General features: G+C 38.6%; 1 protein-coding gene across 1 annotated transcript; it reads right to left on the bottom strand.

The window, feature by feature from the left end:
• Positions 1–52,612: 52,612 nt before the first annotated feature.
• Positions 52,613–256,150, bottom strand: ITGA10 (integrin subunit alpha 10). The gene is given in 32 exon segments (XM_053704493.1): positions 52,613–53,575; positions 54,811–54,924; positions 56,819–56,914; positions 84,585–84,698; positions 94,138–94,218; positions 94,304–94,417; positions 96,062–96,146; positions 99,466–99,555; positions 99,942–100,018; positions 104,340–104,432; positions 104,541–104,682; positions 107,827–107,912; positions 108,027–108,137; positions 125,740–125,882; positions 130,933–131,099; positions 133,493–133,623; positions 135,262–135,465; positions 135,619–135,762; positions 137,756–137,904; positions 141,112–141,256; positions 141,363–141,436; positions 150,893–151,058; positions 151,149–151,299; positions 151,865–152,013; positions 155,560–155,687; positions 172,006–172,120; positions 195,752–195,839; positions 196,185–196,210; positions 196,212–196,273; positions 196,276–196,295; positions 215,268–215,379; positions 255,999–256,150. Coding segments are annotated over 32 exon segments (3,495 nt in total). The 5' UTR covers positions 256,051–256,150; the 3' UTR covers positions 52,613–53,509.
• Positions 256,151–288,358: the final 32,208 nt, after the last annotated feature.

Below are 288,358 nucleotides of genomic sequence, written 5' to 3'. Positions count from 1 at the left end.
AGGAACCATTTTACTTATTCCCAAAAATAAGGGTCAGGGTAAAAGTAAAAAGGTTACTTTTAATGAGAGTGAAGCTGAATCCTCTGGGGATTGTTCAACTTCAGGAGAGGAGGAAGACCTCAACAGTAATAGCAGGGGGGAAACATCCTCCATGATAGGTGATAGGACACACACACCACCTGGGCAGACTAAATTTTCTACTGACGTTACTAATAGGTCAGCCATAGAATCTAGAGATCAAGAGACTTCAGAGCTGGCACAGGTTTTTCCCAAAACATCAGGCGAGTCAGGAGGGGGGGGGGAGGAGGTATAAGAGGCAAGGGCATTTTAAAGGGCACACCCACAGCACCCCCACAACCATCCAAACCGCCCAGGAGAGGGAGATCAAGGACAAAATATGTGTAAATTCAGTTATCAACCTGTCAATATATCCACTAAGTGATCTGGAAACCAAGGTCCTGAATTATGGACTTGGATTTGTACCAACAGATACTTTTAACTTATTCCAGACTCTGGTGGATGTTAATAGGCTGATCAGAAATCTAACGATCAAAAAACATTTTGAACATCACGAGAACCTAACAACTAACGAAGTGTATATGCCCCCAGATGGAATCAGAACAAAAGACATAACAACATTAACTTTTCAGGAGGTATGTGATCTTGAAGCCCTAGAGGGATTGGACAGAGAGAATGTTTATTCACAAGATGAAGGGAACGAAAGCTCCATAAACAAGGGTCCTTCTCTCTCTGGGGCTTCAAGATTTTACCCGATACACACAAGAGGAAACATTTTAGAGAAATTTCAGTGTAGGGTAGAACAAGACCTCACAAAATTAGCGTACACAGCAGATTTTAATACTGGAAATAAGAATTTAAACAAAGCAGAAATATTGGCACTTAGGGGCCTCAAAGAGAATAAAAACTTGGTCATCAGAGCATCGGATAAGGGAGGGTCAGTGGTTGTCATGGACAAATCTTTCTTTTTGAAGGAAGCATTTAACATTTGATCCCACATTTAGATTCAAACAGGAACTATTAGATCTTATAGATGATGGGAAGGAAGCAGGTTTCCTAGATGAAAAGACCAGTGAGTATCTTATAGTGGATTATCCTGTGAAGCCCATTTTCAATTTCCTTCCGAAGGTCCATAAATCCATCCAGGAGGTAAAAGGTCGCCCCATCATTAGTGGTATCGGTTCAATTTTGGAACCGATGTCGCAATGGCTGGATGCTATTTTGCAACCCTTGGTACAGAATCTAACAAGCTACCTGCGAGACACTAAACAACTACTGATGGAAGTAGAGTCCCTCAGTTGGAGTGAGAGCTACAGCTGGGTTTCCCTTGATGTAACATCCCTGTACTCCAGTATCCCCCACAGTGCAGATCTAGAGGCAATTGCATTTTTTCTAAAAAGAGCTACAAATTATAGTCCCCTGTTTTGTCAATATATCCTCAGGGTAACGGAATTCCTCTTAACCCATAACTTTTTTGAGTTTGAAGGGGACCATTACCTCCAGAGATGTGGGACAGCGATGGGGGCGAAGTTTGCGCCCTCGTACGCCAATTTATTTATGGGTTGATGGGAACTGTCCCACATCTATGGGGGTGATGGTCCCTGGAAATCCAAGATAATTTACTATAGAAGATATATAGATGATCTTCTAATCATCTGGGAAGGGCAGGAGATAGAACTGAAAGAATTCTTGAGAGATCTGAATAACAACACAACAGGTATTAAACTAACCCATGAGTTTGGAAAAACAAATATACATTTTTTGGATGTAACTTTATCAGGAGAACAGGGAAAGATACACACAAAAGTGTATAGAAAACCAATTACAGGGAACACACTTCTTCACGCGAAGAGTAGTCACCCCAAAAGGGTATTTTATTCCGTGATGAAGGGTCAGTTCATACGGTTAAAGCGCAATTGCTCAACCCAGATAGAATATGAAAGGCAATCTTTGGACCTAGAGAATCGCCTGTGTAGCAGGGGCTATGAGAGAAAGGAGGTTACAAGAGTAAGAGAAACTATCTCTAAAAGGGAAAGGAAGGAGTTCCTTACTCAAAAGGATTTAATTCTGAAGAAATCAAATTTTGGAGAAGTAACTTTTGTAACGAAATATAGTGCACAATACCACCAGGTTTGCAACATTATACGCAAACATTTTGGTATGCTAAAAGCAGATGAGGGTCTAGTAAAAATAGTGTCCAAAGGGTGCAGGTTCGCATATAGGAAGGGCATGACCATTGGCAATATGGTTGCGCCGACACAATTGAGGGCACAACAGAGCTCCAGTTCATCATGGTTAAGACACACTGGTGTCTACAGATGTAACTATGGCCCATGCATAGCATGTGGCTGTTTACAAGCAGGTGAGGGCTTCACCAGCACAGCCACAGGAGAGCAGTTTAGACACCATTCTTGTCTAAACTGCAGGTCAACATATGTGGTTTACCTACTAACTTGCGAATCCTGTAACATTCAATATACAGGTCTTACTACCAGGGAGGCTAGAGAGAGGATTCGGGAGCACATTAACCACATTAAAGCAGGCAAGCTTACAACCCCTCTTGTACAACACTTCAAAATTAAACATAACAAAAATGCAAGTTCATTAAAATGGACGATTATTGAACAAGTAAGGTGCAAAAAAAAGAGGGGGTAATAGAGATAATTTGCTAGCTAAGAGAGAGGTGTTCTGGATACACAGGCTAAAAACCAGGGTTCCCATAGGGTTAAATTCTGAATTTGATTTAATAAATTTTTGGGAATAAGTAAAATGGTTCCTGTGTATCCAGAACACCTCCTGTATTAGCCTTATGTCTTTTGTTTATCTATTTGGTATCTTGTGTTTAGCACACAAGTATATTTACACCTCTTATAAACTTTGTTTGAATTGAACTTGTAATAAAATGGAATATCCAAATAGACAACATTACATACTATGCCAGTATGGCAATCATTTTATGATTATACATAGTCACAAGTTCAATATGGGATTCAAACTCACTTTTGTTACATCATTTAATGCTAATTTTTAATTATTAGAATTATAAATATAAATGAAGTCACTCCAGACCATAAGTGATGTAGCATAGGAGAACTGTATATACATATTATCTATGGTTTATGGTTTATAGAGGCAATTGGTTTACAGAGGTTTATGCAATGAGAGGCTGACAACTTAGAGTAGAGTAAGGAAACAGTTAATGTAGGTGCTACAATAGACCAACCCACTGAATAAAATTTTAACCAATCACTTTTAGCACAGGTGTTTAAAAGGTAAAGGGAGGATAGACACTTTAGCTAAGATTACGGCCATAAGGGCCGAAACATGTCAGCAAGTTGTCACTTCATGTGAGTTTCGTCTTTGCACTGTTTGTCACGAATAATCCTATTGCTTTGTTTGAGGATTGCACACAACTAATAATAAAGCAGTTTTAACAAGCAACTGGATCCTGGTGCCGCTTCAATCATTTATAGTGCACATTTATCTGGAGATCGGGCAGGCACAGAGTAACTGGTTGCATAGTTAACCGCAATCACACTCATCCACACCGCAGCAAGCAGCCTTGGGGAGATCCGACTCGCAACAGAGGGCTAACCGGAAGCGGAGTCCCGGTGACGTCAGACGCTACACAGCCGAAACTGGAGAGAGCCCAGGAGGGGAGCGGACACTCGGAGCAGACCTTGGAAGGAGCCAGAGGGGTTTTTTACAACGCCCAGCTTTTTGTAACAAGCACGAGTGCTCCCTGTGGACGGGCCAATACAGCACTACAGGCGAAGGAGAACCGGATAGCCCTCAGGAGTCGGTGAGTAAAGCGGAACGTAATCGCTATTGCAGATATTTATCCAGCACAAAAGTATACTTTGTAACAAATCTTTATACTGGTGCTCACACATAAGTGACTTTCTAATATCCAATTAACAAAGGTGGCCAGAGCTATGTCGCTTGGTTTGTGAGGAAGGGCTGTCACCTTTAGCGGATTTGAAAGGCATTCGGCTGCCCTCAAAGCAGATCGCTCCCCCATGGTTTTTGAATGTAAATCAGTTAGCCTAGAGTCCGCTGCCAGAATAGTTACATTAGATCCTTCCGTATTAGTAACTCCAGGCTCATAAGTTGCAGTAGATTCAGCCATGTTCTGAAGACTGAACTTCGGGTTCCGCTGTTATCCTCTTGCTGTTTAGGGCCATTATGAGGAAAGCCACGCAGGTCTCTCTCCAAGGTCTGGTAGTAGTCTTCCATGAAACTGGGTCATTTGAGATTCCCATCTTTGTAGGCCCTCCATTTGTAATAGAAAGATCAGGCAAGTCTCTGTTAAGGGCCGGGTGCAATCGCTAGCTGAGTAAATTAATCCTTTTAGTGGTTCCTCTGAAATGTGCGATGGTTATAGATGGCAAAGTGAATTCTGTAAAAGACAGCACACATGGTGCTACTAACGACAGGGCCTAGGGCTCCCGTGCCGGGGGGTATGTAAAGGCCGAGATCTCAAAACGGCTCCAGGCGCCGATGCCAACAGCAAATCATGAAATTCTGGGCCTCAATAGCCAGTGCTATCAAATGTGAAGGCAGCTCTCATGGAATGTAGCTTGGATCAGTCTGTTAGAAGGTAGATATTCCAGTTTTTTCAAAAAAATGCAGTAGCAGCAAGCAGCTATGCGACCTAATATGGCCGCTGCCAGAAGTTCCCCTCTTTTATCTTTTTTAACTATTGAGTTGTGTCTCAATTTTTTCTGTGTTAATATAAGTCCGCCTCACTCTTATGCGCATACATTGATATGTTAAAGTCACCACCTAGGAGTATCCTAGAATGTGACCATTGGGTCAATAGGTGGGTATATGTGCGAAAGAAGAAAGCTATGTGTTTTTCGTTAGGGGCATAAACATTGCAAAGAACTATTTGTTTTATCATGTATTCTTCCCCTTGTTATTAAGAACCTGCCTTCTAGATCAGGTATCGTTTCCTCCACCACAAACCCCAGGGATTGATGTATTAAAATCGAGACTCCCCTCTTCTTTTTGTCCGTCCTGGAATGGAAATGTTGGGTAAAATGTCTCGTCCAGTATTTTGGGATTACATCATTTGTAAAGTGTGTCTCCTTGAAGGAATATAATATTTGCCTTCAATCTAGAGTATTGGGTTAGTGCTGTCCTGCGTTTCTGGTCAGTTATTAAGACCTCTAACGTTGTGCGATATCAATTTGATACTGTTAGCCATTACATATAGAAGCATTATGCGGGGGACCCCCCCCCCCCCCCCCTGGACCTTACCCTCTCCTTGAGTAGTGCAGGTACCTCGAGATGTTGTAGAATTCTGTCATCACTTAAAGTTGGATCATTCAGGCAGGCCAAACATATTAACAAAACAAAAACACAAACATTGTCAAATAACAACAACATTCTCCAACCATATATCAAAACTGTGTTGCACGGGAACTGCAAACAGGTCTAATTCCCGTTGGATCATGTACATATTGTGAACAAGAAATAGTAAATAAAAAAAAAAACTCAATTTCGTGCTACTACTACTGTTAGTTAAACTATAAATGGATTATTAACTGGCTTTGGATAACCTATCATATCTTAGAAATCTTCTGCTTAAAGGGACAGTCTACACCAGAATTTTTATTGTTTTAAAAGATAGATAATCTCTTTATTACCCATTTCCCAGTTTTGCAAAACCAATACTGTTATATTAATATACTTTTAACCTCTGTGATTATCTTGTATCTAAGCCTCTGCAAACTGCCCCTTTTTTCAGTTCTTTTGACAGACTTGCAGTCTAGCCAATCAGTGCCTGCTCCCAGATAACTTCTCGTGCATGAGCACAGTGTTATCTATATGAAATACGTAAACTAACACCCTCTAGTGGTTAAAAACTGTTAAAATGCAATCTGAAAGAGGTGGGCTTCAAGGTCTAAGAACAAAGCAAAATTGGTGATAAAAGTAAATTGGAAAATTGTTTAAAATTACATGCTCTATCTGAATCATGAAAGTTTATTTTGGCCTAGACTGTCCCTTTAATATAACCTTTATTCGTGACCCTAAACATTGTGCATAAACTTTAGATCATAGTGGCCTCTCCTTCTCCTCCCAAACAATTCATAGCCACAATTATGTTACTTACTATACCAGACCCTCATGGGGACTCGGCATATAACCTCAATGAGCTCATCGATAATACCTCACCGGTGTAATTGACTAATTCAGACACTCCTTCTCTGCAGCGTACGGACACACAAATCTTGATAAAATATTAAAACCGTCCCTTGGAACTTGAAAGTGGGGTGTTTTCAGGCTGCTGAAAGTATTGCCTCCTTTTCTGGGAATCTAAGGAGCTTGACAATAACGTCTCTTGGGGGCGCTTCCTCCTTTGGTTTCGCCCCTCAGTGCTCTGTGCGCTCTTTACATTTGAAATTTCCCTTCTGTCTCCCCTGTGATAGCTTGAAACAGTTGATAGAGGTAAATATGTAGCTCATCTGAAGAAACAGGACTCTGGCACACCCTTTAGGCGCAGATTACATCTGCGGCTCCTGTTCTCCAGGTCTCCCAATTTGTCCTTGGATGTCCCCTACCACCTGTTGCTGAGAGGAGAATTGTTTTGTGTCAGATTGGAGATTTCTTCTGAGATAGAGGGATTCAAATTCCTCCAGGTGGCTACTCTAGTACCCAACTCTAGGATGTCCTGTTTTATGTCAGCCAGACTGTTAGTCACTGTATTTTGGAATGAATCTAATTTTTCCCCAGAGTTTATCAAAATTTTTATTCTTGTTCTGGTATGGAGTCCTCATCGTTCAACTGTGAATCTGTGTCAGAATCTACTTCTTCTTCTATTATATTACTCTGAGATTCTGGTATTTTTTTCGCCTCTTGCAGGTTTGAAAAACAAAGTTGCTGCAGGCGTTTTGGGCCCTTGCAAAGGCTTGGTTTGCTTTCTAGCTGACATGATGGAGAGAAAATTAACAAGTAGGTGAGCTCCAACAGGTCCCAAGTCAGGTATTAAGATTTCTATGTATTGTGACCAGCAGAGATTAGCTTTTGATAGCAGGAAGCATGCCTATATAGTTAATTCAAAGCTACACCCTGCAATAAACTGCCTAGCTTCTATATTGCTGAAATATCATCTCATTTCATTCTCCTTAGCTGCTTGTTGGTATTTGGGTCCGTTTAAATAACCCACATTTATGACCCTAGAAAGTTGCTCTTGAGAAAGTATTCTCTGCCGTTTACATGTAGCTATTCTAAAGTCTGATGCAACAAGAAGTCTGCACAGCCCTTTGTGAATCTAGTCACGTTTTAGCCCCTGTCGTCACTTTATATTTAAGCTTCGGCAGTTCATTTATATACAGCTCAGCGAGCCTTTTACATAACCCCCTAGCCGTCTGATTTCAGTGACACGTAGCTCCGTTATGCAGCAGACCTCTTTTTACTGCCACAGCAATCCTCTTCGACACCGGCATCTCCCGAGCTGCTCTTGGTGCCCAGTCACCAAGTTACTGTGCTTTGCCCTCCGGGGCTTTAAATCTTATCAGTGGGCTCAAATAAATAAAGCTTTCCGGCCGAACAGCCTTCCTGATTCAGCTGCGCCACCTTTTTCAAGATGGCGGGCGGCCCCTCAATTGCATCTTCCGAGTTGGGATTAAGGCGCTTCTGCCAAGTTCGATGTCACTCTGCACTTACCCTCAGATGGGTATTCTGCTTGTACAGACCTGCCACTGTAAAAATTAAAGGGTCTTATATAAAAAAAAAAAACAGGTTTAACTGCAGTGTAGCACGGAGCTATGGAATTACACTTCCATCCCCATTCAGCTCCCGGCTCCACCCCTCTACCACAGCTTCTTTTAGAGGATATGGGAAGTCTTCTGTTTTTAGTGAACACTGCACTATTTTTGGCTGAGGCGAGTGTTTCAATGCATCCAGATATGAAACATGTCTGCAGTCTTTTTGCTGTGACCCATTCTGAGCATATATGGGGCTGAGGCTCCTTTTTGTTTTTAACATATCCCAATAAAGAGCGCAGTTTTTACTTTTCAAGTGGATGTTGACTCTGTGATTATTCTTTGATATATGAAAGGCTGCTGTTTGGAGGTGCGGATATCCTTATCAAGCTTGCATACTGTGAAGCCCTGGAGTGCTTTTTCTATTGTGTGGATCGATTGCACGCCCTTAACGGAGGCGTGTCTCCCAGGGCTCCAGACGCTGCAGGCTGAAGTTCACAGACCGGTGCCGTCGCTGAAGACTACGCTGCTCCCATACACGGACCCCCCAGAATTGGTAAGCGCCATCGCTTTCTACCTTTGTCTATGTGTAACTGTTTGGCCTGCTGTGATAGCGATAGGAAATATTGTCTCTGAAGAAGTTTGCAAATGCTTCACATTTATTCTGAAAAAAGTTGGTGGGGCTAAGCATGCATGCTGGGTTGCAGAGCCTTTCTACTGTGCGAAACAGTTGCCTGGGTCTATTGTGGGAGAGTGCAATTTCTGGTAATGAAAATTTAAGATTTTTTTCTGAGTTATCTTGAATTGATATTTATTTAGATGTTTGGTCATGTGTTCTGCGCCACTTTCTCTTGAGTTTACGTCCTGTTTCTTTTAATTTCTCTGATGGAGCTATCAAACACGGTGCATTGTTGTGGGTTTTGACAGTGCGTATGTGAGTTGGTGCAATGCTTTCTAGGGTGTCTCTCATGGTTTTGTTGTAGAGTCGGACTAAGGAGCTGGGGTCTTAACAGGTGCCCATTAGTTCACTTAGATCCATATGCGATGCTACATCCAGTGGTGTCACCCCCTTTTTAATGAGTGGTATTTGACCATGTTCTGAGGCTGGTGTCTGGTTGATTGTGATACAATGGAGAAGTGAATGGAGTGGTGGTCTGACCAGGTTACTGGGTTTACAGTTGGTGACACTTCTAGTCCAGGCTGGAACACTAGATCAAGTGTATGACCTTTTCTGTGGGTGGGAGTGGTGACGATTTGTGTGAAGCCGAGTGTACAAAAAAGTGAGAAGATCCTGCCCAAGCACGGATACGGTGTTGTCAATCCAAGTGTTGAAGTCTCCTAATATAAGCCATCTGGGTTGTTCAAGGATTAAGCCAGCCAAAAGGTCTGGGAGTTCCTGAAGAAATCCCATCTCCTGGGGGTCTGTATATTAGCAGTATTCGGAATCCTCTCTTTGAGAGGCTGGCAGCTAAGCATTAAAAAGATTGGGTTTTGTGGACTGACATTGGTCTGGGATTTAAGGATGATTTCGCACAGATCATAACTCCGCCTCCCTTGTGATCTTGTCGCAGATGGTGGAAACACTGTGTAATTGTCTGGAATAGCTGCCTCTAGAATACGCCCTACCTTTTCATCTAACCATGATTCTGTGATGCATGTTTCCATAAGGTCGGCAATAATAGCTGTTTTGTTCTTTATTGATCTGGCTTTGCATAGGATTGCTCTGATAGGACAGTCTTGGGATTCTGAGTTTTTGCTCTGTACTTTGGAGACACTGTATCTTCTAATGGGGTTCACACAACGATTTTGCGGTTTTTGTGGCTTTTAGGTTGGATCACTTCAATTGGGCTTGCAGATGGACAGGGTGGTGGGGCAGCTGTGATAGTGTCAAGATATAGAACTTTACCTTTTTACTTTCCTCCATGGACAGCCCCCTGTCGGTCCCTTTGAAAATGCTGAGTGATTTTAGGGGTAGCCACTAATGAGGGACTGAGTGCCGAGACTGCTTTTTGGGGTCTTAGGGAGTGCAGATGTAAGGGCGTATAGGTTGTCTTTACCTCTGCAGTGGAGGGGTTAAAATAGCTTCTAGTTTTTGTAGGGATTTTAGCAGTGGGGGCTGGTTACATTGCCCTGCTCTATAGGATTCCGGCCAGAGTGAGGTGTGAGATTTTGTACTTCAGGCAGCATTGTAGATAACAGATAAGAAAGCATGCAGGGTTTTTAAAACCAATGTGTTTGAGTAAAATAGATTTCATATATTTAATTTTTTCTTGTGTTTAGAAATGACATCTAAGCATGGCTAAATGGATGATAAAATCCAAAACCCAATTTGTGCATGGGTTGTCTTTTTTTATTTTTATATTAAGTGTACCTTGTTTGTGGTGTTCAGCTGAAGGTATCTTTCTGGTAGTAAGATAGTCCGGTGGAAGTATATTTCCATCCGTTGTGTATCTCACTTTAGTAATGCCATCCGTTCAATTTTGATGAGTCTAGTTGCGGGTTTATGTGGAGTCGATATTGGTCCTTGAAATAATTGTGATGAATTTTGAATGTAAGGAGGTTAAATTAAGATAAATCCTGGAGAGGTCAGGAGCCTGAGGAAAGTATGGCAGCCAGCAGTGGTGCCTCCCACTATTATACGCTTGGCTTACAAGTCAACGGGACCGAGACCTCCTCAGAGGATTACCGGTCATTTCACTAGAGTGGTGGCTTCCTTTTGGGTCTTTAAGAACGAGGCCTCTATGGATCAAATTTGTAAGGCAGCTACCTGTAGGTCCTCCTTACATTTTCAAAATTATAAAAATGTTACGTTTTTGCTTCGGCTGAAGCAGCTTTTGGGAGAAAGGTTTTACAGGCAGTGGTGCCCTCAGATTAGGGTCTGCCTTTCCTTTACCCCTCCCGTTATCATTCAGTGTCCTCTAGAGCTTGGGTATAGTTTTCCCAACAGTAAGGAATGATGCCGTGGGCTCTCCTCATATTAAGAAGAAAAACATAAATTATGCTTACCTGATAATTTAATTTCCTTCTATATGAGGAGAGTCAATGGCCCCCGCCGGTATTCTCCAATGAGCAGACCAAAATGTGTTTTTCTCTTTCAGCACCATTTATACCCTGATATTTCTCCTACTGTTCCTTGTTCCCTTGGCAGAATGCTGGGATATGAGGGAAGTAGGGGGGAGTATTTAAGCCTTTGGCTGGGGTGTCTTTGCCTCTCCTGGTGGCCAGGTTCAGTATTTCCCAACAGTAAGGAATGATGCAGTGGACTTTCCTGATACAGAAGGAAATTAAATTATCAGGTAAGCATAATTTATGTTTTTATTATGTGGTTTCATATTGAAGGGATCACTTTCTAGTTTGTCAGAGTGATACTAAAAATGCAAGGTCCGTTGGGATTTAAAGGGACATTATACACTCATTTTTTCTTTGCATAAATGTTTTGTAAGATGATCTATTTATATAGTCCATAAAGTTTTTTCTTTTAAAAATGTATAGTTTTGCTTATTTTTAAATAACATTGCTCTTATTTTTCAGGACTCCTAACCAAGCCCCAAAGTTTTATGAGAATACAGTCAGCTACCGTCTCCAGCTTGCTCCCTGTTTGTGTAAAGGGTCTTTTCATATGCAAAAGAAGGGGGGAGTGTCTTATTTCCCACTTTCAGTGGGCTTTCCAGCTACCTTTTCAACAGGTCAAAACTGAGATCTTCTAAGTATGTTTATAAACCGTTTTATACTGGATTTTTATATCAGTATCTGTGCATCTTATTCTTTATAGAAATGCCTATTACATGCAGTTATATGAAAATGAGTGTATACTGTCCCTTTAAGCATTTATTTAGTCTGAACACAGCCGCTGTAATTTAGTCTCTGACTCATTCGGCTGTTCTGAGAAACGCGCACTTTTGAATGTGTGATGCAGTTTCTCTTTGCCCAATTACGTGACTTGCTGTGCTTCAGGTTCTCGGTATATGAGCGGCGGTTGTGTCTCTGCAGCTATAGAGATCTGGAGGGCTGTGATCTGCAGGATTTATCTTTTGACTTTCTATCATATCACTCAGAGGGGTCAGGTAGGGCATCTCAGCAGGAAACTGAGGTGTATAGGTTGCTAGGTTGTTTTTCAATCCTGTTAATTGCATTACTTTCTCTGAGGAAAAAACTTCTTTTAAGGATCCCATGGACAAAAATCTGGAGGGCTTATTTGAAGAAGATGTATGTTCATCAGGGTATTTATTGGCAACCGCAGCAGTTTGTATTGCCACAGTAGCAAGTGCGGCATTTTATTGGTGTGATGACTTATCTGAATTAATTTTAGAAGAAAGTCCGTTGGAGGAGATCCAAGATAGGATTAAGGCTCTCAAATTAGCCAATTCTTTTATCTCTGATGCTAACATGCAAATCATTAGACTGGGAGCCAAGATGTCTGGCTTCACTATTCTAGCCCGTAGGGCCCCTGTGGCTTATATTCTTTGATCAGCTGATGTTACCTCCAAGTCTAAGCTAGCGCTTCCTTACAAGGGTTAAAACCTGTGTTTGGGCCTGGTCTGGCAGAAATAATTTCTGATATGGAAAAGGGTCTTTTCTACCACAAGACAAGAAAAACAGACCTAAAGGACGTCAGAGTAATTTTTGTTCCTTTCGTAACTTCAAAGGTCAAAAGTCTTCCTCTCCCTCTTCCAAGCAGGAGCAGTCCAAGTGTTCTTGGAGACCCAATCAGTCTTGGAACAAGGGGAAACTATCAAAGAAACCCTCAACTGTCTGTCAGCATGAAGGGTCTGCCCCCGGTCCGGGATCAGATCAAGTGGGGGGCAGACTTTACCTGTTTTGTCAAACATGGATTTGAGATGTCCCAGATCCTTGGGCTGTGGACATAGTATCTCAGGGTTACAAAATATAATTTAAATCTCGTCCTCCCAAGGGCAGATTTCTCCTCTCAAGGTTATCTGCGGATCAGGTAAAAAGAGAGGCATTCTTAAAGTGCGTTCAGGACCTTTCTTCATTGGGAGTGATTGTTCCAGTAAGAGAACAGGGTCTAGGATTTTATTCAAATCTTTCTGTAGTTCCCAAAAAAGAGGGAACTTTTCAGCCCATTTACGACCTAAAGTGTCAACAAGTTTCTCAGGGTTCCATCCTTCAAAATGGAAAACATTCATTCCATTCTTCCCTTGGTCCAAGAAGGGTAGCTCATGACGACCATAGACCTGAAGGATGCCTATCCATCCACTGGGATCATCACCAGTTCCTGAGATTTGCTTTTCAAGACAAGCACTTTCACCTTGCCACAGATCCCAGAATTTTCTCAAAGGTTCTGGGGGCTCTCTTGGCAGTTGTCAGGTCTCGGAATTGCGGTAGCGCCTTATCTGGACGACATTGGTTCAGGCGCCATCTTTTCAACAAGCAAACTCTAATACAGAGATCTTGTTGTCTTTTCTATGTTCCCACGGTTGGAAACTGAATCTGGAGAAGAGTTCCCTTGTTTCAGCTACAAGAGTGTTTTTCTTAGGAACCATAATAGATTCCTTATATATGAAAAAAAATTCTGACATATCAGAAAATCCAAGATTCTTTCCTCTTGCCTCTCTCTACAGTCTACTGTTCCGCCATCAGTAGCTCAATGTATGAAAATAATTGATCTGATGGTGTCTTCCATGGACATCATTCCCTTTGTCCAATTCCATTTGAGAGCTCTGCAGTTATTCATGCTCAGACAATGGAACGGAGACCATTCGGATCTGTCTCAGAGGATAACTCTAGACCAGTCAACAAGAGACTCTCTCCTGTGGTGGCTTTCTCAGGAGAATCTGTCTCAGGGCACATGCTTCTGGAGACCTTCCTGGGTGATTACGACCAAGGATGCCAACCTACTAGCCTGGGGATCAGTCTGGGACTCGTTAAGTGTGCAGGGACTATGTACTCTACAAAACATCTACAATGCTCTGATGGCTTGGCCTTAATTGACCTTAGCCTGATGTATCAGGTTCCAATCGAACAACATCATCTCAGTGGCTTACATCAACCACCAGGGAGGAACTCTGAGTTCCTTAGCCATGAAGGAGGTGGCACGGATTATTCAGTGGGCGGAAGCTCACAATTGTTGTCTATTTGCCATCCACATTCCAGGAGTGGACAACTGGGAGGCTTATTTCCTGAGCAGACAGGCATTTCATCCCGGGGAGTGGGCTCTCCAGACTAACCCTCAAGTGGGGGGTGCCGAAGTTTGATCTGATGGGGTCGCTGCAGAACGCCATGCTTCCAAGGTACAATTCAAGCTCCGTTTGCTCTCCTTCCATGAGTCATTGCTCGTATCAAACAGGAGAGAGCGTCAGTAATTCTCATAGCTCCTGCATGGCCTCGCAGGATCTGGTATGCAGACCTAGTGAAGATGTCATCTATGCCACCTTGGAGGTTTCCTCTAAGGAAGGACCTTCTAACTCAGGGTCCATTCCTCCATCCAAATCTTGTTTCTCTGAAGTTGACTGCTTCGAGATTGAATGCTTAGTTCTGGCTAAGCTGGGGTTTTCTGAGTCATTGAGACCATGCTGCAGGCTCGCAAGCCTGTTACTCGTAAGATCTACCATAAGGTATGGCGTAAATACCTTTTATTGGTGTCAGGATTCCAAGAATTTTGTCATTTCTCCAGGAAGGTCTGGAGAAAGGGTTGTGAGTCAGTTCTCTGAAAGGTCAGATTTCTGCATTATCTATTCTTTTACATAAGCGTCTGGCAGAGGTGCCAGATGTTCAATCTTTTTGTCAGGCCCTGGTCAGAATCTTTCCTGTGTTTAAACCTGTTGCTCCTCCTTGGAGCCTTAACCTTGTTCTTAAAGTTTTGCAGCAGGCTCCATTTTAGCCAATGCATTCCATAGATATTAAGTTATCTAGGAAGGTTTTGTTTCTTATTGCACTCTCTTCTGCTCTGAGAGTTTCAGAACTCTCTGCTTTGCAGCGTGATTCGCCTTACCTTATCTTTCATGCGGATAAGGTGGTTCTTTGTAGTAAATTGGGTTTTCTCCCTAAAGTGTTTTCGGATAGAAATATTAATCAGGAAATTGTTGTTCCTTCTCTCTGTCTCAATCCTTCTTCTTATAAGGAACGTCTATTGCACAACTTGGATGTGGTGTATGCTCTAAAATTCTACCCCTATAGGTGACTAAGGATTTTCGCCAGTCTTCTGCCCTTTTGGTTTATTTCTAAGGTAAGCGTAAGGGTCAGAAGGCTACTGCTACTTCTCTTTCCCTCTGGTTGAGAAGTATAATTCGTTTTACTTATGAGACTGCAGGTCAGCAGCCTCCTGAGAGAATTACAGCTCATTCCACTAGGGCTGTCTCCTCTTCTTGGGCTTTCAAAAATGCAACTTGGTCCTCTCTGCATACTTTTTCCAAATGTGATACTTTTGCCTCGGCTTAGGCCTCTTTTGGGAGAAAGGGTTCTTCAAGCGTTGGTCCTTCTGTTTAGGTCTGCCTGTCTTTTTCTCCCTCACTATTCATTCTGCGTCCTCTAGCTTGGGTATTGGTTCCTACTAGTAATTGGAATGACTTGGTGGACTCTCCATGTCTTAGGAAAGAAAACAAAGTGTATGCTTACCTGATAAATTTCTTTCTTTCCAGACATGGAGAGTCCATGACCCCACCCTTAAGACCATGACCCCACCCTTAAGACAGTTATTTTTGAATAAACCTCAGGCACCTTTACACTTTGGTGTTATTCCTTTTTCCATTTCTCTTTGGTCAAATTACTGGTGATTATGGGTAGGGGAGGAGTGACAGCTTTCCATGGTGCATCCATTTCTGCATCACTGCAAATTAAACATATTCTCAAAGCCAAACAATATCAATATGGAGTTTTTTGACAATAAATAAGATAGCATATGATTATATAACCATAGATCTGAAATGTGCTTACCTGTATATTTTAGTTCATTTGTGTTATTAGCAGTCTGACTCCAACATGGAGTGATCGTAAAACTTGAAGTGCTGATCTATAGTGTCGATTGAAAGAGGTTTTTGGTCCAATGTGACACCCATAACCCCCCCCCCCCCCAGCCAGGAATAGGACAGAGGGGTGTACAGAAGTACAACTGGCAGTAAAATAATTTCTTTCTGGGAGTTTGTCTACAGGCTTGCCTCAGCATTGCTAGGATTTATCCTGCAGGCCTGCCTCCTTTTGGACTTGTCATGTAATTCCAGATCTTATGGCAGTGCATACTACGCAGAATGGGTTCTTCTTCTGGAAGCTCTGGTCTCCTGTTGTTTCGTATGCACAGTAGAGTGAGTGCTGATAGATAAGTTGGTTCATGCAATCACATAACCTATAGGCTATCGGCATAAACATGTATACACATTTAATATAGTTACATACACCCCTACAGTTTTAGAAACGTTTAGGCACTGTTCCTTTACATTTTTCAGTGCCGCTTTTAGCACATACTGTGCATTTGGATAATTTGTGAAAGCTCAAAAAAAAAAATTGACCCTTCCTCCAAATCAACATGAAGGTGTAGCCCCTAACCTATACTCAGTTCTGATGGGGTGCAGACAACCTTTTTCAAGAGGGGTACTGAACATAATTTCCCATGAGTATTGCATATGATTTCCGTCTCGCCCTCCTCGAGGAAGACTACTCAAGTCTCATGTTCCTAAATATACTTTATAGACAAGAGCTTTCTTGGCACGTGTGTAACAGACCTGAAAGCCATGAAGTGATTGCTCCAGTCCCCTTGGAGGAACATTCAGGGTTTCTATTCAAAACTTTCATTGTTCCAAAGAAAGATATGACAAGCTGATCTTGGATACCAAAACATTGAACAACATTTCTGAAAGTTTCAACTTTGAAATGTAGAATTTTCACACTATATATCTTTAGTGCACAAGGGTCAATTTATTGCCACAATAGACTTGAAAGATGCCTATTTGCATGTCCCTATTCACAGGGATCATACAAAATTCCTCAGATTTGCCTTTCTTAATAGGTATTACCAATGTGTACCATCCCCATTTGGTGTGGGCAACAGGGACCAATTATCTGAAAGCTTCTCTGAGCTCTTCTGTAATGCTGGCAGAGGGCATGGCAGTAGCTCCTTACCTAGATGACATTCTGGTACAGGCTGCTACTTTTCAGATGGTTTAGGAACATTAACACAGTTACTATAGTTCCTTTGTTCCCTTGGTTGGAAAATCAATCTCCTACTAAAACAAACCAGAGTTGCCTTTTTGGGCTTCATCATAGACTCTGTAGCAATGAGACTATCATAGGTGCTCGCAGACTCAAATTTTAGAAACCCTATGCTCCATCAAACAGGTCTTCCTACACTGTTTCAATGCCTGAAAGTAGTTGGTCTCATGTTGGCAGCTTCAGATGCTGTACCATTTGTCAGATTCCACCTACTTTCTTTGCAACCTGAAATTTAGCGAAAGTGGAATGCAGATTACAACAAACTGCCTCAGAAAATGTATTTTCTTGAAGTCTAAAGAGATTTCTAACTTAGTGGTGGACTCGCGAATTATGAATTCATATCTCCATCCATATTAGGTAGTAATTGCCAGTGCTGCAAACCTGCTGGCTTTAGACGCAGTCTGGGTTCCCAGAAAGCGCAGGGAGTTTGGTCTCCTCAGGATAATAGCTAGGATAAAATAGAAAAGGGCCTCAGTGATTCTAATTGCTTTGGCATGGCCTCACAGGCCTTAACACCTGATTTTGTCTGAGAGATTTTTCAGATCAAGTGTTAAACTTTAATTCAGACCAGAAAGCCGCTGGAGACAATTTCTTAGAGAAGAAAATACACGGATGCAAGGAACCGTCAGGCGTAGGACGTTGAGACAAGAGGGCACCTACTCCAGTCTAAGATGCATCGTTTATCACAAAATCTTCAATGTCTAAGAATCACTGCTGGAACTCTAAGAATTCCTAAAATTCTACACTTTGTGCAGGATGGTCTGGATAAGGGTTTATCAGCCAGTTCCTTATAAAGGACACATTTCTACCCTTTCATTCTTGTATCACAAGATGATTCTGAGACTTCCCTGATATTCAAACCTTTGTTCATGCTTTAGTCAGGATAAGAATTCACTATTATCAATTTATCAGGCCTCCTTCCCCTCTGTGGAACCTTAAAGGGACACTGAACCCATATTTTTTCTTTAATGATTCAGATAGAGCATGCAATTTTAAGCTACTTTCTAATTTACTCCTATTATCAATTTTTCTTCATTCTCTTGCTATCTGTATTTGAAAAAGAAGACATCTAAGCTATTTTTGGTTCAGTGCACTGGACAGCACTTGTTTATTGGTTAGTGAATTTATCCACCAATCAGTAAGAACAACCCAGGTTGTTCACAAAAAAATAGCCCGGCATCTAAACTTACATTCTTGCATTTTCAAATAAATATACCAGAGAATGAAGAAAATTTTATAATAGGAGTAAATTAGAAGGTTGTTTTAAATTGCATGCTCTATCTGAATCATGAAAGAAAAAAATTCGGTAGAGTGTCACTTTTAACTTGGTTTTGAGGAATCTTCAGGCTCAGCATTTTGAACCAATGCATGTTCTGGACAATCAACTGTAGTCTTGAAAGGTTCTCTTTCTTTTTGCCATTTCCTCAGCTAGAAGAGTATTTGAGCTTTCTACTCTATCTTGTGACTCATAACATCCATTTTTTTATCAGGATAAAGCATATTTTAAGAGCAAACTACTTTCCTTTCCTAAGGTTGTTTCTTTTAAAAGCATCAATAAGGAAATTGTATTCTCATCTCTCTGTTCAGAGCCAAAATAGAGATAAACTTCATAAGTTGTATGTAGTAAGGGCATTTCTAGTAGCTGGGAAGCCTTCCCCCTGAATTGAATTACTGCTCATTCTAACCAAAGCAGTTGCCACCTTTTTTGCTTTTGGAATTCTGCCATTTAGATTTTTTTTTCTCTTCAGAGGGCTGCTTTAACATTTTTCCACCCCTATTTCATGTGGTATTGTGGACTTCTAAGCTTTGGGTATAGGATCTCACATGTGATGGCTTGTGGACTCTCACCATCTTATGAAAGGAAAGAAATTTATACTGACCTGATTTCATGAATGGTGAGAGTCCACGAGAATCTGCTCTTGTTTTTCCCATAAAAGTTGGTGGCAGTACCACTTTGAATTTCTTTTACCCTACTTTTGCTATATTATTTTCTCCTTCCTCTTAGCCATGTTTGATTAAGGAATTATGGAAAAGTGGGAGGGTATTAAAGCTCTTGTGTTTGTTGTTTCACCTCCTCCTATAGAACTGGACTTTAATCCCACGCTACATGGCTCGATGTACTCTCACCATAATAAAAGCAATTAATTTATCAATTTAGCATACATTTTGTTTTTACATTTTGCACCATAGAAAAGAAATCACAATATGTAGGTTTCTTCAAATGATGGTAAGCGATTGCCATGTTTTCCTGTCTACTATGGAGGAGGCAAACCACCCCTAACATTCTAGAGATTTGAAACACCCAGTAGTCCCCTTACTTCCCTTAGCCACTGAGTTACTGTTCTTTGCCTCCATAGGAGAAGGATAATGGGATATAAATCAGTCTGTTTCCTTGTTTTAAAAAGCAGTAAGCAGTGCAGTTATACTTAATAGAAAGCATTGCAATATGTATTATAAAAAATAAAAAAAAGATTTGGGGCCACATTTTTTTTTCTCTCCCTTGCGCTAACTGCGCAAAGTTAGAAAACTTACCTCTCAAGCTGATAGTATAAAGTTAGCATGCAAGTGAAAGACTCAGGTGCGCTTACTTCAAGACTTTGGCTATTGCAACCACAATCCCTTAGCCTTTAATAGAGCGTGTTACAAAAAAACCTGTTATCTCTTGCGCGCTAACCCGACACTGTGCTAGATCAACTACATTAAAGACAAAGGTGTGTTAGCAATATGTTAACATTTCTATTTTTCTTCACATAAAAGAAAATGTAATTTCTTTTTAAAAGACACAATGAGTCCATGGATTTCATCCTTACTTGTGGATATCACCTCTTGGTCCAGCAGGAGGAGGCAAAGAGCACCACAGCAGAGCTGTATATATAGCTCCCTCCCTTCCCTCCCACTCAGTCATTTCTCTTTGCCTGTGTCAAGTGATAGGAAGAGGGTAAAGTGAGGTGTTAGTTTAGATTCTTCAATCAAGAGTTTATAATTTTGAAAATGGTACCAGTGAGTGCTATTTTTTATAAGGTGTAGCCGTATTCCTTGTCAGCCTCTTGAGTAGAGCTACAGGTGGCTTTAAAGCAATGGGAACTGTGGGACTAAGTTTTCACTTTGCCTCCCATACTGAATGCTGCCCTTCTGAAAAATGTCTTAGCATATGTTATCTAAGGCCCTATGTATTTTCACAGGATGCAGAAGAGAGAAGACTTCTTGACCCTGTGAGATGTCATGCTGTCGCTCAGCGTAAAGTGTATGTGCAGCCTTTTATTTCTGGGAGATTAGATTAACTCAGAATTGACTGATAAATTTTCTACCTGTTATGTGGGGATATAACAACTTTATTGTATATTTGTTTCTCTCCCTAATCTGTCACTTACGTCTTTTATTGTCCAAAGACATGACATGCAATTATATGGGCTGTTGCTGAAAGCATGTAGCCCTTTGTTGGTACGGGAAGACGCTGGGATATAAAACTGTAGGGTGCTGTAATAGGTTTTTTTTTGCAGTGCTTGGAGAACCAGCGTTTGTTTTTTCACATAGTTTATTTTGCCGGTGTTCTAAAGTTATGCCTCTACCCGTAGGAATGTGTATACCTCGTCACTTTGTCCAGCTGGTGGAGGTTTGTGGCGCTCACTGCGCATGCGCTAGAGGCCCAAACTCCTTACAACAGCTGATGAGGAATTATGTGGCACGCGCACGTTACTGGTTACAAAATCCCAATGAACAAAGCGTTGTGTCATTGGATTTTGTAACCAGAAACGGTACTGACATTGTATTGACTAACATTGTGAGATGCGGTAGGAAATATTATTGAATACGTCTGCTACGTACTATATCTCACACTATATCTCTGGTGCTTTTCTATTCTCTGATCCTTGTTCATACACTGTCATAATTTGAAAAAAAGTGCACAGCACGATGTAAAAAAAAAAAAAAAACATCTCACAGGATGTGCAAATAAATAACGCAGTTTCTGAATTCCTCTAACCTAAGGATCTGCGCTGGGCTCTTGATCCCTTGCTATATTTCTTCTGCTCCTCGTGTCACTAGTACATGGTGTGTGTATTTACTAGTAATATTCTGCGACCTTTCTGGTTACAAAATCCAATGAACAAACACGTTCATTGGGATTTTGTAACCAGTAAGTGCGCGTCGCCACATCATTCTTTGTATCTTCGCATCAGCTGTTGTAAGGAGTTTGGGCCTCTAGCGCTAATGCGCAGTGAGCGCCACAAACCTCCACCAGTTGATTAAACGTCACCGAGAAGTGACGTGGTATACAAATGGCCTATGGTAGAGGGATTACTTTAAGACACCGGGACCGGGGATACTTTTCTTTACGCCCACGCAGGGCGGGGCTTAGTTTTTTTGCGCGCCTGGAAGTCACGCAATTGTTTGTTAAGGTGTTTCCTGCATCAGGGCTTCCGGTGTTATGGAGAGAGCCAAGAAGGATTGGAGAGCGTTCTTTGTGCCACAAGTTCGAACGCAGTTTAAATCCGATGTTTGGTTCAGGACCGCATGACTAAGTTTACAGCTGGCGGTCCTGAGCATTTTGTGGTTGAGGTCAGTGATCAGTGTACTGTGGGGGCAAGGTAGGCGTCTCAGCAGAGTTTTTGAGGCGGAGGTGTGCTTTGTTTTTTTCATGTACTGAATAACTGTTAGTTTGCTGCCACATTTCAGTAAAATAGTTAACGTTTAAAATTTAAAGGCACAAGTACCCTTTTTTTGTTTATAAAGATTTATCAGACAGCTCTCATTGTAAGGTTGTTTTGTCTGAAGTATTTTTTTGACAATTTATTTAAAGAAGCCATGACTAAGAGTTTGCTTTTATTTATCATGGAAGATCTTTAAAGTGTTACATGTTCCATGTGTTTAAATGCCAATGTGGAACCCCTGTTACTTTTTGTCCCCTTGCATTGAAAAGGCTCTTCAATTTAGAGAGCAAATTTTCTTTGATAAAAAATTGTCAAGAGTGGATGCTTCTCAGATTTCTACTGATGAGATACAGAGTATGCCGCAACTTTCTCCCTTCTGCAATTACTTTAAAGGACATAGCTGCGGTTATGTCATCTACACTTTCAGATGCGTTATCTGCCTTTCCCGTATTCCAAGGCAAACGCAGAAGGAAGGAAGCCCACGTGGTCAATTCAGCGTCTGATGCTTTAATGGCAATTTCAGGTATACCCTCCAAGGGCTCTGAATTGGAGGGTATGGAGGTCCTATCTGAAGGTGAACGTTCTGATTCAGGTAGTGTCTTGGCACTAACAGATTCAGAAGTGATTTCCTTCAGGCTTAAACTTGAACACCTCCGTCTGCTATTTAGGGAGGTTTTAGTGACTCTGGATGACTGGGATTCAATTGTGGTTCCTCCAGAGAAATTGAGTAAGTTGGACAGATATCTAGAAGTCCCTTCTTATTCTGATGTTTTTCCAGTTCCTAAGAGAACTTCAGAGATTATTGCTAAAGAATGGGAGAGACCAGGTATTCCTTTCTCTCCTTCTCCTGTTTTCAAGAAGATTGGCAGACGGTTCCTAAAGTGGAGGGAGCTATTTCCACCTTGGCTAAACGAACTACTATTCCTATCGAGGATAGTTTTGCTTTTAAAGACCCTATGGATAAGAAGTTGGAGGGTCTTCTTAAAAAGATTTATGTTCATCAGGGGTTGCTATTGCAACCGGCGGCCTGCATTGTTACGGTTACAAGTGCAGCGGCTTATTGGTTTGATGTCTGGAAGAATCTCTTAAAAACTGAGACTTATTTGGAAGAGATACAGGATAGAATTAAAGCTCTTAAATTAGCTAATTCATTTATTACAGATGCTTCTTTGCAGATTACCAAATTGGTGGCTAAAAGTTTGGGGTTTTCCATCTTAGCACGCAGAGCCTTATGGTTGAAGTCTTGGTCTGCGGATGTGTCTTCTAAGTCTAAGCTTTTAGCTATTCCTTACAAGGGGAAGACCTTGTTTGGGCCTGACTTGAAGGAAATTATTTCTGACATCATGGGAGGTAAGGGTCATTCCCTCCCTCAAGATAGGAAATCCAAACAGAGAGGTCGACAGAGTAATTTTCATTCCTTCGAAACTTTAAGGGAATCCCCCCTTCCTCTTCCTCTAGCAGTGAAGGTAACTATTCACAAACTAAGTCTACCTGGAGACCAAACCAGTCTTGGAACAAGGGTAAACAATCCAAGAAGCCTGCTGCTACTCCCAAAGTCAGCATGAAGGGTTGGCCCCCGATCCGGGGACCGGATCTAGTAGGGGGCAGACTGTCTTTCTTCATCCAGGCTTGGATGAGGGATGTTCAGGATCCCTGGGCAATAGATATAGTGTCTCAGGGATACAAACTGGAATTCAGAAATTCTTCCTCAGAGGAAGGTTTCTTCTCTCTCTCGATTATCTGTAGACCAGATAAAAAGAGAGGTGTTCTTACGCTGTGTAAGAAACCTCTTCTCCCTGGGAGTAATTTGTCCTGTTCAATTCAGGAACAGGGACAGGGTTTTTTTTTTTATAAAACAATTTTTTTATTGAAGTCATAAACAAATGTAACAATAGTAACCCATCCGACAACAGTGACAGAGAAGAAGAATACAGTGCCATGATATTGCCAAGTCAAACAATACAAGTTATGCCATCCTAATATGTATTTATGAGTTTAAAGAGTGGTACACGATAAGGATTATTAAAATGGTGGAGAAGCTATAATTGGCTGGTGACATGAAAAAGCAAGGAGGTTGACTAGGCAGTAGGGCTAAATAGAAGGGGCTTATAAATCCTGTTAATTAAAGGCATTAGCAAAGAGTTTGGGCTATCAAAATTAAGACCTCAATTTTATATTTTATATAATATGTAGATTAGAAGTGACCCCGCCTTGTGATAGATAAACATACCATAACATATTTATTTAAGAAATATAGAAGCAAGGGGGGTTAGTTTCATGGGAGTAGGGAAAGGGGAGATATAGAGTATATTCTCCACATTGTCATAAAGAGCATTTATAACATTATATAGACTTAGTAAAGTGGGACAGATGTGGATTAGCTTATGTTTGGCCGCTTATGGACCAAATTAGCGGGGAGAGGGATAAGGGAATGCAGTGGGCAAGAGCCGCTCAAAGTGGAGTGGGGAAGGGAATGGGGGCGGAGCCATACAGGACAGGAAAATAGGTAGTGAAGGGCTTTTTATATGGTTACAGGGATGGCCTTCACAGGAAGGGCCTGTTGTTCACATAACTAATATGGAGGGGCATAGCTCTATCAGGGAAAAGTAATTAACTAGATAGGGTGTTATGCTCATATAAAGAGAAAGTGATAACACCATAGGGGGGCTTTCATGGGGGTAGCGGGAAGAAAAAGCCAGGTGATTTAATATTATAGATATACTCAAAAAGAAAAATCTCGAAGAACAACTACTTGTAGAGGCAGATGAATAAACATTAAGGTGATTATATATACACACAACAAACTATAAGTGTTAGTTCCATATATATCTGACATATTTAGAATATATAGTGAATATACAACCTGATAAATCTTAAAAGACAAGGTGGCTGGTTTAGGGGTACTGCAGTATATTAATTAGGTACTCTAAAGCCATTAGATAGAAATAGCCAAATTTAGTGGGGTAGTCACTATGCTAGTTTAATAGTCTAGAAAGGGATAAGTGGCTATGCTAAAATATTCATTTGGCTTTCTGTTTAGTATATAGATAGTGTCAGGAAGGCTATTCTTCAGACACCATAGATCCCATAACTATTCTGGTAGCACTCAGGGGGTATAGTGCGATGAGGCTATATGCGTAACAAAAGGTATTAGGTGGATATACACTAATTAGAGCTATGTTCTCTCATATCGGCACAAACAGCTCTTCTCTAGACAAAGGTTTTAGGTAACATAGATAGCACTTAGTGAGAAATCATAGTCATCCGCCTGAAAAATCGCTTAACGACCAAAACTACTAGTGTGAGATGCTACTTAACATAACTTAACATTATTTAACACTATTTAACATTATCTATGTATTATTTTAAACTGAGATAAGTATAGTAGACCCTTAAGGATATAGCATGGGGAAGAGCTATGATTGGGCCCAAATTTAAAGACTCCTTGGGGAGTTTGCAATAGTAGTAATTTTCTGCAAAAGATTAGGTGGGTGAATTGCCTCTAAATATATAATTAGCGCCTCTTTCAGGAACTACTAGTGTATGGCCAAATATGAGAGCTCTGTGAGCCACAAAACATCTGCAGCTGAAGTCCACACTAGTCCCAGAAGCAGTGTTGACCTATATATGTCTTTTATGTGCCCTTAAAGGGAGCTTGCTCAAGCTAGCCTTGGAACCTAAGTAAAATAAAATAGGGGGCTGCGCTGTATATATCTGCTAGAGTGCTAATATGAAGTAGAGAAATTAACCTTCAGGAGTCAATGTAGTAGATTGATAAATCGCAAAACAGGGCCATACACTTCTGTAAATGAAGTTTGATATATAAAGACATAGTGTATACGCACAAGGATACCCCTATGACATAGGCATGCTGAACAGAGAATTATACCTAAACAAAATATGGTAGCATGTAAGTCTAGACAGGCTTGCTGTTTTACACTTTGCTTAGGTAATGACTTCAGTCAATATAATTTTTCACTATACACATAAAATAATATTATCTTTTTTTTTTTTACAAACAAGACCATTGTGTGCTGACAGTTAAGAGTTAAAGAATAAGTCAATACAAGCGCTTAGGTTGGGAGAAGATTATAAGATATAAGTCAAGATAGTACATATCAAATATTTTGTACTTATCTTAAAGTAAAAATATATGTAAAAGACAGATTTGAATGCTCAGGGCTTGCAATTAATATTATAGCTTAAACCTTCAGATATGACCTGTTGTGTCTAATTTACATAGAAGGCCACTAGATCTGTGCTAATGGCTGGAAAGGAGGCACAGTTCATGCAACCTGCTGAGAAGCAATACATCTTTGGGAAATAATGTACTGTCAACAAGAACAAGTAAATCAAGAAAGCCAAGGTAAAGTTCAAACAGTTAGTTATAATTTCCCCAAACTTCTAGGGCACTGGGAAGTGCAACTACAAACTGATTTAATACAGGAGAAGCCCCAAACAGCTACCAGAGCAAGTACGTTAGGTTTGAGCAAGGGGTTAATGTGGTTGATAATATTTACAACTGTAGCTTGGGCCCTCTTATACTAAACTCTCCACAGTCATATAGTACTCTGAATTTAGATGGGGGCTAAGCGTGTAGTAACAGAAATTCAGCAACTGGGGCATGTTGGACAACGCATCAGACATTTTGATCATGTCATCATTAATATATGTCTGTCTGTGGGGCAGGGAAGTAACCAAAAAGTCAACCAAAGATACGTAAAGTTTATCAACTTTCTTAGGTAACATGTACGAAAGAAGTGTAGCATCTCCTCTTCAGCCTATGCCACATACCACATAAGAGTTGCAATAGCTTGCCTTCTCAAATAGTCCAGAGCTTTGCCAGCCATAATGTGCCCTTTGTGGTCCGGAAGAAATGGTCTCCAGGGGGAGACAGTGATGGCCCATCTGTGCATGCGGAGCGTCTCTGTGTAGGGTTTTACTGCTGACGGGATGTCAGTCGCTGTCCAGGGGAGCCATGTAGGGTTAGTGCAAGGTCTGAGCATATTAGGATTCAAAGAGTCATCGGAGCGCCGACCAAGATCTCCTGAGATTGAAACGACTCCAGAAAGGCTGCTGACAGACGCAAGTGTTCTAGTATCTGGCAACCGCAGACCTACAACTTCTACTGAGTATGGAGATTCCCTCATTCCACGCCAGATGGAAGGCGAAAAGGCTACCGGATTCTGGCATAACAGTGCTGGAGCAACATTCTGCTGTGTGGCAGTTAGCGCCATCAATATCGGTGTATGGGATTGAGACTCCACCTGCTTCACCATTATTTCTGCAGACGCCATACTATGTTCCAAGCCGTATCTGATGATATTAGTCAGGCAGTTAAAATGGCTCGTCATGCGGTGATCCATTTCTATCAGGCAAACTCTTATGTCAGAGTAGGACTCCTCCATTTTCAGCAGTATAGCTGGTGGTCACTGGCCGATCAGGCTGATTTGCAAATGTGAGAGGGGTACAAGAGTTAAGGATGGCGTTAGTACCGCATGGCTTCCCCTCACTTATTGGTGCTTAGTGTCGGCATGTCCATAAAAATTATGTGTTCCTACATCATAGATAGTATTAGGCATGTATCTGAGGTCTTCAGCATACGAAAAATAATAGCTCAAGGGTTCAAATATGTATGAAAATTTAAAAAAGTGCTCCCATAATCAGGAGCTGCATGAAAGCACGTCTGGTCCCAACAGCGGTTGGCTCCACCCCCCACCCCCCAGGGACAGGGGTTTTATTCAAATCTGTATTTCCCAAAAAAGAGGGTCTATCTTAGATCTCAAGAGTCTAAACAAGTTTCTCAGAGTTCCAGCTTTCAAGATGGAAACTATTCGTACCATTCTTCCATTAATCCAGGACGGTCAATTTATGTCAACAGTGGATCTAAAGGATGCATATCTGCATGTTCCTATCCACAGAGATCATCACAAGTTCTTCAAGCAGTGGTGTCTTCCGTTTAGGTTACCTGTCTTGTCCCTCCCTTTTCATCCGTGTACTATAGCTTTGGTATTGTATCGTATCCCACAAGTAAGGATGAAATCCGTGGACTCATCGTGTCTTTTAAAAAGAAAAGAAAATTTATGCTTACCTGATAAATTTATTTTTAGACACGATGAGTCCACGGCCCGCCCTGTTCTATAAAACAGGTTAATATTGTTATTTTTTGTTAAAACTTCAGACACCTCTGCACATTGGTTTTTCCTTTCGCTTCCTAACTTCGGTCGAATGACTGGAGTGGGAGGGAAGGGAGGAGCTATATGTACAGCTCTGCTGTGGTGCTCTTTGCCGCCTCCTGCTGACCAGAAGGTGGTATCCCACAAGTAAGGATGAAATCCGTGGACTCATCGTGTCTAAAAAGAAATACATTTATCAGGTAAGCATAAATTTTCTTTTTATTTTTAAATATATTTCTATATATATCTGAAAACTTATTTAAAAATAAATGTTGAGTAAAAGTGAGTCACATAGGAATTTATTTATATTTAATACATTAAAAATTGATACAAATGATATTGCATGTTTACAGGAGTTTGGTTACGAAAGGTTAAAAAGTGTATACAGCATAAAAATGTTTTAGTTCCGGCACTTGGGAGGTAAGCCGGTATAAAAACAAATACATTTTTTAGAAAAATATATAAAAACCAGACATGTCAGACCTGCAGGGCAAAAAGGACCGTCTTCCCTGACTCGTTTTGCACTGCATTAGCGCTTAAGCACAATAGTCTCTTGTAAATATCTATTTATACCCAAAGCCACCAATAACCTTTCAGAGGCAGAATGAATATCTATAGCCCCTATTAACATTTAAAGGGAAATGGTGAAAAGGGCTCATAGGTACATTAAATATATACAGTGTATGTGTGTGTGAGTATATATATATATATATTCGCAAAAATCGATACAAGCATACAGTATATATGATAAAATAAAAAAATGGCATCCAAGTTAATTAACCTATTACATACCTATAGTTCATTTTGATTCAATTTTATTTTGGTTATATTTTTGTTATAATTTAACCAACGAACTATACTCCATATTCATACCATGTGGAAATCTAGTCCCCAATTTAAAAATCCAAAATAGTTCACGTTTATTTTTACTGTGAACTCGGGTCTATTAGAAAAATTATTGCTATTAAAATGTCTGGCAATTGCAGAATCTTTCTGATAATCTAAGATGTTCACAAACTCTATTACGTATTTCTCGTGATGTTTGACCTACATATTAATGGTGACAAAGATTGCATTCAATCAAATATACAACAAAAGAGATATTGAACACATCACCGGTCCTAGTGGATTTAACGTCACTGCCTATTGAGACTACCTTGCATATCTTAAAATCTTTGAAGTGACATTTAAAGTTGCCCCTGGAATGAAGCCAGGATTTAGGTTTGTTCTCCAACACCATTACTTGGTGATAATTTAGACCCAAAAGTAGAAGGCTTTTTTGACACAAAGTTGCAATTTTTTGCAACCTGTGTTAACGTTAGATCTTTCTCAATCAAATAAAGATGTTTCTTTAGAATGTTAACAATTTTATTAAATTGTGGTGAATAAGAAGTACTAAATACAACTGTCTCTTTATTAAAAGATTTCTTAATGCCTGATTTGTTGAGATTGTGTCTTCTGACTTGTTCTCTGTCATTTAATGAATGCAGGGAATAATCTCTCTGTGAAATTATATTTATATGATCTGCTGATTGAGAATCATAGATCTCATCTGAACTAGTATTGCGCCTAAGTCTTATAAAATGACTTTTAGGTATTGACTTAATCAAGTGTTCAGGATGTGATGCTTTGGCGTGTAAAATTGTATTGCCTGCTGTTGATGACTATGCTACTAAATTGTGGCATACCTGTCAAGGATATATCCAAGAAATTAATGGTTGTATTGTTAAATTCTCTTGTAAACTTTAAACCCATTGAATTAGTGTTGGAATATTCCAACATCTTAGAATAAAACATTTGATTCCATGTTCACTTTCTCTGAATGTTTGTAATTAAAAATGGAATCATGAATGAAGCGTTTGTATAAAACAGTGTCATTGATGAAAGGATTACGGTCAGAGTAAATATACTGGAGCGCCGACCTTCCCACAAATTAGCATAAGATGGCGCAAATTTTGCCCCAATCGCTGTACCCTGGCATTGCAGATAAAATGGATTGTTAAACAAAAAATAGTTGTGGCATAAGAGGATCTGGCTGCTTGAATACTTAGTGAGTGAGGGATACATGAATACAGCGAGACAATGTCTACAGTTGCCCAATTATAATTATATAATTAGTTTGTCATGTGATTTATTTGATGTTCTCTAAAAGATGGCTATAATCCCTAAGGTAGCTGTATAAAGTGATGTGCAGTCACTAGAGGCAGGTGAGGCAGGGCTTCACCTCTCATGGGCAAAAATATATATTTTTATATTGGCTTTAAAAAAAATTGCTATTTTTTTCAGCATTTTTTTTCACAGCTATATGTTGTGCAATGGAGAGGCACAAGCAGGTCTGCCCACCATTACACTATATGCTGCACCACCTACTGGATGAAAGTGGTTAAGATCATTGCATGGCCCATAAGTGCTTATTTGAGGCAGTCCTATTTGGGCTGAACCAATCCAGTGAGAGGCATTAGTAAGTGAAATTTAGGGTTGGGGCTGGATGTTAAATGATATAAAACAAAACAAAAACGGAAAAAAACAACTTTCATATATTTCGTTGGAGTCCTGTGAAGCTGCCAGCTTTGCTAATGTGAAAAAGAGAGTTCTTTGCTTCCCCTCTAAGTGCAGTGGAATGTGTGACTGTCACTTCCTTACAGAGCAGGAAGAGATGCAGACTCAGAGCAGTGTTTTAGCCACATTTTATTGAAGTAAGTTCTGCAACCTTAGATTTTACTGAAAGGGATTCTGTTAGTGAAAATGATAATTTAATGAATGTGGTTTAGTGTTTTTTGTTTTTTTCCTCTTTTACAGCAGTTTAAGCATCGTTTTTGTATTTTGTTTACTCAAACTTTACACCTTAGCAGCTTGCCTCTGTACTTCACACTAATTTATAGTCTCACTTTCTGAACTCTCTGTAGCTCTGCTGTTTTATTACTTAAAAATGCAGTGGTCCTTCTCCCCCCCCCCTTGTGTGTCTCTCTCTCTCTATCTATCTATCTATCTATCTATCTATCTATCTATCTATCCATCTCTCTCCTTATGTGTCGTTCTCCTCCATGGTCTCTTTCTCTGTCTGTCTCTCTTCCTCCCCCTCTGACTCTCATCCCTTATGTGTCTATCTAACCCTCTGTGTGTGATTGTGTCTCTCTTTCTCTAACCCTCTGTGTGTGATTGTGTCTCTCTCTCTTTCTCTAACCCTCTGTGTGTGATTGTGTCTCTCTTTCTTTCTCTCTCTCTAACCCTCGGTGTGTGATTGTGTATCTCTCTCTTTCTCTCTCTCTCTAACCCTCTGTGTGTGATTGTGTCTCTCTCTCTTTCTCTCTCTCTCTAACCCTCTGTGTGTGATTGTGTCTCTCTCTCTTTCTCTCTCTCTCTAACCCTCTGTGTGTGATTGTGTCTCTCTCTCTCTCTCTCTCTTTCTCTCTCTCTAACCCTCTGTGTGATTGTGTCTATCTCTCTCTAACCCTCTGTGTGTGATTGTCTCTCTCTCTCTCTCTCTCTCTCTCTCTCTCTCTCTCACACCCTCTGTGTGTGATTGTGTCTCTCTCTCTAACCCTCTGTGTGTGATTGTGTCTCCCTCTTTCTCTCTCTAACCCTCTGTGTGTGATTGTGTCTCTCTCTCTTGCTCTCTCTCTAACCCTCTGTGTGTGATTGTGTCTCTTTTTTTCTCTCTCTCTAACCCTCTGTGTGTGATTGTGTCTCTCTCTCTCTCTCTCTAACCCTCTGTGTGATTGTGTGTCTCTCTCTTTCTCTCTCTAACCCTCTGTGTGTGATTGTGTCTCTTTTTCTCTCTCTCTCTCTCTCTCTCTCTCTCTCTCTCTCTCTCTCTCTCTAACCCTCTGTGTGTGATTGTGTCTCTCTTTCTCTCTAACCCTCTGTGTGTGATTGTGCCTCTCTTTCTCTAACCCTCTGTATGTGATTGTCTCTCTCTTTCTCTCTCTCTCTAACCCTCTGTGTATGATTGTGTGTCTCTCTCTCTCTCTCTTTCTCTAACCCTCTGTGTGTGATTGTGTCTCTCTCTCTTTCTCTCTCTCTCTAACCCTCTGTGTTTGATTGTGTCTCTCTCTCTTTCTCTCTCTCTAACCCTCTGTGTGATTGTGTGTCTCTCTCTCTAACCCTCTGTGTGTGATTGTCTGTCTCTCTCTTTCTCTCTCTCACCCTCTGTGTGTGATTGTGTCTCTCTTTCTCTCTAACCCTCTGTGTGTGATTGTGTCTCTCTCTCTTTCTCTCTAACCCTCTGTGTGTGATTGTGTCTATCTCTATCTTTCTATCTCTCTAACCCTCTGTGTGTGATTGTGTCTCTCTTTCTCTCTTTCTCTCTCTCTAACCCTCTGTGTGATTGTCTCTCTCTCTCTTTCTCTCTCTCTCTAACCCTCTGTGTGTGATTGTGTCTCTCTTTCTTTTACAAAGATATGACGGATTTCATCCTTACTTGTGGGATATTAACCTCCTGCTAACAGGAAGTGGCAAAGAGCACCACAGCAGAGCGGTGTTGTTTGGGCCTACTCCAACTTTTGACCTTAAGGGGCGGAGCCTATTTTGGCGTAATTTCTTCAGGCTTAGCAGCAGCAGCAAACAGTAACTTGGTGGCTCCTGGACTGTGTAGCTGGTCTGAAGGGTTGGAAACTTGATTTGAAGTACCCTGGGGGCAGGTAGGCGCCACAGCAGAGCTGTGGCAAGGTGCAGAGGGTATTTTTATCTATCTTTTGTCTACATGTTGATATAAGTACTTCTAAAGCCTTATTTCTGCCCTTCTGGGTGCAGTAATTTTTGGATTAACCAACAATATTAAGTTAAATTTGGGAATAATTTAACGTTTTTTTTGTGCATTTTGGAAAAATTGTTCACTTTTTTCTTAAAGGCACAGTACACGTTTTTTCTAATGTTTATTTTATGCTATAAATAAGTGTTTAAACGACTTTTGTGGTATAACTAGTCTGTTCAACATGTCTCACATTGAGGTTTCTCATTGTTCTATGTGTTTAGAAGCTATTGTGCAACCCCCTCTAACATTGTGTAACTTTTGTACTGAAAGGGCTTTACAATGTAAAAAGCATATTTTAAATAAAGTAAGTGTGCCTAGGGATGATTCTCAGTCTAAAGAGAATCAGGATATGCCATCCAATTCTCCCCAAGTGTCACAACCTTTTATGCCCACACAAGTGACGCCTAGTACTTCTAGTTCGTCTAATTCCTTTACTCTGCAGGAGATGGCTGCAGTTATGTTAACTACCCTTACAGAGGTATTGTCTAAATTACCAGTGTTGCAGAAAAAAACGCAGTAGGTCAAGTATTTATGTAAATACTGAATCCTCTGATGCTTTATTAGCTATTTCCGATGTTCCCTCACAGTGCTCTGAGTTGGGGATAGGGAATTACTGTCTGAGGGTGAAATTTCTGATTTAGGGAATGTTTTGCCTCAGACAGATTCGGATGCTATGTCATTTAAATTTAAGCTTGAACACCTCTGCCTGTTGCTTAGGGAGGTTTTAGCGACTCTGGATGATTGTGATCCTATTGTGATTCCTCCAGAGAAATTGTGTAAAATGGATAAATATTTGAAAGTTCTTACTTACACTGATGTTTTTCCGGTTCCTTAGAGAATTTCGGAAATTATTAGTAAGGAATGGGATAGACCAGGTATACCGTTTTCTCCCCCTCCTAATTTTAAGAAAATGTTTCCTATATCAGATACCATTCGGAACTCATGGCAAGCGGTCCCTAAGGTAGAGGGAGCTATATCTTCCCTAGCTAAGCGTACTACTATACCCATTGAGGATAGTTGTGCTTTCAAGGATCCTATGGATAAGAAATTAGAGGGTCTACTAAAGAAATTATTTGTAAATCAGGGATTTCTTTTACAACCTACGGCTTGCATTGTTCCAGTAACTACTGCAGCAGCTTTTTGGTTTGAGGCTCTAGAAGAGTCTCTTAAGATTGAGAATCCATTAGATGACATTCTAGATAGAATTAAGGCTCTTAAGCTAGCTAATTCTTTTATTACTGATGCCGCTTTTCAAATTGCTAAATTAGCGTAAAAAAATGCAGGATTTGCTATTTTAGCACATAGAGCATTGTGGCTCAAATCTTGGTCTGCTGATGTGTCATCAAAACATAAGCTTTTAGCTATTCCCTTTAAAGGTAAGACCCTTATTGGGCCAGAATTGAAGGAGATCATTTCTGATCTCTTCTTCTTCCACAAAGCAGCATGAAGGGGTGGTCCCCGATCCAAGAGGGTCAATATATGACTACCGTGGATTTGAATGACGCTTACCTTCATAATCCAATCCACAAAGATCATCATCGGTTTCTAAGGTTTGCCTTCTTGGACAAACATTATCAGTTCGTGGCTCTTCCTTTCGGGTTGGCCACAGCACCCAGAATCTTCTCTTTTGATAGTGGTGGCACCTTATCTGGACGATATTCTGATTCAGGCGTTAACATATCATCTGACAAAATCTCACATGGACACAGTGTTGTCTTTTCTGAGAACTCGCGGCTGGAAGGTGAACATAGAGAAGAGTTCACTTGTTCCACAGACAAGGGTTCCTTTTCTGGGAACTCTGATAGACTCGGTAGCCATGAAAGTATTTCTGAGGGAGGTCAGAAAATCAAAGATTTTGAATATTTGCCGAGCACTTCTGTCCATTCCTCGGCCATCAGTGGCTCAGTGTATGGAGGTAATCGGATTAATGGTAGCAGCAATGGACAACATTCCGTTTGCTCGCTTTCATCTCAGACCACTACAACTGTGCATGCTCAGTCAGTGGAATGGGGATTATGCGGATTTATCTCCAAAGATAATTCTGGATCAAGAGACCAGAAACTTTCTTCTTTGGTGGTTGTCGCAAGATCATCTGTCCCAGGGGACTTGTTTCTGCAGACCCTCGTGGGTGATAGTGACAACAGATGCCAGCCTTCTGGGCTGGGGTGCATTTTGGAACTCCCTGAAGGCTCAGGGTGTTTGGACTCAGGTGAAGTCTCTACTTCCAATCAATATTCTGGAACTGAGAGCAATAGTCAATGCGCTTCAGGCGTGGCCTCAGTTGGCTTCGGCCAAATTCATCAGATTCCAGTCGGACAACATAACGACTGTGGCATATGTCAATCATCAGGGGGGAACAAGGAGTTCCTTAGCGATGATAGAAGTATCCAAGATAATCAGTTGGGCAGAGGCCCACTCTTGTCATCTGTCAGCGATCTACATCCCAGGGGTAGAGAACTGGGAAGCAGATTTTCTAAGTCAACAGACTTTTCATCCGGGGGAGTGGGAACTTCACCCAGAGGTATTTGCCTCATTGATTCTCAGATGGGGCAGACCGGAATTGGTTTTTATGGCATCTCGTCAGAATGCCAAGCTTCAAATATACGGATCCCGGTCAAGGGATCCTCAGGCCGAACTGACAGATGCCTTGGCAGTACCTTGGTTGTTCAGCCTAGCTTATGTGTTTCCGCAGTTTCCTCTCCTCCCACGCGTGATTACTCGAATCAAACAGGAGAGAGCTTCAGTGATCCTGATAGCGCCTGTGTGGCCATGCAGGACTTGGTATGCAGATCTAGTGGACATGTCCTCTCTGCCACCTTGGAAACTTCCGTTGAGACAGGACCTTCTCATTCAAGGTCCTTTCCAACATTCAAATCTAATTTCTCTGCAAATTTCAGCTTTGTCAATTCTGTTTCACAAACGTTTGGCAAATGTATCAGATGTTCAGTCTTTTTGTCAAGCTCTATCTAGAATTAAGCCTGTATTTACACCCATTACTCCTCCCTGGAGTTTGAATTTAGTTCTTCGAGTTCTGCAAGGGGTTCCGTTTGAACCTATGCATTCCATAGATATTAAACTATTATCTTGGAAAGTTCTGTTTTTGGTTGCTATTTCTTCTGCTCGAAGAGTTTCTGAGCTTTCAGCATTACAGTGTGATTCGCCTTATCTCATATTTCATTCTGATAAGGTGGTTTTTATGTACCAAACCTGGGTTCCTTCCTAAGGTTGTTTTGAATAAGAATATTAATCAGGAAATTGTTGTTCCTTCCTTGTGTCCTAATCCTTCGTCTAAGAAGGAGCGTCTGTTACATAACTTGGATGTGGTCCATGCCTTAAACTTTTACTTACAGGCAACTAAGGATTTCCGTCAATCATCTTCATTATTCATTGTTTATTCTGGAAAGCGTAGGGGTCAGAAAGCTACGGCTACCTCTCTTTCTTTTTGGCTGAGAAGTATCATCCGCCTGGCATATGAGACTGCTGGACAGCAGCCTCCTGAAAGAATTACGGCTCATTCTTCTAGGACTGTGGCTTCCACATGGGCTTTTAAAAATGATGCATCTGTGGAACAGATTTGTAAGGCTGCGACTTGGTCGTCCCTTCACACGTTTTCCAAATTTTCCAAATTTGATACTTTTGCTTCTTCTGAGGCTATCTTTGGGAGAAATGTTCTTCAAGTAGTGGTGCCTTCCGTTTAGGTTCCTGTCTTGTCCCTCCCTTTCATCCGTGTCCTATTGCTTTGGTATTGGTTTCCCACAAGTAAGGATGAAATCCGTGGACTCGTCATATCTTTGTAAAAGAAAACTTAATTTATGCTTACCTGATAAATTACTTTCTTTTATGATATGACGAGTCCACGGCCCACCCTGTTCTTTTTAAGACAGTTTTTCTTTATATTTTTTTGTAAACTTCAGTCACCTCTGCACCTTTTTAGCCTTTCCTTTTTCTCTTCCTATACCTTCGGCCGAATGACTGAGGGTGGAGGGGAAGGGGAGGGGCTATATATACAGCTCTGCTGTGGTGCACTTTGCCACTTCCTGTTAGCAGGAGGTTAATATCCACAAGTAAGGATGAAATCCGTGGACTCGTCATATCGTAAAAGAAAGTAATTTATCAGGTAAGCATAAATTTAGTTTTCTCTCTAACCCTCTGTGTGTGATTGTGTCTCTCTCTCTTTCTCTCTCTCTCTCTAACCCTCTGTGTGTGATTGTGTCTCTCTCTCTCTTTCTCTCTCTCTAACCCTCTGTATGTGATTGTGTATCTCTCTCTTTCTCTCACTCTAACCCTCTGTGTGTGATTGTGTCTCTCTCTTTCTCTCTCTTTCTCTCTCTAACCCTCTGTGTGTGATTGTGTCTCTCTTTCTTTCATGTAATTGGCAAGAGTCCATGAGCTAGTGACGTATGGGATATACATTCCTACCAGGAGGGGCAAAGTTTCCCAAATCTCAAAATGCCTATAAATACACCCCCACCACACCCACAATTCAGTTTTACAAACTTTGCCTCCTATGGAGGTGGTGAAGTAAGTTTGTGCTAGATTTCTACGTTGATATGCGCTTCTCCGCATGCTGAAGCCCGGTTCCTCTCAGAGTGCAGTGAATGACAGAGGGATGTGAAGGGAGTATCACCTACTGAATGCAATGGTCATCCTAACGGGGATCTATTTCATAGGTTCTCTGTTATCGGTGGTAGAGATTCATCTCCTACCTCCCTTTTCAGATCAACGATATACTCTTATATACCATTACCTCTACTGATTCTCGTTTCAGTACTGGTTTGGCTATCTACTTTATGTAGATGAGTGTCTTTTGGTAAGTATATTTTCTTTTATTTAAGACACTCTCAGCTATGGTTTGGCACTTTATATGTAAAGTTCTAAATATATGTTTTGTACTTATATTTGCCATGATTCAGGTTAATCAGTATATTTCCTTCTTACAGACTGTCAGTTTCATTTTGGGAAATGCATATTAAAAAAAAAAAAAAAAAAATTTTACCTGAAATTTTTTTTTAAATTGACTTTCTTTTCTTAATTGCGGGCTATGAGGCTCGCAGGAGCGCAAAATGCTATAATTTATTGCGTCATTTTTGGCATGAGATTTTTTTGGTGCAAGAATTACGTTTGTTGACGTAATTTCATCATTTCCGGCGTCTTAGTTGGCGCAGAGAGTTTTCACGTAGTTGCGTCATCTATGACGCTCATGTTTGTTGCAGACGTTCTTTTTTTTGACATTATTTAAGTCCTTATTTTATTTTGCTTCTGGTTTCCAGAGGCTTATTTTGTTTGCATTTTTCCCCATTCCTGAAACTGTCATATAAGGAAATTGATAATTTTGCTTTATATGTTGTTTTTTCTATTAAATATTGCAAGATGTCTCAATCTGACCCTGTGTCAGAATCTACTTCTGGAATGTTGCTGCCTGATGTCGGTTCTACCAAAGCTAAGTGCATTTGTTGTAAACTTGTGGTAACTGTTCCTCCGGCTGTAGTTTGTATTAGTTGTCATGAAAAACTTTCAAACGCAGACAATATTTCCATTAGTAGTAATCCATTACCTGTTGTTGTTCCTTCAACATCCAATGTTCAGGATATTCCTGTTAATGTGAGAGAATTTGTTTCTAATTCTATTCAGAAGGCTCTGTCTGTTATACTACCTTCTAATAAACATAAAAGGTCTTTTAAAACTTCTCATAAATTCGATGAATTTTTAAATGACCGACAGCATTCTGATTTATCTATCTCTGATGAGGATCTATCTGGTTCAGAAGAATCTGCCTCAGATATTGACACTGACAAATCTTCATACTTATTTAAAATGGAGTATATTCATTTCTTATTAAAAGAGGTGTTGATTGCATTAGATATGGAGAGTCCTCTTGATATTAAAACCAGTAAATGTTTAAATTCATTTTTTAAACCTCATGTAGTTATTTCAGAGGTTTTTCCAGTTCCTGATGCTATTTCAGATGTAATTTCTAGGGAATGGAAGAGTCTGTGTACTTCATTTACTCCTTCTTCAAGGTTTAAGAAACTGTATCCTTTGCCGACTGATAGATTGGAGTTTTTTTAAAAGATCCCCAAAGTTGATGGGGCCATCTCTACTCTCACAAAGCGTACTACTATTCCTACGGCAGATAGTACTTCTTTTAAAGATCCTTTAGATAGGAATCTTGAATCTTATCTAAGGAAGGCTTATTTATGTTCAGGTCATCTTCTTAGGCCTGCTATTTCTTTGGCTGATGTTGCTGCGGCTTCAACTTTTTGGTTGGAAAATTTAGCGCAACAAGTACCAGATCATAATGTGTATAGCATTGTTAAGCTGATTCAACATGCTAATAATTTCATTTGTGATGACATTTTTGATATCATTAGAATTGATGTCAGGTATATGTCCTTAGCTATTTTAGCTAGAAGAGCTTTATGGCTTAAATCTTGGAATGCTGATAAGACTTCTAAATCAATGTTGCTATCTCTTTCTTTCCAAGGTAATAAATTATTTGGTTCTCAGTTGGATTCTATTATTTCAACTGTCATTGGGGGGAAGGGGGCTTTTTTTGCCTCAGGATAAAAAATCTAAGGCTAAGGGTAAATTTAGGGCTGCTAACCGTTTTCGTTCCTTTCGTCAGAATAAGGAACAGAAACCTAACCCTTCCCCTAAAGGAACGGTTTCGAATTGGAAGCCTTCTCCAGTCTGGAATAAATCCAAGTAATTTAAAAGATCAAAATCAGCCCCCAAGTCTGCATGAAGGTGCGGCCCTCATTCCAGTGCGGCTGGTAGGGGGCAGACTAAGATTTTACAAGGATGTTTGGATCAATTCAATCCAAAATCATTGGATTCAGAACATTGTTTCTCAAGGGTACAGAATAGGTTTCAAAGTAAGACCACCTGTGAGAAGTTTCTTTCTCTCACGCATTCCAGTGAACCCAGTAAAGGCTCAGGCTTTCTTGAAGTGTGTTTCAGACCTGGAGTTATCTGGGGTAATTGTGCCAGTTCCTTTTCAGGAACGGGGTCTGGGGTTTTATTCAAATCTGTTCATTGTTCCAAAGAAGGAGAATTCTTTCAGACGAGTTCTGGATCTAAAAATTTTAAATCGTTATGTAAGAATACCAACATTCAAGATGGTGACTATAAGGACTATTCTGCCTTTTGTTCAGCAAGGGCATTATATGTCAACAATAGACTTACAGGTTGCATATCTTCATATTCCGATTCATCCAGATCACTATCAGTTTCTGAGATTCTCTTTTCTAGACAAGCATTACCAATTTGTTGCTCTTCCTTTTGGCCTAGCAACAGCTCCAAGGATCTTTTCAAAGGTTCTCGGTGCCCTACTCTCTGTAATCAGAGAGCAGGGTATTGCGGTGTTTCCTTATTTGGACGATATCTTGGTACTTGCTCAGTCTTTACGTTCTGCAGAATCTCACACAAATCAACTAGTGTTGTTTCTTCAAAAACATGGTTGGAGGATCAATTTACCAAAAAATTCCTTGATTCCTCAGACAAGGGTAACCTTTTTAGGATTCGAAATAGATTCAGTATGCATGACTTTGTCTCTAACAGACAAAAGACGTCTGAAATTGGTTTCAGCTTGTCGGAACCTTCAGTTTCAATCATTCCCTTCAGTAGCTATGTGCATGGAGGTTTTAGGTCTCATGACTGCAGCATCGGACGCGATCCCCTTTGCTAGTTTTCACTTCAGCTTTGTATGCTGAGCCAATGGTGCAGTGATTATACAAAGATATCACAATTAATATCCTTAAATCCCAATATTCGACTATCTCTGACTTGGTGGTTAGATCACCATTGTTTAGTTCAAGGGGCCTCTTTTGTTCGTTCAACCTGGACTGTGATTACAACAGATGCGAGTCTTTCAAGTTGGGGAGCTGTCTGGGGATCTCTGACAGCGCAGTGGGTTTGGAAATCTCAAGAGGCGAGATTACCAATCAATATTTTGCAACTCCGTGCGATTCTCAGAGCTCTTCAGTTTTGGCCTCTTCTGAAGAGAGAACCATTTATATTTGTTTTCAGACAGACAATGTCACAACCGTGGCGTATGTCAATCATCAAGGTGGGACTCACAGTCCTCAAGCTATGAAAGAAGTATCTCGGATACTTGCATGGGCAGAATCCAGCTCCTGTCTAATCTCTGCGATCCATATTTCAGGTATAGACAATTGGGAAGCGGATTATCTCAGTCGCCAGACTTTACATCCGGGAGAGTGGTCTCTTCACCCAGATGTGTTTTTTCAGATTGATTCAGATGTGGGGGCTTCCAGAAATAGATCTGATGGCTTCTCATCTAGACAGGAAACTTCCCAGGTATCGGTCCAGGGATCCTCAGGCGGAAGCAGTGGATGCGTTGTCACTTCCTTGGAGTTATTAACCTGCTTATGTCTTTCCGCCTCTAGTTCTTCTTCCAAGAGTGATTTCCAAAATCATAATGGAGCGTTCATTTGTACTGCTGGTGGCGCCAGGATGGCCACACAGGTTTTGGTATGATGATCTTGTTCGAATGTCCAGTTGCCAACCTTGGCCACTTCCGTTAAGGCCAGACCTTCTATCTCAAGGCCCATTTTTCCATTAGGATCTCAAATCATTAAATTTGAAGGTATGGAGATTGAACGCTTAGTGCTTAGTCATAGAGGTTTCTCTGACTCAGCGATTAATACTATGTTACAGGCTCGCAAATCTGTGTCTAGAAAGATTTATTACCGAGTTTGGAAGACTTACATTTCATGGTGTTCTTCTCATAAATTCTCTTGGCATTCTTTTAGAATTCCTAGAATTTTACAGTTTCTTCAGGATGGTTTGGATAAGGGTTTGTCTGCAAGTTCATTGAAAGGACAAATCTCTGCTCTTTCTGTTCTGTTCCACAGAAAAATTGCTAATCTTCCTTATATTCATTGTTTTGTACAGGCTTTGGTTTGTATCAAGCCTGTCATTAAGTCACTCTCCTCCTTGGAGTCTTAATTTGGTTTTGAGGGCTTTACAGGCTCCTCCATTTGAGCCAATGCATTCTCTGGACATTAAATTACTTTCTTGGAAAGTATTGTTCCTTTTGGCCATCTCTTCTGCTAGAAGAGTTTCTGAATTATCTGCTCTTTCTTGTGAGTCTCCTTTTCTGATTTTTCATCAGGATAAGGCGGTTTTGCAGACTTCATTTACATTTTTACCTAAAGTTGTGAATTTCAACAACATTGGTAGAGAAATTGTTGCCTCTTCATTGTGTCCCAATCCTAAGAATTCTTTGGAGAGATCTTTACATTCTTTGGATGTGGTAAGAGCTTTGAAATATTATGTTGAAGCTACTAAAGATTTCAGAAAGACTTCTAGTCTATTTGTTATCTTTTCTGGTTCTAGGAAAGGTCAGAAGGCTTCTGCCATTTCTTTGGCATCTTGGTTAAAGCTTTTGATTCATCACGCTTATTTGGAGTCAGGTAAATCCCCGCCTCAGAGGATTACGGCTCATTCTACTAGGTCAGTTTCTACTTCCTGGGCTTTTGAGAATGAAGCTTCTGCTGATCAGATTTGCAAAGCAGCAACTTGGTCTTCTTTGCATACTTTTACTAAATTCTACCATTTTGATGTTTTCTCTTCTTCAGAAGCAGTTTTTGGTAGAAAAGTACTTCAGGCAGCTGTTTCAGTTTGATTCTTCTGCTTATAATTTTAGTTTTTTTCATTATAAAGATTAAAACTTTTGATTTGGTTTGTGGATTAATTTTTCAGTGGAATTGGCTGTCTTTATTTTTATCCCTCCCTCTCTAGTGACTCTTGCGTGGAGTTCCACATCTTGGGTATTTGCTATCCCATACGTCACTAGCTCATGGACTCTTGCCAATTACATGAAAGAAAACATAATTTATGTAAGAATTTACCTGATAAATTCATTTCTTTCATATTGGCAAGAGTCCATGAGGCCCACCCTTTTTATGGTGGTTATGATTTTTTGTATAAAGCACAATTATTCCAATTCCTTGTTGATGCTTTCGCTCCTTTCTTATCACCCCACTTCTTGGCTATTCGTTAAACTGAATTGTGGGTGTAGTGGGGGTGTATTTATAGGCATTTTGAGGTTTGGGAAACTTTGCCCCTCCTGGTAGGAATGTATATCCCATACATCCCTAGCTCATGGACTCTTGCCAATATAAAAGAAATGAATTTATCAGGTAAATTCTTACATAAATTATGTTTTCTCTCTCTAACCCTCTGTGTGTGATTGTGTCTCTTTCTCTCTCTCTCTCTCTCTCTCTCTCTCTCTCTCTCTCTAACCCTCTGTGTGTGATTGTGTCTCTCTCTCTCTTTCTCTCTCTCTTACCCTCTGTGTGTGATTGTGTCTCTCTCTCTCTTTGTCTCTAACCCTCTGTGTCTCTCTCCCCCCCCCCGTCTCTCTCTCCCTCTCCCCCCGTGTGTTTTTCTGTGTTTCTGTCTACCTTTTATTTATTTAATTAATGAATTGGTAGTGCCATCTGATGGTGTGGCTTTATTTTAAGGGGTGGGGTCAAGCGCCCCACCATCTTTAAATTTCACCAGCCATCACTGGATCAAGACATTTTTATATTTACTGAATAATGAAAGAATATATAAGCATAATTTGCAGGATTAAAGTAAAAAGTATGTTTTAAACATATTTTAATGGGCATGGATTTCTAGATCATAATCAGAGCAAGCATTTTGTTATCTGGCAAGAGTTTCTGTTACAATCCTTTAGTCTAAAATCAGATGTTTACTAAGTTGACCAGTTTTCCAAGACACCATTTAAAAGGGACATGAAACCCATATGTTTTCTTTCATGATTTAGAAAGAGCATGCAATTTTAAATAACTTTCCAATTTACATCTAATATCTAATTTTCTTCATTCTTTTGATTGAAAATCATATCTAAATATGCTCAGTAGCTGCTGATTGGTGGCTGCACATAGATACCTCATGTGATTGGCTCACCCATGTGCATTGCTATTTCTTCAACAAAGGATATCTAAAGAATGAAGGCGTATCCTAGCCACTGCCTCAGCAGCCTCTGACATCACTGCATGTTACAATCAGCTGTTAAATAGAATCCATCCACTCAGACAATGGTTCCAATAAGGAACCAATGTCTGACACTGCAGGTCTCCTAGGTAACCTATATTTGTCCTTTATGAATTTTAGGGACAAGAGGTTAGTAAGGGATAAGTTGTTTTACACTATTTTTTTTATATTAAACCCAAAGCCACACCATCTTGTATAAGATTGTGCAAATCATATCTAAATTTGATGGTAGGATCAAATGATTTTTTGTTAGGTTTCTTCATCGGACTATTGTCTGTTTCAAAAATGCAATCTGATTTATTATATACAACTATGGAAAGTATATATATATATATTTATTTGTGTGTGTTTCTGTATATACTGTGTATGCATATTTACACACATAAACACAAATATACATATATAGACATGTATACATACACATATTTAGACATAAACCCATTTCCCTTGTCTTTGCCCCCTTTTTATTTCTTCCTACTTATTGTCTAAAAACCTGACAAATGCAAAACTGATGTATCTTGAAACCAATGTATAATTTTTCATTCTTCTTTTTTTAATAATTTGGTTTTCAATAAACTTGAATTAAAAAAAAAAAAAGTGGGAGGGAGGAGTTGTGGACATCCACCATATACGCGAACCAGGTCCTTCGCGTCTACTATGGAGCAATTAGAATCCCCATTCCTTGCGCCTGTTTGATGCGGGCCACTACACGAGGGAGAAGAGGTAATGGAGGAAAGAGATATGAGTCTGAACCTCCATGGAACCGCTAGGACATCTATTAGAACTGCTTGAGGATCCCTTGATCTTGACCCGTACTTGGGTAGTTTGGCATTGATACGGGAGGCCATGAGGTCTATCTCCGGCATCCCCCATCTGCTGCATATCTCTGCAAAAATCTTGGGGTAGAGATACCAGTCCCCAGGGTGAAAGGATTGTCTGCTGAGGAAGTCTGCTTCGCAGTTGTCCACACCCAGAATGTTGATCATTGACAGCGTACAGTTGTGGGCCTCCGCCTATTCTAAGATTTGTGAAACTTCTCTCATCGCTAAGGATCTTCTCATTCCTCCCTGATGTAGGCTACCAAAGTTATAGTGTCTGATTGGAATCTGATAAACTGGGATGAACCCAGGAGGGGCCAAGCCTTCAGAGCATTGAAGATTGTCCGGAGTTCCAAGATATTGATCGGAAGAGTGGACTCCCGAGTCCACAGCCCCTGTGCCTTCCTGGCATCCCAAACAGCTACCCAGCCAGATAGACTGGCGTCTCTCGACAGGATGTCTAGAACAATCTGTTGTGACGGATCAGAATGGTTGTCATTCCATTGTCTCAGCATGCATAGTTGTAAAGGTCTAAGATGGAATCTGGCAAAGGGAATGATGTCTATACTAGACACCATGAGTCCAATCACCTCCATACACTGGGCCACCGAAGATCTCAAGGAGGTCTGGAGGGCAAGACATGCTGTTGTTAGCTTGCAATGTCTCTGCTCTGCTAGAAAGATCTTCATGGACACCAAGTCTATAACTGTGCCCAGGAAATTCACTGTTGTATTTGGAGAAAGCAAACTCTTTTCCAAGTTTATTTTACATCCATGTGACCGAAAAAGACATAGAAGAAAGTCTGAGTGATCCCTTGCTAGATGAAAAGATGGTGCCTCTACCAAGATATCGTCCAGGTAAGGAGCTACTGCTATACCTCGGGTTCTGGCAACCACTAGAAGAGCCCCCAGAACCTTCATAAATATCCTTGGAGCAGTAGCTAAGCCAAAAGGAAGTGCTATGAACTGGAAGTGTTGGTCCAGAAAGGTGAATCTCAGGAACTGGAAATGTTCCCTTTGGATCAGAACGTGAAGGTATGCATCCTTTAGATCTATGGTGGTCATAAACTGTCCTTCCTGAGCCAGGGGTAAGATTTATTTTATAATCTCCATCTTGAAGGAGGGGACACTTAGAAATTTGTTTAGACACTTTAAGTCCAGAATTGAACAAACATTTCCCTCCTTTTTGGGAACTATGAAGAGGTTTGAATAGAACCCCAGACCTCTTTCTGATGCAGGTATCAAGACTATTACTCCTAAGGAGGATACTTTATGCAATCTAAAAAGGCTGTCCTCTTCTCTGGTGTAGACAGTCTGGAGAGTAGGAATCTGCCCCTGGGCGGATGAGATGTGAACCCTATCCGGTATCCCTGAGATACAACCTCCAGAACCCAAGGATCCTGAACATCCTGAAACCAAGCGTCTGAGAAAAGCAACAATCTGCCCCCTACTCAATCCGATCCCGGATCGGGGGCCGCCCTTTCATGCCAATTTGTTATCGGCAGGCTTCTTTGTCTGTTTGGACTTGTTCCAGGACTGAGCAGGCTTCCAAGTGCTCTTGGGCTGCTCGGGTTTGGATGAAGATTGAGATCGTTGGGATTTGTCTGAACAAAAGGAGCGAAAATTAGAGGACTGCCACCCCTTGGGTCTGTTCTTCTTATCCTAAAATAGGAAGACACCTTTCCCTCCTCCCTCCAGTAACCGTAGAGATGATGGTCCAGACCTAGTCCAAATAAAATCTTCCCTTTGAAAGGAAGAGAAAGGAGTCTGAATTTAAAAGTCATATTCGCAGACCAAGACTTCAACCAGAGGGCCCCATGGGCTAGGACCGCAAAACCTGAAGCCTTAGCATTCAGGTGAATAATCTGCATATTCGCATCACAGAATAAATAATTAGCTACTCTTAAAGCTTTAATTTTCTCCTGAATATCCTCGAGGCGAGACTGCACCTCGATAAGTTCTGACAAGGAGTCACACCAGTAGGTGGCGGCCCCGGCAACCGCGGCCACTGCTGCTGCTGGTTGAAATAAAAATCCTGCATGTTGTAACATTCTCCTTAGGAAAGTTTTCAACTTCTAATCCATAGGTCCTTTAAAGAGGGATAGTAGTATGCTTAGATAGCATCAAAATGGCAACATACACCTTAGGGATGGAGCTCCATGGCTGTAATTGAGATTTAGGGACCGGGAACAATTTTTAAAAAGTAGCCGAGGGAGAAAAGAATGTTTCAATTCTTTCCTATTCGTTACTAATAATGTTCACCATACAACTGGGACCGGAAAAGTGGGACCTTCCTGTCGTCATAAACCCTATCTAACTTAGGGATCTTAGGTTCCTCAGGTAGCTTAGCCTCTGGAACTTCTAGTGTAGACTGGACCTCCTTCAGTAAAAAACGCAGATGTTCAATTTTAAATCTAAAGGAGGGTTCCTCAGCCGGATGAGATTTAGTAATAGAAGTCTCTGACTCCGAAAGTTCACCTTCTTATGCCACAGAGGTTAACTCGTCCTCGGATAGCTGGGACATACAAGCTAGATCTAATTGGAAATTAGATGAATCTAAAACAGGAGAACTGTGTTTAACCTTTCTCTTACGTTTCCCAGAGATAGGTAGGGCACTTAGGGCCGCGGACACCGCTGATTGTAACTGCACTCTAAAGTCCACAGGAAAAAGGCCCCCTCCAGATGGAGAAATATCTGTGCCACGGGGAACTGCATGTGTTAAGGTAGAAAAGGTAGTAATCTCGGTTCACAGAATCCTGAGAGGTTGATGGCTCAGAGGGACTAACAGCGCTAGGGTTAATAGCAGATTTAGCTCCCTTCTTAGACTTTAAAACAGGACCCAGGCAATTGGAACAAAATTGAGCAGGCGGGCAAAACCACGGCCTCCTCACAATATAAGTAGGCATCATTAAGCACTACAGAAGGAGTGGAACCTTTTAACATATTTTCCTTCATTGTAGGTATGTAATCCCACAGTAGTAAGAGAAAAATGATACAAAAATAAACGTTTTAAATATTGAAAGGCACCTTTACAAAAACAATAGCTGGGGCACTCACCACCTCCTAGACCCAGACAAGTTTTCAAGAAACGCTCCCCAGGAGTGCTGTCTGCAGCAGGATCGTAAGAAAGTGAGTGAAGCCGCACATGGTCACATGGTGTGCAAGGCAGGACCTCCCCTGCTATGAAAGAGTGCGTAAAGCTATTAGGAGCTGCGCAACTGACAAAATTGAAAGTGAAACCTGCTTGATCCAGCTAAAAGTACACAGTCTAAATGAGCCCTGAAACGTTTTTCATAAATGTTAAAGCAGTATATAAACTCCCCAAACTGTTCCCAATAAACTCTCACTGAGACTGAGGAGATATTAACCCTCGATCCTACTAAGGTATAGAGGAGTTACACTGTGATCCTATATAAGGCTTCCCTGCTATATGAAAATAACAGACTTACCCTCCAGGATCCGTGCTGTGGAACAGATACAGCCTCTCAAGTGTGACAGCCTTGTAGCGATGCTCTGACAGGGACCTGAGTGTGGAAAAGCAAGCAGTGTAACTTGTTAACACTGATTGCTCAGGAGTTGTTAGATTAGACAGTCTGGATGGCTTCTCAGAAAACCTTTCCCTTCATCTCCAGACTCTAACTTTCATCAATATGATTACTTAAAACTCCAGTCCTCTCTAGAAGGGAACATACCCGTTTAAGGCGACACACCAATTTAAGCAGCGCAGTGACAGACAAGATTATAAAAATAGAAATTATATAATCTAAAACATACATTATATGACCACAGTGAATTAAAAAAAAAAGTAAAAAATAATAATAAAAAACATACCCTTTAAAATAAAATGTCCACAATACCCCGTTTCATATATTATGAATAACACATAGGGTCAAAAATACCGTTTTGACTTTAGTTCATGAGTGAATCACTATTGATTGTCACTGTTGATTTTAGTTTCTCAGAATTGTCTACAATCAGCGTGGATATAATCTTTCTTGTGCCAGGTCATAATTGGTGTTGCCACCCCAGAAAACTGTGATAGACACCTGGTCTCCGTAGAAAGCTATAAGATACAAGAATTGCACTTACAAAATAACAAATAGAAAACGTCTTAAAGCTCCAACCCCTCCTGGCTATCGATCTTTGTTTCCAGTCACTTAAGACCGCTGCTGGTTGCCTCCGTGTGGATGCCGCTGTTTACAATCTTATCTCACTATGTGAGGTCACCTTAGGTGCAGGGTGAGGTTTTTTGTTTTTTTTTTAATTATTTTTATTAAATTTCCTTAATACAAGCTATAACATATACAAAAGAAAAGTAATAAGCATTGATAACACATAATAAAATATTATACATTTCTCATGTATTTTATATAGACATAGTTATTCCTATTAAATAATCTAAGATTGGTCTGTATTTTAATTTTCTATCTATAACCTCAAACCTTGACATACTCAGAATTAGTCACTTTTATATCTAACTCTCTTATCCGAGACCTGTAGTTACCAATGGGTTGTATTTTCCATTTTATCATTACCTGTATGTATATTTCTTCAATTCTTTAAATTGCATTGACATTTCAACAGAAAGAAGGAGCGTAATCAGCAACTGCAATATCATACAACCAGCCTATAAATGCGCTTTAAAATGTCAACTCCCCTCCAACCAAAGATACATATAATGGGGGAGGAAACAAAAAAGAAAGGGGAGAAAAAAAAAAACCCTACTATTTTTAATTTATTTTCAATATGTCACCTGGCCCTCTCAACTAACCAATGCCTGGGAAGAGCTCCGGAAATAATCATGTTAAGGAAAGGGACTGTATTCTGGAATGGCTCCAGAAATTGAGTCTGGAGCTCCATAGGCCACGAACTTATGATACTTTCCCATTTACTAAAGTATCTTCTTTGTCCGATCCGGCCTTCAAATTCTGCCTTTCCAAAATCATCTGGGTTTTAATAACATTTACAAATTCTCTGATACTTGGGATTTCTCTTTGTTTCCATTTTTTAAAAAGCAGGCTACGTGCCACCAATATAACAAGATTTGTAAGGTGTCTATCGCTAGCATTCTCTGTATTTTTTAGAAACAATATTTGGAGCGACTGTAATTCTATCCTAGTTTTAAGATGGCAGCTAAGCCAGTATTGAATCTTGGCCCAGTATTGTCTAACTTTAGGGCAGCTCCATATACAATGTAATAGATTCGTCTCTGGCGCTGCACATTTAAAGCAGTTTCCTGACCTAGGCATAGTCCACTTAGCCAATCTTGCTGGGGTCAGATAGAAATTAATTAATTTACACTGTGACTCTCTCCAATTGATGCAGGTAGTTGCTTCAGCGGAAAGTTTTATACTTTCCGTTATATCTTCTGTTTGTAACATATCAAAATATTTATTGAATTTATCCCTAACCTGATTAATGTGTTCTTGTCCTTTAATCGTTAAAATGTTCTGATACCACCAGGAGACTGACCGTTTCCCCGCTTGATATAGCTTTAAACCCGCTGCTATTTGAACCTGCCCCCAATCTGCTTTTACTTCTCTATTATACTTTTCAATATAGTGACGTACTTGCAGGTAGGCATAAAAATTCTTAACTGGGAGATGGTATTGCTCTACCAAGCTCCGAAAAGTTTGCGTCTTCCCATCTCTCTCATCTTTTAGCTGTATAAATTGACTCAAACCTTTCTCTCTCCATCCTTGGAACAGTGTATTGTTGATCCCTGAGGGGAAATCTACACACCCGATAATCGGTAGATAGGGGGTCACTTGGAATTCCTGACCAACTAGCCTACAATATTGCTGCCAGCCTCGTATAATGTTAACGAACGTCGACATTACGCTCACATTATATGGTAACTTCTTATACGGGAGTAATTAGCTCAGAATCTAAATTATAGTACGTTACATACTCTGACTTAGTCAGCCAGTCTATTCAAAATTTTGCCAATGCTACGAGATTGTAATATTTAATGTTTGGGGTTGAAAACCCTGCATATTGTTTTGTATTACTCATTTTGTCAGTTGATATTCGTGGTTTCTTTTTCCCCCAAATGAAAGTAGTACAAGCTTTATGATACCTGTCAATATCTTTTTTAGTTATAAATATAGGTAAGTTTTGTATAAGGAATATGATCTTAGGGAATAAGATTGATTTTATTAACATGCATCTAGCCGATATTGACAAGTAGTATAAATCCCATTTATTTAAATCTGTTTGAATATTCTCAAAAAATTCGCTGTAGTTTAAACGGTACCATTCACTAGGGTGCAGGGTGAGTTTATAAACATAAGTTCCAAAATCTTTCCTTTTAAACTCCTGGACGCGTTTCGTCCGCAACACAGGCGGACTTTTTCAACAGGATATCCAAAAATACCTGTTGAAAAAATCTGCATGTGTTGCGGAATAGTGATAGGCAGCTTACAGGATAACAGCTTCAAGCACAATTTAACACTGGTTGACATAACCAAGTCTCACTTTTAACTGAAGAGAATACTTTTTTTTTTTCCAGGTACAATGGCAGTAAGAAAGCCATTGCTAATATTGAAAAATTAAAAAGAGGCTTGCCTAGGCCATGAAGCAATGCCAGTGGACTACTAATGGTTGGAATAAGGTCTTATGAACTAATAAATCAAAATGTGAAGTCTTTAGTTCATAACACAGGGTTTTTGTATGGCACTGGGTAGGTAACACATACTGTCTACTATGAAGGAGACAGTGTGATAGTCTGGAGCTCTTTTGGTGGATCCAGTGTTTGTAACTTGTACAGAGGGAGTAGCACCCTGAACCAGAAAGACTACCACTGCAAATTGCAGCACCATGCAATACCCTCTGGTATATGCCTTGTTGGTCAGGAGATAATTACCCAACGCATACTTCCAGGTTATGTCAGAACTACCTAAGGAGAATACAACAAGACAACTTCATATTATGGAATGTTCTGCAGATTTAAAGCCTATTGAGCGGATTTGGGATGAACTGTAGAAAAGGGTAAAAGCAAAGCAACCTACAAGTGCACATTTATGGGAACTTCTGTAACAGTATTGGGAAGAACAATTATTTTCAAAAGTTTGATTAGATTTTGTTAAGAATGATGCCATGATTTATTTATTTTTATTTCCAATTGTTTATTTGTTCTATGATGTAAATTTAAAGTATTTTGAAAGATTATACTACGTATATTTCAATAAAAAATGTGAAAATTAAAGTATTCTTAATTTTCTTTTTTAAATAAGATTTGATTTTTATTTTAGTCATCATATATTTGTAAAGCACTACCATATAGCTGACTACATTGGCAAGGAGGAAAACAGTGATTTTTGACCAGTAGACAGAGAGACGTTTGTGTGTATTGGGGAGGGATGTGATAGAGGAGAATGAAAGGGGGGGGGGGGGGACTATAGCTGTATAAATAATGCTTATTAACATTTGTTTTTTTGAGTTTTTGTTCTAGTTTATATTGAAAAAGGAAACATACATGATTAAGTGCCATCACCATGAACATATTAAAGGGACACTGTACTAAATGGTCTTCCCCGTAATGTGTCCCCAATTACTTGTGTTACCAGCTGTAGGGTATTAAATGTATTGGAATTTTTTTTATTTACTGTATATTGGAATTTATTTTTGTATTTAATTTTGTATTTTGTATTTAACATAGGTTTCTACCACAACCCATTATTCTCCAGAACATGCTTATTCAAATGGGCTGAACTTCCAGGAGCAGCAAACCTTCTTTTGTTATCTTTTTCTATAGACAAAGGTCATTAGAAAAAGGGGACAAATATATAGGGGTAGATTTATTAATAGTCTAGCGGACATGATTCGCTGCAGTGAAATGCTTGTGCAATGCCGCCCCCCTGCGCTAGCAGGGGCTGTCAATCATCTGGATCGGGATGATTTCAATATGGCGGACAAATTAAGAATCAGCGGGCTTACGACCGCTGTTTCTTAACTTTGGTTTCAGGCGAGCCTGCTTAATAAATGGAGCCCATTGAGTACAATCTTCCTTTAGGTCCAAAGAAGTTTTATGGTAAAAAATTGTGTTTCTTTTAATATAGCTAAAATCCACCAAAACAAGCAGCTTGATTGTACTCTGCAACCACATTTCTTATTAATTTGTTCTTATTTATCGCATTGGACAACCGTAACAAATAAATGCAATAGCAGAAAACATGAATTGTTTTAACAACTGAATGTTTATTTTTCCCCCAATAAAACATGTCTACCTCATAAAATATTTATGATAATTACAAAACACATCTTTTAATGTATTTATCAACTTAAAAAAACAACTGATCTTCGGATGTTTCCAGTTTTTCACTTTATTTCAACAAATTTAATTACATTTTATACAAATATAAATCAAAACCAGAATTCTTGTGTCTTTATGTATTTAACCTGAAAGTCCATTTATCTTCTAAATAATTAACCTTTAAATTTACATTGTTTTTGGTTAAAATACCCAACTCACCCTGTCTTAAAAGTAAATACTGAAGTTTAAAATGTCTTATTATCCAAATGGCTATATAACAGTGGAAAATTTTGAGGTTCATCCTGTAGCGTTTTCTTTTGAAATCCTGATAGACTTTTATGAAATATTTACATGGTCTTGTACTTGGTCCCTTTTTGGTCAGTGTATCACCAAGAATATGGTGGTCAGTCTGGTTTCTATGTCCTGTAGAGCTTTTGGTTTCTTGTATCCTATATACCTCCAATAAGATATGAACATCCAGTGACCTCATTTTCAGACCTTTCATCCTTCCCTGTATATTTGTGGCTGTATCAGTCCTGGAGATCATATTCTCTAGTAAAGTTATCATGTGAAGTTCTTGAGGAACATCAAAGTGCAATATAATGAAAAAAATCACAGTCACATATATATTATTTTTTATATATATAAAAAAGTGTGATCTCATCACTTCAGAGTAATTCTAAGCTTACCTGACACATTTCAAATTATTCAGTGCCTAGTTATACTTGAAGCATTACAAGATTTTAAAAATGTTCTTCATTTTTGTCCATGAAGTCATATACAATTATCTGAAAATTATTATGTTTTTCTTTATACAACCACTTAACTAGGAAGCAAGTGAGAGAATGTCTTCTGAAGACATGGTAGGCTCTCGAGAATCATTTCACCAACCACCACTGTTGGCAAATTACTGACTGTATTTCCGCTGTCATTTAGTGCAAGGTCACTCATCTTGCTTGTTTGTCTCTTCTTTTTCCTCTCCTTGGACTTTTCTTGTGAAAAATCCCAACTAGGAAACAAAGGAAAAATATGTCTTTAACTTGTCTTATACATATACAGAAGACATACATTGTGTGTGTGTGTCTGTAATAAGCATTGTGGGTATTATTTATAACATTTATAAAATTACCCATTGTAGTGTCAGCACAGAAAATTATACCTTTTTGGTAGATGAAAAACCTCTTCTTTTTTTATTTACTATTGAGCATAATTATGTTGAATGTGACTTGGGCTAGTACAATGTGGAACATTTTACTTGGCAAATTATGTTGTGATTTGCTCAGTTTGAATGAAACATATAGATTACAGGTTTGATAAAATGTAGTGACCTAGATTAATGGAGCCCTTAGTGGCCAAACATATTTAGTAATGCATTGCAGCGTTTTGGCACTGAATGGTTTATAAGGTCTGGTTTTAGGGCATGTACTCGCTTAATGCCTTTTTTAGTATAATTTAACATTTATTTTTCTTTTAAAAAAAGTGGGTTTGAGAAACAGTTTTAAGAACTTATTCTTATTCAAACATGATTTAGGTACATAGAAATGATGACTGCATGCCTGTATTTAACTTCATGAGTAGCACATGTTGGGGGCTTTTGGCAGTCACTGATTGGTGTTAACACAACATGCAGGTGCTTTATTGACAGTGTGTGCACCAATCATCAGGTGTATACACCTAGATGGTCACTAGTAATGTGCAAAATGCAGCCTTGCTTTACATTAAAGGGATAGTCTACTTAATTTTTTTATTGTTTAAAAAGATAGATAATGCCTTTACTACCTATTCCCCAGCTTTGCCCAACCAACATTGTAGTTCATGTTTGCATATAGATAACATTGTACTCATTCCCGTGGAGAATGATAATGGTCATGCATGAAACAGTACTAACTGGCTAAAATGCAAGTTTGTAAAAAGCACCAAGATAAAGGGCAGTCTGCAGAGGCTTAGATACAAGGTAATCACAGAGGTAAAAAGTATATTAATATAAACATGTTGGTTATGCAAAACCGGGGAATGGGTAACAATAAAACTTTTTCAAGTAGATTGGCCCTTTAATTTAAATTGCAAAGTGTAGTAATATACTGGATGAATGAACTTCAGTGATTTAGCATAATTATTTAACATATATATAACTGGTGAACAAGGAGAAGTTAGTGAGGTCCATGTTACAGGAGATTGGTGTTAGTGAATTTAGCAGAATGTGTGCATTGTGTAGCACACACAAGACAGACTGTATGGTGGTACCTTCCACAAGATGAATATAATCAGGGCCAGCAGCAAGAGGCCTCCAATTACACTTCCAATGAGGATCCACAGGGAGAGCGGGAGAAGTCTGGGCTGGAGGATTTCTAGGACACTCTGTAATATAAATATATCTCAGTCTTTCCAGAGGCCCCAATACTAGCAAAATGCATAATTTAGCCTATGCAATATAATGTACAGTTGCTGTTGATCTTAAGGCTTCTGTTATTATTTAAAAAAACATATGCAAAATTAAAGTGAAAATTATATTGAACATTTCCTCAACTCTACATTCCAAGTCTTCTATTAAATGATAAATAAAAAATATTAAATACATTTTTTTAGACAACAATGTCCAAAATCAACAGTATCAAGTACATGACACAGCACAGAGATGCATAAAGTGTAGGAGGATGTACAAAAAGAAATACATTTTCAGATTAAATAGTGTAAGGGCCTTACAAATGTAAAAATATTTTCTCATATTCAACAACTTTAATAAGGGCCTTACTTTTAGATTACTTGACATATTACCATTTTTTAAATGACATTAATATATAATTAACTAATTGTCACATTTGTTTTGTATAACACCTCATAATACCCCAAACAATAAAATAGACAAGAAATGTAGTATTTATTTGTAAAGCTCTCCCTAATACACACATAGAAAACATAATTAAAGAATAATTATGTACCCTAATTCATGAGATAGCTTAGGCAACAGGTAGGGGACAAGTAAAATGAGCAAATGCTAAAAAAAATCCCCCCCCCCTCATGCAGGCAGAAACTTAAAGGGATACTGAACCCACATTTTTTATTTCGTTCTCTTGGTATGTTTATTTGAAAAGGCAAGAATGTAAGCTTACGAGCCAGCCCATCTTTAGTTCAGCACCTGGGTAGTGCTGGCTAATTGGTGGCTAAATACAGCCACTAATAGCAAGCGCTATCCAGGGTTCTGAACCAAAAATAATAATAGAGTTAATTAGAAAGTTGCTTAAAATTGCATGTTCTATCTGAATCTTGAAATAAATATTTGGGTTCAGTGTCCCTTTTAAAGTTGCTTCAACCCTTAACTTAAAAAGCAAAAGTGATTCTTCCTGCAAGGCATGATGGGACTGCATGGATAATAGCTTGTGATGAATCCTTACAAATAATGTCCATGCATGGATATTATATTGACACTACATGAATTTTGTTAACTTCTTTGTCAGAGGCAGACAGAGGTTGTAGAAAATAAATTCACATAAGATGAGGTTGTTCAGTAGACAAATGAATAGAGGGAATAAAGTGTTATATATAATTGGTTATCTATTACTAAGGTTTTACAATAAATGTTCCTTACTAATTTTAGGCTGGAATGGAACTGACTTAGAAACCGATCTTACAGTTTAAAACTGAAATTCCGTTGACAAACTGTCCATCCTTTTCATGTATCTGCACTTGAGCTGGCCCTTCTGTTGAGTAGTTGCTGCTCAGCTTAACTCCTCTACCTTTTACGGATCCCTGCCTGCCGCAATACCATACCATATCCTGAAGGCTTTCCTTACTTGGCCAACTTGCATTTTGGGATGAGCCAGGCCACGTTGAGGAAGGGGGTACATCTTGAGGGGGGTCACAGAAGTCATGTCTGGGTGGGCTATGGCCATAACCCAGGCAGTCCCTTAAAACTGAGATAGTAAATGTACACACATTGCTCCTGCCATACCTTATTTATCCCATTTAGTAAAGATGTTCTCCATTAGATAGATTATGTAAACAGCCAATCCAGGCCTTGGCCTCTCTAGGCTGTCTAGTCTTGCCAGTCCCTAAGTTATTTTGTGATACCCAATCTCCTAAACAATAAAAAATGGACTTTAGTAAGCAGCCTTCAAAGAATAACACAGGAGTTGTTGGGACTGGAGAGGCTATTAATGAATCTACCCATGTGATGTCAAAACAACAAATAATAACAATTATCAAAATTATTAAATGGGAAATAGATGCAGTTAGTAAGTTGTACAATATATACCTCTCTCCGACTTCTCCCATTGTCAGTGTACAGAACTCCACCTTCCTTTACATCAAGGGAAAATGAACTAATCACTCGGACCGACCTGAATTTAGCCTGTAAAGCAAATAAATATATATCTTTTTTATATATCTTTTAGGCTTGTGGGAAGCAGGAGATTGTGAGTTATTGAACAGTATCATTTCTTTTTACATTCTATAGAACAAATGTCCTACTTTGCAAAATAATGCTGAGTTTGATCTCTACCAGCGAGTATATATATTGATAATGTAGAAGTGACTGCTATGCTTTTGGATTATAAACATATGCTTTATGTCCAGATCACTGAGATAACCAGAGCTATACTGTTGATATATGCTTTGTATGTATGAGAAGGAGGTTAAAGGAACAGAACATGTATATTAAAGATTGCAGTACATTTATGACATTGGTCTTCGTCAGAGTTTAAAAAATAGGTAAAGTATAGTGGCCTCTATAACTGTGTGCTTAAAGGACCAGTCAACACAGTAGATTTGCATAATCAACAAATGCAAGATAACAAGACAATGCAATAGCACTTAGTCTGAACTTCAAATGAGTAGAAGATTTTTTTTCTGACAATTTTAAAAGTTATGTCTTTTTCCACTCCCCCTGTACCATGTGACAGCCATCAGCCAATCACAAATGCATACACGTACCATGTGACAGCCATAAGCCATTCACAAATGCATACACACTTATTTTTGCACATGCTCAGTAGGAGCTGGTGACTCAAAAAGTTTAAATATAAAAAGACTGTGCACATTTAGTTAATGGAAGTCAATTGGAAAGTTGTTTAAAATTGCATGCTCTATCTTAATAATTAAAGTTTAATTTTGATTGAGTGTCCCTTTAAAGACTTGGCTGACTACCCCTTTTCTGAAGCCAATCAGATGCCACTATCCCCTACATAGAAACTTTACAAAGGACACTGTAGTGCAACACAGCTGATTAGAGTAAAGACAAAGCAAATGACCCAGAGGCATGGGAGAGCACTTACTTTCTATGGGTCTGGCTGTAGTTAAAATAAAGGCTTCCGGACTGGTGTGACAAGCAAAGTTTTGTAAACATGGGGGGTGATAAACTGTAGTCTACCAAGAATTTATTCAAATGTTGATAAAAACAGCATAATACATGTACTGCAATATTTAATATATATTGCAGCTGGATTATATGTTTAATGTCCCTTTAATGCCACTTGCAATCTATACAAATACTTATGATTTATTCATTTTAGTTCCCTTTTGCAATGTGAGATCATTTCTTCCTGCAAGAGAAAATTCCACAGTATTAAGCTAACAAAGAATAGCTTGTCCAGCACTTCCACTTTGTGCCCTCTTTCATCTCTTAAAAACTGAAAATAGACACTTGTTCTGGAAGGGAGGAAGGGCCCATCCTGCCCCAGCAAACATGGAGCAGACTTAAACATCTTTATTCACCCAATGGAGACAGTTGGAGTGGAAAACAACCATTTTAAGAGCAGAGGGAGGTTTACTAAGAGAGTAGAAATACAGAAAAATAAAGCGTTACCTCAGGTACATATATTTTAAAAACATATATGAGCAGAAGGCCTATCTAGTGCAAATTTGCCTTATGGTTAAAGGGACACTAAACCCAAATGTTTTCTTTCATGATTTAGATAGAACGTGCAATTTTAAGCAACTTTCTATTTTACTCCTGTTATCAATTTTTTATTTAAAAACCAGGAATGTAAAGCTTAGGAGCTGTTCCATTTTAGGTTTAGAACGCTGAACAGTGCTTGCTCATTGTTGCCTACATTTAGCCTCCAATCAGCTTGCGTAACCCAGGTGCTACTTTTTTTTAATAAAAAGCTATAATGCCCTATATTTTGAGGGCATTTGGGGCACTTTTAGAATATTAACCAGAGATCTAATCTCTGGTTAATTTTCGGAGCTCTAATTGCTACCGCGAGCTTGCAGTAGCAATAACCAGCCACTTGTAATGGCTGGGTAATTATCGTAAAGCATTTTATTCAGTGTATACATAATTTTATTAACTATCTCTCCCTCAGAAGAACTGCTACCAGGCATATTACAATGACATTTTTACCCAGAGATTGGTAAATGTGTTGGCATTAAAATTTCAGACTCCCTCTTTTAAAATAAATAAATAAATAAATAAATAAATCAATAGTGACTTAAAAGGAGATAGCCATTTTTACATCAATGCCAGCAAATATAATTTAATCCTTGCTACTTTTAACTCAGTCACTAAATGATGCTGTGCCCCATTGGCAACTATAGTAAAATCTATATCATTTTGTGTTTATAGATAACTATTAGAGGAAAGGCTTATTTGTGGACACAGCTATTTACTTTGTATAATAAAATAAATGGACCATTTTTTAACTTTAGTGTGAAGGATGTAGTGAGTGGAGGTCATCACCCTTATTTTCCTTATTATGGGCTAGATTACTAGTGCAGCGCTAGAATTCGGCTTTTTGTGCCCGTCAGATACCGTGTGTATTACAAGTTGAAAGTAAAACGTTTTCACTGGTTCACTCAGCAAAGCTATCACTATACAAAACCATACACAGATGCTAGCCACCTAACTAGTAAAATACCCACTCATACTGTACCACTACAAAGTACAAAATAGGACCAACTTAAATAATCAGTAAGACTGTAAAGAACCCTAGTGTATTTGCATAGCCATATACACCAGTGATACAAGCAATACACCCTCGCCTGCACTGGATTCCAATTGCCACCTCACACCACCTACGTGGCTATACTGACCAACACAAAATAAGGGTCATAGTGCCTATCCCAATCATATGAACTGACACGCTAATATCTAGATACAATAGCGTATCATGGACACGCTGTTGCAACCCATACAACAATTAAATACCTATTTAGAGATGTGGGGATAGACAATTTACCAAGTGCCGCCAATGGAATATCACATATATCGTCAGCTAAAGCACATAATCAAATAAACTTAACTCAATCAGAGACTACCTCCACCGTAATTACATAACAGCCAACTAACATATGTGTATAACAATAGCCCAAAAATGAGATAAGCATAGAAACGCTTCAGGTACTCACTTGTGCAATGCAGCGAGCATTACTAACGACGGCCTACAAGCCGGTGTCTTAAATTAAGATGTCTACCATAAGAATTTGACTACCGCGTCACTTCCGGTGACGTGTAGTCAGCTGCTGGAGGGTTGTGGCGCTCTCTGCGCATGTTTAAGGCACAATAAACAGCGCTCACTGGAGGCCCAACCTCCTACAAACAGCTGTTTAAGGCAGAATAGGTGACAACTTACTTTAGAACACCGGTGTTCTAATGTAAGTTGTCTACCGCATAGGAATTGCCGCCTGATCGCTCTGTCCTTCTCTCCATAACACAGATTTTATTGTGCAATAATTTTGAAATAGTTTGTACTTGCTGTATTTAGTTCCTTTTTCCCCGTTCTATACCTTTATAGCAATATCTCAAATTAGTCAACGCTGTACTTCAGAAAACACAAAAATACAGCACAGTCAAAATTATTGCACAATAAAATCTGTGTTATGGAGAGAAGGACAGAGCGATCAGGCGGCAATTCCTACGCGGTAGACAACTTACTGTAGAACACCGATGTTCTAAAGTAAGTTGTCACCTATTCTGCCTTAAACAGCTGTTTGTAGGAGGTTGGGCCTCTAGCGCATGAGCAGTGAGTGCCACAAACCTCCAGCAGCTGATTAAAGTCACCGGAAGTGATGCGGTAGTCACATTCCTACGCGGTAGACAACTAACTTTAGAACACCGGACTCCAAACAGAGCAGCGGTATCGATGATACTGGAAATGCCACACACCAGGCATTTAAATGGACCCGTCGACATTGAAGGTAACCAATCATTAGGGTGCATAGATGCACACCCACATATATGAAAACCGCGGCCGTTACCCGCACACACCCCCTTTGAAAAAAACAATTGTGATGTAGTCTACCTGCTACAAGTCCTTAATAAAGTGCCAGACATAACAATATATCAGGGATAGCCGACAATAAGCCCCTGCAGGGTACTTACACCCAATATAATAAGTCAGAATAATAAATAAAAACCTCTGCTAGTGCCGTGAACAATAAAAATAGACACCATATGCTATACTCAGCAATGAACTTTTACAGCCCAACTGATATAGCGTGACAGCTAGACTAAATAATTCCAGCACATCACATCCTGCCCCACATCCAATGGGGTTTACCACTCATAGCAAGCTGTAGTATACACAAAGCAGCTCAAATAGTCATGATGACATGCTAACGCAACATGTGCCCACCATAATCAGATAAACAATAATAGAGAAAAAACCCTTCACTATAGACCGCCAATAAAGAGTCACATATTCCGGTGGAGGTAATCTCTGATTGAGTTAAGTTTATTTGATTATGCGCTTTAGCTGGCAATATATGTGATATTCCATTTTTGGCACTTGGGAGATTGTCTATCCTCACATCTCTGATGATGTATTTAATTGTTGTATGGGTTACAACAGCGTGTCCATGATACGCTATTGTATCTAGATATTAGCGTGTCAGTTCATATGATTGGGATAGGCACTATGACCCTTATTTTGTGCTGGTCAGTATAGCATTTATTGTTTATTAGGCAGGTAGGTGGTGTGAGGTGGCAATTGGAATCCAGTGCAGACGAGGGTGTATTGCTTGTATCACTGGTGTATATGGCTATGCAAATATACTAGGGTTCTTTACAGTCTTACTGATAATTTACGTTGGTCCTATTTTGTACTCTGTAGTGGTACAGTATGAGTGGGTATTTTACTAGTTAGGTGGCTAGCATCTGTGTATGGTTTTGTATAGTGATAGCTTTGCCTTGTAAACTCAGGATGAAGTTTAAAGTAGCTGATAGATGGGCTACTGTGTGAGAGAAATTTATCCTCTTTATTTTTCTTTGGTTTTTACAATGTTGAGCTCAGGTTCGAGCTAGTTGGTTAATTTCTGTGGTGGAGGGTTGTCACTGTTGTAATTAATTTTTAATATATGTCTAGTATTTTTATGTTGTACTGTCCACTTAGATTCCATTTGTATGTTTTGTATTTTTTTCAGATCATATTTGTCTTGAAGAAGGCCCATAATGGGGTCGAAAAGTCAACATTTATTTTAATGTTAAACCCATTTGGAAATTAAACTGCACTTTGTTTTGATTAAAAAAAAGTCCTGTGAGTGCCCTCCTTTACCAATACACTTCTACATACCCCAATGAGGATAGCACCCAGGCGGTGATCATCACACCTGAGTGGAAGGAGTGCTGGGCCACCGGCTAATTATTATATATATATATATATATATATATATATATATATAAATGTTTTTTTTGGTTTTATATATATATATATATATATATATATATACACAGTATCTCACAAAAGTGAGTACACTCCTCACATTTTTGTAAATATTTTATTATATCTTTTCATGTGACAACACTGAAGAAATTACACTTTGCTACAATGTAAAGTAGTGAGTGTACAGCCTGTATAACAGTGTAAATTTGCTGTACCCTCAAAATAACTCAACACGCAGCAATTAATGTCTAAACCGTTTGCAACAAAAGTGAGTACACCCCTAAGTGGAAATGTTCAAATTGGGTCCAATGTGTCAATATTTTGTATTGAAAATGTTAATGTTTTTGTAAATGCTCAGTTTTCACATTAATAAACGTGACTATTAATTGGTTTATAAAAATAAAATAAATAGAACTTAGTTCACACTTAAATGACTATATAAAATGACCTGCAATTAGGCAGCTACCATTATTATTTTAATACAGGGAAGGTCTGCAAAAACATAATTTATGTAAGAACTTACCTGATAAATTCATTTCTTTCATATTGGCAAGAGTCCATGAGCTAGTGACGTATAGATATACAATCCTACCAGGAGGGGCAAGTTTCCCAAACCTCAAAATGCCTATAAATACACCCCTCACCACACCCACAATTCAGTTTAACGAATAGCCAAGAAGTGGGGTGATAAAGAAAGGAGTAAAAAGCATCAACAAAGGAATTTGGAAATAATTGTGCTTTATACAAGAAAAAAATCATAACCCCCATAAAAAGTATGGGATAGCAATACCTAAGATGTGGAACTCCACGCAAGAGTCACTAGAGAGGGAGGGATAAAATAAAAATAGCCATTTTTCGCTGAAAAGAATTAATCCACAACCCAAAATATAAGTTTATTCTCATAAATGAAAAGAAAAACTTAAAACATAAGCAGAAGAATCAAACTGAAACAGCTGCCTGAAGAACTTTCCTACCAAAAACTGCTTCCGAAGAAGCAAATACATAAAAATGGTAGAAGTTAGTAAATGTATGCAAAGAAGACCAAGCTGCTGCTTTGCAAATCTGTTCAACTGAAGCTTCATTCTTAAAAGCCCAAGAAGTGGAAACTGATCTAGTAGAATGAGCTGTAATTCTCTGAGGCAGGGTTTTACCCGACTCCAAATAAGCTTGATGAATCAAAAACTTTAACCATGATGCCAAAGAAACGACAGAAGCATTCTGACCTTTCCTGGAACCAGAAAACAAATAGACTAGAAGTCCTCCTGAAATCTTTAGTGGCTTCAACATAATATTTCAGAGCTCTCACCACATCCAAAGAATGTAAAGATCTCTCCAAAGAATTCTTAGGATTAGGACACAAAGAAGGAACAACAATTTCTCTATTAATGTTGTTAGAATTCACAACCTTAGGTAAGAATTTAAATGAAGTCCGCAAAACTGCCTTATCCTGAAAAAAATCAGAAAAGGAGATTCACAAGAGAGAGCGGATAATTCAGAAACTCTTCTAGCAGAAGAGATGGCCAAAAGGAACAACACTTTCCAAGAAAGTAGTTGAATGTCTAAATAATGCATAGGCTCAAATGGAGGAGCCTGTAAAGCCTTCAAAACCAAATTAAGACTCCAAGGAGGAGAGATTGATTTAATGACAGGCTTGATATGAACCAAAGCCTGTACAAAACAATGAATATCAGGAAGTTTAGCAATTTTCCTGTGGAATAAAATAGAAATAGCACAGATTTGTCCTTTCAAGGAACTTGCAGACAAACCTTTATCCAAACCATCCTGAAGAAACTAAAATTCTAGGAATTCTAAAAGAATGCCAAGAGAATTTATGAGAAGAACACCATGAAATGTAAGTCTTCCAAACTCGATAATAAATCTTTCTAGAGACAGATTTCCGAACCTGCAACATAGTATTAATCACTGAGTTGGAGAAACCTCTATGACTAAGCACTAAGCGTTCAATTTCCATACCTTCAAATTTAATTATTTGAGATCCTGATGGAAAAACGGACCTTGAGAAAGAAGGTCTGGCCTTAATGGAAGTGGCCAAGGTTGGAAACTGGACATCCGAACAAGATCCGCATACCAAAACCTGTGAGGCCATGCTGGAGCCACCAGCAGCACAAACGATTGCTCCATGATAATTTTGGAGATCACTCTTGGAATAAGAACTAGAGGCGGGAAAATATAAGCCGGTTGATAACACCAAGGAAGTGTCAAGGCATCCACTGCTTCCGCCTGAGGATCCCTGGACCTTGACAGGTAACTGAGAAGTTTTTTGTTTAGATGAGAAGCCATCAGATCTATTTATGGAAGCCCCCACATCTAAACAATTTGAGAAAACACATCTGGGTGGAGAGACCATTCTCCCGGATGTAAAATCTGACAACTGAGATGATCCGCTTCCCAATTGTCTATACCTGGGATATGAACCACAGAAATTAGACAGGAGCTGGATTCCACTCAAACAAGTATCTGAGATACTTCTTTCATAGCTTGAGGACTGTGAGTCCCACCCTAATGATTGACATATGCCACAGTTGTGATATTGTCTGTCTGAAAACAAATGAACAGTTCTCTCTTCAACAAAGGCCAAAACTGAAGAGCCCTGAGAATTGCACGGAGTTCCAAAATATTGATTGGTAATCTCGCCTCTTGAGATTTCCAAACCCCTTGTGCTGTCAGAGATCCCCAAACAGCTCCCCAACCTGAAAGACTTGCATCTGTTGTAATCGAAGTCCAGGTTGGACAAACAAAAGAGGCCCCTAGAATTATACAATGGTGATCTAACCACCAAGTCAGAGAAAGTTGAACATTGGGATTTAAGGATATTAATTGTGATATCCTTGTATAATCCCTGCACCATTGATTCAGCATACAAAGCTGGAGAGGTCTCATATGAAAACGAGCAAAGGGGATTGCGTCCGATGCTGCAGTCATGAGACCTAAAACTTCCATGCACATAGCTACTGAAGGGAAAGACTGAGACTGAAGGTTCCGACAGGCTGCAACCAATTTCAAACGTCTCTTTTCTGTTAGAGACAAAGTCATGGACACTGAATCTATCTGGAAACCTAAAAAGAGTATCTTTGTCTGAGGAATCAACTTTTTGGTGAATTGATTCTCCAACCATGTCTTTGAAGAAACAACACTAGTTGATTCACGTGAGATTCTGCAGAACGTAAAGACTGAGCGAGTACCAAGATATCGTCTAAATAAGGAAACACCGCAATACCCCGCTCTCTGATTACAGAGCATAGGCCCCCCGAAAACCTTTGAAAAGATTCTTGGAGCTGTCGCTAGGCAAAAAGGAAGAGCAACAAATTGGTAATGCTTGTCTAGAAAAGAGAATCTCAGGAACTGATAGTGATCCGGATGAATCGGAATATGAAGATATGCATCCTGTAAGTCTATTGTGGACATATAATGCCCTTGCTGAACAAAAGGCAGAATAGTCCTTATAGTCACTATCTTGGAAGTTGGTACTCTTAAATGGCTTGGATTATTCCAATTTGAGGAAGGCTTCCAATTGGAAACAGATTCCTTTGGGGAAGGATTAGATTTCTGTTCCTTATTATATCGAAAGGAACGAAAACGGTTAGAAGCTTTAGATTTACCTTTAGGTTTGTTATCCTGAGGCAAAAAAACTCCCTTCCCCCAGTAACAGTTGAAATTATTGAATCCAACTGAGAACCAAATAATTTATTACCTTGGAAAGAAAGAGAAAGCAACCTGGACTTAGAAGTCATATCAGCATTCCAAGATTTGAGCCACAAAGCTCTTCTAGCTAAAATAGCTAAAGACATATATCTAAAAATAGCATCACAAATGAAATTATTAGCATGTTGAATCAACTTAACAATGCTAGACAAATCATGATCCGATACTTGTTGCGCTAAAGTTTCCAACCAAAAAGTTGGAGCAGCTGCAACATCAGCCAAAGAAATTGCAGGCCTAAGAAGATGACCTGAATATAAAAAAGCTTTTCTTAGATAAGATTCAAGTTTCCTATCTAAAGGATCTTTAAAAGAAGTACGTTTAGCAAGAGTAGAGATAGCCCCATCAACTTTGGGGATCTTTACTCAAAACTCCAATCTAACTGCTGGCAAAGGATACAATTTTTTAAACCTTGAAGAAGGAATTAAAGAAGTACCAGGCCTATTCCATTCTTTAGAAATCATATCAGAAATAGCAGCAGGAACTAGAAAAACCTCTGGAATAACCACAGGAGATTTATAAACAGAATTTAAATATTTACTAGTTTTAATATCAAGAGGACTGGTTTCCTCCATATATACTGTAATCAACACTTCTTTTGAAGAACGAATATACTCCATTTTTTTTTTCCCAAAATACTTTATTGAATGTTATGAAAATAAAGGTACAGAACGACAGAACAATCTGTCGGTATTATCATATAAACACAAAGAAAAAAAGGCTGAAACATTGCAGTCCATGCATCTGATGACAAAAACATTGAAAGTCCATATTTCGTATGTCCCTGCACACCGGGAAAAGGTGGCTCTTTGCTAACAGCAAGTTTTTTACTGTCTTCAACCATCGGGATTTTTATTAAAGGTACTGCTCCCTATGTATCAGGGTATTTTGGAATTTGGTTACCCGGACATATTCTATTTTGCTGCTTTTTTATCACCCACGAGTGAATATTGATACTTTCCCTTTGGTGCTAACAGGACTGAAATATACTAGCACTGCAGTTTTTTAATCTCAAGTGTTGAATAGAACTCCTGTGTACCAAATATTCTGTTATCCAAATTTTATACAAGTGAATAGTCCTTTGTAATATTCAATAACACCCAGTAGTTGTTCTATCTTACTACAAGAAAGCATATTGTCCATTTAATTATATTGTGGTTTAAGTAGTAATATTTTAATCTGTTTTTACTTTGTCATATCAGAAAGTATATATTTTCCTCCGAATAATATATATGCTGCTACATAATCCACTGTAGGCACAGATAGTCAAGCGCAATATCATTACTTTTGTTGCCATATTTCGTATGTGTAAACCAATACCACAATTTTCTACAAAGTCCAAGAGGTAGAATTATATTGGTAAACGCCATGTGACCTCAAATATTATAACATTGGAAACAATTAACCTTAGGTAATTAATTATATAAGTGTAGATATACATCCGGAGGTTGTCAAAAGTGTACAATATGATATGATATAATGTAATATAGAGTAATATAAACCAGTGACCATATGACCTTAAACCTTAACTATCTTGCTGCTGTAGCATGATAGTTATCAATGTTATTATTGAAGGGAGGGGTAGTCTGGGGTGCAGAAAATAAAAGAGGGGGGAGGGGGACTGGAGTTGGTGGTTCTATCGGTTCTAACCCTTTCCGTGTTCAGTGTTCCTGTGCTACTTTACAGTTCTACCCATTTTTAGAATATACTCCATTTTAAATAAATAAGAGGATTTGTCAGTGTCAATATCTGAGGCAGGATCTTCTGAATCAGATAGATCCTCATCAGAGAAGGATAAATCAGTATGTTGCTGGTCATTTGAAATTTCATCAACTCTATGAGAAGTTTTAAAATACCTTTTACATTTATTAGAAGACGGAATGGCAGACAAAGCCTTCTGAATAGAATCAGAAATAAATTCTTTTAAATTTACAGGTATATCTTGTGTATTAGATGTTCAAGGAACAGCAACAGGTAATGAACTACTACTGATGGATACATTTTCTGCATGTAAAAGTTTATCATGACAACTATTACAAACCACAGCTGGAGGCATAATCTCCACAAGTTTACAACAAATGCACTTAGCTTTGGTAGAACTGTTATCAGGCAGCTGGGATCCAGCAGTGAATTCTGAGACAGGATCAGATTGAGACATCTTGCAAATGTAAGAGAAAAAAACAACATATAAAATAAAATTATCAATTTCCTTATATGGCAGTTTCAGGAATGGGAAAAAATGCAAACAGCATAGGAATGGGGTCTTAAATAATGAAAATATTTGGCGCCAAGTATGACGCACAACAAACAGAAAAATATTTTTTGGCGCCAAAAACGTCTGGAAATGACACACTCGCGTCACAGATGACGCAACCTTGTGAAGGACACTGTGTTAACTAAGACGCTCCCTCGCGAGCCTAATTCTGCCTTCGAATTTAAAAGACAGTCAATTGAAAAAGAGACTATACCCCAGGTAAGAATTTTTTTTTATCAAAAAGCATTTCCCAGAAATGAAACTGACAGTCTGCAAAAAGGAAAATTTATAGAACTTTATATAAATACATAAAGTGCCAAACCATAGCTGAGAGTGTCTTAAGTAATGAAAACATACTTACCAAAAGACACCCATCCACATATAGCAGATAGCCAAACCAGTACTGAAACAGTTATCAGTAGAGGTAATGGTATATGAGAGTATATCGTCGATCTGAAAAGGGAGGTAGGAGATGAATCTCTACGACCGATAACAGAGAACCTATGAAATAGATCTCCGGTGAGGAAAACCATTGCATTCAATAGGTGATACTCCCTTCACATCCCTCTGACATTCACTGTACTCTGAGAGGAATCGGGCTTCAAAATGCTGAGAAGCGCATATCAACGTAGAAATCTTAGCACAAACTTACTTCACCACCTCCATAGGAGGCAAAGTTTGTAAAACTGAATTGTGGGTGTGGTGAGGGGTGTATTTATAGGCATTTTGAGGTTTGGGAAACTTTGCCCCTCCTGGTAGGATTGTATATCCATACGTCACTAGCTCATGGACTCTAGCCAATTACATGAAAGAAAGAGTCTTTGACGGCCTTTCTATTTTTTTTTCCTTTAAATTAAAAAGAAATTAAAAGCATGGGTATGATGTTTTCAAGGACTCTTCTAATTCATTGCAATTGTATCCTATAATTGTATCAAGATCCTTGATAAAGCCAAGCACTATTTGGTGACACGTACATCGGAGAACGCTGTGACGTCACCAAGAAACAGAGACCACCTTCAGAACCACAAACACCGCAAATCAGAGACATTGTTTCTTTTGAAATGGTCTGTTTTAGCGGAGGAGTTATCTCTTATTCAAGCCTGGTGATTTTCACTGTTTGTTAACAATAAATTTGTTTTACAAGATCCTATGAGTTACACTTCTATGTCTCCATTGGGAGCCCAATAAGCTTTTATATCTAGAGCTTTATATGAAGCGCTAGAGCATGTGAGTATATCCACCTCTTATTTTCTAAGCCATTTAGCATTGCAGGACTTCACTATTTGTAGCCCTGTTTCTTTTTTTTTTGGAGGTATTATCGTTTGAATCTGCAAACAATTCTTTGAGACTTAAAGGGACAGTCTAGTCAAAATTAAACTTTCACGATTCATATAGGGCATGTTATTTTAAACAACTTTCCAATTTACTTCTATTATCTAATTTGCTCAATTCTTTAGATATCCTTTGTTGAAGAAATAGCAATGCACATGTGTGAGCCAATCACACAAGGCCTCTATGTGCAGCAACCAATCAGCAGCTACTGAGCATATCTAGATATGCTTTCAGCAAGTGATATCAAGAGAATGAAGCAAATTAGATAATAGAAGTAAATTATAAAGTTGTTTAAAATGACATGCTCTTTCTAAATCACGAAAGAAAAAATTTGGGTTTCATGTCCCTTTAAGTCACTCAAAGTGTATTCTTTTGTGCACAATCACACTGTTTTTGTGTATTTTTTATTGATTTGTGATTTGGACAAGTTTATATTTTGCCTGTGTGTTTGTTTAAAAAAAAAAAAAATAATAAAAAAAAAATATATATATATATATATATATATATATATACACACATATATAAACATACACACAATATAGATATAGATAAATATATATATAAGCATTATAGGGCTAAACGAAGCTGTACCAAGTAAGTAAATCGCTATCTATCAAGCTAACAACTTATTGAGATGGTGTTTGTTCCTGAAAGTGTGCTTCTCTTTCTCTATGTGTTTAGTCTCTCTCTAAGGGGAAAAGGGGAAACCAGATGTGGACTCCTTGCCCATTGGGCTTAAAGGAATATGACTGCACCTCACTGAAGAGACCCAATGAAGGCCAAAACGATTGTCTGGGGTTGCCATGTTCCTTGTTTGGGATTGCATGGTATTTTGGGTTTGGACTGACCTTGTTGGGCAGGATCAGACTAATATGCTTTGGGAAAATTATTCTCTGTGAAAAGCATTACAAGGCTAAAAGAAGCTGCACCCAGGTGGTAAATCGCCATTGAACAAGCTAACAAGTCATTGAGCTGATGTTTGTTCCTGATAGTGCGCTTCTCCTTCTGTCTATATATATATATATATATATATAAGAGAGAGGGAGAGAAAGAGAGAGAAAGAAAGCCTCTGATGAAGAGGATGTTTTATGTGAAACACGTAAGGCCAAGCCCACCTTAGGTCACAGTGTTTGAATAAACAATGACTGCAGCACTGTTCTGTTTCTAACAGTTGTTATTTTGGCCATATTATTGGTCTAGTATATTCTTTGCATAGTCGAATTAGTAGTACCCCATTGCACTAGAGTCAAACCACAACAGTGTAAAGGGATCTGACATTTGAAGTATTGTGGACTGCAACCTGGATTGACTTTTACTATACCTGTGACTGACACATTATACGCTGACCTTACCTCATGTGACTGAGGTTTTGGAGAGTGAGTAGCCATTCACTGGGGGATTGTTCGTTTAACATTGTTTGTCATTTTGCTTTAAACATTATACGCTATGAGGAGGATCTTTTTTCAGATTGCTACATATTAAAGAGATTCCGAATCGATGCCAGATGACATTGTTCCAAAAATGAAGTGGGTTTGCTATATTGAATAGAACAGATCTTCTGTGCAGATATGAACTGTTTTCAAACTACTCATTTTTTTTATTTATTTTTTTAGTATTTCAGGAGTGCACTGCTTGGTAAATGTGTTTTTGTGATATATAAATATATATATAAAAATAAAATTTTCTTCTAAGTGAAAAACAATGCTTATTGAAATCTTGGTTAGTGCGTGAGTGAAAGCCAGAAGAGGCTTTTGTAGCACACTCCATAGAAGCCTATGGGTAAAGGGACTTAGAATGCTTGGTTGTATTGGTAGAAGTATTTGCAGCAGAAATAGTGAGGTTCTTATGCCATTTTACAGATCCTTAGTTAGGCCTCATCTTGAGTATTGTGTGCAGTTCTGGAGGCAATATCTCCATAAGGATATTAACAAAGGAGGGCTACTAAAATGGGACATGATCTAAAAAAATAAAACTTACTAGGAGATGCTCAATGTTCTAAATATGTATAGCTTTGAGGAGAGAAGGGAAAGAGATGATATGATAGTACCTTTCAAGTACAGGTATACCGCGCTAATACAGTGGGTTAGGGACCGGAGCCCCGCTGTAAAGTGAAAACCGCCTTAAAGTGAAACAAGGCAGTTTTAGCTTTCTTCTCACTTGCCAGTGTGTTTAAAAACTTGAAAACATGTTTAAACTAACTTATATTAGGGGTGCAATAGTGATATGTTTAGTTTAACACTAGCATAGCACAGTATTCAATTAGTATTCAATAAATACTATGGCATGTATTTATCAAGCCGTCAACCGCAAATACGCTGGAATTCCGCAGCGTATTTGTGGCGAGCCTGATTTGCCTTAGTTATCAAACCCTACAGACCGGCAAAAGTAGAATTTAGTGACGTAACATACGATCCGCCGGACTCAGTCCCACACAGATCGATGCTTACGTCACTACAGATGTTCCGAATGCAAGTTCGGCACTATCTGACTACTTTTGCTAGTTATGAAATAACTAGCAGGTACGCTCGGCACTTTAATGGCCCAGCGTACCTGGTTTTCAATCCGCCGCCCTGGAGGCCGCGGATACCATAGGAATCAATGGGAATCTGAAAGCAGCGAAAGCTTATGTTCGCAGCTGCCCGATATCCCATTGATTCCTATGGTAATGTCTACACCTAACACCCTAACATGTACCCCGAGTCTAAACACCCCTAATCTGCCCCCCCTACACCGCCGCCACCTACATTATATTTATTAACCCCTAATCTGCCCCCCCTACACCGCTGCCACCTACATTATATTTATTAACCCCTAATCTGCCTCCCCCTACACCGCCACCACTATCTTAAATGTATTAACCCCTAAATCTAAGTCTAACACTAACCCTAACACCCCCTAACTTAAATATAATTTAAATAAATCGAAATAAATTATTCCTATTTAAAACTAAATACTTACCTGTAAAATAAACCATAAGATAGCTACAATATAACTAATAGTTACATTGTAGCTATCTTAGGATTTATTTTTATTTTACAGGCAAGTTTGTATTTATTTTAACTAGGTACAATAGTTATTAAATAGTTATTAACTATTTAATAACTACCTAGTTAAAATAAAGACAAAAGTACCTGTAAAATAAAACCTAACCTAAGTTACAATTACACCTAACACTACACTATAATTAAATTAATTACCTACATTAACTACAATTAAATTAAATAAAATTATCTAAAGTACAAAAAAACCCAAACACTAAATTACTGAAAATAATAAAATAATTACCAGATTTTTAAACTAATTACACCTAATCTAATCCCCGTAACAAAATAAAAAAGTCCTCCAAAATAAAAAAAAGCCCTACCCTACACTAAATTACAAATAGCCCTTAAAAGGGCTTTCTGCGGGGCATTACCCCAAAGTAATCAGCTCTTTTACCTGAAAAAAAAAGTACAATACCCCCCCAACATTAAAACCCACCACCCACACACCCAACCCTACTCTAAAACCCACCCAATCCCCCCTTAAGAAAACCTAACACTAACCCCTTGAAGATCACCCTACCTTGAGACGTCTTCACCCAACCGGGCCGAAGTCCTCAACGAAGCCGGGCGAAGTGGTCCTCCAGACGGGCAGAAGTCTTCATCCAAGCTGGGCAGAAGTGGTCCTCCAGACGTGCAGAAGTCTTCATCCAGGCGGCATCTTCTATCTTCATCAATCCGGCGCGGAGCGGGTCCATCTTCCATCGACGTCGACAGTAGAATGAAGGTTCCTTTAAATTACGTCATCCAAGATGGCGTCCATTCAATTCCGATTGGCTGATAGAATTTTATCAGCCAATCGGAATTAAGGTAGGAAAAATCCTATTGGTTGATCCAATCAGCCAATAGGATTGAGCTCGCATTATATTGGCTGATTGGAACAGCCAATAGGATTGAACTTCAATCCTATTGGCTGATTGCATCAACCAATAGGATTTTTCCTACCTTAATTCCGATTGGCTGATAGAATTCTATCAGCCAATCGGAATTGAAGGGACGCCATCTTGGATGACGTCATTTAAAGGAACCTTCATTCTACAGTCAACGTCGATGGAAGAGGATGCTCCGCGTCGGATGTCTTGAAGATGGATCCGCTCCGCGCCGGATGGATGAAGATAGAAGATGCCGCCTGGATGAAGACTTCTGCCCATCTGGAGGACCACTTTGCCCGGCTTCGTTGAGGACTTCGGCCCGGTTGGGTGAAGACGTCTCAATGTTGGGTGATCTTCAAGGGGTTAGTGTTGGGGGGTATTGTACTTTTTTCAGGTAAAAGAGCTGATTACTTTGGGGCAATGCCCCGCAAAAGGCCCTTTTAAGGGCTATTTGTAATTTAGTGTAGGGTAGGGCTTTTTTATTTTGAGGGGCTTTTTTTATTTTGTTAGGGGGATTAGATTAGGTGTAATTAGTTTAAAAATCTTGTAATAATTTAATTATTTTCTGTAATTTAGTGTACTTTAGATAATTTTATTTAATTGTAGTTAATTGTAGTTAATGTAGGTAATTAATTTAATTATAGTGTAGTGTTAGGTGTAATTGTAACTTAGGTTAGGTTTTATTTTACAGGTACTTTTGTGATTATTTTAACTAGGTAGTTATTAAATAGTTAAGAACTATTTAATAACTATTCTACCTAGTTAAAATAAATACAAACTTGCCTGTAAAATGAAAATAAATCCTAAGATAGCTACAATGTAACTATTAGTTATATTGTAGCTATCTTAGGGTTTATTTTATAGGTAAGTATTTAGTTTTAAATAGGAATAATTTATTTTGATTTATTTAAATTATATTTATGTTAGGGGGTGTTAGGGTTAGTGTTAGACTTAGGTTTAGGGGTTAATACATTTAATATAGTGGCGGCGGTGTAGGGGGGCAGATTGGGGTTAATAAATATAATATAGGTGGCGGCGGTGTAGGGGGGGCAGATTAGGGGTTAATAAATATAATGTAGGTGGCGGTGGGCTCCGGGAGTGGCGGCTTAGGGGTTAAACATTTTATTTAGTTGCTGTGGGGTCCGGGAGCGGCAGGATAGGGGTTAATAACTTTATGTAGGGGGCAGCGGTATAGGGGGTGGAAGATTGGGGGTTAATATGTATAATGTAGGTGGCAGTGGGCTCCGGGAGCGACGGTTTAGGGGTTAATACATTTATTAGAGTTGCGGTGGGCTCCGGGAGCGGCAGTTTTCGGGTTAATAACTTTATTTAGGTGCGGTGGGCTCCGGGAGCGGCGGTTTGGGGGTTAATAACTTTATTTAGGTGCAGTGGGGTCCGGGAGCGGCGGTATAGGGGGTAAAACAATTAGTATAGTGTGGGTGTTTAGTGACAGGGTATCAAGAAAGCTGAAAAAAAGCCGAAGAGCAGCGAGATCGATGACTGTTAGTTAACAACAGTCCGCTGCTCATCGCACCGTACTTGGTGCGCGGCTTTTTGACAGCTTTTTTGGTAACTTTGGAGAACATATTCAGGTCCGCGGCCGCGATGTTAGGCGATCTTAGGCAAGCGTATTGGTACCGTCGAATGCAAGAAAGTCGACGGCTTGATAAGCAGATGCCTGTACCTGTACAATAGTGACAATTACTGTAGTACAATTAGCCAGACTATAGCACTGAGACACAGATTGCACTATAATGCTGTAAACAGAGTGAACTAAGCATAACAAAATGGTGCCAGTCACTTTTCTTGCAATCTCACGATTACAGCACTGTTTCAAAATCCTTGGAGGTTGAACTTCAGCTCCACAAAGCGCTGTATTAGCGAAGCACCGTGAAGTTAGGTATAACTGTATATGAAGGGACTTAGCAAAGTATTTTTCATAAAAAGAAAAATCCAAGAACAAGGGTTCATGATCTCAAGCTGAAGGTAGTAGATTCAGGAGTAAATTGCAGAAACACTTTTTTACAGAAAGTGTGATTGATTCATAGAATAAACTTCCACAAGAGGTGGTAACGAGAAACACTGTGGGTGACTTTAAGAATACCTGGGATAAGCATAAGGCTCTCCTATGTACTGGATATGTTTATACTTTTAGGAAGTATTGGGCAGACTTGTTGGGCCTATGGTTCTTATCTGCTGTCAAAATCTATGTTACTAATATTTTTTGAGCTCCATATGTAATATAGGTCATAGGGGTAGATTTATCATAGTGTGAGCGGACATAATACAATGTAGCGTATCATGTCCGCTGCACATCGATAAATGCTGACAGTATACGTGAACTGCTGGTGCAATGGCGCCCCCTGCAGATTTGCGGCCCATCGGCCGCTAGCAGGGGGTGCCCATAAACCCGATCATGTGCGATCGGGTTGATTTCTGTCCACGGCCTCAAAGCAGGCAGACAAGTTATGGAGCAGCGGTCTTTAGACTTGTGTGGAAACAGGGGCATCAAGATCCATACGGAGCTTGATAAATCAGCCCCCATAGTGTTTATTTGTGTAACTTAGAATAAATACTCTGAAACTGGTCAGTTGGTGCAAATGGCTCTATAGTAAATGGGATAAAATATGAAGTTAACCTTTGTATTATTTTTATGTAACCTTCATTATAAAACTATTTTAAATTATCTAAACACAAGGTTTATAAGTTGTACTCATCTTTCATTGTCTTTATCACAGAACTATTAAGTCCCCCTGGGGTTTTGTATGATAAATGCATAATTTTGTAGTTTGCTACATTAAATTTGAGATCCCTCTCACTTGCTCATATCTGTAGTTTTCTAGGAGTAAGTGAAAAGTAGGTTAGAGAGCTAAATAGATTAGCAGGAAGAAAATGGACAGCCCCATAACAGGACAGCTAGACAAGGACTGGAGCAAAGAGACAATTACAATGATAAAAAAGAGAAACAGCCATCACAGAAGAACAGACAAAATATAAGCAAAGCACAACATTCTACAATTTACTGGATTTTCCCAATTAGCCAACACTTCTTTAATTCTTTATGTCTCGATATTCCAAGAGAAACCTGGGACTGAGTACACCTTCCCCTAAGACAGGCCAAACCTGAGCTGCTGGTGCAATGCTGAATACGTAGAGCGTATTGCTGCTGTATTCAGCGTCGGATCAGGTCCGCCAGACCTTTGATAAATATCCCCCCTTATCTTTAAGGGGTTTTTTTTATGTCCTGTTACATTTTAAAAAAAGGCTCCACATTTTTAAGACTATTACCATCATTTTAAGCACATACGCTCAAAAAGGTTGACCTAGGAAAAGGAGAGGAGTTGGCAGCCATACAGCTAGATTAGGAGTTTTCAGCACTATAGGGAAATTAAAGACCTTGACAAAAGCGGCGTTATTTCACCTCCCTATAGTGCTGCTATTACAAGTTTTAAAAAAGCAGGCTTGTGCGGGCGATATGGTGGCGTTGAGCTCCATACCACACCGAAATCAAGCACTGCTTTGACGCGCTTGTGCATGATTTCCCCATAGACATAGATGGGGAGAGCCGGCAAAAAAAAAGCCTAATACCTGCGATCGTGGAAACAAAAGCTCCATAATGCAGCCCCATTGATGTATATGGGGAAAGAAAAAGTTATGTTTAAACACCCTAACAACATAAAAACCACGTCTAAACACCCCTAATCTGCCACCCCCGACATCGCCGTCACCTACATAATGTTATTAACCCCTAATCTGCCACCCTTAACATCGCCGCCACCTAAATAAAACTATTAACCCCTAATCTGCCGCTTCCGATATCGCCGCCACCTACATACAGTTATTAACCCCTAATCTGCTGCCCCTAACATTGCCGCCACCTAAATACACTTATTAATCCCTAATCTGCTGCCATTAACATCGCCGCCACCTACATTACAGTTATTAACCCCTAATCTGCCGCCCCCAATGTCGCTGCCACTATACTAAAGTTATTAACCCCTAAACCTCTGGCCTCCAACATCACTAACACTAAATAAATATATTAATCCCTAAACCTAACCCTAACCCTAACGTAACCCTAAACCTAAGCATAACCCTAACCCTAACGTAACCCTAAGCCTAAATTTAACCCTAACACCCCCTAACTTAAATATAATTAAAATAAATCGAAATAAACCTTACAATTATTAACTAAATAATTCCTATTTAAAACTAAATACAAATTTACCTGTAAAAAAAACCTAAGCTAGCTAGCTTAGGTTTTATTTTTATTTCACAGCTAAGTTTGTATTTATTTTAACTAGGTAGACTAGTTAGTAGATAGTTATTAACTATTAAATAACTACCTAGTTAAAATAAATACAAAGTTACCTGTAAAATAAAATCTAACCTGCCTTACACTAAAACCTAACCTTACAATAAAATGAAATAAATTAAAATTAATAAAATACAATTTTCTAATTTACAAAAAAAATAAACACTAAATTACAAAAAAAAAGAAATTATCAAAAATAAAAACAAATTACTCCTAATCTAATAGCCCTATAAAAATAAAAAAGCGCCCCCCAACATAAAAAACCCCTAGCCTATACTAAACTGCCAATGGCCCTTAAAAGGGCCTTTTGTGGGGAATTGCCCCAAAGAAATCAGCTCTTTTACCTGTAAAAAAAAATACAAACACCCCCCAACAGTAAAACCCACCACCCAACCAACCACCCCCCAAATAAAAACCTATATAAATAAAGCTAAGCTAACCATTGCCCTGAAAAGGGCATTTGGATGGGCATTGCCCTTAAAAGGGCATTTAGCTCTTTAACATTGCCCAAAACCCTAACCTAAAAAAAAAACACCCAAAAAAACACTAACCCCTGACGATCCACTTACAGTTATCGAAGTCCGGACATCCCTCCTCATCCAGCCGGCGAAGTCCTCATCCAAGCGGAAAGAAGTCTTCATCCTGGAGGCCTTTTCGATCTTCATCCATCCGGTGAAGTCCTCATCCAAGCGAGAAGTCTTCATTCATCCGGCACAGAGCGGGTCCATCTTCAAGACATCCGGCGAGGAGCATCCTCTTCTTACGGACATCACTGGAAAATGAAGGTTTCCCTTAAGTGACGTCATCCAAGATGGCGTCCCTTACATTCCTATTGGCTGAAATATTTCTATCAGCCAATAGGAATTAAAGGGGAAAAAATCCTATTGGCTGTTGCAATCAGGCAATATGATTGAGCTTTAATTCTATTGACAGATCCAATCAGCCAATAGGATTTAGCTCTCATTCTATTGGCTGTTCCAATCAGCCAATAGGATGAAAGCTCAATCCTATTGGCTGATTGCAAAAGCCAATAGGATTTTTCCCCCTTTAATTCTTATTGGCTGATAGAAATCTTTCAGCCAATAGGAATGTGAGGGACACCATCTCGGATGATGTCACTTAAAGGGAATCTTCATTTTCCAGCGATGACCATAAGAAGAGGATGCTCCGTGACGGATGCCTTGAAGGATGCCTTTCCGCTTGGATGAGGACTTCGTCGGGTGGATGAAGATTGAAGAGGCCTCCTGGATGAAGACTTCTTTCCGCTTGGATGAGGACTTTGGCGGCTGGATGAGGATGGATGTCTAGACTTCATAACTGTAAGTGGATCGTTGGGGGATAGTGTTAGGTTTTTTAAGGGTTAAATACCCTTTTAAGGGCAATGCCCATCCAAATGCCCTTTTCAGGGCAATGGTTAGCTTAGGTTTATTTAGATAGGTTTTTATTTGGGGGGTTGGTCGGTTGGGTGGTGGGTTTTACTGTTGGGGGGTATTTGTATTTTTGTTACAGGTAAAATAGCTGATTTATTTTGGGCAATGCCCCACAAAAGGCCTTTTTAAGGGTCATTGGCAATTTAGTGTAGGCTAGGGTTTTTTTTAATTATTTTTTTTGGGGGGTGGGCTTTTTTATTTTGATAGGGCTATTAGATTATGAGTAATTCGTTTTTATTTTTGATAATTTCATTTTATTTATTTTTTGTAATTTAGTGTTTATTTTTTTGTAATTTAGTAAATTGTATTTTATTAATTTAATTTATTTTATTTTAATGTAATGTTAGTTTTTAGTGTAAGGCAGGTTAGGCTTTATTTTACAGGTAACTAACGGCTAGATTTAGAGTTTTGCGTTAGAAGGGGTGCGTTAGCTAAGCATGCTTTTTTTCCCCCGCACCTTTTAAATACCGCTGGTATTTAGAGTTCACAGAATGGCTGCGTTAGGCTCCAAAAAGGGAGCGTAGAGCATAATTTACCGCCACTGCAACTCTAAATACCAGCGGTGCTTACGGACACGGCCAGCTTCAAAAACGTACTCGTGCGCGATTCCCCATAGGAAACAATGGGGCAGTTTGAGCTGAAAAAAAACCTAACACCTGCAAAAAAGCAGCGTTCAGCTCCTAACACAGCCCCATTGTTTCCTATGGGGAAACACTCTCTAAGTCTGCACCTAACACCCTAACATGTACCCCGAGTCTAAACACCCCTAACCTTACACTTATTAACCCCTAATCTGCTGCCCCCGCTATCGCTGACCCCTGCATATTATTATTAACCCCTAATCTGCCGCCGCAACCTACATTATAACTATGTACCCCTAATCTGCTGCCCCTAACACCGCCGACCCCTATATTATATTTATTAACCCCTAATCTGCCGCCCCCAACGTCGCCGCCACCTACCTACAATTATTAACCCCTAGTCTGCCGACCGGACCTCACCGCTACTATAATAAAGTTATTAACCCCTAATCCGCCTCACTCCCGCCTCAATAACCCTATAATAAATAGTATTAACCCCTAATCTGCCCTCCCTAACATCGCTGACACCTAACTTCAAGTATTAACCCCTAATCTGCCGACCGGACCTCACCGCTACTCTAATAAATTTATTAACCCCTAAAGCTAAGTCTAACCCTAACACTAATACCCCCCTAAGTTAAATATAATTTTTATCTAATTAAATAAATTAACTCTTATTAAATAAATTATTCCTATTTAAAGCTAAATACTTACCTGTAAAATAAACCCTAATATAGCTACAATATAAATTATAATTATATTGTAGCTATTTTAGGATTAATATTTATTTTACAGGCAACTTTGTATTTATTTTAACCAGGTACAATAGCTATTAAATAGTTAATAACTATTTAAAAGCTACCTAGTTAAAATAATTATAAAATTACCTGTAAAATAAATCCTAACCTAAGTTACAATTAAACCTAACACTAAACTATCAATAAATTAATTAAATAAAATACCTACAATTATCTACAATTAAACCTAACACTACACTATCAATAAATCAATTACATAAAATACCTACAAATAAATACAGTTAAATAAACTAAGTACAAAAAATAAAAAAAGAACTAAGTTACAAAAAATAAAAAAATAATTTACAAACATTATAAAAATATTACAACAATTTTAAGCTAATTACACCTACTCTAAGCCCCCTAATAAAATAACAAAGCCCCCCAAAATAAAAAAATGCCCTACCCTATTCTAAAATTAAAATTGAAAAGCTCTTTTACCTTACCAGCCCTTAAAAGGGCCTTTTGCGGGGCATGCCCCAAACAAAACAGCTCTTTTGCCTGTAAAAAAAAACGTACAATACCCCCCCCAACATTACAACCCACCACCCACATACCTCTAATCTAAACCAAACCCCCCTTAAATAAACCTAACACTAAGCCCCTGAAGATCATCCTACCTTATCTTGACCACGCCGGGTATCACTGATCCGTCCAGAGGAGGCTCTGAAATCTTCATCCAAGCCCAAGCGGGGGCTGAAGAGGTCCATCATCGGGCTGAAGTCTTGATCCAAGCGGGTGCTGAAGAGGTCCATCATCGGGCTGAAGTCTTGATCCAAGCGGGCGCTGAAGAGGTCCATCATCGGGCTGAAGTCTTGATCCAAGCGGGTGCTGAAGAGGTCCATCATCGGACTGAAGTCTTCTATCAAGCGACATCTTCAATCTTCAAGTGGTTAAGCCAATCGGATTGAACTTGAATTCCTACCTTAATTCCGATTGGCTGATAGAATCCTATCAGCCAATCGGGAATTCGAGGGACGCCATCTTGGATGACGTCCCTTAAAGGAACCGTCATTCGTCAGGAAGTCGTCGGCCAGGATGGATGTTCCGCGTCGGCGGGATGAAGATGGATCCGGAAGAAAGAAGATTGAAGATGCCGCTTGATAGAAGACTTCAGCCTGATGATGGACCTCTTCAGCGCCCACTTGGATCAAGACTTCAGCCCGATGATGGACCTCTTCAGCGCCCGCTTGGATCAAGACTTCAGCCCGATGATGGACCTCTTCAGCCCCCGCTTGGGCTTGGATGAAGATTTCAGAGCCTCCTCTGGACGGATCGGTGATACCCAGCGTGGTGAAGATAAGGTAGGATGATCTTCAGGGGCTTAGTGTTAGGTTTATTTAAGGGGGGTTTGGGTTAGATTAGGGGTATGTGGGTGGTGGGTTGTAATGTTGGGGGGGTATTGTATGTTTTTTTTACAGGCAAAAGAGCTGTTTTCTTTGGGGCATGCCCCGCAAAAGGCCCTTTTAAGGGTTGGTAAGGTAAAAGAGCTTTTCAATTTTAATTTTAGAATAGGGTAGGGCATTTTTTTATTTTGGGGGGCTTTGTTATTTTATTAGGGGGCTTAGAGTAGGTGTAATTAGCTTAAAATTGTAAATTATTTTTTTATTTTTTGTAACTTAGTTCTTTTTTTATTTTTTATACTTTAGTTAGTTTATTTAACTGTATTTATTTGTAGGTATTTTATGTAATTAATTTATTGATAGTGTAGTGTTAGGTTTAATTGTAGATACTTGTAGGTATTTTATTTAATTAATCTATTGATAGTGTAGTGTTAGGTTTAATTGTAACTTAGGTTAGGATTTATTTTACAGGTAATTTTGTAATTATTTTAACTAGGTAGCTATTAAATAGTTATTAACTATTTAATAGCTATTGTACCTGGTTAAAATAAATATAAAGTTGCCTGTAAAATAAATATTAATCCTAAAATAGCTACAATATAATTATAATTTATATTGTAGCTATATTAGGGTTTATTTTACAGGTAAGTATTTAGCTTTAAATAAAAATACTTTATTTAATAAGAGTTAATTTATTTTGTTAGATAAAAATTATATTTAACTTAGGGGGGTGTTAGTGTTAGGGTTAGACTTAGCTTTAGGGGTTAATACATTTATTAGAGTAGCGGTGAGGTCCGGTCGGCAGATTAGGGGTTATTACTTGAAGTTAGGTGTCAGCGATGTTAGGGAGGGCAGATTAGGGGTTAATACTATTTATTATAGGGTTATTGAGGCGGGAGTGAGGCGGATTAGGGGTTAATAACTTTATTATAGTAGCAGTGAGGTCCGGTCGGCAGATTAGGGGTTAATAATTGTAGGTAGGTAGCGGCGACATTGGGGGGGGCAGATTAGGGGTTAATAAATATAATATAGGGGTCGGCGGTGTTAGGGGCAGCAGATTAGGGGTACATAGAGATAATGTAGGATGCGGCGGTGTGCGGTCGGCAGATTAGGGGTTAAAATTTTTTATTAGATTGGCAGCGATGTGGGGGGGCCTCGGTTTAGGGGTACATAGGTAGTTTATGGGTGTTAGTGTACTTTAGAGCACAGTAGTTAAGAGCTTTATGAACCGGAGTTAGCCCAAAAAGCTCTTAACTCATGGCTTTTCTCTGCGGCTAGAGTTTTGTCTTTAGAGCTCTAACGCTCACTTCAGACAAGACTCTAAATACCGGCGTTAGAAAGATCCCATTGAAAAGATAGGATACGCAAATGGCGTAGGGGGATCTGCGGTATGGAAAAGTCGCGGCTGGAAAGTGAGCGTTAGACCCTTACCTACACGACTCTAAATACCAGCGGTAGCCCAAAACCAGCGTTAGGAGCCCCTAACGCTGGTTTTGACGGCTAACGCAAAACTCTAAATCTAGGCGTTTGTATTTATTTTAACTAAGTAGCTAGTAAAGTTAATAACTATTTACTAACTAGTCTACCTAGTTAAAATAAATACAAACTTACCTGTGAAATAAAAATAAAACCTAAGCTAGCTACAATATAACTATTAGTTATATTGTAGCTAGCTTAGGTTTTTTTACAGGTAAATTTGTATTTAGTTTTAAATAGGAATTATGTATTTAATAATTGTAAGGTTTATTTAGATTTATTTTAATTATTTTTAAGTTAGGGGGTGTTAGGCTTAGGGTTACGTTAGGGTTAGACTTAAGGTTAGGGTAACGTTAGGGTTAGGATTAGGGGTTAATATATTTATGTAGAGTTAGTGATGTTGGAGGTCAGAGGTTTAGGGGTTAATTGTTTATTTTAGTATATTTCGTTGTGGGGGCTTGTGGTTTAGTAGTTAATAGGTTTATTATAGTGGCGGTGTGGGTCGACGGCAGATTAGGGGTTAAAAATATTTAAATAGTGTTTGCGATGCGGGAGGGCGGCGGTTTAGGGGTTAATAGGTTTATTATAGTGGCGACGATGTTGGGGAGCGGAGGAATAGGGGTTAATTTTTTTTAGTGGCGGCGATGTCCGGAGCGGCAGATTAGGAGTTAATAATTTTATTTTAGTGTTTGCGATGCGGGAGGGCCTCGGTTTAGGGGTTAATAGGTAGTTTATGGGCGTTTAGTGCACTTTTTAACACTTTAGTTATGAGTTTTATGCTACAGATTTGTAACGTAAAACTCATAACTACTGACTTTAGATGGCGGTATGGATCTTGTCAGTATAGGCTGTACCGCTCACTTTTTGGCCTCACAGGCAAACTCGTAATACCGGTGCTATGGAAGTCCCATTGAAAAAGGACTTTTTTAAAAGTGCGGTACTGACGTTGCGTGGCGGCCAAAAAAGGTGTGCAGTACACCTATACCTACAAGACTTGTAATAGCGGCGTTAGGGAAAAAGCAGCGTTATGAAGCATAAGAATGCTTTTTCACTCATAACGCAAAACTCGTAATCTAGCTGATAGTCAATAAAGGAAGAGACTGCTAAGGTATGTTAAGAGGGACAGCCAAGAGTCTGGACAAAAGAGGAACATGGCAAAAAAAGGAAAAGACAATAAAAGATGGATAGAGACATTGAATCAATTATATTTACACAAACATAAACTAAAATAATAATAAGACAAATATAAACCACTAAATACCTTGGAAAAGAATGGATTGTGAATCACTCTGAGCAGCGACACTGACAGATCGTTGTTCTTATGTAGAATGGGGAACAGGCAGGTTACGGTTTCACACCAGCTGTTACTGCAGTCCTAGCGCACAGTAGAAAAGTATTAGCATAGCGCAGAGTTCATATTACTGCCACTGGACTGTAAACATACTGCACCTGCATATCTTTACAGCTAAGCAGGTGAACATTTTAAATTGCAATTCTATTATAAATTTTGCTTCATTATATTGGTTATCCTTTATTGAAGGAGTAGCAATGCACCACAAGGAACTACCTGGGCACATTGGTACGCCAATGATAAGATGCATATATGTTCAGCCACCAATCAGCTGATAGCTCTTGAGCCTACCTAGGTATGCCTTTCAACAAAGGATACCAAGAGCAAGAAGCAAATTAGATTACAGAAGTAAATTGGAAACATGTTTAAAATTGTATGCTCTATCTCAATCATGACATTTCTTTTTTAATTTAATTTTCCTTTAATAATGAAAAACATTTGTAAAACTAAATGATCACCTACTGTTCTTTCGCTCATAGGTCCTAATGATCTAAAGCTCTCCAGAATTGTGAGATTATCTAACAAGTCTCGTCAATGCTGTGAGGTCCCTCAAACAATTTTATAAAAGCAAATGTTAGCTTGAGAGCTGCTTATCTAGCTATACAAGGTTCTGAATGTGAAGAAGAGACACATACATTACAATATAATTCTCAAAAAAAGCCAACAAAGATTTTGTGTGATTTATCGCCCTTGGAGTTAGGGGAAAGCTTATTAGTCTTCAGGAGTTCTAGTCTGCTCCAGAAATACCATCTCTTTCCTTTTTAGCGTCAGGTCTTTTCCTGCCTGTTTGTACTTTGGTAGTGTAGATTTTCAACCCTAAATTAATGTTTTTGAACAGAGGTAAAACATACAATTCCGAAAACTCTGCTAGAGTTAAGCTTTTTGCGCTAGTCAGGTTGCATTAAAAAAAACAGCGTATTTTGCGCTAGCATTAACCGGAATAGTGTGAAAAACCTAACTTAAGTTTTCGTGTGCTCGTGCATGTATCCCCCCATAGAAATCAATGGAGAAAAAAAGTAAATTTGCTATGTTCTCTTGGTATCCTTTGCTGAAAAGCACACATAGGTAAGCTCAGGAGCAGCTAGATGCTTATTGGTGGCTGCACATATATGACTCTTTGTATACCAAAGCCAATACCCGTGAACACGGAAGCGCCATCATGATTTACGCTAACAAACTGTTACACTCATATTAACGATATCTGATAAAAATTTGTCATAAGAATATTCTTAATAAATGTTTAGAAGGGTAAAAGGGTATATGGCCATGTATTTGAACGCAACGGGCTGTAATATATATATATATATTTATGTCTAAATAATAATTCCATAATAATATTTAATAAGGTGCTTTACTGTGTATTTACTGTACATATTTAACATTCCAACGTTCTTCATTACAGGACAATGTTATTTTTATTGTAAATACATATTTCTATATATATCTGTATATACCTACACCTATATATCTATTACTATAGATATATAGGTACAGATAAATATTTTACATTAAAGGGACAGTCTACACCAGAATTTTTATTATTTAAAAAGATAGATAATCCTTTTATTATTCATTCCCCAGTTTTGCATAACCAACACAGTTATATTAATATATGTTTTACCTCTGTGATTACCTTGTATCTAAGCCTCTGCAGACTGCCCCCTTATCTAAGTGCTTTTTACAGACATGCAGTGTAGCTAACCAGTGAAGACTCCTAAATAACTCCACGGGAGTGAGCAAAATGTTATCTATATGACACACATGAACTAGTACTGTCTAACTGTGAAAAACTTTCAAAATGTTCTGAGCTAAGAGGCGGTTTTCAACGGTATAGAAATCAGTTTGAGCCTACCTAGGTTTAGCTTTTCAAAAATACCACCAAGAGAACAAAGCAAATTTGATGATAAAAGTAAATCGGAAAGTTGTTTAAAATTGCATGCCCTATCTGAATCATGAAAGTTTAATTTTGACTAGACTGTCCCTTTAAAATTACCAGATATTTGTAAAAAAATAGATTTAATAGATTTTTTTATGTAAAGAACATACGGCTAGATTACGAATTTTGCGGTATGAGTGAAAAAGCAGCGTTATGGCTCTTTTTCACTACCGCTGGTATTACGAGTCTTGCAGGTTTAGCTGCACCGCACACTTTTTTGGCCGTAACGCAACGTAACTACTGCAGCTTTCAAAAAATCCTTTTTCAATGGGACTTCCTTTGCGCTGGTATTACGAGTTTGCCTGGGAGGCCAAAAAGTGAGCGGTACAGCCTATAACCACAAGATTCGTACCGCCACCTGTAAGTCAGTAGTTATGGGTTTTATGCTACAACGCTGTAACCTAAAACTCATAACAAAAGGGCTAAAAAGCACACTAACACCCATAAACTACCTATTAACCCCTAAACCCAGGCCCTCCCGCATCGCAAACACTAAAATAAAATTATTAACCCCTAATCTGCTGCTCCGAATATTGCCACCACTAGAATAAACATATTAACCACTAAACCGCCGCACTCCCGCATTGTAAACACTAGTTAAATATTATTAACCCCTAATCTGCTGTCCCAACATCGCTGCAACCTACATTACTGCTATTAACCCCTAATCTGCTGTCCCTAACATCGCCACCACTATACTAAAGTTATTAACCCCTAAACCTAACCCTAAGTCTAACCCTATCCCTAACACCCACTAACTTTAATATAATTAAAATAAATCTAAATACAAATTACTATCATTAACTAAATAATTCCTATTTAAAACTAAATACTTACCTATAAAATAAACCCTAAGCTAGCTACAATATAACTAATAGTTACATTGTAGCTAGCTTAGGTTTTATTTTTATTTCACAGGTAAGTTTGTATTTATTTTAACTAGGTAGACTAGTTAGTAAATAGTTATTAACTATTTACTAGCTACCTAGCTAAAATAAATACAAATTTACCTGTAAAAGAAAACCTAACCTGTTTTACACTAACACCTAACCTTACACTACAATTAAATAAATTACATTAATTAAATACAATTAACTAAATTACAAAAAATTCCGATTGGCTGATAGAATTCTATCAGCCAATCGGAATTCAAGGGATGCCATCTCGGATGATGTCCCTTAAAGCAGTGGTTACCAACCAGTGGTCCGTGGACCACTGGTGGTCCACGAGAAGATGTTGGTGGTCCTTGACACCATCAAGCAGGAATTAATCTCCTCTGATGGTGTCACCCCCATCGCGCCGCAACTCCCTACAGTGCCTGGCTGGACATCAGTGAAAACCGACGGAGGAGGAGTTAAATTACAATCTCCCTACGCACGTTACGTAGTACAACTTACGTAGCTGGATTGTATTTTTAACTCCTGCTGCCCGGCGTGTTGCTCAGAGGAAGATGCTTCCATTCTAAAGCCAGCAGAGGTTGGTATAGTCTTGGCTTGAAATAGTGGAATTAAAGTATATAAAAAAGAAAATCTTTAAAAAAAAATCTCTCTTATATTTAATTTATTTTCTTCCCTTTATCTGTCTCTTTGTAGTAGCTTTCCTAATTCCTTCAGATGGACTTACACTGTTTGTCTTCCTCCCCTCCATCTTTTTTTTATTAAATATGAATTATTTTTCATTCTAATAATTTTCCCGAGCACAAAGCCATTCCACCTAAATTCCAGTAAATTGCCATCCAACAGATCAGCCATATCCCACCAGTATTATAATAATTGCCAGTAACATCAGTCGTGGTTAGCTCACATCCATAATGAGAGCTTTCTGATATAAACTTAATTTATGACTCCAATGCCTGCAGTCCATGATCATAAGTAGTTTTGAATAATTCCTAACTGGGGAGGTAACTATTAAACATAATTATTTTCTTCCGACTTTCTGCCAATCTGTTTCCAGCTCAAAAGTTGGCACTCACCCTTCATCTGTCATGTGGAAGTATTCTCTCAGTTCTGTCATTCAGTTAGTTAATTCTAAATTCTAAAAAAATATTCTTAAAAATGTGTAAATATATACATAAAGTAAACTTAGCTATGGTTACACTAGCTATGTACAGTATGTGTGTATATGTATGTATATATATATATATATATATATATATATATATACACACACTAACACACGTATTATAGAGGTTTGTACCTTTTTAAAAAAATTAATGTTAGTGGTCCACGGGATTCAAAATTGTGAGTTTAGTGGTCCCTGAGGTCTGAAAGGTTGGCGACCCCTGCCTTAAAGGAACCTTCATTCTAGAAGAGCCGTCGATTGAAGAGGATGCTCCGTGCCGGATGTCTTGAAGATGGAGCCGCTCCGCGCCGGATGGATGAAGATAGAAGATGCCGTCTGGATGAAGACTTCTGCCAGCTTGGATGAAGACTTCGGCCCACTTGGATGAAGACTTCTGCCAGCTTTGATGAGGACTTCTGCCGCTTCGCTGAGGATGGATGTCGGGTCTTCAAAAACTGTAAGTGGATCTTTGGGGGTTAGTGTTAGTTTTTTTTAAGGGTTTATTGGGTGGGTTTTATTTTTAGCTTAGGGTTTGGGCGGAAAAAGAGCTAAATGCCCTTTTAAGGGCAATGCCCATACAAATGCCCTTTTCAGGGCAATGGGGAGCTTAGGTTTTTTTTGTTAGGATTTTATTTGGGGGGTTTGGTTGTGTGGGTGGTGGGTTTTACTATTGGGGGGTTGTTTGTACTATTTTTTACATGTAAAAGAGCTGATTTCGTTGGGGCAATGCCCCGCAAAAGGCCCTTTTAAGAGCTGTTGGCAGTTTAGTTTAGGCTAGGGTTTTTTTTTTTAATTTTGGGGGGCTTTTTTATTTTGATAGGGCTATTAGATTAGGTGTAATTAGTTTAAATATTTGATCATTTCTTTTTTATTTTGTATAATTTAGTGGGTTTTTTTTTGTAATTTAGTTAATTGTATTTAATTAATGTAATGTATTTAATTTTAGTGTAATGTTAGGTTTTAGTGTAAGACAGGTTAGGTTTTATTTTACAGGTACATTTGTATTTATTTTATCTAGGTATTTAGTAAATAGTTAATAACTATTTAGTAACTATTCTACCTAGTTAAAATAAATACAAACTTGCCTGTGAAATAAAAATAAAACCTAAGCTAGCTACAATATAACTATTAGTTATATTGTAGCTACAATATAACTATTAGTTATATTGTAGCTAGCTTAAGGTTTATTTTATAGGTAAGTATTTAGTTTTAAATAGGAATTATTTAGTTAATGATAGTAATTTTATTTAGATTTATTTTAATTATATTAAAGTTAGGGGTGTTAGGGTTAGATTTAGGATTAGGTTTAGGGGTTTATAACTTTAGTATAGTGGCGGCGACATTGGGGGCAGAAGATTAAGGGTTAATAACAGTAATGTAGGTGGCGGCGACATTGGGGGCAGCAAATTAGGGGTTAATAAGTGTAGGTAGGTGGCAGCAACATTGGGGGCGGCAGATTAGGGGTTAATAACTGTAATGTAGGTGTTGGCGGTGTCGGGGGCGGCAGATTATGGGTTACTAAGTGTAATGTAGGTGTTGGTGATGTCTGGGGCAGCAGATTAGGGGTGTTTAGACTCAGGGTTTATGTTAGGGTGTTAGGTGTAAACATAAATTTTCTTTCCTCACAGGAATCAATGGGGCTGCGTTACGGAGCTTTTTTCAGCCGGCTCTCCCCATTGATGTCTATGGGGAAATCATGCACAAGCACGTAAAACCAGCTCAAAGCAGCGATGGTATTGGAGTGCGGTATGGAGCTCAATTTTGCTCAACGCTCACTTATTGCCTGCTAACGCCGGGTTTTTGATAACCTGTAATAGCAGCGCTGTAGGGAGGTGAGCGGTGACAATAACTTGCAAGTTAGCACCCAGCAGCTCTTACCGCAAAACTCTTAATCTAGCCGATAGGAATGTAAAATATGTCTAACGCGATTAATGTTTTGCAATTTCGGTCTAGCGCGGTGTTGGGTTTGCGCACATGAAAAATTAGTTATCTTATGGTGCATTATTGAAATATTATATATAAAATATTCAAAAATATTAATAATTATTAAATATTATTATAGATACTGTAAAAAATCTAAATAATCCATACAATATATATATATTTTTTCTTTATTAATTATAATATTTATAATTATTATTTATATTTTTTATATTTTATATGTAATATTTCAATAACCCGACACTGTGTTATACCTAAATATATTTTACATTCCTATCTTCTTCACATAATTTTTTTAATTGTTATTATTACATATATATTTCTATGTATATGTGATAATCTTAATGTAAAATATCTATACCTATCATTGTTCCCTTTAAAAGGCCAGATTGTGTAAGAAGCCCAGCAGTGAAACGGTTAATAAGGTAACCATACTTTGCTGTCTGCATTGCGTAGTGTTTGCTAACTGTAGGGTGTGATTAACTAATTAACTGCTTCACTGCTGGGCAGTTCACAAAATCTGGCCTTAGAGGGAACACTGATACCTATATATCTATAGGAAAAGATATACTGTACATGTATAGGTATATACAGATATATAAAGAAATATGTATTTACAATAAAAATAACATGGTCCTGCATTGAAATGCTAAATATTAAAGGGACATTAAACACCTCAAGATATTAATATAAGTTGTTTAATTAGATGTAGTAAAACAACTTTGCAGTATACTTTCATTATTTATTTTGTTCTCCATTCCTGTCCTTTTATCCTGAATATTGTAAGATTTTCAGTTCATGTTAAACATGGAAGTGCAGACACACAGAGGCGTAACTAGAAACCACAAGGCCCAAGTGCAAGAATCTAAGAAGGGCATTTAACACAGAAAAAAATAATGTGAATCAGATTACATGTCTGCAAAAGGAGGTACCCTGTGCCCACAGTCTGTGAGATGGTCTGAGCCCCTATTACTGTATATAGTGACACTGTTTAACCCACCAGTACTGTATATAGTGAGTTAGTGACACAGTCTGTAATCTGCCGGTGAGATGGCTGGCCTGACCCTACCCACCCAATACTTTATAAAGTGACCACATAGTCTGTGACATAGTCCAGCCCCCCCCCATACTGTATAATATAGTGGTACTGTATAGTGACACTGTTTACCCTCTGCCCCCCCATGCTGTAGTAACAAGGTCTGTAATTTGCTGGTTCCACAAACATACATACACACACATACATGCATAAATACACACACAGTCACATACACACACACATACACACCAATAGGTAAAACAGAAACACTAACTCCTTTAGTCAGAGACACTAGTAAAGCATCATGTCCCACTCACATGATATATGTGCAGACAGTGGCAGGTAAACGTTTTTTATTGAAAAAAATAAATAAAACATTTATTTTTTTTATTTTTTTTTAAAGCTGGGCCCCAGTTGCAGTTGCGATCTCTGCACCCCCTGTAGTGTCACCCCTGCAGACACAGCTATATTCCACACAGTCATTGGTTGTACACTCTAATAAGCCATGTATAATCATTCCTAATTGGCCTCAGCAGAAAATATAACCTAATTTATAATATGGACGCGCCCACTGCTTTATTGACATTAACTTTACCCTATTTTCTCAATATTTAAACAACTAATATAATTTTTAAAAATACATGTACAAATTATTCTCAGGCTAATATTTTCTTTGAATACACCATTCAAGCAATGATTTATTTAGTGTTTAATGTACCTTTAATAACTCTTGTCAGGTTAGCGCGCAATCGATAAGTGTTCGAGATACATACAGATACATTGCTAAAGATGTATATGTGTGTATATATATATATGTGTGTGTGCGCATATGTATTTTTATGTGTATATATGTATTTACAGACATATATACACACACATATAAACACATAAATACATATGTATAAGGGCTTTGGAGCCCTTTGCCGTTAAGTAGATGAAAACATGAAAAAACATATTTATGCAATCTTCATATTTAATAAAGGTTTTAACTATCTATTTACTGTAAATATTTCACATTCCAATATTGTGCACATAGCAGAATGTTCTATTTAATTCTTAATATATATTCCTATGTATATCTGTATATATCTATATGTAATCATGTACAACTCCATTTCTGAAAAAGTTGGGACAGCATGGAAAATAAAAAAAAACCAAAACAACAAAAAGAGTCATTTGAAAATTTAATTCACCCTGTACTATATTGAAAACACATTATTAACACACTATTTGATGTTTTACTTTGTGAATTTAATGTATTTTTGGAAATATACACTTTTCAAATCTGATGACCACAAGACGTTCCAAAAAAGTTGGGACGGGGCAGTTTAGAAATAATAGCAATGTGACAAGTTGAAGTTGAAGGTGATGTGAAACAGGTGAGGTAATCGTGTAATCATAGTATATAAGGAGCCTCCAAAAAAAGGCTGGGTCGAGGCTCACCAATCTGCCAACAAATGCGTCAGCGAATGATCCAACACTTTGAGAAAAACATTCCTCAAAGACAAATCGGCAGGATTTAGGGCATTTCACCTTCTACAGTGCACAATATTTTTATAGCGTGCTCTCCGATCCCTCAGACGTCACTGTCTCAAAACCATCATGAGTCTGTAATGAAAATCCTGACATGGGCTCGGAAAAACTTTGGTAAACCTTTGTCAGACAACACCATTCTCTGCTGCATCCACAGTCCCAACTTTTTCAAAATTGGGGTTGTATGTATATATATATATATATATATATATATATATAAAAATATATATAAAGGTATAAATATATATTGTACCTAAAATATATATATATATATATATATATATATATATATATATATATATATATATATATATATATATATATAAAAATAGAACATATTCTGTTATGTGAAGAACATTGGAATGTGAAATATTAATATTTAAATGTCGGGTTAGCACACATGAGAATTTGTGATCGGAGAGTGGAGTGTTAGGTTTTTCCACTCTTTTTTAGATTTTGACTTCTATGGGGGAATACATGAATGCACACGCGATATTCTAACTGCCTTTCTGTGCTCGTTGGGTTAGCGCATGAGAAAAAAACAGTTTACTTTCAACTCATAATACGAGCGCAACCCAATGAGCGCAAAAAGCTTACTTCTAGCTCAATTAACGCTCGAGTGGGAGCATTAATTAGCACTCCACTTGTAATCTGGCCCATAATGGGAAAGATTAGAGTCTTGGAGATGTGCAAGAAGTTTCTGCCTACCTCCTGCTGTTAGTGAATATAATTGATTTATCTTACGTATAAACCTTATTATGTTTTTAACAAAATATATTGCATTATGTTCGGATTTAATAACTATACATACTATTTACAGTATACAGAGCATGCGATTAACTATAGTACAATGACTTTTAAAGGATATAAATATAGAAATATAAATTCATCTTTTCTCTCATTTCTACACCACATGGATTCCTGTAAGTGATCTGATTAGTGTTTATTATCCTTACCAGAGTATCTACGTGGAGAAGATCCTCCTGGTGAAAGGGGACCATTCCAGGGGAGCTCATATTGGTCAAAACGCATGTGGCCTTGCAAGGAAATGTGAGATAACATAAGTGTCAGGCACCCGAGAGAGGCAGTTTTAGAGAGGGTGATATTTACTAAGTATCTTACGTTTTCAGCTATTATCCTAGTGACAGACAAGAAGTACGTGTTCCCATAAGCCATTGCTGGGGTGAGGATGCGGACAGATAAATTGTGAATAGGATAACAATCTACATACTGGGCCTGCAGAAAGAGAGCAACATATTTAAAGTGACAGAAACCTTATCAATAAACCCATACCTTGCTTGCTTCTCACCCAAGACCACCTGTGTCCCACTATATTCTTCCCCAGATCAGACTTCCTCCCCTGACCCAGGCCAGATCCACTTGCTCCTCTATATAAAACTCACCTGTCATTCAAACATACCTGCCCAACAAATTACCCTATCCTTCAGATCAGACCAGCTTGTCCCCAAGAGTAAATATGTTTCTACTCTTTCTAAAATACATGTGTCTTCACATATCAAAACCATCATTCTTTTCAGGTCTTATACATTGTCCTGTCTACATATTACTCCACCCCCGCCCAAACTAGCTGTCCACCCAGATCTACCAATACACAATTAATCAAATAAATGTAACACTCAGATTAGATATGTTGCACCTGAACTGTAGGTAAGTTAAAGGGACAGTCTACACCTTGGTCATCTTAAAGTCTTACCTTAGATTAAAGTGATGGTAAACTTTAAATAATCAAATGCCATAAATGCAACCTTTGCCATTAAACAAATATATGTGTACCTTTTTTTGTTTTTAATCCATCTGTGAAAGGGTTAAATTAGTGCATATAGTAATGCTTCTATTACAATGTTATGCCGGCCCACATGGATGAACTTTTTATGACAATTCCAGTGAACATCCAATCAGCAGTCAGTTAACAATCTTGAAGTCCAGCCCATTTAAAGCTCATAGAAAGCCTATGTAGAGAGTGGATGTGACTGCTCTATACATCACAGCCCAGCCAAAAGAGGAAATGAAGGGGGGAGGAGGAACTGACAATACCAATTAGGATTATAAATCTTTTATTTTATATATATATATATATATAAATATATATATATATATATATATATATATATATATATATATATACACTTTAAAAGAAATAATTATGTGGTTTTACTTGCAAACTTTTATATGTTTAATTGCAACATTCTTATAGTCTGAAATTTACTATCACTTTAACATTCCTGCTTTTTGCCATAAAGATAGCAAGAGAACGAAGAAAAATTAATAATAGGAGTAAATTAGAAAGATTATTAAAATTGGACGCTCTATCTGAATCATGAAATAATTTTTTGGGGTTTTCTATCCCTTTAAGATACGAAAAGCCTCCTGAACCTTTTCTATATTTTGCAGCAGGAATGGTAAAAAAAGTTATTTTAAAATGAATATTGTTTCTGGCCACTTTGAAATGGCTTTCAAGTTCAGCCCACTGATGACATCATGATCTGGGCTGCATATGGCATCCAATCATAAAAGGCTCACTAGTTAGATTCAACAGACTGTCAATGCTATTCAGCAGAGTGCCTAGATGCAGCACAGATCGTGATGTCATCAGTGGGCAAAGCTTGGCAGCCATTTCAAAATTTCCAGTAATATTATTAATTTTAAAATAACTTTTTTACTGTTCCTGCTGCATGATATAGAATGGGTGCAAGAGGCTATTATCTATCTTTAAGATGACTATGGTGCACTGTAGACTGTCCTTTTAATATAGTCTTGTGTGCTGCAGTGAGCCCAAGTTTTCCCTTATTATGTAGCAATAGATTATTTGTCCCTTATTATGTTCTCAGTTTATTATTTATGCATTATGAGGAAAGGTACCTTGAAGATGGTTCTGAACTCTGGGCCCAAACTGTCAGAGGACGGTCTGCCTGGCTGCACTTCGTAACGATTCAGACTGGACTCACTGAAAAGACAGCAGTATTAAATATGAAGCAACATAAGGAACTGAACTCATTACTTCATGAAGTGCTTCTACTTAAGAAATATGCATCTTATGTGTGGAATCATTCACCTCAAAACATGTATTTTAATATGTCACAGTAAATATTTATAATTTTTGTATTATGTCACAGTAAATAGTTATATTTTTTGTATTATGTCACAGTAAATAGTTATAATGTTTGTATTATATACTTTTCTATCTCTTTCCCATCCATTTTTCTCATTGCTTTCGCATTTCACTGAGGGGAACATTAGGTAAGAGAGCAAAGATAACAAAAAATTAAAGGGACATCCCGATGCAAAAATTACATGCTACAATTCATGAGAGCATGTCATTTTAGCATTACTGATCCTAGCTAATTATCCCACTTGGGAGCCGCAAATATTTTGTGTGGGAATTAGAACATGTAATTTGTATACAACTGCCCACTTACATCCAAAACTACATTCATTTCTATATCATATTCTATCTAATACTCACTAGGATCCCTTCACTAACTATAAATCCTATTATGAACATTCACTAAGACTAAGATGGTCAGTAAGGGGAGTCAACTTTAAGGTGGTAAAGGGAGAGTGGTCATTTCTGACCATTCCCCCTAAAAGATCTTCATCCTCCTGTTCATACAGTCTTAGAAGGCTGTTGCATAATACATAAAATAAGTTTTTTCTCAAATATTATGACATTTTCACTTGGTTTATTCGTTAAAGGGATAGGAAACACCAATTTTTTCTTTCATAATTCAGATAGAACATTCAGTTTTAAAGCAACTTTCTAATCTACTTCTATTATCAATTTTTCTTTGCTCTCGTGGTATCTTTATTTGAAAAATCAGGAATGTAAGCTTAGGTGTTGGCCCATTTACATTACATTACATTCCTGCTTTTTCAATTAAAGATACCAAGAGAACAAAAACAAATTGATAATAGGAGTAAATTAGAAAGTTGCTTAAAATCGCATGTTCTATCTGAGTCATGAAAGAAAAAAAATGGGGGTTTTATATCCCTTTAACCCCTTAACGACCAAGGACGTACGCCACACGTCCTCAAAAAAAATACACTTAATGACCGAGGACGTGTGGCGTACGTCCTTGGTCTGGAAAGCAGCTGGAAGCGATCCTGCTCGCTTCCAGCTGCTTTCCGGTTATTGCAGTGATGCCTCGATATGGAGGCATCCTGCAATAACCCCCCTTGGCCATCCGATGCAGAGAGAGCCACTCTGTGGCCCTCTCTGCACCGGACATCGATGGCCGGTATCGTTGGTGGGTGGGAGCTTACGTGGGAGGCGGGTGGGCGGCCATCGATGTTGTGTATGGAGTGGAGGGGGGCGGGATCGGGGGCGGGACCCACGGGGGCGCGCACGGGGGGGGCGCGCGTGCACGGGGGTTGGAGGGCGGGCACGTGCACGGGGCGGGAGCGGGTGGGAACCGCTACACTACAGAAAAACATAAAGTAAAAAGTAAACAAAAAAAATAAAGTTTAAACTTTAAAAATATAATCTAAGGGATCTGGAAGGGGTGGGGGGTTGGTCTTGGTGGGGGGGAAAGCTACACTACAGAAAATGGCTTTTTTTTAATAAAATGGCAAATTTTTTGCAAAACTGGGTACTGGCAGACAGCTGCCAGTACCCAAGATGGCGCCCATTAAGGCAGAGGGGAAGGGTTAGAGAGCTGTTAGGTGGGGGATCAGTGAGGTTGGGGTCTAAGGGGGGATCATACACATCAGCATATGTAAATATGCTTCTTTTTTTAAAAAAAAAAATGGCCAAATTCCTTTTATTTTAGTACTGGCAGAGTTTCTGCCAGTACTTAAGATGGCGGGGACAATTGTGGGGTGGGGGAGGGAAGAGAGCTTTTTGGGAGGGATCAGGGGGTCTGATGTTTCAGGTGGGAGGCTGAGCTCTACACTAAAGATAAAATTAACCCTGCAAGCTCCCTACAAGCTACATAATTAACCCCTTCACTGCTAGCCATAATACACGTGTGATGCGCAGCGGCATTTAGAGGCCTTCTAATTACCAAAAAGCAATGCCAAAGCCATATATGTCTACTATTTCTGAACAAAGGGGATCCCAGAGAAGCATTTACAACCATTTGTCCCATAATTGCACAAGCTGTTTGTAAATAATTTCAGTGAGAAACCTAAAATTGAGAAAAATTTAACTTTTTTTTTAATTTGATCGCATTTGGCGGTGAAATGGTGGCATAAAATATACCAAAATTGGCCTAGATCAATACTTGGGGTTGTCTACTACACTACACTAAAGCTAAAACTATCCCAAAAAGCTCCCTACATGCTCCCTAATTAACCCCTTCACTGCTGGGCATAATACACGTGTGGTGCGCAGTGGCATTTAGCGGCCTTCTAATTACCAAAAAGCAACGCCAAAGTCATATATGTCTGCTATTTCTGAACAAAGGGGATCCCAGATAAGAATTTACAACAATTTATGCCATAATTGCACAAGCTGTTTGTAAATAATTTAAGTTAGAAACCAAAAGTTTGTGAAAAAATTTGTGAAAAGTGAACGATTTTTTGTATTTGATTGCATTTGGCGGTGAAATGGTGGCATGAAATATACCAAAATGGGCCTAGATCAATACTTTGGGTTGTCTACTAAAAAAAAATATATACATGTCAATCAGAGATTCCTGAAAGATATCAGTGTTCTAATGTAACTAGCGCTAATTTTGAAAAGAAATGGTTTGGAAATAGCAAAGTGCTACTTGTATTTATGGCCCTATAGTTTACAAAAAAAGCAAAGAACATGTAAACATTGGGTATTTCTAAATTCAGGACAAAATTTAGAAACTATTTAAGCATGGGTGTTTTTTTGTGGTTGTAGATGTGTAACAGATTTTGGGGGTCAAAGTTAGAAAAAGTGTGTTTTTTTCCATTTTTTCCTCATATTTTATAATTTTTTTTATAGTAAATTATAAGATATGATGAAAATAATGGTATCTTTAGAAAGTCCATTTAATGGCGAGAAAAACGGTATATAATATGTGTGGGTACAGTAAATGAGTAAGAGGAAAATTACAGCTAAACACAAACACCTCAAAAATGTAAAAATAGCCTTGGTCCCAAACGGACAGAAAATGGAAAAGTGCTGTGGTCATTAAGGGGTTAAATATACATCAGTTTCAGGAAAATTATACATTTAGATGAGCTTGTAGCACAAATAATATTAATCTGAAGAGTTCTCAATTAATGCAGTCTTTTCATAGTCCTAGAAAGTCCTAACAAATATATATTTTTGCGTGTCATGTTCCCATTCTCACCTTAACACGAAGATTTCTGGCTCGTACCGAACAGAGGCTGAAAGCTGTACGGAGTTATCATGGAGAGTCTCATTCATTTCAACATTATCACTTTAAAGGAAGAGATGTGAGTGTTTACAAACCAATCAACAAATTCTCCCACAATCTCCTTTAGACCATTGTTGTCATGTTTATTACATTTATGAGATCTATTATCCATTCACATTCACAGAAATTACCTCCCCCCCCAAATGAAATTAGAGAATATTCAGGTGTAGTCTGTATATGCTAATTAGGATTAATCTATTTGAATATAAAGTTTTTTTTCCAAGACTCTACAAAAGATCATAAATAGAATCTGCCCTCTGGTAGGATATTAATATTTATCCATTCTCTGCCAGTGCAGCCTGTAACATAATACACAGTTCATTGTAACACAGCACTGAATGACACCTGTTTGAAAAATCACAACTATCATTAAAAAAAGACTATTTTACCTGCTAGCCGTGAGTTTGATCTGTGCCCGGTTCATGAGGGAAGAGCAGCTGAACTCAAATTCCAAAGCAAATGCCACCTGAATAAAAAGAATTAATAGAACAGTCAGACAGTAAAAAAAAGCCTCACTGTTATCCTGAACCAAAAGATCTAAAATAAAAATAAAGTAAGAAGGTATATTCCATGTTTCTATCATCTGTCTAAAGGCAACATGTAGAAAAAAGCAAATCAGCTCAGCCACAATAAAAGATATTAAAGCCAATCTTTATTGCAAGTTGCAATAAAAACATAAGTAATCAAAAAAGCATGTAAGACAGCAAGAACAGTCTGACGCATTTCAGATTGTCATCTATATATCTATCTATCTATCTATCTATCCATCCATCTAACTATCTAGTGCATTAAGTAAATGACAATTTTAACTCAACCAAGTAAATCATGTCACCCCTCAAATACAAAAAGAATTTATGGATTTTTAAAACTAGAAAGCATCATAAACACAAACAAACACTGAAAGCTCATACACAACCCAAAAGTACATAAAGGGTTAGATTGCAAGTGAAGCACAAATATATTTACTATTTAGTACAAACACCCATGAAGTTAAATCAATAGTGCTCTTATTCTTTTTTTTAGTTTAATCATTTTTATTGGAATTTTTTATACAAAAACAAAAAAAGTAAAAGTAACAGATATTCAGCAATACGATGTGGGTTGTCACTTTACCAGTAAAAAGATACAAATGTACGAGAAAGCTTCTAAATATTCTAACCATATGACCTATGATAACTAATATTTTCATTTACATTTACTGCATTAACAATAAAGTTGCAATTTTCTTATATATATCCAGGTATGTCAGTCATTACAACTGCAAAGGAGTCAGAATTATGCTTTCATTGTTCAAGAAACATATCAGGAAAGATCGTTACCAGCTGCCTCGTTAAGGGCTAGATTAGGAGTGGATTGGTAGTTTGCGCTCTCGCCCCAGCATTAACTCCTCTAGGCTTCGGCTTTTTGCGCTGGTCGTGTAGTGTGCGTACTACAAGTTGAAATTAAATTTTTTCGCTCACATGCTAATCAAAACCAAATTGTGACTGTCACGCCGCACCGCTCTAGCCGTTGCTAGGGGCGCAGCGTCTCCTTCCCTGCTCGTTGCCAGAGGCAGTGTCGGCTCTGGGTGTGTGCAGCACTGACATCATTGCCGCACACTCCAGATGCCGGTCTGAGCTCAGTTGCGCGAATCTGCGCCTATTTAAATGCTCAAAGAACGATCTGTCACTGCCCAAGTATAGGTGTCCCTTTGTGTGCTCCTGGGTGTGACAGATCGTTCTTTCTTGTGCCTGATAACTGTTGCTGAACCTGCCTTAACCCTTAAACTGCTGGATTAATCTCTGTTGCTGAACCTGCCTGTCTGACTACTCTACCTGCCTTAACCCTTTAACTGCTGGACTGCTTTACTGTTGCCAAACCTTGCCTGCCTGACCATTCTAGTGGTGTGCCCTTGGACTGCTTTACTGTTGCCAAACCCTGCCTGCCTGACCATTCTAGTAGTTTATCCTTGGACTGCTTTGCTGTTGCCAGACCCTGCCTGCCTGACCATTCTAGTGGTTCATCCTTGGACTGCTCTGCTATTGCCGCTGGGAACTGTCCTGCCTGTGGTGAGTGCCGCCTTCCTCATCTCACTAACTTTCTCTGCTCTGGGATATTCCCTATCATTCCGGCTTGACGCCGGGATAACAAGACTACTGGACGAGTTTGGTCTGATAGAGGAATATCCCATGAGCGTTACAGTGACAGGGTGGCTGTCAAAAGCCTACTCGGCATCTATGGTAATGAAAACTGATTGAACTTGATTGTATTTTGCAGCATGATTCACGCCCTAGGGTGATTCACACCCTAGGATGAAACATGTTTGATATGGGGTGGACCAATAACGGAAGGAGTTTATTCAAATGGTTAGTGATTATCTTGGCATAAATTTTTATATCAGTTATAATAAGTGATATTGATTGATCTGTGGGAGTAATGGTGATTTGCAAGGTTTCAGGATCAACTATATGCGCCTCTAAAATAGACTCAGGGAAAGTATGAAGACTATCAACGGGATTATACATATCAGTAAGCGATGCTGCAAGTATATCTTTAAAACATGAGTAATAATATCTAGTAAACTAATCTGGGCTCGGAGCTTTACCCTTAGAGAAGTTTTCAATCATGTGTATCTCCTCTTACACTGTGATAGGAGCATCTAGAGCATGTCTGTCTTTCATTGACAGCTTAGGAGAATGTATTTTTTGTAAGTAAGTAGAGAGTTGAGGTGGGGGTTTAAAAATAGAGTAAGATGGGGCACTAGAGGAGTATAATTTGGTATTGTTGGAAGTCTTATCATTAAAGCTCAAAGAATGGACAAACAAATTAAATCTCTACTTAAGATATCTAGCTAGAAGTTTTCACAATTTATTGCTCTCAAAATGGAACTGGGAATGAATAGCAAATTGTCATTGAGTGTTTTGAAGATTAAGATATCTAGCATGTAATACCGCTTTCCTAGCCTAATGGACCTTCAATTCAAAACCATTATTAGAGGGTTGCAGTTTATGCTGCTTTTCAGCCTGAGCTACAGTGTTAATACTATTAGCATAGTGTTGTCTACACTGTTTATTTAATGTGGCCTTTACTTTGATTAATTCACTTCTTATAGTGCATTTATAGGCCATCCAGTTAGTGAAGTGAACTGCATCTGTCGGGGTGTTAATACAAAATAATTCCGGAAGGTTAGTGCATATGCATATGTCAGTCAGATAATCTAAAAGGATAGTTTAAAAGGATAGTATCGTCTAGCCTTCAAGTGTAGATATTAGTGGGAGCTAAGGACCAATTAAGGGAGCAAGCCATGGAGAAATGGTCAAACCACGTCATATGACAAATATGAGATTTAGATATTAATGTAAGCCCAGACTGGACCATAAAATATATAATCAAGTCTAGAGTAATGTTTATGAGGGAAGGAAAAAAGTATAGTCCCTCCTGGTAGGGTGCAGAGTGTGCCAGACATCGAAAATTGGGATTGTTAATAAAGCCTTCCATATAGATTTTATAGAGTAATTTAATAAGTGGGAGTGACCAAAGGATTTGTCAAGGCTATGATTAAGGGGTAAATTGAAATTGCCTCCAATAAATACTGCGCTTTTAATCATATAAGGAAGTATGTTTCTTGTGTGGGGCATTTATATTAAATAATGTGATTGATCTATTAAATTAGAGGCTTACAAAAATGCCTTTGAATAATGCTCTTATTCTTGTGCTCATATTACAAGTTTTAAGTTAAAAGTTAGGGCTCAAGTGAAAGCCTAAGGTGTGCTAACATCTGGAGGTTGTGCTAAATCCCTTGCTCAACAGGCTTCTATAGGGCATACTACAAAAACCCTGTTCCAAAGGTACACTAAGCCAAGTGTACAAATCACAGAAATGGACTGTACTCTCAAACTGGACTGGGTACACATCTCATGACCCTACAAAACTCACAGCCCTGGGTGCACTCACAGACACCTGTACAGCTTTCAGTTAGTCTGTTAACCCCAGACAAGTCTGGGTGCAAAGCCCATAGGGAACATTACAAAACAAAATTATTAACACAACACATAGAAAGTCTGGCACTCTCCTGCAAGCACAAAGATAGATTAAAAGCAAAATGGAAGAGTTAGTTACAACATTTGGCTAGATGGTGATAGGCCCAGGACCACGTCAAGGTCTCTTTTCCACTGGGTCCCTAACCTACAGCCACACAATGCATGCCCTCCACCAAAACACACTGAGATACAAACAAGGGTGGCACAGGCTCTTTGTAATATCCCTGGACACATACAGATAACAGAAATGGACTGCAAATTAAAAAGGGCCTATGTCACCCTTGTTTTTATCTCAGTGTGTTTGGTTGAAGAGATGCATTGAAAGTACAGGGCACACTAAAGAATTATCGGCCACTCTAAATGTTCACTGTTAATTCTTTTTTATCATAGACTTGCAATACCATACTGTGCGCCATTCTGAGCGCAGGCCCAAGATATTGATAGCGCACCCTGCGCAACCAATAGTGCTCCACTTGTAATCTGTAATTTCCTTGTTTCTGGGTGGCTATGAAGTTACAACCTGTGAAATTAAACACATGGAGGTTCCATGTGAGTGCAACCATTCTTTCTGATTTCCATTTGTTTCTGACTGTACTAGGCCATATGGCACCTTTGTATTGTTCTTATTGCAAACTGTATTACAGATTACTCATGTTAGAGGTAATAGAATGATCATGAATAATTCCCCTCCTATTCTCCAAAGATTCACTTATTGTTAGTTGAATCGTGAATGAAAAGCACAATGTGGGCAAACTGATCACCTCTAACCTTTGCCATGGACTTGAGGACAGGATAGTTCACACTGCAGGTCCGGCTGTAGTTGGATGCAGCTGCACACTCCACTTTGCCCTGAGCTTCTCCCTGTAAAATCATAATCCAACATGATTTAAAAATGTCCTAACTGCTGGCACAAAACATCAATTGAAATTCCATTCATTATCTTAATGAAAAAAAGCAAAACTCAGCCACCTTTGCAGAAACACTGGAAAAAAGTAGATTTTTGGAGAACCAAACTCTGAGGATAGTGTTGTATGCATTCTCCCTCCTGTTTTGCAGTAGAACTTCCACAGACATCTTTCTTCTGTCTCTTCTAACAATGTAGGGTTTGTCTCTAGAACAACAATAAGAATAAAAAGGCCCTGAATATAACAAGATGCTAAAGCTCAGATGTTAAAGATTCACATAGCAACCCTATGCTCTCAGATCAGACATATCTACAAAAATCCAACCGTCCTGTTCTCTCAGATGAGAAGCTATTTGGTACACAGAGCAGAATCATCTCCACAATATGTCTAACTAACTTGGCTGACTTTTAAATTCTACCCCATAGTTGCCAACATTTAAAAAAATAAATAATAATCCAGGGACACTTTGCAGCAGAGCCATATCCCTGTACGGTTTGCATCCACTCATCAGATCGATCCCCAAAACAAGCACATTACATGCTAGTAGTGTAAATTAGCCATACTGATTGCTTAAAGGGATAGGAAAGTCAACATTAAACTTTAATTATTCAGACAGAGCATGTAATGTATAATTTCACTTCTACTTTGTTCTCTTGGGTACCATTATTGAAAAGTATATGTACGTATCCATAGCAACACCAATGCGCTATGTTCAGCTAGCTCCTAGCAGTGCATTGTTGCTGACACATACACAAGTCCAGATTCAGAGCTTCATGAACATGGAGCTGAAGATTTTAATAGGCCTATTTCACAGAAAGACACACGTGCACAGAGACACTAACACACACAGACACTAACACACACACAGAGGTTCTAACACACACACAGAGACACAAACACACACACATACACACATTCACAAACACAGACAGACATACACAGAAGCGCAGATACATACACAGACACACACAAAGATAAATACACACAGAGACACTAACACACGCAGACATACACACATTCACAGACACAGACAGACATACACAGAAGCTCAGATACATACACAGACACACACAAAGATAAATACACACAGAGACACTAACACACACACATACACACATTCACAGACACAGTCAGACATACACAGAAGCTCAGATACATACACAGACACACACAAAGATAAATACACACAGAGACACTAACACACACACATACACACATTTACAGACACAGTCAGACATACACAGAAGCGCAGATACATACACAGACACACACAAAGATAAATACACACAGAGACACTAACACACGCAGACATACACACATTCACAGACACAGACAGACATACACAGAAGCGCAGATACATACACAGACACACACAAACAGAAATACACACAGAGACACTAACACGCACATTCACAGACACAGTCAGACATACACAGAAGCGCAGATACATACACAGACACACACAAACAGAAATACACACAGAGACACTAACACACACATTCACAGACAGACAGACATACACAGAAGTGCAGATACATACACAGACACATACAAAGATAAATACACACAGAGACACTAACACACACTCATACAGACACACACAAACAAGCGCATACACACACAGACACTAACACAGAGACAGCCACACATACACAGACACATAAATACTAACACAGACCTCAACACACAGTTACAGACATACACAGATACACAGATACTAACACACACACAGACACAAATTTACAGATATTCAGATGTGGCAGACACCCCTCTGCATTCCCTCATACAACAATACTGCCTGAATAGCCTGCAGTTCTAGTGGCACTCCTCTACGGTCCCAGACCACCTGACCTGACCTGAATTGTTGGTTGAGGCTAAAAAAAAACATTGGGAGGGGAGGGAAGCAAGCAGCGGCTGTTGCTGGAAAAGTGACAGTCTGGTATGACAGCCAGAGATGGGTCGAGGATAAGAATGAGAAGCAGCAGGAGTGGAGCCGCCAGACAGCCTCGGTCTCCAGGACAATTCCAGGGAAAATAAATACCCAGTACAAAAAACAAACTCCAGGGATTGTCCCAGGAGATTCGGTACTGTTGGCATCTATGCTACCATGATAAAACCTGTGCCCCAGAAGAAACCAAAGATTCCATATACTAATGGCTTTCTACCTAGTCCCCCATAGGTAAGGCCACCAGATAATATCGGCCTCTCTCATCAGACCCATATTTCCTAATTAGGCTATAACAATTCAGAGAATGTATTATGCACAATACTACTTTAAGATAGTCCATTCATTTCTAAAACATGTTTCCCCTAAATGTTATGGAATCTGTTGCTGTGTGAATTTTCCAGATTTTCAATCAGCACTTTCTATGAATCTGAAGTACATGTCAGGCTTTGTCTTTGTGTTGTTATTTCACAGTTACTAAACATGTTGCGTTCGTAGACTTTAAAACTTGCCCTTAGTCATTGCTCTGGGTCTGTGAGTAAGCATGTCTGTTTTCTGAGCTCCTGCTGTCACTGGACCTGATTTCAGGACTCTGTGCTTAACCTGTTTCCATTGGCCTGGTAGCTGCTTACTTTCTGAATATGCGTTTATGACCCTGCTTCATCAAATGATTCTTATTATCTACTGCTACAACTTTAACTTCTTGCTGCCTGCATAATTGTGTATGAACCTGTCTATCTGCCAGGTTGTGATTTCTAAAACAGCAATTATTAAACTATCTCTTTGGCCTGTAAGTATTTATTCTATAGCTGATATACCTTCCATCGCTTGCTGCCTCTAATGCTACAATTATTTTTTTAGTTATATTTTAGCCTATTTTAATACTTTAACCACTGGGTCCAAGATTATATAATTGCATTGTTAAAATGTGAAATGCTGCTTATTAACTTTCTATATGCTCTGGTTCTCATCCTGGTGAATGCATTGTCTAATATTATTTCTTTTTAGATTAAGTTAATTCCTGTAATTCATCACTATAAATGGAGGCACCTGGCCTCCACACCAGATTTTAATATAGTTGGTTACTGTTATTATTTATAATGTGTAGTAACTTCTTTTTTACATATATATTATACGCCTACATGAGTTACATTCCTTAAATTAGTAACATATGTTCAAATATAGCCACCCTCTAGTGCTATATGTTTCACCCCTGCAAACTGGTAAACACATAGTTAAAGTACAGCTTGGGAGCCTCTGAGAACTGCTGGTCCCAAATGGAAACTGCCGCTGACCCAATCAGCAACCCTAGTTGCACATTAACTACTTGCGTGGGTAAAACACAGAGGTGCAGGGTTGCTAGTTATTAAATGACATGCTTTAACAAATTATAATGTCCCTGTACCTAGATCCACTGATGTCCATACGGGCCTGCAGGACTAGGTCTGTCAAACATACATCATCTTCACCGCAGTCTTTAAAGAACGGAACCTGGAGGGAGCATATAAAGACATTTATAATATAGTTTTACTCAAAAAAGACTCAAATTGGTAGCAAACATTTATTTTCTATTTTCTGAATCTCATTCTTTGCATAAATAATTACCATTTGTTTGACGAAAGAGGGACACTTGTCATCTAGTACTGGGCTGGAGTGTGAATCACTCAGGTTAAATCGCAGAAGGACTCCAACAGGCCTCAGAAAGTCAACAGTTTCCTTAGAGGAGACACAAATAAGTGACATAAAAAGCCTGGTTAGAATAGTCTTGGTGTACAGTGTTGTTTGTTGTTGTTATTTTGGTTTCGAAACAAAAATACAAACATAAGAAAAACATAATTTATGTGACTAATTTAGGGCTAGATTACAACTGGAGCGCTATTTATCGCTCCCTTTTGAACGTTGACTCACGGCAGAAGTAAGCTTTTTGTGCGCGTCGGGTGGCACGTGTATTACAAGTTAATAGTGCTTACTCGGCACACTCAAATAGCCGAACTTGGAATATTGCAACTGCATTAACGTATTCCCTTATAGAATTCAAAGGAGCATGAAAAATGGAAACAAAAACTAACACCCAACAAGTCAAACAAACTCGATCGTGTTTTCTCCAGTGTGCTAACCCAACATGAAATATGAATATTTCCCATTCCAGTGTTCTTCACATACCAGAATATGTTATATTTATTCTTAAATAAATATTTCTATATGTATCTAAAATATATATCTATACCTATATATATATATATATAGATGAATATATATATAGGTATAGATATATACATACATATACATACATATAGGAATATCTATTTAAAAATACTTAGGATATATTCTCCTATGTGAAGAACATTGGACATTGAAATATTTACAGTAAATACATAGTAAAACACTTTATTAAATATGAATATTTCATAAATATGATTTTACATGTTTTCAGCTACTTGACTGCAAAGGGCTCCAATATATATATAAAAATGAAAAAAGGAATATATCCAAGCTGCAAACGAGTAGTTTAAAACCAAAAAGTCTTTATTCAATTCCACTTGGGATAAAAAAGATGTGCAAAACAACAGGGGGGTCCAGCATATCAGTGTGGCCAAAAAGCTCAGCTAACATGTTTCTGTAAAAACCGTAATCATAGCTAATTGGAGACTAGTGTGCTGGCCATTTAAAAGCCTAAAACAACACTTATTGGACAATACTAAAACCAATAATATGGTCACACGAATTATGCTAATAGCAATGAGTGAATAACAAAACACCCTGTCATACAAAATACCTTACTTGCAAGCTACGCTAAGGAGGCAATCAAATGTAAGAAAGATACAAATAAATTTCAAATAGAAAGAGGAAAGGACAAATGATGTATATTATAATAATGATGATAATAGACTACCAATGTGTCATGCAATCACTACAAGGAAGAAAACTTGGCATGAATGCAGAGTATACACCATGTATAAATGGTAATCACATACAATACTTCAGATATATAATTTACAAGGGCAGCATATACTTAAAATGGTAATAGTAGTAATAGATAAGGGCTACTAAAAAGCCCAAAGGGACATATTGTCCACAGTTGTCAATGAACAAATCCCCCCACAATATATAAATATATATGTGAGTGCGCCTAAAAATAAAGTTAACAATGACTCGTATATATAAAGAAAAAAGGCTGGGAATTGTATAACAGAGAAACATAATAATGACTATAAAAAGTATATCTATATATATATATATATATATAAATGGAGTATGACTGTACTGTGATGATAGCAGGATGTGATGTCACTAGCATGTGGGCGGGGCTTAGGTCCGGTGTCTGTGTCGCAGTTAGTTTAGTACAATCAACCTGTCTGGATGTGTATTGCTATGCTCTGTAAATAAAATAGAGTTGTACCATCATTGCTGTGTCCTGCATATGTCCTGCATCTCATGACATGGTGTCAGAAGTTCTGGACTACGCTTCTGTTTCTGATGATGACGATGTCAAAGTTTACCCCACCTGAGCCTTTTGACTTTTCTCAGCCTGCAGCTTGGCCCACATGGCGTCAGCGGTTTCAGCGCTTCAGGATTGCATCCAAACTGAACAAGGAGAGTGGTGAAGTACAAGTTAATTCTCTTTTATATTCTATGGGGAAAGATGTAGAGCCAGTGTTCAATGCTTTTACTTTCCAAGAAGGGGACGAAGTTAACTTTGATATAGTTATGGATAAACTCAGTGCCCACTTTGTGCCCAAAAGAAATGTGATTCATGAGAGAGCTTGTTTTCACAAACGTAATCAGCGTGTGGGAGAATCTGTGGAGTCATTTGTGCGCAGCCTGTATGAATTAGCTGAATTCTGTGAGTTTGGTGTTGCTAAAGAAGAGCAAATCAGAGACAGAATAGTTATTGGAATTGCAGATGCTGAAGTCTCCCTGAAGCTGCAGTTAGAGCCTGATTTAACGTTAGACGGGGCTATTAGGATGGCCCGCCAGAGTGAACTGGTGAAAAAGCAAAGTGCTGATCTGAGGTCTGAGAGTATTGTGGATGAAGTGCAACAGTCTAGGAAAATTACTAGTGAAAGGCACAGTGTGAGCGGTAGATCTAAAGTACTGGAAAGGCCTAGAAGTGGATGGGCGCAACATGACCGATGCACGCGGTGCTACCGGGCTCATGATCAGAGTGCTATATGCCCGGCCAGAGATAAAAGATGCAGAAAATGTAACAGAATAGGCCATTTTGAAGTGGTGTGCAAAACTGAATACATTAAGGAGATGCAGGTGGACAGTGACCAGAAGGGTCAGGAAGTGTCTTTTGTGGGGTCTGTTGTGGAACGGACAAGCTCAGAGGAAGATTGGAAAGTTACCTTTACTGTAATGGGAGCCAATGTTGATTTTAAGATTGACACAGGAGCTGATATCACTGTAATGTCTTTTGCTGAATTTATGAAACTGCCTCGACAGCCCCAGCTGGCGAAGGTTACTACAAATGTTCATAGTCCTGGTGGCCGCATTGATTGTGTGGGGAAATTTCTTGCCAGCTGTGAGTACAAACAAAGGAAGTTCACCATGTGGGTGCATGTGATCCGAGGTCAGTGTGTTAACAGTTTATTGAGCAGAAAAGCAGCCTGTGACTTGGGCCTCGTGGCCAGAGTGAATGAGATCTCTGAAGATATGTTTGGCGAGTTGGGCCTACTGAGCTGCAAACCTGTCCGTATAGCACTTAAAAGTGACGCAGTCCCGTACAGTATTTCTACTCCTCGTAGAATTCCGTTCCCGCTCATGCCTCAAGTGGAGAAAGAGCTCATGCGCATGAAGTCTATGGGGGTTATTGAAGAGGTTGTTGAAGCAACTGATTGGTGTGCCCCCATTGTTCCAGTTGCAAAGAAAAACGGAAAGGTGCGCATCTGTGTGGACCTGAAAAGGTTGAATGAGGCAGTGAAGAGGGAGAGATTTGTGCTGCCGACACTGGAAGATATAGCCCCGAAGTTGGCTGGGGCGAAGTTCTTTTCCACATTAGACGCTTCTAGCGGCTTTTGGCAGATCCCCCTGGATCCAAAGTGCCGCAAACTGACTACCTTTATCACTCCGGTAGGTCGGTTCTGTTTCTGCAGACTTCCCTTTGGGATATCCTCCGCTCCTGAGATCTTTCAGAGGGAAATGAGTTCTCTCCTGAGTGGCCACGTGGGCACAGCAGTCGTCATGGACGACATTCTAGTGTATGGGTCTACAGTGGAGGAGCATGATCAGCGTTTGAGTTGTGTGCTGCAGGCTATCAAAGAGTCTGGGCTGAAGCTGAATAAAGAAAAATGTCATTTTAGGAAAACTGAATTATGCTACTTTGGGCATATCATCAACGGGGATGGCATCAAGCCGGACCCCGAGAAAATTCGGGCTATCGAACAGATGAAAAGCCCTTCTGATGTACATGAGCTGAGACAGATATTGGGCCTTGTAAATTACGTGGGCAAGTTTCTTCCAGATTTATCTACAGTTTTGCACCCTATCACAGAGTTGCTTAAGAAAGATGTTGCCTGGGTCTGGGGACCCTCACAAGAAAAAGCGTTCCTGCATACTAAGTCCCTGCTGGGGTCTGCCCCAGTGCTGGGGTTCTACGACCCTTCAAAAAAGACTGTGGTTAGTGCTGATGCAAGCAGTTATGGGTTGGGGGCTGCACTCCTGCAGCTGAATGACAACAAACTACAGCCCATCGCCTACTGTTCCCGCACACTGACGGCTGCGGAGTCAAAATACGCTCAAATTGAGAAAGAGTGCCTGGCTGCAGTTTGGGCCTGTGAGCGCTTTCAGCGTTATCTAGTGGGTTTGGAGAAATTTAGTCTGGAAACTGACCACAAACCGCTAGTCCCTCTTATCAATTCTTATGACATCGACAAAACACCCTTGAGATGCCAGAGACTTTTAATGAGACTACTCAGGTTCAATGTTCAGGCAGTGCATGTGCCGGGGAAGCAGCTGGTTGTGGCAGATACACTGTCCAGGCTCCCGCTGGCTGCTGCTGAAGAATCCTCCACAGAGTCGGATGTAAAAGTGTATGTTGATTCAGTTCTGGCCTCTAAGTCCATTTCTTCAAGGAAACTGGAAGAGATAAAGAAAGAGACATATTTGGACACAGATCTGCAAGAAGTTATAAGGTACATAAGAGATGGCTGGCCCGAGAGCCGGGCAGCCTGGATGTCTTTAAATGCTTACCAGCCAGAGAGGTCGCAGCTCACGGAGCTGGAGGGGTTGGTGCTGTTCCAAGACCGTATTGTAATTCCTGTCAGCATGAGGAAGGAGATGTTAAACAGGATTCACGATGGCCACTTAGGCATTACAAAGTGCAGAGAAAGAGCAGCTACAGCTGTGTGGTGGCCTGGGATCAGCTCCGACATTGCAAATCACGTGTCTAAATGTGCCTTTTGCCGGGAACGCCGGCCTACTCAGAGAAGGGAGCCCTTAATGTCTACTCCGCTGCCTGCGGGGCCGTGGCAGAAAATAGCTGCTGATTTGTGCGAACTGCACGGGAAAAAGTTTCTTGTTGTTATTGACTACTATTCCAGGTATTTGGAAATAGCACCCCTGAATGATATCACAAGTCAGGCCGTTATCATTCGCCTGAAGAGCTTGTTCGCCCGCTGGGGCATTCCAATGGAGCTGGTGAGCGATAATGGCATGCAGTTCGCTTCTACAGAGTTCAGTGCTTTCAGCAGGGAATATGATTTTGTACATTCCATGTCAAGTCCACATTATCCGCAGGCCAACGGAATGGCTGAAAGGGCAGTTCAAACAACAAAATTCATTCTAAAGCAATCTGAACCGTACCTAGCCCTCTTGTCATACAGGGCGACGCCCATTCAAGCCACCGGGTTTAGCCCGGCACAGCTGATGCTAGGACGCCAGATTCGCACCACTTTACCCTCAGTGGGTGTCTTCAAGCCGCCTGGCCCTGTTCCTCGGGACGAAGTCCTTAGGAGGGATGAAGAGGCCAAAAAGGGTTATCGTTTCTTCTACGACAGGAGACATTCTGTCAGGCCTTTACAGGAACTGAAAGCGGGCCAAAGTGTCAGAATTAAACTGGATGATGAGAAGAAATGGAAGACGCCTGCTACGGTAGTGGGCCGCTCTCCAGAACCAAGGTCTTACACAGTCCTTACAGAGGGAGGGACGGTTACACGCCGTAACCGAAGACATCTTCAGCCTGTACCTGAGAGTCTGGAACCGGATACCTCAGTACCACCGCCGGTGGGATCCCCTGTTCTAAGAGAGGTGCCTTCCCCTCAGCAAGATCATAGCGGGGATATATCTTTGCCTCCAGCAGACTCTTGTTCACCATCTTCTGTATCAGAGGACAGTTCATGCAAAGTTACATCAAGCGGAAGAGTGGTGAGGCTTCCGGCCCGATACAGGGACTGACTTTAGCTAGAACAGTGACCGGAAGTATGGGCAGAATAATCCCATGGTCACTGTGGACTAGGGTAGTCTACCCCGATGTCCAAGTCAGGATGTAATTTATTTGTTCATGTTTTCTAATCTATCTGTTTTTATAATGTTCTAAAACAAAATGTTGTTGTATACCCTGTTGGTGTACCTTGTTATTTAATATATGCGAATGTATGCTTTGTCTTTGAAAAAAGGGGAAGATGTGATGATAGCAGGATGTGATGTCACTAGCATGTGGGCGGGGCTTAGGTCCGGTGTCTGTGTCGCAGTTAGTTTAGTACAATCAACCTGTCTGGATGTGTATTGCTATGCTCTGTAATAAAATAGAGTTGTACCATCATTGCTGTGTCCTGCATATGTCCTGCATCTCATGACATGTACCATGGAGGATATACATATTGTTAAATTACAATGCAAAATTGCATTGAAAATCCGTAAACAACAGATAAATGAGGACACACAAATCTATATACATGGGAAAACAGAGGTATACAAAGATATACAAATGCTCGGCAAGCGTGACATACAGTGCAAAGGGATAAAAAATGAAATGTGAAGAATTAATTAGTTAGAGGAAAGTAGTAGAGAGAAGAACAGGGGGCGCCAAAAATAAAATGTCAAAAAACAATAAAAAATGTAAAAAATGTAAATGAAATAAAATAAAGTAAAGCTACTGAATACTAAAGGAAATGCACAACATAAAAAATTATTTCCAATCATATTCAGAATTGAGTCCCCCTGGTACTCTAGTACGTAACTTAAAAATCCAAAACATCTCACACTTGCCGAGCAGCTGATCCCTGTCTCCTCCTCTAGGTGGCACCTTGACATGTTCAATAGCTTGCCATCTAAGCGTGGCATTACTCTTGTTGTGAAAATTCCGGAAATGTTTTACCAGGGGCGTACTAGCTTCACCCAATTTTAGCGTTGAAAGATGGTTCCTAATCCTAGTGTTCACCCCAGTGGTGGTGAGCCCTAGGTATTGTAGATGACACTCTATACAATAGAGAAGATAGATAACATAGGAGGATGTACAGTTGAGGCAGGAAGAGATCTTAAAAGTCTCTCCAGTGACCTCTGATCTGAACTCGTCAGACACAATGATAAATTCACATGGCCTGCATCTTGTTCTGCCGCACCTGTACATCCCCCTATGTTGCAACCAGGAGCTTTGTCTATTGGGGTTTTTAACCAATACCTCTACAGAATGTTCCCCAATGTCCTGCTCTTCCTGTAAGAGCAGTGCAAACCCCCCTCCACACAATTCACAAGGCTATCATCCGCAGACAATAAGCTAAAGTGTTTCTTTACAATCCTACAGATATCCCTGTAATTAGTGCTGTAATCAGTCACAAAGGTGACTTTGTTCTGTGCATTGGTGGTCATTGCTTTGTTTGGGCGATTGGATTTATTTAAAAGGGAGCAACGATTTTTGGCGCCCCCTGTTCTTCTCTCTACTACTTTCCTCTAACTAATTAATTCTTCACATTTCATTTTTTATCCCTTTGCACTGTATGTCACGCTTGCCGAGCATTTGTATATCTTTGTATACCTCTGTTTTCCCATGTATATAGATTTGTGTGTCCTCATTTATCTGTTGTTTACGGATTTTCAATCCAATTTTGCATTGTAATTTAACAATATGTATATCCTCCATGGTACAGTCATACTCCATTTATATATATATAGATATACTTTTTATAGTCATTATTATGTTTCTCTGTTATACAATTCCCAGCCTTTTTTCTTTATATATATACGAGTCATTGTTACCTTTATTTTTAGGCGCACTCACATATATATTTATATATTGTGGGGGGATTTGTTCATTGACAATTGTGGACAATATGTCCCTTTGGGCTTTTTAGTAGCCCTTATCTATTACTACTATTACCATTTTAAGTATATGCTGCCCTTGTAAATTATATATCTGGAGTATTGTATGTGATTACCATGTATACATGGTGTATACTCTGCATTCATGCCAAGTTTTCTTCCTTGTAGTGATTGCATGACACATTGGTAGTCTATTATCATCATTATTATAATATACATCATTTGTCCTTTCCTCTTTCTATTTGAAATTTATTTGTATCTTTCTTACATTTGATTGCCTCCTTAGCGTAGCTTGCAAGTAAGGTATTTTGTATGACAGGGTGTTTTGTTATTCACTCATTCGTGTGACCATATTATTGGTTTTAGTATTGTCCAATAAGTGTTGTTTTAGGCTTTTAAATGGCCAGCACACCAGTCTCCAATTAGCTATGATTACGGTTTTTACAGAAACATGTTAGCTGAGCTTTTTGGCCACACTGATATGCTGGACCCCCCTGTTGTTTTGCACATCTTTTTTATCCCAAGTGGAATTGAATAAAGACTTTTTGGTTTTAAACTACTCGTTTGCAGCTTGGATATTTTCCTTTTTTCATTTTTTGCTAAATATCCCCAGCATTATCCGGACTGCAGTAGGAGCGTGCCTCTATTCCACTCCCCCTTTATTCCTGCACAGTGTATCCCCTCCTACGTTATCTTTTGGAGCCTCCTGGTAGGCAAACGGATCCCATTGGCTGCTACGCTCAATCCCTATCACGTGACCGGAACCGGTCGAATTTCGGCATCAGGGCTGTATCTGAACGCCGTGGAAAACGAAGCACCTGGCATGAACTCTCTTCACGCATACGGTATTGCGGTTCTCAGTTTCAAGCAAGAGCGGTGAGTTATGCAGCTATAAGCTGCTTGGGTATTGTTGCTTATACCGCTACATCTCTGCATTTATACATCTGTTGTATGAGGGTGATACATCCTCTATTATTTACTTGGCTTGATCTGTAGTATGAGATTTCTGTGACGGCTGCCTGAGGGGTTTGGCACTTAAAAGGACTGTGATTATACCCACTGTGTTCCTTCCATCGGATTTCACAGAGAATTGTTACTGGTTACTTTAGGGGTTGAGTGGAATAGACATCCATATGGTGGCTTAATTTAAATATCTTTGGAACTCCTTATACCAGACTTTCACTGACATTGTTTATATATATATATATATATATATATATATATATATATATATATATATACATATGTATTTATGTGTTTATATGTGTATATATGTCTGTAAATACATATATACACATATAAAGACATACATACATATGCTGCACATACATATAAACACACACATATACATATTTAGAGATGTATATGTATGTATCTTTATGTTAAAGCCCTTTGCAGCCTTTTTTTCTTACACATGAGACCTTATATCTAATAATTTATAATTATTTCTTTTTTATACACTATCTTTTTAAAATATTTTTTTAGTAGACAGTTTTATTATGAGTGTAACTGTACTTTTAAATGTATTTTTGATGTTTTCTGTGTTACTTTTTAGTGGAGAGTAACAGTTATCTATCTATCTTGATGCACGTTAAATTCAATTGCGCTTTGAACTACTAATACACGTGCTACTTCAAAAAACGCACGCACGATAAAACCCTTTTCACTTGCGTGCAACAGTTGCTACACCACTCATAATTTAGTCCTTACTGGGGATATCAGGTAGCAACACTTCACCAGGATCTCTTGATCTTCCAAAAGGATCTTACTAGTTTCCAAATATTTTACATTAAGACATTATGATTTCTTACACATCACCACCTTGGCAAGCACCTCAATAATACACAAACAACATCACCAATTTAGCAATGTCTTTACCAATATTTCACCTATACCTGAAATCTCACAGTTTTTTTTTAAATATCTCTTCTAATCTACTGACTAAAGACATAAAAAAGTCCCAAAGAACATTACTAATACAGAAAGGACCTCACCAATTTGGAAAGGACCTTCTTAATTTATAGAGGTTCTCTCAACCTCAGCAACTTTACAAGAACCACTTCAATCCAAACAGGACTTCCCCAACTGAGAAAGTCCTCATGAATTTTACAGAGGCCTAACAACCCCAACAAGAACCTCACTGATACAGCAAATACTTTACCAACCAAGCAATTACTTTAAAATTCCCCATGGGCTCAAAATTCACCAAAAAATTCACCAATTACCAAGAACCATACCAACTTGGCTTGGAAATGAACAATTCATCAAAAATCTTATCAGCTCACCAAGATCATTTTCAGTTTACAAAAGACAACAATAATAGAATCAGTTTGTGAAACTAATATCTTGCTGAAACTTCACAATCAGTTATGAATTCAGTTTTGTTATAATTTATGGAGCCATCTCTATTTTCAAGGATACTGGCATCACAAGATTACATAAAAAAAATACACCCTTAATAAAACAAACCAATCTAATATGTGGTTGCCTTTATAAGGCAACCACATCTCTCTAAAAGCTGAGCTGAGGTTTAGGTAAAATAAATTCTGACCAGCGTGACTTCTTTACCATAACAAAGCAGATAAGCAAATATTCAACAATTACATTTTGCAAATATGTTGTAGATGTGTTGTGGTTGTGATCACAGTGTTTATCCAGTTACTAGTGGTTCTTGATTGATATGTGAGATATTATGTATTGGGCGTCTCATGAAGTGTGCAGGGAAGAAATTTTCGTTACAAACATAAATTCCGTAACAAATTTTTGAGGACATTCATTTTCCTGAATATTCGTTCCTTGCACTATTTAAAGCGAAATTAAAATCAAATTTTCGTTAAACATTTACATTTGTTTAAATTAAAATGAATGTACTGTAAATGTTTTGAAGCTACAAGTGAAAAGTTCACCTGTAACTACATACTTACTTTAAAATGTAAAGAACTTACCTTAATACATCTGGAGAGCGCGCTAACCCAATCTGCGCTAATAGGAGGCTTAGCGCGTTCGGCTCCCAGGACCTGCACTAAACTGTTAGTGCGGCCGGGATCTGTCAAGAAGAGGATCAGGTTAGTGCGCTCTCCAGAGCGCGTTGAGGTAAGTATTTTACTCTTTAAAACTAATTGAAAGGAAATTAATAAATACCGAAGAATTTTGTCAGTATTTTTTAATTTCCTTTAAATTTCGTTGGTACATTAATTTGGATATTTGTTTCTGTTTATGAAAACTAATATCCGATTTTTGGTACGAATGTACATTCATCTGAAAACGAATACACATCTCTAGCAGTTATACAAGTAAATTACAGGGGGTCCATCCGATAAAAATCGTCGCCCGCAAAAGCCGGTGACGCCAATATTTGCGCGGGTTTGGTATCACATATACGGCGTAACCTAGAAGTTACGCGCGTATATTTCTGCCGTCGCCCGTAGTTTTTTGGGCTATAGGCAGGTATACCAAACCCGCGCAGTTTGGTATCCAATATGCAGCATAAGGACTTACGTGGCGAAAATGGAGAAAATTTACTCCATTTTCACCTCGCCACAAAAAGCAGCCGTAAGAAGCCTTACGCTGACTATTGGAGCCCCGTAACTTCCTAAACTGGCTGCTAAAATAAACCTAACACCTAACGCATGCGCAATGTCTATCTCCCTGTCAACCGCGATCTGCTAAAATAAACCTAACACCTAACGCATGCGCAATGTCTATCTACCTGTCAACCGCGATTCCCCCCCCCCCCCCGAAATCCCTAATAAAGTTATTAACCCCTAAACTGCCGCTCCCGGACCCCGCCGCCATCTACATAAACTAACCCCCTACTGTGAGCCCCTAAAACCGCCGCCATCTACCTTATCTATCCCCTAATTAGAACCCCTTACACCGCTGTCATCTACCTTATCTATCCCCTAATCTGACCCCTTACACCGCCGCCACCTATATAAAAATTATTAACCCCTAATCTAATCCCCCTATACCGCCGCCAGCTATATTAATATTATTAACCCCTAATGTAAGCCACTTACACCGCCGCCATCTCTATTAAAATGATTAATCCCTTATTTAATCTACCTACCCCGCCGCCAGCTATATTATCTATATTAACCCTAAGTATATTATAGTTAATATAGGTATTACATTATATATATTAACTATATTAACCCTAATTATATTAGGGTTAATATAGTTAATATAGTTACTATAGTATTTATATTAACTATATTAACTCTATCTAACCCTAACTAAATTTATATTAAATTAATCTAATTCATTTATAAACTAAAATATTCCTATTTAAATCTAAATACTTACCTATAAAATAAACCCTAAGATAGCTACAATATAATTAATAATTACATTGTAGCTATGTTAGGGTTAATATTTATTTTACAGGTAAATTGTTAATTATTTTAACTAGGTCTAATAGCTATTAAATAGTTATTAACTATTTAATATCTACCTAGTTAAAATAATTACCCAATTACCTGTAAAATAAATCCTAACCTAAGTTACAAATACACCTACACTATCAATAAATTTAATAAACTACAAACATCTATCTAAAAATACAATTAAATTAACTAAACTACAAAAAACAAACAAACACTAAATTACAAAAAATAAAAAAAAGATTACAAGATTTTTAAGCTAATTACACCTATTCTAAGCCCCCTAATAAAATAATAACCCCCAAAATAAAAAAAATTCCCTGCCCTATTCTAAATTAAACAAATTTCAAAGCTCTTTACCTTACCAGCCCTTAAAAGGGCCTTTTGTGGGGCATGCCCCAAAGAATTCAGCTCTTTTGCATACAAATACAATACCCCCCCCATTACAACCCACCACCCACATACCCCTATTCTAAAACCACCCAAACCCCCCTTAAAAAAGCCTAACACTACCCCCCTGAAGATCTCCCTACCTTGTCTTCACCACACCGGGCCGAACGCCTGATCCGATCCGGGCGATGTCTTCCTCCAAGCGGCAAAGAAGAATTCTTCCTCCGGCGATGTCTTCCTCCAAGCGGCAAAGAAGAATTCTTCCTCCGGCGACGTCTTCCTCCAAGCGGCAGCAAAGTCTTCATTCTTCCGGCGGCATCTTCAATCTTCTTTCTTCGCTCCGCCGCCGCGGAGCATCCATCCCGGCCGACTGCTGAACTACGAATGAGGTACCTTTAAATGACGTCATCCAAGATGGCGTCCGCCGAATTCCGATTGGCTGATAGGATTCTATCAGCCAATCGGAATTAAGTTAGAAAAATCTGATTGGCTAATTGAATCAGCCAATCAGATTCAAGTTCAATCCGATTGGCTGATCCGAACAGCCAATCAGATTGAGCTCACATTCTATTGGCTGATCGGAACAGCCAATAGAATGCGAGCTCAATCTGATTGGCTGATTGGATCAGCCAATCGGATTGAACTTGAATCTGATTGGCTGATTCAATCAGCCAATCAGATTTTTCTAACTTAATTCCGATTGGCTGATAGAATCCTTTCAGCCAATCGGAATTCGGCGGACGCCATCTTTGATGACGTCATTTAAAGGTACCTCATTCGTAGTTCAGCAGTCGGCCGGGATGGATGCTCCGCGGCGGCGGAGCGAAGAAAGAAGATTGAAGATGCCGCCGGAAGAATGAAGACTTTGCTGCCGCTTGGAGGAAGACGTCGCCGGAGGAAGAATTCTTCTTTGCCGCTTGGAGGAAGACATCGCCGGAGGAAGAATTCTTCTTTGCCGCTTGGAGGAAGACATCGCCCGGATCGGATCAGGAGTTCGGCCCGGTGTGGTGAAGACAAGGTAGGGAGATCTTCAGGGGGGTAGTGTTAGGCTTTTTTAAGGGGGGTTTGGGTGGTTTTAGAATAGGGGTATGTGGGTGGTGGGTTGTAATGGGGGGGGTATTGTATTTGTATGCAAAAGAGCTGAATTCTTTGGGGCATGCCCCACAAAAGGCCCTTTTAAGGGCTGGTAAGGTAAAGAGCTTTGAAATTTGTTTAATTTAGAATAGGGCAGGGAATTTTTTTTATTTTGGGGGTTTATTATTTTATTAGGGGGCTTAGAATAGGTGTAATTAGCTTAAAAATCTTGTAATCTTTTTTTTATTTTTTGTAATTTAGTGTTTTTTTTTTTTTGTAGTTTAGTTAATTTAATTGTATTTTTAGATAGATGTTTGTAGTTTATTAAATTTATTGATAGTGTAGGTGTATTTGTAACTTAGGTTAGGATTTATTTTACAGGTAATTGGGTAATTATTTTAACTAGGTAGATATTAAATAGTTAATAACTATTTAATAGCTATTACACCTAGTTAAAATAATTAACAATTTACCTGTAAAATAAATATTAACCCTAACATAGCTACAATGTAATTATTAATTATATTGTAGCTATCTTAGGGTTTATTTTATAGGTAAGTATTTAGATTTAAATAGGAATATTTTAGTTTATAAATGAATTAGATTAATTTAATATAAATTTAGTTAGGGTTAGATAGAGTTAATATAGTTAATATAAATACTATAGTAACTATATTAACTATATTAATCCTAATATAATTAGGGTTAATATAGTTAATATATATAATGTAATACCTATATTAACTATAATATACTTAGGGTTAATATAGATAATATAGCTGGCGGCGGGGTAGGTAGATTAAATTAGGGGTTAATCATTTTAATAGAGATGGCGGCGGTGTAAGGGGCTTACATTAGGGGTTAATAATTTTAATATAGATGGCGGCGGTGTTAGGGGCTCACTTTAGGGGGTTATAGATATAATATAGCTGGCGGCGGGGTACGGGAGCGGCGGTTTAGGGGTTAATAACTTTATTAGGTTGCGGCGGAGTACGGGAGCGGCGGTTTAGGGGTTAATAGCTTTTTTATTGTTAGGCTAGTGAGGGGGGATAGTGGATAGAGGGTTAGACGTGTCGGGCTATGTTAGGGAGGCGTGTTAGACAGTGCGGGTGTTTTAGACTTTAGTCAGGTTTTATAGGCGCCGGCAGTTTCTAACGTGCCGCAAGTCACTGGCGACGCCAGAAATTTGTACTTGCGCAGATTTCTGGACATCGCTGGTTTGTGAGACTTACGGCACGTTAGCATCTGACGGCGACTTATATGGGATAGCTCGAGTTGCGAGCTGAAACTGCGGGCGACGCCGGTTCCCTCGCTTGCGCCGCAAACTGCGATCTATATTGGATCGCGCCCCAGGAATCCTAATTAACAAAATGCTGGAAAAATTAGTGAAGCAAAGGTCGATTACGAACATGAACTCCCCTTCACATGGAGGGCCCAAGACAACCTTATGAGTGCCTATCTAGCCCATTGTCTGCCTCATCTGCCTTCATACTTTAAAGGGATATGAAACCCAACCTTTATATTTCATTTTTCAGATAGAGAATACAATTTTAAACAACTTTCCAGTTTACTTATATTATCTAATTTGCTCCATTCTCTTGGTATCCTTTGTTAAATCATATCTAAATAGGCTCAGGATCTTGGGCCTAGCTGCTGATTGGTGGCTGAACTTGTATGTATGCCCATTTTCATTGACTTACAAATAAGTTCAGCTAGCTCCCAGTAGTGCATACCTACTTCTTCAATATAAGATACCAAAAGAATAAAGCAAAATTGATAACAGAAGTAAATTGGAAAGGTGTTTAAAAACGTATAATCTATCTAAAGCATGGAAGTAAAATGTTGGGTTTCATGTACCTTTAACCCCTTAATGACAACTGACGTACCAGGTACGTCATGCATTAACAAGCAGTTAATGACAATGGACGTACCTGGTACGTCAGTTGTCTAACAGAGTGCTGGAAGCGATCGCAATCGCTTCCAGCAGCTCTCAGGGTATTGCAGTGATGCCTCCATATGGAGGCATCCTGCAATACCTTTCTAGAAGACTCCGATGCAGAGAGAGCCACTCTGTGGCCCTCTCTGCACCGGTAGCGATGGTGCCAGTTCGTTGGTGGGTGGGAGCGTAACAGGGAGGCGGGTGGGCGGCCCATCGCTACCCGGCATCCGGTTCCTAGAAGTGCAATGTGCACGCCGGGTGCCGGGAGCGTGCGGGGGGCGCACGTGCGCGTTCATGCGCATTAGCTGCCCACTGACACCAATGAGGAGGGAAGAGGGGGGGAAAAAGATTTTAAAAAAAAAATAATATAAAAGGATCTGGGAGGGGGAGGGGGATAGGGGTATTGTGGGGGGCTGCTACACTACAGAAAACAAAAAAAAATCCAAAAGAGGAAAAAATACTTTTGTTTTTGGGGCAAATTGGGTACTGGCAGACAGCTGCCAGTACCCAAGATGGCCGCAATTAGATAGGGGAGAGGGTTAGAGAGCTGGGAGGGGGGGATCATGGAGGTTGGGGCTAAGGCAGGAGTCCATCACAGCTAAAATATTTTATTTTTTTTATAAAAAAAAAAAAAAAAAACTCCTTTTATTTAGTACTGGCAGACTTTCTGCCAGTACTTAAGATGGCGGGGACATTTGTGGGGTGGGGGAGGGAAGAGAGCTGTTTGGGAGGGATCAGGGGGTGGGATGTGTCAGGTGGGAGGCTGATCTCTACCCTAAAGCTAAAATTAACCCTGCAAGCTCCCTACAACCTACCTAATTAACCCCTTCACTGCTGGGCATAATTTACGTGTGGTGCGCAGCAGCATTTAGCGGCCTTCTAATTACCAAAAAGCAATGCCAAAGCCATATAAGTCTCCTATTTCTGAACAAAGGGGATCCCAAAGAAGCTTTTACAACAATTTGTGCCATAATAGCACAAGCTGTTTGTAAATAATTTCAGTGAGAAACCTAAAATTGTGAAAAATGTAAAGTTTTTTTTTTATTTGCTCGCATTTGGCGGTGAAATGGTGGCATAAAATATACCAAAATGTGCCTAGATCAATACTTTGGGTTGTCTTCTAACAAAAAATATATACATGTCAAGGGATATTCAGGTATTCCTGACAGATATCAGGGTTCCAATGTAACTAGCGCTAATTTTGAAAAAAAGTGGTTTGGAAATAGCGAAGTGCTACTTGTATTTATGGCCCTATAACTTGCAAAAAAAGATAAGAACATGTAAACATTGGGTATTTCTAAACTCAGGACAAAATTTAGAAACTATTTAGCATGGGTGTTTTTTGGTGATTGTAGATGTGTAACAGATTTTGGGGGTCAAAGTTAGAAAAAGTGTGTTTTTTTCCATTTTTTCCTCATATTTTATTATTTTTTTTGTAGTAAATTATAAGACATGATGAAAATAATGGTATCTTTAGAAAGTCCATTTAATGGCGAGAAAAACGGTATATAATATGTGTGGGTACAGTAAATGAGTAAGAGGAAAATTACAGCTAAACACAAACACTGCAGAAATGTAAAAATAGCCATTGTCATTAAGGGTAAGAAAATTGAAAAATGGTCCGGTCATTAAGGGGTTAAAGGGACACTGAACCCAAATTTTTTTCTTTTGTGATTTAGATAGAATATGTAGTTTTAAGCAACTTTCTAATTTACTCCTATTATCAAATTTTCTTCATTCTCTTGGTATATTTATTTGAAAAGGAAGAATGTAAGTTTAGATGCCGGCCCATTTTTGGTGAACAACCTGGGTTGTTCTTGCTGATTGGTGGATAAATTCACCCACCAATAAACTAGTGCTGTCCAGAGTACTGAACCAAAAATTGTCTGGCTCCATAGCTTAGATGCCTTATTTATCAAATAAAGATAGCAAGAGAACGAAGAAAAATTGATAATGGCGTAAATTAGAAAGTTGCTTAAAATTGCATGCTGAATCACAGAAGAATAAAATTGGGTTCAGTGCCCCTTTAAGCTTTCACTATGGACATCCTAAAGATCTCAAATATTCTTCAACAAAAGACTAACTCATTTGCCAAGTTTATTAACAGTTACTAAATGATGGACATGCTGTATGCCACAACACAGAACCTATTTTAAGAGACTGTTCTTTCCACAACACCTTTTTTTTTTTTTTTTTTTTTTTAAACTTGGATTAAAGCCTGTGTTTTCTAGCACACTTTATCAATTTTGTACCTTACCGTCTCATCAGTACTCACAATAACGTGGAAACCTATGTTCATGCACGTGACTTTGCCCACAATCGCTTTGATGTGTTTGTTCACTAACTTTTGTGAATTCTCATCAAACACAGCTCTAGTATTGAACTTTTTGTCATCAAGAGATATGTTGTAATGAAGCCCTGTAATAGAGAGTAAACAAAGACAACATTTAGCCCTATTGTGTACTGAGACCCTATGTGTGTCTGTGTGAGCATATGCTTGTGTGTGTGTACATTGGAGTGTGTACGTGGGAGTGTGTGTGTGTTCGTGTGAGTATGTGTGCGCAGGCAGGAGTGTGTTTGTGTGTGAGCGCATGTGAGTGCGTGTGTGTGTCGGGGTGTTTGTTTGGGAGTGTGTGTGCGGGCAGGCAGGAGTGTGTGTGTGTTCGTGTGAGTATGTATGCGCAGGCAGGAGTGTGTTTGTGTGTGAGCACATGCGTGTGTGATTGGGAGTGTGTGTGCGCACAGGAAGGAGTGTGTGTGCATGCGCATGTGTGAACAAGATGACACTGAATTTATAGTGAGAATGTGAGGGAGAGATTTGAAAGGTTATAAAATAATTTAATGCAATTGCAGGATGTGTGGTAGAGGAATTATGTCAGGGAAAGAATGTTCTTGAAGTATTGTGTGAACAAGAGCTCGGGTGCAGGATGTGTTGTTAGTGTGAGAGAGAAAGTGTGTGTGAAATGGAGGGTGATTCAATACAGTGAATGTAAAGGAGAAATTGCAGAGGGTTTCTTATATTTAGTGAGAGGAAAAGAGAATGTGAAGCAATTTATACCGAATGTGAAATTGATACTGCATATTCTATATTAAAGGATAATTGTAGCGTACAATTTACATGTTCTAATTTGAGCATGGAATTTTAGCACTAGCTATCCTGCAATGCTATGGACTAGATAACAATTGGCAGTTTTTTTTTTTTTTGTAAGGCAAAACACTGCTAGCGTTAAGCTTTTTCCACTATTTGTGTTGCGCTGGTATTACAAGTTCCAAAAAATAATATTTTGCCCTAGCGTTAACCAGAATACCGCGAAAAAACTAACAAGTTATCACGTGCGTGGGCATGTATTCCCAACACCCGAGATCGTGCAAACTCCATAGCCTTTTCTCATTCCCACTGAAGGTGAATGGAGAAAAAAAAAATTCTTGAAAAAACAAACACCCATCGAGCATACAACATAACATATTTGCATTAACAAATGTAAAATATTTACAGTAAATACATAAAAAAGCCCCCCCAAAATAAAAACACCCCCTAATCTAAGAATAAACTACCAATAGCCCTTAAAATGGCTTTTTGTAGGTCATTGCCCTAAAGAAATCCGCTCTTTTACATTAAAAATAAACAAAGTCCCCCCTAACAGTAAAACCCCCCACCCATCAAACCCCTCAAAATAAAAAAAACACTAATAAACCTAAACTACCCATTGCCCCTAAAGGGGCATTTGTATGGGTATTGCCCTTAAAAGGGCATTCAGCTCTTTTTCACTGCCCTTAAAACGGCATTCAACTCTTTTTCACTGCATTCAGCTCTTTTGCAAATTGCCCAAAAATCCCTAATCTAAAAAAAAAAAAAATATAATAATAATAATAAAAAATAACACTAAAGCCCCAAATAGGTACTCACGGTTTCAGAAGTCCAGCGGAGAAGGTCTTCTTCCAGGCAGGTCCATCATCACCATCCACAGCGAAGGTGGTGCAGAGCGGAGGTCCGAAACGGTCTTGCTAGATGTGGCGATCCTCTACGGTGGTCATCTGTGGCAGCGTCAGTGATCCTCGGCGGTGGTCCTCGTGGCGTCAGTGGTCCTCAGCGGCATGGAGGGTCGTCTTCATCTGATGTCCGTCGTATACTGAATATTGAATGCAAGGTACCGCAATCAATTTGGGGTACCTTGCATTCCTATTGGCTGAATTTTTCAAAACAGCCAATAGGATTAGAGCTACTGAAATCCTATTGGCTGTTCAAATCAGCCAATTAGATTTCAGTAGCTCTCATCCTATTGGCTGATTTTGAAAATTTCAGCCAATAGGAATGCAAGGTACCGCAATAAATAAGGGGTACCTTGAATTCAATCTTCAGTGTGGACCGCCGTGGATGATGGACCCGCCTGGAAGAAGACCTTAGGTTAGGTTTTTTTTTTAAATACTTATTGCGGTCGGTTAATTTTTTTTTAATACTTATTGCGGGCGGTTAGGTTTTTATTTTAATACTTTTTGCGGGCGGTTAGTTTTTTTTTAATATTTATTACGGGCGGTTATTTTTTTTTTTTAATTCTTATTGCGGGCAGTTAGTTTTTTTTTTTTAATGCTCCGTTTGCATTCGCTGCGTCGCGGTGGATTCCGAAAATGGCAGGGTGGAGCTTCGGACGCGTTAAAAACGCGAATATAGTATAAATGTTTTTATATTTTTTTTTGTATATATGACTGTAAATACATATATACACATATAAATACATTAATATATATGTAACCATATATATATATATATATATATATATACTGTATATATACATACAAACATATTTAGCAATGTATCTGTATATATCTCAATGTTAAAGCACTTTGCCTGCCTTTTTTTTTTCTAACACCCAAAATCTCCATTCTTTGAGCCCATATAACTTTTTTGTGCAATCTTTTTTTTAAATAATTTTTATTAGCGAGTGTTAATATGAGTGTAACTGTACTTTGTAAAGTATTTTTTATGTGTTTTGTGCAAAAATGTTTGTTTTGGAAAACAGTTAACCTCAGCTCTGAGATCACGTTAAGGATTGAAACGTAAAAGGCGATTGTGCTAGCGCAACATAACTGTGAAATGGTGCTTAGCATATAGGTTAAGTGTGAGTGTGCTTGGCATGTAATGAGTGTGGTTGAGAATACATGGTATATAGTGATGTGTAATAACTATTACTATGAGAGACTGTTTGACATATAGTGAGTGTGATTGTAGCTGATATAGTGTAAGCATTTGGTGTATCGTGAACATTAACCCCTTAATGACTGAGGACGTGCAGGGTACGTCCTCAGAAAAAAGGCAGTTAACGCCTGAGGACGTACCCTGCACGTCCTCGGTGTGGAAAGCAGCTGGAAGCGATCCTGCTCGCTTCCAGCTGCTTTCCGGTTATTGCAGTGATGCCTCGATATGGAGGCATCCTGCAATAACCTTCTACGGCCATCCGATGCAGAGAGAGCCACTCTGTGGCCCTCTCTGCACCGGACATCGATGGCCGGTATCGTTGGTGGGTGGGAGCCGGTGTGGGAGGTGGGTGGCGGCCATCGATGGCCCTGGTCATGTGGAGGGGGGCGGGATCGTGGGCGGGGGAGTCCGGGGGCGCGCGCGGGCGCGCGCACGTGCACGAGGGGGCGCGCGCGGGCGCGTGCACTGGGAGGGAGCGGGTGGGAACCGCTACACTACAGAAAAATGTGTCCCAAAACAAAATAAAAGTGGGACTTAGAATGTAAAAAAAAACCTTAGGAGTCATTTAGGTGGTGGGGGTTGGTCCGTGGGGGACCGTGGGGTGCCCTGCAAAAAAAATAAAAAAAAATAAAAAAATAAACATTTGTTTGTGTGCAAACTGGGTACTGGCAGACAGCTGCCAGTACCCAAGATGGCCCCCAATAAGGCAGAGGGGGAGGCTTAGAGAGCTGTTTTGGGGGGATCAGGGAGGTTGGGGGCTAAGGGGGGATCCTAAACACAGCATATGTAAATATGCTTTTTTTTTTCTTTTAGAAAAAAACAAAAAAAAACTTTTATTTTAGTACTGGCAGACTTTCTGCCAGTACTTAAGATGGCGGGGACAATTGTGGGGTGGGGGAGGGAAGGGAGCTGTTTGGGAGGGATCAGGGGGTGGGATGTGTCAGGTGGGAGGCTGATATCTACACTAAAGCTAAAATTAACCCTGCAAGCTCCCTACAAACTACCTAATTAACCCCTTCACTGCTAGCCATAATACACGTGTGATGCGCAGCAGCATTTAGCGACTTTCTAATTACCAAAAAGCAACGCCAAAGTCATATATGTCTGCTATTTCTGAACAAAGGACATCCCAGAGAAGCATTTACAACCATTTGTGCCATAATTGCACAAGCTGTTTGTAAATAATTTCAGTGAGAAACCTAAAATTGTGAAAAAATTAACGTTTTTTTTTTATTTGATCGCATTTGGCGGTGAAATGGTGGCATGAAATATACCAAAATGGGCCTAGATCAATACTTGGGGTTGTCTACTACACTACACTAAAGCTAAAATTAACCCTAGAAGCTCCCTACATGCTCCCTAATTAACCCCTTCACTGCTGGGCATAATACACGTATTGTGCGCAGTGGCATTTAGCAGCCTTCTAATTACCAAAAAGCAAAGCCAAAGCCATATATGTCTGCTATTTCTGAACAAAGGGTATCCCAGAGAAGCATTTACAACCATTTATGCTATAATTACATAAGTTGTTTGTAAATAATTTCAGTGAGAAACCTAAAGTTTGTGAAAAAAATTGTGAAAAAGTGAACAATTTTCTTTATTTGATCGCATTTGGCGGTGAAATGGTGGCATGAAATATACCAAAATGGGCCTAGATCAATACTTTGGGATGTCTTCTAAAAAAAAATATATACATGTCAATGGATATTCAGGGATTCCTGAAAGATATTAGTGTTCCAATGTAACTAGCGCTAATTTTGAAAAAAAGTGGTTTTGAAATAGCAAAGTGCTACTTGTATTTATGGCCCTATAACTTGCAAAAAAAGCAAAGAACATGTAAACATTGGGTATTTCTAAACTCAGGACAAAATTTAGAAACTATTTAGCATGGGTGTTTTTTGGTGGTTGTAGATGTGTAACAGATTTTGGGGGTCAAAGTTAGAAAAAGTGTGTTTTTTTCCATTTTTTCCTCATATTTTATAATTTTTTTTATAGTAAATTATAAGATATGATGAAAATAATGGTATCTTTAGAAAGTCCATTTAATGGCGATAAAAACGGTATATAATATGTGTGGGTACAGTAAATGAGTAAGAGGAAAATTACAGCTAAACACAAACACCTCAAAAATGTAAAAATAGCCTTGGTCCCAAACGGACAGAAAATGGAAAAGTGCTGCGGTCATTAAGGGGTTAAGGATATTGTAAGCATAGCAAATAAATATAGCATGGGGATAACTGCAGAATTACTGTAAGGTGAATTTTCAATACAAACCAATTCTGCTGTCCCATTTTCCTGGAGATTTGGAGCTCACAGAGAAACACAGGCTAATGTTGAGGCATACTGACTCCTTGCCTTGGCGTAGACAGTTCTTTTGCACCATGTTGATGGACGGGGGATTTATCTGCATAGTTGCATTGACTCGTACGATACCCTTGGACCTGTGGCCAAGAACACAATTAACCCTTTCACTACAGAGGGTCCTGCAAAACATTGTGAATCAATGGGTTGCAGACCCCTCTGACAGTGAAAGGGTTAAGACATCAGGTTAGATAATAAGTAGTGGAAAGCTTTGCCAACACTGCCATAGAAACTTCAAAATTACAACTGGCAACAAGTTACTTAGAATGGCAATTTTATGAAATGTTTAAAAGAAGAGAGAAATACAGACACAAAATATAATGCACCCAGAAAATGTGCCACCTAATTCACTTCTGTTAATTCACAAGCATTCAAGCTTTTAGATAAAGTAAAGCTCCCCAGGGAACTGGTGAAGTTGACAGATAAGTGATGTGCATAGACAAGGGATGGGGCCTTATGTAAGGGTTTCTATGCTCAGAAAAGTAGGGATCAATCAAAATATAATGTGAAAGGAAGCAAGAAGCTCATATGAAAAGTTAAGCTTCAAGCTGAAGTTTTGGAATACTTGAGCAAATAGTGCAGACATAGTATGATTAGAATCTTTAGAAAGTGGTCAGAATATTCAAAAACTGAAAAACACCTCAGTCAGCAATAATGCCTTCAAATGATTGGTGACCATCTTCTGGAAATGATAAAGGAAATATACATTATCTCACATTCTGGAATTGTATTTGTGTATGCTAGGTCAAATTAACTTAATTTCTTGGTGAAGTATCAGAGTGTCTTGTAAAACATTGGTTATTACCTATTTAGCCATAAACCGTAGAATATGTGAATATCTCATAAGACAGATCAAATAGAAAAAGCATATAATAAAATCCACCTCTAACATCAAATTCTGAAATATGGGGCTAAATGGACAGACCTAAAATCGGAATCCAATCCTAGTTTTATGTTTAAAATATACTAATATTTAACAAATTTAACCATGAATTAATCCAAATGAAAGATTACTATTTCAATTCTTGCTTATAGTGCAAAGAGATACTGACTATAGTGAACAACATACAGGGTCCGTAGATATAAAGTGTAGAAGACCATGGGAAACAGTCAACTGTCCAAACTAGCTGGTTTACCCTAACAATGTTTCTCCCTGTAGTTAACACTATAACAGTCCAAAAGACAAACAACTTATACCTGGTGTCAGTGATATAGGGGCCACTGCAAATACCCCTCAAAACACAAAAGTCAAAATCTTGTGAAAAGTCTTTGCTTTATTTAGGCATTTAGGTACACAACAACAACGTTTCGGGCTATTCCCCCTTAATCATGCTAAGCATGATTAAGAGTGAATAGCCTGAAACGTTGCTGTTGTGTGCCTAAGCTCCACATAGTGCCTTTATTGCATAAAATCCACCTGTAAAGAGTTTTATATACTATTTCACTAGGCTAAATTCACAGAGGCTAAGGGGTTTAGTTGTTCAGGCTGGGTCAAGATGTTTCACCTAAAGCTTAAAGAATTTAAAAAGATGTGACTGAAGGGACTTTCAGTGGTCAGCGTTCTAAGATGGCCACTAATTTCTAAAGCTGCATGCAGCTTATTTTCACACAAGGTGGATAGTGGCTATATCTCTTGCCATCCTTGTATCCCTTTGCAACATAAGTGTCCGAGAACCCTCCTAGATCAAGGCAAATCATCCCTACACATTTCTTCTACCCGTTGGTGAAACCCCTTTATACTTAGCAATGGATATATCTACAATTAATGGGGCATGCATTGACACTCGCATCTTGGCAGAAATACTGGCTATACTCCTCCCTATACTAGACCAGCTTATTTTTCCCGCGCAGAGCTGAGCACGATGGTGAGGATAATGGAGCAACTAGGAGGATGACCGAGCGCCCCACTAAAGAAGCCCATCTCCAGTCTGCAAATCCTTGCCCAACAGAGCACATTGAGCGTTAGCACAAGAGGCCAACTATAGCTCCACCAATTTAGCTCCTTCAAAGATGGGGGTAACAACAGCGACGTCAATGACTAGTGTCATTATAACGTGTGATTTTACTGTTTGTCAAAACTTATTTTTATCCTTTTCTTTTGCTGTAATGATTACTTATTCTTGATTTACACTATACTTGATGTGCACCTTTGACTTCACACAGTACACTCTTGTCATATTTTAGTTTCCTCAATTAAAATACATTTTAAAAAAAGTTTGCAAGATACTTGCGTCTCCATTGATTATAACAGAGCAGAACCCGTTGTGACAAGGGACAGTTACAGATTTTTCATGAATTCCCCAATTTGCAAAGTCATGGCAAATATTTTTCTAGCAAGATATTAGTTTCACAAACAGGTTTTTATTGAATTGACTATTATCAAATTCTAGAACCTATATTTTTTGTGGACCAATGTCATTCCTTTATTCTATTGGAGACTATACTTACATTTAGCAATATTTAATATCAATACCTCAACATGACAGCTGCTCCTTGGCTCCCAACAGCTAGGTCAACAAGGCCATCCCCATCAAGGTCCATCTGGGCACTCACACTGCGGCCAAAATAGCTCAGGCCATGAGGGAATGTGGAACAGTCTATTCTCTGCAAAAGTATCAGTTATTGATGTCAACAAAGAGAGATACATTTTGTGAATAATCTGAATAATCTCTGTTGTAGATATTGGTTCAATGACACTGCTAACACTGCTCACATTTATCAATAGTGCTCCTATTCATGTGCAAATTAAATCAATAGTGCTCCTATTCTTGTGCAAATTAAATCAATAGTGCTCCTATTCTTGTGCAAATTAAATCAATAGCGCTCCTATTCTTGTGCAAATTAAATCAATAGCGCTCCTATTCTTGTGCAAATTAAATCAATAGCGCTCCTATTCTTGTGCAAATTAAATCAATAGCGTTCCTATTCTTGCGCTGGTATTCAGGGGGGGCAACAGGGCAATTGCTCCCCCCAGACAGCATAGCCAGACAAAACGATGACAGTCAAGGTTAATGATCAGCACTTAGACAGGGAAAGATGAGGCACACGCTGCCCCAGAGTTAATTGAACATGTATGATACTTTTATAAAGGATTTTCTCTTGGAGGCCAGCAGATGGGCTGTAAGATGCCACTGCTGCTATTATAAACTGAAAGTAAAAAATAATTTTATTATTTGTTTAATTTAATTTTTTTCAACCATATTGAACTGTTATGCATAGTATACAACTGCCTATAGACACCTTTAGACAGTTATTATGCAACTGCAAAAATACGTTTTTTTATTTGTGTATCTTTGTTGTGTATGGAAATTAGCATCATTTAGTGACTGTGTATCCTTTGTTATGGTATCACTACCAGCTTTAATAATAAATAATACAGGGTTCTTCTGGTTCCCTCTCACTGGCTGTATGAGGCATCCCCTGGCACCAGCGAATCTAATGTCACTGTTAATCTGTGGCTCGGCTGACATTTATTGGATAACTGTGACTCGCTGTTTTTTGCATATAGAATGTACATGATGTTTCATCCTAATAAGAATGAATACATAAATGTGCCTATGTTTTATCCCAAAGTATATAAGGGTTAAAAAAATGTTTTTTACATGAGTAAAGGCGAAAGGCTTTAAAAGGGCACACCCTTGGTGCATCATTTTATAGTCAGCATCCTGCCAAACATCTGGCACACTGCAAAATTCTTTATTTTTAATGAAAATACATTATGGATACGTTTTCTCTATTTTGTCTAAAATCACTATCTCACACATGGAAAAACAAAATTAAAGATGACAGACAATTACTGTAATGACAATTGCTATTGCATAGATTGGCTCACAAAAGCTGCTCTGAACTTTCTATTTCAATATTATTGTTTATTTTATTTACCTTTCATTCTAAAGTTACAGCACAAGAAATTGACTTTTAGTATCTTGCCCATAGGCATCGGATTTATATATGAACACAGAGTATACATAGAATATATTAAGACCTTAAAAAGCCAGCTAGGTACCATATGTGATATACTGTTTCATCCCAAACCACTATCCTACCACCCAGATGAGAAGAATTTCTCTGTACTCTAGCGCTGCTGAATCTGCTGCCCTGCGGAATATGTTAGCGCTGCGGAATCTGTTGGCGCTCTACAAATAATCGATATTAATAATAATTGGACTCTTGCCAAAGATGTGAAAAACTTTGTGAGTTTGGGAATTTATTCATCAATGAGTAAATATAAAGTGCTAAAACCTGTTTGTAATTGGGTAGGAGAGTGTTGCGGTAGCCATGGTAGATATACACTGCCCCTCGGTGATTGTCCTCTAGTGGTGCTCCAACTACCACATCAGTGAATCCATCATGGTTTAGATCTTGGGCTGTTGCCAGAGAGTACCCAAAACGGGAGTCCTGCACCTTCCGGTCTGAGTGCAAAGTGCCATTGAGAGTCAAATACACCTATTGAAATAAAGAAGATAGAAAGACGTCTTTGGATTACTTAAATTCCCAGATAATCAGAATATCAGAATATAATTCTTTTAGAATCTAACCACATTACTTATTTTCCCATCCAAAAACTTCATTTAATATGCAATAAAGAAAGTTCCTTACCTGGCCCACCCTGTAGATATAAACACGCCCAGTTTCTTTGTTCTGGGACCCAAGGAACATAGGAGCCGCAACAAGAAGGACATCAGTCACGCCGTCTCTATTAACATCAACTGGACACACCTCGCTGCCAAAATACGAGCCAATCTAAAGACGTAAAATATAATCAAATCTGAGTTAGAAAAAGATGTCTTCATACAATAGGCGTAATTTTGATTTAATTTAGAAAATTAACTGAGATAATTTTTCTACAAAACATCCCTGATTTGTAAACAATTGAATATTATGGTTTTTTTAAAAGGATCATAAATTAAAACTTTTATAATTCAGATAGAAAAGACAATTTAATTTTGTTTTAAATATTTGGTCTATTAATATATTTACTTCTTTCTCTTGGTAACCTGGGCTGAAACTTAGCTCCTTTCCATGGCTTAATGAGGTATCTCACTGAAGAGTAATAATAAATGTCTCCCTCCCATGTCATACACCGACTAACGGTCTCTCGTGACTCAATTCCTTTTCAGTACCAATTCACATCCCTCTCACTATTAATGTGTTTTACTGATTATCATCATCTTATTTTTATTATCATTTGGTAAGCAACACCACAGATTACATTGCCACAAGCATCAACATATAAATTAAACTTTACTGATTCAGGTAGAACATCCAATTTTAAGAAACTTTTTTGTTTACTTCTGTTAATAAATGTACTTCATTCTCTTGGCATCCTGTGTTAAAAAGCATACCTAGGAAGGCTGAGGAACTGCCATGTACTACTGGGAGCTAGCCGGTGATTGGTGGCTACACATATGCCTCTAATCATTGGCTCACCAGATGTGTTTAGCTAGCTCCGAGTGGTGCATTCCTGGTCTGGAGCTAAATATAACTGTATGTGTTATGAAATTCATGTAAATGAAGCCTTTACATCAGCTCCAGGTGTTTTCCAGTTTTCCTTCTCTCTCCCTCTCTCACATGAAATTTTCTATTCCAGAAAGCTTCATTACTTTATATGAAAGGCATCTCTCATCTCTCTGGAAATTCCAGGTTCCTCCAATTTTTTTTTAGAAAATTCAGCGTGTTCAACTTCAGCCCCTGTGAAGTCTGATCTGTAATCTTTCTCCAAACTAGAGAATGCTTGATTATCTGGCCCATAGAAAGTAATGAAACTCTCTGGGAAACTGACAGATTTCCAGTTTCAATTTAATTAGAAGAAATGCAAAGTGCAATTTAATTTGTGAAAGAAATATACAAAGTATGATCCTTATTTGTTAATGGTACACAGAAACTGTGAAAGCATAATCAGAATTTGTAAAATCACAATCCTAAATACACTTCTGTATACAAAATAAAATACAAAATAGAAAGTGCAAAGTTGAAATGCAATAAAAGTTAATCTAAATAAGCATAAAGTGATATAAAATACAAAGCACAAAGTATAACTGCAGCAAAACTTTAAGGGTCCCTCCTTCACATATAATAATACATTTTAGACCAGGTTACCAATTGGTAAACAGCTCTCAAGCTAAAATTTGTCTTTCTAAAATTCTTTGGGGGACCTCACAGTACTGACGAGTCGTCTTAGAAAATATCGCCAGAGTGGAGAGATTTAGGGGCATATTTATCAAGCTCTGTACGAAGCTTGATGACCCGTGTTCAAGACCGTTAAAGACGCTTCTCTATAACCTGTCTGCCTGCTCTGAGGCCGCGGACAGAAATCGACAGAAATCAACCCGATCGAATACGATCGGGTTCGAATCTGCAGGGGGCGGCATTGCACCAGCAGTTCACAAGAATTGCTGGTGCAATGATAAATGCTGAGAGCGTATGCTGTCGGCATTTATTGATGTGCAGCGGACAAACATAAATATGCCACTTAGTTTCCAGTGAAGGCAAAATTCACTGGACTCGTTCAAACCATTTGAGAAACGGGGGAAGGTATATAATTTCTGACTACACTGACTATCCCTCTGAATAGAAGATGGTTTGTCCCCCGGATATGTATCTAAGCTATTTATAAACATTCGATACCCACAGTATTTTCTCATGTAAAGCCATTTATATCACTTGTGATTCTGTTGTATATTGCAAAGCACTACATACATGAATAGCATAGCACATTATTTAATTCAGTACCTACCTGTTCGCCAACGAGAGCCTGTGATATGGACAAGTTGCTATTTATGGGCATCTCAAACAAAATAACTTTGCCCTTGTGTTGGTATCTTGGCGCTCCAGCAACGTACAGAATCCTCCCATTGCGCAATGTGACGGATGACACTGTGTAACCTGTGGTAAGACCATTTATACATTAATTACAATTTTTCCTTTCAGACCGCACATTCTTAACTGTACTGTACTGCCTTAAATTACTTGATATATATGTATGATAGGACCAAATTACAAGTGGCGCTAGTGATAGAGCTAATATTGCTGGGCAGCGCTAACATTAGCTCGCAACTTGATATTACAAGTCAATGGCAAATAATATTTACCAAAGATGGGTTAGCGAGGCAGACATCGCTCTAGCTCAACCAATACTTTTTAATGGATATCACAACTGCGCTAAATGGTGCTGGTATTACAAGTTGAAAGTTATAGTTTGCGTTAAAGCGAAAGCTGAAACTGTGCTAGAATATTTAGTACGGTCTAAAGTAAAGTGTAAAAGTTAAAAAAAACCCTCACAAAACACATTAAAATGTATTAAAATAAAAAATATAATATTAATATTAATAAAAAGTTTTAAAAAGGGTTAAAAGGGAAATGTTAAATGGCAAGGTGTTTGTCTGGAAAGGGCTCTAACATATACATATACAGGTACAGTTTACGCTGGGGTTAGGTTCCAGAAGGAATGGTAGTAAATCGAAGCCGTTGTAAATTGAAACCCAGTTTATAATGTAAGTCAAAGGGAAGTGAGGGAGGTAGGTTCCAGGCCCCTCTCAAAATTGTCATAAGTAACACCTAATACATTATTTTTAAAGCTTTGAAATGAACACTTTAAATGCTAAAGAGCATTATAAACCTAATCAAATAATCACACAACACAGAATATATAATTAAACTAAGTTAAATGAACAAAAACATTTGGTAAACAGCATTATAAACCTAATAAAATAATCACACAACACAGACTTCACTGCATTTTTCTGCAAACAGTTCTTTCTTTGCATTCCAATCTGGACTGATTTATAGACAGGAAGATCTTGTTCCTTTGAAATCTGCTCAATAGCTCAGGTCTGGTTAAACTGATTAATTTCAGCTTGCTTGACTTTGCTGCAACACAAGCGGACAGCAATAGCAGTCACATTACTGGAAAAAAAAGTTGTATTCTAAAATGGTGTAAATTGAACCGTTGTAAAACGAGGGCCACCCGTATGTCTAAATATGTGTATGTGTGTATGTATACATGTCTATATATATGTGCATATTTGTGCACACATACATATATACACATGTAAACACATACATACTGTATATACATATACACACACATATATATATATATATATATATATATATATATACACACACACATTTTTGAGCCCTTCACAGTCAAATACCTTAAAACATGCAATATAATGTTCAATAATTTTAATGTGTTTTTTTTTATTTATAGAAATACTCTATATATATATATATTTGCCAGCAGGCCAGCACTCATGATTCGTGACAACATCAACCCAGGGTGCTTCCAAGAGGACAAACACTCAATGAAAATATGGATGCACTCTCCAGGATTTTGTTGCAGTGAACAGACACAGAGCCACTCAGGAGTGGCTGATTGGAGTCGCAGCTCGGCGTCTGTTCACTGCACAGGGGTCTTAAGGCACAGTGGTGGGTGAGTACATGTTTGTTGTTCCTTTTGAGGTCTCTGATGAAGGGGGTAAAACCCCCGAAACTTTATATTAAAAAAGTGACGATTATACAAAATCCTGGAGAGTGCATCTGTATTATCATTGAGTATATATTAGGCTTAGGCGTGGCGGAAAAATTTGTTTCGGTTCGTTTTGGATCGATTCGAATTCGGATACATTCAAATGCATTTGTTTCGGATTCATTCGAATAAATTCGGATGTATTCGGTTCGGATTCGATTCGTAAATTCGGAAGTTCGGTATGTGTTAGGTGGGATGTGCTGTGTATTGGACTAGTATTATGTACTGTAATATTAGATGTAACCCATAGCAGAGTGATATAACCTAATATACTACACAATACTAGTGTAATTGTGATTAGTCCATGGCCATCCGAATGTAACAAATAAATCCGAACTAATTTGGATTTATTCATTAGTTTCGATGTTACGGTAAAGCTTCGAATTTGACAAATTCATTTGAATTTCGATTCGGAATGAAACGAAATGCACATGTCTAGTGTGTGTATATATATATATATATATATATATATATATATATATATATATAATCCCATAGATGAGCACTCTCACTTCCAGGTCAGCCTGCCAGGGTGCTAGTGAATAATGCATAAAAGTAACAAGAACTTGCACTCACTGGTCTTTCCTTCAAAAACATTAATTTAATGTGACGTTTTGGAGACAGAGTATCCCCTTCCTCAGAAGATACTCTGTCTGAGGAAGGGGATAATCTGTCTCCGAAACGTAACATTAAATGAGTGTTTTTGAAGGAAAGACCAGTGAGTGCAAGTTCTTGTTACTTATATATATATATATATAAAGTCCAACTGGTTTAGCACTCTCGATGTTACCACTGCTGGCTGGGGTGCGAAGCAAAAGTTTTAATACAGTCCCAAAGAAAGCCAGCACTCTCCGGTGTTAAGATCATTCAAATCTCTTTAATGCAATTTGTGACGTTTCGGGGTTTCAAAAAAGGTTATTATAATGGTCTGAGGACGGGGGTGAAACCCGAAAACGTCACAAATTGAATTAAAGAGATTTGAATGATTTTAACACCGGAGAGTGCTGGCTTTCTTTGGGACTATATATATATATATATATATATATATATATATATATATATATATATATATAATATATATATATATATATATATATACTGTATATTTATGTATGTGTGCATATTCATTTAAACATACTGTAGATATATATTTTACAAAATATATTTATATGTATAAAATGTATATTTAAAAATAAAATGAACACTTTAGCACAGTTGATATAGTGCGGTGTCGGATTATGATGTGAGTGTTTTAAATAATAGGTTTTTTTAAGCGCTCCCCATAAAAGTCTATGGGGAAAAGAAATAAGCATGGCCGCGATATCCTAAATCCTGAAGTTAGATTCACACTTGTAATCTGGCCCTTATTGATATTGCAATTACTTAAATGTCCTATTAAGGTTATTAATTATTTAATAAAGCAAATCACAGATGATTACTGGATTTAGGTTTTTAACTTCAAATAGTCATGAACTTCTGAGTGTATAATAAGATTACATAACACTACAGAAGGGCTATCCAATAATTCCTGTAATTCCTCACTACATAAAGAGTTACATTACCCAAGTAAGCTGCATGGTTCTTCATCTTCACTGGGAACTCATTCTCAAAGGCGGCTCTTGAGGGCATGATCTGGCCATGGTTCGTCTCCTTCAGAACTGCCCCGTCCCAGTCATAGGCTCCCACAGTCCCAAACAGGAAGCCATCCTGGGTAGGAAGGAATACAAGAAGACACAACCTGTGTGATCAGATTCTAACCATTTCAGGTACATAAACAATATTCAAACACGTTTTACATTATCTCTTCTCATACCTCCAGCACATGGATGGAAAAGCCAATCTGTGACATTTCTAGTTCAAAAGAGCTCTCATTAAAGCCAAGAGTACCTGCAAGAAAAAAACACACAAGCTGCAGTAGGTAACAGGAATAGCTTCTGCCTCTAGATCAGCTTATCCCAGAGTTCCTTTATCATTAATATATGAAACAGAATGATAGATGTTAGAAGTATAGGATCTCCTGAATATTTTTCGTGAATTAAAGGGACATGAAACCAAACCTTTTTGCTTTGTGATTCAGATAGAGCATACAATTTTAGACAACTTTCCAATATACATTTATTATCTAATTTGTTTAGTTCTCTTAATATACTTTGTATGGCTCTTATCATTGGCTTACCAATGTGTTCAGCTAGCATTACTGCACCTTCAACAAAGAAAATTAAGCAAAATATATAACAAAAGTAAATTTAAATGTTGTTTAAAAATGATTTCTCTTTCTGAATCATGAAATAAAAACTTTGGGCTGTATATTTTTTTTTTGCATAAGCGAAAACCCTGCTAGGATTTAAATTTTTGCGCTTTTTGGGTTGCGTCTGTATTACAAGTTCCAATAAGCGTATTTTGCGCTAGCGTTAACCTGAATAGCGCGAAAACCCTAACTTAAGAATATTGTGCATATTTGTTTTATCATGGTTTTTATCTACTTAATGGCAAAGGGCTATAATGCACTTATATATACTGTATGTTTGTATATGTGTACATATATATTAATGTTTTTATATGTGTATATATGACTGTAAATACATATATACACATATAAATACATTAATATATGTACATATATACTGTATATACATTCAATATATCAAAAAGATAAACACAGCATTTACCGGATTTTGAAAAAGTTAAAACATAGCATACTGCTATTCACATTTTGATGTCCCATTGAGAAAGGTGTCAGTCCAGCACCGAAAAGTTTTGGGAATATGTCATTTTAGTGTGACCGAAATAAAAGTGATGTTTTAACTTTTTCAAAATCAGGTGAGTGCTGTGTTTATCTTTTAGATATATTGAATGTGTATACTATTACACATAGCACCCAGGTGGATGTTTGCTGACACAATTTTCTACACACACTCACACACACACACACATATATATACAGTGGATATAAAAAGTCTACACACCCCTGTTAAAATGTCATGATTCTGTGATGTAAAAAAATGAGACAAAGATAAATTATTTCAGAACTTTTTCCACCTTTAATGTGACCTATAAATTGTACAACTCAATTGAAAAACAAACTGAAATGTTTTAGGTAGAGGGAAAAAAATATAAAAATAAAATAATACGGTTGCATAAATATGCACACCCTTAAACTAATACTTCGTTGAAGCACCTTTTGATTTTATTACAGCACTCAGTCTTTTTGGGTATGAGGTATCAGCATGGCACATTTTGACTTGTCAGATTGCGAGGGCATCTCCTGTGCATAGCACTCTTCAGATCACCCCACAGATTTTCAATTGGATTCAGGTCTGGGCTCTGGCTGGGTCATTCCAAAACTTTAATCTTCTTCTGGTGAAGCCATTCCTTTGTTGATTTGGATGTATGCTTTGGGTCGTTGTCATGCTGAAAGATGAAGTTCCTCTTCATGTTCAGCTTTCTAGCAGAAGCCTGAAGGTTTTGTGCCAATATTGACTGGTATTTGGAACTGTCCATAATTCCCTCTAGCTTAACTAAGGCCCCAGTTCCAGCTGAAGATAAACAGCCCCAAAGCATGATGAGGCCACCACCATGCTTCACTGTGGGTATGGTGTTCTTTTGGTGATGTGCAGTGTTGTTTTTGCGCCAAACATATCTTTTGAAATTATGGCCAAAAAGTTCAACCTTGGTTTCATCAGACCATAACACCTTTTCCCACATGCTTTTGGGAGACTTCAGATGTGTTTTTGAAACATCTAGCCTGGCTTGGATGTTTTTCTTTGTAAGAAAAGGCTTTCGTCTCACCACTCTACCCCATAGCCCAGACATATGAAGAATACGTGAGATTGTTGTCACATGTACCACACAGCCAGTACTTGCCAGATATTCCTGCAGCTCCTTTAATGTTGCTGTAGGCCTCTTGGTAGCCTCCCAGACCATTTTTCTTCTCGTCTTTTCATCAATTTTGGAGGGACATCCAGTTCTTGGTAATTTCACTGTTGTGCCATATTTTCTCCACTTGATGATGACTGTCTTCACTGTGTTTCATGGTATATCTAATCAATGCCTTGGAAATTCTTTTGTACCCTTCTCCTGACTGATACCTTTTAACAATGAGATCCCTCTGATGCTTTGGAAGCTCTCTGTGGACCATGGCTTTTGCTGTGGGATGCGACTAAGAAAATTTCAAGAAAGACCAACTAGAGCAGCTGAACTTTATTTGGGGTTAATCAGAGGCACTTTAAATGATGGCAGGTGTATGCTGACTCCTATTTAACATGATTTTGAATGTGATTGCTTAATTCTGAACACAGCTACTATCCCAGTTATATATCACACTTATGCAACCACATTATTTTATTTTAGTTTGTTTTCTTCCCTCCACCTAAACGTTTTCAGTTTTTTTTTTCAATTGAGTTGTTCAGTTTATAGGTCACATTAAAGGTGGAAAAAGTTCTGAAATGATTTATCTTTGTCTAATTTTTTTACATCACAGAAACCTGACATTTTAACCGGGGTGTGAAGACTTTTTATATCCACTGTATATGTGTGTGTATATATATATATATATATATATATATATATATATATATATATATATATATATATATATATATACTGTACACACATACAAATACATATTTTGAGCACTTATAATTTTTTTTGCAAAATATTGTTTTAAAATAATTTTTATTAGACAGTGTTAATATGAGTGTAACTGTACTTTGTAATATATTTTGTGTGTTTTGTGCAACATTTTTGTTTTGGAAAACAGTTAACCACAGCTCTGAGATCGCTCCACTTGTAAAGTCAGCAAAATAAAAATGGCTCACAAAAACGCGATTGCGCTAGTGCAAAACAGTTTGCGCTTCATTTGTAATCTAGCCCTTTGGGTTTCATGTCCCTTTAAATCCAAGATAGAAACAAATGATAATTTAAGAAATTTGGCTATAAATATTATTTAAAGGACACTGAAAATGAGCATTTGTGAAAAAGGCTGCCAGATGTACGAAGGTGCACAGCATAAATGAGTATATAGATCATATGCATCCTTACCACAGCACAAATCCACATATATGGAACACCTTAACCATCAGTGTTAAGAGAATGTATTTAAAAGGACATTGTACTGTAAATCTTTCTCTCCTTTAATCTGGTCCCTGTGACCCATTTTACCCACTGGAGTGCATTAAATGGTTTACAAATAACTATTTTACCTTTATTTTGTCTTTTGAAATAGCTACTGTTGTCTGTTGAACAAAAAATACCACCTATCCAAAAAATATGAATATTGCTGTATGTGTGCAACCACCACTAGGGAGCGCAACTCTGCAGTTATACATAGTCTCATTGTTTTGTATGCAAATATTTACCACTGCAGTTCTTAGTTGTTGATATATAATATTCATATATAAAGAAAATACTTTACTGTCCTTATTTTGTGTCTTTAGTAAGGCATATAGTCCTAGATTTAATAAACTTGTTTGTATTGCTGATTTAGACCTCACAAAGAGCTAGATTCCCGCTTGAGCATCTGGATGGAGTCTTTTTGTGCGCTTTTAGTTGCGATCATATTACAAGTTGAAAGTAAAAAGTTTGCGCACGAGCAATAACCCGACGCACGTGGAACTTACAATATTGCAAATGCATTACTGTTCCTCGAAAGACTTCAATGGAGCATGAAAACTGAAAAATATCACCCATACTCGCTCGCTAACCCATCGTGTTTAGCCAAGTGCGCTCAACCTGACATGAAATTTGAATATTTCACATTCCAATGTTCTTTACATATAAGAATATGTTCTATTCATTCTTAAATAAATATTTCTATATGTATATGATTTTTTTTAGTAAAATATATATCTATACCAATATAAAGTAAAGTATAGATATACTGTATATTGTATTTACAGGAATATCTATTTAAAAATACTATGTGAAGAACATTGGAATGTGAAATATTTACACTACATACACAGTTAAACACATTATATATTGATATTGAATGAAAATGATTTTTCATATTCCAAGTATTTGACTGCAAAGGGCTCCAATGCACACACACACACACACACACACACACACACACACACACACACACACATATATATATATATATATATATATATATATATATATATATATATATACACACACACACACATACATATCTATGTATTTGTGTTTTACTGTATATTTACTGTACATTTTTCACATTCCACTGTTGTCCACTTACAGGATAATGTCCTTTTTATTGTAAATACATATTTCTATATATATATCAGTATATACCTATACCAGCATATCTATTCCTATAGTTGTATAGGTATAGATATGTATTTTACATGAACAGTATCAGATACATATAGAAATATATATTTAATAATAAAAAGTACATTATTTTCTATGTGAAGAACACAGGAATGTAAAATACGTACTTTGCGCATCAGGTTTTGTGATTTAGATTAAAACGCAGTCAGGTTAGCGCACATGAAAATTTAGTAATTTTAAATTGGGTTATTGAAATATTAGATATATTAAAAATTATTAAAAAATAGTAAAGGGACACCGAACCCAATTTTTTTCTTACATGTTTTAGATAAAGCATGCAATTTTAAGTAACTTTCTAATTTACTCCTATTATTAAATTTTCTTCATTCTCTTGGTATCTTTATTTGAAAAGCAAGAATGTAAGTTTAGATGCCGGGCCATTTTTGGTGAACAACCTGGGTTGTTCATGCTGATTGGTGGATAAATTCACCCACCAATAAACAAATCCTGTCCAGGGTTCTAAGCCAATTTTTAGCTTAGATGCCTTCTTTTTCAAATAAACGGCTAGATTACGAGTTTTGCAGTAAGAGGGGTGCGGTGCTAACTTGCACGTTATTGTGACTGCTCACTTACCTTACCTACAGCGCTGGTATTACAGGTTTTTATAAACCCGGCGTTAAAAGACAAGAAGTGAGCGTAGAGCAAAATTGTGCTCCATACCACACTCCAATACCAGCGCTGCTTAAGTGAGCAGTGAGCTGGTCGTACGTGCTCGTGCACGATTTCCCCATAGACATCAATGGGGAGAGCCGGCTGATAAAAAGTCTAACACCTGCAATAAAGCAGCGTAAAGCTCCGTAACGCAGCCCCATTGATTCCTATGGGGAAAGAAAATGCATGTTTACACCTAACACCCTAACATGAACCCTGAGTCTAAACACCCCTAATCTTACACTTATTAACCCCTAATCTGCTGCCCCCGACATAGCCGACACCTACATTATACTTATTAACCCCTAATCTGCCGCTCCGGACATCGCCGCCACTATAATAAACATATTAACCCCTAAATCGCTGCACTCCTGCATCTCAAACACTATTTAAATATTATTACCCCTAATCTGCCGCTCCTAACATCGCCACCACCTACCTACATTTATTAACCCCTAATCTGCCGCCCCCAACGTCGCTGCCACTATATTAAATGTATTAACCACTAAACCTAAGTCTAACCCTAACCCTAATACCCACTAACTTAAATATAATTAAAATAAATCTAAATAAAACATACTATTAATAAAAAAATAATTCCTATTTAAAACTAAATACTTACCTATAAAATAAACCCAAAGCTAGCTACAATATAACTAATAGTTACATTGTAGCTAGCTTAGGGTTTATTTTTATTTTATAGGCAAGTTAGTAAATAGTTAATAACTATTCTATTCTACCTAGTTAAAATAAATACAAAGTACCTAGCAAAAATAAATACAAATGTACCTGTAAAATAAAACCTAACCATAGTTACACTAACACCTAACCTTACAGTACAATTAAATAAATGAACAAAATGAAATACAATTACCTAAATTACAAAAAACAAACACTAAATTACACAAAATAAAAAAACAAATTACAAGATATTTAAACTAATTACACCTAATCTAATAGCCCTATCAAAATAAAAAAGCCCCCCCAAAATAAAAAAAACCCTAGCCTACAATAAACTACTTAAAAGGGCCTTTTGCGGGGCATTGCCCCAAATAAATCAGCTCTTTTACCTGTAAAAAAAACACAAAGAACCCCCCCAACAGTAAAACCCACCATCCACACAACCAACCACCCACACAACCAACCCCCCAAATAAAACCCTAACTAAAAAAAACCTAAGCTCCCCATTGCCCTGAAAAGGGCATTTGGATGGGCATTGCCCTTAAAAGGGCATTTAGCTCTATTGCTGCCCAAACCCTAATCTAAAACTAAAACCCACCCAATAAACCCTTAAAAAAACCCTAACATTAACCACCGAAGATCCACTTACAGTTTTGAAGAGCCGACATCCATCGTCAACGAAGCCGGGAGAAGTCCTCAATGAAGCCGAGAGAAGTGGTCCTCCAGACGGGCAGAAGTCTTCATCCAGACGGCATCTTCTATCTTCATCCATCTGGCTCAGAGCGGGTCCATCTTCAAGACATCCGGCGCGGAGCATCCTCTTCTTCCGACGATTCCCGACGAATGAAGGTTCCTTTAAGTGACATCATCCAAGATGGCGTCCCTTAGATTCCGATTGGCTGAACTATTAAGGGTAATTGGTAGTTTAGTTTAGGCTAGGTTTTTTTTTATTTTTTTTGCTGGGGGGGCTTTTTTATTTTGATAGGGCTATTAGATTAGGTGTAATTAGTTTAAATATCTTGTAATTTGTTTTTTATTTTGTGTATTTTGTGTAATTTAGTGTTTTTTTTTGTAATTTAGGTAATTGTATTTAATTTTGTTCATTTATTTAATTGTACTGTAAGGTTAGGTGTTAGTGTAACTAAGGTTAGGTTTTATTTTACAGGTAAATTTGTATTTAGTTTAGCTAGGTAGTTAGTAAATAGTTAATAACTATTTAGTAACTATTCTACCTAGTTAAAATAAATACAAACTTTCCTGTAAAATAAAAATAAACCCTAAGTTAGATACAATGTAACTATTAATTATATTGTAGCTAGCTTAGGGTTTATTTTATAGGTAAGTATTTAGTTTTAAATATGAATTATTTAGTTAATGATAGGAATTTTTAGTTAGATTTATTTTAATTATATTTAAGTTAGGGGGTGTTAGGGTTAGACTTAGGTTTAGGGGTTAATACATTTAATATAGTGGCAGCGACGTTGGAGATGACAGATTAGGGGTTAATAAATATAGGTAGGTTGCGGCGATGTTAGGGGTGGCAGATTAGGGGTTAATAATATTTAACTAGTGTTTGCGAGGCGGAAGTGTGGTGGATTAGGGGTTAATATGTTTATTATAGTGGCGGCGATGTCAGGAGCGGGAGATTAGGGGTTAATAATTTTCATTTAATGTTTGCGATGTGGGAGGGCCTCAGTTTAGGGGTTAATAGGTAGTTTATGGGTGTTAGTGTACTTTTTAGCACTTTAGTTATGAGTTTTATGCTACAGATTTGTAGTGTAAAACTCATAACTACTGACTTTAGAATGCGTTACGAATCTTGCGGGATAGGCTGTACCGCTCACTTTTTGGCCTAAAAAAAAAGCTTGTAATATCGACGCAATGGAAGCCCCATTGAAAAAAGACTTTTTTTTGCGTAAGTTAATTTGCGGTACGGCCAAAAAAGTGTGCGGGACAGCTGTACCTACAAGACTCGTAATAGCAGCGGTAGGGAAAAAGCAGCGCTGAGCCTTAACGCTGTTTTTTTGCTCATAACGCAAAACTCGTAATCTAACCGAAAGATAGCAAGAGAGAACAAAGAAAAATTGATAAAAGGAGTAAATTAGAAGTTGATTAAAATTGCATGCTCTTTCTGAATCACAAAAGAAAAAAAAGTGGGTTCAGTGTCCCTTTAAAGATACTGTATGTATATATATAATATATAATTTTATATATATAATATATTGATTGAACATTTAGAATATTTTACAGTATGTTTAATAAATGTAATATTTCAATAACGCACCTTAAGATTAAGATTACTACATTTTTATGTGTGCTATTTCTATTGCATTTAAATCTAAATCGTGAAACACGATGCGCAAAAAGCAAATATAGCAAATAATGTACTTTTTATTATTAAATATTAATATAATTATATATATATATATATATATAATACTGTTTATGTAAAATACATATTTATTACTAGATATCTATAGTAATAGATATATAGGTATATACAGATATTTATAGAAATATGTATTTAAAGGAACACTGAACCCAAATTTTTTCTATCGTAATTCAGATAAAGCATGCAATTTTAAGCAACTTTCTAATTTACTCCTATTATCAAATTCTTTTCATTCTCTTGGTATCTTTATTTGAAATGCAAGAATGTAAGTTTCGATGCTGGCCCATTTTTGGTGAACATACTGTGTTGTTCTTGCTGATTGGTGGTTAAATTCACCTACCAATAAACAAGTGCTTTCCATGGTCTGAACCAAAAAAATTGCTTAAATGCCGTCTTATTCAAATAAAGAAAGCAAGAGAACGAAGAAAAATTGATAATAGGAGTAAATTAAAAAGTTGTTTAAAATTGCATGCCCTATCTGAATCACAAAAGAAAAAAATTGGGTTCAGTGTCCCTTTAATAGTTACTTGTGGTGGGTATCGGGTGGTATAGGGGTTAATAGATAGATACTTCCGGTGGGTATCTGGCGGCATAGGGGTTCATAGATAAATACTTGCGGTAGGTATCTGGCAGGATAGGGGTTAATAGATAGATACTTTTGGTGGGTATCTGGCAGCATAGGGGATACTAGATAGATACTTGCAGTGGGTATGTGGTGGCATAGGGGTTAATAGATAAATACTTGTGGTGGGCTACTGGCTGTATAGGGGTTAATAGGATAGATACTTGCGGTGGGTATGTGGCGGCTTAGATCTTTATTAGCGTAGTGTTAGTTTGCAATTGTGGGGTACTTCGTGTAGGGGTATTAGCAGTTAGGCACAGCAGTTATATTTCCAGAGATCCTTTACTATACATCGCCAATAATGGTCCGTGATGCTGGGTGTTTTCTATAGCCAGCATCCCCGTCCAATGGCAATGCTGCTTTGTTGGGAGCTTGTAATATTTCAATAGGTCTGCTCAACATAGCAGCGGATCTCTTGGAATATTTTGCCACCTTGTAGCACTTTCGATCATTGCGGCCATAGTGTGAATCTTGAGTTCCTTGCAGTGAACAAGTTAAATCTTATAGAAGTTCATGGCCCTCTGACAAAAGCAGCTTTGCGCAGGGGACTGATTTATTGATTCAAGTTCTCCATCTGAAGCAATTATAAATCAAACGGCAATGTTGTAAGAATATATTAAATAAAATGTGAATCTTGCTTCATATATAATAATTTTTCTATTGTTTTATGATCGTGAGATACCTTCTAGACTGAAGATCCTGTCTCCCAGGGCATCTACAATGTCATTAAGAGCAGCCTCATCTGTAACATTGAAGAAATACTTTTCATCAGGATCACTGGCGATGTATTTGATCTCATTGATAAAAGCGTCTGGATCCTGTTGTCTTCGGGTGTAGTGACCCAGAACCTATAAAAAAAGACATTTTTCTTGAATTCCTCCAGCAAATGGGCAACAATATGGATAATGTCCATAAATAATAATGTCAAAAGCACATACAGCAATGGCGTATCGTGTAATGTTCAGTTTTTCACATTCTGTTAGCGCCATTGGCAACTCATCTCCATCATGAGATTCTCCATCTGTCACCACAATGAGGAGTCTGTTAGCCCCTTCTCGACCACCCCTTTCTGGACTGAATGCTTCAGAGCTAAAACAAAAAGCAACAATAAAAAATTGAAAATCTACATGTGGGGTTGAAATGGTCTATAATTATAGAGATTTTAGTTTAGCTCTTTACTTCTACATTTTTTTTAAGAAAGTAGAACTAATTCGGGTATTTTACCAAACATGTTAATAAGCAACATTTTAAAGAAATATGTGGCATTATTTTCAAGCAGGACCATCCAAATTACAGATCATAGGCCTCATCCAGCCCTCCAAGGATTTTTGTACCCCTGAGCACCACTGACAGAAAACAGACATCATCTGTTATCCTCACTTCTCATTAGGTAAATAATCCGATGTACCAAATGTTGTAGTTTGAGTCATTTTTACAGTAGCATTTGTTTATAGTAACTAACGTCATTTTAATAATCTGATTTTGTTATGAGGTTTTCTTTAGCACAAGTTTAATGTAATGTGGCTCTTCCATTATTGTCTGACCCTTCATGCAAAAACATTTAATCTCCCCTGGTGAAGAGATACCTAGCTAATTTTATTGCTTTCTTTGATAAATAAACCTAATTTATTATGATTAAAATATGTTAACCGACCAGGCTTTGTGAATAGCAAATGCAGTTCGGGTCTCTCGTCCCTCTTGACGGCTGATATTCTTTGCTGCTTCCACAACTTCATATGAGGTGCTGTAATCCTTCAGGGACCACTCATGGACCGCAGTCTCACCATATTGTAGGACCCCAACCTGAACAGCAGGATTAAGAAAACACACTTCACATTGTACAAACAATCTCTCGTTTTAAGGCTTTTTTGGGTGCCATTTTAATAATAATTAGAAACAAATAAAATGTATGTTCAGGTAGTCTAAATGGCTGTTTCTTTTTTATTGTGTGCATGATTCCAGCACAAATATATATCTAGGTACGTTTATTGCATGGAGAGTTCATAATTTGTTTTGTGATGTTATTATGTATATAGTGCATTTTACTTTTATGATGATGATCACAGGACGCCATACATTATTATTCTTTTTATTCCATAGTTATGTAATAGAGCGTATACTGAAATACTGTAAAGCTAAAGACGTTTGTATCTCATTTGTGTGTGTGGCTTAGAAAGAAAGTGTTCTTGGTTCAAATACCCTTAATTAAAGGGACATGAAACCCAAATTTTTCTTTCAGGATTTAGTTAGAACATGCAATTTTAAACAACATTCTAATTTACTTCAATTATCAAATATTCTTTGTTAAAATTGGTATCTTTTGTGGAAAAATGCTTATGCTGTCGGCATTTAACGTTGCACAAGCATTTCTTGTAAAATGCTTGTGCAATTCCGTCCCCTGCACATTCGCGGCCAATTGGCCACTAGCAGATTGTATCGGATCGGGATAATTGCAGTCCGCCACCTAAAAGGGGGTGGACAAGTTAAGGAGCAGCGGTCTTACGACCGATGCTTCTTAACTTCAGTTTCGGGTGGACCTGCAACTATCAGCATAGATTGCAGCATCCACTGCATAATAAATCTACCCCATTAATCAAAGAAGGAAGCTTTGTTATTAAGTATTTTATCATTTAATAAATATTGCAGCTATTTTTAATTTCCCATGCTGATTTTCACATTCTTATAACTTTTTATTGGACTAATAAAAATGCTCAATGACCATTGTCATCCAACTACCTAAAACTTTTTAAAGTAAACTGCTTGAGAATTCATACAGAGATTGTCTAGATCGCTTTGGAAAATATATCTGCTCATTACTGCCAGAAATATTAAGCTTTGAAGTTGTGTTATTTTGCAAGTGCAGAAAGAAAAAAACACATCAAAAACCACAATGCCCATAAGTACAGGTTGGTGTTTTCAAATCATAGTAAAAACTTTTATATCATAACTTGCAATATGATGATAGAAACTAGAGTCAGAATTAAACATTTGTGATTAAAATAGACCATGCAGTTTTAAAAACTTTCCAGTGTACTTCCATTGTAAAATTCTGATCAGTCTTTTATAAGAACACTTTCCGAAGCACCAGCTCCTAATGAGCGTGTGCTTGAGGTCACAGTATATCTAATTGGCTAATGGCTGTCACATGATACAATGGGCAGAGGAAGCAATCTTAAAATTTCTTTACATTTTTTTATCTACTGATAAGTGGAAATCTGAGTGCCATTGCTTTGTCTTTTTCTGTGGAGTATGCAATTCCAATGCAATTATTGGTTCTGATGGTTCAAATATGAAAGCACTGAAAGCAAGAATTTTATTTTGAATGGCCAGAAACCAACAGAAGGTGCCAGGTAAAGTTAACATTTTTAGGAAGTGGTCACATAAGTATGTTCTGCTGCACTCCTGTCAGTATTCCTTTAAAGAATGTTGTGCTGTATGCAGATTCTGGTGTGTCACTGTTCCTGATGACTTGCTTTTCCAGGATGTCTGTGGTTTATTTCTGTCTTATGTTTCTGATTATTCTGCTGGCTATAGACCACATGCACCCAAATTTCAGCTATTCATATTGTAATAGTACTATAACTGCTCTCTCTATTAAACATTTGCTGGGTTGTGGCAATTGTTAGACTTGTTTGTCTCCTCTAGACCAGGTGTTTCCAGATGTTACTTTCATTATACTAATATAAAACCCATATCAGACTTATTTCTCACCATAGATCAGTGCACTTATTCCCAAAGAGCTACATTTTCTTGTGTCCTTTAGATTGGTTCTGCATGTATCCCCTTAACAAAATGTTGTGCCAAAAAATTAGACAATTTTAAGAGTTGCATTGATCATGTTTGCCTAATACACTCATTAACGCCATTGCTTGTCAAATAAGACTTATCTTGTGCTGAACCCCATTGGCCATACTACTCTATCTTTGTGGAGAACAATCCTAGATTCTTTTTTTTTTTTTGGAGCAATTAAAAAATAGAATGAAGATGCACTTGTTCACACAATCTATGCAAAAAAATTTGAGATTAGCATGCCTACACAAATAAAACCTTACTGTGCCTCCACATAAGAATTTGGTCAGCAACTGTCCCTTTCTTCACTCAATCTAAAATATTATGATGATCAGCTTTCTCTATTATTCGTGATTTTGGGCTAGTTTAAATTAAAGTTATAAAGTTTGTGAACTGATAGTAACATTACATTTTTTATTACTATTCATGAAGTTTATAACTGGAACATAAACTAGCCCTTACTATTTTATCTGCTTGAATTCTATCTTATCCACTAATACACTGATCTAAGAAACAATAATTTTCAATATTGTTATCACCTGGTTCTATGAAAAACTAATCTGAATCTGGACCCAAAAATGTTGCACTTCATGCAATGGGTAGATACTTTTGGACCTATTCAGGAGGATCACAATGGGGCTGAAGTCCGACATGATACGCTGTAGCGTATCATGTCTGACAGACAACGTTGAATGCCGACAGCGTATTGCACAAGCAGTTCTCGTGAACTGCTTGTGCAATACTGCCCTCTGCAGATTGGCCGCTAGCAGGGGGTGCCATTCAACCCGATCGTATAGGATCGGGTTAATTGCTGTCCACCACTCAGAGCAGACGGACCAGTTAAGAAACAGCGGTCTTAAGACCGCTGCTTCATAACTGCTGTTTCCGGCGAGCCTTCAGGCATGCGTGGAAACAGGGGCATCAAAGGCCGTTCAGCCCTTGATAAATCTACCCCAATGTCTAAACATGTGAAGCATCTTAGAAGAAGAGAGATGTTCCCAAAGAATAGATCTTCTTGTATCCTTTAGATTCGCTCTGCATGTTTCCCCATATCAAAATCAGTTGTACCAGCAAATAAGACAATTTTTAGGAGTTTAATTGCTTATGTTTGCCTGATCCTCTCATTATCTATATTATATTTATATTATTATTGTTTTTCAGACTTATCAGACCGTACTAATTGCCCATGCTAATCCATTTCTTTGGAGATTTATCTTCTCTGCAACGTTTTAAAAATAGACAGAAGACCCCCTCCAAGTCTTTAAAAAGACCTCAATATAAAGTGTTGATATTCACATTTTTATACAAATCCGACCTTTCTCCCTCATGACTTAGTTTTTTTTTTAAATTACAGTTAAAAACATTGTTAACTTGTAGTAACTTTGAAAATACTATAGATATTATTGGAGAAATGTGATGTATAGTACTAGTTAAATAAAGTTTACAATTGGAATTTAAACTGAACCTTAGCATTTTATCTGCTTGAATTTTATCTCCTCCACTGAAACATTGATCTAAGAAACAGTCATCTTTCATGATGTCATCACTTAATAAACTAACCTGAATCTGATCTGGACCAATGAAGAACTTCCCAAGAATGTTGCTGAGAAAATTCTGTACTTCATACCAGGGGTAGATGCTGTTGGACCCATCTAGTAGGATCACAATGTCTAAATACGTGGAGCATCCTAGAGGAAGAGAGAAGGGAATGAAAGGCAGGTTGGAAAATAAATTGTGCCTCATCAGGACCAGTGCTAAGATTTTTAGCAACACAGGGGAATAAAAATTCTGCTGCCCCCCCCCAATAAATTATATACCCTACAACTACTGTTTCTTAACAAAATGATCTAGTGATGTGTTGAGCAGCTATAAATAACTATGTATAATGATAGAGAACTAGAGACTATTAATATGAATTATTATAACTATTATAGCTATAATGGTTCATTTCTGCATGACATAACCAAATCAGTGGTGGTTCTGCATAATGAATCAAACAGTGGTGAAAATATATAAAACACATGAACATGGAGGCAGGAGGATCTCTTTTCCTTTTCACCATTATACCTAGACTAATACTAGCATGCCTAATAGGAAAATGTACCAAGCTGTAGGCAGATATGTTCTCAAGCAGAGAACCTGACCACCTGCAATCACCAGTTGGCCAAGTTATATGGTTGCAGAAGTGTTCTTGTCAGGGAGGGTGCCAGGAATCAGACTGAGACGAGAAGTGCAAAAATAATCACACCTTTATTAATAGCAAAAAATAATAAAAAGTCCACAAGTCAAATAACAAGCCAGGAGTCAAAACCAGAGCTGGTAGTCAGAAAAGCCGAGTCAGGAGCCAAAGCGAATAGTCAGACGAGCCGGAATCAGGAACAAGGAAAACAGCAGAGTCAGGAACAAGCCAGGGATCAGGAACCAGGAAGGACATCAGGCAGCCAGGTAATACACATGAACTCTCACAAACAGGTCTGAGACAACGCAAAGGCAAAGCATACTGAACAGAGGCCCTTTAAATAATAAGTGATGACATCACAATTCTGAGACTGCATCCTGTTTCACACGGTTGATGCACACCAGTCTGGCCATAAAAGGAAGTGCAGGAAATGAGCAGCACCCCCCACAATGCACCATAGTCAGCAAGAGAGGTGAGTAAAATGGCTGCCAGCAGCACATGGCAAACAAAACAGGGAAAAAACCCTGACAGTTCTGTTGTTCAGTTTAGCTAGCTCCCTGCTCTTGGGCAACCAACTGCATGAGAGCAGGGCCTGTCAATCACTTTGAACAAGTGAGTTTGAGGTGATGCTTCTTAAATTTGTGGTTACAGACTTACTCTTGCAAGAAAGTATTGTAAGCTCTCAGATGCTGTTAATGCATATTGATACATTTTTCAAGCCCTGCAATACAATAGATTACTGGCAAGTTTTGTCTAGGGGACCAGTACAACACACATTTTGACAAGTGCCACTGTATAGTGATGACAATTAACATTTATACACTAATAAATGCAACAGTCTAAACTCTATAATAATTCAAGGCATCTATACACATGCTGCACTGTATAATTAATGCAGAATACCTATACACTGATAAAATATATGCTGTATATTGATGTTGAGGGTTTATATACTAAAAAACAGAAAAGCACCTATATATTGATGGTGAGCACGCTGTGCTGCATAATGATGCCAAACATTTATACACTGAAAATGAACACACTGCACTGCATGATTATTATACCAATTAAGATTATCTGTACACTGAGAAAGGACTTGTACTTGTCTTGCAGTAAATCAAACGGAGGATTGTCAGCACTCCTATAAGTGCCTATCATCCCCAGTAATATCCATTAGGTTGTGGGTGGAGGTGAGTTCCACTGCTGGCACCATCTTCACCAACTTTTATGAAGGCTGCTAAAGTTGTGCAGAGAGTGCAGGGGCTGTGCAGTGAGATATTTAGCTGCAGTATGAGAACATAGTCGCGCAACAAATTTAAATATATATGTATATGAATATATACATATACATTTAGGCGTTTATATGTGTATATACACATATTAACACATAAATACATATGTATATAAGCATATACATATATATTTACAGAGAACACACAGTCCTCATAAACGGCTATATAAAGGCACTTTCCAGTGCCATTTTTTTTCTAACACCCCACATCCACACAATTTAAAAACTAAAAATTGCTTTGTGCAGTTAATTAACCAGAGGTCTGACCACTGGTTAATTTTTTGTGCGCTAATTGCTACAGCGAGGTCACTGCAGCAATAACCAGCCACTTGTAATGGCTGGTTATTTATTGCATGCCTGTAAACTGGAGAATTTACCCATTTACGAGCACACCATAAATTAGCGCTCCACTTGTAATCTAGCCCTTTATGTACACATGACGGCTGCAGAACTTCCAGAATTTTTCAAAACAGTCTGAAGATATTTTTTATTTCAGGAGTAAAGTCTTGTTGAATTCCCCTTTAAGGAACAAACAAAAGAAGCAGAAATACTGATAGAAGCAACATTAGGTTTAAAAGTATTAACATATTTAAACATAGGTCACACAAATATGCTGGAGAAGATAACTTAACTTAAACACAATTAACATTCAGCTAGATTACAAGTTTTGCGTTGAGGCTTGTAACGCTGAAAATATGGCATTTTCAGCGTTAAAACAGCACCACAGCTATCACAAGTGTGTCGGTATAGGTGTATCGCACACGTTTTATCCTGTACCACAACGTCAGTCCCGCAGACGTAAAAATTACATATTTTCATGGGATTCCCATAGCGCTGGTATTACGAGTTTTGCGGTGAGGCTACAAAGTGAGCGTTACAGCCTAAAACGACAAGATCCGTACCGCCATCTAAAGTCAGTAGTTATGAGTTTTATGCTACAAAATTGTAACATAAAACTCATAACTAAAGTGTTACAAAGTACACTAACACCCATAAACTACCTGTTAACCCCTAAATTGAGGCCCTCCCGCATCGCAAACACTATAATAAATGTATTAACCCCGAATCTGCCGCTCCCGACATCACCACCATTAAAAAAATGTATTAACCCCCATTCCGCCGCTCCCTGACTTCGTCACCACTATACTAAAGTTATTAACCCCTAAACCGCCACCTTCCCGCATCAAAAATACTATTTAAATATTATTAACCCCATCAAACTCCAAATCAAAAAGCAACCTAGAGCGCAGAAGAGAAACACAATCTAAGTGCAGTATTTGTGTAAAAAAATGTATTCCTTTATTACAATACAAGATTGCACTCACAGACTCAAACATATGAGGTATGATAACAATGATATACTGGATTCCTCACAGCATAGAGTGTCTCTCCCTTCCGGTCTTTACAGCTGTTCAGCTGTTTCCACTGGCTCTTCCCAACAGGATACACAACTTGAGAAGGTGCCGATTACAGATACCAGTATTAGTAAATAAAAAGTCCCTTACTACCGCAGCTTGGCATGTATGCCAAAGGGCTGGCTCGCAGACACGCTAGTCTAACACGGTAGTTGTGGACACACAGCATCACAAACGTGGGTGTGGCCTGATGCGTTTCGCAGGGCTCCTCCCTGCTTCCTTAGAACCCCTAATCTGCCATCCGCCCACACCGCCGCTATAATAAACCTTTTAACCCCTAGACTGCAAGCCCCCACAACGAAATATACTAAAATAAACTATTAACTCCTAAACCGAAAGCCCCCACAATGAAATAAACTAATTTAAACTAGTAACCCCTAAACCTAACACCCCCCCAACTTTATATTAAAATTACAATTTCCCTAGCTTAAATTAAATTAAAACTTACCTGTCAAATTAAAAAAAATAATTTCTTTCATGTAATTAGCAAGAGTCCATGAGCTAGTGACGTATGGGATATACATTCCTACCAGGAGGGGCAAAGTTTCCCAAACCTCAAAATGCCTATAAATACACCCCTCACCACACCCACAAATCAGTTTTACAAACTTTGCCTCCTGTGGAGTTGGTGAAGTAAGTTTGTGCTCTGACAGATTAGAGTTTTGGGACAAAATCCCTAAGGTTGATGGGGCTATCTCTACTCTTGCTAAACGTACTACTATTCCTACGGCAGATAGTACTTCCTTTAAGGATCCTTTAGATAGGAAAATTGAATCCTTTCTAAGAAAAGCTTACTTATGTTCAGGTAATCTTCTTAGACCTGCTATATCTTTAGCGGATGTTGCTGCAGCTTCAACTTTTTGGTTGGAAGCTTTAGCGCAACAAGTATCAGATCATAATTCTCATAGCATTGTTAATCTTCTTCAACATGCTAATAATTGTATTTGTGATGCCATCTTTGATATCATTAGGGTTGATGTCAGGTATATGTCTCTAGCTATTTTAGCTAGAAGAGCTTTATGGCTTAAAACTTGGAATGCTGATATGTCTTCTAAGTCAACTTTGCTTTCCCTTTCTTTCCAGGGTAATAAATTATTTGGTTCACAGTTGGATTCTATTATTTCAACTGTTACTGGGGGGAAAGGAACTTTTTTACCACAGGATAAAAAATCTAAAGGTAAATTTAGGTCTACTAATCGTTTTCGTTCCTTTTGTCACAATAAGGAACAAAAGCCTGATCCTTCCCCTACAGGAGCAGTATCAGTTTGGAAACCATCTCCAGTCTGGAATAAATCCAAGCCTTTTAGAAAGCCAAAGCCAGCTCCCAAGTCAACATGAAGGTGCGGCCCTCATTCCAGCTCAGCTGGTAGGGGGCAGATTACGATTTTTCAAAGAAATTTGGATCAATTCGATTCACAATTTTTGGATTCAGAACATTGTTTCACAAGGGTACAGAATAGGCTTCAAAATAAGGCCTCCTGCAAGAAGATTTTTTCTTTCCCGTGTCCCAGTAAATCCAGTGAAGGCTCAAGCATTTCTGAAATGTGTTTCAGATCTAGAGTTGGCTGGAGTAATTATGCCAGTTCCAGTTCTGGAACAGGGGCTGGGGTTTTACTCAAATCTTTTCATTGTACCAAAGAAGGAGAATTCCTTCAGACCAGTTCTGGATTTAAAAATATTGAATCATTATGTAAGGATACCAACATTCAAGATGGTAACTATAAGGACTATTCTGCCTTTTGTTCAGCAAGGGCATTATATGTCCACAATAGATTTACAGGATGCATATCTGCATATTCCGATTCATCCAGATCACTATCAGTTTCTGAGATTCTCTTTCCTAGACAAGCATTACCAGTTTGTGGCTCTGCCGTTTGGCCTAGCAACAGCTCCAAGGATTTTTACAAAGGTTCTCGGTGCCCTTCTCTCTGTAATCAGAGAACAGGGTATTGTGGTATTTCCTTATTTGGACGATATCGTGGCACTTGCTCAGTCTTCACATTTAGCAGAATCTCATATGAATCGACTTGTATTGTTTCTTCGAGAACATGGTTGGAGGATCAATTTACCAAAAAGTTCATTGATTCCTCAGACAAGGGTAACCTTTTTAGGTTTCCAGATAGATTCAGTGTCCATGACTCTGTCTCTGACAGACAAGAGACGTCTAAAATTGGTTTCAGCTTGTCGAAACCTTCAGTCTCAATCATTCCCTTCGGTAGCCTTATGCATGGAAATTCTAGGTCTTATGACTGCTGCATCGGACGCGATCCCCTTTGCTCGTTTTCACATGCGACCTCTTCAGCTCTGTATGCTGAACCAGTGGTGCAGGGATTATACAAAGATATCTCAATTAATATCTTTAAAACCGATTGTACGACAATCTCTGACGTGGTGGACAGACCACCATCGTTTAGTTCAGGGGGCTTCTTTTGTTCTTCCAACCTGGACTGTGATTTCAACAGATGCAAGTCTGACAGGTTGGGGAGCCATTTGGGGGTCTCTGACAGCACAAGGGGTTTGGGAATCTCAGGAGGTGAGATTACCAATCAACATTTTGGAACTCTGTGCAATTTTCAGAGCTCTTCAGTCATGGCCTCTTCTAAAGAGAGAGTCATTCATTTGTTTTCAGACGGACAATGTCACAACCGTGGCATATGTCAATCATCAAGGAGGGACTCACAGTCCTCTGGCTATGAAAGAAGTATCTCGAATACTGGTATGGGCGGAATCCAGCTCCTGTCTAATTTCTGCGGTTCATATCCCAGGTATAGACAATTGGGAAGCGGATTATCTCAGTCGCCAAACGTTACATCCGGGTGAATGGTCTCTTCACCCAGAGGTATTTCTTCAGATTGTTCAAATGTGGGGACTTCCAGAAATAGATCTGATGGCTTCTCATCTAAACAAGAAGCTTCCCAGGTATCTGTCCAGATCCAGGGATCCTCAAGCGGAGGCAGTGGATGCATTGTCACTTCCTTGAAGTATCATCCTGCCTATATTTTTCCGCCTCTAGTTCTTCTAACAAGAGTGATTTCCAAGATTCTAAAGGAGTGCTCGTTTGTTCTGCTGGTGGCTCCAGCATGGCCTCACAGGTTTTGGTATGCGGATCTTGTCCGGATGGCCACCTGCCAACCGTGGACTCTTCCGTTAAGACCAGACCTTCTATCGCAAGGTCCTTTTTTTCCATCAGGATCTCAAATCCTTAAATTTGAAGGTATGGAGATTGAACGCTTGATTCTCAGTCATAGAGGTTTCTCTGACTCTGTGATTAATACTATGTTACAGGCTCGTAAATCTGTATCTAGGAAGATATATTATCGAGTCTGGAAGATTTACATTTCTTGGTGTTTTTCTCATCATTTTTCTTGGCATTCTTTTAGAATTCCTAGAATTTTACAGTTTCTTCAGGATGGTTTGGATAAAGGTTTGTCTGCAAGTTCCTTGAAAGGACAAATCTCTGCTCTTTCTGTTCTTTTTCACAGAAAGATTGCTAGTCTTCCTGATATTCATTGTTTTGTACAAGCTTTGGTTCGTATAAAACCTGTTATTAAGTCAATTTCTCCTCCTTGGAGTTTGAATTTGGTTCTGGGGGCTCTTCAAGCTCCTCCGTTTGAACCTATGCATTCGCTGGACATTAAATTACTTTCTTGGAAAGTTTTGTTTCTTTTGGCCATCTCTTCTGCTAGAAGAGTTTCTGAATTATCTGCTCTTTCTTGTGAGTCTCCTTTTCTGATTTTTCATCAGGATAAGGCGGTGTTGCGAACTTCTTTTAAATTTTTACCTAAGGTTGTGAATTCTAACAACATTAGTAGAGAAATTGTGGTTCCTTCATTGTGTCCTAATCCTAAGAATTCTAAGGAAAAGTCGTTGCATTTTTTGGATGTAGTTAGAGCTTTGAAATATTATGTTGAAGCTACTAAGGATTTCCGAAAGACTTCTAGTCTATTTGTTATCTTTTCCGGTTCTAGGAAAGGTCAGAAGGCTTCTGCCATTTCTTTGGCATCTTGGTTAAAATCTTTGATTCATCATGCTTATGTCGAGTCGGGTAAAACTCCGCCTCAAAGGATTACAGCTCATTCTACTAGGTCAGTTTCTACTTCCTGGGCGTTTAGGAATGAAGCTTCGGTTGATCAGATTTGCAAAGCAGCCACTTGGTCTTCTTTGCATACTTTTACTAAATTCTACCATTTTGATGTGTTTTCTTCTTCTGAAGCAGTTTTTGGTAGAAAAGTACTTCAGGCAGCTGTTTCAGTTTGATTCTTCTGCTTATAATTTCAGTTTTTTTCATTATAAGATTTAAACTTTGTTTTGGGTGTGGATTTTTTTCAGCGGAATTGGCTGTCTTTATTTTATCCCTCCCTCTCTAGTGACTCTTGCGTGGAAGATCCACATCTTAGGTAGTCATTATCCCATACGTCACTAGCTCATGGACTCTTGCTAATACATGAAAGAAAACATAATTTATGTAAGAACTTACCTGATAAATTCATTTCTTTCATATTAGCAAGAGTCCATGAGGCCCACCCTTTTTTTGTGGTGGTTATGATTTTTTTGTATAAAGCACAATTATTCCAATTCCTTATTTTTTATGCTTTCGCACTTTTTTCTTATCACCCCACTTCTTGGCTATACGTTAAACTGATTTGTGGGTGTGGTGAGGGGTGTATTTATAGGCATTTTGAGGTTTGGGAAAATTTGCCCCTCCTGGTAGGAATGTATATCCCATACGTCACTAGCTCATGGACTCTTGCTAATATGAAAGAAATGAATTTATCAGGTAAGTTCTTACATAAATTATGTTTTTAAACTAACTAAATAAAATTATTATAATTATTAAACTAAAATTAAACTAACTACCAATTAAATAAAACTAAACTACCAAAAAAAATCCTAACACTACTCTTATATAATTAGAGTAATAATACAAAAAATATCTATTTACAAAAAAAAACAACTTACTAAATTACAAAAAAAACAAACACTAAATTATGAAAAATAACAAACAAATTATCAAAAATAAAAAAGAATTACACCTAATCTAATAGCCCCCACAACGAAATATACTAAAATAAACTATTAACTCCTAAACTGAAAGCCCCCACAATGAAATAAACTAATTTAAACTAGTAACCCCTAAACCTAACGCCCCCCTAACTTTATATTAAAATTACAATTTCCCTAGCTTAAATTAAATTAAAACTTACCTGTCAAATTAAATATAATAATTTTAAACTAACTAAATAAAATTATTATAATTATTAAACTAAAATTAAACTAACTACCAATTAAATAAAACTAAACTACCAAAAAAAATCCTAAAACTACTCTTATATAATTAGAGTGATAATACAAAAAATATCTATTTACAAAAAAAACAACTTGCTAAATTACAAAAAAAACAAACACTAAATTATGAAAAATAACAAATTATCAAAAATAAAAAAGAATTACACCTAATCTAATAGCCCTAATTCGAATTAGCCAATTGAATGAGAGCTGCTTAAATCCTATTGGCTGATTTGAACAGCCAATAGGATTTTAGCAGCCCTAATTCCTATTGGCTGATTCAAATTTTTTAGCCAATAGGAATGTAAGGGACGCCATCTTGAATTGCATCCCTTGCATTAGAGATTCAGTGTACGGCGGAGACCGTATAAAGAGGATGCTCCGCGCCGGATGTCTTCAGGATGGACCCGCTCCACGCCTCCGGGATCAAGATAGAAGATGCCACCTGGATAAAGATTGAAGAGGCCACCTGGATGAAGACTTCTCTCCGCTTGGATCAGGACGTCACCGCCAGGATGAAGATTGAAGAATCTAATTGCAAAAAAAAAACAACTAACTAAATTACAAAAACAAACACTAAATTACAAAAAATAACAAACAAATGATCAAAAATAAAAAATAATTACACATAATCTAATAGCCCTAATTCGAATTAGCCAATAGAATTAGAGCTGCTTAAATCCTATTGGCTGATTTGAACAGCCAATAGTATTTTAGCATCCCTAATTCCTATTGGCTGATTCATATATTAGATTAAGTGTAATTCTTTTTTATTTTTGATAATTTGTTTGTTATTTTTCATAATGTATAGTGTTAGGGGGTGTTTGTAGAGCTGTTTATCTCAAGGCAATGTCCTACAAAAGGCCCTTTTAAGGGCCTCCCAAAAGGCCCTTTTAAGGGCCCCTGGTAGTTTAGGGGGTGGGAGTTTGTATTTTTTTTGGAGTGAAAGAGCTGGTTATCTCAGAGCAATGACCTACAAAAGGCACTTTTAAGGGCCCCCCAAAAGGCCCTTTTAAGGGCCCTTGGTAGTTTATTCTAGAGAAGGTTTTTTATTTTGGGGTGGGTTTATTTTTTAAGGGTATTAGAATAGGATTAATCTTTATTTTTTTGGATAAATGTTTTTTTTGTAATGGTAGTTTTTTTAAATTTTTTGTAATGGTAGCTTTTTTATTTTTTATAATGGTAGGTTTTAGTGTAAGGCAGCTTAGGTTTTATTTCACAGGTAAGTTGGATTTATTTTAACTAGGTAGTTAGTAAATAGTTAATAATTATTTACTAACTAGTCTATCTAGTTAAAATAAATACAAACTTACCTGTGAAATAAAAATAAAACCTAAGATAGCTACAATATAACTATTAGTTATATTGTAGCTAGCTTAGGTTTTATTTCACAGCTAAGTACAGGTGGTCCTCGGTTTACAACGGTTCAATTTGCACCGTTTCAGAATAACAACCTTTTTTCAGTCATGTGACTGTTATTGAAAAGCATTGAGAAGCAGTGCATTGATTAAAAAAGCCAGTAGGTGGAGCTGTCCGCTTGTGTTGCAGCAAAGATATGCAAGCCAAGCAAGCTGAAATTAATCAGTTTAACCAGACCTGAGTTATCGAGCAGATTTCAAAGGAACAAGATCTTCCTGTCTATAAATCAGTCCAGATTGGAATGCATAGAAAGAACTGTTTGCAAAAAATGCAAGTAAAGTCTGTGTTGTGGGATTATTTTATTAGGTTTATAATGGTGTTTAGCAAATATTTTTGTTCAATTATATATTCTGTGTTGTGTGATTATTTCATTAGGTTTATAATGCTGTTTAGCATGTAAAGTCTTCATTTCAAAGCTTTAAAAATAATGTATTAAGTGTTACTTATGACAATTTTGAGAGGGGCCTGGAACCTAACTCCCTCACTTCCCATTGACTTACATTATAAACTGGGTTTCAATTTACAACTGTTTCGATTTTCAACCATTCCTTCTGGAACCTAACCCCGGCGTAAACTGAGGGCTACTTGTATTTAGTTTTAAATAGGTATTATTTAGTTAATAATTATAATTTTAATTTAGATCTTATTTAATTATGTTAAAGTTAGGGGGGATTTAGAGATAGGTTTAGGGTTAGGTTTAGGGGTTAATATAGTTTAATTTAGCTTGTTGCGATTTGGGGGGGCTGGTGGTTTACGGGTTAATAGGTTTATTTAGTTAATAATTGTAAATTTAATTTTGCTATATTTTTATTATGTTAAAGTTAGGCGGTGATAAGGTTAGGTTTAGGGTTAGGGTTACATTAAGGTTAGGTTTAGGGGTTAATATAGTTTAATTTAGCTTGTTGCGATGTGGGGGCTAGCGGTTTAGGGGTTAATAAATGTAGTATAGTATATCAGAAGCGGAAGATTAGGGGTTAATAACTGTAGGCAGGCGTCAGCGATGTTGGGGGCAGCAGATATGGGGTGTTTAGACGTAGGGTTTATGTTAGGGTGTTAGGTTTAAACTGTATTTTTATTTCCCCATAGACATCAATGGGGCTGCGTTATGGAACTTTTGTTTCCGCGATCGCAGGTGTTAGGTTTTTTTTTTTGCCGGCCATTGATGTCTATGGGAAAATCGTGCACGAGCACGTTTCAGCAGCGCTCTGATTGTGTGTGATATGGCGCTCAATGCAACCACATCACACACATACGGCGTATGTTTGAGAACTTGTAATAGCAGCACTATAGGAAATTAAATAACGTAACTTTTGTGGCGTTCGTTAATTTCTCTATAGCGCTCAAATCTCGTAATCTATCTGATTTAAAGAAAAGTGTTCAGAGGGCCCAGCTTTTAAGGAAGATTCAGGATAGAATCAGAAAGCTCCATAGCATAAAACTACAGGCAAATAAAAAAATAGCATAAACAGTTTAAAACTCCAAATAAATAAAGCTCTTAAGGATAAGCAAGCTTGTTTACAATAAACAATATCCTCCAAAGTAGGATTAGGGACAGGATCAAAAAACTCCATTATAAGGAGTAATGTGATATAAAATTATATATCCCCAAAGAGAGAATTCTCTAAGACCTAGATTACAAGTCGCGCATCAAATCCATCGAGGAATCCCCGCGTGTTATTTGGCTTTAAAGCAATTTGCATGTCCCCGGCATTACAAGTTTCAAACTAACTTTCTTTTCGCATTCGTTATTCTGTGCTAACCCACATACCGCACACAAACCAAGTTCCGACTTGGCATGCACGTGCACTTAAATTTTGGAAAAAAATCTAACATCTGTGATTGCGAAATCGCCTTCGCATTTTCATATTCCCATTGAAGTCTATGGAGAAAAAGAAAGTGGACAAAAAAAACTAACACCCTAACATAAGCCCCTAGTTTAAGAACCCCTAAACCGCCATCCCCCAACATCGCAACTACTAAATAAAGCTTATAACCCCTAAACCACCACCCCCCACAACACAACTACCTAAATAAAGCTATTAACCCCTAAACTGCCATCCCCCACAACGTGTTTTTTTTTTAGTTTAAGCTTAGGTTTTAATTTTGTTTTACAGGCAAGTTTTTATTTATTTTAAGGTAGTTAATATAATTTAACTTTAATTTAGGTGTATTTTAATTTTGATAAAGTTAGAGGGTGTTAGGTTTAGGGGTTAAAAGCTTTATTTAGGTAGTTGCGTTGTAGGGGTGGTGGTTTAGGGGTTAATAGCTTTATTAGTTTTGATAAGGGGGATGACGGTTTAGTGGTTAATAGGTTTATTTAGTGTTTGTGATTCAGGGGGGTGGCGGTTTCGGGGTTACTAGTGTAGTTTATGGGTGTAGGTGTACTTTGTAACATATTTTTGATGTGTTTTGTGAAACTTTTTTGTTTTGCAAAACACATAACTAACTATAGGTCTTTCAATGCGGATTGGAATGTTGCGGTAAAGGCCATAACGCTTGCGGGAAAGCCATACGGGGGAGGGGGGGCGGTATCGATATTAATAGCTTTATTTATTAGTTGCGATGCGGGCAGACAGCATAGCTATTTAACTAATTTTACTTATTTTTTTAAAATTATTTTAAAATACTTGCCAGCAATTTTTTAACAATATTTTTATGCAAACTATTTTTACTTAAAGGGACAGTCAAGTCCAAAAAAAACTTTTATGATTTATATAGGGCATGTCATTTTAAACAACTTCCCAATTTACTTTTATCACCAATTTTGCTTTGTTCTCTTGGTATTCATAGTTGAAAGCTAAAATTAGGAGGTTTCATATGCTAATTTATTAGACTTTGAAGACTGCCTCTAATCTAAATGCATTTTGACCACTAGAGGGCTTTAGTTCATGTGTTTCATATAGATAACATTGAGCTCATGCACGGGAAGTGACCTAGGAGTGAGCACTGATTGGCTAAAATGCAAGTCTGTCAAAAGAACTGAAATAAGGGGGCAGTCAGCAGAAGCTTAGATACAAGGTAATTACAGAGGTAAAACATATATTATTATAACTGTGTTGGTTATGCAAAACTGGGGAATGGGTAATAAAGGGATTATCTATCTTTTTAAAAAACAAAAATTCTGGTGTTGACTGTCCCTTTAATTAGTCCTTTTAGGATATGCACAGATCTCAAAATGATTTATGGCACTTTAAGCATAAAACTACAAAAAGTAGTTAAGCATAAATAATGAAATCCCATAATAAAGTACATTTGGAAGCAAGAATAGTATTAAATTGGTCCAAATACATCAGAACATAAAAACAAGTATCACATAAATATGCTGGGGGGGGAGGGGTATCGCAGCTTGCTTATAATAACACATTTAACATTGGTAGAAAAAGTGTTCAAATACCTTAGCTTCTAAAGTAGGACAGAATCAGAAGTTTCCATAATTAAAGTATGATAAAACGAGTGCACATCAGGGGAACAATTATAAAATAAAAACATGCCCCCCTATAAAATCTATAAGCAAATACTTAAAATAAGCTCTTCAAATAAATAAGGGGGATATATTAATGATCTGTCCCAAGGGCATTTATAAACATATATTTCCTTGTCCAAACATAAGGTTAAAGGGACAGTCAGCACCAGAATTTTTGTTATTTTAAAAGATAGATAATCCCTTAATTACCCATTCCCCAGTTTTGCATAAACAAAACAGTTATAATAATATATGTTTTACCTCTGTGATTACCTTGTATCTAAGCTTCTACAGACTGCCCCTTATTTCAGTTCTTTTGACAGACTTGCATTTTAGCCAATCAGTGCTCACTCCTTGGTAAATTCACATGCATGAGCTCAATATTATCTATATGAAACACATGAACTAATGCCCTCTAGTGGTGAAAAACTGTCAAAATGCTTTTAGATTCGAGGCGGCCTTCAAGGTCTAAGAAATTAGCATAAGTAAATTGGAAAGTTGTTTAAAATTACATGCCCTATTTAAACCATGAAAGTTTTTTTTGGACTTGACTGTCCCTTTAATAGAGTGTTTGAAAAAATAAACAGTACTTACCAACAACACTCTCCTGCTAGAAACACTAACAGGAAACCAGTTCAGTACTGAAAACATATCAGCAGAGGACATAATATAGGAGTAATCTGTAGACCCAGCAGAAAGAGGCAAAAGTCCCTGCAACATATGTGGGAGATCAGTAACTAAAATTCTCATGGGAAAGAAAAAATGAACCACAACCTGTACTGCTTATATTCCCTCTGACAATCACTGTAGTTCTGTGGAAAAATGGGCTTCAAATCACACTGAGAACCAACCTCAATGAAGAAATCATCTGCACATCTTCACTCTTCACCTTCCTCCAGTGAAGGCAAAGATAAGACTAAGGGCTTGATTTGTCAAAGCCCTACGGCTGCAAGTTCTCACAAGAACTTGCTCGCCATAATTTAACAAGCAGCGGTCACCAGACCGCCGCTTCCCTAACCTCTTCGCCACCTATAAGGTGGGGAAATTCAATTTCCTTGGTCTAGTCCAACCGAGGAGATTGACAGCTCCTGCCCGCGTGTGATTGGCTGTGCGCGGGCAGGGGGCGGGATTGCACGCAAACGCAAAATTGCGCTTGTGTGCAATGATGATTACCTGTGGGTAATTTTGCCCCGCCACAGGTGAGCTGAGGCGTACAGGGACACGTATACGCGCCCCTGTCTGCTTCAGCTTTGCTAAATCTAGCCCTTACTACCATAGAGGTGGGAGGGTTTTTTGGAATCATTGTTTTGGGATTCTTTGCCTCCTCCTAGTGGCAGGGAAAGTATATTCCCAGGAGTAATGGATCGTGGACTCTTACCTCAAATTTATAAATGAAAATTGTTAACTTTTTCACAAACTGAGTTTCCTTGGTCTAGTCCAACCGAGGAGATTGACAGATCCTGCCCGCGTGTGATTGGCTGTGCGCGGGCAGGGGGCGGGATTGCACGCAAACGCAAAATTGCGCTTGTGTGCAATGATGATTACCTGTGGGTAATTTTGCCCCGCCACAGGTGAGCTGAGGCGTACAGGGACACGTATACGCGCCCCTGTCTGCTTCAGCTTTGCTAAATCTAGCCCTTACTACCATAGAGGTGGGAGGGTTTTTTGGAATCATTGTTTTGGGATTCTTTGCCTCCTCCTAGTGGCAGGGAAAGTATATTCCCAGGAGTAATGGATCGTGGACTCTTACCTCAAATTTATAAATGAAAATTGTTAACTTTTTCACAAACTGAGTTTCTCACTGAAATTATATACATACAACTTCTGCAGTCATATGACACATGATTGTAAAAGCTTCTTTGAGATCTCCTTTGTGCAGAAATAGCAGACATGTATGGCTTTGCCAATGGTTTTTGGTAATTAAAAGGCCACTAATTGCAGCTGTGCATTGCACTTCTAAAATTATCAGCAGTAAATGGGTTAATCAGTTAGCTGTTAAGCGTAATATTTGCTGTGTTGCAGAGATTTTTCTCCCACCTGACAACTCCCACCCCTGCTCCCTACCTGATACTTCCCAAACAGCTCTGTTCCCTACCCCATCCACTGGTTAGCACCATCTTAGGTACTGGCAACCAGTCTGCCAGTATGCAGTTTAGAGCTTTTTTGTTTAATATTTAAGTAGTTATTTATTTTTATTGTCTGTAGTGTAGGGTTCCTTCCTCATTCTCCCACCTCCCTGATCACCCCCCAAACAGCTCTCTAACCCTCCTCTTCCCACTGTTTCCCGCCATCTTTGCATAGTTGCCAGTAACAAATGAGTGCATTTTTATTTATATATTTAATTTTTTATTTATATATTATATTTTGTTCTGTAGTGATCCCCTCCACCTCCCCACTAAGGAATATTTTTTTTCTGTAGCCTAGGGACCCATCCCTGCCTCTCCCTTCAAAATCAATTTTCCGTAGCATAGTAACCTGCCCCTCCTGCGCTGGGCCACCTATAGAAATCCTGCCTTCCCTCCCACACCTCCCACTGGCAGCAACATATGATCCTTACAGAGAGTGACACAGACAGTGTCCCTGTGTAAAATGATCAGGCAATCTGGCTTCATATGGTAAGGCGGCACAATCAGTGTTCCCTTACCATATGAAGGCAGATGCCCGCACCCCACAAAAAGCAAATCTCTGTTGTCACAAAAAGGTCTGATGTAGATCTACATTATACAGTACTCTGGAACTTGCACCGCATGCCATAGATCTATGTCAGATTGGGCAAGGGGATAATCTATTCTTGGAATGTAGCTGAACTAGCACTAATGGAGATACTCTACAGAATATTAAAATCACACTTTTTGGCTCTCAATATCCCAGTCTAACATGGCTGCTGCCCCCCACTCTGTTATATTTTATTGGCATCAACTCTGACATTTCATCTTTGCTTTATGTTACTCACTTTGGGCAGTTGGTGCGATAGTCCTGGTTGGTTGGAAGTTTCTATCAACGCTTGTGCAAATTCCAGTGCTGAACATGGAAGAGCCACACTCCTGGGACCAGAGAGGGGCACAAGCCTAGAGAAAGCACAGAGGAGAAATATCCATGTCAGAATGATTGTTTACATGAATGATACTGGTAAAGTGTCAAAGCTTGTGTACCCAGTAACCCTCTAATCCATAAAAGTCTAGTTTACACCATCAATTATATTTATTACATGCCAAAGACAGAACTCATATTGCCAGTTCTTCCACCACTGAAGCTTGCTATTCTAGCCACATCATGCTATTTTATATTCATAGGATAAAATTAATACTTATAATATGTACTTTAAACACCTCTTTATTTTGTGTTAAAAATGTGCTTTGTCCAACACTCCCTGGAGAGACCAAAAATCTAATTCTATAACCTGCAAATTCTTTAAATCAAAATGCTGGTTTCAGCAGTTTGAAAACCTAGGTTACAGAGTTTGCTTTTGGGCCTGACTAGGGAGTGTGGGACAAAGTACAATTTTTATATAAAAGCAAGAGTTTTTTAATATCCAATTAAATACAAATCATTGACCCATAGAGCTTATATTCAGATTCAAGTGTCTTCTCATTCATACACTTCTACACATGCCTAACACTGCTCACTCTATGCACAGCCCTCTCAACATCTCAATTAAACAAAGGAAAAATGCCTGCACTAGAGCAAGAAAAACATTGATCTATCATCAAGGAAACCAGACTCAGAAGCAGGAGTGTAACTAGTCTTCACTGGGCCCCTAGGACAAAGGTTGTGGAGGGGCCCCCATTTCAATAAAACCCTTTCTGGTTGTTCACAATAAGCAGAAACTGAGCGAGCAGTCAAATAGAATAAAGAGTATCTGATTCTCTGTGACTGAGACATTTCCTCCCAGTTTGGTTAGTCTGCACCTGAAGATATGCAATTGTGCAGCAACACTGAGGGTCACCATCTTGGCAACCTTGTCAATATATTGTAAGGCAAATCATGACACCATCCCTAAAACTGTGAGCCCTGTTTTGCAGATGGGCACACAAAGTGGCCAGACATGATGCAGGTGGACCCTTGGCCTCTCCAGGCCCCTGTGTAGAGAAGATACCAGTGATTGCAGGGACACTGGTGAGATGTGTGCCCAATATCAATTGAGACCTCTGAGACTTCTGTAGTTCCACCACTGCTCAGAAGATCCTGAAAGTTTCAGATATATAAATAACTATTTTTTCACATAAAAGCCATAGAAAATGAACTTCCCATCCAGCTGGAAGAACATCTTGTAAATAATGTGATTTTAGACCTAAGTATAGCACAGCGACAGCACTTGTACAAGAGGGGAACTATGTGACCCAGATCATTTTATACTTTTTTTTTTTTTTTTTTGTTTTTTTTTTAAATATTTTTTATTGAGGTGATAATCAGAATCCAAAAATATACATATCAGACAATCAACAATCTATTACAGCATCAAGCGAACTAACAACAGAATGAAAGACTGATTAGTGATCTTTACAAAGCAGACTGATACGAATGTACAATCATAAGCACCTCATTTTGTTTTTTACAGTTTCACAGTGTCCTTGATAGGTTACAGATCCAACCAGGGGACCAAGATCTTTGCGGTAGGAAACAGGGCACTTTATGTATACTAACAGACATATATGAAAACAATTATTGTATAACAAGAAAGTAAAACACAAAGGTTACAGTTCACTATGGAATAACACACCATCACAATTCTATAAATTTAGGGCCTGAGGAGTCTTTTAATGTAGATACTAGAAAAAGCTTTAATCCGGGCTCTCCAGGCTGGGCAAAGACTACAAAAACTCTGCCAAAGAGTAATGCAGAGGAGAGATTACTCGCCCTTTACCGCATTAAAAAAAAAAGGGGGGGGGGGTGGAGATTAGACTAGTGCTATATTCCCTCTCAATTTCTGACCTGTTCAGTAAACAGTCACCTAGGTTAAAGATGGCAGAGTATGAACATATAAGCGTAGATAAACTATATACCCTAAAGTCTATGTCAACATCTGTACCTATTTGATTGGTTGCTGCAATACTATATAAAGGTTATACCATAACTATTATATTTTGGTAGCACTAGTAAATATAGAGTAACAATATGGCAGCTAAACTCTAGCTAAAGCTATATTCGAAGGTAGGTGCTAAATAAGGCTAACTGATGTATGAGGCAGAGGCCAATACGCAAACCAGCTGATTGAGTAGCATTCAAACTTCAGGAAATATACATAATAGCATCACGTAAATAAAAATCAGGTTTTCTATACTGCTGAGCAAATATATTCCCAGTGAGTCCCAAAAGGAAATAAAAGTACAAAAAGCAAGATTTATAACTTAGACAGATAGCTGCAGAGCCATTCAACATCTTGCCACCGTGAAATGGGTCTCATAAAAGTCTTAACATGGCGCAAAACAAAATAACAGGGAACTATAAGTTATGAGGGAAAATCATAAAATTAGTAAACATGCTTAAGTAGCTGAACAAGTAGAAAGTTCCCTTTGAGATCTGCACGCTGTAGAAATATAAAGAAGTTTCGGTTCCCAAGAACACACATTATCAGAGTTTAGTCTGCATGGGTGTAGATCCTTCAATGTCAGCTGCTATAAGGTTAGTTAGTAGGGGCATGTGAGGTGGGCAAGATAGATTTGTAAACCGGGGCATCCGTAAACCATTACTACATTAAAGTCATCACCCAACTCCGGTTCTTGTGCTGGCAGCAAGGAGCCGAATGCCTGCAAATTGCAGGATCATCTTGTAGGAGGAGGTGACCATAATTGAGTTAACCATACCAGTGTTGTTAACAGGGGTCAATACCCCGCTGACCAGCCGGGCCCATGAGCTGTAAGGTGTTCCGGGACCTCCCGTATCTCCGTTCCGTAGATGATGCTTCTCAGGGAGACCGGGTGTGGCGTGGAAATCTCCTTCTTGTGATTGCACTACACCGAGGTTCACGCTAGCATCAGTCTCAATCTCTCCATCGACCAGCGCAGGCCGCTCCTTTATGAATCCGGCCTCAATCCTGGTCAGCAAGCCATCGAACCTCTCAAGGATCCGCTGCTCATACTCCGCAAATAGAGACCATACTGTGGCGCAGATGTTTTCTTCCATAATAAACAGAAATGGCGGTCCGCTGCTTCCCCAGGCGTAATAATCAAAGATAGCCACCTTACTAGCTCCAATCAGGCAAATAATAGGAGCCCCTACTGTTCACAATAATAATTTGATCATCAGCTGGTAGTATTTTAGGGGAAAAATCGGAAAACTGTGGTATAATATAAAATAAAGTCAGGAGCCTCTTTGATATGCGTCTTGCTGCGCTTGCTGCTGGCTCCGCCCCCCCTTTATACTTGTTTTTATATCATTGCCACCTTAGTCTAGATCACAACCAATACTCAACAGTTCCCTTGAAGCAATTACACTTTTAGATACATTTAGTAAATAATATTTCTCATCTATATCACCTTGTGGTGTGATTATAAGAAATAGTTCTCTCATATGCCACAAATTGAAGGAAACAGACCATCCATGCTGAAGCTACTATGAATGATTCTCAGAACATCATACCTGCTACACACACATCTCTGGAACTGATTACGACTCTCAGCACAATAACTAGCCAAGGCCACCCCTTTTTGTCCTTCCCTCTGTCTCTCTATTTCATTTGTATGCCATTTGTTTTGCGTCTATACACTGTACAAGTTCCAGTTCCAGCGTCTCCATGACTGGTGCTCATAGGATCAATGTAAGGCTGTTTCTATAGGACACAGGAAATATTACCTGCTTTGTTATGGTGGTCATGAGCTGCTTTGCTTGGCTTTAGTATCTTAGCAAATCTCAGTGCTCATTCAGCAAACCACAAATATGTGTCTGCCCCATCACACACATATATAAAAACATCACTGTAACGGTGTAACCCATAATGTACCAGCAACAAAGAGCAATATTCTAGCCATAAAATGCCTGCTCACATATATGTCAAGAAGGAAAAGCAAAGAACACTGAGAATTGTATAACAGACATACTAATATATAATAAACAGATGTTTGCTGCTTCTCGTTAATTAGATTACTTACACCCATAAATACCTAAATTAAGAACCGAAACAAAAAGATGATTCATGTGTCTGAGATGTAGTTTAAGACTTTTTATCCAAGTAAACCATCTAGTCTCTCTCAGACTAGGTAGCCTGCCCCTTATGTCAGAGGCACTAGCCAACATTTTATAGCATACATTTGTATCCTCAGATTAGCACTATATAGCCACAACATACTCACCTTATGGGGCAAGTATAGTAAGGCCTCTCTTTGATAGAACTTTTTAAAAAAAATAAAAAATACTTATTTAGCATTTTTCTAAAGCTATTCAAGTACCTTTTAATAAGGCTAATAGAATTTTAGAAACAAACATGCAATTATGTTCCTTTAAAGGGACACTAAACGCAATGTTTTTCTTTAATGATTCAGATAGAGCATGCAATTTTAAGCAACTTTATAATTTACTCTTATTATCAATTTCTCTTTGTTCTGTTGCTATCTTTATTTAAAAAGCAGGAATGTGATGTATAGGAGCCGGCCTATTTTTGGTTGAGAACCTGGGTTATGCTTGCTTATTGGTGGGTAAATGTCACCCTCCAATAAGCAAGCGCTGTCCATGGTGCTAAACCTAAAATGGGCTGGCTGCTAAGATTTTTATTAATGATTTTCAAATAAAGATAGCAAGAGAATGAAGAAAAATTGATAATAGGAGTAAATTAGAAAGTTGCTTAAAGTTGCATGCTCTATCTGAATCATGAAAGAAAAAATTAGGGTTTAGTGTTCCTTTAAGTTTATTCTGTACTGAAGTCATAGCCCTAAGCAAGAATAGGTAAGATGGACAATATGTTTAAAAAAAAACTACCTTTTGACTCGCAACTAATTAATTTATGTTAATTTTGGGGGACGTCATATCCATCACATACTGAAGAAAGGTCCTTCTTATAATAACCACTCAAGTATAAAGTGGTGTATATAAAAACAAATATTTGCCAACTACCTCCCATGAAGCATTTCATTTTACTGCTCCTTTTTGACAATATTTATAGACTACTCAGGGATGTTTGTCAATCTTGCTGTTCATCAAGGTTTGCAGAATCTCTAAAGTAAACTTCACATGTTTTAAAATCAGGTCCGAATTCTAAGAAATATTTTAGATGGACTTTAATTGATCTCTTCTAATAAAGATGCGCTGTAACTTAATTTTTAATCTAGCCGTGCAATTCTAATACACCACGTTCCGGCCGCCCACTTCAAATCTCATACACCTAGATTTAGAGTTTTGCGTTGGAAGGGGTGCGTTAGCTACGCATGCTTTTTTTCCCCCGCACCTTTTAAATACCGCTGGTATTTAGAGTTCACAGAATGGCTACGTTAGGCTCCAAAAAGGGAGCGTAGAGCATAATTTACCGCCACTGCAACTCTCAATACCAGCGGTGCTTACGGACGCGGCCAGCTTCAAAAACGTGCTCATGCACGATATCCCCATAGGAAACAATGGGGCAGTTTGAGCTGAAAAAAAACCTAACACCTGCAAAAAAGCAGCCCCATTTCCTAACGCAGCCCCATTGTTTCCTATGGGGAAACACTTCCTAAGTCTGCACCTAACACCCTAACATGAACCCCGAGTCTAAACACCCCTAACCTTACACTTATTAACCCCTAATCTGCCGCCCCCGCTATCGCTGACACCTGCATTTTATTATTAACCCCCCCGCTCCGTACACCGCCGCAACCTACGTTATCTCTATATACCCCTAATCTGCTGCCCCTAACCCCCGCCGACCCCGATATTATATTTAATACCCCCTAATCTGCCCCCCCAACGTCGCCGCTACCTACCTACAATTATTAACCCCTAATCTGCCGACCGGACCTCACCGCTACTATAATAAAGTTATTAACCCCTAATCCGCCTTACTCCCGCCTCAATAACCCTATAATAAATAGTATTAACCCCCTAATCTGCGCTCCCTAACATCGCCGACACCTAACTTCAAGTATTAACCCCTAATCTGCCGACCGGGACCTCACCGCTACTCTAATAAATGTATTAACCCCTAAAGCTAAGTCTAACCCTAACACTAACACCCCCCTAAATTAAATATAATTTTATTCTAACAAAATAAAATAAATCTTATTAAATAAATTATTCCTATTTAAAGCTAAATACTCACCTGTAAAATAAACCCTAATATAGCTACAATATAAATAATAATTATATTGTAGCTATTTTAGGATTAATATTTATTTTACAGGCAACTTTGTATTTATTTTAACCAGGTACAATAGCTATTAAATAGTTAATAACTATTTAATAGCTACCTAGTTAAAATAATTACAAAATTACCTGTAAAATAAATCCTAACTAAGTTACAATTAAAACCTAACACTACACTATCAATAAATTAATTAAATAAAATACCTACAATTATCTACAATTAAACCTAACACTACACTACCAATAAATTAATTACATAAAATACCTACAAATAAAAACAATTAAATAAACTAACTAAAGTACAAAAAATAAAAAAAGAACTAAGTTACAAAAAATAAAAAAATGATTTACAAACATATAAAAAGATTACAACAATTTTAAGCTAATTACACCTACTCTAAGCCCCCCTAATAAAATAACAAAGCCCCCCAAAATAAAAAAATGCCCTACCCTATTCTAAAATAAAAATAGAAAAGCTATTTTACTTTACCAGCCCTTAAAAGGGCCTTTTGCGGGGCATGCCCCAAAGAATTCTGCTCTTTTGCCTGTAAAAAAAAACATACAATACCCCCCCCAACATTACAACCCACCACCCACATACCCCTAATCTAACCCAAACCCCCCTTAAATAAACCTAACTCTAAGCCCCTGAAGATCTCCCTACCTTATCTTCACCACGCCGGGTATCACCGATCAGTCCAGAGGAGGCTCCGAAGTCTTCATCCAAGCCCAAGCGGGGGCTGAAGACATCCATCATCCGGCTGAAGAGGTCTATCATCGGGCTGAAGTCTTGATCTAAGCGGGGGCTGAAGATGTCCATCATCGGGCTGAAGAGGTCCATCATCCGGCTGAAGTCTTGATCCAAGCACGGGCTGAAGATATCCATCATCTGGCTGAAGTCTTGATCCAAGCGCGGGCTGAAGAGATCCATCATCCGGCTGAAGTCTTCTATCAAGCGGCATCTTCAATCTTCTTTCTTCCGGATCCATCTTCATCCCGCCGACGCGGAACATCCATCCTGGCCGACGACTTCCCGACGAATGAAGGTTCCTTTAAGGGATGTCATCCAAGATGGTGTCCCTCGAATTCCGATTGGCTGATAGGATTCTATCAGCCAATCGGAATTAAGGTAGGAAAATTCTGATTGGCATTCGGAATTCGAGGGACGCCATCTTGGATGACGTCCCTTAAAGGAACCGTCATTCGTCGGGAAGTCGTCGGCCAGGATGGATGTTCCGCGTCGGCGGGATGAAGATGGATCCGGAAGAAAGAAGATTGAAGATGCCGCTTGATAGAAGACTTCAGCCGGATGATGGATCTCTTCAGCCCGCGCTTGGATCAAGACTTCAGCCGGAAGATGGATATCTTCAGCCCGCGCTTGGATCAAGACTTCAGCCCGATGATGGACCTCTTCAGCCGGATGATGGATGTCTTCAGCCCCCGCTTGGGCTTGGATGAAGATTTCGGAGCCTCCTCTGGACTGATCGGTGATACCCGGCGTGGTGAAGATAAGGTAGGATGATCTTCAGGGGCTTAGTGTTAGGTTTATTTAAGAGGGGTTTGGGTTAGATTAGGGGTATGTGGGTGGTGGGTTGTAATGTTGGGGGGGGTATTGTATGGTTTTTTTTACAGGTAAAAGAGCTTTTCTATTTTTATTTTAGAATAGGGTAGGGCATTTTTTTTATTTTGGGGGGCTTTGTTATTTTATTAGGGGGCTTAGAGTAGGTGTAATTAGCTTAAAATTGTTGTAATATTTTTATAATGTTTGTAAATTATTTTTTTATTTTTTGTAACTTAGTTCTTTTTTTATTTTTTTTACTTTAGTTAGTTTATTTAATTCTATTTATTTTTAGGTATTTTATGTAATTAGTGTAGTGTTAGGTTTAATTGTAGATAATTGTAGGTATTTTATTTAATTAATTTATTGATAGTGTAGTGTTAGGTTTAATTGTAACTTAGGTTAGGATTTATTTTACAGGTAATTTTGTAATTATTGTAACTAGGTAGCTATTAAATAGTTATTAACTATTTAATAGCTATTGTACCTGGTTAGAATAAATACAAAGTTGCCTGTAAAATAAATATTAATCCTAAAATAGCTACAATGTAATTATTAGTTATATTGTAGCTATCTTAGGGTTTATTTTACAGGTAAGTATTTAGCTTTAAATAGGAATAATTTATTTAATAAGAGTTAATTTATTTCGTTAGATAAAAATTATATTTAACTTAGGGGGGTGTTAGTGTTAGGTTAGACTTAGCTTTAGGGTTAATAAATTCATTAGAGTAGCGGTGAGGGTCCGGTCGGCAGATTAGGGGTTAATACTTGAAGTTAGGTGTCGGCGATGTTAGGGAGGGCAGATTAGGGGTTAATAATATTTATTATAGGGTTATTGAGGCAGGAGTAAAGCGGATTAGGGGTTAATAACTTTATTATAGTAGCAGTGAGGTCCGGTCGGCAGATTAGGGGTTAATAATTGTAGGTAGGGGGCGGCGACGTTGGGGGCGGCAGATTAGGGATTAATAAATATAATATAGGGGTCGGCGGTGTTAGGGGCAGCAGATTAGGGGTACATAGGGATAACGTAGGTTGCGGCGGTGTGCGGTCGGCAGATTAGGGGTTAAAAAAAATTATTAGAGTAGCGGCGATGTGGGGGGACCTCGGTTTAGGGGTGCATAGGTAGTTTATGGGTGTTAGTGTACTTTAGAGCTCAGTAGTTAAGAGCTTTATGAACCGGCGTTAGCCCAAAGAGCTCTTAACTCCTGGCTTTTTTCTGCGGCTGGAGTTTTGTCGTTAGAGTTCTAACTCTCACTCCAGCCAAGACTCTAAAATACCGGCGTTAGAAAGATCCCATTGAAAGATAGGATACGCAAAATGGCGTAGGGGGATCTGCGGTATGGAAAAGTCGCGGCTGGAAAGTGAGCGTTAGACCCTTACCTACATGACTCTAAATACCAGCGGTAGCCCAAAACCAGCATTAGGAGCCCCTAACGCTGGTTTTGACGGCTAACGCAAAACTCTAAATCTAGCCGATATTTTTTAGTGAGCTAATGGTTTGAACTGTTTTCCAATCAGTGATTTAGCTACAAAAAAAAAGTGCTGTATGTACATTTAAAGTTTACCATCACTTTAATAATACCTGCACATAATGAAAAGGTAAAGGGATGTAATGATAAAAAGTCTCTATTAGAACAACTTATTTTACAAATTTCCATTTGCGTTTGATGTTTTACCTGTGCAAAAGGTTAAATGGACATCCAATCAGGGTGATAGTCCCAGAACTTGCAAGGGAGTGTGCATCTGGCATGTGCATGCACAGTCACTTACTGTGAAATCTTGTGAGATTATGGTGAAATCTCATGAGATCACAGTAAAGCAAAATTTAAAAACCCTGCAGAACATCATGAAGATAACAGTAGTTGAAGGGTAGCTTCTCAAAGAACACTTATTATGCATAGCTGAAGACATTTTGAGGTAAAATTCCCTTACTTTTTTGCATAATGATGTTCATGTGATATTTTCACATGGGTAACAACATGTCCCTCTAAACACATACGGCTAGATTACGAGGTTGTGCGTTTAAGGTAAAAAAGCAGCGTTAAGAGGTCCTAACGCTGCTTTTTTACGCCCGCTGGTATTACGAGTCTTGCAGGTTTAGGGCACTGCACACTTCTTTGGCCTTACCGCAAACGACTTACGTAAAGTCTTTTTTCTATGGGACTTCCATAGCGCTGATATTACGGAGTCTGTCCTGGAGGCCAAAAAGTGAGCGGTACACCCTCTACCTCAAGATCCCTAACGCATTTAAAAGTCAGTAGTTAAGAGTTTTATGGTACAACGCCGTAACATAAAACTCATAACTAAAGTGCTAAAAAGTACACTAACACCCATAAACTACCTATTAACCCCTAAACCGAGGCCCTCCCCGCATCGCAAACACTAAAATAAAAATTTTTAACCCCTAATCTGCCGCTCTGGACATCGCCCCCAACTATAATTAACATATTAACCCCTAAACCCGCCGCACTCCCGCATCGCAAACACTATTTAAAATATTATTAAACCCCTAATCTGCCGTCCCTAAACATCCCACCACCTACCTAAATTTTTTAACCCTAATCTGCAACCCCAAACGTCGCCGCCACTATACTAAATGTATTAACCCCTAAACCTAAGTCTAACCCTAACCTTAACACCCCCTAACTTAAATATAATTACAATAAATCTTAATAAAAATTAATATTATTACCTAAATAATTCCCATTTAAAACTAAATACTTACCTATAAAATAAACCCTAAGCTAGCTACAATATAACTAATAGTTACATTGTAGCTAGCTTAGGGTTTATTTTTATTTTACAGGCAAGTTTGTATTTATTTTAACTAGGTAGAATAGTTATTAAATAGTTATTAACTATTTAATAACTACCTAGCTAAAATAAATACAAAAGTACCTGTAAAATAAAACCTAACCTAAGTTACAATACATCTAACCTAACCCTACAATTAAATAAATTAACTAAATTAAAAACAATTAAATAAATTAAATTAAATTAGCTAAAGTACAAAAAAACAAACAACACTAAATTACAGAAAATAATAAACAAATTACAAGATATTTAAACTAATTACACCTAATCTAATAGCCCTATCAAAATAAAAAAAGCCCTCCCAAAATAAAAAAAAAACCCTAGCCTAAACTAAACTTAAAAGGGCCTTTTGCAGGGCATTGCCCCAAAGAATTCAGCTCTTTTACCTGTAAAAAAATACAAACAATCCCCCAACAGTAAAACCCCCACCACGACAAACACAACCCCCCAAATAAAATAGTATCTAAAAAAAACTAAGCTCCCCATTGACCTGAAAAGGGCATTTGGATGGGCATTGCCCTTAAAAGGGCAGTTAGCTCTATTGCAGGCCCAAACCCTAACCTAAAAATAAAACCCACCCAATACACCCTTAAAAAAACCTAACACTAACCCCTTGAAGATCGACTTACAGTTCTGAAGAGCCGGACATCCATCCTCAAGGAAGCGCAGAAGTCTTCATCCAAGCCGGGCCTGTCAGGGTTTTTTTCCCTGTTTGTTTTGCCATGTGCTGCTGGCAGCCATTTTACTCACCTCTCTTGCAGGACTATGGTGCATTGTGGGGAATGATGCTCATTTCCTGCACTTCCTTTTATGGCCAGACTGGTGTGCATCATCTGTGTGAGACAGGATGCAGTCTCAGAATTGTGATGTCATCACTTATTATTTAAAGGGCCTCTGTTCTGTATGCTTTGCCTTTGCGTTGTCTCAGACCTGTTTGTTAGAGTTCCTGTGTATTACCTGGCTGTCTGACGTCCTTCCTGGTTCCTGATCCCTGGCTTGTTCCTGACTCTGCTGTTTTCCTTGTTCCTGATTCCGGCTCCTCTGACTATTTGCTTTGGCTCCTGACTCGGCTCGTCTGACTACCAGCTCTGGTTTTTACTCCTGGCTTGTTATTTGACTTGTGGACTTTTTATTATTTTTTTGTTATTAATAAAGGTGTGATTATTTTTGCACTTCTCGTCTCAGTCCTGGCACCCTGGACAGGGCCGACAGTGTCAGGGTTTTTTTCCCTGTTGTGTTTGCCATGTGCTGCTGGCAGCCATTTACTCACCTCTCTTCCTGACTATGGTGCATTGTGGGGGGATGCTGCTCAATTCCTGCACTTCCTTTTATGGCCAGACTGGTGTGCATCATCCATGTGAGACAGGATGCAGTCTCAGAATTGTGATGTCATCACTTATTATTTAAAGGGCTTCTGTTCAGTATGCTTTGCCTTTGCGTTGTCTCAGACCTGTTTGTGAGAGTTCCTGTGTATTACCCTGGGCTGCCTGATGTCCTCCTGGTTCCTGATCCCTGCTTGTTCCTGACTCTGCTGTTTTCCTTGTTCCTGATTCCGGCTCGTCTGACTATTCGCTTTGGCTCCTGACTCGGCTCGTCTGACTACCAGCTCTGGTTTTGATCCTGGCTTGTTATTTGACTTGTGGACTTTTTTTATTATTTTTTGCTATTAAAGGGACAGTCTAGGCCAAAATAAACTTTCATGATTCAGATAGAGCATGTAATTTTAAACAATTTTCCAATTTACTTTTATCACCAATTTTGCTTTGTTCTCTTGGTATTCTTAGTTGAAAGCTTAACCTAGGAGGTTCATATGCTAATTTCTTAGACCTTGAAGCCCACCTCTTTCAGATTGCATTTTAACAGTTTTTCACCACTAGAAGGTGTTAGTTCACGTATTTCATATAGATAACACTGTGCTCGTGCACGAGAAGTTATCTGGGAGCAGGCACTGATTGGCTAGACTGCAAGTCTGTCAAAAGAACTGAAAAAAGGCTTAGATACAAGATAATCACAGAGGTTAAAAGTATATTATTATAACTGTGTTGGTTATGCAAAACTGGAAAATGGTTAATAAAGGGATTATCTATCTTTTAAAACAATAAAAATTCTGGTGTAGACTGTCCCTTTAATAAAGGTGCGATTATTTTTGCACTTCTCATCTCAGTCTGATTCCTGGCACCCTGACATTACGCAAAGGCCATGAATCCTGATGGTGCTAATAATCCACCTTTACCTGCCATCATTTCCAGGATGGATGTACAGGATCACCGCTTGGATCAATTTGCACTAGCCCTGCAAACCCTGCTGACTTGCACTGCACATTTGGACCAAAGTGTCCCGCAAGTTATGGCTGCTCCTGTTTCTGCTGCTGCACCTATGCCTACCAGGAGCATGTCCGGTTCTGCACCTCTACCTCAGCGATATGGAGGTGATCCTATTCAGTGCAGAGGGTTTTTGAACCAGGTGGGCATTTACTTTGAGATGTTACCTCAGGCGTTTCCCTCTGACAGAGCTAAGGTGGGATTCTCATCTCGTTACTCTCTGACACAGCTCTTGCCTGGGCTAATCCCTTGTGGGAGACTAATAAACCTGTGATTTCAATTTACCCTGAATTTGTGGCCTCCTTTCGAAGGGTATTTGATATTCCGGCTCGCTCCTCCTCTGCTGCTAAATGACTCATGTCCATTCAGCAAGGTACAAGATCTGTTGCTCAGTATGCTATTGAGTTCCGTACGCTTGCTGCAGAGGTAGGTTGGAACAATGAAGCCCTTGTTGCTACCTTCTTTCATGGGCTCTCTGATGCGATTAAAGACGAAGTTGCTGCCAGAGATTTACCAGAGGATCTCGAGGCATTGGTATCTTTTTGATCCAAATTGACATCAGACTCAGAGAGAGGCCCTCTTTCAAGGTGCGCTTGCGGAAGCCTCCTGTTCCATTGTCTCCTACGTGTTCGTTGCCGCCCATGCCTCCCTCTCCTCCCATGCTTCCTGGTCCCGAGTCACCAGGTACTGCTGAGCAGATGCAGCTGGGATTCACGTGTCTCTCCGCGGCGGAGAGGGCCTTTAGGAGGAGGGAGGGGCTCTGCCACTATTGTGGGTTACAGGGCCACCTTTTGAAGTCTTGTCCTACACGACCGGGAAATGCTCACACCTAAGGTCCTGTTGGGGGCAGACCTTGGGTGGTTTATCCTCGTCCCCGGAACCGCTTAAGGAGAAACCTTTGGTCACGGTTGTCCTTTCCTGGGTGGACTCCTCCATAGTCACCCAGGCTCTTGTTGACTCCGGTACTGCGGGCTATTTCATTGACAGTGCTTTTGTATCAAAGCAATCCATTCCTGTTTTGCCTCGATCCGTTCCACTTGCTATTGAGGCCATTGATGGCAGGCCCCTTCAGCCCACACTCGTTACTCACAAAACTGCTCCGTTGTCCATGGCTGTTGGGGCTCTCCATTTTGAAACCCTCCAGTTCCAGGTGATAAACTCTCCGCATTTTCCGGTTGTTCTGGGTTATCCCTGGCTCCAAAAGCACAATCCCAGTCTCGACTGGCGCAGGTCCGAAATTTTGTCGTGGTCCCCGCAATGTATTTCCACTTGTCTTTGGAAACCAATTAAAGTCTTGTGCACTTCTTCGGTTTCTCAATTGCCAGAGGAGTACCGAGAGTTCCTAGACGTGTTTGACAAGGTGCGTGCCGGTACGTTGCCTCCTCACCGGTCTTATGATTGTGCCATAGACCTGCAACCCAGAGCCATTCCTCCTCGGGGCCGGGTTTACCCTCTGTCTGTTGCAGAGAATTGTGCTATGGAGGAGTATGTTGCTGATGCTCTGTCGCGGGGGATCATCCGCAAATCCTGCTCTCCTGCAGGGGCTGGCTTCTTCTTTGTGAAGAAAAAGGGTGGCGAGTTAAGACAAGTAGCGATTTATAGGGGTCTTAAATCGTCTTACCATTAAGAATGTTTACCCTATTCCGCTTATTACGGAACTCTTTTGACCACCTCAAGGGAGCTACGGTCTTTACTAAACTTGATTTGAGAGGAGCGTACAATCTCGTTAGGTTAAGGAGGGCCACCAATGGAAAAAAAGCATTTAACACCAGGAGTGGACATTATGAGTATCTTGTAATGCCCTTTGGCCTATGTAATGCTCCTGCTGTTTTTCAGGAATTTATTAATGATGTCCTACGAGATATGTTGCAACAGTGTGTTGTGGTGTGTTGTGGTGTACTTAGACGACATCCTCACTACACTCACCACACTTGAGGCTCATCATTCTGATGTTACATGGGTTCTTCAGGGACTACGTGAGAACGGCCTGTTTTGCAAACTTGAGAAATGTGAGTTCCATCAGACTCAAGTAACCTTCCTAGGTTATGTTATCTCCATTGAAGGGTTCTCCATGGATCCTGACAAGTTATCTGCAGTTCCCGCAGTGGCCTCGCCCAGTTGTCTTCGGTCTATTCAACGTTTTTTGGGGTTCACAAATTACTATAGAAAGTTTATTAAAAACTTTTCCTTCTTTGGTCAAACCTATCACAGACATGACCCGTAAAGAGAATGATCAACTCCATTGGTCACCTACTGCCATTAAGGCCTTGATAGTCTTAAGACTGCCTTTGCTGCTGTTCCAGTTCTGGATCATCCTAACCTGTCCTGCCTTTCGTTCTTGAGGTCGATGCGTCTGAGACTGGAGTAGGTGCCCTCTTGTCTCAACGTCCTACGCCTGATGGTTCCTTGCATCCGTTGTGTGTTTCTTCTCCAATTATGAAATTGGAGGACAGGGAATTACTGGCCATAATTTTGGCACTTAAGGAATGGAGCATCTTCTCGAGGGTACTAGCGTGCCAGTGCTTATTCTTACTGACCACAAGAATTTAACTTATCTATCTGAAGCAAAACATTTGTCGCCCCAAACAGGCCAGATGGGCGCTATTTTTGTCTCGGTTTTAATTATGTGTTCTCCTACCTGCGTGGTAGTAAGAATGTTAGGGCTGATGCCCTCTCTCTCGACAATTTTCACCTCAGTCCAAGGAGGAGTCTGTACCTACTCCTGTTATACCTCCTGACCATATTTTGGCTACCATACGTACTAATTTGACTTCTCCTTGGGGGAGGAGATCCTGGCTGCACAAACCAATGCACCTCCTGAGAAACCTAGTGGTAAGTGTTTTGTTCCTGAGAATCTTCAAACTAAACTTTTTGCACACTTACCACTATCCTAAAGCCGCAGGTCACCCAGGCAAGAACCAAATGATTTGGGTCTGTCACTCGACAATTCTGGTGGCCAGGACTTCGTTCTGATGTGCTGCGTATGTTGCCTCCTGCTCAGTTTGTGCACAGAATAATACTCCTCGACGTCTTCCTGGGGTCCTTCTTCAACCTATTCCTAATGGTGAGCGTCCTTGGACACATCTTTTCCATGGACTTCATTGTCGAGCTCCTGTTTCCAGTGCAATACTGTTATCCTTATGGTGGTTGACCATTTTTCTAAAATGTCACATTGCATTCCCTTGATGAAAACTGTCTAACGCTTAGGAGCTTGCTTCAATTTTTGCCTGGGAGGTCTTCCGTTTACATGGGTTACCCAAGGAGATAGTGTCGGACTGGGGTAGCCAGGTTTGTCTCCAGATTTTGGCATTCCTTTTGTGCTCAAATGGGGATCCAGCTTTCCTTCTCCTCTGCATATCACCCTCAATCCAATGGGGCTGCGGAACGGTCTAATCAAGCTCTGGAACAGTTCCTCCATTGCTATGTCTCAGATCACCACAATAATTGGTCTGAACTGTTACCTTGGGCAGAGTTTGCTCGTAATAGTGCTATTAATGCTTCCTCCAAGATATCCCCGTTCATGACGAATTATGGGTTTCCAACCATCCTTGTTGCCCGATTCATTCATGTCTCAGGGTATCTCGGCTTTGGAGGAGCATCTCGGCAACTCTGTCCCACGTGGGTGCAGATTCAGGATTGCCTTCATCGTTCTATGCAGCGCCAAAAGTTCCAGGCTGATCGTAGGCGTCTGCCCACACCTTCCTACCAGGTTGGTGAGAGAGTTTGGCTCTCCTCCCGCACTTGAACCTTTGTGTGCCTTCCAATAAATTGGCTCCCCGTTATGTTGGCCCTTTTCGAATACTCCGACGGGTTAATCCTGTGGCCTACGCCTCTTGACCTTCCTCCTGCTATGCGCATCTCCAATGTTTTTCATGTCTCCCTCTTGAAACCATGGTTTGTAATCGGTTTACCACTGTGTTGCCTCGTCCCCGTCCTATCTTTGTTGACAACCATGAGGAGTATGAGGTCATGCAGCATTATTGACTCTCGTATGTCCAGGGGCCATGTACAGTATTTGGTTCACTGGAGAGGCTATGGTCCGGAGGAGCATTCTTGGGTTCCCCTCCTCTGATGTTCATGCTCCCGCCCTCCTCCGTGCCTTCCATGCCCGTCTTCCCCAATAAGCCTTTTGTCCTCCCGCGGGGGAGGGGTCGTTGAGGGGAGGGTACTGTCAGGGTTTTTTCCCTGTTGTGTTTGCCATGTGCTGCTGGCAGCCATTTTACTCACCTCTCTTCCTGACTATGGTGCATTGTGGGGGATGCTGCTCAATTCCTGCACTTCCTTTTATGGCCAGACTGGTGTGCATCATCCATGTGAGACAGGATGCAGTCTCAGAATTGTGATGCCATCACTTATTATTTAAAGGGCCTCTGTTCAGTATGCTTTGCCTTTGCGTTGTCTCAGACCTGTTTGTGAGAGTTCCTGTGTATTACCTGGCTGCCTGATGTCCTTCCTGGATCCTCTTCATCCGGAGTCTTCTACTGAATGAAGGTACCTTTAAGTGACGTCATCCAAGATGGCGTCCCTTAGATTCCGATTGGCTGATAGAATTCTATCAGCCAATCGGAATTAAGGTAGAAAAAATCCTATTGGCTGTTCCAATCAGCAATAGAATGCAAACTCAATCCTATTGGCTGATTGGATTAGGTTAGGTTTATTTTACAGGTACTTTTGTATTTATTTTAGCTAGGTAGTTATTAAATAGTTAATAACTATTGTACCTAGTTAAAATAAATACAAACTTGCCTGTAAAATAAAAATAAACCCTTAGCTAGCTACAATGTAACTATTAGTTATAGTGTAGCTATCTTAGGTTTATTTTATAGATAAGTATTTAGTTTTAATTAGGAATTATTTAGGTAATAATATTAATTTTTATTAAAATTTATTGTAATTATATTTAAGTTAGGGAGTGTTAGGGTTAGACGTAGGTTTATGGGTTAATACATTTAGTATAGTGGGCGGCGACATTGGGGGCAGCAGATTAGGGGTTAATAAATGTAGTTAGGTGGCGGCGATGTTAGGGACGGCAAATTAGGGGTTCATAATATTTAACTAATGTTTGCGAGGCGGTGGAGTGCGGCGGTTTAGGGGTTAATATGTTTATTATAGTGGCGGCGATGTTGGGGGTGGCAGATTAGGGGTTAATAAGTGTAGTTCGGTTGCGGCGACATTGGGGGAGGGAGATTAGGGGTTAATAAATATATGTAGATGTCGGCGATGTTGGGGGAAGCAGATTTAGGGGTTAATAAGTATAATGTAGGTGGCGGCGGTGTCCAGAGCGGCAGATTAGGGGGTTAAAAAGAATAAGTAGGTTGTCGGCGATTGTCAAGGGGCGGCAGATTAGGGGTTAATAAGTGTAAGATTAGGGGTGTTAGACTCGGGGTTTATGTTAGGTGTAAACATAAAATGTGTTTCCCCATAGGAATCAATGGGGCTGTATTACTGAGTTTTACGCTGCTTTTTGGCAGGTGTTAGACTTTTTCTAAGCCGGCTCTCCCCATTGATTTCCTATGGGGAAATTGTGCATGAGCACGTGACGACCAGCTCACTGCTGACTTAAGCAGCGCTGGTATTGGAGTGCGGTAAGGAGCTCAATTTTGCTCAACGCTCACTTCTTGCCTTTTAAACGCGGGTTTGTAAAAACCTGTAATACCAGAGCTGCAGGTAAGTGAGCAGTGAGACAAAACTGCTCGTTAGCACCGCACAGCTCATAACGAAAAACTCGTAATCTGGCGATAGCTAGGCAAACTTGTGCACCTGCCACCCACAAAATCAATCAACAGAAGGTCCATGAGTTTGCCTATACGTTTACCAGTCAGCAAGGGTTTAACCACAAAGCAGAAGGGAATACATTATAATAAAATAGACATGCTTAGCTTTTAATAATTACATCCCTTTAAAGCGAAATGAAACACCTCAAGATTGTGTTATACAATGTTTAATCATGTGCAGTAAAAAGCTATTTCATTATTTATCCTGGCTCCTGAAAAGTATGGGCTTTATTCTACTAAGAAGTGGAAGTTCAGACTCCAGGCTTATGCTGGTATGTTCTTGCACAATCATATATAACTGTCCCTAACTGGCCTGAGCAGAGTAGTATACCTGGTTACAATATTGCTTATGGACACTAAGGGTTGCATTTATCAAACTGTGTATGCAGCTTTCGAGGCCCTACGCTGCAAGCTCACATGAGTTGAACTTTTACGCCAGCTCTTAGCAGGCGGATAAAAATCCCCCTGGACACATTCGTCCAGGGCAATGGGCAGCCCCTGCTTGCGTATCATTGGGCTATCGTGAGCAGGGGCCGGCATTGCACAAGCACACATGTCACTGCCTGCTTTCTGCGATCCTGGGCGGACAGGTTTGCGGAAGCTCTAAAACTTACACTTTTTTCAATAATTCAAAAGCTAGTATAATTTTAAAAATACATCTTCATATTATTTTCATGCTATATGTTCCTTTGTTCTTATGAATTACTATAAATCCTTTGTTCTTACGAATTACTGTAAATCCTTTGTTCTTATGAATGACTATAAATCCTTTGTTCTTATGATTTACTATAAATCCTTTGTTCTTATGAATTACTATAAATCCTTTGTTCTAAGAATTAAGAAATAAATGTTCTTTTGAACATATTATTCTATTTATTCCGTGTTTAATGACTCTTTAAACAGGTCATCATCATTTGGGATCAATAAGCTATACCTGTAATATAGTAATTTCGTATTCTTCCAAAATCCATAGATGGATTAGCTTTGATAGCAGGGTTTTGTTTGTCAGTGGGCACTTGCAGTATTTAGCATTACACCTAAAAGCTCAGCAGTTAAAGGGTCAGCAGTGTCTGAACATTATTAGGACAGATAAACAGCCTTTTTTCTGCAATTTTGTTTCAGTCAAACTCCACCTACAAAATGTCCTTACTTGGAGGAACCAATCCGGGCTTAAGTAAGGATAAGGCAGGACTTGCACATATCATTGTATTAACAAAATCCTCTATTGTTTGGCTTCACTAGAAATAATAAAAGAAAGAGAAATCCCAGGCGCCTACCCTAAGGAGGCTAGGTTTGAGTTAAAATTGGATGGAGAGATAAATTGGTCAAAAATGTATTTTAATATAGATTAGATTATTAAAAACATGAATAAATACAATGAATTAAAACAGATTTAAACACATTAAATACAAAAACTTCATGGATCCATGATAAATTACATAAATTGCATATAAAAAACTATATAAAAAAGGTTAAAAATCAAGAATAAGTAATGGATAAAATCTTAGGTAAATCTTAGGTAGTTATGTGCGGTTTAGCATCAAGATGTTCCACATATAAAACCCAAAAAACAACAATTGCAGACAATCCTAATGAAACATTTCAAGGTGAAGCGGTGTCAAAATCAGGTAAAACAGTTATAAACTTATAGTGGAAAATCCAAAAAAAGGAAGAAAAAATGTGGATAATAACTTTTCAATGTGGGGATGAAAGAAGTCTCTAGTCCTATAAAAAATATATTCCAGTGTCTGAGGATCTCAAAAGGTCGGTGATAAAATGACAAAACTTGTGCAAATGCTGCAAATAAGAGTGTGGGAATTTCACAAAAAAGACAGAGAATAGTGTTGCAGCGGTACAAAAAATTCAGCAAAAAGTGTTAAAAGATTGTTGAAAAAAAGTCCGTTAGAAAAAATAAGTGGAAAAATAAAGATGGAAGAAATTCTGGTGATAGTACTCCTAATACTCTTCAAACGTGTGTAACTTCAAATCGGTCTTCAATCAGATGTAAAAAATATAAAAATACTTAAAAAATAATAAAACAAAAACACACGCAACAATAAACCTGTGGGAAAACAGAAAACACAATATAGTGTAGATGGTCCTAGAATTGTAGCAAATAATAGAATAAGGCTTACCAGTGCTGGTCAACGCGTTTCGGCCTGTGTAAGGCCTTTATCAAGACTGGTTTAAGGTGGCAAATGGTAGCCTTATATAGGGTGTTTGACCGGATGTGGTTTAATACCTACTTCCGGTTTGGCGAAATTAGTTACTTTAGCCAAAATAGTCTCATTATGTATAGTTGGGTGGGTGTTTCCCCAACCTGATGCTTAAACTTAAATGTTTTCTATTTTCAATTTTGGCCTATATTTCTCCTTCCTAGTATCTCCGTTAGTTCCGTGACGTCACTTCCGGTCTAGGTAATTTATGCGATCGGATGGTCACGATCTGAGGATCAAATTTTGTAATCTAAAATCAGGTGGTGGTAAAAGTTAGGGCGGATATTTGTCCCACATATTGCTGCTTGGTACATTGCTATTTCTATTATCTCAATTTTTTCTCTACTAGGTCCGTAAACAGACCGACCTGATTGGTCGTGACGTCACGGCCTCGAGTTAGCGCCTTGGATTGGGTATAGAATCCAAGGCGCTAACTCGAGGGCCGTGACGTCACGACCAAATCAGGTCGGTCTGTTTACGGACCTAGTAGAGAAAAAATTGAGATATAGAAATAGCAATGTACCAAGCAGCAATATGTGGGACAAATATCCGCCCCTAACTTTTAACCACCACCTGATTTTAGATTACAAAATTTGATCCTCAGATCGTGACCATCCGATCGCATAAATTACCTAGACCGAGAGTGACGTCACGGAACTAACGGAGATACTAGGAAGGAGAAATATAGGCCAAAATTGAAAATAGAAAACATTTAAGTTTAAGCATCAGGTTGGGGAAACACCCCACCCAACTATACATAATGAGACTATTTTGGCTAAAGTAACTAATTTCGCCAAACCGGAAGTAGGTATTAAACCACATCCGGTCAAACACCCTCCTATATAAGGCTACCATTTGCCACCTTAAACCAGTCTTGATAAAGGCCTTACACAGGCGAAACGCGTTGACCAGCACTGGTAAGCCTTATTCTATTATTTGCTACAATTCTAGGACCATCTACACTATATTGTTGTTTTCTGTTTTCCCACAGGTTATTGTTCGTGTGTTTTTTGTTTTATTATTTTTAAGTATTTTTTATATTTTTTACATCTGATTTGAAGACATGATTTTGAAGTTACACACGTTTGAAGAGTATTAGGAGTACTATCACCAGTAATTCTTCCATCTATATTTTTTCCACTTATTTTTTCTAACGGACTTTTTTCAACAATCTTTTAACACTTTTTGCTGAATTTTTTTGCACCGCTGCAACACTATCTCTGTCTTTTTTGTGAAATTCCCACACTCTTATTTGCAGCATTTGCACAAGTTTTGTCATTTTATCACCGACCTTTTGAGATCCTCAGACACTGGAATATATTTTTTATAGGATTAGAGACTTCTTTCATCCCACATTGAAAAGTTATTATCCACATTTTTTCTTCTCTTTTTTTGGATTTTCCACTATAAGTTTATTACTGTTTTACCTGATTTTGACACCGCTTCACCTTGAAATGTTTCATTAGGATTGTCTGCAATTGTTGTTTTTTTGGGTTTTATATGTGGAACATCTTGATGCTAAACCGCACATAACTACTAAGATTTACCTAAGATTTTATCCATTAACTTATTCTGATTTTTAACCTTTTTTATATAGTTTTTTATATGCAATTTATGTAATTTATCATGGATCCATGAAGTTTTTGTATTTAATGTGTTTAAATCTGTTTTAATTCGTTGTATTTATTCATGTTTTTAATAATCTAATCTATTATTAAAATACATTTTTGACCAATTTATCTCTCCATCCAATTTTACTCAAACCTAGCCTCCTTAGGGTAGGCGCCTGGGATTTCTCTTTTCTTTTTCTATCTCCAATATTGGGCACTTGCTAGGAGTCCCCTTCCTAGGCTTAGAGGTTACCATTAGGCGCTGAGGTTTCACTTTTAATCTGACTCTAACATTCACTAGAAATAATAACAGACTGCACATTAGAGACAGATATGTGCCAAGTTTGTGAAGTTGTAATAGATACAGATATGTGCCAAGGCTTGTGAAGTTGTAATAAAAAGTGCATCATTTTGCATAGTAAACCAATATCAATGTGTTTACTGTATCTTTAAACCAATATCAGGTTATCCTACCTTGTGCCATAATAAATAAGCTTAAAGGGCAGTCAAGTCCAAAACAAATTTCAATATTTCAAATAGGGCATGTAATTTTAAAAACTTTCCAATTTACTTTTATCACCAAATTTGCTTTTGTTCACTTGGTATTCTTAGTTGAAAGCTAAACCTAGGAGGTTCATATGCTAATTTCTTTGATAGTTTTTCACCACTAGAGGTCATTAGTTCATGTGTTTCATATAGATAACATTGAGATCATGCAAGTTAATTTACCATGGAGTCAGCTCTGATTGGCTAAAATGCAAGTCTGTCAAAAGAACTGAAATAAGGGGGCAGTCTGCTGAGGCTTAGATACAAGGTAATTATAGAGGTTAAAACGTGTATAATTATAACTGTGTTGGTTATGCAAACTGGGGAATTGGTAATTAAGGGATTATCTATCCTTTAAAACAACAAAAATTCTGGTGTTGACTGTCCCTTTAAAGATTGGAGAATAGACAGACAAAGGACAAAAGCTCTGATAGCTCCTAAACATCCAGGGACTTGCTATACCTCTAGCTTACCCTGTTTGGAAAATACAGTATAAGTTCACAGAAGTTCAACACAACATTTTATATGTCTCTCCAGCTTTATTGCATTAAAGAACATTCTTTTTATAGAAAACTGGCACAGAAAGCACTCACCACAAAACCACCTTGTGTGTCCTGTGTCAGAGCCATTCCCAGATGCATGTTTTTCATTTGTTTTGAGACATTCCGGAGTGCAGTTTCCACCTTACAAGCAAGGGCACGAACAAGGGGGAGCAGGGGGTGAATGAATGAGAGAAGACCACAGTGTAAGTGAACAGGTATTTGAGAAACACAGAAATGTATCAATGGATTTGATACACTACATCTCAGAAAAACACCCCCCAAGGAAACCAGTGTGTTCATCAGTCAAGATTCTTATGCAACCAGCTTCTGGAACTTGTTTTGTCCCCCTCACCCATATTAATTCAGCTGCTCAGTTACTTTTTCACATTAAATATTTTTCTCTTGTCTGATCAGGATATTAATAAAATTCTGTTTCTGTTATCAATTTTTATTAGCGTTTTCTTCCTATGTCGTGAGGGACTTACCAAGATGGACTTTGGAACATGAAGCAATTCCTCCGTGTGCCCATGCTGCATCTGTACACATCTCCCTGGCGATTATCAACTGATCCATCCATGGTGCCCCCACCAGCATCCTGCACAAAATAAAAAAGAAGTACACAGAGCACTAGATTCATTAACAGCTTCTTCAGTTAAAACCACCAAGAACTTATTCATTGAGATAATTGCCAAGCCCTCTCTCAAGCAATTGGTTGTGTCAGAGCAGGGCATGGTCTGCACAGTCGCTTGCTGGAAAATTTTGACCATCAAAATTCTGATTAATGGGGTCATATGTGTTTAAACCTTCCCGACACAATATGTTATGACCTTTTCATTATCCATATGGTATGGTTTCAAAGGGCCTCCCCCATGGATGCCATTTTGCCTAACAAAATGATAGAATATCAGTTTTAAATGCAGGTTGTATCTGTATTTTACTTCCTCCCACCCTATCCTTTAAAAGTTCAGAAGTGAGGCACTTGGGCTGGGAATCCCATTTCCGTGTACAATGCTGAAATAATGTGATGGATTTAACAGGACCATACAATATCATTCAGCAGGCCAGATAGTTTTTAAGTTTAAATATGAAAATAATAATATATATATATATATATATATATATATATACAAAAGTATGTGGACACCTAACCATCAAACCTATATGAACTTGTTTGGAACATCCCATTCCTTATGGAAAAGGCTTTACACAGGAGTTTAGAGTGTATCTGTGGGAATTTGTGCCCATTCATCCAAAGAGCATTTGTGAGGTCAGACACTGATGTTGGACGAGAGGGTTTGGCTTACATTCAGCATTCCAGTTCATTCCAAATGTGTTCAGTGGGGTTGAACTCAGGGCTCTGAACAGGAAGCTCAAGTTCCTCCACACTGTACACAGCAAAACACGTCTTTATGGACCTTGCTTTGGTGCACAGGAGCACAGTCATGCTGGAACCATCCCCAAACTATTGCCACAAGTGGGAAAGCATCCAATTGTCTAAAATGTCTTTGTATCCCGTTTCAGTAAGATGCCTCTTTACTGAAACTAAGGGGCCTAGCACAAAACCTGAAAAACAGCCCCAGACAATTTTCCCTCCTGCACTAATGCATTCTGGTAGGTAGCATTCTCCTGTAATCTGCCACACTTAAATTCTTCCATCAGACTACAAGAAGCAAGATTCATCACTCTTCTGCTGGTACAGTCTAGAGGTGGTGGGCTGTACACCACTCCAGCTGACTCTTAGCATGTGAGGTTTGTGTATAGCTGTGTATAGTGTCTAAGAGAATGCAGTTAATTATCTTAAAAATGTATCAATTTCACTTCATTCTCTTAGTATCTTTTATTGAAGGAGCAGCAATGCACATTGGTAAGCCATTAACAAGAGGCATATATGTACAGCAACCAATCAGCAGCTAGCCCCAAGCTCCTGAGCCTACCTAGGTATGCTTTTAACAAAGGATGCCAAGAAATCAAATTAGATAATAGAATTGGAAAGTTGTTTATAAATTGTATGCTCTAAATAATGAAAGAAAAAAAAATGGAGTTTCATATCCCTTTAAGAGAACAAAAGACCTTATAAAAATTAAATTGCTAAATGCACAAACATTGGCACAGGCCCTTACCAATGATTGTATCATGTTTTTGTTCAACAAGTGCCTTTTATGTTTTGAAAAAGTCTATTTGTCAAGGATTTTTCACCAGACTGTTGTGTCATGGGATCTTCTTGCTTTTGATTTATCGCTCTTCCTCTGCCACTTCTTTCTCCCTCTCTCCTGTTTTCCTTCTTCTTTCCCCTGTTTTCTTCCTTTTCCTTTTATCTCTCCCTTGCTCTCTCTCCCCTTCTCTCTCTCCCTCCTTCCCTCTCCATCCTCTCCACTGTATTCACTCCACCATCTCTCCACTCTCTCACTCCTCTCTCTCTCCTCTCTATATCCTTCCTTCTCTCTCTCCACTCTCTATTTCTCCGTCTCTCTACACTTTCATCCTTCCTCCATCTCCACTTTCTCTTTCCTTCACTTTCTCTCTGACACTCTATCTCCCTCTCTCCATTTCTCTCTCTCTCCCTATGTCCTCCTCTCACTTACTCTTCTCCCCCTGTATACCTTCTCTCTCCTTTCTCTGTCTCCCATTATTTATTTATCTCTGTCTCTTGCTCTTTCTTTCTCTCTGCCTCCCACTCTTTCTTTCTCCCAATCTCTCTTTCTCCTCTTTCCAATTCTTGTTCTGTTTAATCAAACCCACAATTTCTTTTGTAAAGAACATTTAGGTTATGCAAGTAGTAAATGCTACTACTACAATTAAACACATATTTATGGCTTTCATATTTCCACATGTACACACAGGGCTTTGATGAGGAGTGACTTTGATAAAAGGCTCCTGGTGGGGCTATTTCTTCCTATTTCTGCATTATTTGTTCTCTTGCTTGATGCTGATATTGAACTATACGTATTGCACATGTTTTATTGTATTTATGTGAGTACAATCCACTCACTTCTTGTTAGTTCTTATGTCTTGTTTGCTTCATCATTTAGTATACAGAAACTAAACTAACAGATATTTATATTTAAATAAGGAATCACATAGTACATAATTTGCACCCTATGTAACACGTTCATTACAGAGTATTTACTAGCATTCTCAGATTTGTCTAAACTCAAGAGTTGAAGTGTGAAATTGCTCACACATTTTAGTCAATTGACCAAATATTGCACAGGTTAAAATCTCTGCAAAAACTGCTCAACAAATTAGACCTGTCCATTGGGCAGCAGTTGCTAATGTTATCAGTACCAGCGTGTTGCTTGCTGCTGGCTAATGGAAGCCTGCTTAGGGCAGCGGAGGAGGAAAGGGGGGCCTGGGCCACGTACAATGGTTTAATGAGGGCCCCAAAATTTTAGTGGTGGCTCTGGTGATAACTCTAAAATTAAAACACTTAAAGTAAAGACAATATTTCATGATTCAGATAGAGCATGCAGTTTTAAACAGCTTTCTTATATACTTCTATTATCAAATTGTCTTCGTTCTTTTTTATCTTTGTTGAAAAGTAGGGACGTAAGCTCAGGAGCATGCATGTGTCTGGAGCCTTTAATGGCAGCAGTTTTGTAAGACTGTTATCCATTAGCAAGAGCACTAAGATTGCAGCACTATATCCTGTCATGTATTGCTCAGACACCCTACGTAAGTATCTCTTCAGCAAGAATACCAAGGGAACAAAACACCATTTTATAATAGAAGTAAATTGGAAACTTTTTTTTAAAATGGTATGCTCTGTCTGACTAACAAAGAAAACGTTTGGTTTCATATCCCTTTAAAGGGATCAGAAAGTCAAATTAAACTTGCATGATTCAGATAGAACATGTAATTTTAAGACACTTTTTAATTCACTTCTACTTTCAAATGTAACTTTATTCTCTTGGTATCGTTTGTTAAAAAATAATATGTACATATCGTACACTACTAGAAGCTATCTGGTTATTGATCACTACACACAATTGTCTGTTGTCATGGCACAGTAGATATGTTTAGCCGCTCCTAGTAGAGTATTGCTGCTCATTCAGTAAAGGATGTCCTTTAAGTGCAGGTTATATCTTTGTTCAGATTAAGATAATCAAAGATCTCTCACTGAAAGTGTTATAATTAGTACAGGTAGCCCTCAGTTTACGCTGGGGTTAGGTTCCAGAAGGAATGGTTGTAATCGAAACCGTTCTAAATTGAAACCCAGTTTATAATGTAAGTCAATGGGAAGTGAGGGAGTTAGGTCCCAGGCCCCTCTCAAAATTGTCATAAGTAACACCTAATACATTATTTTTAAAGCTTTGAAATGAAGACTTTAAATGCTAACAGCATTATAAACCTAATAAAATAATCACACAACACAGAATATATAATTAACTAAGTTAAATGAACAAAAACATTTGCTAAACAGCATTATAAACCTAATAAAATAATCACACAGACTTTACTTGCATTTTTCTGCAAACAGTTCTTTCTATGCATTCCAATCTGGACTGATTTATAGACAGGAAGATATTGTTCCTTTGAAATCTGCTCGATAACTCAGGTCTGGTTAAACTGATTAATTTCAGCTTGCTTGGCTTGCATATCTTTGCTGCAACACAAGCGACAGCTGCACCTACTGACTATTTTAATCAATGCACTGCTTCTCAATGCTTTTCAATAGCAGTCACATGACTGAAAAAAAGGTTGTTATTCTGAAACGGTGCAATTTGAACCGTTGTAAACTGAGGGCCACCTGTATTCAGTTATGTGTTTTAAAACTACATATCTTAATTTTCATAATTAATACAAAAATGATGTAATTTATAGGCAGATTTGATTTAACAGCTAATATGTGTTTGTCAAAAATGTTTCTACTCATGGGCATCCAGAAGGGGGGGGGGCAAGAGGGGGCATCTGCCCCCTGAATTTTCCTCCCCACCTGGAGTAAAACTGCAGAAAAAAAAACAATAGAATGTCTGTTTCTATGCCTTTTAATCTTTTGAATGCAATTTATTTTAGAGGAAGAAGCACAATATTCTGGTAGTTATTAAAGCATTCTGAATTTATAGTTCACCATTTTGCTTCTAAGTATTGTGTAAATGCAGTTTTGGACTCCAATTCCCAGCATGCATTATTTCCCTCCCTCTCCATAGCAGCTTCCTCCCCCACAAACAGCAAGAGACTGTGTGAGATTTAAAAGTGAGGGAATAAAGTGAGGGAATGCTTGTTCATTGCATGCTGGCCACATCTTTCAGCTAAAAACAGCAAGCTAGAATCTTTCATGTAAGTACATGTACAGCAATTGCTCTGGCCGTTGTGTGGGGTGGAGGGTGATATGAGAAATTGCATTTATTTAAGAAGGTACTATATCTGCTTGGTGTGGCTTATTTAATGTTTTTAATATGGTTGCCTCTGCATATTGCACTGCATCTTGTATATAGATAATTTGTTTTTATCCAGTGGCTTTACATTTATACTACAGTGCTTGAAAAACACAGATCAATGTTTAATGTGTCCACATGGTCTTTATAATTTTGAAGATGAGCTAAATATTATTCCTAAAAACCAAGTTATCTGCATAAAGTATTCACCATCATATATTGCTAATGCAAAAAGGGAGATACAGAGGGAAAAGGGAGAAATAGCACAAGGAGAAAAGAAAAGCACAAAAAAACAGAAAAATTGTGTGACAAGAGAGAGAGATAATGGGGAAAATATAGTGGACCATATGAATTATATTTTCCATGTATGTTTCAAATTTAGAAAGCACATAAGTATCACATTGTGCTTTATTCCTATGGTGGTTGTGCCTGTATAGTTTTAGTCTGTTGACCTATGAGTAATATAAAAGAACAGAATATTTTTTTCTATCTGGATCTGAGGACAATTCTTATATCTGATGAGGGCCCTGTTCCATACTTTAATATGTTAAAATACAAATGCTACCTTTAGTAGGGTGACCATATTGCCACTTTTGAAAAGGGACACATATGAAAAATACATATGTCGGGGCTTGTTTTCAGGGCTGTTTAAAGAACTGTTTTGTTATAAGAACACCTGACATATGTATTTTTCATATTTTCCCCATTTTAAAAGCGGCAATATGGTTACCTATACTTCTAGCCTTTTTAAATCATTTGTCATTATTAGGTGGCTGATTGGTAGGTGTGTTCACTGCACAGAGCATATGTACTGTCTGTCAACCACCTGTGAGCTGAAAACGACATAGTGTGTGAGATGTGGGCATAAAAAAAAAAAGCCGGCATTTTATAAACGACTACAATGGTAATTCAAAAGGGTACAGCTGTTTTGCTTCCATTGTCAAGTTAGAAGGCAAATATAATTTGAAAATATTTTTAAACTTATCAATTTATCTTTTATTATCTATGATTTTTCCCAGCAGTCAAGGGGTGTAAAAACTGTTCTCTACTGCTATAGTGGTAAACTTATTGCTATGTCTTTATCACTGGAATTTGGTGGGTGTAAAACAGTTCAATATTTCCATAGTGGTTAAAGGGACAGTCTAATCAAAATTAAACTTTCATGATTCAGATAGGACATGCAATTTTTAAACAACTTTCCAATTTACATTTATCATCAAATTTGCTTTGTTCTCCTGGTATTCTTTGTTGAAAGCTAAACCTAGGTAGGGTCATATGCTAATTTCGAAGTCATTAAACTGCTTCTTATCTCAGCAGTTAGACACTGCTAGTACACATGTATCATATAGATAACATTGTGCTCGCTCTCGTGGATTTATTTATGAGTCATCACCGATTGGCTAAAATGCAAGTCTGTCAAAAGATCTGAGATAAGGGGGCAGTGTGCAGAGGCTTAGATACAGGTTTTGGTTATGCAAAACTGGGGAATAAAAGGATTATCTATATTTTTAAACAATAACAATTCTGGTGTAGTCTGTCCTTTTATTTAACTCATTGATATCTCTGTATCACAGGCAGGCTTGCAATAGCAATGCCTCTTTTATTACCAACCTCACTGATCCTTCCAATTTACCTTATTTATTTCCCTCCCTCCAAGTTCTGTTTACTGCAAAAAAAAGCTTGTTTGTTAAACAGTAAGACTAACTGTATCTGTCTCTGGGAGTGTGTATCCCCCCCAAACCTCCCCAGGAGGAATTTCTACGGACGCCCATGTTTCCACTTGAAACTGCAATGCACTAATATCCCTCTAAGCTCCAATTAGAATTTCTCTTTAATAATTCACAGTAAATCACTTTTTAAAGGGATATGAAACCCACACTTTTCTATCACGCTTCAGATGCAATTTTAGGCAACTCTATAATTTACTCTTATTATCAAATTTTCTTCATTCTCTTGATATCTTTACTTGAAAAAGAAGGAATGTAAGCTTAGGAGCTGGCCCATTTTTTTGTTCAGTGCTGATTGGTGGCTACATTGCATATTAGGTTCTGTCATAAGCTCCAAGTGACAATGTCATTTTTTTATAAATACTTGGGATTTGTTACAAAGCACTATTACTCCTTGAGCTGGGTTGAAAGCTCTCAGATGTGTGAGTACCTTTTTATCTTCCCTATTGTGCTCTATACTCATTCCTATGAGATGATGTTAATAAAGAGATTGAAGAACAGCATCCACTGTGTGCCTCATGATCCCATTTATAAAGTGCTTTACTCCTAGGGCTGGGTCACAGCTCATGCATGTGTGAGTATTATAAGGTGTGGTTGGATTTTTAAAGATATATATATATTTCAAAAAATTACATGCTCCAATCCGTTAGACCATTGAATTTTAATACCATTGACCCTACACTACTGTGTGTTTAATCTCTGTGTTTAAACACACAGTAGAAATACTGCTAGGTATTCGCAGGGCACTGCTTGTTGTGAGAGGAAAACGCAGCTGATCCAATGAGCCATGTTAGTTCCACACCTGAGTTGTGATACTGATTGGATCAGCAGAGTTCTCCACTCGGATACCAGCAGTGCTCTAGGGTTGATGGTCTTTAAATTATATGCTGTAATGGATTAGAGCGTGTCCTATTTTTTTTTACTATAATGGCCCTTTAAACATTGTTTTTGTTTCACTGTTAAATACTTTTTGTGCTAACTAATCACTGCGCTGGGATTATATTAAAGGGACATGAAACCCAAAAAAATTAATGATTCAGATAGAGAATACAATTTTAAACAACTTTCTAATTTACTTCTATTATTTAATCTGTTTTATTCTCTTGGTATCATTTGTTGAAGGAGCAGCAATGCACTAATGGTTTCTAACTGAACACATGGGTGAGCCAATCACAATTGATATATATATGTAGCCACCAATCAACAGCTAGAAACTAGGTTCCCTGCTGCTCCTGAACTTGCCTAGATAAACCTTTCAGCAAAGGATAACAAGAGAAGGAAGCAAATTAAATAATAGAAGTAATTTGGAAAGTTGTTTGAAATTGTATTCTCTGTCTGAATCATGAAATATTTTTTTTTTTGTATTTCATGTCCCTTTAACCCCTTAATGACCGGACCATTTTTCAATTTTCTTACCCTTAATGACAATGGCTATTTTTACATTTCTGCAGTGTTTGCGTTTAGCTGTAATTTTCCTCTTACTCGTTTACTGTACCCACACATATTATATACCGTTTTTCTCGTCATTAAATGGACTTTCTAAATATACCATTATTTTCATCATATCTTATAATTTACTAAAAAAAAAAAAATGAGGAAAAAATGGAAAAAAACACACTTTTTCTAACTTTGACCCCCAAAATCTGTTACACATCTACAATCACCAAAAAACACCCATGCTAAATAGCTTATAAATTTTGTCCTGAGTTTAGAAATACCCAATGTTTACATGTTCTTTGCTATTTCCAAACCACTTTTTTTCAAAATGAGCGCTAGTTACTTTGGAACCCTGATAACTGTCAGGAATACCTGAATATCCCTTGACATGTATATATTTTGTTTTAGAAGACATCCCAAAGTATTGATCTAGGCCCATTTTGGTATATTTCATGCCACCATTTCACCGCCAAATGCGATAAAAAAAAAAAAAGTTCACTTTTTTCACAAATTTTGTCACAAACTTTAGGTTTCCCACTGAAATTATTTACAAACAGCTTCTGCAATTATGGCACAAATAATTGTAAATGCTTCTCTGGGATCCCCTTTTTCAAAATAACAGACTTATATGGCTTTGTGGTTGCTTTTGGTAATTAGAAGGCCGCTAAATGCCGCTGCGCACCACACATGTTTTATGCCCAGGAGTGAAGGGGTTAATTAGGGAGCTTGTAGGGTTAATTTTAGCTTTAGTGTAGTGTAGTAGACAACCCCAAGTATTGATCTAGGCCCATTTTGGTATATTTTATGCCACCATTTCACCGCCAAATGCGAGCAAATAAAAAAAAAAAACTTTACATTTTTCACAATTTTAGGTTTCTCACTGAAATTATTTACAAACAGCTTGTGCTATTATGGCAGAAATTGTTGTAAAAGCTTCTCTGGGATCCCCTTTGTTCAGAAATAGCAGACTTATATGGCTTTGGCGTTGCTTTTTGGTAATTAGAAGGACGCTAAATGCTGCTGCGCACCACACGTGAATTATGCCCAGCAGTGAAGGGGTTAAATTAGGTAGCTTGTAGGGAGCTTGCAGGGTTAATTTTAGAGATCAGCCTCCCACCCTGACACATCCCACCCCCTGATCCCTCCCAAACAGCTCTCTTCCCTCCCCCACCCCACAATTGTTACCGCCATCTTAAGTACTGGCAGAAAAGTCCTGCCAGTACTAAATAAGAGTTTTTTTGTTTTTTTTTAAATAAAAATTATAAAATATTTTAGTTGTGATGGACCCCCTGCCTTAGCACCAACCTCCCTGATCCCCCCCTCCAGCTCTCTAACCCTCTCCCCTACCTAATTACCGCCATCTTGGGTACTGGCAGCTGTCTGCCAGTACCCAGTTTGGCCCCACAAACCAAACTATTTTAATTTTATTTATAACTTTTATTTGTATGTTTAATTATTTCTGTAGTGTAGCAGCCCCCCCACAATACCCCCACCCCCTCCCCCTCCCAGATCCTTTTAAATGTAAAAAAATAAAATAACTTTTTTTTCCCCTTCCCTCTTCATTGGTGTCAGTGTGGCTAATGCGCACACGTGCGCGCGCATCGTGCACGCGCGCGCACACGCTCCCTCCTCCCACCGGACAAAGGCACCATCGGCACCATCACTACCGGTGCAGAGAGGGCCACAGAGTGGCTCTCTCTGCATCGGAGGCTTGTAAAGGGGTATTGCAGGATGCCTCCATATCGAGGCATCACTGCAATACCCTCAGAGCTGCTGGAAGCGATTGTGATCACTTCCAGCACTCTGTTAGACAACTGGACGTACCAGGTACGTCTATTGTCATTAACAGTTAGTTTTTGCATGACGTACCTGGTACGTCAGTTGTCATTAAGGGGTTAATGTGATGTATTGTACCTTGTAATAGAAAAGAACCTATTGCCTCACTGTTATTCTTTTGTGTATACTGTGTTAAAAACATGCACACACCTTATAGGAAACACAGACATATGTAACTGTAGGTTGCAGATCAATCATTATAACCCAGATTAGGAATCCAGATGTGGCAGAGAGATTATGTCCTCCTACAGTTCAGAGACAAATGTTTTGTATATAAAATACTGCTCTGGTCCCATGAGTAACACCCACTCCTAACATGTGGGCTATAGGATGTTTTACCATTAATAATTTGCATCTGTAAGACTCATTAAGGCACCTGGGACCTGTTTAGAGGAAACTAGCTTTTTTTTTAAGTCTTTTAACCAGGACTAAGGTAGAAACTATTGGATCACATTCAGTCTTTTAGATACTGCTGAGCAAAGACCTGGTTTTCAAATCAATTTTTTTTTTCCAACTATTTTCCTGTTATTTCTATCCTTTTGAACTGTGACTGAATAAATTAGATAGTCCATTTAAATTATTTAAAGAGAAACAATTTGCTCACATACTGTCTATCATACATACTGTATGAAAAAGCAGCATATATAAATAACGCTGCCCCACCCCGTCTGTGAAAAAACTATTTTTTTCTTTTTTTTTTTTGAGAGGCAGGTAGTGCAGCCATCACCCATGTTCCAATAGAAAATCACAGGGCAGGGTGGTGCACCACCTACCTGTTAAAAATATATATTTATATAGAACATTGTAACGTAAGTATGAAAATATGTTGCTTTTAGAATATAAATACATATATAAATCTACATTACTAAATATGTTGCAAAATTAAATGGCTCCCTTTGCCATCATTTTATAGGGCCATTATAATATATTTTTTTTACATGCTTTAATACATAATGATTAGAGCATGTAAATTTTAAGACCAGCAATCTATTGCTATATGTTTATATGTTTTGCAAAGTGGATAAACCCATAGTAAAATTACTGCCCAGGATCCGCAGAGCATTGCTGGTCCAGAGGAGAATCTGCCACAGATCCAATGAGCAGCTCTAGTTAGACAGCTGAGACAAGCAACTAACGCTGCTGGATCTGTGGCAATTCCTGTGTTAAAAGAAAAAGAAATAAAATTTAAATAAAATATCGGATACAAATAAAATGCTGATTAAACATTCTAGTCAAATAACATTTCTCCATTTCCAACTGATAAACACAAATTAGAGATGATATGTTTTTCAGTTGTGTTTCTTTATACATATCATACTGTGGCTAACAATGACGTGAGTCTAAGAAATCCTGTCTGCATGTCTGAATATTTGCTAAAATGTGTCTCTTGGATGTGCCTAATTTGATACAAGCAAAAGTAAAAAACAAACAAAAATATGAATGTTGGAAAACCCATATGACAAGAGCTCTGGGATATACTGTAATACAAATATATACACTTTACTACAAATTAGCTCCATATGTGAAAAAATAGCATCTTGTTCAATAAAATGTTGCATACATGTACAAATGAATTAACACATTGCTACAATGTGTCACAAAGCGAGATACTGTACAATAAACTACCCGACTGCCCCATAAATAGCATCACAAGAGCTCAGTTCTGCTAAGTGCTACAATGTGTCACAAAGCGAGATACTGTACAATAAACTACACAACTGTCCTATACAGTATATTGGATCACAAGAGCTCAGTTCTGCTAATTTTATGCAGCATTTCCAAGTGACACAATATGTGCATTATCACAGAACATGCATATAAGTACTATACACAAGCACACTGGGTCACAAATGATTACATTATTATTAAGCACTGTCAAATGATGCTGTACAAGGAAAATGCGTACACAATGACAGTGATTCATGGTAGAAAATACAACTACATAAAACAGATTAAGCAAAATAAATTAGTACCGGAGGAGGAGCGGCCTACACCGTGTCACAAATGAATATACTGATAAGCAAATGTACATACTCTAACACAAATAAACACACTGTTTAGCAAATGTACATACCCTAACACAAATAAGCACACTGGTTAGCAAATGTACATACCCTAACACAAATAAGCACACTGGTTAGCAAATGTACATACCCTAACAAAAATAAGCATACTGGTTAGCATATGTACATACCCTAACACATATAATCATACTGGTTAGCAAATGTACATACACCATTATTATTATTATCATTATTATCAGGTATTTGTAGAGCGCCAACAGATTCCGCAGCGCTGACCCAAATAAGCCTACTGGTTAGCATATGTACATACCCTAACACATATAATCATACTGGTTAGCAAATGTGCATACCCTAACACAAATAAGCATACTGGTTAGCATATGTACATACCCTAACACATATAATCATACTGGTTAGCATATGTACATACACTAACACAAATAAGCCTACTGGTTAGCAAATGTACATACCATAACACAAATAAGCATACTGATAAGCAAATGTACATACCCTAACACAAATAAGCCTACTGGTTAGCAAATGTACATACCCTAACACAAATCAGCACACTGGTTAGCAAATGTACATACCCTAACACAAATCAGCACACTGGTTAGCAAATGTACATACCCTAACACAAATAAGCATACTGGTTAGCAAATGTACATACCCTAACACAAATAAGCACACTGATAAGCAAATGTACATACCCTAACACATATAAACCTACTGGTTAGCATATGTACATACCCTAACACAAATAAGCATACTGGTTAGCAAATGTACATACCCTAACACATATAAGCATACTGGTTAGCAAATGTACATACCCTAACACAAATAAGCATACTGGTTAGCAAATGTACATACCCTAACACAAATAAGCCTACTGGTTAGCAAATGTACATACCCTAACACATATAAGCCTACTGGTTAGCAAATGTTCATACCCTAACACAAATATGCATACTGGTTACCAAATGTACATACCCTAACACATATAAGGCTACTGGTTAGCAAATGTTCATACCCTAACACAAATAAGCATACTGGTTAGCAAATGTACATACACTAACACAAATAAGCATACTGATAAGCAAATGTACATACCCTAACACATATAAGCATACTGGTTAGCATATGTACATACACTAACACAAATAAGCATACTGATAAGCAAATGTACATACCCTAACACATATAAGCCTACTGGTTAGCAAATGTACATACCCTAACACAAATAAGCCTACTGGTTAGCATATGTACATACCCTAACACAAATAAGCCTACTGGTTAGCATATGTACATACCCTAACACAAATAAGCATACTGGTTAGCATATATACATACCCTAACACATATAATCATACTGGTTAGCATATATACATACCCTAACACAAATAAGCCTACTGGTTAGCAAATATACATACCCTAACACAAATAAGGATACTGGTTAGCAAATATACATACCCTAACACAAATAAGCATACTGGTTAGCAAATGTACATACACTAACACAAATAAGCCTACTGGTTAGCAAATGTACATACCCTAACCACATATACGCATACTGGTTAGCAAATGTACATACCCTAACACATATACTCATACTGGTTAGCAAATGTACATACCCTAACACAAATAAGCATACTGGTTAGCATATGTACACACCCTAACACAAATAAGCCTACTGGTTAGCAAATGTACATACCCTAACACATATAAGCCTACTGGTTAGCAAATGTTCATACCCTAACACAAATAAGCATACTGGTTACCAAATGTACATACACTAACACAAATAAGCATACTGATAAGCAAATGTACATACCCTAACACATATAAGCATACTGGTTAGCATATGTACATACACTAACACATATAAGGCTACTGGTTAGCAAATGTTCATACCCTAACACAAATAAGCATACTGGTTAGCAAATGTACATACACTAACACAAATAAGCATACTGATAAGCAAATGTACATACCCAACACATATAAGCATACTGGTTAGCATATGTACATACACTAACACAAATAAGCATACTGATAAGCAAATGTACATACCCTAACACATATAAGCCTACTGGTTACCAAATGTACATACCCTAACACATATAAGGCTACTGGTTAGCAAAATGTACTACACTAACACAAATAAGCATACTGATAAGCAAATGTACATACCCTAACACATATAAGCATACTGGTTAGCATATGTACATACACTAACACAAATAAGCATACTGATAAGCAAATGGACATACCCTAACACATATAAGCATACTGGTTAGCATATGTACATACACTAACACAAATAAGCATACTGATAAGCAAATGTACATACCCTAACACATATAAGCCTACTGGTTAGCAAATGTACATACCCTAACACAAATAAGCCTACTGGTTAGCATATGTACATACCCTAACACAAATAAGCCTACTGGTTAGCATATGTACATACCCTAACACAAATAAGCATACTGGTTAGCATATATACATACCCTAACACATATAATCATACTGGTTAGCATATTACATACCCTAACACAAATAAGCCTACTGGTTAGCAAATATACATACCCTAACACAAATAAGCATACTGGTTAGCAAATGTACATACACTAACACAAATAAGCCTACTGGTTAGCAAATGTACATACCCTAACACATATACGCATACTGGTTAGCAAATGTACATACCCTAACACAAATAAGCATACTGGTTAGCATATGTACATACCCCAACACATATAATCATACTGGTTAGCATATATACATACCATAACACAAATAAGCCTACTGGTTAGCAAATGTACATACCCTAACACATATAAGCATACTGGTTAGCAAATGTACATACACTAACACATATAAGCATACTGGTTATCAAATGTACATACCCTAACACATATAAGCATACTGGTTAGCAAATGTACATACCCTAACACATATAAGCATACTGGTTAGCAAATGTACATACCCTAACACAAATAAGCATACTGGGCAACAGCTTAGAACTCTCTACTAAATGCTATACACTTTATCTAACAAATAAGTATATTGTAACAAATATGTATTCTGGGGGAAAAATGAATCAGTTACATCAAATTAAAATGCCTTTCCACAAATAATATGGCATAATACATTGACACACTGCTCCATATAGTACCTGCCTGTGGGTCAGTATTCCCTTCATACTGAAGGTTTAGTTCAGTGTACCACAAAGTGTGTGACAATCTTATTAAATTCATATTTCTTGCTGTGTCTATAAGGCCCGCGTCAGAGATGAGATTGATGTATTCTTACTTTTGAAAAAATCCATTTGCCTCTTTAAGACTTGTTGATCTCTTTTCACTTTCAACAATTGTAAAGTTGTCTCTTCTAGTAAAAAATGCATATGAAGCTAGAAGTGAATTAAAGGGACAGTCAAGTCCAAAAAAACTTTCATGTTTCAAATAGGGAATGTAATTTTAAACAAGTTTCCAATTTACTAATGTTGCTTTGTTCTCTTGGTATTCTTAGTTGAAAGCTAATCCTAGGAAGGCTCATATGATAATTTTTAAGCCCTTAAAGGCCGCCTCTGATCATATGCTTTTTTATTTGCTTTTCACAACAGGGGAGAGCTAGTTCAGGTAAACCATATAGATAACATTGTGATCATGCCCGTGGATTGTGGCAGACACTGCACTAATTGGCTAAAATGAAAGTCAATAGATAATAAATAAAATGTCATGTGATCAGGGGGCTGTAAGAAGATGCTTTGATACAAGTTAATCACAGAGGTAAAAAGTATATTAATATAACTGTGTTGGTCAGACAAAACTGGGGAATGGGTAATAAAGGGATTATTTATCTTTTAAAACAACAAAAATTCTGGTGTTGACTGTCGCTTTAAAACAATGGAAAAGAAGAAGAAAGCACGTCATAGGGTAGACCTGATTAAACGTGCTGTGTCACTGAGAAACGCGTTGCTATATGCAAAATTGTTTTTAACCTTTTAAATAAACTTCTGCTGCTGAGACTTCTTGACCATTAGGGGGGTTGTTCAGACTTTAGTGCCTGTTTATTACATTAACTGCACTTCTTTCACCATCCCCCTATTGGAATTTTACCGGAATCTATTTGGGAGCCTAGTCTCTCCCTGAAGTCCATCCTGTGCTGCCGCTATGCACCGCTGTGTGTGGCCACTTGCCAGCTCCATCGGAATGTCTCCTGTGCTGCTGCTGTAGAAGCGGTCTGGCTGTATCCTGACACGGATTTAGTGCTGCCGCTGTGTGTGGCTATCCTTCAGCGTACCTTGCTGTTTGCTGTGAATGCCGTTGAGATTGACTCTGTTGGGCGACTTTGAGGACCCAGCCTGCCTATATTGCACTTATTAGTGCCTTCCTTCATGTGAGTAAATTTCATCTCTTTGTTTGCATTTCCTTTACACAAGTTAGTCTACGCTATGAGGCGCTTTCTTCTTCTTTTCCATTGTTTTAGTTCTCTCGAGTGTCTGGCTGGACATTACAAGTAAAGCTGTCTGTACTCTGCATGAGTAAGACCCCTTGATCCTCATCTGTGGACGTTCTTTCTATTTTTTTACTCTTTTGTAACTATTGGACTATTGGTGTTTATATACTGCTGTGGTTCACCTTCAATGTTTTTTATTATTTTTTTTATCCCTTTTTTTTTGTAATTTTGAGATACTACAGGTTTTTTAATTGTCATTTTAAACAGCTATTGATAATTGCAATTGTTTATTTTACATTTTGCAGATCACATTTTTTTTTACACATCTCACTCTTTGGCGCCTCTATAGTTTTTTTTATTCACATTTTAGTGTGGTATGAACAGACATATATATATTTCATAGAAGTGAGTTACATGGAGTATTAAAGTGAGGAGAATGAGCATGCACACAGCCTACTGGTATATTAGCTGTGAGTCACATGCACACAGCCTACTGGTGTATTAGCTGTGAGTCACATGCACAAAGCCTACTGGTGTATTAGCTGTGAGTCACATGCACAAAGCCTACGGTGTATTAGCTGTGAGTCACATGCACACAGCCTACTGGTATATTAGCTGTGAGTCACATGCACACAGCCTACTGGTGTATTAGCTGTGAGTCACATGCACAAATACCTACTGGTGTATTAGCTGTGAGTCACATGCACAAAGCCTACTGGTGTATTAGCTGTGTGACACATGCACACAGCCTACTGGTGTATTAGCTGTGAGTCACATGCACACAGCCTACTGGTGTATTAGCTGTGAGTCGCATGCACACAGCCTACTGGTATATTAGCTGTAAGACACATGCACACAGCCTACTGGTGTATTAGCTGTGAGTCACATGCACACAGCCTACTGGTATATTAGCTGTGAGTCACATGCACACAGCCTACCGGTGTATTAGCTGTGAGTCACATGCACAAATACCTACTGGTGTATTAGCTGTGAGTCACATGCACAAATACCTACTGGTGTATTAGCTGTGAGTCACATGCACACAGCCTACTGGTGTATTAGCTGTGAGTCACATGCACACAGCCTACTGGTATATTAGCTGTGAGTCACATGCACACAGCCTACTGGTGTATTAGCTGTGAGTCACATGCACAAATACCTACTGGTATATTAGCTGTGAGTCACATGCACACAGCCTACTGGTATATTAGCTGTGAGTCACATGCACACAACCTACTGGTGTATTAGCTGTGAGTCACATGCGCACAGCCTACTGGTGTATTAGCTGTGAGTCACATGCACACAGCCTACTGGTATATTAGCTGTGAGTCACATGCACACAGCCTACTGGTGTATTAGCTGTGAGACACATGCACACAGCCTACTGGTATATTAGCTGTGAGACACATGCACACAGCCTACTGGTATATTAGCTGTGAGTCACATGCACACAACCTACTGGTATATTAGCTGTGAGTCACATGCACACAGCCTACTGGTATATTAGCTGTGAGTCACATGCACACAACCTACTGGTATATTAGCTGTGAGTCACATGCACACAGCCTACTGGTGTATTAGCTGTGAGTCACTTGCACACAGCCTACTGGTGTATTAGCTGTGAGTCACATGCACACAACCTACTGGTATATTAGCTGTGAGTCACATGCACACAGCCTACTGGTGTATTAGCTGTGAGTCACATGCACACAACCTACTGGTGTATTAGCTGTGAGTCACATGCACACAGCCTACTGGTATATTAGCTGTGAGTCACATGCACACAGCCTACTGGTGTATTAGCTGTGAGTCACATGCACACAGCCTACTGGTGTATTAGCTGTGAGTCACATGCACACAGCCTACTGGTGTATTAGCTGTGAGTCACATGCACACAGCCTACTGGTGTATTAGCTGTGAGTCACATGCACACAGCCTACTGGTGTATTAGCTGTGAGTCACATGCACACAGCCTACTGGTGTATTAGCTGTGAGTCACATGCACACAGCCTACTGGTGTATTAGCTGTGAGTCACATGCACAGAGCCTACTGGTGTATTAGCTGTGAGTCACATGCACACAGCCTACTGGTGTATTAGCTGTGAGTCACATGCACACAGCCTACTGGTGTATTAGCTGTGAGTCACATGCACAGAGCCTACTGGTGTATTAGCTGTGAGTCACATGCACACAGCCTACTGGTGTATTAGCTGTGAGTCACATGCACACAGCCTACATGGTGTAAATATATTACCATCATGAACAAAGATGTAACACACCTTGTAAGAAATCAGTGTTTCACAAACTAACACAATGTCACAAAATAAACATACTGTGAAACAATTTGCCTTACTTTCCCCAAAGATGAGTATACTGTACTATTCAACAAAATACCAATTTCTAATATACCACAAATTAAATTAACACACAAAGTAACATATGATACAACATACAAATTAACATTTAGCACCATTGATTGAAGCAATGTTACAGCAATGTTGAAGAGATTTGAAAAATGTCCTGTGTAACGATACAAGACTGAGGACTGTGTAACGATACAAGACTGAGTACTGAGGCCAGTACTCCTTTTAATACAAATATTTTTTTATTTGGCAAGTTGAAGACATCAGTGTTATACAGGAATTGGCAAGTAAGTTATAGCTAGTGAAAGGAAAACAAGAGCCCGGGTCATGAAGAGATAACGTACCATTTTTGCCCCTGTGCCTCATGCTGTAGAACTTTGTACCCAAACTGAGAATCTTCTGGCCCTCGGAACACCTGCGGCCTTCTGGTGTCAATATTAAATGCTGACACACTCCCTAGGAAATGGAACAGAAACATGACAGGTGAAAATCGCTGATGCAGAGAAGAATGATGCAGTATAATTCATATTCGGAATCGGTATCTTTGGGAAGTGTATTTGTATACTGAAATGTTATGCTCAGTAATATTCTTTGGAAGTGAAATGGTTAAACACAAATTGTACTTTCAGTTTTCAGCCCTTGGCAGAAATGTGTGTAAGGGGCGGTTGCCACCGACCAGCACACAGAGAGTCTCTGTCCCACCAACAGCCAAGGGATTTAGTGAAACCTCAAGAAAAACACACTACCAATTACTCAGGGTGGGGTACAACCCTCCACCCAAACTCGCTTCCCTATAACATAAATGTAGGTATCAGTAACCAATCTGTTAATGTACTCTTGTAAATTACATCATCAACAGCTGTACAATGATAGGGATTCCCTAATCAATATCTAAATAGAAATGTATCACAATAGTGTGTGTAAGAATTGGTTACTCAGATGGAATATGCCCCAGGTCATACCAGCTATCCTCCATATCAGGCTACACATCTCAGAAATAGAACTCAGCTGCTCTATAATGTACAAGTATCTTTATTCATTAAAATATGGGGTCCACATCAATAAAAATAGATGCTTCAAGCCTGAAGGCCCTTAATAATGTCTGTAATTAAATTGTTAAGGCCTTTGGACTTGAAACATTGTCTTTTTTTTTGTTTATGTGGACCAGATGCCTTGATTAATGAAAAACATTTTACATTATAGTCTGGATCATATTTCTAATTGTATTTTAGGACCGGCAATCCCTATCAATGTCAGCATTAAAGGGACATTAAACATATTTTTTATAAAATAATGTGCCTTGCTCCAAACCGCCGATAAAAGCAGAAAAGCAAAATATGCAACCAATGTTTTTAAAATGCTGCAAATTACCAAAATGCTATTTCATTTGCAGGTTACAGAATTTGCTTTTTGGTCCCTCTAGGGAACATGGGACAAACGCAATTGTTACACAATACCAAAAAGTGTTTAATGTCCTTTTAAAGGGGCAGTAAATATAAAAAAAAGGTTACACTGTATCTTAATATAACTTCATACCCGCAAAGCACCACAGAGTGGTTTCTAAGTATGGACTCAATCACAATGATTTACAACATTTTTATCTCATGATTTTTCTACAAAATACCCTGTCAATGAAAAGTCAAAATATTTCTTTCATGTTTCAAGGTAGAGCATGCAATTTTATACAACTTTATACAACTTTCCAATTTACTTCTATTATTATATTTGCTTTATTCCATTGATATCCTTTTTTGAAAGGACACTCAGTAGCTGCAATGCATTACTGGGAGCTAGCTGTGATTGATTCCTGCACATATATTCCTCTTGTTATAGGTGTACCTGATGTGTTCAACTAAATCCCAATTATGCATTACCACACCAAGAACTTACAGAAGAATTCGAGATATCTGCACTCAAAATAGGAAACTGCCTGTCAGAGTCTGTACTAAACACATTCAGTGTGCAGGCATCAAGGTGTCCGAGAGAACTGTTCAGCGATGATAAACTGGAGAGGGCCTGTTAGACAGAAACCCTGCTCGGAAACCATCTCCAAAATCCATCTATCTGATACACCTACAATTTCAGCAGTCTTGTTTTTTGCCTTCAACAGGCGAATTTGACTGACTTTTTTTTAACAATAAGTCACTTACGCCTAGATTTAGAGTTTGGCATTAGCCGTCAAAACCAGCGTTAGGGGCCCGCTGGTATTTAGAGTCAGTCAGGAAAGGGTCTAACGCTCACTTTGCAGCCGCGACTTTTCCATACCGCAGATCCCCCTACGCCATTTGGGTATCCTATCTTTTCAATGGGATCTTTCTAACGCCGGTATTTAGAGCCTTGGCTGAAGTGAGCGTTAGAAATCTAACGACAAGACACCAGCGGCAGAGAAAAGCCAGGAGTTAAGAGCTTTCTGGGCTAACGCCAGTTCATAAAGCTCTTAACTACTGTGCTCTAAAGTACACTAACACCCATAAACTACCTATGTACCCCTAAACCGAGCCCCCCCCCACATTGCTGCCAATCTAATAAAAAATTTTAACCCCTAATCTGCCGACCGCACACCGCCGCAACCTACGTTATCCCTATGTACCCCTAATCTGCTGCCCCTAACCCCGCCGACACCTATATTATATTTATTAACCCCTAATCTGCCGCCCCCAACGTCGCCGCTACCTACCTACACTTATTAACCCCTAATCTGCTGACCGGACCTCACCGCTACTATAATAAAGTTATTAACCCCTAATCCGCCTCACTCCCGTCTCAATAACCCTATAATAAATATTATTAACCCCTAATCTGCCCTCCCTAACATCACCGACACCTAACTTAAAGTATTAACCCCTAATCTGCCTACTGGACCTCACCGCTACTCTATTAAATTATTCCTATTTAAAGCTAAATACTTACCTGTAAAATAAACCCTAATATAGCTACAATATAAATTATAATTATATTGTAGCTATTTTAGGATTAATATTTATTTTACAGGCAACTTTGTAATTATTTTAACCAGGTACAATAGCTATTAAATAGTTAATAACTATTTAATAGCTACCTAGTTAAAATAATTACAAAATTACCTGTAAAATAAATCCTAACCAAAGTTACAATTAAACCTAACACTACACTATCAATAAATTAATTAAATAAACTACCTACAATTACCTACAATTAAACCTAACACTACACTATCAATAAATTAATTACATAAAATACCTACAAATAAATACAATTAAATAAACTAACTAAAGTACAAAAAATAAAAAAAGAACTAAGTTACAAAAAATAAAAAAATAATTTACAAACATTAGAAAAAGATTACAACAATTTTAAGCTAATTACACCTACTCTAAGCCCCCTAATAAAATAACAAAGCCCCCCAAAATAAAAAAATACCCTACCCTATTCTAAAATAAAAATAGAAAAGCTCTTTTACCTTACCAGCCCTTAAAACATTACAACATTACAACCCACCACCCACATACCCCTAATCTAACCCAAACCCCCCCTTAAATAAACCTAACACTATCCCCCTGAAGATCTCCCTACCTTGAGTCATCTTCACCGAACCGGGCACCGATGGACCAAAAGAAGACATCCGGAGTGGCAGAAGTCTTCATCCTATCCGGGCAGAAGAGGATATCCGGACCGGTAGACATCTTCATCCAAGCAGCATCTTCTATCTTCATCCATCCGGAGCAGAGCGGAGCCATCTTCTTCCAGCCGACGCGGATCCATCCTCTTCTACCGACGCCTACTCGCCGAATGACGGTTCCTTTAAATGACGTCATCCAAGATGGCGTCCATCGAATTCCGATTGGCTGATAGGATTCTATCAGCCAATCGGAATTAAGGTAGGAAAATTCTGATTGGCTGATGGAATCGGGAGAAAAAAAGCACGCGTTGCTAACGCACCCCTTTGGCCGCAGAACTCTAAATCTAGCGGTTAGTTTCCCCATATGCAAAACCGTATAGATTTGTTAATTCACCAAATATTTTAGTAATATTACATCAAATTACACGTAAATATGTATTGCAGATGTTGCCAATTTAACAGAGAATAAGAAATGGTTACGAAACTAAAAAATCAGTCAACACTACTAAGAATAAGTAGGAAATGAATATCAAAATTACTATTTTTGACCAACGGGTCTAATAATTTGGCAAGGTACTGTATGTAGGTCAGAGTCATCTTTAATACATGATCCCAGTGCTTATGTCACCCCAAAGAGGATATTAACTGCAAACAATATTATGCGTTCCAACATAAGAATTCTCATTTAGCTCTTAAACTGTAACAAGACAGCTCACTGTGTCCTGCAATGCTGATTACGTTCAAGAGTTTGCAGTATGTTTCAGTCATTGCAAGGAGGGAACATTTAGTAATATATTTCATTTAAAGCTTATTTGTATTGTACCAGCATACAATTTTGTAAACTACGATTTTTTTCTCAAAAATAAAAAAAACTAAATTGAATAATTGCACTTTTGTTTGCGATGCTATTTTTTTCCATTTATTCCTGTTTCGTGTCTAATTATATTACTTGTGGGAAAACCCACTGAACAAAAAGTGGTCTTGACCAGATCAGACCAGAAAGACCCAGCACAGGTATCAGGCAACAGTGATATGCTACTATTGAACATTACTATCATTAGATTCCATGTTCTAATGTCATTCAAAAGTACATTACAGTTGACAATATGCCACATAGCACAATTTTCGATAGAAAATTAACTTCTGTTTTTGTTACGGTGGCAATACATTGAAAAACAATGTGCTGCAACCCTTTCTGTCTTGCAAGGGGTTAACTTAAAGAGACAGTAAACACCACAATTGTTATAGATTAAAAAGATAGATAACATCTTTACTACCCATTCCCCAGCTTTGCACAACCAACACATTGTTATATTAATATACTTTATAACATTTAAACCTCTAAATTTCTGCCTTTTTCTAAGCCACTACGGACAGCCTCTTGTCACATGCTTTTTTTATTAGCTTTTCACAAGAGACTGCTAATTCATGTGAGCCATATATATAACATTGTGCTCATGCCTGTGAAGTTGTGGCAGGCACTGCACTAATTGGCTAAAATGCAAGTCAATCGATAATAAATAGCCATGTGATCAGGGGGCAGTCTGCAGAGGCTTAGAAACAAGTTAATTACAGAGGTAAAAAGTACATTAATATGACCATGTTGGTTATGCAAAACTGGGTAATAAAGGGATTATCTATTTTTTTAAACAATAACATTTTAGGAATTGACTGTCCATTTAATTTGTCATAGGTGTTTCTAGAGTTTATACTAAGGTTTACACCTTGCCTGGCACAGAAAGCTACAACGTATTGCAAATTAATTCATTTGCACTACATAAGGACCACTTTAGGTATATACCTGTACTGACATTATGTATGTTGGTAGTATTTATCATGAGATTTATCCTTTTTATCTGCACTATACATGTAATTAATCAGCACAAACGCTTTACATGGAACATGGTGCTGGTAATATGTTATGTTCTAGCTGTAAATATTTCCCCAATGTAATTTCATATCTGCTATAATATTACAGCTACAATGTGGCTGTGGCTGCTTTGTCACTATGGACATAATACACCATAGCAGTGTCACCTGTGCATTACTTTGACAACTGACACGGAGGGTACAGTTTTTTTTATTAGCCATTGCTTCACAATGCACTTTGGCATCCAAGGAGTTAGCATTGATTCTGACCACAACCCATAATTAGCCCTTACTGTAGCCCTAACCAAATACTCAACCATAGCCCAACCCTAAAATAGCATCTGCCTATGAATTGTTTTTATTTTAATCTCACTTGCATCCCTTATTTATAAATGCTATCGGCTAGATTACGAGTCTTGCGTTAGCCTTAAAAAGCAGCGTTGAGAGGTCCCAATGCTGCTTTTTAACGCCCGCTGGTATTACGAGTCTGGCAGGTAAAGGTGTACCGCTCACTTTTCTTTCGGGACTCGAGCATACCGCAAATCCCCTTATGTAAATTGTGTATCATATCTTTTTAATGGGATTTTCCTAAAGCCGGTATTACGAGTATTGGAGAAAGTGAGCGGTACACCCTCTCCTGTCAAGACTGATACCGCGTTTAAAAGTCAGTAGTTAAGAGTTTTATGGGCTAACACTGTGATAAAAAGTACACTAACATCCATAAACTACATATTAGCCCCTAAACTGAGGCCCCCCCATATCGCAAACAGTTAACTAAAGTTGTTAACCCCTAATCTGCCGTCCCTAAAATCGCCGACACCTACCTACATTTATTAACCCCTAATCTGCCGCCCACAACATCGCCGCAACTATATTAAATTTATTAACCCCTAAACCTAAGTCTAACCCTAACCCTAACACCCCCCTAACTTAAATATAATTTAAATAAAACAAAATACAATTACTACAATTAAATTAAATATTCCTATTTAAAACTAAATACTTACCTATGAAATAAACCCTAAAATAGCTACAATATAACTAATAGTTACATTGTAGCTATTTTAGGATTTATTTTTATTTTACAGGCAAGTTTGTATTTATTTTAACTAGGTACAATAGTTACTAAATAGTTATTAACTATTTAATAACTACCTAGCTAAAATAAGTACAAATTTACCTGTAAAATAAACCCTAACCTAAGTTACAATTACATCTAACACTACAATATAAATAAATTAATTACCTAAATTAAATTAAACTAATTACAATAAAATAAAATAAAGTTCAAAAAACAAACAAACACTAAATTACAAGAAATAATAAAATAATTACAAGAATTTTAAACTAATTACACCTACTCTAATCCCCCTAATAAAATAAAAAGCCCCCCAAAATAATAAAAATCCCTACCCTATACTAAATTACAAATAGCCCTTAAAAGGGCCTTTTGCGGGGCATTGCCCCAAAGTAATCAGCTCTTTTACCTGTAAAAAAATTACAATACCCCCCCAACATTAAAACCCACCACCCGCACACCCAACCCTACTCTAAAACCCACCCAATACCCCCTTAATAAAACCTAACACTACCCCCTTGAAGATCACCCTACCTTGAGACGTCTTCACCTAACCGGGCAGAAGTGGACCTCCAGACGGCCAGAAGTCTTCATCCGATCCGGGCAGAAGAGGACCTCCAGAGGGGCAGAAGTCTTCATCCAGGCGGCATCTTCTATCTTCATCCATCTGGAGCGGGTCCATCTTCAAGCCAGCCGACGCGGAGCATCCTCTTCCACTGACATCCAACTGAAGAATGAAGGTTCCTTTAAATGACGTCATCCAAGATGGTGTCCCTTGATTTCCGATTGGCTGATAGGATTCTATCAGCCAATCAGAATTAAGGTAGGAAAAATCAGCCAATAGGATTGAGCTCACATTCTATTGGCTGATTGGAACAGCCAATAGAATGCAAGCTCAATCCTATTGGCTGATTGCATCAGCCAATAGGATTTTTCCTACCTTAATTCCGATTGGCTGATGGAATCCTATCAGCCAATCGGAATTCAAGGGACGCCATCTTGGATGATGTCATTTAAAAGAACCTTCATTCGTCAGGAGTCGTCGGAAGAAGAGGATGCTCCGCGTCGGCTGGCTTGAAGATGGACCCGCTTCGCTCCGGATGGATGAAGATAGAAGATGCCATCTGGATGAAGACTTCTGCCCGTCTGGAGGTCCTCTTCTGGCCGGATCAGATGAAGACTTTTGCCCTTCTGGAGGACCACTTCTGCCCGGATCGGATGAAGACATCTCAAGGTAGGGTGATCTTCAAGGGGTTAGTGTTAGGTTTTATTAAGGGGGGATTGGGTGGGTTTTAGAGTAGGGTTGGTTGTGTGGGTTGTAATGTTTGGGGGGGGTATTGTATTTTTTTTTTACAGGTAAAAGAGCTAATTACTTTGGGGCAATTCCCCGCAAAAAGCCCTTTTAAGGGCTATTTTTAATTTAGTATAGGGTAGAGATTTTTTATTATTTTGGGGGGCTTTTTTATTTTATTAGGGGGATTAGATTAGGTGTAATTAGTTTAAAATTCTTGTAATTATTGTATTATTTTCTGTAATTTAGTGTTTATTTTTTTTTCGTACTTTAGTTTATTTAATTTAATTGTAGTTAATTGTAGTTAATTTAGGAAATTATTTTAATTATAGTGTAGTGTTAGGTCTAATTGTAATTTAGGTTAGGTTTTATTTTACAGGTAAATTTGTTTTTATTTTAGCTAGGTAGTTATTAAATAGTTAATAACTATTTAATAACTATTCTACCTAGTTAAAATAAATACAAAGTTGCCTGTAAAATAAAAATAAATCCTAAAATAGCTACAATGTAATTATTAGTTATATTGTAGCTAGCTTAGGGTTTATTTTATAGGTAAGTATTTAGTTTTAAATAGGAATAATTTATTTAATTGTACTAATTTTATTTAGATTTATTTAAATTATATTTAAGTTAAGGGGTGTTAGGGTTAGGGGTTAGACTTAGGTTTAGGGGTTAATAACTTTATTATAGTGGCGGCATATTAGGGGTTAAAACATTTAATATAGTTGCGGCGACGTTGGGGGGGCAGATTAGGGGTTAATAACTATAATGTAGGTGTCGGCGATGTTGGGGGCAGCAGATTAGGGGTTCATAAGTATAATGTAGGTGGCGGCGGTGTCCGTAGAGGCAGATTAGGGGTTAATAATATAATGCAGGTGTCAGCGATGTCGGGGGCGGCATATTAGGGGTTAATAAGTGTAAGATTAGGGGTGTTTAGACTCAGGGTTCATGTTAGGGTGTTAGGTGTAGACATAAAAAGTATTTTCCCATAGGAAACAATGGGGCTGCGTTAGGAGCTGAACGCTGCTTTTCTGCAGGTGTTAGGTTTTTTTTTAAGCCGATTCTGCCCCATTGTTTCCTATGGGGAAATCGTGCACGAGCACGTTCAACCAGCTCACCGCTACCGTAAGCAGCGCTGGTATTACAGTTAGATGTGGAACTAAATTTTGCTCTTCGCTCACTTTTTAGAGGCTAACGCCGGGTTGCAAAAAACCTGTAATACCAGCGTTGTTTGTAGGTGAGTGGTGAGCAGAAACTAAGTGTTAGCACCGCACCCCTGTTAACGCAAAACGTGTAATCTCGGTGTATGTGTTTCCTTTTTAATGCAGCGTGATATATTCAGATACAGAACAGAATTCTTCCAATATCCCAATAAATCAAAAGAAATAAAAACATTTTGACAACATATAGTGAAAACAACTTTCTTAGAGTCTAGGGGTTAATTTGTTGGAAAGAGACCCCACAGTGGGGGGAGGAGGTATAATGTACTCACTTTGTCATTAAAATTCTTTGTGTTCTCAGTATGGTAAATTAAAGGCTGAGCTCAGCTCTAAATACATAGTGATTTCTGCAAACGTATAAAAATATCTCACCCACAGCCAACATCAGACAGTCAGCAGTGAACTGGGAACTTGCTGAGGAGCAAAAGTACATGTGCAGCAATGATGTGATACACACAGGAAAAAATTCTCTGCCCTTCAGGGACTCACTCTAAAATGTGATACATGGGTCTATAGAGTCACTAAGACTAGAATGGCCTCTCTAGTCTTTCCTATACCTATGTGATTCTATACACGATTCACTAAAACTATGTCACTTTAGGAATTCCCACACTAATACAGAGATACAAGATAGGCACACATTAATACAGTGATACACATTAGATACACACATACGGAAATAAATAGTTATATTCCCACTGATGCTGTAATTTACAGGGGTACATAAACAATTCTAAACTACGTGGGCACACACGCACTAGCACTGTCACACACACTAACACAATCATTCACCAGCATGCACATTTGTGCAACAAAACACAGTGTGCACATATTAAAGGGACAGTACAAGACTTTTTTTGTTTTGCTATAGAATAACGTCGCTCAAGTCTAAACATTTTTAAATCAAATTTACATGTCTGCTGCAATTTGTTTTTCAAAAGTTAAACTTCCCCGACGACTTGCCTTGGTTGGAGGGGACAATCTGGGCACGAGTCTGCGGACAATAACACTAGCCACTATCATATTGTTAGTATAAAGTGCATTGTTTTGCATTGCTTATCTGTTAAAGCCAATTATGTGCATATATGTAGCATGTTCAGCCTTAACATCTTGCAATTACACAACATTTCTATTGTGTTGCTACAGAACTGTGGTTTTCAAACTGTGAGGCGGCCTCCCCAGAAGACGGCGCTTGAGCATTTAAAGGAATAAGGGGAAGTGAGGGAGCAGTGACACTGTGCACTATCCTATGGAAACCACAGGCAGCAGCTGACCTTTGGCAAAACAGAGAACTTTTTTTTTTTGAGAGAAAGGGTGGGATGGAGGTGGAAGAAATGCACTGAGGTCAAAATCACTTAGTAACTGCATTGTGTTTATTGATCAGTAACTTGCATTTAACACAGGAGCAATAAAGTGCAAATTAAAATGTGAGTGATACACTCATCTGCTTGAGCATAATCAGCTCTTGAGAATTGTATGAAGCCTGGATGAGATGTAAATAAATTCCACAAATTAAAACTAAAAAGAAAAAAAATTACAATTTTCTTTAAAGAGAAAAAGTAAAGTAACTTCTATTATGAGGGCAGCTGTCTTGTATATTTTGTCAGAGGGGAGGCGGCCCACCACCTAAGACTTTAAAACCCCTGCTATTGAGTAACTTCTTACTTTCTTAGTCAAAATGTTTTTAAAATAAATTAACATCCTTTTTAATGTAACTGTTTTTCAATAGCCAAACTCCATGATTTACCAATCCGAGCTTGAATCTACAGACAACAAGTCTAACCAATGTCATAATGTTAGTTCAACATGCAATATTTTGCAGTTGTTATCAGTAAAAGCCAATTAAGGATAGATATGTAGCAGAGTTAGCCTTAACCAATCAGCAGGGTGCATTTTAATTTTTGAAAATTAGAAAATCTACAATTTTCAGAGCCAAATTACATGAAAAAGTGGGCAAAATAAATAATGAAAGTATATTGCAAAGTTGTTTTCTATGCATAATTAAACATTTTATGAACAGATGCATAAGAAGGATATACCTATCACACAGACTAGTACACAGTTTAGAAATGGCATCTGTCTTTGAGGGTTAAACGCGTTATACAATCTGTGGTCTTTCAGACTCATGTCCCCAATAGTGTGGAAATATTTTAGCAAATGTGTTCTGTAAATGCATGTAATTGTTAAATATAAGCACATCCAGCTCTGGAAAAAATTAAGAGACCACTGCAAAATCATAAGTTCCTCCGGTTTTACTATTTATAGGTTTGTGTTTATAAAATAAAACAAAAATGTTCATTTTACTACTGATAACATTTTCTCCAAATTCCAAATAAAAATATTGTCATTTAGAGCAGTTATTTGCTGAAAATAACAACTGGTCAAAATAACGAAGATGCAGTGTTTTCAGACCTCAAATAATGCAAATAAATCATCTTCATATTAAGTTTTAAACAACACATTACTAATGTTTTAACGTTGCAAGAGTTCAGAAATGAATATTTGGTGGAATAACCTTACAATCACAGCTGTCATGAGTCTTGACATGCTCTCCACCAGTCTTTCACATTGCTGTTGGGTGACTTTATGCCACTCCTGGCACAAATATTCAAACAGCTCGGCTTTGTTTGATGGCTTGTGACCATCCATCTTCCTCTTGATCACATTCAAGAGGTTTTCAATGGGATTCATCAGAGAAGATAACCTTACTTCAGTCCTCTATGGTCCAATCCTTATGGTCTTTTGCAAACCTCTGCCTGGCTCTTCTTTTTTCTAGCTCTGCAAGATTTCAGCCCTCTCCTTAGGAGCCTGTTTTTTACCGTCCTCGCTGTGCACTTCACTCCAGCTGCTATTTGCAATTCTTTTTGTAGGTCACTTGATGTCATCCTACAGCTGTTGCGTGACATTCAAATGATTTGGTCGTCATCCTGGGCAGGGGAGAATCGTTTTCGACCTCTGACGGTCTTTAGCTTTGTTGTCCCCAATAACTGCTGTTGACCTTGTTCTTATGAACCACCGTCTCACTGTATCCCTCTGCTAGTGAAGCCAGAATTTAACTTCTCTTTTCCTCACTCAAAACTTTTGTTTTCAACTTTTTTGGCATGGTCAATAGTTATTTTTTAATTCTAATTACTAGCACTGATTTTGTGTTTTTGCCATCCAGCTGGTCCTATTGCAAGAGGATAGTGATGTCCACAGCAGTGGTTTTTATTTACTGATAGGTACATATAAAGTTACTTATACAGTGTTGTGAATGGAATATCAAACATATTCAAATTGTAAAACAATGCCTTATTTCATAATGTTATGTAGTCCCTAGTATGGAGTTGTATGAAGAGCTTGCTGTCGTATCCATGGGGTAAATATATGACACTATATACACATGCACAGTAAAGGCCAAACCTGAACACTCTTGCGCCATGCACAGCACAGCAAAAAAAAGCAGAGTACACATTATGTATAATAGCAGTATAAACACTAACTCACACATAGATATTCACACTCTCACACACTCTCTAGCTCACACACACACTCACATACATTCTCTCTCGCACACAACTAACCTCACTCTTTCACACACAGACTCACACATACAGAAAGAGACACACACACACATTCTCTCTCACTTACACACACACTCACACACAGAATACACATTATGTATAATTGCACAATAAACACTAACTCACACATATATATTCACACTCTCTCCCCTCACACCTACCCTCACACATATATATTCACACTCTCTCTCTCTCCCCTCACACCTACCCTCACCAGTGGCGTAACTACTGGGGATGCAGAGGGCGCGACTGCGACAGGGCCCAGGAGGACCCCCCCTCAGGGGGGCCCAGCTGCCTTCAGCACAAACTTAGCTATGGATCTCATTGGCGGCTTTGGCGTGCACACTGGCTCCTGAGTGCAGATGTAGTCTCTGCAAAGGCTAAAAAAATTCCTGAGCTCCCATAAATATGTTGATGGCTGAGCTCTTAATTAATTGACTGCCTTTTTAGGATTTCCCATTAACTCTCTGCACTCTGACATCACCGAGGGAAGCAGCCTATCCATTGTGGCACTAGGGAGAACTTAACCCTGTGAAAGAGACAAGGCTTCAATCCTCAGTGAGGTTTAAAATTGTGAAGTGTTAAAAAGTTGTTACTAATGAATTAATTAGCCTAACTTTTACCGGAATTTCCTTTGTTTTAGTTTTATACTGCCCTATACATTCATTGCCTTCAAAATTGTACTTGCTCATATAAATCTTTATGACAATGAATTTAGTCTCTTCTTATGGCTAGCTCTATTTTTATTTAGAATCTTGTGTTGCTTGTTGTTTTCAGAAACTATTGGTGTACATTTATAAGAATTACACACTTGGTGATGCTTTGGTATTATAGAACTTAAGATGACCAGGGATCCCTATTATCTATTTACTCTTGATATATCATTCTCTATAGCTATGTCATCTATACCTATATATCTCAAGAGTAAATAGATAATAGGGATTACCGCTTCTAAGGTAATATAACAAGAAACCGGGCATGAGTATAGCAGCACTCAATTAACTATTTAGGTTACTATTTCACTCCGATTCTGAGTGTATTGTCACTGCCTGTGGCTGGGGTGGAGCCTAACGTGTTTCGCAAAACCATTGGTTGCTATTACCTTAGAAGTAGGTTAACGGACCAAGCATTCAGTTTTTTTGATGCAGGGAAGTCCTGTCCGCGCTTTTTGAGTTACTCAGGCTTTATTTAGGCAATTTTATTACTTTATTACTGTTTTTATCCCAAACGGGATTAGTTTTATGTTGTTCTCTTTGTTACTTTGTATATACACATATCCACATGTTTGATCAATAAACAGATTTGTTTTATAATCTTGACCCTCAGTAGTCTGGTAATTATACCCACCCAAGAGTTTTAAGTGATCCATTTGGGTTTCGTAGAATTGCTGCCCTCCCTTACTCTTTTACACACAGACTTACACATACAGAAAGACAATTACATACACAGACAAACAGACACTGTCACACTCAGATACACTCCCACACAAAGACACACAAGCAACAGGTAAATAACTTGAGGCATGTGCAGTGTGTTGCAAATGCACAATGTCATCTTTTTGGCGGGGCTGTTTCCCACCAAACCCATACATTTGCATATCCGGGTCTAAATCAGCGTCAAACACAGTGACACAAATGGAAACCTGAACTATCTGGGTCATTACCTGTGCACTTCACTCCAGCTGCCATTTGCAATTCTTTTTGTAGGTCACTTGATGTCATCCTACAGCTGTTGCGTGACATTCAAATGATTTGGTCGTCATCCTGGGCAGGGGAGAATCGTTTTCGACCTCTGACGGTCTTTAGCTTTGTTGTCCCCAATAACTGCTGTTGGCCTTGTTCTTATGAACCACCGTCTCACTGTATCCCTCTGCCAGTGAAGCCAGAATTTAACTTCTCTTTTCCTCACTCAAAACTTTTGTTTTCAACTTTTTTGGCATGGTCAATAGTTATTTTTTAATTCTAATTACTAGCACTGATTTTGTGTTTTTGCCATCCAGCTGGTCCTATTGCAAGAGGATAGTGATGTCCACAGCAGTGGTTTTTATTTACTGATAGGTACATATAAAGTTACTTATACAGTGTTGTGAATGGAATATCAAACATATTCAAATTGTAAAACAATGCCTTATTTCATAATGTTATGTAGTCCCTAGTATGGAGTTGTATGAAGAGCTTGCTGTCGTATCCATGGGGTAAATATATGACACTATATACACATGCACAGTAAAGGCCAAACCTGAACACTCTTGCGCCATGCACAGCACAGCAAAAAAAAGCAGAGTACACATTATGTATAATAGCAGTATAAACACTAACTCACACATAGATATTCACACTCTCACACACTCTCTAGCTCACACACACACTCACATACATTCTCTCTCGCACACAACTAACCTCACTCTTTCACACACAGACTCACACATACAGAAAGAGACACACACACACACACACACATTCTCTCTCACTTACACACACACTCACACACAGAATACACATTATGTATAATTGCACAATAAACACTAACTCACACATATATATTCACACTCTCTCCCCTCACACCTACCCTCACACATATATATTCACACTCTCTCTCTCTCTCCCCTCACACCTACCCTCACCAGTGGCGTAACTACTGGGGATGCAGAGGTCGCGACTGCGACAGGGCCCAGGAGGACCCCCCCTCAGGGGGGCCCAGCTGCCTTCAGCACAAACTTAGCTATGGATCTCATTGGGGGCTTTATCCGGGTCTAAATCAGCGTCAAACACAGTGACACAAATGGAAACCTGAACTATCTGGGTCATTACCAGACAGGTGACAACCCAAGCACAGTATACCCACAATCCCCCAGCTCAAATTGGTTTATTACAATGTACAAGTTTCACTATAAGAGTTTTTTTACGTCACACATGTAAATTGTATTATAATACACACTGTCTAAAGGGACCATTTATATTAAAACCTTGCTACACATGATGCTATCACTTTGGACATTCTGTCAGAAGAAGATAAGTCCCACAGTAAAGTGTACTATAAAAACTCTTTCTGAAACTACCCATTTTTTTTTTGCACCTTTAGAGGAACTTTTTTAAGTGCATTTTTTGCTGCATGTATTAATTTTGTTTGTTTTTCCACTAACGGAACTGTTCATTTATTGTTTTCAGAAAAATGCAAGGAATAATATAAATTGGAATTTGGTAGTGTTATAGAAATAAGCAATAATAACAAAAATAATATTCTGCCACTGATCTGCTTTAGAGGGTTTTTGGAACCTTTGGTCTGACCAGTCAAGTAACACATGTGTCCCTATGGATACGGTATGTGGACAATATTTTGATATTCTGGGAGGGCACTAAAGAACAACTTTAGGAATTTGTGTCTTTACTCAATAAAAATGAATTAAATATATTCCTCACCTGTAATAGTGACCCTAAAAGCATTAGCTTTCTTGACCTACTAATCAGCAAGACTGATGATTAAATATGCACTGAGGCGTTTAGGAAAAATACAGCATCAAATAGCCTATTATTAGGCACCAGCCACAAACCTTATTCTCATTCCTCTTGCATCTAAAGCCACCACCCCCTTTACTTGTGCACTCTGGAACTCTCGCTCTGTTTGCAGCAAGCTCACTTCTATCCATGACCTCTTTATCTCCCACTCTCTCAACCTTCTGGCTCTTACAGAAACCTGTCTCTCTGCTGCATCTGACACAGCATCCAATGCTGCACTGTCACATGGGGGTTTCAACTTCAGCCACACTGCTAGGTCTCGTAATAGACAAGGAGGTGGTGTTGGTATTTTACTTTCCTCTCATTGCACCTTTCAAGAAATACAGCCCTTCTCTTCCCTCACATTTTCTTCATTTGAAGCTCACATGATTCGCTTATTCTCTTCCCCAACTCAATTTTTAGATCACTTTGCTGCCTGGCTACCTTATTTCCTTTCCTCAGACACCCCCACCCTCATTCTTGGCTACTTCAACATCCCTCTCGACAATCCCACTGCCTCCTCTGCAAAACAACTTCTGCAACTTACTTCCTCTTTCAGCCTGTCACAATGGACTGACTCTCCCACTCACAAAAATGGTCACTCCCTCGATCTGATTTTCAGCTATCGATGCATAAATTTCACAAACTCCACATTTCCTCTTTCTGACCATCATCTCCTCACTTGCAACATCAAATTCCTCCCCACAACTCCACCTCCCTCTACCCCCATACCAAACTTCACAGAAGCACTAAGTCACTGGATCAGCAACAGCTCGCTAGCTCTCTCAAACCTCTCTTCTCTTCCATCCCCTCCTTTTCCTGCCCTGACCAATCTATCTGCCACAATAACTCCACTCTTACATCAGTCCTTGACAATCTAGCTCCACCTACCATAGCCCAGAAACCACACTCTCATCCTCAGCCCTGGCAAACTCTTCTGACACGGTACCTACTCAGATGTTCCTGTATTGCTGAGCGACACTGGAGAAAATCTCGGAGTTCAGCTGACTTTCTTCACTACAAGTTCATCTTGAACACCTACTATTCTGCCCTTAATCTTTATAAGCAACATTACTTCTCTGCTCTCATCTCTACTCTTTCCTCTAACCCAAAACGCTATGTTTTCCACATTCAATACTCTTCTCCGCCCACTCCCACCTCCTAATACAACTTCTCAGCTTAAGATTTTGCCAGCCACTTCAATAACAAAATTGACTCCATCAGAAATTAAATCAGCTCTCAACATATTACCAATCTCCCACCTCCTCAAAAGCTCACAATCATCCAAAATCCAAATAGCCATAAATTTTGCTTTTTTGCTCTTGTTACTGAAGATGAAGAAGTTTCTGCCTTTATACTGTCCTCCCACCTCACTACCTGTCCCCTCGACCCCTTCCCGTTTACAGCTACTCCCCTCCCTCTCTTCTACCCTTACCCCTATACTCACACACATCTTCAACCTCTCACTCAGCACTGGTATATTTCCCTCATCTCTAAAACATGCACTGGGCACACCTATCCTCAAAACACCTTCTCTCGATCCAACCTCCCCATCTAACTACTGCCTTATTTCCCTACTCCCTCTTGCCTCAAAGTTCTTTGAAAAGCTAGTATATGCACGTCTATCCCATTTCCTTACACTAAACTCTCTCCTTGACTCACTGCAATCTGGATTTCATCCCCATAACTCCACAGAGACAGCAATTGTTAAGGTTACCAACGACCTACTTACAGTAAAATCCAAAGGCCACTTCTCTCTGCTTATCCTCATAGATCTGTCTGCAGCCTTTGATACTGTCGACCACCCTCTTTTGCTCCAAACCCTCCAATCCTTCGGCATTTGTGACACAGCTCTTTTGTGGTTCTCTTCCTATCTATCCATACCTTTAGTGTAGCCTTTTCTGGAGTATCCTCTGCCTCATTACCACTTTCTGTTGGGGTACCTCCATGGCTTTGTCCTCTGCCCCCTTCTCTTTTCAATCTACACATCATCATTAGGTTCCTTAATAAAGTCCCATGGGCTTCAATATCATTTGTATGCCGATGACACCCACATTTACCTCTCTGCACCAGACCTATCTCCTTCCTTACTAACCCATGTCACTAACTGTCTTTCTTATATCTCATCTTGGATGTCCTCTCACTACCTTAAGCTAAATCTCTCCAAAATCGATCTCCTTATTTTCCCCCCTTCTTCCAAAATCTCCACCCCACAATTTTCTATAACTGTTAATAACTCCATCATTACCCCTACCTCGCATGCCCAATGTCTTGGGATCACACTTGACTCAGACCTTTCGTTAACTCCTCACATTCATTCCTTGGCTAAAGCCTGCTGCTTCCACCTTAAAAACATCTCTAAAATTAGAAATTTTCCTTACACAAGACACAACTAAGATTTTAATCCACTCTCTCATCCTTTCCTGCCTCAACTACTGCAACTCCATTCCCTCTGGTCTCCCTAGCTGATGCCTAGCTCCTTTACAATCCATAATGAATGCCTCTGCCAGGCTCATCTTCCTTAGACATCGCTCTTCATCTACTGCACCTCTCTGTGAATCCCTTCACTGGCTTCTTCTTGCCTCACTCTGACATACAAAGCCCTCAACTGCACTGCTCCCCCCTACATTTCAAACCTTGTCTCCAGATACTCTGCCTCCCATCCCCTTCGCTCTGCACAATCTCCTATTCTCTTCCTCTCTTGTTACTTCCTCACATTCCCATTTACAGGACTTCTCCAGACTGGCTCCCAGCTTCAAGCGCTCCATAAAGATTCTACAATTCAGGGATGCATATAACCTACACTAACCTTTACTAACTCCATTGCTTTCCTCTTGAACCCCTTAGAATGTAAGCCTATGAGTCAAGCTGCTTGTAGATCGCCTTCATAAGAGCAGACTACAACAGTGCAACTCTTGGCAGGGCCCTCTACCCATTTGATCCCTATAAATGTTATCTTGTATACTGCCTATGTTTATAGCACTGCGGAATCTGTTGACACTCTACAAATACCTGATGATGATGATAATAATAATAATCCTGAGAACCTGAAACGGGGATACCCTATATGGCCAATTTTTGAGACTACGCAGAATATGCTCTGAGGAGTATTCCTTTGACAAACAGGCCAAAGAAATGGCAAAAAGGTTCGATGATCGTGGCTATTTCAAGAGATCAGTAAAATGGGCACTATATAAAGCGAAATCGCAAAATGGGCAGACCCTCCTGTACAGTCAAAGAGAGCAACATACAAATAAAAGTAAAATCGGATTTATTACCAAATACAATTCACATTGGAAAAAATTGAGAAACATCCTTAATAAAAACTGATATTTACTATAAGAGGATGACACCCTTCATGAGCATGTTAGAAATTATCCACAAATGAACGCATGCAGAGCAAACAACTTAAAAGACATTTTGGTGAAAAGTGAATTTACCAGAACGCCAACAGAGAATTGGCTGACATCACATGCGCAAAAGATCATTGGTTGCTCTCCATGCAATCACTGCGTGTGTTGTGAGTTTGTTAAAAGAGCCAAAACCTTTTGTACAACCACAGGGAACACATATAAAATTAAATCTTTCATAAACTGCTCATCAAGTGGTGTTATCTATCTTTTGTCTTGTTCTTGCCCATGTTTTTACATGGGCAAGACGTATAGAGAATTCAGATCAAGCATCACTGAGCATCGTGATGATATTAAATATCAAAATATGGATAGTCCAATAGCAAGACATTTTGCCCAACACCATGAGTCCAGACTGGATGGTCTGGAATTCATTGGTATTGAACATGTTAAACAAAGCAGACGGGGGAGAAACATAGACACCATATTACTACAAAAGGAAAGAAGATGGATTTTTAATTTGAAGACACTCTTACCTATTGAGCTAAATGAAAAAATGGAATTTGCATCTTTTTTTGCCCAAAAAATTGTAAGAATTTTTTAGTATATATTGGTGCTATTTGACCCTGTGCGATTTGAAGCATAGAGATAGACTCAATGAATGAATTAATCAAATTCTTATGAAATGTTTCTGCTTTTTTAATTAATTATGGTTAATATTTTGTATAGCCAATTATAGTTAATAACTTGCACTGTTAAGAAAAGTTTGTGTTCATTGTTGTCTTTGAAATCTGATTTAATGTTTTTCTGTTTAGCTGTGTAAGAAATTGAACTTACATGTATTTTGGACAGATACATTAAATGTGCTGACAATGCGAACTACGAGTTTGCAATCAAAAGGAACTGTAGTATAAGGTGGCGCAAAACATTGCTATTCCCAAATGTATTAATAGATACAATAAAATCAAATGCTTAGTCTACTATAAATGTAAAAATGGAATTATAAATGTTGTATATTGTCATAAATACCAATGGTCTATATACTCCAATTAGTAAGAAGAAATACCATGATATCAGTATATATAAAATATTAATTTATTAAAATAATTGTTAAAAAGCATGTGATTGACAAAAGTTAAAAAACATTCATTATTATGTAAGAACTGGACACCGGTGTCGGCTAAAAGTGGATCTTTATGTGGTGTTATGGGCTTTAATGGAAATCACAGATTACCCACACGTTATACAGTCAATATAAATGACAACAACATACGTGTATATGTGGCATATATATGTCAGCGGCAATTAATGGCAGCAATGTGTGAGCATCTCAAAAATACGAGCAGCTGTAGTGGCAACAATGTTTTTTACAAGTTATACAGTGTATATAAAAAACAACAACGTATAAGTGACATGTATATGTCAGCAGCAGTTAATGGCAGCAATGTGTGAGTAGTTCCAAAAACGAGCTGTTGTAATAGCAACAGTGTATGAGCAGCTATGGAAAGTGAGCTGCAGTTGTGTGTGGGCAGCTGTATTGTAATGGCAACACTGTTGCTAATGACCGCTAAAGATATGTGACTGTCGGTCTTTAGTGTAGTTCTTTAGTATCCCAGGGATTTATTATACAACTTTGATAATGTCTCCTATCAGTGGTTTAATGCAACAGATTATTCCGGCTTAGTTGCCCAGTAGTACCTGATAGTGTTCCGTGTGGATACACTAATGGATGATGAAACCAGGAGAGGGTCCCCAAATAATCCGAAGAGGACCTGGCTTTGTGTTTAAACAGATCGCTTTCTGTGTTTCTCCTCCACACTAGACTCTGTTTAACTGTTCTGCGCCTAACACCACACGTCTGCTCTGCAAGCTTTGTTTATATTTTAAATAATTGTTACAATAAAGGATGTTTTTATACCAGAGGATCGGATCATCTTCTTCTTACTTGTATAACTGTTCTGGTCCCTGAAGATATAGCGGTCCTGCTATTTTGAGCGTCTCTGCTGTGTGATGATATTTACCTCTTCTCCGCGGTCTGTTAGTAACCGCTAGTAACAATGAGGTGGCGGTTCAGCTTTCCGGACCCCTATTAAAGCTGGGGTAATCTTAACTTTTTTCTTCACAGTCTGTTATTAACCGCTTGCTGTATTGAGGTAGCGGTCCGGCTTTACGTACCCCCTTTAGAGCTCGGGATGGACCTGAGAGTGTTCAAACGGCTCCGTATTTTACCGCTCACTTCTCCACACTTGGCTCTTTTCCTTCTCGATCGGTGTATCTGGTATCAACGCGTTTCGGCTAGACAGCCTTTCTCAAGATACCAGCTTCTTGGATCTCTGGCTATTTAAAGCCCATTCCTTACACGTCATCTAATTGTTTAACACATTGGTTACTATGTTGTGTGGTTTCGGGCATTATACCTGTGTGATTATACATTGCTATATGCTTACAACAGGTGTATATAGAATTTCATGTTGTGTGATTTCGGACATTATACCTGTGTAATCGTACATTGCTATATACTTATAACAGGAGTATATAGAATTTCATAAGTATCAGTATATGATATAGATAAAATTGGCACATATATAACAGACTGTAAGCACTAAAGTAACCTATAGTATCGCATGTATATAGAACTTTGTGGTTATCAGTTAAAGTTAGTACATCTATATAGAGACTGAAATAGGACACATTCACCGAGAAATAAAGATCAGCACACATCAGATAGATATGATCAATATTGTCACCAATTGGAAAATAGAAATATAGACACTCATAACAGATTTAATGCACTGATTCATGAAAATGAGGGTAATAGAACACCGACAACCACACCAAAAGCACACACCTCCAGAACTAATTTTTTAGAAGAAGGCCCGAATCAAACCCACGATCCTCCAAAGGGCAAAAGAAGGTTAGAGGAAGTAGAGGAAGGGGAGGTGGAGCCAAAAAAAGCAACAAAGAAATCAAAGTAGAACCTAAGAGAATATTCAATCTAAGTAAACTAGTCGTAAATTATGAACAAAAATCTGTCCTGAGTAAGGGTTTATCCTTTGCCCCTGCATGCAAAATCAATAAATTTGAAACTGTGATTAATGTAAACCAGTTTATAAGGAGATTAGCTCTCAAAAAATATTTCTTAAAAAAACCCTATAGATAATACGATGATAAACACATCTACTTATATCCATACTAATTTTAAACAAAAATCCTCGTTCTTCCCGACACAAGATAAAGGTAGTGCCATAGAGATATTTGATAAATTGGATGATAAGAAAGATATCAAATGGAATCTAACTAAAAAAGAGAACCAAGTGTTAAAGGGTCTAAAAGAGAACAAAAGTATCATGATTAAACAGGCAGACAAGGGTGGGGGGTTGTAATTATGGACACTGTTAATTATTTGAACGAAGCTAATAGACTATTGGGAGATCAAGATCAAGATACATATAAAAAACTACCAAATAACCCTATTGACCATATGGAAAAAAGTATGGACAAAATGATACTAACTGCTAAAGAGAAGGGAATATTAAATAGTCAAGAAAGCAAATTTCTTCTACTAGAACATCCTAGGACACCTGTTTTTTACTTTCTCCCCAAGATTCATAAAGATATCACTAACCCCCCAGGCCGACCTATCATTTCGGGAATAGATTCATTAGCTTCCAATTTATCACAATACACAGACTATTTTCTTCAGAAATATGTAAAAACAATGCCATCACATTTGAGAGACACAAAGCACTTTTTAAACATAATACAAAATTTGGAATGGAAGGACAATTACATACTAGCGACATGTGACGCTAGCTCCCTTTACACATGTATTGAACATACTAGAGGACTGGAAGCTACTAACACATTCCTAAAAAGAGATAAAGACATGTCACAACCACAAAGGGAATTCATTTTGGACTGTATGGCATTTATTTTGAAAAACAACTATTTTTCATTTAATGGGAATTATTATTTACAGAAGAGAGGAACAGCCATGGGCACGAGATTCGCACCCAGCTATGCAAATTTATTTGTAGGCCAATTTGAAGAGAATTTCATATCAAACACACCCTGGGGTGCGAATCTCGTGCTCTACAAACGTTTCATAGACAACATATTTATAGTCTGGAAAGGAGACCAAGAACTCCTGGAACAATTTATTGAAGATTTTAATAACGATTTAGGACTGAAATTCACCCATGAATATAATAAAAACAAAATCAATTTTTTAGACATTGAGATCACTATAACATACAATAAGATTACAACCACGACATTTTTCAAGAAAGTGGATGCTAATAGTTATATCGATTATAAGAGTTGCCACCACGAAAAGTGGAAGAGAAATGTACCTAAAGGCCAATTCTCCAGGATTAGGAGAAATTGCACACAAATTTCAGTTTACGATAAACAATCCATGATTTTACAAAATAGATTTGTGGAAAAAGGGTACAACCCAAAGAACTTATCAGATATAAACAAGACAGTAAGGGAGACTGCTAGAGAAACATTGCTAGAAGATAACACCATGGTAGATAAAGATGAAAGAGATCCATTTAACATCCCCTTCATAACAACATTCTCTAGTCAACATAAACAAATTGACCCTATATTAGGACAGAGACTGAAACAACATGATATTTAGAAAAGCAACTAACCTGAAGAATATTCTTGCACCTAGTGAATTTAGATCTAAAAATATAGAAAACCAACAGAACCTTAAAAATGAAAAACTGATAGGCTTCTACCCTTGCCATGATTGTAAATCCTGCAAATTTAGCACTAAAACAAAGACAGTAAGATCAACTACCACAAATATGGAAGTCAAAATAAATGATACTATAAGATGCACGGATACCAATATCATATACTTATTACAGTGTTCATGTAATTTCCAATATTTAGGACAAACCAGTATAAAGTTGAAAGACAGAATAAGAGAACACATCAGGAGTATAGAGAGAGAGAAAGAAAACACAAGACTATATAAACCCCAAAGACATGAAATACTGGGGAATAAGACAGGTTAAAATGGATGGAACAGGGGGGAACTTAGAAAAGAGACTACTCTAACAAGAAGCAGAACTAATTTTCAAGATGTTCTATATACATGCGATACTATAGATTACTTTAGTGCTTACAGTCTGTTATATATGTGCCAATTTTATCTATATCATATACCGATACTTATGAAATTCTATATACTCCTGTTATAAGTATATAGCAATGTACGATTACACAGGTATAATGTCCGAAATCACACAACATGAAATTCTATATACACCTGTTATAAGCATATAGCAATGTATAATCACACAGGTATAATGCCCGAAACCACACAACATAGTAACCAATGTGTTAAACAATTAGATGATGTGTAAGGAATGGGCTTTAAATAGCCAGAGATCCAAGAAGCTGGTATCTTGAGAAAGGCTGTCTAGCCGAAACGCGTTGATACCAGATACACCGATCGAGAAGGAAAAGAGCCAAGTGTGGAGAAGTGAGCGGTAAAATACAGAGCTGATTGAACACTCTCAGGTCCATCCTTAGCTCTAAAGGGGGTACGTAAAGCCGGACCGCTACCTCAATACAGCAAGCGGTTAATAACAGACCGTGAAGAAAAAAGTTAAGATTACCCCAGCTTTAATAGGGGTCCGGAAAGCTGAACCGCCACCTCATTGTTACTAGCGGTTACTAACAGACCGTGGAGAAGAGGAAAATATCATCACACAGCAGAGACTCTCAAAATAGCAGGACCGCTATATCTTCAGGGACCGGAACAGTTAAACAGAGTCTAGTGTGGAGGAGAAACACAGAAAGCGATCTGTTTAAACACCAAGCCAGGTCCTCTTCGGATTATTTGGGGACCCTCTCCTGGTTTCATCATCCATTAGTGTATCCACACGGAACACTATCAGGTACTACTGGGCAACTAAACCGGAATAATCTGTTGCATTAAACCACTGATAGGAGACATTATCAAAGTTGTATAATAAATCCCTGGGATACTAAAGACCTGCACTAAAGACCGACAGTCACATATCTTTAGCGGTCATTAGCAACAGTGTTGCCATTACAATACAGCTGCCCACACACGACTGCAGCTCACTTTCCATAGCTGCTCATACACTGTTGCTATTGCAACAGCTCGTTTTTGGAACTACTCACACATTGCTGCTATTAACTGCTGCCGACATATACATGTCACTTATACGTTGTTGTTTTTTATATACACTGTATAACTTGTAAAAAACATTGTTGCCACTATAGCTGCTCGTATTTTGGAGCAGCTCACACATTGCTGCCATTAATTGCCGCTGACATATATATGCCACATATACACGTATGATGTTGTCATTTATATGTACTGTATAACGTGTGGGTAATCTGTGATTTCCATTAAAGCCCATAACACCACATAAAGATCCACTTTTAGCCGACACCGGTGTCCAGTTCTTACATAATAATGAATGTTTTTTAACTTTTGTCAATCACATGTTTTTAACAATTATTTTAATAAATTAATGTTTTATATATACTGATATCATTGTATTTCTTCTTACTAATAGGAGTATATAGACCATTGGTATTTATGACAATATACATTATTTATAATTCCATTTTTACATTTATAGTAGACTAAGCATTTGATTTTATTGTATCTATTAATACATTTGGGAATAGCAAATTTTGTGCCACCTTATACTACAGACACTTTGAAAACCTTTTGGGATTACGTTATTTAAAGGTGAGCTACATTCCCTACCAGCCTTACAGTCAAATCCTTTTTTTTATCACATGCAATCAAAAGGAACATTGTATTAAGGCAAATACCAGCTGGAAACATGACAAATTGTCACATGGCCTTGTGGGCCAATAAGAGGATCAGATTTCAGACCACCGTCATCACCTGGAAGAAGCTCCCGGCTGCAATCTGAAGGAGTAAAACGCGCAATAGGACGCATAGGTGTACAGCATCTGTACTGTATCTCCTAGAACTTTGAAGTGGAGTGAGCCGTTTACCTAGGGACACCAGGATCACGCTGAAGGAGCAGGTATTACATCACTGACCGGTGGAGTTGGCTGTGTGCTGACGGCGGTCTGACCGGTGGAGTTGGCTGTGTGCTGACTGTGGTCTGACCGGTGGAGTTGGCTGTGTGCTAACGACGGTCTGACCGGTGGAGTTGGCTGTGTGCTGACAGTGGTCTGACCAGTGGATTTGGCTGTGTGCTGACGGCGTTCTGACCGGTGGAGTTGGCTGTGTGCTGACGGTGGTCTGACCGGTGGAGTTGGCTGTGTGCTGACGGTGGTCTGACCAGTGGATTTGGCTGTGTGCTGACGGCGGTCTGACCGGTGGAGTTGGCTGTGTGCTGACGGCGGTCTGACCGGTGGAGTTGGCTGTCTGCCTGATAGTCCCCTGCTTTTTACCCATGGTGCTCATGTGGACACTTTCCGGTCTATGTTGAGAACGGAGTTACTACATTTGGCATTTCCCTCCTTGTTGAGGGTGCAATGTGTTACTACTTATCAGCCTATGGTTATCTATGCTGGACATTTACTGTTATGGTGCACCATATGATCCTCTCTAAGCTGGCTTGTTATGCTTTTGTGTGAGGGCCCCATGTGTTTTGTTTGTCTCTATGTTTTTGAATCTATGCTTGTTTGCTTTTATATATTTATGGTAATATAAAGAGAATTTGTTGCACTAACCTGGCTTGTCCCTGTGAATATTTATAAGATGGTTTGAGTGCTATTACCTGGTCTTTTGGATGTTTCTTACTCCGGTCCATCTATTTTTCTATAAGAATTATTATTTAGTTAAGTAACACTACTGAGCACATTCAACGTATTTTAGAGGTGCCGCACACTCTCTAAGGCAGAGCAGCAGAATCACATGTATGTTTATAGACAGGCATAATGGCATCTGATTGGATGTACTATCTTTCTCAGCTGTTAAAAAAAGTTTTAAAAAGTTTAAAATAAAAAAGTAATTTTTTTTTTCTGTGGCAATGAATGCATACCAGCATTTTTTTTTTTATTAAGAGATCCAAATAGAATAACATTGCAAAAAACTAATAACTAACAGTTAACATTGCAGCAACACCCTGCATATGTTACTTATTATATAGCTAAGGAAGATAAATTAAAGAACAGTCAGTAAATGGGGGGCGGAGCCTACTTCCAAAGTGGGAGTCTAATAAGATAATCTCACTGAAACAAAAGAGGCCCCGTTACAAACATGGAGGTGCAGAATCTCGAAGTAACTCTGACAAAGCTGCTGGAAGATCATTTTGCAAAGCTCCCCCGGCTGATCAGCAGATGCTTTACCAAAAAGTATGCCTTACCAGAGCAGGAACAAGCTGACCTCACTGTTCCCCAACGGAGTATAAAGCAAGCCACCGGTAATAAGTTCCAGGCTGCTGAACCTCTTGTGCTGCGAGATACTGGTGGCGTGACCAAGGGTAAGAACGGATTCAGTGGCCATATTGGATGCCTCCCTTACACCAAGTCTCAAGCAGGCCCCAGCTATTACCTTCGGGTCTCAGACCAAGCTTAGGCAAGTATGTGAAGCAGCGATCCCCAAGATATGGAGACTTACCCGCCATACCAAGATCCCTCTACAGACAGGAACTGCCCTCCGCAGTGATAAGGATGCAAAGCTGAATTAGGCCGGACACATTGATCTTAACCCGGATACTAGTCAGACCGCAGTCTGGGACACTAGTAGGGACGATATCAGCACAGGGAACCTCTTTGTTTTCAAGGAGCCAAGGGATTCCCCTCTTGGCACACATTTGGTAGCGGGGAGTGTACATGAGCATATGAGGAAGGCCCATGTTGGATCTGGCACACCAAGATATTTTAGCCGGACTGGAGCAGATAGAAAAAGCTACATACTTCCAAATTCTGATAATGCTGATGTTAAGACTGGCTGCAAGCTTTGCTCCGTTCACACTTGGAAGTATGTGACAATAGGTCGATCTATAGAGGCCTATGGAAGGGGCTGGCAACCCTACTACTTAGATCGTTCTTCCCCAGAGAAAGTTCCCCTAGACTGGCGACTTGGTGTGGGATAAATATGTTTCATTTACCGTGACTGATTTTCAGGCTGCAAGGTGGACACAGCTGAACTAGAGTGCCGTTTTCACAATCACCTATTGTAGCCTAGGGACTTGTAGACATGAGATTAAAGATCACAACTAACAGATATGTTCTGGAGGACAGTTTATAACTCAAAAATAGCTATAATATATATTCATGTCACACTGTGTCCTTCTAAAGATCTTCCGCTTATTTCACATGAGTGGAAAGTGATATGAGCTGTTAATTTGTGTTTTCCATTCTTATTTTTCTTATTGTTCTAGTTCTGTTTACTGTTTATTTCATTGATATGTTTAGGTTAATTGTTTAATTTGAGCTACACTCTCACAAGATGAAGCTGTCCCAGGGCATATGCTCTAAATTGTAAGCACATGGAAAATAGTCTTAATACCTATAGGCATATTGCAGAAGTTTGTCTTTTTTTGTTAATCAAGAATCTGACCACATATTGGCAAATCACCACCTTCCCCACATAGTCTGGAATCCTAGCTACTGTAGGCTCATGTATAACTACATACTGTGCTACCGGACCCAGTATATCTTTGTGCAACATAACAATATCCTTTTACATATTGGAATACTGTTGGCCCTCCATAGAGGGTAGAGATCTACATAGAGTCAATAGGTCACTCTAATTTATCCTATTCGGGCATTGTGCTATATATGGCCGAGATGGCACACCTTAATTCCCCACACTGACCACTTACACTCTTTTCAGATGGTATCTGCCCATCCCTAAACTAGTATGGAATCCCCCCATCCTTCCTACACCTCTATCGTGGGACTTCATAGTTATTTATACACGCAGGGATGCACTAACCCTCATACTATCTACTTTTTGAAACGGCATTTACTAGTTTGCCTGTTCTTGATGTTCCTACATAGTCATGTATTCCTCTTTTACAATATGCAAAGCTATTACTGTCCATTTTCTAAATTATAAAATAGGTTGGCTCCCCAATTATTAAAACTGTTAAAATAGATCATTATAGAACCTAGACCCAAAAGTGGTCATCTCCCTTACTTTCTTTAGCTTTCCCCTTTTTAGTCCTACCTAATCTACTGTAGCCTAAGAGTGGCTGATAATATAAATTATGGGGATGTTGGGTATCGTTAATACTAGGTACAACTCAAACGGTTACTCCCTATGTATGTTTCAACAGCTGTTAAGAAGCACAAAAGTGGCTTCCATGAGAATTGGGAGAATTATTGTTACTATTAAGTTTAAGTTAAAAGTGAGGTTTTGCTTTATTTTATATGCCAAATAATTCATTGAGAGGCACTACAAGGTTTTATATCTATTTATCGCGACCATATCAATTTATAATATCATACCTGTGATATATGTACAAGTTATCAATGTTTATAACATCTTGTCTAAGATTTTGCCGATGTTTTATGGTGGCAAATTATGATGGTGACTGCAACTTTCTAACCTCAATAAAAAACTATTTAAACAAACAAAAAAAACAGTCAGTAATAATAATTGTAAACACCATGATGCAGATAAGTGTGCTAGAAAAATTAAGCAAAGAATCAATTAATCCCACAAGCAAGCCACCAAGAAGATAAGATTCTCTAACAGGCAAGGAAAAAAATATGCCTATAGCTATAAGATAGATCTGTCTGTCTGTCCTATCTATCTATCTATCTATCTATCTATCTATCTACAGAATCTTTCAGTCATCTCACAGAAGAGCCAGAGGTGAATAAATAATTCTAGGAGTCACTTATACGATAAAGTTGTTTGCATACAGCCACCAGCTGAGGATAATACTAGAACATCAGTGAAAATTCTATCTAATTGACCTGAAGACACATGAAATTGTGTAATATTTGCTTGTAGCTATTCATGGAAACATTTGATCTTTTTATGTAAGAATGGACTTATCAGGTGAGTACAAGGAATCGCATTTAATAAACCCATAACACGCAATCCAGTTTGTGAACACAAAGAAATATATTTATATTAACACTAGGCGATAAGCCTGTCCAGAGGGCAGTCTATGTTTAAAAACTACAACCCCCCAAGCTAAAGTAAAAAAAAACAACTAAAATTACAGAAAATAATAAACAAAGGTATCCAAAATAAAAAATGTAAACCTATACTAATACCCCTAAAAAATTAAAAAATCCCCCCAAAATAAAAACACCCCTTAATCTAATACTAAACTACCAATAGCCCTTAAAATTGCCTTTTGTAGGGCATTGCCCTAAGTTAAACAGCTTTTACCTCTAAAAAATACTAAATACCCTCTAACAGTAAACCCACCCATCAAACCCCCCAAAATAAAAAACTAAACTACCCATTGCCCCTAAAGGGGCATTTGTATGGGCATTGCCTTTTAAGGGCATTCAGCTCTTTTACTGCCCTTAAAAGGACAATCAGCTCTTTTTCAAGCCCAAAAAAACCCTAATCGAAACCCCCCCGCCAAAAAAATTAAAATAAAAAAGCCTAAACCTAAGCCCCAAATAGGTAACCCACTGTTCCTAAAGTCCGGCGGAGAAGGTCTTCTTCCAGATGGATCCATCATCTTCTATCTTCATCCGGAGTGAAGGCGGCGTGGAGCGGAGGTATGCCTGGATCCTCAGCGGCGGTCCTCAACGGCGGCGTTCCTTGGCGGCATGGAGGCTCTACTTCATTCGATGTCCGTCGTAGACTGAAGATTGAATGCAAGGTACCGCAATCAATGTGGGGTACCTTGCATTCCTATTGGCTGAAATTTTGAAATCGGCCAATAGGATTAGAGCTACTGAAATCTTATTGGCTGTTCAAATCAGAGAATAAGATTTCATAAGCTCTCATCCTATTGGCTGATTTTAAAATATCAGCCAATAGGAATGCAAGATACCCCAATAAATATGGGGTACCTTGCATTCAATCTTCAGTATGCGGCAGACGATCGCATGAAGAGGAGCCTCCACGCCACCGAGGATCACCACATCTGGGAAGACCGCTAAACACCTCCACTTCGCGACACCCTCGCTGTGGATGAAGATAGAAGATGATGGACCCGCCGGACTTCAGGAACCGTGAGTACCTATTTGGGGCTTAGTGTTAAGGGTTTTTTTAAAAAAAAAAAAAAAATTTTAAGATTAGGAATTTCGGCGCTGTAAAAGAGCTGAATGCCCTTTTAAGGGCAATGCCCATACAAATGCCCCTTTAGGGGCAATGGTTAGTTTAGTTTTTTTTAGTGTTAGTTTTTTTATTTTGGGGGGTTTGGTGGGTGGGGGTTTTTACTGTTAGGGGGGACATGATTTATTTTTAATGTAAAAGAGCTGATTTCTTTAGGGCAATGCCCTACAAAAAGCACTTTTAAGGGTTATTGGTAGTTTATTCTTAGATTAGGGGGTGTTTTTATTTTGAGGGGGCTTTTTCATTTTCATAGGTTTAATTTTTTTATTTTGGATAATGTGGTTTATTATTTTGTGTAATGCTAGACTTTTTTTATTTTGTGTAATGTTAGACTTTTTTATTTTCTGTAATTTTAGATTAGTTTAAACTTAGTTTTCTTGATTTTTAAAGTAATGTTAGGTTTTTTATTTTAATTGTTATTTAGGATTATTTTATTTTATGTAATAGAGTTAATTTAGGGGGTGTTAGGTTAGGGGACTTAGTGATGAGTTATTCTCGTTGTGGGGTTTGGCGGTTTAGGGGTTAATAGATTTATTGTGTTAATTGCGATGTGGATTAATGGTGGTTTAGAGGGTAATAGATGTATTAGGTAGTTTGCGATGTTGGGGTTGGCGTATTTAGGGGTTAATCATTTTATTAGGTAGTTTGTTTTGTTTTTTTCTTAATACTTATTGCGGGCAGTTAGGTTTTTATTAATACTTATTGCAGACGGGAAGTTTTTTTTTAAAAATACTTATTGTGGGCAGTTAGTTTTTTTTTTTTTTTTTTTTTTTTAATGCTCCATTTGCCTTTGCTGCCTCCCGGTGGAGTCCGAAAATGACAAGGTAGTGAAATTTTCAGAATGCTGCATCCAGGTGATTTCTTTTGGCTGCACACGCAGCCAACATTCTTTTGGCTGCCTTGCGCTGCTAACATTCCTTTGAGGATGCGTGCGCAACTGGCGACAGACACGTTATAAACACGATTATAGTATAAATTGCAGAAGATATGACACCAGAACTGATTTGGGTATTTACATATCTTGAGGTCAAGCAACTAAATCTTTTAGCTTGTGTTCTTTTTCTGTCTTTGAACATAACGAATCGTTGTAGTATTTGCTTAAAAAGTCTCAGACCACAGAAATGACCTTAAAGAGCATCAATATTTATTATAAAATTACACCACAGGGGCGCGATCCGATATACGGCGCAGGTTTCGGCGCAAGCGTGGAAACCTGCACCGCCTGTAGCTTCAGCTCGCAACTCGAGCTATCCCATATACGGCGCCGTCAGATGCTAAAGTGCCGTAAGTCTGACAAACTAGTGATGTCCAGAAATCTGCGTAAGTACAAATTTCGGCAGTGACTTATGGCACTTTAGAAACTGCCGCCGCCTACAAAAACTGACTAAAATATAAAATCTCCCGTAACTGTCTAACACGCCTCCCAAACATAGCCCGACACGTATACCCCTCTATCCGCAATCCCCCCTCTCACTCCTAACAATAAATGTATTAACCCCTAAACCGCCGCTCCCGGACCCCGCCGCCACCTATATTAACTGTATTACCCCCTAATGTGAGCCCCCTACACCGCCGCCACCTATATTATATATCTAACCCCCTAATGTGAGCCCCCTACCCCGCTGCCACCTACATTAACTATATTACCCCCTAATATGATCCCCCTACACCGCCGCCACCTATATTAAATGTATTAACCCCTAATCTAATCCCCCTAAACTGCCGCCACCTATATTAAAATGATTAACCCCTAATCTAATCCCCCTACACCGCCGCCACCTATAATAAATGTATTACCCCCTAAAATACTAAAATGTCCCTAACTATTACCCCCTAATATGATCCCCCTACACCGCCGCCACCTATATTAAATGTATTAACCCCTAATCTAATCCCCCTAAACTGCCGCCACCTATATTAAAATGATTAACCCCTAATCTAATCCCCCTACACCGCCGCCACCTATAATAAATGTATTACCCCCTAAAATACTAAAATGTCCCTAACTAAATTACAAATAGCCCTGAAAAGGGCCTTTTGCAGGGCATTGTCCCAAAGTAACCAGCTCTATTACCAGCCCTTAAAAGGGCCTTTTGCGGGGCATTGCCCCAAAGTAACCAGCTCTATTACCAGCCCTTAAAAGGGCCTTTTGCGGGGCATTGTCCCAAAGTAATCAGCTCTTTTACCTGTAATCTAATCCCCCTACACCGCCGCCACCTATATTAAATGTATTAACCCCTAATCTAATCCCCCTACACCGCCGCAACCTAACCTAAATGTATTAACCCCTAAATCTAATCCCCCTACACCACCGCTATTCTAATCAGCCAATAGAATTACAGTAGCTCTTATTCTATTGGCTATTCAAATCAGCCAATAGAATTAAAGTAGCTTTCATCCGATTGGCTGATTTGAATTTGAAGGCTCAAATCAGCCAATAGGAATTCAAGGGACGCCATTTTAATCGCGTACCTTGAATTCCGATTCAGTGTACAGCGGCGATCGTATGAAGAGGATCCTCCACGCTCCATGGCTCCGGTCTTCAGTTCCAGCATCGCCGATCTTCAGTTCCTGCATCGCCAGTCTTCAGTTCCAGAGAGGATGGTCTTCAGCTCCGCGGTCATCGGTCTTCAACAAATCCGCTCTGCGCCGGCTGGTTCCTGGAAGAAGAAGAGGTCGCCGCCTGGAAGAAGACTTCTCCGCCTGGAACAGGACCTTCTCCGCCGGTCTTCAGGACAGGTAAGGAGCACTTGTGGGTTAGACTTAGGTTTTTTTAAGGGGGGATAGGGTGGGTTTTAGAGTAGGGGTGTGTGGGCGGTGGGTTGTAATGGGGGGGTGTTCTTTTTTTTCACAGGTAAAAGAGCTGATTACTTTTTGTAATTTAGTTTAGGGTAGGGACATTTTTTTATTTTGGGGGGCTTTGTTATTTTATTAGGGGGCTTAGATTAGGTGTAATTAGCTTAAAATTCTTGTAATCTTTTTTTATTTTTTGTAATTTAGTGTTTTTGTTTTTTTTTGTAATTTAGTTTAGTGTATTTAATTATATTTTAGTTTAGATAATTGTAGTTTATTTAATTAATTTATTGATAGTGTAGGTGTATTTGTAACGTAGGTTAGGATTTATTTTACAGGTAAATTGGTAATTATTTTAACTAGGTAGCTATTAAATAGTTATTAACTATTTAATAGATATTGTACCTAGTTAAAATAAATACCAAGTTACCTGTAAAATAAATATAAACCCTAAAATAGCTACAATGTAATTATTAATTATATTGTAGCTATCTTAAGGTTTATTTTATAGGTAAACCCTGGGTAGCGCTTGCTGATGGTATTTTGGTACAATATATATCTCTACATATATCGCTGCGGAATCTGTTGGCACTCTACAAATAACCGATAATAATAATAAGTATTTAGTTTTAAATAGGAATATTTTAGATAATAAGATTAATATTATTTAGATTTATTGCAATAATAATTAAGTTAGGGGTGTTAGGGTTAGATAGGGTTAATATAGTTAATATATATAATATAATAACTATATTAATTATTAACTATATTAATAATATATATAATATAATAACTATATTAACTATATTAACCCTAATATAATTAGTGTTAATATAGTTAATATAGGTGGCGGCGGTGTAGGGGGGTCAGATTAGGGATTAATATATTTAATATAGGTGGCGGCGGTGTAGGGGGATTAGATTAGGGGTTAATATATTTAATATAGGTGGCGGCGGTGTAGGGAGGTCAGATTACAGGTAGAGCTGGTTACTTTGGGGCAATGCCCCGCAAAAGGCCCTTTTAAGGGCTGGTAATAGAACTGGTTACTTTGGGGCAATGCCACGCAAAAAGCCCTTTTCAGGGCTATTTGTAATTTAGTTTAGGGTAGGGACATTTTAGTATTTTAGGGGGTAATACATTTATTATAGGTGGCGGCAGTGTAGGGGGATTAGGTTAGGGGTTAATACATTTAATATAGGTGGCGGCGGTGTAGGGGGATTAGATTAGGGGTTAATCATTTTAATATAGGTGGCGGCGGTGTAGGGGGATTAGATTAGGGGGTAATATAGTTAAAATAGGTGGCGGCGGGGTAGAGGGCTCACATTAGGGGGTAATAATATTAATATAGATGGCAGCGGTGTAGGGGGATTACATTAGGGGTTAATAATTTTAATGTAGGTCGCGGCGGTGTAGGAGGATCACATTAGGGGGTTAGACATTTAATGTAGGTGGCGGCGGGGTCCGGGAGCGGCGGTTTAGGGGTTAAACACTTTATTAGGGGGATCGCGGTTGACAGGTAGATAGACATTGTGCATGCGTTAGGTGTTAGGTTTTATTTTGCAGCCAGTTTAGGGAGTTACGGGGCTCCAATACTCAGCGTAAGGCTTACTACGCCTGAATTTTGTGGCGAGGTGAAAATGGAGTAAGATTTCTCAATTTTCGCCACGTAAGTCCTTACGCTGTATATTGGATACCAAACACTGCTGGTTTGGTATACCTGCCTATGGGCCAAAAAACTACGGCCGAAGGCAGAAATATACGCGCGTAACTTCTAGGTTACGCCGTATATAGGATACCAAACCTGCGCAAAATTTGGCGTTGACGGCTCTTGCGGGCAACGCTGCATATCGTATCGGGCCCCTAGTTGTTAATAAATAACATTTACTATATACACCTGTTATAACCAAAGAACAAAGCTCAACCTTAGCCCCGACTGGACTGCCCATTTATATCTCTGGACTACAATGACTCCTTCTCAGCTATCCTGGTCCACTGTGACTCTCAAGAAGCTTCCTAGTCCTAGATTGAAATATATATATATATATATATATATATATATATATATATATATATATATATATATATATTGGGAAGTATGATAGATGTCACAAAAGGCATATTTAAAGGGACAGCAAACACCAGAATTTTTATTGTTTAAAAAGATAGATAATTCCTTTATTACCCATTCCCCAGTTTTGCATAACCAACACGGTTATATTAATATACTTTTTACCTCTGTGATTACCTTGTATCTAAGCCTCTGCAGACTGCCCTCTTATTTCAGTTCTTTTGACAGACTTGCATTTTAACCAATCAGTGCTTACTCCTAGGTAACTCCATGGATGTGAGCACAATGTTATCTAAATGGCATACATTAACTAACACCCTCTAGTTGTGAAAAAATGTCACAATGCATTCAGATAAGAGGCGGCCTTCAAGGGCTAAGAAATTAGCATATGAACCTCCTAGGTTTATCTTTCAACTAAGAATACCAAGAGAACAAAGCAAAATTGATGATAAAAGTAAATTGGAAAGTTGTATCTGAATCATGAAAGTTTATTTTGAACTAGACTGTCCCTAAAAAGGGATATGAAACCCAAATGTTTTCTTTCATGATTCATATAGAGCTTGCAATTTTAAGCAACTTTCAAATGTACTCCTATTACTCTTCTTCATTCTCTTGGAATCTTTATTTGAAAAAGCAGGAATGTAAGCTTAGGAGCCTGTCCATTATTGGTTCAGCACCCTGGGTAGCGCTTGCTGATGGTATTTTGGTACAATATATATCTATACATATATATATACATACACTTACACACACATGATTCTATATAGGTATAGATACAGTATATACAGGTATATTTAGGAAAATTCACAGCAAAATAGGTTAAAGTGATAGTCTAGTCACAATTAAACTTTCAGGATTCAGATAGAGCATTACATTTTAAGCAACTTTCTAAATATAGCCACCAATCAGCAAGTGCTACCCAGTGTGCTGAACAAAAAATGGGCAGGCTTCTAAGCTTACATGCCTACTCTTTCATATAAAGATACCAAGAGAATGAAGAAATTTTGTTAATAGGAGTAAATTAGAAAGTTGCTTAAAATTGAATGCTCTATCTGAATCATGAAAGTTTAATTTTGACTAGACTATCCCTTTAAGAATGTTCCCTGATTAATAAATTAGCAAATGAACTTATATGATACTACTGGACAAATGAAAACAGACAGATATACATAATACCCTGTAATGCTCTGTATTCTCTATTTCCACAAGTTAAAGGTACAGTACACTATAAAATTGTTTTTACCTTAAAGGGACATGAAACCCAAAATGTTGCTTCCATGATTCAGATAGAGAATACAATTGTAAACAACTTTCCAATTTACTTAGATTATTTATTTTACTTCCTTCTCTTGTTATCCTTTGCTGAAAGATTTATCTAGGCAAGTTCAGGAGAAGCAGAGAACCTAGGTTCTAGCTTTTGATTTGTGGCTGCATATATATATATATCGATTGTGATTGGCTCACCCATGTGTTCAGTTAGAAACCATTAGTGCATTGCTGCTCCTTCAATAAATGATACCAAGAGAATGAAACAAATGAGAAAATAGAAGTAAAGTAGAAAGTTGTTTAAAATTGTATTCTCTATCTGAATTATGAATGACATTTTTTGGGTTTCATGTCCCTTTAATATATTTCTAATGACTTGTTATACCAGCAGAATAGTATAACATGTATGATAATTTGCATTTTCAGGTTTATTTGTGTAAATATTTAATAGCTGGTTTAGTGCTTTGAAACCACAACCTATTTAAAATGGGTTACACTTGCAGGTGAAGTCAGATCTCTTTATTGTATCCCTTTGTGTACACACACTTTCATCCTTATCTTATATCTGTAAATCAAAGCCCAATACTTAGGACCTGATGATCTAAAGCTCTCCACTCAGACAAAATGATCTAAGACGTCTCGTCAGTACAGTGAGGTCCTTAATTTTTTTTTTAAAAACTAAAATTTTATCTTTGAGAGATATTTATCTCACTATGCTGAGTTCTGTATGTGAAGAAGAGACTCCTATTTTACAATATATAGTCTAAAAAAAATCCCAAAGATGTTGTGTGGTTTCTCTCCATGCTGGCAAGCTTTTGATCATCGTAGAGAGAACAACATTTTATTACTTATCTCTTCTACACCCCACTGGGAGTGTAATTTCTATTGATGCTGTGTTTACATAGCTTATCAGTAGCCTATACTTAAGTATAGAGCCGTTCAGTATAGGTGGGGATACCACACACTAAGGACCAGATTAAAAGTGGAGCGCTAATTAGCGCTCCCCCTCAAACTTTAACTGCACTAGAAGTAAGCTTTTTGAGCTTGTTGGATTGTGCTCGTATTATGAGTAGAAAGTAAACTGTTTTCGCTCGTGCGCTAACCCAACAAGCGCTACACGACAAACTTAGAATATCGCGTGCGCTTTCACGTATTGCCCCATAGAATTCAAGGGAGCAAAACAGCTGAAAAAAACCTAATACCCTACTCGCGCCCAAACCCGATCGCATTTTTCTTATATGCGCTAACCCGACATGAAAATATGAATATTACACATTCCAATGTTCTTTACATACAAGAATATGTTCTATTTATTTATAAATACATAATTCTCTATATATCTGATGGTATTTTGGTGCAAAATATATGAATTACGTGCTTTTTTCTTCTAACGAATGAGACCTCATATCTTTGAGCCTTTATAACTTTTTTGTGCAATATTTTTTTTTAAACATTTTATATTAGATGGTGTTATGAGTGTAAGTGCACTTTGCAATGTATTTTTGAGGTGTTTTGTGACACTTTTTTGTTTCACGAAACAGTTAACCAGAGCTCTGAGGACGCGCTAACCTGACGAGCTTTAACTTGAATTGTACTCAAGCAATCGCGTTTACTTTCAACTTGTAATACAAGCGATCAACCTAACTCGTGCAAACACCCACAATAAAGCCTTTATCAGCTATTTTAAATTCCGAAATAAGGGTAAAGGGGCTATTTGTAAATAATTTAATACAATACAGGTAAAATGGATTATTGGGAACAAATTAAAGGGGAGAACATTTCTGGGTAAACTGTCCCTTTTTAAAGGGACATTATACACTAGATTTTTCTTTGAATAAATGTTTTGTAGCTGATCCATTGGGAGTGTTTCTGTAAAAATGTATAGTTTTGCTTATTTTTAAATAACATTGTGCTGATTTTCAGACTCCTAACTAAGCCCCAAACTTTTTGGAGTATACTGATGTATACAGACTTCAGACTGCTTCTGTTTGTATAATGGGTCTTTTCATATGCAGGGGAGGGAGGAGGTTCTGCTATCAACCCCTTTCAGTGAGTGTCCCAGGCTTATTTCATTAACAGTGTTAAATTAGGAGCTTCAAAGTAAGTTTTTTAAAAGATTTTACACTGGATTTTTATATCAATATCTGTGCATATTATTCTTTATAGTAGTGTCTATTACATGCAGTTAAATGAAAATTGGTGTATACTGTCCCTTTAAGATGCATTGGATGACAGCACTGTGCCCCCAAGCCCTTAGGCTGGATAAACTTGTGTTATGCCAAAATAATCTTTTATTTCTTCTCTTATGTTAATTGTATCTATAACACTAATGTCCTTGTGGCTCAGCTATACTGCAACTAAAGCTATTAACCCCATAAACCGCCGCCTCCCCACATCGCCGAAACTAAATAAACCTATTAACCTCTAAACCGCCACTCACCAACATCGCCGACACTAAATAAAGCTATTAACCCCTAAACCGCTGCCCCCTACATCACCAACACTAACTAAACCTATTAACCCCTAAACCACCGTACCCCCACATCGCCAACACTAACTAAACCTATTAACCTCTAAACCGGCGTTCCCCGACATCGCCAACACAAACTAAAACACTAAAAAAAGCTAATAACCCCTAAACCGCTGTACACCCACATCGCCAACACTAACTAAACCTATTAACTTCTAAACCGCCGCCCCCCCCCCCCCACATCACAACTAGCTAAATTAAACTATTTATATTAATATACTGTACTGTATGTCACACTAAAATTCTGTGTTAACCAAGGGGACATTCATCCTACATCCTGTGTTATTCAAACAACTTATTCTGAGTCTTGCACAAACCATAATCTCATAATCTTTGATTTATTATATATTAATCTTGCATCATTATAATTGCTGTTAATACTATAACTGTTCTTCTAGAGAAAATGTGATCATTACACAATATCACCTGAGCTAAACAAGACTATACAAATACATAACAATGTGTGGTACACCACAAAACCCAGCATCTACTGCAAAAGTAAGATAAATAATATACATAAGCATCTGTGAAAGGTATATTCAACTAAAAGAAGCTGATTATTTAAATATGAGAAATAAAGAAAATGTATAGTATTAGTTCATTTTTCTACTTGAATTAACAAGAGTAACCCTTATATTGCCAGACAAGCCAGTTGCCAGTTTGACAGTAAATTTAAAAAAAAAAATCAAGAGAGACGAGAGGATAAATACATCTTACCTTGTGCAAGGAGGGGAATGAGCAAAACAAGCAGGATTCTGTGTGGCTCCATAGTCTTAACTGACTGAGTAACAAGTTCTCCCAAGAGCCAAAGGTTTGGGATGGGGCTGGGTGTGCAGTGCCCACAAACTCAAAGCGTGCTCTGTCCTCAGTCTCTCTCCTCCTTGTGCCTGAGAGATGTTTTTCATTGGCCACTAAAAATACTCCTGGTTTTTCTTGGCCAACATGGCAAAACTGCTACAGGATGTCAGAGCCTGGCCAGTGCCAGGATACATGCAGGGATCAGCCTTCCGGCAGAGATGGTACAAGAATTTCAGTTATGCTTTAGATTAAAGCATTTGAATACAGCTGTCATTTTTATGGGATTATTTCAGCAGAAGGAAGAGGGAAACTAACCTGATCTGTGGTCATATTTTATGTGTTTTAAGACTTGGGGCTTTCTATAAAATCTACATAAAATGTAACAGTATCCATACAGATGTGCGTGGGTTCAATTGCAAACATCTGCACTGACAATGGGCTGTTTTACATGACGTTTAGTGAAGATACAATCACCAGTATATGTGCTAATACTCTTATAGTAGATTTGCTAATTCCATCTAGAGCCTCTTGTTGTTTTAAGGATTTATATTTCTTTTGCTTTCTTTAGTTTCACTTATTCAAATACAGTTTCTCTCTACAATCCTTGGAGGAGCTGCAGAGTCTATACACTCAGCCAGTAGGAAGCTAAGACATGCTTTCCTAAGCTGTGGTTCACATACTGCTCCCTTTACACGTCATATGGATATGGAGTCATTAACTGGCATTTCTTTATGATCACTAACGTTTGTATTGCTGTCATTATCAGCCTCTGTTAGAGAGTGACATATACGTGTTACTGTCTGACACTAATCTACTTGTTACAGACTGATCTAGTTTCTGTCTGCATGTGTTACTGACACATCTGCACAGGATACACAATGACAGCCTATGTTAGTGAGGATGACATTACTTACGTGGGTTACTGACTTTTGATTATGAAATACAATGTGACAAATCAGTTTACTGACGTATCTGCATATGTTGTAGATTGCCATTTATATTGGGTCAACAATATGTGTTCATTTCTAGAGTATCTGTGTCAAAGTATTAGTAACATCTCAGTATGTGTTATATTAATTTTGTCCAACCTTAGGTCCTGGGGCCACTGTGTGAAATCATGAAATCAATTGCTCTTATACAAACAGTATTCATCTTTTGGCAGTTGGTCACAAGGCATTTTTTGACTTAGGGCAACTAGGTCTGTACCAAATAGAGTAGGATTTAGGGGGTTAGCACATTTTGAGGGGTAGTTCTTCCACATGGTGCCTTCCCTCTATGCTCATAAAGACCTAGATTACGAGTGGTGCACTATCGTTGCACGCAAGCTATATTGAGTTTTCACACAAGTTAAATTCTGCTCGTATTACAAATTGAAATTAAATATGAATGCGGGAACGCAAACGTGATTTACCCTAGAATGATTACCACAACCTCAGAGCTCTGGCAAACTGTCACGCTCTACAAAACTGTGTCACAAAACACATCAAAAATACATTCAAAAGTACAGTTTCACTCGTAATAACACTGTCTAATAAAAAATAATTTAAAAAAAATAAAGTTATAAGGGCTCAAAGATATGAGGTCTCAGGTGTTGGAAAATAATCGCTGGAAAGGGCTTTAACATATAGATACATACATATACATGTCTAAAAATGTATGTGTGTATATATATATATATATATATATTTATATTTGTGTACATATGTATTTGTGTTTTTATATGTGTATCTATGTATTTACAGACATATATACACATATAAACACATAAATACATATGTACACACATATATACGTGCTTTGGAGCCAAGTAGCTGAAAACAGGTAAAATCATATTTATGCAATATTAATTTTGTGTGTGTGTATATATATATATATATATATACACACAAATATATATTTGTGCAAAAATCTATCAAATATATATTTAAATATCTCTTTAAAAATAGTACATATTATATATATTATATATATGCAGAACATTTAATTGTGAAATATGCAATAATATCTTTTTAAGTTGCGCTTCTTAATAACGGTGATCGTGTTAGCCTGACTCATGGGTTTATTTTTTTCTTCATCTTTTTCAGCTCCATTGAAGTCTATGGGGTTAATTTATCAAGCTCTGAAAACAGAAGTTATGAAGCAGCTCTGAGGTGAGGGACAGAAATCAACCAGATCGAATACGATCGGGTTCATTGACACCCCCTGCTAGCGGCCGATTGGCCGCGAATCTGCAGGGAGCGGCATTGCACAAGCATTTCACAAGAACTGCTGGTGCAATGATAAATGCTGTTGGCATTTATTGATGTGCAGCAGACATGATACGCTACATTGTATCATGTCCGCTCGCACATTAATAAATTGACCCCAATGAGGAAATGCAATTTTTTTTGCGACTTCTCAAAGCGACGCTACGAACGCAAAAGCACAAACTGTTTACTTTCAACTTGTAATACAAGCGTGAATCTCTGAGCAAAAAAAATAAATATTTATTGCGGTTTTAATGCTTGAATGGAAGCGCAAATTACTGCTCTACTTGTAATCTGGCCCAAAATGTTTTATTACATTTTATTACAAATGAATGATCCCTGCTTTTCTAGTGAGGGTGTGTGATACCTCTGTGTCTTTGATCTCCAGTTGTAGGAAATATATGAGGGAAATATAAGCGATGTTGGGAATTGGGGGGCAAATTTTCCAAAACCTAAGACAGCACAATCCTAAATACACCACAGCAGTGAGTATATTCTGAGGCTATACAATAGGTGTCTCTGCATTTGTACAATAACACATTTAACGCATTGCACCATGTTTTCAGATAGATATTGACACTTTTGCATATAGCTATAATAAAGGATGTATGTGTAAGCGCAATATATAAATATATTTAAATATAATATTTCTAAAGTTAACTTTTTACCCCAAAATATTGCAGGGTGCTCCCCAGGTGAAGTGGTTGGACATCAGCGCTTTTCAAACAGGCATCTCAGTATGTGCTATATCTGCATTTGTTGGAGAATAGCTTTCATATCAGCATGCGTTACTGACCTCTCAGGATGCGTTGCACACTGGTTTATTTGCATTTGCTACAAACTGGCATAACCTGCATTATTTACAGAGAGGCGTCTGCATATTTCACATACTAACATATCTGTATGTGGTACTGGAATATCTGTGTGTGCTACAGAATAGCATAGCTAGATTTATTAGTAACCAAACCACCATTCCTATGATATTCTATGGAACTCATTTACATTCAAATATAGAAAGCTGACAAAGTTTATGTGAAAGATTGCATAGAATAACATGGCAGCTTGTAACTCTGTTAGTGAATCTAGTTCTCTGAACACAAAACTTGCCTTCAGTTAATACCTGCAGTCACGAATCAGCAGCTAGCTCACAGTAGCACATTGCTGCTCCTTAGCCTACCTAGGTATGCTTTTCAACAAAGGTTACAAATAGAACAAGCACATTTGATAATTTAGGTACATTGTAAGTTGTTTAAAATTACAAGCTCTTTATGAATCATGAAAGTTTCATTTTGACTTGCCTGCCCCTTTAAGCATTTATAGAAAATAACTTTAGTTTTTAGAAATACCTTAAAGGGACACTGAACCCAATTTTTTTCTTTTGTGATTCAGATTGAGCATGCAATTTTAAGCAACTTTCTAATTTACTCCTATTATCAATTTTTCTTCGTGCTCTTGCTATCTTTATTTGAAAAAGAATGCATCTAAGCTAAGGAGCCAGACAACTTTTGGTTCAGACCTCTGGAGGACAGCACTTGTTTATTGGTGGGTTAATTTTTCCACCAATCAGCAAGAACAACCCAGGTTGTTCACCAACAATGGGCCGGCATCTAAACTTACATTCTTGCTTTTCAAATAAAGATACCAAGAGAATGAAGAAAATGTGATAATAGGAGTACATTAGAAAGTTGCTTAAAGTTGCATGCTCTATCTGAATCACGAAAAAAAAATGTTTTGGGTTCAGTATCCCTTTAATAACAACATAAAATAAGGTTAGTGGTTGCTGCCAGATGATCATTATTACCATGACAATCACTTGGCTGTTATATGGGCATGAAACCCTTAATTTGAATGGTAGTACCGAACTAAATGAGTGATTTTATGATATTTTTATATGGTGAAGGGATGATAAACATCTTTTTAAAAATCTCTCTCTTAATATTTTTAAAGTATGTATTTTTCATTATTAAATTTCTAAGTTATGTTGGAGTCTGAATAAGTAAATATATTACCCTATCCCTGTCATTCAGAAGTACAAATTGACAGCAGTACAGAGCAATGTGTGTCTTCTCTAAATGGTGTGAGGTGGGACTCTGTTACCACCTCGGTCATGTTTTCCCGGACACTTATGAGTTACACATGCTGCAGGGTGTGCAGGGAGGAACATGTATTATACTTTTGGTCATCACATGATTAGTGCTGATGAACAGCACAATACATGTTCCTCCCTGCTTACCCTGCAGCATGTGTAACTCATAAGTGTCCAGGAAAACATGGCCGAGGTGGCAACCCTAGGTGGGAGTGAGATAATTATTTTCACCTGACAAGGAAGTGGTTCATATTTTAAAATAAGGAAAACATCACACTGATCTTAACAGGATAATGCTGAGGCTTATTAGAAGAATCACTAGGTGATGAAATGGCGCAGCAAGGAACTGCTTCAGTATTTATATGCGTCTGAACCAAGAGTGTTCCTATTACGTACCTAAAAAACAAATCATGTTAAATGGACAATTTAAAACAAACATTACTTGCTCTAATCCTTTAGAACATATCATTTTTGTATTTCCGAATGAAGAGTACAGTGACGTGCGGTGAGCTCAGAGTACTACGTAAAAGGCCCCATTTATGGCTCCCAATCTGCACTTTACCTATGTGTTTAACCATTTTGTGGAGTAAGTAATACAATAATGACACACACTATAATTTAGAGCATGACATGTTTGCAGTAGAATGTTCCTTTTAAAGGGACATGAAACAAAACTTTTATTTCACAATTCAGATAGAACTTACAATTTTAAACACTTTTTAATTTACTTCTGTTATCTAATTTGCTTTGTTCTCTTGGTATTTTTTTGTGAAAAGAATACCTACGTAGGCTCAGGAGCAGCAATGCACTACTGGGAACAAGGTGCTGATTGGTGGCTGCACATATATAACTCTTGTCATTGTTTCACCCAATGTGCTCAGCTAGCTCCCAGTAGTGTATTGATGATCCTTCAACAAAGAATATCAAAGGAATAAATGCATTTGCTAATCGAAGGAAATTATAAAAGTTGATTAAAATTGTATTATCTATCTGAATCATGAAATAAATATTTTTGGTTTCATATGACTAAGTGAGCTTCTATATGTAAGTTTAAACATATTAGAAAATACTCAGATGTGAATACACAACAGTTGCATCCTGGGAAATTCAGGTATCAAATCTTAAAGGGACAGTCTACTCCAGAATTTTTATTTAAAAAGATAGATAATCCCTTTATTACCCATTCCCCAGTTTTGCATAACTAACACAGTTATATTAATATACTTTTACCTCTGTGATTACCTTGTATCTAAGCTTCTGCAGACTGCACCCTTTTTCAGTTCTTTTGACAGACTTGCATTTTAGCCAATCAGTGCTGACTCATAGGTAACTCAACAGGAGTGAGCACAATGTTATCTGTATGGCACACATGAACTAACGCCCCCTAGCTGTGAAAAATGCTTACCGCAGTTTGACATTTATGTTTACAAGGAATCCAGATATTTCCAAGCATGAGGATTGCTATACCATCAGATTAGAGTGGGCATGTAAGTACCATTTGCATAGTGTCAGTCACCAAGAACGATTTTACACTCCCACCAGATATGTAGGAGGGAGCCCTCCTCATCACAACCTCTCCAGCTATCTGTCTGAGCACGTTGGGTAGATATGGCACAATCTCTGTAGAGTAAGGTACCACCTTGTGACAAGCTTAATATTGGTTTGTGGATTGAGGATTTGTGCATAGCAAGGAATACAAACGAAAAAACTTTACCTTTTGGTTAGCGGATGACGCCTAAGTGCCAGCTGTTGTCATTAGTGGAAAAGTGTCACAATAGAGTGAGTAAGCCCGAGGTAAAATAAAAACACCTTTATTGTTTCACATTAAAAACATACAGACACACTGATCCGATGTCCATATACTCTGACGTTTGTTCTTCTTTTTTTTTAATTTATCATGAGGCCGTTGGAGAGATAGGGCCTGGGTGACTGGATTATCCACAGCTTGATCACTGTGAAACGATAAGTGCATTCATTTTCATTATCTATTTGTTTGTTGGACCATAGCAAGCAATATCTTATTCCAAGTCTTGTCTTGGATAGATGTGTTCAGAATATTTTCCCATTTAGTTACACAAGAAGGAGTATTTGGGTTTGGGTACCATGCTAAAGTTAACAATTTATATCAGATTGAAAGTATTTCAGAGGCAGGGGAATTATTACTGCATAAATCCTTGTAAGGCATTAGATGTCTGCTAAGGTATTTTTTATATAGATGTGTTGGGAAGAAATTTCTTACTTGAAAATATGATAACCAATCATTGAATGGGAAGGGAAAGTCAGCCATGAATGAATTTAGGTCCTTTAAACCATCATCACATAAAGTAAGGGGGATTGGTATTTTAGAGAGTGAACCATTTCTTGAACAGAAGATTTTTTGAGCAAGTAGACTTCCTATGTTGTTTATCTAACTAGCACTGGTCTTGCGCAAGATTGTTCTCCAGTTGGACCCATTGCTTGCTACTAGTTCCACTGTGTCCGCACTAATGAACTATTCTCCCCAAGTGCATTGCACAATAATAAAATAACATATGTGGTGCATCTAAGCCTCCCCTATCCCTACAATTTAACATAAATTGGGTGTTTAGCCTTCGGTTTTTGTCTTTCTAAATAAATTTGTTCAGTATGCCCTTCAGGTTTCTGATATACCTAGCAGGGATTAATCCAAGGAGAAGCGAACCTTCTCAAAGGATGGCCCTGGTGCAAAAAAAAACCTCAATAGTGAGCAATAGAGTTTGGGGATAGTTTGGAAATAATAAAGAGAGTCATTTTAGTGGCATGCATACAACCTATGCATGAAAGGTGCAAATGTGAGTTCCAGGTGATCAGTTCTGATGCTATTTCTCTATATAGGTAGGTATAGATAGCATTAAAGAGTGATTTAGGAGATATAGTAATTTTAAGCCCTAAGAATTGAAATTTAGTTCTTTGCACATTGGTATTGTGAGATATGAGATAATTAAATTTGGGTCCCAGGAGGGATATGAATTTGCAACATTTCAGATTTTGATTTATTTATTAGTAAATTGGATCATTTACCATGCTTCTCTAGTTACCTCTCCTCTGGTGAAATGCTTGTGCAATGCCGCCCCCTGCACATTTGCGGCCAATCGGCCACTAGCAGGAGGTGTCAATCATCCCGATCCTAGCGAGATCAAATATTTGTTCTTTTTCTTGAAAAAAGAGGAATTTAATGATCACATCACAAAATTAAAGTTAACTAAGATAAACTAACAAACAGTTAAGCTAGAAACTAACTGACTCATTAACTAAATAGTAAATCCAATTAATGAATCCAGCAGCCTCACTGAAGATCAATGTTCCAAAACAAAACAGAATTGCAGCAGCATGACTTTTGTAAGCATTTCTTTATAATAAAATAGCAGAAATATTGGAAATTGTGCTGATGCAATTCTGTTTGTTTTGGATCATTAACTAGAGGCAATTTACTGGGGTAGCTATAACCCTATGGATAGTAAATTTTGTGGATAGAATGCTGTCTAACAGTGGAGGCCTGCAACTATCTTTGTATAATAAGCATATCTATACTTAATTGGGCTCTAGGTCTCCTGAATAACCAGATGGCCTCTTGAAAGGAATATTAGCCCAAATTAAAGTAAATTCAATCATTTAACATCATGTGCCAAGGAAGCTTCTGAGGGAAGCTTTTCTGAGGCTTTCTTTTTGTGACTCTTTGTTGTTACTTTGCTCAATGTTTGTCTCTGAGGTTTTGGACGTAGCTTATCAGGTTTCCTGTGGAGGGGTAAAATGTCCATTTATAGCATATTTTGTTATCTCTGAAGGGAAGTCTGTGTAAAGTCTGTGAGGAAAGGTCAGACACTTTTTGGATATAGTGTCCTTAAAATGCGGTCTGTTGCTCTTTCCTAGCGAGATCAAATATTTGTTCTTTCTCCAACATAGGTGTGTCCGGTCCACGGCGTCATCCTTACTTGTGGGATATTCTCTTCCCCAACAGGAAATGGCAAAGAGCCCAGCAAAGCTGGTCACATGATCCCTCCTAGGCTCCGCCTACCCCAGTCATTCTCTTTGCCGTTGTACAGGCAACATCTCCACGGAGATGGCTTAGAGTTTTTTAGTGTTTAACTGTAGTTTTTATTATTCAATCAAGAGTTTGTTATTTTAAAATAGTGCTGGTATGTACTATTTACTCAGAAACAGAAAAGAGATGAAGATTTCTGTTTGTATGAGGAAAATGATTTTAGCACCGTAACTAAAATCCATGGCTGTTCCACACAGGACTGTTGAGAGCAATTAACTTCAGTTGGGGGAACAGTGTGCAGTCTCTTGCTGCTTGAGGTATGACACATTCTAACAAGACGATGTAATGCTGGAAGCTGTCATTTTTTCCCTATGGGATCCGGTAAGCCATGTTTATACGATGGTAAATAAGGGCTTCACAAGGGCTTATTAAGATTGTAGACTTTTCTAGGCTAAATCGATTCAGTTTTAAAACATATTTAGCTTTGAGGAATCATTTTATCTGGGTTTATTGATATTATAATATCGGCAGGCACTGTATTAGACACCTTATTTCTCTGGGGCTTTCCCAAAGCATAAGCAGAGCCTCATTTTCGCGCCGGTGTGGCGCACTTGTTTTTGAGAGGCATGGCATGCAGTCGCATGTGAGAGGAGCTCTGATACTTAGAAAAGACTTTCTGAAGGCGTCAATTGGTATCGTATTCCCCTTTGGGCTTGGTTGGGTCTCAGCAAAGCAGATACCAGGGACTGTAAAGGGGTTAAAGTGTTAAAACGGCTCCGGTTCCGTTATTTTAAGGGTTAAAGCTTCCAAATTTGGTGTGCAATACTTTTAAGGCTTTAAGACACTGTGGTGAAAATTTGGTGAATTTTGTACAATTCCTTCATGTTTTTTCGCAATTGCAGTAATAAAGTGTGTTCAGTTTAAAATTTAAAGTGACAGTAACGGTTTTATTTTAAAACGTTTTTTGTACTTTATTATCAAGTTTATGCCTGTTTAACATGTCTGAACTACCAGATAGACTGTGTTCTGAATGTGGGGAAGCCAGAATTCCTGCTCATTTAAATAAATGTGATTTATGTGATAATGACAATGATGCCCAAGATGATTCCTCAAGTGAGGGGAGTAAGCATGGTACTGCATCATTCCCTCCTTCGTCTACACGAGTTTTGCCCACTCAGGAGGCCCCTAGTACATCTAGCGCGCCAATACTGCTTACTATGCAACAATTAACGGCTGTAATGGATAATTCTGTCAAAAACATTTTAGCCAAAATGAACCCTTGTCAGCGTAAGCGTGGCTGCTCTGTTTTAGTTACAGAAGAGCATGACGACGCTGATATTAATATCTCTGAAGGGCCCCTAACCCAATCTGAGGGGGCCAGGGAGGTTTTGTCTGAGGGAGAAATTACTGATTCAGGGAACATTTCTCAACAGGCTGAACCTGATGTAATTGCATTTAAATTTAAGTTGGAACATCTCCGCATTCTGCTTAAGGAGGTATTATCCACTCTGGATGATTGTGAAAAGTTGGTCATCCCAGAGAAACTATGTAAAATGGACAAGTTCCTAGAGGTGCCGGAGCTCCCAGAAGCTTTTCCTATACCCAAGCGGGTGGCGGACATTGTTAATAAAGAATGGGAAAGGCCCGGTATTCCTTTCGTCCCTCCCCCCATATTTAAAAAATTGTTTCCTATGGTCGACCCCAGAAAGGACTTATGGCAGACAGTCCCCAAGGTCGAGGGAGCGGTTTCTACTTTAAACAAACGCACCACTATACCCATAGAGGATAGTTGTGCTTTCAAAGATCCTATGGATAAAAAATTAGAAGGTTTGCTTAAAAAGATGTTTGTTCAGCAGGGTTACCTTCTACAACCAATTTCATGCATTGTCCCTGTCACTACAGCCGCATGTTTCTGGTTTGATGAACTGATAAAGGCGCTCGATAGTGATTCTCCTCCTTATGAGGAGATTATGGACAGAATCAATGCTCTCAAATTGGCTAATTCTTTCACCCTAGACGCCACTTTGCAATTGGCTAGGTTAGCGGCTAAGAATTCTGGGTTTGCTATTGTGGCGCGCAGAGCGCTTTGGTTGAAATCTTGGTCGGCTGACGCGTCTTCCAAGAACAAGCTACTAAACATTCCTTTTAAGGGGAAAACGCTGTTTGGCCCTGACTTGAAAGAGATTATCTCGGATATCACTGGGGGTAAGGGCCACGCCCTTCCTCAGGATCGGCCTTTCAAGGCGAAAAATAGACCCAATTTTCGTCCCTTTCGTAAAAACGGACCAGCCCAAAGTGCTACGTCCTCTAAGCAAGAGGGTAATACTTCTCAAGCCAAGCCAGCTTGGAGACCAATGCAAGGCTGGAACAAGGGAAAGCAGGCCAAGAAGCCTGCCACTGCTACCAAGACAGCATGAAATATTGGCCCCCGATCCGGGACCGGATCTGGTGGGGGGCAGACTCTCTCTCTTCGCTCAGGCTTGGGCAAGAGATGTTCTGGATCCTTGGGCGCTAGAAATAGTCTCCCAGGGTTATCTTCTGGAATTCAAGGGACTTCCCCCAAGGGGGAGGTTCCACAGGTCTCAGTTGTCTTCAGACCACATAAAAAGACAGGCGTTCTTATATTGTGTAGAAGACCTGTTAAAAATGGGAGTGATTCATCCTGTTCCACTAAGAGAACAAGGGATGGGGTTCTACTCCAATCTGTTCATAGTTCCCAAAAAAGAGGGAACGTTCAGACCAATCTTAGATCTCAAGATCTTAAACAAGTTTCTCAAGGTTCCATCTTTCAAGATGGAAACCATTCGAACTATTCTTCCTTCCATCCAGGAGGGTCAATTCATGACCACGGTGGATTTAAAGGATGCGTATCTACATATTCCTATCCACAAGGAACATCATCGGTTCCTAAGGTTTGCATTCCTGGACAAACATTACCAGTTCGTGGCGCTTCCTTTCGGATTAGCCACTGCTCCAAGGATTTTCACAAAGGTACTAGGCTCCCTTCTAGCGGTGCTAAGACCAAGGGGCATTGCAGTAGTACCTTACCTGGACGACATTCTGATTCAAGCGTCGTCCCTTCCTCAAGCAAAGGCTCACACGGACATTGTCCTGGCCTTTCTCAGATCTCACGGCTGGAAAGTGAACGTGGAAAAGAGTTCTCTATCCCCGTCAACAAGGGTTCCCTTCTTGGGAACAATTATAGACTCTTTAGAAATGAGGATCTTTCTAACAGAGGCCAGAAAAACAAAACTTCTAGACTCTTGTCGGATACTTCATTCCGTTCCTCTTCCTTCCATAGCTCAGTGCATGGAAGTGATCGGGTTGATGGTAGCGGCGATGGACATAGTTCCTTTTGCGCGCATTCATCTAAGACCATTACAACTGTGCATGCTCAGTCAGTGGAATGGGGACTATACAGACTTGTCTCCGAAGATACAAGTAAATCAGAGGACCAGAGACTCACTCCGTTGGTGGCTGTCCCTGGACAATCTGTCTCAAGGGATGACGTTCCGCAGACCAGAGTGGGTCATTGTCACGACCGACGCCAGTCTGATGGGCTGGGGCGCGGTCTGGGGATCCCTGAAAGCTCAGGGTCTTTGGTCTCGGGAAGAATCTCTTCTACCGATAAATATTCTGGAACTGAGAGCGATATTCAATGCTCTCAAGGCCTGGCCTCGGCTAGCGAGGACCAAGTTCATACGGTTTCAATCAGACAACATGACAACTGTTGCGTACATCAACCATCAGGGGGGAACAAGGAGTTCCCTGGCGATGGAAGAAGTGACCAAAATCATTCTATGGGCGGAGTCTCACTCCTGCCACCTGTCTGCTATCCACATCCCAGGAGTGGAAAATTGGGAAGCGGATTTTCTGAGTCGTCAGACATTGCATCCGGGGGAGTGGGAACTCCATCCGGAAATCTTTGCCCAAGTCACTCACCTGTGGGGCATTCCAGACATGGATCTGATGGCTTCTCGTCAGAACTTCAAAGTTCCTTGCTACGGGGCCAGATCCAGGGATCCCAAGGCGGCTCTAGTGGATGCACTAGTAGCACCTTGGACCTTCAAACTAGCTTATGTGTTCCCGCCATTTCCTCTCATCCCCAGGCTGGTAGCCAGGATCAATCAGGAGAGGGCGTCGGTGATCTTGATAGCTCCTGCGTGGCCACGCAGGACTTGGTATGCAGATCTGGTGAATATGTCATCGGCTCCACCTTGGAAGCTACCTTTGAGACGAGACCTTCTTGTTCAGGGTCCGTTCGAACATCCGAATCTGATTTCACTCCAGCTGACTGCTTGGAGATTGAACGCTTGATTTTATCGAAGCGAGGATTCTCAGATTCTGTTATCGATACTCTTGTTCAGGCCAGAAAGCCTGTAACTAGAAAGATTTACCACAAAATTTGGAAAAAATATATCTGTTGGTGTGAATCTAAAGGATTCCCTTGGGACAAGGTTAAGATTCCTAGGATTCTATCCTTCCTTCCAGAAGGATTGGAAAAAGGATTATCTGCTAGTTCCCTGAAGGGACAGATTTCTGCCTTGTCGGTATTACTTCACAAAAAGCTGGCAGCTGTGCCAGATGTTCAAGCCTTTGTTCAGGCTCTGGTTAGAATCAAGCCTGTTTACAAACCTTTGACTCCTCCTTGGAGTCTCAATTTAGTTCTTTCAGTTCTTCAGGGGGTTCCGTTTGAACCCTTACATTCCGTTGATATTAAGTTATTATCTTGGAAAGTTTTGTTTTTAGTTGCGATTTCTTCTGCTAGAAGAGTCTCAGAATTATCTGCTCTGCAGTGTTCTCCTCCTTATCTGGTGTTCCATGCAGATAAGGTGGTTTTACGTACTAAACCTGGTTTTCTTCCAAAAGTTGTTTCTAACAAAAACATTAACCAGGAGATTATCGTACCTTCTCTGTGTCCAAAACCAGTTTCAAAGAAGGAACGTTTGTTGCACAATTTGGATGTTGTTCGCGCTCTAAAATTCTATTTAGATGCTACAAAGGATTTTAGACAAACATCTTCCTTGTTTGTTGTTTATTCAGGTAAAAGGAGAGGTCAAAAAGCAACTTCTACCTCTCTCTCTTTTTGGATTAAAAGCATCATCAGATTGGCTTACGAGACTGCCGGACGGCAGCCTCCCGAAAGAATCACAGCTCATTCCACTAGGGCTGTGGCTTCCACATGGGCCTTCAAGAACGAGGCTTCTGTTGATCAGATATGTAGGGCAGCGACTTGGTCTTCACTGCACACTTTTACCAAATTTTACAAGTTTGATACTTTTGCTTCTTCTGAGGCTATTTTTGGGAGAAAGGTTTTGCAAGCCGTGGTGCCTTCCATTTAGGTGACCTGATTTGCTCCCTCCCTTCATCCGTGTCCTAAAGCTTTGGTATTGGTTCCCACAAGTAAGGATGACGCCGTGGACCGGACACACCTATGTTGGAGAAAACAGAATTTATGTTTACCTGATAAATTTCTTTCTCCAACGGTGTGTCCGGTCCACGGCCCGCCCTGGTTTTTTAATCAGGTCTGATAATTTATTTTCTTTAACTACAGTCACCACGGTACCATATGGTTTCTCCTATGCAAATATTCCTCCTTAACGTCGGTCGAATGACTGGGGTAGGCGGAGCCTAGGAGGGATCATGTGACCAGCTTTGCTGGGCTCTTTGCCATTTCCTGTTGGGGAAGAGAATATCCCACAAGTAAGGATGACGCCGTGGACCGGACACACCGTTGGAGAAAGAAATTTATCAGGTAAACATAAATTCTGTTTTTTCTTGAAAAAAGAGGAATTTAATGATCACATCCCTATGGGGTAAATTGTGGAGAGGTTTAGGGCCCTGTGTGCTTTTTCAATTTGAAGATTGTCCAGCAGATGGGATTCCTCACTGGCAAAGGTTTTAAAGACATAATGTCATCAGATTCAGTGATCCCACTGATCCTTTGATTGTTTTGGCAACTTCTTTTTCAAGATTGGTCATGTTTAGTGATTGTTTGGGAAGAACATTCCATTTCTTTAACCATGGTCTCTCAACCAAGTTCATTTAGATCAGACCTAAGACCAGTTATTTTCTCCTTAATACATTATTTTTTCATTGTCTCAGCCATAGTCATCAGCTTAGCCAAGTCTTTTTTAGGTAGACCACATATATCTGCTTTGGTCAGAGGCATATCCATGTTTTCTGTTTGTTCAGACAAATCTGTCTGGGTATTATGAATGGTTATATTAATATTTTCAGATGTCTTGTCTGTGTTCAGGCGTTCCAAAGGCTTTTAAATAATTATTTACAGAGGATGTTATGCTTAAAGATGGTCTGGAAAGATGTGTCCCCGTTAGCAGATTTTCTCAGAGACATGAGAGATAGAATGTAGCAGATCTAGCAGTAATGTAAATATTAGGTGGCAACGTGGTTAGTCGACTTGTACTTTCATTTGAGTGGCAGGTATAGAGAGAATAAATCAAAGCTGCTGTAGATACAATATGCTGTGTATACCGAATAAAGGCCACAATTGTTATCTTTTACAGGGTAAATATTGGAGTTAGGATTGGCAGCAAAATCATGATATATATATATATATATATATATATATATTTACAGCGGGATTATGAAGTCCACATTGCTGAACTGATGACAAACCCCTAAGGTGAAAATGAATTATGGAGGATCTGCATAATACAGAGAGATAATTAGCAACAGTCCCTTATCCTTGAATTCTGGCAAAGGTTACAGTAAAGCAAAGGGTTAATTAGCAGGCTAATCCTACTTTCTTCTGTTATGTGTGATCAGTCCACGGGTCATCATTACTTCTGGGATATAACTCCTCCCCAACAGGAAATGCAAGAGGATTCACCCAGCAGAGCTGCATATAGCTCCTCCCCTCTACGTCAGTCCCAGTCATTCTCTTGCACCCAACGACTAGATAGGATGTGTGAGAGGACTATGGTGATTATACTTAGTTTTTATGACTTCAATCAAAAGTTTGTTATTTTACAATAGCACCGGAGCGTGTTATTACTTCTCTGGCAGAGTTTGAGGAAGAATCTACCAGAGTTTTTTACTATGATTTTAACCGGAGTAGTTAAGATCATATTGCTGTTCTCGGCCATCTGAGGGAGGTAAAAGCTTCAGATCAGGGGACAGCGGGCAGATGAATCTGCATTGAGGTATGTAGCAGTTTTTATTTTCTGAATGGAATTGATGAGAAAATCCTGCCATACCGTTATAATGTCATGTATGTATACACTTCAGTATTCTGGGGATGGTATTTCACCGGAACTACTCTGTTAAAAGTCACTAATCCTTTTAATAAGTATTTATCATGTTAAACGTTTTTGCTGGAATGTAGAATCGTTTACATTTCTGAGGTACTGAGTGAATAAATATTTGGGCATTATTTTCCACTTGGCAGTTGTTTGGTTTTAATTATGACAGTTTCGTTTCTCTTCACTGCTGTGTGTGAGAGGGAGGGGCCGTTTTTGGCGCTCCTTGCTACGCATCATCATCACCGGTATCTAAGGTTTGCCTTCTTAGACAGGCACTACCAGTTTGTAGCTCTTCCATTCGGATTGGCTACGGCTCCAAGAATCTTCACAAAGGTTCTGGGTGCCCTTCTGGCGGTACTAAGACCGCGAGGGATTTCGGTAGCTCCGTACCTAGACGACATTCTAATACAAGCTTCAAGCTTTCAAACTGCCAAGTCTCATACAGAGTTAGTTCTGGCATTTCTAAGGTCGCATGGATGGAAAGTGAACGAAAAGAAGAGTTCTCTTTTTCCTCTCACAAGAGTTCCATTCTTGGGGACTCTTATAGATTCTGTAGAAATGAAGATTTACCTGACAGAAGACAGGTTAACAAAGCTTCAAAATGCATGCCGTGTCCTTCATTCCATTCAACACCCGTCAGTAGCTCAATGCATGGAGGTGATCGGCTTAATGGTAGCGGCAATGGACATAGTACCTTTTGCACGCCTACACCTCAGACCGCTGCAATTGTGCATGCTAAGTCAGTGGAATGGGGATTACTCAGCTTTGTCCCCTACTCTGAATCTGAATCAAGAGACCAGAAATTCTCTTCTATGGTGGCTTTATCGGCCACACCTGTCCAGGGGGATGCCATTCAGCAGGCCAGACTGGACAATTGTAACAACAGACGCCAGCCTACTAGGTTGGGGCGCTGTCTGGAATTCTCTGAAGGCTCAGGGACTATGGAATCAGGAGGAGAGTCTCCTTCCAATAAACATTCTGGAATTGAGAGCAGTTCTCAATGCCCTTCTGGCTTGGCCCCAATTAACAACTCGGGGGTTCATCAGGTTTCAGTCGGACAACATCACGACTGTAGCTTACATCAACCATCAGGGAGGGACAAGAAGCTCCCTAGCAATGATGGAAGTATCAAAGATAATTCGCTGGGCAGAGTCTCACTCTTGCCACCTGTCAGCAATCCACATCCCGGGAGTGGAGAACTGGGAGGCGGATTTCTTGAGTCGCCAAACTTTTCATCCGGGGGAGTGGGAACTTCATCCGGAGGTCTTTGCCCAAATACTTCGACGTTGGGGCAAACCAGAGATAGATCTCATGGCGTCTCGCCAGAACGCCAAACTTCCTCTCTACGGGTCCAGATCCAGGGATCCGGGAGCGGTTCTGATAGATGCTTTGACAGCACCTTGGAACTTCGGGATGGCTTATGTGTTTCCACCCTTCCCGCTGCTTCCTCGATTGATTGCCAAAATCAAACAGGAGAGAGCATCAGTGATTCTAATAGCGCCTGCATGGCCACGCAGGACTTGGTATGCAGATCTAGTGGACATGTCATCCTGTCCGCCTTGGTCTCTACCTCTAAGACAGGACCTTCTGATACAGGGTCCATTCAAACATCAAAATCTAACTTCTCTGAAGCTGACTGCTTGGAAATTGAACGCTTGATTTTATCAAAACGTGGTTTTTCTGAGTCGGTTATTGATACCCTGATACAGGCTAGGAAGCCTGTTACCAGAAGGATTTACCATAAAATATGGCGTAAATACCTATACTGGTGCGAATCCAAAGGTTACTCCTGGAGTAAGGTTAGGATCGCTAGGATATTGTCCTTTCTACAAGAAGGTTTAGAGAAGGGTCTATCAGCTAGTTCATTAAAGGGACAGATTTCAGCTCTGTCCATCTTGTTACACAGGCGTCTGTCAGAAAATCCTGACGTCCAGGCCTTTTGTCAGGCTTTAGCTAGGATCAAGCCTGTGTTTAAAGCTGTTGCTCCACCATGGAGTTTAAACTTAGTTCTTAAAGTTTTACAGGGTGTTCCATTTGAACCCCTTCATTCCATTGATATAAAATTGTTATCTTGGAAAGTTCTGTTTTTAATGGCTATTTCCTCGGCTCGAAGAGTCTCTGAGTTATCAGCCTTACATTGTGATTCTCCTTATCTGATTTTTCACTCAGACAAGGTAGTTCTGCGTACTAAACCTGGGTTCTTACCTAAGGTAGTCACTAACAGGAATATCAATCAAGAGATTGTTGTTCCATCCTTGTGTCCAAACCCTTCTTCAAAGAAGGAACGTCTTCTACACAATCTGGATGTAGTTCGTGCCCTCAAGTTCTACTTGCAGGCAACTAAAGATTTTCGCCAAACTTCTTCCCTGTTTGTCGTTTATTCTGGACAGAGGAGAGGTCAAAAAGCTTCTGCTACCTCTCTCTCTTTTTGGCTTCGTAGCATAATACGTTTAGCCTATGAGACTGCTGGACAGCAGCCTCCTGAAAGAATTACAGCTCACTCCACTAGAGCTGTGGCTTCCACTTGGGCCTTTAAGAATGAGGCCTCTGTTGAACAGATTTGCAAGGCTGCAACTTGGTCTTCGCTTCATACTTTTTCCAAATTTTACAAATTTGACACTTTTGCTTCTTCGGAGGCTATTTTTGGGAGAAAGGTTCTTCAGGCAGTGGTTCCTTCTGTATAATGAGCCTGCCTATCCCTCCCGTCATCCGTGTACTTTTGCTTTGGTATTGGTATCCCAGAAGTAATGATGACCCGTGGACTGATCACACATAACAGAAGAAAACATAATTTATGCTTACCTGATAAATTCCTTTCTTCTGTTGTGTGATCAGTCCACGGCCCGCCCTGTTTTAAGGCAGGTAAATATCTTTTAAATTATACTCCAGTCACCACTTCACCCTTGGTTACTCCTTTCTCGTTGATTCTTGGTCGAATGACTGGGACTGACGTAGAGGGGAGGAGCTATATGCAGCTCTGCTGGGTGAATCCTCTTGCATTTCCTGTTGGGGAGGAGTTATATCCCAGAAGTAATGATGACCCGTGGACTGATCACACAACAGAAGAAAGGAATTTATCAGGTAAGCATAAATTATGTTTTTATTGCATACAAGCCTGGTTTCCAATACTCTTCTAAAGAGTGTGCAGGTTCCATTGGCTAAATTATTGCCCTGGAGGGGCATTGGAGAGCTGCGGCTGGCTGTGGGCCTGCTAACACACTGAGGCCTCGAGAGGTTGTGTAGGCCGTGGACGCACATCAATGTCAATGAATTTTCTTGGTTTTGATGATCCCCAAGAAAGAAGAACTCCAGTAAGTATACAATAGAAAGACTGGATCATGAAGTTTAAATGAGGGTAGCCCCAAGATAAGGGGAAATCAAGGAACCTAGAGCTCCATCACCAATTATGGTTACAATCACGTGGAAAGACAAAAATGAATTAATATAGCTAAACTCATCTTCTCCTACCTGAGTTAAGCCCTCTATTTTACTAAATGTATAAGGTATAAGGTAATTTCTAAGAAGATGTCCTTTTGGTTTGCAGTAGAGACGCAGTCCCAAGGATCTTATACGTAAGTGTTCAGAGCTTCTCTGTAGTGCTGGAATCCACAGAAGAAATAGGAGGAACAAACTGAGGAGCAAGTTTAACTGGAACCTTTTGTAGGCTATGGGCTTGCTGACGTTCCTCTAGTCTCTCTAAGTGCCGGGTGTCAAATCAAACCATTAAATCGATTTTTAAGAGATTCTGGGATGTCTCTAAAAAATAATTGCTTAGTCCATCAGACAGGTTCTTCTGAAATGCTGCTTTTAAAGCTTTTTCATCCCAGACAGTCAACACAGCTAGAGTTCAGAACTTGATAGTCACTGAGGGGATTCCTTGTTGGAGATCCAAAAGTGATAACTCAGTTGCTGCAGCTCTTCCAGATTGTGAAAAACAGTATGGACAGCTGACAAAAAGAAGCTTGTATCATAAAGATGGGGGTCAACATTTTCTTTTGAGAGGAGAGACCTAGGCTAGAGCTTTGCCTTTGAGAGAAATAATAAATTAGGTCTTTGCAGAAGTTGTACTGTACTGGGTTGCTTCTGAAATGAAGACATTATTCCAGAAAACCTCTGCATTCATTTAAGTCTCCATCAAATTTCATAGTCAAGATTAATTTGAGGGGTGACCAGTCAGATCTTGGTCCGGTAACACTCAGAGGTTGCAGCTGGGGTAGCATAGCCAGTAAAGTTGAGGACGGAGTGAGGGCTTGGAACATAGACAACACTTGATCAAGTTTGGCATCTAGATTGTCTTTTGAATATTTCACAGGCAATATCGTTCCGGTGACGGATCCCTTTCAAATATATTGCCACATTGTGGATGTTTCGATCATCAGGGAGAGCAATTGAAAATGAATAAATTAGTTTTTGTAACTTTCACCTACCCACTGAGCTACTGCTACCTCTCATTTACATAGCTTTTATTTAAAGAATGACTGCAGTATTTATATTTTCAGTATAGGTGGTTGTTTAACAGGCAAAATCAGTTTTTTAAAATGACACAATAAAGATAAAGGGAATACTTGCCATTTAAAACACTCAGCAGGTAACATGGAACATTGGAAACAGTGACAATTATAGTACATTTGGCCCTTTACCTGTTTTATAAAGTGATTTTTAATTCTTTATTTCTGTAATGTTTTCAAGGAGTTTTTGCGATGTACCATTCAGTACAGAGAAGCGAAGGAGAAGTTAGTAGATAGATAAGGGGAGGGTACAAATCTTTTTTGAGTTATGATGTTGTGGTCAGTTTTTTTCTCTGGTATATTAAGTTCATGAATGGGTATTGCATAATGTTACAGAACTGTCTCTGGTGGTAAAGGTTGGCTTTTATAGTGCTAGGTGGATGGCAGCTTGGAGTTATGTCCTTGTTGAAATCTAGGATGAAGTAGAAAAAAAAATAACAATAATTATATACATATAATAAACAAACCGAGGCGTCTGCTGTGCTGAACGCTCTGCCTGATCTGGAGAGCTTTGCTTGACCTGTTTTGGAAACAAAAACCTGGCAATTACTACACTTTTTATAGATGTAATCTTAGAATAAACCTGCTAAATGCAGCTTCTCTGCACCTCCACATGCTACTATAGCCAGCTCTATAATTTTGTGCCCAACTGCTAACACCAAAATATATGATTTCTCAATTAGTCAGAAGGTTTCTGCGCTTTTATTTTAAATAAGGAACCATGAGAGAACTAAGATAATTATGTGCAAAAGATGCATTAGCATACATAGTAGACAGAGGTAGTTTTGTAGCACTGAGATGCCTCAATAGTGCTGTGTACTTTCCCTGTTTATTTTTTTATTAATAATAGTAATAATAAAAATAATATTATTATAATATTAATCTTCTTCCTGTATAATCTTTGATCCCTTCCTTCTTTTCTAGGGCCAGATTACAAGTGGCAATCTAACTTTTGCGTGTGAGCGAAAAGGAGTTTATTGCAGGTGTTTGCATGTGTCGGAATTATTACAAGTTGAAAATAAACGCGTTCGCTTGAGCACAATTGAATTTAATGTGTGTCGGGCTAGCAATTTCGAAGTACAGTTATACTCATAATAACACTATCTAATAATAATTAAGAAAAACAAATTGCATTAGAAAGTTATCAGGTGTTAGACAAAAACAGGCATGTAACAGATACATACATATACATGTCTAAATATGTATGTGTTTGTGTGAGTGTATGTATTTATATATATATATATATATATATATATATATATATATATATAATCAAATTAAGGATAAGCACTCACTGGATTTAAGTACAATAACTATTTATTGGTAGTGACGTTTCGGGGCATTCACCCCTTCCTCAGACAACCCAAACTGTGATACAAACAGTGTTATATAGCACATCAAACCCCTCCCCCATCACGTAATCAGCCAATCAAAATACATCAATATCAATCCATAAGAGATGTACATAACAGATGTCAATTAACAATCAACATTTCATTCATGTGTGATACCATCATAATATCTAACAATAAAATATGTACAGATCAAAATTATTATCTAATGTGACACCATTATGTATATCAGTGATAATCAATCTAGAAGGACATGGAGCTAGGTTAAAAACTTCAATCAGTCAGTGTCAATCAATATCTGACTTAACAGCAGCGATCATGAACAGAAGAGGCATATACTGCATATTTATTACACCTATAAGAAAACTGCTTACTTGATTGTGCTTAATCTAGGCGGTGTGAGACTCAATACAGAAACCGCCATGAACGCTGAATCCAGCGTGGTCACAGGAGGGGCGTGTGAGCATCCGGGTTACTTCCGGATCAGCGCGCTCTGAATAGAGCGTTGTTATGCGTCGCCATGGCAACCTATCGCAGTCAGACCCGTTAGTCAAAACGGAGCTAACAACCAAATGACAGCAGCAGGCTGCCATGGCAACCCCACAGCATATACACACTATAAGTATAGCCCAAGGGAGGATTAAGTAATATACTGGTATTAACATTAGCCTATATAGCAATTATTATGCTCGTACCCTATGGCGTGATTACTGAGAGCTAGCTCAATTAGCAACTATTAGGTATACCAGCCTGCATTGATTATCTGCGGTCAGGCTGCGATCTATGTACATACAAGGTGTCACCACATCCTAATAGAATCATGTTACAAGTAAGCAGTGAAAAGAGGTGAAGTGGACCTAATCCGTCATAGTGAAATGATACATATATTCCTTAGTCAGGGATCTAGAGCCCTGGGGACTTGAGTGTGTCAGGAAAAAAGTCTCCTATCACTATAATATATCCTAGCTATAAGTAATGGGTATGGAATATTACCCCTATGTGTATCTTTGTAAATGAACCCAAAGATTATGGTAGAGCAATAGGGGGTTAGGTCAGTAACTACACAGCTAGCAAAAGACTATGGTCTGATATACACAAGTGTATAACGGAGGTTCTGGATGGAGGGTTATAATCCAAAATCCCATAAATATTGGAAAGAGTATATTCTCACATCATAGAAACTTGTACTGATATGGCTCTACCTCCTGATTATTGCTGTAGTGGATGGTAGAAATTCTTTAGTCCATTTCGAATCTCTTGGAGCATAGTAATCCCCAGCTATGGGATGGACAATATGGACTCTCAATGTGCCCAACAGGGCACCCATGGAGTTACATGGACTCTCATCATTAAATGGTATATCTGGATATCTCATATCCATTCTACCAGGACTCATAAAAAACAATGCCAGTCCAGACTTGTATTTAATCCACCTGGGTGTACCGTTCCTAGCCTATGGATCCATTTGGCTTCAATTTGCAGGAGCCTGTTCTTTCTGTTACCTCCTCGTGGCATTATTGGTACATGGTCAATCAATATGAAGCGTAAATCCTTCACCGTGTGTTTCATCTGTATGAAGTGGCGTGCCACTGGTTGTTCCGATGTACCATCCTTGATTGCTGTCCTGATTGCACTCCGATGGTTAGCCATCCTCTTCTTGATGTCATCGTCCGTCTTACCGACATAGTACTTCCCACATGTACAATTCAACAGATAGACCACAAACGGAGTAGAACACGTTAGATGGTGTTGGATCTTAAAGCTCTTGGTGGTATGTGGATGGTGGAAGGTTTTGCTTTGTATCATCGAGTTGCATGTTGTGCAACCCAAGCACTTAAAACAGCCCTGTCTCTTTGATTTTAACCATGTATCTTTGATATAGGAGTGTCTTGGGTCAGTAATCATTAACATATCTTGGAGGTTGCGTCCTCTTTTGTATCCCATCCTTGGTGGGGAGAAATCTTTAAATGGTAGCTGTTGGTCTGACGTCAATAGGTCCCAATGATCCCTCACCGATCTAGCTACAGTCCCAATGTTGGGTGAATATGTCATGGTACAGGTCATCCGTTTTTCAACAGGTTTTTCTCCTTTCATTTTGAGTAAAGTACTCCTCTCGGTGTCCCTAGCTACTTTATGAGCTTTTTGAATAGTGGCAAAGGAGTAGCCTCTCTGTAGAAATTTAGTAGACATCTCTTCTAGTTGTGTCTCACTATTTATCCGTACCGAGTTATTTCTTACTACTCGGTAGAGTTGTGCCAATGGAATTGCTCTGATAAGGGATCTCGGGTGGCTGCTGCTTGCCAGGAGGAGGGAATTCCTGTCGGTGGGTTTATGATACATGGTGGTCTCTAATTTTCCATTCTCTTTGAAGATCCTCAAATCAAGAAAATCGATAGAGTCTTTGCTAGCCATCATCTTAAATTTCACAGGGTGTGGAAGATCATTAAGTGTTTGTACCCACTTGTGTAGATGTTCTTCTGTACCTCTCCACACTAGCAATACATCATCAATATATCTCATATATTTGATGATTTCAGGAACCTCATAGACCCTCATTATGTTGGATTCATACTCTTCCATAAAAAGGTTCGCATACGAAGGGGCCATATTTGACCCCATGGTGGTCCCCGTGATTTGCTGGTAATATTTCTGTTCGAAACGGAAGAAGTTCAGTGTCAAACATAGTTCAAGAACCTTGATGATGTAGGTACTGCTAGGCCCTACATAAGGGTATCTCGAAAGGGCTTTCGTGACTGCCTTCTTGCCATCCTGATGTGGAATAATGGTATATAAGCTTGTAACGTCCATAGACACCAGAACATCAGGATGGCAAGAAGGCAGTCACGAAAGCCCTTTCGAGATACCCTTATGTAGGGCCTAGCAGTACCTACATCATCAAGGTTCTTGAACTATGTTTGACACTGAACTTCTTCCGTTTCGAACAGAAATATTACCAGCAAATCACGGGGACCGCCATGGGGTCAAATATGGCCCCTTCTTATGCGAACCTTTTTATGGAAGAGTATGAATCCAACATAATGAGGGTCTATGAGGTTCCTGAAATCATCAAATATATGAGATATATTGATGATGTATTGCTAGTGTGGAGAGGTACAGAAGAACATCTACACAAGTGGGTACAAACACTTAATGATCTTCCACACCCTGTGAAATTTAAGATGATGGCTAGCAAAGACTCTATCGATTTTCTTGATTTGAGGATCTTCAAAGAGAATGGAAAATTAGAGACCACCATGTATCATAAACCCACCGACAGGAATTCCCTCCTCCTGGCAAGCAGCAGCCACCCGAGATCCCTTATCAGAGCAATTCCATTGGCACAACTCTACCGAGTAGTAAGAAATAACTCGGTACGGATAAATAGTGAGACACAACTAGAAGAGATGTCTACTAAATTTCTACAGAGAGGCTACTCCTTTGCCACTATTCAAAAAGCTCATAAAGTAGCTAGGGACACCGAGAGGAGTACTTTACTCAAAATGAAAGGAGAAAAACCTGTTGAAAAACGGATGACCTGTACCATGACATATTCACCCAACATTGGGACTGTAGCTAGATCGGTGAGGGATCATTGGGACCTATTGACGTCAGACCAACAGCTACCATTTAAAGATTTCTCCCCACCAAGGATGGGATACAAAAGAGGACGCAACCTCCAAGATATGTTAATGATTACTGACCCAAGACACTCCTATATCAAAGATACATGGTTAAAATCAAAGAGACAGGGCTGTTTTAAGTGCTTGGGTTGCACAACATGCAACTCGATGATACAAAGCAAAACCTTCCACCATCCACATACCACCAAGAGCTTTAAGATCCAACACCATCTAACGTGTTCTACTCCGTTTGTGGTCTATCTGTTGAATTGTACATGTGGGAAGTACTATGTCGGTAAGACGGACGATGACATCAAGAAGAGGATGGCTAACCATCGGAGTGCAATCAGGACAGCAATCAAGGATGGTACATCGGAACAACCAGTGGCACGCCACTTCATACAGATGAAACACACGGTGAAGGATTTACGCTTCATATTGATTGACCATGTACCAATAATGCCACGAGGAGGTAACAGAAAGAACAGGCTCCTGCAAATTGAAGCCAAATGGATCCATAGGCTAGGAACGGTACACCCAGGTGGATTAAATACAAGTCTGGACTGGCATTGTTTTTTATGAGTCCTGGTAGAATGGATATGAGATATCCAGATATACCATTTAATGATGAGAGTCCATGTAACTCCATGGGTGCCCTGTTGGGCACATTGAGAGTCCATATTGTCCATCCCATAGCTGGGGATTACTATGCTCCAAGAGATTCGAAATGGACTAAAGAATTTCTACCATCCACTACAGCAATAATCAGGAGGTAGAGCCATATCAGTACAAGTTTCTATGAGGTGAGAATATACTCTTTCCAATATTTATGGGATTTTGGATTATAACCCTCCATCCAGAACCTCCGTTATACACTTGTGTATATCAGACCATAGTCTTTTGCTAGCTGTGTAGTTACTGACCTAACCCCCTATTGCTCTACCATAATCTTTGGGTTCATTTACAAAGATACACATAGGGGTAATATTCCATACCCCTTACTTATAGCTAGGATATATTATAGTGATAGGAGACTTTTTTCCTGACACACTCAAGTCCCCAGGGCTCTAGATCCCTGACTAAGGAATATATGTATCATTTCACTATGACGGATTAGGTCCACTTCACCTCTTTTCACTGCTTACTTGTAACATGATTCTATTAGGATGTGGTGACACCTTGTATGTACATAGATCGCAGCCTGACCGCAGATAATCAATGCAGGCTGGTATACCTAATAGTTGCTAATTGAGCTAGCTCTCAGTAATCACGCCATAGGGTACGAGCATAATAATTGCTCTATAGGCTAATGTTAATACCAGTATATTACTTAATCCTCCCTTGGGCTATACTTATAGTGTGTATATGCTGTGGGGTTGCCATGGCAGCCTGCTGCTGTCATTTGGTTGTTAGCTCCGTTTTGACTAACGGGTCTGACTGCGATAGGTTGCCATGGCGACGCATAACAACGCTCTATTCAGAGCGCGCTGATCCGGAAGTAACCCGGATGCTCACACGCCCCTCCTGTGACCACGCTGGATTCAGCGTTCATGGCGGTTTCTGTATTGAGTCTCACACCGCCTAGATTAAGCACAATCAAGTAAGCAGTTTTCTTATAGGTGTAATAAATATGCAGTATATGCCTCTTCTGTTCATGATCGCTGCTGTTAAGTCAGATATTGATTGACACTGACTGATTGAAGTTTTTAACCTAGCTCCATGTCCTTCTAGATTGATTATCACTGATATACATAATGGTGTCACATTAGATAATAATTTTGATCTGTACATATTTTATTGTTAGATATTATGATGGTATCACACATGAATGAAATGTTGATTGTTAATTGACATCTGTTATGTACATCTCTTATGGATTGATATTGATGTATTTTGATTGGCTGATTACGTGATGGGGGAGGGGTTTGATGTGCTATATAACACTGTTTGTATCACAGTTTGGGTTGTCTGAGGAAGGGGTGAATGCCCCGAAACGTCACTACCAATAAATAGTTATTGTACTTAAATCCAGTGAGTGCTTATCCTTAATTTGATTGAATATCCTGCCATGCACCCTGGTCTATGTTGAGGTTGGCGAGTGAGAGTGCACTTATTTAGAGTCTATATATATATATATATATATATATATATATATATATATATATATATATATATATATATATCTCTATCTCAATAAAAAAATTGTTGCATTACCAATGCACAAGAGGATTCTGGGTGAGATGCAAATTAGATAAACAGCATCTCACACAGCATCTCACACAGCAATTAAATGAACCAAAAAATCAAAGATGTTGTATATCTATTCTGCATATCTCACCCAGAATCCTCTTGTGCATTGGTAACAGTGTATATGGAGTTTTACTGGGTGAAAGCAAGCGGGGACACTTGCCTAGATGTGCTAATTTCCTATGCAACAATGTTTTTATTGATTTGCTTTTGAGACATGGAGGATTTTAATCTCAGACTTTTATCTCCACCATAATTTAAATGAATATAGGTGTGTGTGTATGTATTTGCAGACAAATATACACATATAAACATATATAAATACATAAATACATATGTACACATATATAGACATATATACAAGTGCATTAGAGCTCTTTGCAGTCAAGTAAATGAAAACATAAAAAACATATTTAATAATGGTTTTAACTATGTATTTACTGTATATATTTCACATTACAGTGTTCTTGACATAGCAGAATGTTTTATGTATTTTTTAATAGATATTCCAGTATATATCTATACCTATATAAAATCATTAAAATATATATATATATATTACTAAGAAAATATATATAGAACATATTCTTCTATGTGAAGAACATTGTAATGTGAAATATAAATTTTTTCATGTCTGGTTAGCGCACTTGACGCGATTGGGTTAGCACAACTTGTTGGGTGTTAGCTTTTTTTCTACTTTTGTCGCTCCATTGAAGTCTATAGGAGAATACGTTAACGTAGTCACAATTTTTATAGTTTGGCTTTTTGCGTGTCGGGTTAGCGCTCGTATGAAAACGTTTTACCTTTAACTTGTAATACCTGCGCTACCTGACACGCACAAAAAGCTTACTTCTAGCGGAGTTAGCGTGAGCAGGAGCAACAAATAGCGCTCCACTTCAAATCTAGCCCAAAATGTCTATTTTTGAATGCATCAAAGAACACAACTGCGTTCAATCTTTTTAAAAGAAAAATACATAAGGAAGCATACCTAACTATGCTCTTTTTTAAGCTTGGCATGGTTATTTTATTTAAGGATAGATATCAGTCCAATCCATCAGAATTCCAATGCAAAAATTGCAATATATTTGAATTCTTTTTTCAAAAATCTCATCAAATTTTTTACAATTGAATGATCTATCTGAATCATGAAAGTTTTATTTTGACTTAACTGTCCCATTAACCAATAAAACCAGTGATAGCACGAAGAATTACACTTATAAATGTTGTTGTCCTAAATGACCCTTAAATGTATGGAGAGTAGAACGTCCCTTTAAATGACACATACATTTATACAAAGATAAAATTCAGAGACTATAAAAATAAATATTCACTGTGTGTTCCTGTTGGAATATAGAGGATGATGATGATGATGTGAAGACTGAGGTCAGAAATACATAAACATATTGCAACACTAAAGTATAATCATCAGTGAAAATGATATATCTAACACAAGAATTTATTTACAGATTCCCCAAGCAGCAGGGTCGGACTGGGACATAAGTAAGGCCATGAAGATATTTGAAGACCAACCCCAGCACCCCGGCCCTGTTTTTACCCCCCTACTTTGCCTAGGGTCTCTTTTCAGCCGCCACAAGGACCCCCTATGCCGACGGCAGCGCACCGGCCTGCAGGGAAAAGTCCCGGGAAAACTGGTCGGCCAATCCGGCACTGCCAAGCAGTGGGAAATGTATTACTGCATGCACAAGCAGTCTCATATTCTCAAACACATACATGCACATGAATATACACAAATACAGTATTAAACACACAAACATGGATGCACACACAAACAATATCGCACACACACAAACAATACACACACAGATGCACACAAATATAGTATTGCACTTACACACACACAAACACGCACACACCCACAGCAATACACTCACACAGGGACACACAAACTGCACAAACTGTCTCACAAACACATACACATGGAGACACCTACTAAGTTCTGTACCACACAGGGATCTACTCACTAGATGGAACACTCAGAGACACACATATACACATAGGAACAGTCAGTCACACAAGCGTACAAAAGACACCTGACCATCACTCCTATTTGTGGTTTGTTGTACATCCCATTCTAAAACCATGTGCATTAATAAGGAGTTGGCCTTTATTTGCGCATATAATAGGCTTTAATGTCTGGCTTACAAAATTATCCTAAAGGTGTTTAATGGGGTTGAGGTCAGGGCTCTGTGCAAGCCACTTGAGTTTCCATACACCAAACTCATCAAACCATGTCTTCGTGGGCCATACTTTGTCCACAGGGACACAGCCATGCTGCAACAGGAAACAATTAAAATTATGGGGAGGCGAAAAGTGGAGGATTTTAAACTCACTTTTCGCCTCCCCATAATTTTAATTGTTGTTGTATTTCCCCCAGAAATGAACTTTTCCAAGCAGTGATTCAACCTACTCCGAGCTGATGAGTGGCAAAAACCACGAAACAGCTGTCCTGGGATTGGTCTGAATCACTGTACTAACCCTAGCTAAGCGTAAAAGCTGTGTAATGCGGCGATGCTATGGCGTAAAGGGAAGTCTGCCTTAAAAAGCAGGCTAAAAGTAAAAAGGTGAGTCATCTTGAACCTCATTTGCATGTCTTACCCAGAATCCCTTGCTGCATTGGAAACAGTGTAATCGGAGAGTTTCTGTGGGAAAAGAAAGTCTTCTGACTTGTCTAGATTTGTAAATGGTTTACACAATGAGTTATTTTCTCTACATTTTGTATTTAGTGGAGGATTTTAAACTCACTTTTCACCTCCCCATAATTTTAATTGTAGTTGTATTTCCCCCAGAAATGAACATTTCCAAGCAGTGATTCAACCTACTCCCAGCTGATGAGTGGCAATAACCACGAAAACAGCTGTCCTGGGATTGGTCTGAATCACTGTACTAACCCTAGCTAAGCGTAAAAGCTGTGTAATGCGGCGATGCTATGGCGTAAAGGGAAGTCTGCCTTAAAAAGAAGGCTAAAAGTAAAATGGTGAGTCATTGTGAACCTCATTTGCATGTCTTACCCAGAATCCCTTGCTGCATTGGAAACAGTGTAATCGGAGAGTTTCTGTGGGAAAAGCAAGTCTTCTGACTTGTCTAGATTTATAAATGGTTTACACAATGAGTTATTTTCTCTATATCCTGTGGCATTAAGACACTTCACTGGAAATAAAAGGCCTAGCTCAAACTCTGAAAAACAGCCCCACAGTATTATTCCTCTTTCATCACTCTATCTCTCCTCCACCACTTTACAGTAGTCACTAGCCAAAAGGCCCCTTAGTTCCAGTGTAGGTAGCGTTCTCCTCCTGTCCGCACCACCCAGTATATCCATCATGCTGCAAGATAGTGAAGAGTAAATTATCACTTCAGAGAACACATTTCCACTGTTCCAGATTTATGTAACGCCACACATCCATACACACACCTACAGTCTCGCACATACACACACACATGAATGCACACACATACAGTCTCACACATACAGACACACACGGATGCACACATGTACAGTCTCACACATACATACGCACGAATGCACACATGTACAGTCTCGCACATACACACACATATGAATGCACACACATACAGTCTCACACATACACACACACACACAAGGATGCACACACATACAGTCTCACACTTACACATACACACGGATGCACACATGTACAGTCTCGCACATACACACACATATGAATGCACACACATACAATCTCACACATACACACTCATATGGATGCACACACATACAGTCTCGCACATATGCACACATATGGATGCACACACATACAGTCTCGCACATACACACACATATGGATGCACGTACACACGCACATAAAATGCACACTGTCTCACACACACACACAACCAAAAACACACACACACAAGAATAGACACACAGGGACACACAAACTGCACTCTCTGTCTCACATAAACATGGAGTCCATATTGTACAGGAATCTCCTCACTAAATAGCACATTCAGAGACACACACATGCACACAAACATATATACAAACGCATATGGATACACACACATGCAGTAATGCACACAATAACAGTTTGCTGAGTAGCATCTGTAGGCTTGCTAATCATCATTTCATAGAAAGTGTAGTGAGAACAGTAGGTGCCTTTGTGTTTACTCTCATATCTACACAAAACAATCCACTGACTCACAAGACATTTCAAAATGGGGCAAAGCTGCCACCCAGTGGTGAAGTAAGTAAATAGTCAAACATTTTCTGTACTCATGTAGGCTCCTTAAACTGTCTATGCTCTACTGCCAGTAGAGGAAGGTTCGGGAGAGATTTAGGATATAATGTGGAAAAGCACTACTTTACATAAAATAGATGTTTTTGAATTGGCAGATTTTGTCTTTCTATTTTCCCCAGCTTATCACATTGCATTTATCTTTATGGTATATCCATATACATTAACTGATTGTTCTTCAAATAAAATTATTAGATGTGTTCTATTATGAACTGAAGATCTTTACAAAATGATAATACAGTTTTATTAATAGATATTTCTTACAAGGTGGCACTGGTTTCTAATTTTTGTTAAACACAAATTCAGTTAAGAAATTGTTTTCCTTTACAGTGGAATAGAAACCACTTCATCTACTCAGTTTTTTTTTTTGTTTTCTTTACAGAAGAAATAAACATCTTTCCTTCTCTCCTTTCTCTTTCTCAATGTATTTCTTTCTTTCCTTCCTTCACATTAATGAGACATTGAAAATAAGTAGAAGACACCAGACTCAAAAAACTGAGAGTTTATAGGATTTTTACTTTAGCCTGATCACTGAATGTCATGCCGGGATGGTAAATTGTGTACAGGTAGCCCTCAGTTTACGCCGGGGTTAGGTTCCAGAAGGAGTGGTTGTAAACTGAAACCGTTGTAAATTGAATCCCAGTTTATAATGTAAGTCAATGGGAAGTGAGGGAGTTAGGT

This window comes from Bombina bombina, chromosome 1, assembly GCF_027579735.1.
Source record: "Bombina bombina isolate aBomBom1 chromosome 1, aBomBom1.pri, whole genome shotgun sequence".
Taxonomy (NCBI): domain Eukaryota; kingdom Metazoa; phylum Chordata; class Amphibia; order Anura; family Bombinatoridae; genus Bombina; species Bombina bombina.
The sequence above is the reverse complement of the archived record's forward strand: the minus strand, read 5'-3'. Positions and strand labels throughout refer to the sequence as shown.